Here is a 286,990-nt window from a genome sequence, read left to right on the forward strand (position 1 = left end):
GGTGTGGAGTTAGAGGGGGTTTTATTTCTGTACTGAAGCAGGCTTTCTCAGGGTATTTGAGTGGCCCGTTCCATGATGCAATCTACTTCTCTGGTGTAGTGTCCTTGTTTGGTCAAGGCAGTTTTTAAGTATGCGAAAGTGCATAGCACAGATTTTCTCCTCAGAGCATATTCTGTAGTATCTGAGTGCCTGGCTGTAGATAACAGATTTCTTCATAGATCCAATAACCATCCAAAACATAGGCACCGACTCCATGGGTGCTCCAGCCCTGGCAGTACCCACCGGCAGCCCCCCCTTCCCCAGTGCCTCCCGCCCCACTGGTGAGCCCTACCAATCAGTGCCTCCCCCTCCTTCCCTGTGTCTCCTGCCCACCGCGATCAGCTGTTTTGAGGTATGCGGGGCGGCGGGGGGAGAGGGGAAAGAGAGAGGATGCAGTGCACTCGGGTGAGGGGGCAGAAAGTGGTGGGGGTGGAGGAAGCGGTGGAGTGGGGGCAGGCCTGGGGTTGAGCACCCCCCAGCACATTGGAAAGTCAGTGCCTGTGACCCCAAACATACCAAGAAATTGGTTATGTATAGCCAGGCACTTAAATAAAAGACGAACAGCTCTGTGGGGCTTGAAAGCTTGTTTCTCTCACCAACAGAAGTTGGCCCAATAAAAGATATTACCTCACCCACCTTGTTTCCTCTAATATACTGGGACCGACATGGCTGCAACTACACTGCAGACTGTAAACTTAGTCCGTGATATTCAAGCCAAGTTTTCTTACCTCATTCTACAAGGCAAACAACTTCATGTCAATTTTAGCAACAAGTGCAGTAAATATCTTTAAATATGCCCATGCCCATTTGTATCCTAAATGTAGATGTCTGCAACACTTAGGACATAATGTCATCAATAGCAGAGCAGCCGTTAAGAAGCAACATCATTATACTGGAGACCTCACGTGACTCACTGGGGTTGCCAACAGTGCTGGAATATAAAGGGACGTCTCTTATCTAAATACAAAATTTTATCCCATATATCAACAAGGGCTGTAGTGCTGCCGGAATGAAGACTGGATGAAAGACATCCCATACTGATTTAGAATGCTGACAGAGGGGTGGCAAGGCCAAATTTGAGTGGTGTTGCAACCTGGTGCACAGGGTCACACCACCATTCAGATTTAGCCTGGCCAGCCCCTCTGTCATGTAGGTATTTTCAAAAGACAGTGCTGGCAACCCTATGTGATTAGTCTCACAGCCTATAAAGGTAGAAGCAGCTAGTCCGTTCTTTGGGTAGCCCTGTTCCGTAAAACCGATTTGTGGCTTCTCTGCCTGGCTAACAGACTATTTGACCCTGATTTACATTTGTTAACAAGGGAACAGCAATGAGGGAGCCTTATTTTCACTGGTGACCATTGCTTAATTAGTGTCAGGGCAGCCCTGGAACCTCTAGGCTTGGCAGTTCATAGCCCCAGCATGTCCGGGCTTGCTGTGTCAGTGATGAAAGTAAAGAAATTGCTTAAGCCCTGGCACCTCTTTCATTACAAATTAAGCACTTCTGGTGATCCTACTGGATCCCAGCGGAATCTGGTCACACAGGACAATGGAGTTAATCCTGTTCTAATTATTCCAATGCCTACCTGGTTTTCGTAGCTCTCTCTCCCCAATGAGTGATGCCATACAGCTGTGTGTTCCTGCCTCGCTGATGGAGAAAATTGCTCCCCAGATGACAAAATAAATAATTTTAAAAAAGGGAAAAGAGTTTGCAGAAACAATCCATAAATGTACTACAAAGCGAGACTTGCCTGGCTGCTGTGGGCCAGACCCAGGCTCCATCTGGGGCTCGCAGGGAGTTTGTTCATTTAATCACTATGGTTATACAACACACCTGTCCAGAGTTCCCTAGGCTTAGCTGTAATTCAAATGACACCTGGCTGTCTCAGGGATGGAAGTCACAGGATCTGGAAGGATTAACAACAACAAAAACAAAAAAACCAACCACACTATGTTTAGGTAGGGTGACCAGACATCCCATTTTTATTGGGACTTTTTCTTATACAGGCATCTATTACCCCCCACCCCCTGTCCCAGTTTTTCACAGTTGCTATCTGGTCACCCTGTGTTTAGGTGATAATGAGCTAATAGGTTTGGTCTGCAGGATTAGATGTTTTGGTGCCTGGTACATCTCAGGTTTGAGGGACATAAAGGTAGCTGTGAGCTGCCTCACTTTGTGTTTTTAAAACAAACAAAGCGTGTGGACACATGATCCTCTGGCAGTCAGTCAGATCGTGATGTGCAATTTAGAGCAGCCTCCAGATGTCTCTGAACTATGCTGACTAGCAATGGCTTCTAATGGGACATTCTAGTAGCTAAGGATCTGTACCAGCTGCATCCCCTTCTCATCAGGCTTATCCTCTTCACCAAAGGTACTAGGAGTGGGTATCATAGAGCTTCTCTAAGGGCCCTACACCACTTGAAGGTAGGTACCTCATGTGGGGGAATCCTGAGATTCCTGTAAAGCTTGCTTAAACAGCTAAGGGGACAAAGTGGCCACAGTGGGGCCATGATCCATCTCAGCGGCTTTATCTCAGGGTATGTCTAAACTACCCACTTTACAGCGTGGCTGCAGCAGCGCTGCCTGGGCAGTGCAGACACGCTTTATCGTCAGGGGAGAGTTCTCCTGGCGATAAAAAGACCCTATCCCAACAAGCGGTGGTACCTTTATCGCCGGAAGCGCAGGTCCTGGCGACAAAGCGCTGTCTATACTGGTGCTTTTCAGTGCTAAAACTTTTGTCACTCGGGGGTGTTTTTTCACATCCCTGAATGATTAAAGTTTTAACACTGAAAGTGGCAGTGTAGACACAGCCTCAGGCCTTGTCTACACTGCCCCTTTACAGCGCTGAAACTTTCTTGCTCAGGGGTGTGAAGAAACACCCCCCGAACGATGCAAGTTTCAGTGCTGTAAAGGGGCAGTGTAGACAGTGCATCAGCGCTGGGAGCCACGCCCCCCGTGTGGGCATGGGTTTTTGTTTGTTTGGTTTTTTTTACAGCGCTTTAATGTTGGTAGTGAAGACATATCCTCAGACTGACTAGTGGAGGCCTTCAGGTAATATCACTAGAGCTTGATTTGGGATGTTAGAGAATACTTCAGCCCATTGCTGGGAAAATCTGCTCCTCATTTCTCACAACAATCTGCTTTGTCCATTAGAAAGGGCCAGTAGATCAGAAAGCATGAGGTTTGCGTTTCCTGGGAGCTCTGGAGGATCAGTTTTCCCACATGGCTTTTGCTCCTCAAAAATGCTGACTACCCTCAGTGAAGGCAGATTGCCATAGTCGAAGACAGAGTGTTTCACTAGCAGCAAATTTCAAATCGTTTCTCTTATGGATAAAGTAAAATGTCTATTTGTCCAGCAGGGAAGGAGGCCTAACAGATCAACTTTTACATGGAGCTATTTTAAGCTGTGATGCTATAATAGGGACGCTACTGAATGGATGAAATGTATGGCACATATTGCAGCTTGGAGCAGTTTGCATTCCTCTGGTGCTAGTGCTCAAAATGCTTCCTTTGAGCACGAAATAGATCTGCCTCCTACGAGACCAACATTTCCCACAATGCCTGTCCTGCAGCCTCCTAACAAGAAGAATCCTAACAATTATATTGGTCCACTACTAGATGGAAATGGTAGAATTATTAGGTAGAAAAAGGCAGAGGTGTTCAATAAATATTTCTGTTCTGTATTTGGATAAAAACAGATTATGTAGTTATGTCATATGACAACATTCTTTCCATTCCACTAATATCTCAGGAGGATGTTAAACACCAGCTACTAAAATCAGACATTTTTAAAATCAGCAGGTCTGGATAACTTGCATCAAAGAATTTTAAAAGAGTTGGCTGAGGAGCTTAGGGTTGTCAAACTAACTTGATTTCTTTTTGAATGAGATAACAAGTTTGGTTGATAAAGGTAGTAGAGTTGACATAGTATACTTAAACTTCTGTGAAGTATTTGACTTGGTACCACAGACATTTTGATTTAAAAACTAGAAAGACATAAAATTAACTTGGCACCTATTAAATGGATTAGAATGGGCTAAGTGATAGGTCTCAGAATGTAACTGTAAATGGGGAATTAAAATCAAACAGGTGTGTTTCTATTGGGGTCCCACAGGGATCCATTCTTTACCCTATTTAACATTTTTATTAATGACCTGGAAGAAAGCAAAATCATGACTGATGAAGTTTGCAGATAACCCCAAAATTTCTTCATTATTTACCACTTCACAGGACAGGTCACTTGGTAAGCTGGGCACTAGCACACATTTAATATGGCTAAATGTGAATGTTGACATCTAGGAACAAAGAATGTAGGCTACGCTTACAGGATGGGGGGGCTGTATCCTAGGAAGCAATGACTGTGGAAAAGATTCGGAGGCCATGGTGGATAATCAGCTGAACACGAGCTCCTCCTCCTCCTGTGATGCTGTGGCCAGAAGGACTAACACTATCCTTGGATCAATAAACAAGGGTATCTCGGGTAAGAGAAGAGGTTTTTGCCTCTATATTTGGCACCGATGTGACTGCTCCTTGGAATATTGTGTCCAGGTCTGGTGTCCACAATTCAAGAAGCATGTTGGTAAATTGCAGAGGATCCAGAGAAGAGATACAAGAATGATTAAAGAAAGGATTAGAAAACGTTCCTTTTAGCTATGAACTCAAGGAGCTGAATTTACTTAGCTTAACAAAGAGGTGACTTGATCACAGTCTGTAAGTATTTACATGGGGAACAAATATTTGATGATGGGCTCTTCAATCTATCAGAAAAAGGTTGTACAAGCCCCCCACGCCCAGGGCAGTGGCCCAGGGGCTCCAGAAGACCTGGCTCACAGTTTCCACTGTGGGGCCAAGTCAGATCAGTGGAAGTTTTCTGAGATGGTGCAGAGGGAAGGCTTTCAGGAGGAAGAGTTCTAAGACTGGGGAGTTCTGAGTGGGTGGGGGACAGGCTGTATTTGCATTGTGGGAGAAATTCCAGAGCTGTGGAGAGGTTAGGTGAAAAGAGGGGGTCTCAGTCTGTGGGGGAAAAGGTGGGAGGGGGATTCTTAGCCAGGGTGGGCCTGGAGGGTTAGGGTGAGACGATGTTTCTGAGCAGGCTGACGACGGGGAATGATGTTGGTTTGACATGAGTAAGGGGAAGTGAAGCCAGCTGTACAAAGGAGACAAATTAAAGTTGAACAGGCCACCTAATGTTTTGTTATTTTCTAACTTTAACATATTGAATTTATTTTGCATATAAATTTCCCAAGCTTTTAAAAATTGAAGCTGAAAAAACAAATTCCATCAGGAGGAAGGATATTGAACACCCTCCCCAAAGTGGGTTATATTCTTGAAGATCCACAACACAGAACCCAGCCACTTGAACCAATGGATTAACTGATAGCAGGAGGAGGTGCTAGCCTCTGTGTGTTCCACTCCCTTCTATTCGCTGGTCCACTTTGCCAGTGGGTTTTATAGCTAGATAGCAGAGGAATGCTGAGGCTCACAAATTGGGGTTCAATTCCAGGTTCTGCAAGAGTGTTCCATAGTAGCTAGGTAGTCTTCTACACATCAATCCCCCCTCTGCTCCTGTTCCCATCAGCCCACCCCCATTTCCCTTCCTTCCATCTCTACTTCTGCTCCCCATCAGACTGCACCCCCTAGCCTATCCCTGTACCTCCAGCTCCCTGCACTGCAGTCAGTTTGCTTCTTCCTTCTCCTCCCTAAGAGCACAGGACAGAGTCTCCCAGCTTTCAGTTCAAGTAGTCAGTGTGGCAAGAACAGCCTCTAGTTCAACAAACAGGAGCAATTGCAGGGAAAAACTGGGCTTGAGCATGCTCAGTTCAGACAGAATCTTCAGAGAATTTAGCTGCCAGGCTTTTAGCAAACCTCCACTGAGCATGTGCAAACAGCAATTTCAGAGGCTTACAACTAAGCCACGTGGGGGGGATTTTTAATGGGACAGCAAAAAACCCTTTTTGACCTGAAGGCAACACTCCCGCTAAGTGTGGAGCTGGGACTCAACAGCATATTTGCATTAAAGCTTCTCAAGAATTGTAAGAATTTAATATTAGCAAAACATTTTTCCTCTTCAATTCATTCTTGGAAATAGGTGGACTGGTTTTTTTGCTGAAATTTTTAAAATATGATTTGGCCTGAGACAGGCACCCAGCATGGAAAGTTTTAGCCCCCCACTCTTAAATTTTGGCAGTTATAAACAACTGAAAATAGGGTTTTATAATGGAAAGCGTTAGGCAATCTTAGCTGTAGGTGTTGCTGCCAGCTCCACCTATGCAAATAACAGCAACAACAAGATTAAGGAAAATTCTTTTAGAAGGGCCAAGGAGGAACAACAAGAAACCAAAAGAGGAGAGAGTGAAGCAAGGCTGGCCATCAGGAATGGCTTTCTACCTATTAGGTCAATTAAATTAAGGAGCAAACTTTGCAGGCCTCACGCACAAGGAAGTATCCAAACAGAGAGAAGGATGTTGGGGCGGGAAATCTGCCTTTTCAAAACAAAACAAAAAAAAAAAACTACTCCATTATAACATGACCAAGCTAAGTAAAAACTAAACCAAGAATCTCTTCCACACTGGCCAGAAATTAATTTTACTCACAGAATGAAGGGACTATTTAATTCAGTGCTCTCTCTATTTAAAAAAAAAACAAAAAACACTATTTGGGATCAGATCTACTCATAGGAAGTTAAATATATTTATCTCCATATTTTATATTTGAGTTGTGCTGTTGATACAAAAAAATAGTAGAATGCTTTGCAGGCAATGTTGAAAATTTAAGGGGCTTCAGAAAAGAGCTACAGGAATAATTTGTGGTTTGGAAAACAATGAGAGACTAAAAGTAGCTCAATCTTTTTAATTTATTGAACAGAAGGTTAAGAGTCAACTTAATCATGGACCATAATTATCTACTGAGGGAGAAGATATCTAATACAAGAGGCTCTTTAATCTATAAAGACAAAAGATATAACAAGATCCAATGGGTGGACATTGAGATCAGCAATGTCACATTTTCAACAGTGAGGATAATGATTTGAACAGATTGCCAAGGGATGTAGTAAATTCTCTATCATTTCACATCTTTACATCAAGACTAACAGCAAGGGAAGATACCTATTCAAAAGGTGCTTGGTTTAAACCAGTCCTCGCTTACAGACAGCCCCCCAACCTGAAGCAAATACTCTCCAGCAACCACACAACAAAATACTAACTCAGGAACCTATCCTTGCAACAAAGCCCAGTGCCAACTCTGTCCACATATTTATTAAAGTGACACCATCAGAGGACCTAATCACATTAGCCACGCCATCAGGGGCTCGTTCACCTGCACATCTACCAATGTGATGTGCCAGCAATGCCCCTCTGTCATGTACATTGGCCAAACTGGACAGTCTCTATGCAAAAGAATAAATGGACACAAATCTGACATCAGGAATCATAACATTCAAAAAACGGTAGGAGAACACTTCAGCCTCTCTGGCCACTCGGTAAAAGATTTAAGGGTGGCAATTTTGCAACAGAAAAGCTTCAAAAATGGACTCCAAGGAGAAACTGCTGAGCTTGAATTAATATGCAAACTAGATACCATTAACTTGAGTTTGAATAGAGACTGGGCTGGGTCATTACACATATTGAATCTATTTCCTTAAGTATCCTCACACCTTCTTGTCAACTGTCTAAATGGGCCATCTTGATTATCACTACAAAAGTTTTTTTTCTCCTGCTGATAATAGCTCATCTTAACTAATTAGCCTCTTACAGTTTGTATGGAAACTTCCAACTTCTTGGTATGTGTGTATGTGAAAATATCGATCTATCTTCTTACTATATGTACCATTCTATGCATCCGATGAAGTGGGCTGTAGCCCACGAAAACTTATGCTCTAATAAATTTGTTAGTCTCTAAGGTGCTACAAGTACTCCTGTTCTTTTTTTGGTTTAACCAGATTCTCCATTTCTTCATGTCACTGGATGGACTCATCTCTTCATTCCACATAGCATTTAAATGCTTGTTCTTGGTGAAATCCTTATTCCATTGATGGTCACATATTTCCTTAGGTTCTTACACAGCTTCCATTACTGTAGTGTCTGAGCACCCACTGGAGTTTTGCCATTGACTTCAAAGATTATGGGATTTGGTCCAGTGTATTAATTACAGTCCATCTGTGAACTATTACATACAGATTCAGAGAGTGGCTGCATGAATCTGTGTGGTTAGAAGAAGCCATTGAACTATCTGGATTTGAAAACTCCACTTACAACATTCACTGCTCTGGCACATAATAGTGCCTTTCATGAATACACTGTACAAGAAGAAATCTTTGATTCCTGACCACGTAACTACTTCCCAGAGAGATTCCTGTGTCCAAGCTGGCCAGCCCTTCAAGATCTTGGCTTCCAACCAGCTCCATCGTAAGATGGGCCTCATCTTAAAAGCTATCCAAGAATCCCAATCAACTCAGAAAGATGAACGGTCAGAAGCAAAAGCTAACCAACTCCCTGTAGATTTTTGCAGAAGACAACCCTGGCTCAGATCAATTGAAAAGCCTATAACAGGCTGTATAGAAAATAAGGTAGGTGGTTAGCCACTAAACAGACATTTTCTTTAGAGCTGCTAGGCTGGAGAAATATAGCACCAGTAGTCCTAGCATGCAAGCTTCCTCCCACCATCCCTGTCACAGGGTTTACTACTCACTGCTATGGCACCTCCTTGTGGCCACATCTGGGGATTAGTTTTCAACCAGTCTGATACACCTTCCTTGGTTCCCCACCCTCTCTCTTTCACTGGATTCAGTTACTCCCTCTTCATGGCTTGGCCTGCTAGCCAGGTTACTATAGTTTTCCCCTTCTGGGGTATCAAAGTCTCATGGTCTCAGGCATGTTACTCTACCTAAACTATTTTAGTAGCTGGTAGGGGAACCTAGGCCCACCCTCTCCTGCAAGTTCCAGCCCCAAAACTACACACTATCCAATCTCAGTTCCTGTTGCTGTTTCCCACCTACCTGTCTCTCCCTCTGCTAGCCCACCCTTAATTACCAAGAGAACATCCTCTGTTCCATGTGGCCACTTCACTCTCTCTCAAGTAATTGCCAGCATCTCTATTCCCAAGTAGAATCCCAAGACTTATTTCTTTTTGTCTCTTACCAACACCCTTCCTCCCTGGAGGCAACTGTCACATTCCTTCCTATAGCCCCCATCTTGCATCCCCACTTCCTGGTTTTATATGAGCTCAGCATGGGCCTGCCCAGCTTTGCTTCATCATCAGTTAGAGCTTAGCAGCCCTGACTCTTCTCCAGGTACAGCCTGTCAAAGGGTTATTAGGCCCTTTCTACCTATTCAGGCCAGTTGTGAGGTAGACACCCCATCCACTCCCCTCCTACAGATTAGAAACATGAGCAGAAAATAGCAACGAGATTCAGTTGGGAAAACTGCAGCTAACACATCTGGCAGAAAATGATCTGTGGTGTGGCAGTCTCATCCCAAGAGGGAGGGATGTAGGGAGAATTGCTTTCCCTGGGGATGGGGTGAGGGGTAGGAAGTAAGGTTCTGCCAGGGCCCAGCAGAGCATGAGGGAAGTAGGGCTCTGCATAGCACAGAAAGGTGAGTGGGAAGCTATGCCAGAACTCAGATAAATCAGACTCTGACAGGGGGAGTGAGGGACAGGTATCTCTGCCCAAGCATAGGAGCAAGTACCTTGGATTTTATACAATAAAAATAAGGTAATTAACATGCCTAATGTATGGAGATTGCTATTTCAGTGCTGTGCACATGCAGGGCTGCCCATGACTGGGGGGAGCGTACGCACCTACACATGCATTTAATGGAAGGATCATGATGGGCAAACAACTGCCAATAACTGAAGGATCTTATTTGGGTTGTAGCTGCGCATGCCATCAGACTCCAGGGCAGGCCTGTGCCCCTCCCCCTGTAGCTGGGAGCCCCCCCAACCTGCACTCTCCAGGGCAGGCCTGTGCCCTGACATTGCCTGGGAGCCCCCCCTAAACTGCACTCTCCAGGGCAGGCCTGTGCCCCCCTGTAGCTGGGAGCCCCCCAACCCACACTCTCTAGGGCAGGCCTGTGCCCCCACATTGCCTGGGAGCCCCCCCTAACCTGCACTCTCCAGGGCAGGCCTGTGCTCCCAGCTATCTGGGAGCCCCCCCGGACTCAGGCCCAGAGTAACAAAAGGTGCGGGTGTGCAGGGCGAGGTGCGGGTTCAAGGGGCGGGGAGGGGGGAGCCCAGGAGAGCAGAACTGGGGCCTGTCTGCCTGCGGGCGGGGACCAAGGGGGCCCTGGACGGTGAGAGGCCGGGAGGGGGAGGGGGTGTCTCCCTGAGGGAGGCGCAGGGGCCTGAAGCTCCCACCGCGGGCTTTGCCCGGAGGGTGCATGGGGCGCTCGGGCCGGGGAAACGGGAGGGCGGAAGGTGGCTCCGGGGCGGGACTCCGGAGCCGGGAGCCCGCGGTCCTTCCGGTGAGGCGGGGCTCCCTCAGCCCTCCCGGAGCTCGGCCTCGTCCCCGTTTGCAGCGCCGGCTGGAGGCGCACGGCCCAGGTGAGCAGCACGGACTGCGCCCCCGGCCCGCGCCCAGCGAGAAACCCCAATGGGGGGGGGGTCTGGCTGCACCCCCCCCGGGGGCTCCCCCAGCAGTTGGGGGAGGAGGGGCACTGGCTGCAGCCCACTTCCCCCTTCCTTGTTGGGGCTCCCCCAGCAGTTGGGGGAGGAGGGGCACTGGCTGCAGCCCACTTCCCCCTTCCTTGTTGGGGCTCCCCCAGTAGTTGGGGGGGGGAGGAGCACTGGCTGCAGCCCACTTCCCCCTTCCTTGTTGGGGCTCCCCCAGTAGTTGGGGGGGGGAGGAGCAGGGGGTGCAGGCCAGCTGTAGCCTCTCTGCCAGCTCTTCAGAAGAGGAGGGTTGGGTTGCACCTTCCTCTGCTTTAAGACAGTACTTGGTCTGTAAATGGGATACTCTCTGCCCTTCCTGGGGTCAGCTGTCCCTATGTGCACAGACTAAGTAACGGTCGCTATGTGTTGCCTTTCTCTGAAGGCAACTGACTTCTCACACTGGGAAGTGCGAACAGGGCAATACAAAGTTATTAGGGCTGTCAAGTGATTAAAAAAGTTAATTGCACAATTAATCGCACTGTTAAACAATAATAGAATATCATTTATTTAAATATTTTGGATGTTTTCTACATTTTCAAATATATTGATTTTTATTACAACACAGTGCACGGTGCTCACTTTATATTTATTTTTATTACAAATATTTGCACTGTAAAAAACAAAAGAAATAATATTTTTCAATTCATCTAGTACAAGTACTATAGTGAAATCTCTTTATCATGAAAGTTGAACTTACCAATGTAGAATTATGTACCAAAAAACCTGCATTCAAAAATAAAACAGTGTAAAATTTTAGAGCCTGCGAGTCCACTCAGTCCTACTTCTTGTTCAGCCAGTCACTCAAACAAGTTTGTTTACATTTGCAGGAGATAATGCTTCCCACTTCTTGTTTACAGTGTCACCTGAAAGTGAGAACAGGTGCTCGCATGGCACTGTTGTAGCTTGCATCACAAGATATTTACGTGCCAGATGGGCTAAAGATTCGTATGTCCCTTGATGCTTCAACCAGCATTCCAGAGGATGTGTCCATGCTGATGATAGGTTTTGCTCGATAACAATCCAAAGCAGTGCGGACTAATGAATGTTCATTTTCATCTTCTGAGTCAGATGCCACCAGCAGAAGGTTGATTTTCTTTTTTGGTGATTTGAGTTGTGCGGTTTCCACATCGGAGTGTTGCTCTTTTAAGACTTCTGAAAGCATGCTCCACACCTTGTCCCTCTCAGATTTTGGAAGGCACTTCAGATTCTTAAACCTTGAGTTGAGTGCTGTAGCTATCTTTAGAAATTTCGCATTGGTACCTTCTTTGCGTTTTGTCAAATCTGTGGTGAAGGTGTTCTTAAAAGGAACAACATGTGCTGGGTCATCATCCGAAATTGCTATAACATGAAATGTATGGCAGAATGTGGGTAAAACAGAGCAGGAGACATGCAATTCTCCCCTGAGGAGTTCAGTCACAAATTTAATTAACACATTATTTTTTTAACGAGTGTCCTCAGCATGGAAGTGTGTCCTCTAGAAAAGTGGCCAAAGCATGAAGGGCCATACGACTGTTTAGCATATCTGGCACGTAAATGCCTTGCAATGGCAGCTACAAAATTGTGACACGAACGCCTGTTCTCACTTTCAGGTGACATTGTAAATAAGAAGCAGGCAGCATTATCTCCTGTAAATGTAAACAAACGTGTTTGTCTTGGCGATTGGCTGAATAAGAAGTAGGATTGAAGTTTTACATTGTTTTGTTTTGGAGTGCAGTTATGTAACAAAAAAAATCTATATTTGTAAATTGCACTTTCACGATAAAGAGATTGCACTACAGTACTTGTATGAGGTGAATTGAAAAATACTATTTCTTTTGTCTATCATTTTTACAGTGCAAATATTTGTAATAAATATAATATAAAGTGAGCACTGTATACTTTGTGTTCTGTGTTGAAACTGAAATCAATATATTTGAAAATGTAGAAAAACATCCAAGAATATTTAATAAATTTCAATTGATATTCTATTGTTTAACCGTTCAATTAAAACTGTGATTAATCATGATTTTTTTTTTGAGTTAATTGTGTGAGTTTAACTGAGATTAATTGACAGCCCTAAAAGTTATGTCTGTGTTCCTGGGAAAGTGCTTATCTTCCAACAGTTGAGGGTACAGACGCACTAGCAAGAACTTAAAGTTCTGCTTGCATTTTTCACTTCAGCTAAGTGTGTGCTGTACAAGCTGGAAGGCAGCTATTGTCTAACAGCAGCCTTGCATAAACAGTCTAGGGCTGTCAGCAAAGTTTAATGCTGTATTAATTTGAAACCACCTAAGGAGTTTGGTCCCCAGTCCTGCAGAAACTGACATGCTTAAGTCTCATTGGATGTTGATTCCCTGAGACTACTTGAGTGTTTAAATTTTCACAAGTTTGGGGCCTAGTTTAGTGTCAAGGTTGTTAATCATGATAAACCAAGATAAACATTGGTAAATAGCATAAATAGTGTCTCAGGATCTTGAATGGCTACAGCAGTGATACTCAAACTGTGACTCACGAGCTGTAAGTGGCTCTTTAATGTGTCTCCTGTGGATCTTTGCAGCACGTGGTATTAAAACAGTGTGTGATTTAATTGTTAACCAACCTAAGTTATTAACCAATCAAGATGCTTTTACTATGTTGTTAATCAGTTATCAGCTTGCATCAAGTTATTAACTTCTTTGCTGTGAGAATTATATAACTAAATATTTCCCATCATGCTGTTTAAATATGAATAGTACTATAGTGAATGAAACAATGAATTCACATTACTGTGGCTCTTTTGGGTAATGTTGATTGGTAATTTGGCTACTGAACCACTGAGGTATGGGTATCACTGGGCTACAAGTAATCAATGCCTCCCTTTTATGTCTCATCTAAAAGAAGGGGTCTCCATCAGCACAGTGCCCATTAAGCCTTGCTGGGGCATTGAGTTAGTACTACATCAGAGGGCATAGTGACAGAATCACTTGCTGCTTCCTTATATCCTTCCTTCCAATATCCACTTGGCCTTGGGCTGCTAACTTGTGAGTTCTGACATCCCTGCTTTAAAGGAATCTGCAGAGGTAATAACAGGGTTGTTCTTTTGTTTAATTCTTTACAATATGTAAAGAAGTCCTGGGGAAAAACCTTATGGGAGTTGGAATTTACATTTGAAATTCAGGTATTGTCTATTTTGAAGACTGTGGATGACTGAAGAACTGGTAGGGAAATTATATTACAGGCACCAAGGAAGTGGAACCTGTGTGAAGAGAGGGATTTTTATTCAGACTTTTTATACTCTTGGTGCTTTGTTTGTTAATGCCTAGCTAACTCAATTGCCGGATAGTTTTGGAGGAAAGAATCCGTAACAATCCTGTTCCTTCAGTTAAGCGTTGTCATAGTTACCACTGGAGTTCTTGGCTCCTCCAAGGAGTCTTCAGCAAAAACAGGAAATGCAAGACTTATAAATCCATACATATTAAGGCCAGAAGGGACCATTATGATCACCTAGTCTGACCTCCTGTGTCACACAGGCCAGAGTATTTCACCCTGTATATTCCTCATTAAGTCCAATAACTAACTAGAGCATATTTCTTTACAAATATATGCGATTGGACATAGTATTCCATTAATGGTATCACCAGTGTCAAATACAGAGGTAATAACATCTCCCTATTTCTACCTAATATTCTGCTGCTTATACATTCAAGGGTTGAATTTGCTCTTTTGGCAGCGGCATTGCCATGAGCACACATGTTCAGCCAGTTTTCATTGTTACCCCAAAGTCCTTTTTACAGTCACTGCATTCAAAGATATAGTTCCCCATTCTGTAAGTATGGCCTGCATTCTTTGTTCCTAAATATATGATCTGCATTTGGCTGTATTAAAATACTTCGATTACCCCAAAGTTGCCACGCAGTCCAGATTGCTCTGCTGGGGTGACAGGTCTTCATCCTTATTTACAACCCAACATTTTTGTGTCATCTGCAACATTTATCAGGCCACTGGATTTTATATTGTCTTCCAGATGGTTGATAAAGATATTCAATATCATTGTAATGAAAGCTGATCGTTGTGTGTCCCCAGTAGAAGCCCCCCAGCTTGATGATGGGTCTCTGTTAGCAATGACGTTTTGAGATCTCAGACAGTTTCTAATCCATTTAATGTGTGCTATATTGATTTCTGAATGATACTATTTTAATCAGCATATCATGAGGTACAAAGTCTTGCAGAAGTCAAAGCATATTGTATCAACACTTAAAAAATCAAGCTTATTTGACAGGACCTATATTCCGTAAAAAAAAAAAAAAAAAAAAAAAATCTCGTCAGGCATTAATTCTACCATCCTTTTATTCTTTATTGATTGAGCCTTGTATCAGCCAGGATCAGTGTCAGTCTGGCCTATAATTACCCTTATAATCCCATTTACTCTTTTTAAATATTGGCACAACTTTTCCTTCTTTCCAGTCCTCTGGAACTTCCCAAGTATTACAAGATTTATTAAATATTAATATCAGTGCTCCAGAGATGTCCTCGGCCTACTCTTTTAAAACAGGTGCCAATTATCCTGATTTGTCATTCTAAAAATATTTATCTTTTGGTGAGTCTGTTTAATGTCCTTCTTAGTTACTGTTGGCACAGAAAGGATTTCACTATCATGTGATACCAATATATCATCCAGCTTCTTGCCAAATTAAGAACAGAAATCTTGATTGAACACTCTTGTCTTGTTTGCATCATTAATGATGTAATCACCATCTATATGCATCATGGATCCATATATTGTTAGGATTTCTTTTGTTCCTAATATTTAAAAAAAATTACTTCTGATTGGTTTTAACATTATTGGCCATAGATGGTGTGAAGTAAATATTACATTAAATGTTCAGGATTGAAAGAAATATAGTTTCCTCATTTTCTGAGCACCATCCAGCCTGTGCATTGAGTAAGGCTGTCCCATGGGGGAAAAAGAGTATGTGATTATGTAAATAAAGAATGTATAATGCATATGCACAATAGTGGTGCATTGAGATTGCACAGTTACTTACATTCTGCCATTTCCTAACTTTTGAGTTGATTTATTAACCTAAATAACCTTCATTTAACATAGTTATTTTTGTACATAGAAATGTAAATAGATTGGCCAGGGATTCAGTTATATAGATAGGGTATTGAATGCCATACAGTCTCTGGGGTAGATGGTGTAATGACACAGCTAATGCCTGGAGAAGCAACTGCTGCAGAGAAATGTGACCTGCATGAGATCTCCTAGAAATAGTATATACTTTGTCTATGGGGAGGGGAAGGAAGAAGCCTGGTCCAAGGCCTGTCAGAAATGTGCTGCAAGTTTATTTTGGAAAATAGAGGCTTCTCACAAGGAGAGACTGGTGTAACACTGGAAACTAGGCCACTCTGCTATGGAGGGACTATCTTTTGCTGGAATGTCAGTGGTGCCTCACACACTTAAGCTTTCCTCATGCCTGTGTGGGTCTGTGCTCTGCTAGCCTCCTAAATACCCTTGTTTTGGGGATCTGTGCTGTCACCTCAACTCAGTTTTTGCCTTCCTTTAGGTTAGAAGTCATGACCCTCACTCCCTTTCTCTGTTCCCTAAACCATACATGTAATATCTTTCCAAATGATAATTGATATCAGTTCAGTTGATTAAAATCCCAGGATGTTGAGCCGGCTGACATTTGTTGTCAGTTTTAGTCTTAACTCCTGTATGTTTTTCACTTTTAATATGTAATTTTGTCATTTCAGGTTTGTCCCGTGTGTTTGAATGTTGAAAAGAGCCTGGAGTGGCTTCAGTAAAAAAAACCTGTGTGTAGATTTTTGAAGCTGTGAATTTTCATCAGTTCTCCTCTTCCCCCTTAATCTTCCCCTGTTCTTCGCAGCAGGATAAATGTTTTGTTTCAGAACTAATCAGATGTCTGGTCAGATGTTACATCACATGTGGCAGCCAGATGGATGGGAATGTACTGGGAGTTCTTTCTTACAGGAAACTAACATCCCCAGCAGTCACTAAGGGTGGGTGTAACCTTCATTCATTTTGCCAGACTTTTAAAGTATTGGTAGGAATAAACCCACAATCAAGGTCTTTATTTAAAAAAATTAAAAAAAAATAGTTCATTTACAGATTATAATCATAATTGGCTAGCCTCTGCCTCCACTCCCTCCTTGGGAGCAGGGACTGGGTTAATCTCTGATGACAGGACAGAGCAGACAGTGTCCCATTTGCTATGCTGGAATGCTGTACAATGTTGGGATGTCACACTGTAGGGTGTTGTGGGGGCTGAACACTACACTCTATGCCAAAAGTCCAGGAGATGGCTTATCTGAGGGGAGGGACTTGACAGCTGACGGGCTTGGCATCTGCTTCTGGAGAGCCACATGTAAAAGATAGACCTGCCTTACTTTCCTCTGTCTGCAGCACTCAAGAAATGCCCTTCCGCTTGTTTCACTTTCCCTGAGTGGAGTTTGGTTGAGACAGGAGAGGAAGAGGGAGGGGAATTTACTTTTATCTGGTGCAACATTCCAGCATAGCAATTGGTACTCTGTGCTGTCCTGTCCAGATGTCATTAGAGATCAACTCAGCCCCTGTTTCAGCTAGCCAGCCCCCTGCCACATCCAGATTTCTTTCTGCGTACTTGCCAGAATTGTTTCTTTAAATTTTCTGTACCTCTTGGCTGCTGTATGATTGGCAAGAGTCCATACTGTGGGGTCCTTTACCTCTCAGCTTGTCTCCCTCTACTATAGCGCTAGGGCATCCTGCTGTGACCTGGCTGGCAAAGAAGTGTTAGCAGAAGCCTCCTCTCTCTCTGGAGAGCTGTGAGAGGCAGAGGCAGGTCTAGCTGTTGCATAGAGGAGCTGAGAATACTGTCTGACCCCTCAGGTCCTGGGCTATAGGTGAGAGCCTGATTTTGTATGTTAGGTGGGAAAGAGGGTGATTGATTTTGCTTGAGCAGCTGAATCCATGATGGGAGAGGAACATAAGGAGGGCCATAGTGAGTAAGACCAATGGTCCTTCTAGCCCAGTATCCTGTCTTCCAACAGCAGCCACTGCCATGTGGTTCAAAGGGATTGAACAGAGCAATTACTGAGTGATCCATCCCTTGTTATCCAGTCCCAGCTTCTCGCAGTCAGAGTTTAGGGACATCTGGGGAATAGGGTTGGGTCCCTGACCATCTGGGCTAATAGCCATTGGTGGACCTATCCTCCATGAACTTATCCAATTCCTTTTTGAACCCAGTTTTATTTTTGGCCTTCACAGCATCCCTTGGCAACAAGTTCCACAGGTTGACTGTATGTTGAGTGAAGTACTTCCTTTTGTTTGTTTTAAACCTGCTGCCTGTTAATTTCATTGGATGAGCCCCGGTTCGTATGTGAAGGGGTAAATAACACTTCCCTATTCACTTTCTCCACATCGTTCGTGATTTTATACACTTCTGTCAGACCGTCCCTTACTCATCTCTTTTCCAAGCTGAAAATTCTCAGTCTTTTTAAACTCTCCTTGTATAACAGCTCTTCCATATCCCTGATCATTTTTGTTGCCCTTCTCTGTGCCTGTTCCAATTCTAATATATTTCTGCAGAGACAGAGTGCCCAGAACTGCACGCAGTATTCAAGGGGTAGATTTACATAGTGATATTTTCTGTCTTATCTGTCCATTTCCTAATGTTCCCTAACATTTGGTTAGCTTTTTTGAATGCTGCTGCACATTGAGTGGATGTTTCAGAGCACTATCCACAATGACTCCAAGATCTTTCTTGAGTGGTGACAGCTAATTTAGTCCCCATCATTTTGTATGTATAGTTGTTTTCCAATGTGTATTACTTCGTATTTATCAACATTGAATTTCACCTGCCATTTAGTTGTCCAGTCATTCAGTTTTGTGAGATCCCTTGTAACTCTTTACAGTCTGCTTTGGATTTAACTATCTTGAGTAATTCAGTGTCATCTGCAAATTTTGCCATTTCATAGTTTAATCTGTTTCCTAGATCCTTTATGAATATGTTGAACAACACTGGTCCCAGTACAGCTCCTTGAGGGATCCCACTATTTACCTCTCTTTGCTGTGAAAACTGACCATTTATTTCTAACCTTTGTTTCCTGTCTTTTAACCAGTTACTGATCCATGAGAGGACCTTCCCTCTTATCCCATGACTGCTTACTTTGCTTAAGAACCTTTGATGTGGGACCTTGTCAAAGGTTTCCTAAACGTCCAAGTAGACTATATCCAGTGGATCACCCTTGTCCACATGTTTGTTGACCCCCTCAAAGATTTCTAATAGATTAGTGAGGCATGATTTTCCTTTACAAAACCATGTTGACTGTTCCCCAACATATTGTGTTAATTTATGTGTCTGATGATTCTATTGTTTACTATAGTTTTAATCAATTTGCCTGGTACTGAAGTTAGGCTTACTGGCCTGTAATTGTCAGGATCACCGCTGGAGCTTTTTAAAAAAATTGGAGTTACATTAGCTATCCTCCAATCATCTTGTACAGAGGCTGATTTAAGTAATAGGTTACATACCACAGGTTTCAGAGTAACAGCCGTGTTAGTCTGTATTCGCAAAAAGAAAAGGAGTACTTATGGCACCTTAGAGACTAACCAATATATTTGAGCATAAGCTTTCATGAGCTACAGCTCACTTCATCGGATGCATACTGTGGAAAGTATAGAAGATCTTTTTATACACACAAAGCATGAAAAAATGGGTGTTTACCACTACAAAAGGTTTTCTCTCCCCCCACCCCACTCTCCTGCTGGTAATAGCTTATCTAAAGTGATCACTCTCCTTACAATGTGTATGATAATCAAGTTGGGCCATTTCCAGCACAAATCCAGGTTTTCTCCCCCCGCATACACACAAACCCACTCTCCTGTTGGTAATAGCTTATCTAAAGTGATCACTCTCCTTACAATGTGTATGATAATCAAGGTGGGCCATTTCCAGCACAAATCCAGGGTTTAACAAGAACGTCTGGGGGTGGGGGGTAGGAAAAAACAAGGGGAAATAGGTTACCTTGCATAATGACTTAGCCACTCCCAGTCTCTATTCAAGCCTAAGTTAATTGTATCCAATTTGCAAATGAATTCCAATTCAACAGTCTCTCACTGGAGTCTGGTTTTGAAGTTTTTTTGTTGTAATATCGCAACTTTCATGTCTGTAATCGCATGACCAGAGAGATTGAAGTGTTCTCCGACTGGTTTATGAATGTTATAATTCTTGACATCTGATTTGTATCCATTTATTCTTTTACGTAGAGAGTGTCCAGTTTGACCAATGTACATGGCAGAGGGGCATTGCTGGCACATGATGGCATATATCACATTGGTGGATGTGCAGGTGAACGAGCCTCTGATAGTATGGCTGATGTTATTAGGCCCTGTGATGGTGTCCCCTGAATAGATATGTGGGCACAGTTGGCAACGGGCTTTGTTGCAAGGATAGGTTCCTGGGTTAGTGCTTCTGTTGTGTGGTATATGGTTGCTGGTGAATATTTGCTTCAGGTTGGGGGGCTGTCTGTAGGCAAGGACTGGCCTGTCTCCCAAGATTTGTGAGAGCGTTGGGTCATCCTTCAGGATAGGTTGTAGATCCTTAATAATGCGTTGGAGGGGTTTTAGTTGGGGGCTGAAGGTGACGGCTAGTGGCGTTCTGTTATTTTCTTTGTTAGGCCTGTCCTGTAGTAGGTGACTTCTGGGAACTCTTCTGGCTCTCTCAATCTGTTTCTTCGCTTCCGCAGGTGGGTACTGTAGTTGTAAGAATGCTTGATAGAGATCTTGTAGGTGTTTGTCTCTGTCTGAGGGGTTGGAGCAAATGCGGTTGTATCGCAGAGCTTGGCTGTAGACAATGGACCGTGTGGTGTGGTCAGGGTGAAAGCTGGACGCATGTAGGTAGGAATAGCGGTCAGTAGGTTTCCAGTATAGGGTGGTGGTTATGTGACCATTGTTTATTAGCACTGTAGTGTCCAGGAAGTGGATCTCTTGTGTGGACTGGACCAGGCTGAGGTTGATGGTGGGATGGAAATTGTTGAAATCATGGTGGAATTCCTCAAGGGCTTCTTTTCCATGGGTCCAGATGATGAAGATGTCATCAATATAGCGCAAGTAGAGTAGGGGCGTTAGGGGACGAGAGCTGAGGAAGCGTTGTTCTAAGTCAGCCATAAAAATGTTGGCATACTGTGGGGCCATGCGAGTACCCATAGCAGTGCTGCTGATTTGAAGGTATACATTGTCCCCAAATGTAAAATAGTTATGGGTAAGGACAAAGTCACAAAGTTCAGCCACCAGGTTAGCTGTGACATTATCGGGGATAGTGTTCTTGACGGCTTGTAGTCCATCTTTGTGTGGAATGTTGGTGTAGAGGGCTTCTACATCTATAGTGGCCAGGATGGTGTTATCAGGAAGATCACCGATGGATTGTAGTTTCCTCAGGAAGTCAGTGGTGTCTTGAAGGTAGCTGGGAGTGCTGGTAGCGTAGGGCCTGAGGAGGGAGTCTACATTTTACCATTTACATATTACCAGTGGGGGGGGGGGAACCTTTTGTAGTGGTAAACACCCATTTTTTCATGCTTTGTGTGTATAAAAAGATCTTCTATAGTTTCCACAGTATGCATCCGATGAAGTGAGCTGTAGCTCACGAAAGCTTATGCTCAAATAAATTGGTTAGTCTCTAAGGTGCCACAAGTACTCCTTTTCTTTTTACATACCACAGTTACTAGTTTTGCAATCTCATATTTGAATTCCTTCAGAACTGTTGGGGTGAATTGGTTCCAAAACCATCTCTATTGAAACCTCAATCTGGGACAGTTTCTCAGAGTTGTCACCTAAAAAGAATGGCTCAGGTGTGGAAATCTCCCACACATGCTCTGCAGTGAAGACCAATGCAAATAATTCAAGCAGCTTCTCCACAATTGCCTTGTCTTCCTTGAGTGCTCCTTTAGCTTATCGGTTGTCCAGTGGCCCCACTGATTGTTTGGCAGGCTTCTTGATTATCATCTTTCCACCAAGTTTCTGTGAGGCCTGTTATATCAATATTGACATTTAATACCAGGCACTCAAGTTCACCCGTCTTAGTATTTAGACTTTTAGCATTTGTATACAAGCACTTATAAGATTTGTCAATATTTAGTTGTCTGCATTCATGTGATGTAGTTGAATGGGACTCTTTTTAAGTTGATTGTTTGTTTCTCTTCCGAGCCTACAGGTACTTTATAAACTCCTATCCTTTCCTTTTTACTAGGATATGGAGAATCCCTGTTAAATAGATCCTTCCCTAAGGGATGTCTCTGTCCGAAAAGAGTGCTTCTCCGCATCTGTTGGCTTTCCCCCGGCTTTTAGTTTAAAAATTTTTCTACAAACTTTTTAATTTTACTTGCCAGCAATCTGGTTCCATTTTGATTTAGGTGGAGCCCATCCTTCCTGTACAGGCTCCTCCTTTCCCAAAAGGTTCCTCCATTCCTAATAAACATAAATCCCCCCTCCCAACACCACTGTCTCAGCCACCCATCGAGATGCTGCATTTCTGCCTGTCTAACTGGCTCTGCGTGTGAAACTAGAAGCATTTCAGAGAATGCCACCATGGAGTCCTGGACTCGAATCTCTTACCAGCACTGCACATAAGTCTGTCTGTCTGTCCTTGAGAGATCTGCAACCTTCGTGTCTGGCAAGCAATTGGCTATGTGTTTCTCCTAGTTATCAGAAGCCTGGGCAGTTGGGGACCTCCCTCTGGAACCATCTGCTTCTCCAGAAGCAGCTAGAGCAGCAGCATGCTTTTAACCATTTCATGTTTGCTCTCTACTAAAGGCACATACAGGAGTGGGCAAGAAGCCTGCTCTAGCAGGTGCAATCTGCACTGGTGAGCTACTGCCATGTGACGTGGCTGGCTCTGTAGTTGGTGAAGACCTTCATGCCCTCTCCTCCTTTATAAATACTCTGGAAGGAGCCGCCTGCGAATGCACTCTGGTTAGAATAACTAGAGAAGGTTGGGTGTGCCTGAGCAGCAGCAGTGTGTGCTCAGAACTTGGGCTACATGGGGCATGTCAAGTGCTGAGCAGCATCAAAACCTTTTATATATGTGCTGTTGACCGGTCTGTCATTACAGAATGTGGTGTTACAGGAAATAGTGTTGGTGATTCAGTGGGGGGCGTTATTTAATCTGAGTCAGTACTGAGCTAGTACTAGGGGCACTGTGCTGTTGAAGGGGCCATCGGTCAAGAGAGACATAAAATGTTGGTACAAATGGCTTTCAGCATCCATGGCATTTTTAGGAGTATATAGGTGTTCTTGCCACACATCAGTGTAGGCAATTACATACTTATTATGTAATTCTTTCCCCTGCAGTTTCAGTTTGTACAGGATTGTTCTTCATTTCCTGTTGAGCAGTTTTGCTTGGAACATGGCAAGCATTCATCTAGAGGTGGCGTCATTTCAGAGATTGGTGAAGTGATTCATATTATAACAGAGTTACGCTGAGCTTTCCATCAAGAATATGTCTACACTGTAGCTTTGGGTGCGATATACAGCTTGAGTAGATGCACCCATGCTTGCTGTACCCTAGCTAGCTCATTAAAAATAGCAGAGGATGCTCCGGCATGGGCTTCAGTGCCTGCTGCACAAGCCCACCTGTTGCTGACATCCTCACTGCTCTTTTTAGCAAGCTAGCTAAAGTACAGCTAGCATGGGTGCATCTACTGGAGCTGCCATTCACACCCACCACTGCAGTGTAGATGTACTATAAAGCTGCTGTTTTCGCATGCTCACAACCTCCTGAAAGTTTTTCCCCTTTGTGGCTGGAGCTTTCTTAGCTTGGTCCCAGAAAAGAATTTTGAGAAGGCTTGAACTTGATTTTGGCCTTTAAGGCATTTTATATTATTGGAATATGGGAAAAATGCACTTTTCCCACCATTTTAAATATTCTTTTGTACACTAATAACTCAAAAATGGATGAGCCAAGACCCCCTCTAAATGTTGTGTGTAAATAGTCCCTATTGGTGAGCTGGTCTTTTACTAGATTTGGAGGGGAATAGTTCACACTGGAAAGTTGTAAATTGCTTCTGAGCATAGTGAGTGGTTGTATTCTAACAAAAGCCCTGTCCCCTTTCGTGACATCCCAATATACAGCTTCATAGCATTTTTTGACAGGCCCAAAGGAACTGTTACATTGAAACACACAGAGTCCTCGAAACTGTTCTTGCTGGCCTTTGCTTTTTCAGATGTGCCTTGCAGGAAAAAGTCTCCAGTCCAACAGTACAGCAGCAAAGGTGAACCTCACTGGTTTTACCTGCGTGAGATGTGAACTTTGCTTCCGAGTGCCCAAGTCATATTAATACTTAGCGTAGATCTTCAGGTGCTTTACACAGGTGAGTAAATGTAATTATCCCTGTTTTACAGATATTGAAACTGTGACACGAAGAGTGGAACAGTGATTTTCTGAAGCTCGCACATCAAGTCAGTGGCAGAACCAGAAAAAGTACCCAGGTGTCCTGATTCCCAACCCTGTGCACTGTTCACTGGAACACTGCCACTCATCTCACTGATGTGTAAATGTTCAAAAGTTATTTGGGATCATACTAAGGCAGTTTTAACAGAAGTTCTGATGCAAGCATGTCTACAGCAGATGTGCTACCACCGTGCTTGCTATAATCCAGTACGTTTGGACTAAATGACTTTGTTAGTATGAAGAATGTCATCTTCTTACTTGACTGATCTGTGCACTGTGTATGTTCAGAGCCTTTTCTGCTCACTTTGCTGTCTGAACTGTTTGTTTCTCTTTACTGCTGTGAGCCCTGCTGAGCCAGCACAGGTCTTGAAATGGTTCTTAGTCTTCTTTGGCTTGTGTATCATTTAACAGAATTGCATAATCTTTGTTACAGGTTGTTTTCAGGGCTAGCAATTAGAAATTTATTTTTACTTGTAAATTTAGCAGATTTGATTTGATTTGGATTCCGTAAAAGATAAAAACTGGAGCCCCGGGCTGCTATTTTACAAACACTTGTCAGAGCAGAGGCCAACTTTGCATTGCCTGACTTAGCTGCCTATAAGTGTGTAACCTGGTTGTAGACTGTGTCTAGTTTGTCCAATAAATTAGAGCTTTTGTATTCATTTGGATAAAAGGATCTATGTAAAGGTCACCATCATGGAAATTAGTTCCTGTAAATACATAAAAAGAGTTTATTTCATTTTTTTTTAAATGACAGTTTTCCAGAATGATGCCAAGAAAAAGAAAGCGGTTAACTCCATTAAATGCTGTCCAAAGTAAACCCGGCTTCTCTCCAGCTGACACCTCTGGGAGCCTGACAGTTCTTCTTGATGGGAATTCCTCTCCAGTAAGCAGCAAATACTTCAGTGAAGAGAAGAGGACATCTTCCCGGCTAGGGACAGACTTTTTCAACCAACCCTGCATCAACCTGGCTAAATCATTTCTAGGACAGGTAATTGATACAAGGACTCATGCTCGTGTCCGTGCCAATAGGTTTACTTTATGGTACAGCACACACCAACAACATAAGTTGTTGGACCATAACTGCATCCTTTTACTGGGTTTTAATTCCAAAGCTCTCTGCTGTTACAGGAAATATGGGCTCACTCCTGCTCTTGGTGAAATCACTGGGACTTTTGGGAACAGGGTTGGGCCCATTTTGGTTGTATGAGCCGAACCAGTCTCTTATCAGATCTCTTTTCTATTGCATTTTGCATTAAGCTTATCTTGAAGCTTTATTTTTTTTTTAATCCGGTTTACTCACTGAAATGGGATTGGTGACTGATCCAGGGCCATTATTCTTGTAACAGGTATTCCTATATGTTGGCTTTGTATTTTCTTTGGCTGGGTGGCCTAGTGGATAGGGCACTGAACTGGGACTCAGGAAACCTGAGTTCTATTCCCAGCCCAGGCCTGCTGGGTGATCCTGGGCCAGTTATTTCCCTTCCTCTGTCTCAGTTTCTGTATATGTGAAACGGGGATAATGCTTCTGACCTCCTATGTAAAGCGCTGTGAGATCTATGGATGAATAGCAGTTTATAAGGGCTATGGATTATTATTATGCTATAATATGTCAGAATAGTTACTTCTCTCTGAAAACCCAAACTACCATTCTAGACTTTTTGCCTTTCCTGCTACCTTGTATCCTTGGAACAGCCTCTCACTTAACATACACCAAGCTCTATCCTCTTAAGAGGCAAATATTGCCTCTTTCTTTGCAGATGTGAAGGGTCTTAACTCTGCCTGAATCAGCATGGATCGATCCTACAGAAAAGGCAAGGTGCATGATTTCACCTTTCCTTGTGCACTACTTAACTGTGTTCCATCAAGGATCCCTTTGCACTAGAACACAATGTGTTTTGCGGGGCAGGCTGTGGGTGTCACAGGGGTGGGGCTGTTGGATCTTTGACTGTGCACATCCATCAGACATTCTCTACCTACCCGTAGGCGGGGAGCCACAGGAGCCCTGAGGCTGTGATAGCAGCTGCATAATATCTTCACGGCCTTCCCCCTGAGGGACCAGAAATCCCCATTACATAGTTCAGTTAGATGAGTTGTGTACTTTAGCCCAGAATTAGCCCTTAAATCTCTCAAACCCCACCCACACACTGCTGAGGCACTCCAAAGGTCTCAAACTTGTGTGTTCCAGCTCTGTATTGTCCTGTGTTGTGCCTGTTATCGCTCTTGGAATTTTTTTTTTTTTTAAGTTGTCATGGAAAAGTTTCTGTCAGTCTTAGATTTGGTAAAAGTTTTGGATTTTGTCTTACAAAACCTAAATTTTGGGCCATACTTGGCCTGACAGTAACTCTTTAAAATGCATTTGGTCATATTAGTATGCACCGTCAATAGGAGACAGAAACCTAAATAGAATAGAATACATCATAGGATATTTTGCATATGTACTAGTGAATGGGGATAGATAAGGGCATTTGCTTATTTTTCCACTGGGAGAAACCCTTGTCTTTATTCTACTTCAGTGAATTGTTTTTGCTGTAATGGAGGACAAAATACAGATGTAGTTTGCTAATCATCAGTGGAAGAGGTGTCCTGAGTGGCTTTCTTTGTGCACATTTGGGGTAGCTGAGAAAGCAAGGAAATGGCTATGTGAATCTTAAAACCATAATTTGATCCTCAGCATTTCTTCTGTTTAAAAGAAAGAGTCAGCCATGTGTGTCTGATGCTTTTGGAACATAAAAGCTGACTGTCATTAGTCACAGATCATGACTTCAGACTGGCCAAAAAATTAGTATGCTTCTGAAGCCTCTCTGTGCATATTCCATGACTGAAAATGGTAAACTCAATAATTTCTCTGATACTCTTGGTAGCTCGGGAGTTGTTAAAAACAGATTCTAAAATGCAACAGTTGTAGTGTTTGATGCAGACCTCTGGCAAATCCATTACTGGATCAGGCCAGCAATTGCTTTAGCAATCCAGTGCAAGCATCTGGCAGGAATTAAGCTCTCTGCTTCATGAGGGTCATTCCAAAACCACTTATTTTTAAATATGGGAGTGCAGAATGTAGTATAATTAAACAGGAGTTTGTGCCCAAAAGAGGCTACGTTGAAGTATTTCATAAACACATTAAATAAAACAAGATGTCTGGAAACAACATTAGGTCAAACCACAAAAAACAATGTGTATGGATTTTGCTTATGTTTTGTTTCTCTCTCTCTCGTTTTAAAATTCTTTTCACCATTTTCTATTTCTCCACCTACACTGAATTATTTACCTAAGTGCCAGCTGCAGGGAGCCTGTTTCACTAGTGAAGTTTTGTCAAGCTGTTGCCCAGAGTCTCTCCGCTGCATGTTATGTAGTGTGGAAACTACAAAAGTATTATTAATACCCTGTTTATGACTATGTGCCCAGCTGGGGACCAGGACTTGGTACTAGTCTTGGTAAGACTGTGTCCAATGAGGAAGTTATTTCATCATATTTGTTGTCATATTTTCCTCTGAATTAAATAATACACATTTAATGATGTGCTAAAGTTGTGATTTAGAGTCAGTGTCAGGGAGTTAACAGGTGGCACTCTTTGCTTCAGCCAATACACATGTTGGATGGAACAAAAAACAAGTGTGCAGGCTGGAAAAAATGACCTTATTTTATGCCTAAATTTGGAACCATAAATTTGTACTGCATGATACAGTCACATTGAAAAAAATGGAACTTATGTTAGGAACTTATGATAGGTAAGTGTCTGGATCCTTGGACTGAGGTGTGGCACCGGATGGGAGCTGGAAAAGCTCACATTAGTTTGCAGAGCATTCTATGGGAGATGATGGAGAAGCGCCCATTATGCTGTGTGATAATCCCCGTCTCTTTACATTTCTGTACTTCTCATGCTTTTTCCAGTGACCAAGGCTGTGTCTACACTAGAGGGACTATTCTGGCATAGTTATGTTGGCATAGCTGTGCCAGCAGAGCCTTGTAGTGTAAGTGCAGCCTACATCAATGGAAGGGGTTTTTCATTTGTTGTAGGAACACTGGCTCCCCAAACAAAGTTAGCTTCTGTCGACTTTGCTGTGCCTACACCCAGGGTTAGGTCGGTATAGCTGCATGGGTCAGGGGGTTGAGTTTTCTTCACACTCCTGACTAATATAGCTATGTTGACCTAACTAAAGGGTTCCTTACTGTGGGACTCACTAACACACACTTTTGACCTCTCTTTCAGATTTTAGTTCATAAACTTCCTGATGGCAGAGAACTCCGGGGAAGGATTGTGGAAACGGAGGCGTATCTGGGTGGGGAAGATGCAGCTTCCCATTCAAAGGGAGGGAGGCAAACTGCAAGAAATGCAGCAATGTTCATGAAACCGGGAACCCTGTATGTGTACCAGATCTATGGGATTTATTTCTGCATGAATGTTTCCAGCCAGGGTAAGTGGGGACTCAAGAGTTATGATGATTACGGAATGAGGTGCTTCCATAGTGTAGATATTCATACTTGCCATGTCCTCAGTCATTTATGAGCTTCATACAGACTCTTAGTCTGCAAAGACACTTGCTACCACCACCTTTGCCTCCCCTCGTGACTTAGGCCTGGCCTACACTGGGGGGGAAGGAAGGGGGGTTTCGATCTAAGTTACGCAGCTTCAGCTACGTGAATAACGTAGCTGAAGTCCACGTACTTAGATCTACTCACCACGGTGTCTTCACTGCAGTGTGTCGACTGCTGCTGCTCCCCTGTCAACTTCGCCTGTGCCTCTCGCAACGGTGGAGTACAGGAGTCGAGGGGAGAGCGCTCGGGCATCAATTTATCGCATCTAGACTAGACGAGGCTAGACGCAATAAATCGACCCCTGCTGGATTGATCACTGCCCACCGATCTGGCAGGTAGTGTAGACATACCCTTGGTGCTTCTGCTCATGGACCCGCAGCTAAAAACAACCCCGGAAGACTTCGCCACTTTAAATTTAATGTTGCCATTGACAACTAGTGAGTATTACACACATGTTGCTGGCAGGGCCTGTCTCTTACCACGTGTATGTAATGGATTTAGCAGAATGGGGACCCGATCTCAGATGAGGCCTCTAGGCAGTACTGGAATACATATAATATTTGAGTCTCTAAAGTATAATCTGTATTTGACAAACTTTTCTTAGGATGAATTTAGAAAATTCTCGGTGTTGTTATCCTGAGATGCTGCCTCATGTGTGCAACCTCTGTGCTAGACAACACTGATGGTGGTTCATGGTAAATTTGTTTACAGTCTTTCGAGGACACAATGTAGCCTGATCTATAGATTATGTATTAATTATATTGATTGATTAAGAACTCTCAGTTATCACTTTGAGGGTTGACAGGTTTGTGTCCCAGTATCAGGCTCAGTATTATTAAAATTACTATATATTTGGGAACCCCTATGTGCACTGTTGCAACACTCACACTATAGGAACTCTTCTATATTTACAATAATTTATTAATACATTTAGCACAGTCACAAACACACTAACTCTGTAAGGTAGATAGAGATAATACAGAATGTACATCTGAATATCCATATACTCACATTATCTCTTGCAGAACAACCTGAAATGTTAGCCATCACCTTCCTCATCATCACCAGTGGCCATTATTCTGGCCCCTCCCAAGGGCTACATCTCTCTCTCCTCCCGCATACAGGCTGGGATACAGCTTTTATAATATGTTACACTAACGCCACTATGTCTAATGCCTTGGGGTTTCTCCCCTCTTCCTTATTTGTATTTCCTCACCTACCAAAGTTGGCGTGTCATTCTCCTATAGGTTAGCATATTAATGATCTCAACTTATTGTCATGTAGGTCAACTCGTTGCCATGGCACTATTGTGGTCAAACATTTGTGGACGTTTTATCCCAAAGCTGGTGTTAGCTCATGTTCCTGTGGTTGGCTGATGTCATTATGGACAAAATTCCCCCTCACACTATTATTTCCAGTTCCCCAAAACTTAGGGGTGATCATTAGGTCACTGATCTGTGCCAAAGTTCTTAGGCCTCAAGTCTTATGCTAACTGCTGAAGCCAGTGTCTTACAGGATACATGCCTTATATTTACTTCCTTATGTGCCTTATATTTACTGTTGAATATAGGCAGCATATAATGAAGGCAAGGCAGTGAATGTAATAAAGGCAAGTTAGCTTTATGGGCTATAACAAGTCCTCATACCTGGTGGAATGATGGGAAAATTTGGTGTCTCCTGCCCAAATCATGAGGGGTTGCTGCTGTTGGAAAAGGACTGTGAAATATCAGAGTCTGTGACTTGATTTACCTTAAAAGAAAACTCCCTTATTTTTGAAGAACTTCAAACTTGTTTCATTGTTGTTTTTAAAGATAGTTAAACTCTTGGTCTTCTGAACAATTTATGCACACAAAGAAAAATTAATAAGGCATCTGAGAGCTGCTCGTTTGGGAAGAATCACTACAGATTGACTGAAGTAAACTTCTTGCGCTGTGGTGATAATATTAGGAAGCCCTCATCAGGGGAGCTGGGACTGCAGTTGGTGTGAGGGACTTCAAGTTATATTGAAACTTATCTGAAAATATCCTTCCAAGCCTGCCAATGTGTTATTCATTGACGTGCAGAATGACTTTCCTTCCGTCTTACTTTGTCTCACTTCCTGTGCAGTTTGGAATAAAGTTATGGGTTACTAAAGACATCCTAATATTGCAATAGGTTATTCTTAGAGGAACTATTTAATTTATTTTATTTTGGAATTTTCAGACGATATTTTTTAATGGTTTTGCATTTGTGCCAAGGAGGTTTTTTTAAAAAAAAAATCACTTGGCATTTTCCTAAGTAGGAAGCAAATGTTCGTAGTACAAGTGACCATGAATCTTCAGATGTCAGTCTTTGGAGCTCAGCCAGCCAATGTCAGCTTAAAACCATAGGGAAGAACTAGTATATCTCCCATGGCTGTTCCAGGAGGAATCTTGTGTTCCTGAATGGAGGAGTCTGGATTGTATTGGACTAGCACATGTGAATTTCATTGAGATGTCTCTGTCGAGTCTGTCCAGATAATAAAAGGCAGAGTGCTTCCTCATCTGGGTTGGGATTTATACAGCTTGAAATATTGGAAATAATAATCTTCTGTTAAAAAAAAAAAAACAACCACCATCTTTTGTGCTTAAATTGAGTCCCTTGACATGATAGAAATTGGCTCTGTCAGCAGCTTTTCCTCAGATACCTGTGTTCAGGCTTATTAGAAGGGCTGATGTCTGTGTGCGGTCTGTTCATATATTCACTGGGTTGTTTTTGCTTTAAGATAAAAATTTGTCCTCATCAGTAGCCCTACAGGGGATTTGCAAGAACAAATTTGCCCCTCGTGGGCTGCTCTTCCATTGTACGTCTGAGTCTTGTATTGGAGCTGAGAGCGTCAGGTGGGTTGGTGAAGCATTTATACAGATACATGTCAGAACATGTAAAGAACAGCTAGGCAGAGTCTGTTGATACAGATTGCCTTGCTCCTGTAGTAGCTTCCAAAGACCTGTCTACATTTAGGAAATCCGTCCCCTTGGAACTGCACTGATGTCATTGTGCTGCGGCAGACATCCAGCATTGGTGCAGAAGTAGCTGTGATTCTTTCTTGGGGTGCCCAGGGCTGTGAGTCACTGTTACCCCCCCTTGCCTCTGTGAGAGAGAGACAGAGAGATAGACTTGTTTGTGCTAAACTCGGTGTCAGCTCCCTGACATCCCCAGTCTATTAGTCACCCAAACAAATTCCTCAGGGCTCTGCCAGCCCCTGCTTTGTCTTGAAAGTTAACACTGGATGTACCCCAGTCCCTGAGCTCCTCTGAGTATCCCCCTGTAGTGTTCAGCCCCTGTCACCGGTCGCTCTCAGTAATTACCAGATTTGCTATTCCCAAAGGAACGGTATATATACACACACAGCTTCGTTGGTACAGCTCAGAATCAGGGTCTGTAAGACACCATAGCACAGAGATGTATTTATAGTGAAACAGTTGTAAGTTTATTGTCAAAGATAAAGATTTAAGAGATACTGAGAAAGGATAATGGAAACAGAAATGGTTACATGTAAAGCAAAAGGTATAACATGGTCCTTAGAGCCTACGTTTACCTTTAACAGGCTGAAATCGTTGTCTAAAGCAGCGTCTCGTCTAAAGCAGTGTCTCACCTAAAACTTCTGCCTAGTGTCACCAATCTACATGGCTAGGATCCAGCATTCATGAATGCAAAAGGCGCTGTTCTTTTTGCTCCCTTGGTGATGGACAACCAAAATATCTGTCTTGTCCCCCAGTTATAGACCAGTAAAGGTTGGAAACACCCTCCATTTGTTCTTCAGTGTGCTGACCCTCAGGGGGACTTCTCAGCCTCATGCTGACTTGGAATGCAAATGTAGCTCCTGTGTGTTTGGCTTACAGTGCTTAATTTACATCAGAGACAGGGACAGGTGAATGGCTATAGTTTGTCTGGCAGAAAACCTGTTTGTCAAATTTTTCCTTTTTAAATAGTTTAAAACATATTTTAGTAGGTACATACAACTGCTTACACACCATCTGTATGTACAGCTTTCATCATGTATGGCCAGTGTGTCTCCAGCTTTCATTTGATACCTTATAATTCATAATTTATAGATAAATACCATGAAAGCAATGTGTTCGCAGTAGTGAGTTTGTCAGGCCTGTTAGGAATTGCTGACAGAGTAGTGAATCCTTTGCCAGTTGGCACCACTAGGCTTCTGTATTGCAGCAGCTCAATCCAGTAATTTACCAAAGGAGCAGGACTGGCATAATACCCGCTTCTTCGAGTGCTGGTCCTTACATGTGTATTCCACAAGTGGATACACACGCACTCCCTGCGCCTGAGATTTCTAGCAAGTCGTGTCCATTGGTCCGTGCCTGTTTAGTTGTTCTTGTTGTGCTCTCAACCAAGGGTGTAAGTGTTGGTGGGACTTATACCTCTTCAGTTCCTTCTTACTGTTGTGTGGCCCAAGTCGGAATCCTCTATGTCCACAGATTTCTCCAGGCTTCTTCTGCTTCAAACCTGTAAATATATAGTATAGTTAGGGTATGTCTACACTAAAAACACAACAGCAGCACAGCTGCAGCATAGACCCTTACTACAGTGACAGGAGGGGTTCTTCCATCTCTGTAGTAAATTAACCGCTCTGAGATGCCATAGCTAGGTTGATGGAAGATTTCTTCCGTCAACCTAGAGGAGTCTGTATCGGAGCTTAGGTCAGCTTAATTACATTACAGTGTGTGAAATTTTTCACAGCCCTGAGTGATGTAGTTAAGAGGACCAAATTTTGGGCTTGTCTACATTACCCTCTGGATCGACGGGCAGTGATTGATCCAGTGGGGGTCGATTTTATTGCATCTAGTCTAGACGCGATAAATCGACTGCTGAGCGCTCTCCCATCGACTCCGGTACTTCATTGAGTCGACGGGGGAGCATCAGCCGTTGACTTACCCCAGTGAAGACACCACGGTAAGTAGATCTAAGTACATTGACTTCAGCTACATTATTCACGATCAGCCTCCCCCCCCGGGTGTAGACCAGGCCTCAGTAGCGTAGACCAACCCTTAGTTTCTCCCTGCCCTCATGGAGTCTCTCCCTATGGACAAAGATGCCCAGAGTCCAAGGTTTAAGAACTGCATCTCCTGTGCCCATTCCTTTTCTGTGAGCAATGAGCACCAACACTGCCTCTGTTGTCTGGGAGAAGTGCATATCTCAGCTAAGGGCAGTATTTGCTGTTCATTTCCCCCTGGAACCTGTGAGGCACAAGAGCTGTGGCTAAGAAAACATCCTATGGAGAAGGCTATGAGACCTCAGTCTGATCCAGACCAGGGAGATTCCCCCATACATCAGCCTCAACTGACGAGCAGCATGCCTCCGAGCACAAGCTTGGGAGCAGAAGCCAGAGCTGCTAAGCCTAAGAAGTCATCATCCAGGACTTCTCATGAGAGTAAGGGATGCTTCTGTAAGCATAAGGACAGATCTCCTTCCAGGTCTGCGCCCAAGTCGGGTGAGTCCTCACATGTGGGCAAGGATCGAAGGAGAAGAGATGTGGTGGAACCAATTTCAGCTCTGATCCTTAAGCCTAAGGATCGGCATATACTTACACCATCTAAGAGCTTCCAAATAGACTTTGATGGTACCGACCCATCACTGTAAAGACCTGCCATCCACAATGATTGTGGATGCACAAGATTGATCGGTCACGACTACTTGCACATCATGGACTCTGGGACAAACTGAAACTTGCACCTCACCAGAGGATATCTTCACCCTACCTTATCCTTAGTCTTCTCTTCTTTCGGGTCTGACCGGAGACATTGTGAATGGTTATGCTGGTAGAAGAGTGAACCGAGAGCACTCATGGCTGATCTGTCTTACACTATTTTTCATTAGGAGGTTTCCCTTCACCTGCAATTCATCCCCAAAATAATTTCCGAGGTACACATAAATCAATCTATCGATTTACCGGTATTCTTCCCAAAACCTCCTGTTTCTAGTGAGGACAGGAGACTTCACTCTCTGGATGTCAGTGAGCTCTGGTGTTCTACCTGCAAAGGACAAAATGGATAGAAAATCACCAGGATTAATTGGCGCTGTAGCGGAGTGGTTATGAGGACAGGTATTATCTGCTCAGAAACTATCTAAGTAGATCTCCAGCTGCATCATTCTGTGTTACCAATTAGTGTGTATTCCTCCCCTGGCTGGGGTGAGAGCCCATTCCACTAGAGCACGAGCCACTTTGGCAGCACCTCTCTGAGAGGTACCTATTGTGAACACGGGTTCCGACTTTCTTCTGTCTGGATGGGTGCTCCACCCCCACTCCATTCCCTCCCCCCAAGGACCACCCCGCTCTGCCCTTGCTCTGCCTCTTCCTGCCCCCGTGCCACCCGCTTCCCCCAGCACCTCCCCACCACTACTGAACAGTTGATGGCCGGGTGGCTGGTGGGTGCTGAGCACCCACTATTTTTTTCCATGGGGGCTCCAGGGCTCGGGCTCCGGGGCTGTAGACCAGCTACCTGAAGCTCCATCCCTACATTCAGGAAACATTTATGTTTTAGTTCAAGCCTTCTCTGCAGATGCAGCTGTTGGGACTGCAGTATGACAAGAATCTATAACAACTGTATCCTCACCACCCGCTCCTGTTTAAATACTGCTTATCAATCACCCACATGTGGAATACACATAGGGACCAGCGCTCAAAGAAGAAATGGAGGTTGCTGACCTGTAATTGGAGGTTCTTTTGAGATGTGTGGTCCCTATCTGTATTCCACTACTCGCCTTCCATCCCCTCAGCTTTGAATTCTTCTGATTTGCGGTAAGAGAGGAACTGGAGAGTCTGCACTGCCCTTATGCCCTCAGTTCAGCGCTCAAGGAGAACAGCTGCACAGGCGTGGACCAATGGACACTACTTGCTAGAAATCTCTGGATCTCAGCCAAATGATGCATGTGGGTATTCACATGTGGAATACAGATAGAGACCACACATCTCAATCAGTGTTCCCTCTAATTTTTTCCATCCATGTGCGGAATAAATTTTGTTATATGCACTGAGGGATGTGTGCCACCAGTAAAAACAAAAAACCTAGATATAATATATATATTTTTTAAAGTTACCATAGGCATAATTACTCCAGCCAGGACAGGTTAGGGATTTTAGAACTCACTACTCAAAGAATTAAATTTAAGTGTAAGAGAAATAAAAATTATGAAATGCAATGACGAGTCAAAACACTTAAATAACTCACCTTGAAAGAATAGAATTACATAGAATATATGGCAAAGAGTCCTGTGGCACCTTATAGACTGACAGATGTATTGGCGATGAAGCTTTCATGGGTGAATACCCACTTCGTCAGATGCATGAGAATGTGCATTGCAGGAAATACCAAGAAGTAACAACAACAATAATACAAGTATGTGTTGGGAGGTGAGTGTGAAAGAGACTGTGCGTGCATGTGAGTGACACACAGAGACATTGTGTGTGCTGGCTGCTGGGGAAAGCCGTATGCTGTCTCTTTAAGACACTCACTGAAAGCTCTCCTGCTCTGTCCTAAGCCCTGTTATCTCCCCTCCCCCACTCTGCAGAGATGGGGTACATGGGGAAGGGGAGAGAGAGACTGTGTGAGCTGGCTGCTGGGGAAATCTCAGAAACACTGCACTGAGTCTTTAAGACAGGCACTCAGTCACTCACCGTTCAGACCTCAGTAGTTCTAAGTCCTCCTGAGCCCTGCTCTGTGGAGATGGGGTACAGGGGCTGGGGGAGGGGGACACCCTGCCATCAGCACCCCCTCCCTCCCTGACCCCCCACAGCCAGCAGGAGGGTCTCGGGAGCAGCTGCAGGACAGAGCAATGTTGGGGGTGGGGAGGCACCTGAACACAGGCTGCCGGCTGTGCGCGCTCAGCTAATCAGCTGGGCAGCACTTAAATCTCTCCTGCGCGGCCGCCCACGCATGCATCTTACAGGGAACACAGATCTCAATGAATCTCCAACTACAGGTCTGTAACCTCCATTTTCTGTCAGCACGTGCATCTATGTCATTAGGGGCTTGCACCAGTGTTGCTACATCAGTGTGCTAAACTGGTGCAGCAGGAAGCCAGTGTCTCAAACATTCTGGCCTTCCCGCCTTCAGCCAGCCAGCCATAAGATGGAGGAAGTCCCCTTTTATAGGGAGAATTGCCTGCTAAGACACAAGGGAGATGTATTGGGTTTCCTGGATACATGACAGGACTTGGTACTGCTTTTCCTGTGACCTTCACTGTGGCTATGATGTAAAGAAAAAGCAGTGAGAAAATAATCCGTCACAGAGCGGTAGATGAAGTATGGTCTTTCTACACTGCCAACTCTACCACATGGGAGAATCGTGCTACAACCTGATAATGCTTCAGTCATTGGTGTCCTAGATCGGTCTTGCCTGGGAAGATGGGACTAAACTGTGTTTTGACATGATCCCCTCATGTAATAGATCGGGCAGTGCAGGCGGGCTCTAAATCAGCCATGCTGAAAGCCAAATCCACATGACTTCACAATTTGGCACTCCAGGTGATGAGTCCCACTAAAGGAGGGTTTCATGAGATGAGCCCATTACAGAGCACATTTTCAGGGAGTTGAGTTCTTTTTTTCTGCAAAGGCAAGCAGGGATCATAGAAACTGATATCTGAACACACAGAACCGAGGTAACCAAACTGTGGGGTGCGCCCCTAGGGAGCCACAGAGGAACCTTTGGGGTGGGGGGCAGCAGGGCCTGGGCCAGCCCTCATGGGAGGCAGGGAGAGAGCCCCACCCAGCCCCTCCCTGCCCCCAGCTCTGCTTTGGTCCCGCCCACAGCTGTGTCCCCAGCTCCCAGTCCTGCACCTGACCCCATGCCCAGCCTCAGCATGGCTCTGCATCCGCTGCTGGCCCAGCCGCTGCTGTGCTCCTAGCCCCGCCCCCAGCCTCGGCCGCTGACTGCGACTACATTCCCTGTCCCGCTCCCAGCCCTAGCCCCACCTTCAGCTGCAGCCCCAACCTCGGCCCCCTTACCTCTGTCCACGACCCCTCCCCCACTTCCCCAGAGCTGCAGCCCCACTCCTGGCCCCAGGAGGGGTGGGGGGCACAGAGAGGGGTGAGGGGAGCGTGGCCCCTCAAAATTTGGGGACCACTGGTATAGAATAACTAGGGGACTGTAGCAATAGAGCATGACTTTGGATGCTACTAGTAATTCCCATAACAGCAACGGTTGCTGTTGCGGGAATTATACATTTTGTTATTCTTTGAATTACAGCAGCAGCCAAAGGCTTCAATCAAGAGCAGGACCCCATTGTGCTGGGCGCTGTACCAACACACAGATTCTCCCTGCTCCAAAGACAAAGAAGACAGATAAAGTGTGGAAGGGGAAACAGGTGCAGAGAGGGGAAGGAACTGGCCCAGGGTTGCGCAGCAAGTTAGTGGCTGAGTTTGGAATAGAACAGTGAGCAGTGTCCCCTGCTTTATGCAGTCTTTTTGGAGGAAAAGCTGATCAATCCAACTCCCCATCTTGTCCTTGTATGTAACCTCTGGAGGTGGTGTTTCTATGTGACTATCCTATCTATCACATCATCTGGTATGACACCCTCATGCAGGAAGGATACATGTGCCCTGATTAAAGTCCCTTGGTTGGTCAGTCTTTAGCATCGTAACATTTTCCAGCAAGGGCTTAGGGTCGTTGGGCATGTTGGTTTAGCTAATTTTCCCTCTGAAAGATTGCCTTGAGGTCTACACTTGCCCAGCAGAGCTCAAGGTTTTCCCATCCCTAAACAATTCAGAGTCCTAAGCTCTTAACATTGACACGGTAGACAACCTTTGAATTGACAGTTTCAGGAATGTGTATGCAGACAGCGAGTCACACTTCTGCCTCTGTGCTAACATAAGCTCATGCTCAAATAAATTGGTTAGTCTCTAAGGTGCCACAAGTCCTCCTTTTCTTTTTGCGAATACAGACTAACATGGCTGTTACTCTGAAACCCATAAAAAATATGGTATCTGGAGACAGAACAAGAGCTGAAATAAAAAAACAAATGTAACTCTCATCACTCAGGACTTTCATGATCAACTTTAGAGGGAAAGCAGCATTGGTAAGAGAGTCCTAAAAATGTCAGTAACCTTAAATCCACTCAGCTGTTTCAACATCATGTCTTTGTTACTGTTAAAGCTGAAGCACATTTGGGAGCCAAGCAGCTGCTAAGATGCATGACTAGAAAAGCAGGCGGTAGGTCAGTGGAAAACCAGAAGAAACAATACACACAGTTCTTTGGTGAGCTATGTTCAGCTTTTTCATTGTCACATTCGGCATTTGACTTATGTTCCCAGGGAGGGTTGACAACCCAATCTAGAAAATATAATCCGTGGAATAATTACAGTGTTTGTTTAAAGTATTAAATGAAACAATACCTACTCAGCAAATTACATAATGTGTGATTCATGGGATCTAAAGTAAAACACATTTTATCTTTAGCAAAACCAGCTGTGAAACATCACATCAGACATGGTCATTTAACTGGCTGCTTCAGTACTATTCGGAGTGAAATCTCACCTCTGATGTACAAGAGCCTTAGGGGGCTATTTCCCTTCCACCTGTCCACAGCTGCCTTATTTCTAACACATCATTTCTCCTGTTATGTTTGTACATAATCAAAATTATGCACTTTACTTAGAAAGGAAGCAGTAAAGCAGTGGTTGTTAACCTGGGGTGCATGCACCCCCTGGGGGTGTGAGATGCCCTTTCTGGGGGTGCGAGACATGCCAGATTTTTTTAGAAGATAAATAATTGAAAACACAAATTAAGCACAGGCATGTAAGTACAACTACTTTGTTTCATCAGACCTATGTATTTATTAACTTTATACATTTTTTTAATGATTACTGTAATATACAAACAAAAAATATATCTAGGTTTAAAGAACTGACCTACCTCAATGATTTTTGATAAGGGGTGCGAGAACATATTTTGATTTTTGATAAGGGGTACGAGAACATATTTTGAGAACCAAAGGGGTGCAGGCTGCAATAAAGGTTAAGAATCACTGCATTAAAGGATTAGAAAACATGGTTTATAGTTTTCAGAGTAACAGCCGTGTTAGTCTGTATTCGCAAAAAGAAAAGGAGTACTTGTGGCACCTTAGAGACTAACCAATTTATTTGAGCATAAGCTTTCGTGAGCTACAGCTCACTTCATCGGATGCATACTGTGGAAAGTGTAGAAGATCTTTTTATACACACAAAGCATGAAAAAATACCTCCCCGCACCCCACAAACCCACTCTCCTGTTGGTAATAGCTTATTTAAAGTGATCACTCTCCTTACAATGTGTATGATAATCAAGGTGGGCCATTTCCAGCACAAATCCAGGGTTTAACAAGAACGTCGGGGGGGGGTTAGGAAAAAACAAGGGGAAATAGGTTACCTTGCATAATGACTTAGCCACTCCCAGTCTCTATTTAAGCCTAAGTTAATTGTATCCAGTTTGCAAATGAATTCCAATTCAACAGTCTCTCACTGGAGTCTGGTTTTGAAGTTTTTTTGTTGTAATATCGCAACTTTCATGTCTGTAATCGCGCGACCAGAGAGATTGAAGTGTTCTCCGACTGGTTTATGAATGTTATAATTCTTGACATCTGATTTGTGTCCATTTATTCTTTTACGTAGAGAGTGTCCAGTTTGACCAATGTACATGGCAGAGGGGCATTGCTGGCACATGATGGCATATATCACATTGGTGGATGTGCAGGTGAACGAGCCTCTGATAGTGTGGCTGATGTTATTAGGCCCTGTGATGGTGTCCCCTGAATAGATATGTGGGCACAGTTGGCAACGGGCTTTGTTGCAAGGATAGGTTCCTGGGTTAGTGCTTCTGTTGTGTGGTATGTGGTTGCTGGTGAGTATTTGCTTCAGGTTGGGGGGCTGTCTGTAGGCAAGGACTGGCCTGTCTCCCAAGATTTGTGAGAGTGTTGGGTCATCCTTCAGGATAGGTTGTAGATCCTTAATAATGCGTTGGAGGGGTTTTAGTTGGGGGCTGAAGGTGACGGCTAGTGGCGTTCTGTTATTTTCTTTGTTAGGCCTGTCCTGTAGTAGGTGACTTCTGGGAACTCTTCTGGCTCTCTCAATCTGTTTCTTCACTTCCGCAGGTGGGTACTGTAGTTGTAAGAATGCTTGATAGAGATCTTGTAGGTGTTTGTCTCTGTCTGAGGGGTTGGAGCAAATGCGGTTGTATTGCAGAGCTTGGCTGTAGACAATGGATCGTGTGGTGTGGGTGAAAGCTGGAGGGTGAAAACTGGAGGCATGTAGGTAGGAATAGCGGTCAGTAGGTTTCCGGTATAGGGTGGTGTTTATGTGACCATTGTTTATTAGCACTGTAGTGTCCAGGAAGTGGATCTCTTGTGTGGACTGGACCAGGCTGAGGTTGATGGTGGGATGGAAATTGTTGAAATCATGGTGGAATTCCTCAAGGGCTTCTTTTCCATGGGTCCAGTTGATGAAGATGTCATCAAATGGCCCAACTTGATTATCATACACATTGTAAGGAGAGTGATCACTTTAGATAAGCTATTACCAGCAGGAGAGTGGGGTGGGGGGAGGTATTTTTTCATGCTTTGTGTGTATAAAAAGATCTTCTACACTTTCCACAGTATGCATCCGATGAAGTGAGCTGTAGCTCACGAAAGCTTATGCTCAAATAAAATGGTTTATAGTGATAGACTCAAGGAGCTCAATCTAGATGGTTAAGGGATGCCTTGATTAGTCTAAGTATCTACATGGGGAGCAAATATTTAATAATCTGCTGTTCAGTCTGGCAGAGGAGGGTATGACATGATCCAATGACTAGAGGTTGAAACTAGACAAATGCAAACTGGAATTAAGACATAACATTTTTAACAGTGAGCGTTAATAACTGTTGGAACAATTTACCAAGGATGGTGGAGAAGTCTCCCTCAATGACAATTTTTAAATCAAGGTTGGATTTTTTCTAAAAGATCTGTTGTAGAAATTATTTTGGGGAAGTTCTGTGGGCTGCATTATACAGGGGGTCAGACTAGATCCGGGGTCTCAAACACGTGGCTTACAGAGTTATTTGCTGCGGCCCGCCAAGCTCCCTGTGCCCCACCCTGCCCCTGAGTTATTTCCTGCGGCCGCCAAGCTCCCCTCACCCACCCTCCCCCCCCCCCAGCACACCGCGTCCCCGCTCCTCTGCCTACCTCCAGGCGCTTCCCACTTAGCACTTTCCAGGCGGGAGGGGGGAGGAGTGGGGAGCCAGGTGCTCAGGGGAGGAGGCGGAACCAGGGTGGGGATTTGGGGAAGGGGTTGGAATAGGGGCAGGGAGGGGCTGGAGTTGGGGTGGGGACTTTGGGGCGGGGAAGAGGTGGGGCAGGGGTGGGGCCTCATGGAAGGCGTGGAGTGGGGGTGGGGCCAGGGGCAGCGGGGGGGTCTCAGTGATGCGGCCCTCGGGCCAATATACTAGTCCTCATGTGGCCTTCGTGGTGATCTGAGTTTGAGATCCCTGAACTAGATGATTTCAATGGTCCCTTCTGGCCTTGGAAGCTATGAAGCATTGCTTTCACCTTATTGCTGAGTGGTAGATGCATGTGTTTTTGGTGGTAAATTACTAGATCACAAAATCCTTTGTCCTGTTCAAGGGTTCCTTTGCCAGTAATCTTTCAGGGCTAAATTGTAACTTTACTTCCTCCTTTGGGTAAGCTGCACCACCCCAGGAGCAGAACAGAGCAGAAAATGACTTGTGACTCAGTCCCATTCCCTCCCCTGCTCCTCCCATGCATTGAGTGGGAAGTAAATTACTCCCTTTGTATACCTGGGCGGTTACCTTGGCATTGAGTGAAGGGAGGGGTCACAGCTGGGATTACCAGGTGAGGAGCCCAGCAATTGGAGTCACAGTCTGAGCAGGGCAGTAAGGAGGTGGGCTTCCTTTCTGTTAGTCCCCTGTGTGGCTGGAAACGGACTTGAATAATCTCATCCCTAGTAATTTGTTACTGGGACCATCATATAAGTATTTACAGAGTTGGGTTTGAGGGCCATGTGGATCAGATGGGGTGAGAAGTGAAGGGGGATTTCAGGAGATGAGTACCATATATTATATGGCATTTTCTGTATTATTATATCATGCTCATTTCCAGACTTTCTCCCATTGTCTTTTCCTTGAAAGGGCTGCCTGGGTGTGTTTGGGTGTCTAGGCTGTTAGCTAGACTGCACTGAAACCCACTTTCCACCTTGGTTCATTTTTGACCAAGCTTTTTGTTTATGAATTATCCCTGATGTGAACACGCCCTTGCATTAACCAAGATCTCTAGAAACTTTGGGCATCTTATTAAATTTAGCACCAAATAATAACCACAAACAGCTTTTCAGAAAGCATTTCCTTCTTAATGGAGACAAATGAAGGCATAAAAAGAAAATTTGAGAATGTTAGACTAGGGTATTTTTCCTTTACTCTAATCCCTTTCTTCACCAGAGACCATAATGAAAGGGGAATATGAATCACAAATTGATGTAGAGTCGTCGTCGTCTTCTTCTTCTTCCTCTTTTCCCAGCTAGCTGGAGTCGGGCATTTGATCAGTCTTTGCTAGCTGCCGCTTACCAGCCCTTAACATACTTAATGCAGAAACCTGATGTAGGCCCTGCCCTTCAATCACAATATTCGTCTGTCTTGGTTCCACATGAGTCATCCACGTGACTTCAGTCTTTTCTTTACCCATTTTGAAACCATAGTTTGTTAGTTTCTTGGTCCAGGTATCAGTTCCTCACTATCAGCCAGTAGCACAGTATCATCTGCATATATCAACTCCTTACCATCTTCCATTTGGATTTGCTTACTTATAAAGTCCATCACAATTATGAATAGTAAAGGACTAAGTGCTGATCCCTCATGGAACCAAACCTTCACCTCAAAACTCTCTGTTGCACTGAAAGGTGTCATGGAACCCTCACGTGAGCCCATCACTGTCTAGACAGGGTCCTCCAGCACCCCATAGAATTGTAGCAAAGACATCCGCAGTCTCCTAGGAACTTTGACTGCTTTCTCCAAATCAAGGAAAGCCCAACCATGCTTGACTCTTCCCTCCAGCTTCTTTTCAATCCACCGTCTAGAGATGAGCATACCATCTGTCATCCACTTCCTTTTCTAAAACCAAACTGCTCCTTTCCTAAAATTGGCTCTGCTGTTCAGTGAATGCGGCTAATGTTCTCATGCAGTGGGACAGCAGATTGATTCCTTGGCATTCTGAACAGTCATGCATGTCACCTATTTGTTTGTATATCAGTACTAGCATGGACTTTCTCCATTTTCTTGGGATTTTCTTCTCTTTCCAAAATGCACGCAGGACTCGCGTGGGCCGGTATATATCACAAACATTACAGACAGGGGAGAAGAACCAGTCAAATGCAATGGGAGCAATTGGGGGAAAAGAGGCAAGTTTTCTGCCTGGAGTTTCCAAGATGGAGACTGCTCAAGCCAGTTTTTGCACTTTATGGAGTTGGTATTAGATCTTATGAGTTACGGTAAAAAATTATTAAGCAGGCTGTCTCTCATCGCTGCATGTACTTGTTCCAAAACAACGTATTACACTGTGCACCTCTTGGGGTGTTCTTCTGTGCTGCTGGAGGATATCTTGGGTCAATTTCTGAATTAGGAGAGGGATGACCCTGCTGGGATTTTCCTCTCTTTCTTGTTCCTCAGCTCTTTCTGTTGAGGATTCGCCCCCTTCTGCTAACCTCATGGAGATTTCTAAAAACTTCAAACATATGTAACAAACTGCAGTGGACTAGAATCCTAAGCAAAGACTTAGGGCTTTCCTATGTACATTGTACAGAGAGAACGGCTGTCACAGCTTCTTCAGAGAAAACTCTGGAATCTCTCAACCATCTCGGTGGTTACTGCTAATGAGGATGCTGTGTATCAATCTGAAGTGAAACAACAATAAACCAAACCTGTTTGGGCTGTGGCTGTCTGGGAATTTGCCAAAGTTGAAATCTCTGACTTTATCAAGGCTCTATGAGGTGAAGGATGAGGGAGGTGAAAAATAGAACAAACTTTTCAGTGCAGCATATTTTCATTTTAGGAAAAGACTCCCCCAAAATATTATCAGGCTCCTTTTTCTCTTAATTCAGGGAGTGCCCAGGACAGAAGGCTTGATGAAATGAAACAAAGAGATGATTATTATAAAAACAATAACTTATTGTTCATTCAGGTCCTTCCTTCCGAAGACATTGATGTACTTTACGAAGATAGATGAACTCCAGCTCCTAGCTCCCTGTCAGGTGGGGAATTCTCATCATTGCCAATTGATGATGAGGAAAACTGAGGTGTAGGGAGGTCAGTTTGAAACAATGAGTCAAAAGTACTTTCAGCCCCCCTAACCCGTAGCATCAAACTTTTATGATAAAACACTAATGGGTTCAGTAAAGTTCAGCTTTGTGTCAAGGGTCCCAAGGGTGCATTTGAATGAGAGCAGTGGGAGGACTTCTTGGAGCCATTCCACTGACAACAAAAATCTCATTAACTGATCATACAGTGATCTTGTTGAGTCTGACACAGTGTGACTCATAACAACTGGAATGACCTAATCCCTAACTGCAGAGAGTCATGGGAAGTTGAACTGACAGGAAAGTCTGGCAAGGAGCTGGGCAATACGGGAACAAATGCTCATTTTCTCTAAGCTAACTGGAACTACAATATGGAAATCACTTACAAAGAACTTTGCTAAGGTGCAGTTAAGGCTGTTGCTGCATAACAGTGCCTCCTGTTCTCTGTGCTCTTCCTATTCCCATACTCCTGTGTGAAGAAGCCAGGAAACACCCAGTTAAATTGCTGCTTCGCACACAATCTGAACTCATCCCCCTTAAGGATGTCACTACCTTGCTGTCTCAGCCTCTCAGGCCTGGTCTGCACTTACAGAACTATTTCTGGTTGGGGTGATTGATTGATTTAACCAAATAGTTACACTGGTAACCATTGTAGAGTGGACAGTGAGTTGTGTAAAGGTGACTTTTATCCTAGTAAAGTTCTTCCCCTTCCCGTGTGGGAATAGCTGTACTGCAATAAGGCACCTTTGTACTGATGATATGTGCTCACAGTATGAGGGCCATACCGCTTTAGCTAGGCCGAAAGCAGTACAACTCTCCCGTGTAGACAGGCCCTCACTCTGTTGCTTAAACTTCAGGCAGCTATTCCCAGGAACCCCCCAAATGCATTGTTAGCCTATCTTCTTGTGCCTGTGCTGCTGGAAAGGAAGAGAAGGCAGTCCAGGGTGACCTCTGCCAACAGGCAGCGGTTACTCCAGGTATTGTTGCTGCTACACGGGCCACGATGGAGGTCCCGTTGGACTGGATGAATAGCAGTCCCTATATAGAATTTTTGGCACAGTGAGAATGGGGTGCAGCTTTGTTGGGCAGGGGGCAAGGTGCTGTGGTGATCCTGTGTCATCTGTTCCCTCAAAGCTCCCTCCAGGTAGGGCATATGTTGGGTTGGGGATGGGCTGGGCACAGGAGGCCCCATGGGATTGCTGCAGCAAATGTAATTTAAAAGAGCCCCTAAATTGCTTTAAATTACACTGGGGGCCATTTTGGCTGTTGGGCAGGTCAGGGTCAGGGGCCAAGAGAGGTGACTTAGAGCTTAGATACGTTTCCCCCATGGCTGCTTTCCTTAGCTGCCCCAAGGATGAACTCAGCATGGACAGGACTCTGGTCCTGTAGAACTGGCACTGGGTGCTGACTATTACCATGTAATGTGAACAAGAGTCCTCCACTGTTTTCATTATATTCTGTAAGGCCAAGTCTTGTGCTACAAAGCCAGCAAAATGACCTTGATACATTGGAGAATTAGTATATTTAGAATTAATGAGATGAAGTCCAAGACAAGTGCAAGGTACTACGTTTAGGAAGGAAAAATCTAATGCACAACTAGAAAATAGGGAATAAGTGGTTAGGTGGTAGTACTGCTGAAGAGGATCTTGGGGGACAAATTGAATATGAATCAGCAGTATGATGCAGTTGCAAAAAAGGCTAATATCAGTGTGAGATAATATTAGCAGGAATGCCATGTGTAAGACAGAGGAGGTAACTGGAGAGGCCTCAGCTGGCACACTGTGTCCATTTCTGGGCACCACACTTTAAGAAAGATGTGGACAAACTGGAGAGTCCAGAGGAAAGCAACAGAAACGATAAAAGTTTAGAAAAGCTGACCTATGAGGAAAGGTTAAAAAATGTGGTCATGTTTAGTCTTGAGAAAAGACCGAGGGGGGACCTGATAAGTCTTCAAATATGTTAAGTGCTGTCCACCGAAGGATGGACAAGAAGTAATTGTCTTAATCTGCAGCAAGGGAGATTTAGGTTAGATAAGAGGAAAACCTTTCTAATTCTAAGGACAGTTAAGCACAATAGGTTTCCAAGGGAGGTTGTGGAATTCCGGTCCTTGGAGGTTTTTAAGAACAGATTGGACAAACACCTGTCAGGGATGGTCTAGGTTTATTGGGTCCTGCCTCAGCACAGAGGGCTGGACTAGACGACCTCTTGAGGACCCTTCCCTACATTTCTGTGATTCTGTTAAAAGTATGTATACTGGTAAAAGTCAGTTATGCCGGTATAAGGGTGTTTACCATAGGGGCTTCTGCTGGTGCAGTTCTGTTGGTCAGGGATCACACCCCCGACCAACAGAGCTGTGCCTGCAAAAACCCCTTGTGTGGACATAGTTGTACCAGCAAAATGGCACTTTTACTGGTATAGCTTGTTTTGCTCAGGGGATTGGGACGAGGGTGTAGTGAATCGTACCTGCAGAAGTACAGCTTTACTCCACAATAGGAGTGCTTTGCTGGTCTAGTGTACCATTATGCCTATAGTATTTTACCATGGTATAGTTGAACCAGCAACGTTCTCCACTGTAGACTTGGCCACAGTAACTCCTGAAATGGACAAAGACAGGAGAGCATGGACAAAGACAGGAGAGCACTGATGACCTCAGTGTTTGCTGTCAGCTCAGAGGTAGAATGTTGGCGATGGCTGCTCAGGCCAGTGGGAGGCTGGAGACAAGAAGCTTTGTAAGCATGTGAGTGGCAGCCTTGGATTCTTTGATGCTTTGCCATTTTGTCCCTTGGAACAAGAAGTCATGGTATAGGATGCTGGAACTGCTGAAGGCTTTGTTCAGATGAGCTCAAATTTTGGTGCTTTTGTGTATCTTGATTATATCTTTAGATTCATAAAAACATAACTAGTCAATGGGGATTTACAGATGCTCTTTATCACTCTGATGAGAGAATGAAACCCTCTGTGGACTTTACCAATCTAAATCTGCTTCATATGGGGCTTTACCAGTTTATGGCCCGCACGTTGCTGGGCTAGGTTCCCAGCCCACCCCAGGAACTACTCACTCTGTGTTCTGATGGAGGTGCACAGCTGCTGCTGGAGAAATTATAGGCGGGGAGTGGGAGGAAGTTTATTGAAAAGTCTGGCAGATACCTGTTAACGTTCTTGAGTATACAATATATCCCGGCAACAGTAAAATAACCCTAATACAAACAGCCTTCCCTGTGCCCAGAGGAGTTACACTGGGCTCTCGTCTTATCCCAGATGCTACATCCAGCTTTTCCTTGGCTTTCCTGCATCTAGTTTTTCCTGAACTTGCCTGTGTAGCTGCCTTGCTGCCAGATCTGGATGAATATGCTGATAAAATCCAGGGCACCAGTATTTCCCCCCCCCCAGAGGCTCTGTGTCACTATGCATGCATTTCCCTGTAGCTTTCATATTGCAGACAAGCACATAAAAGGAGACACTTTAGGAGCGGCGTGTCAGAGCGTCATCAAGGAAGGAGTATTTTATTCTCGCTAGCAGCCAAAAGCTATTTCCATGAATGAGAGGAGCTATTCCCTGGGAAAGAACAGGTAGCTGCTTCGTGGGGGTGCTGACCACTACAGCTTCCTGGTCTCCTACTGTTCAGAAAGTGAACTGGCATCTTCACTGCTTTGGGATTCCAGGCTTTATCTCTGGCTTTGACTCTACTCCTTGTGTTGAGAGTTGGGCTTTTTGCTGAGGCACGTGATGTAAATAGCTAGCACCTCCATACTGGAGTGAGCTGCTCTGGCCTGCACCACTGATGAATAGGCAGTGTAGATGGCCTGCTCTCATTCTATATAAATCCATGGTACGCCCACACCTTGAATACTGCATGCAGTTCTGGTTGCCCCAGCTCAAAACAGACATATCAGAATTGAACAAGATACAGAGAAGGGCAACAAAAGTGATTGGGGTAAGGAACAGCTTCTATATGAGAGATTAAGAAGCCTGGGACTGTTCATCTTGGAAAAGGGATGACTAAGGGGGCATATGATAGAGGTCTATAAAATCATGAATGGTGCGGAGAAAGTGCATAGGGAAGTATTATTTACCCCTTCATGTAATACAAGTACTAGGGATCACCCAAGGAAATTAATAGGCAGCAGGTTTAAAACAAACATATTTCTTCACACAACGCACAGGCCACCTGTGGAACTCATTGCCAGAGGTGTTGTGAAGGCTAAAACTAAACTGGGTTTAAAAAAAGAATTAGATAAGTTCATGGAGCAGAGGTCCATCAGTAGCTACTGGCCAAGATGGTCAGGGATGCAACCCCATGCTCTAGGTGTCGTCATATCTCTGACTGCCAGAAGCTGGGACTGGATGACGGGATGCATCACTCCATAATTGCCCCCTTCTGTTCATTCCGTCTGAAGCACCTGGCACCAGCCATTGTCGGAAGACAGGATATGGGGCTAGATGGACCATTGGTCTGACCCAGTATGGACGTTCTTATGTTCTTATTCTACAAATGGATGCCAAGGAAATACCAAAGCCAGCTGATGGAGCCAGGGCTCCAGGGTGTGTGGACTGAGGTGGCCGTGGGGTTAGGGAGCGGAGATTCCAGCTCTCTGGCAGGCACAGCATCAGCCTGTACTGTGCCTCGAAGGGTTTATCTGTTCTTGTGGGGGAAAATACACGTGCTTGGGGGCGAGAGCATCCTGCATGTCTAGAAAAGCAGCTGCTAGGTGCAGTGAGGACTGGGGACATGGGTTCCCATTTGCCCAGATCCTGGGGATCCACAAGAAAAGTGGGAGGAGGCAGAAGTCAGCCACACGGCCCCCTCCGTCTGCCTTGTGGACTCTCTGCAGGAGCTCTCCTGCCATTGTCTGAGTCTTCAGTAGCTGTTGACTCACAGTGGGGGAAAGACCTGCCACCCAGCATGAACTTCCAGCAAGGTACCCATAAGGTCGGCCAAGGACTGTGCTGCAGTGCCTGGCTCTCATCATCGCCCCCTCTCATCTGCCACTGCAGCCTGTGGGTGCTGGTCCCAATGGGGTACAGCCATAGAGGAACTTCCAGGGGATCTCTCGGAGGCAGCACACCCTGCTCTGCCCTAAGGGAGTGCCATGAGGTTCAAACCCCATTGTTCACGTTAGTGGAGGGGACGACCTGAGCCTCAGTAATCTCTGTGTAAAAGCAGTATTGTTTTTAAGGAAATCCCCAAGGAACGTAGATTGATTCCAGATGGTGACCACAGTCACTAACAAGGAACAAAAGGAGCTGGTGTAATTAGTATTTGCTTGGAATTTCTTTGCTTGAATTTCTGTCTCTGAGCGTGTCTGAGGGTAAGCTAGGAAAGCTCCCGTCTGAATGCTTAGCTTTCAGGGATTGTGCTGCAAGACCAGCACATCCTAGGCACCCCCATCACGGAAATGCAACAAATTGCTAATGTCTGTCAGAAATCGCTTTGCTGACTTTACCCGGCTGGATGGAGAGCAACAGAGACATCATGAGTCCAACACAAAACACACACCACAATTCAGCAAATTGTGTTCTCTACTAAACACACCCCGCTGTGCCGCGGACAGAAATTTTAGGGAGTGCTCTGTTAGACTCATGTAGAGCATGAAGAGAAATCAGAGACTATTATGAAGCTAGGAAATGCCATGGAGAAGCCTTTGCTGGACTGAGAGACCTAGGCATTGAGGACTAGGCCCTGAATGGCTCTAGATGTTTCAAGCTGATTGGAGCTTGTGAGGGAGAGATTATTGTGGAGCTGGCATTACTGAGCACGCATATGTTGGAGTTAAAGAATTCTGTGGGTGGCCAGCAGCACAGGGAGTGTTATATGTAGGAATAACGCACACAACTGGTCTCTGCTCGCCCACTCAGGGTCACAGACAGAACCTTCCTTACCATCAAAATGGAAAATATCTGGGTAGCACTCTCGTTTCCACTTAGGGTTGGGTTATGTATTTGGGGAAGACTGCTTTGTTCAGGGCTGTTTTCCCAGTATCGGGAAGAGCTGCAGGAGTTCAAGAAAATGTGTTCGATGCAAAGTCTGTAAGGAGTGAGATTTCCCAGAATGCCCTGAGAATGGGCTAAGACACCAAAAGATCAGTGACCGCATTTCCCGGATGATTTGAGTTTTGAAGCATTCTCTCCTGCCATCCATATGTTGAAGGGGTTTTGTGTGCTGGTGTGAAGCTCCTGTGGCCACTTATGCTGGCTTTATTGCCAAAATCTTTTGTTCGTGCAGGGCTAGGCCGCCATTCCCCACCCCAGGATCCTGTCCTGTTCACACACCTTTCTCATGGGCCAACACATTTATTTCCATTGGCTCTGTTTTCTGCAGAGGCCAGTGCAGGAGTCAGCCTGTGATCTGCCCTGCAGAGCATCAGATGTAACCCCAAGTACAGAAGCTACTCCATGCACAGCACTGGGCTCGCCCCTCACTTTGCACCATGCGTGTCATTCACACTAGTGCAGAGTGGGTTCACACTCACTCTGTGCAATGTGCAGGGCAACGGGGAACCTGACCCAATGACTCCTCAGGTCACACTTGTGCCCCATGAAGTACAGGGGAGCCAGTGTGTCTGAGTCTGAATGGAAACAAGGAAGAGAATGGAAAATTCCTGTAGTACTTAGAATCAGAACCATAGGGTTAGAAGGGACTGCAAGGGTCATCTAGTCTAACCCCCTGCAAGATGCAGGATTTGTTGTCTAAACCATCCAAGACAGATGAAAACCTCCAGTGAAGGAGATTCCACAACCTCCCTAGGCAGTCTGTTCCATTGGCCTACTGTTCCTATGGTTAGGGTATATCTAGACTACCGCTGGATCAGCGGGCAGCGATCGATCCAGCGGGGGTCGATTTATCACGTCTAGTCTAGATGTGATAAATTGACCCCCTGAGCGCTCTCCCGTCGACTCCTGTACTCCAGTGCCACGAGAGGCATAGGCAGAGTCGACGAAGGAGCGGCAGCAGTCGACTCACTGCAGTGAAGATACCGCTGTGAGTAGGCCTAAGTATGTTGACTTCAGCTACGTTACTCACGTAGCTGAAGTTGCGTAACTTAGATTGTTCTCTCCCCTCTCCCCCGCAGTGTAGACCAGGCCTCAGGAAGTTTTTCCTGAGATTCAATCTAAATCTGCTCTGCTGTAGTTTGAACCCATTGCCTCCTGTCCTGCCCTCTGTCGCAAGAGAGAACAACTTTTCTCTATGTTTTTTATGGCAGCCTTTCAAGTATTTGAAGGCCGTTATCATGTCCCCCCTAGATCTCCTCTTTTCCAAACTAAACATACCTAGTTCCTTCAGCCTTTGCTCATATGGCTTGCATTCCATCTCCTTGATCATCTTTGTTGCTCGCCTCTGGACCCTTTCCAGTTTCTCTACATCCTTTCTATATACTGGTGACCAAAATCGGATACAGTACTCCAGCTGAGGCCTAACCAGTGCCGAGTAGAGTAGTACTATCACCTCCTGTGACTTGCATGCTGTGTCTGCTAATGCAGCCTAAATTTGTATTTGCTTCTTTTGCAACAGCATCACAGTGTTGACTCACACTTAGTACCAGTGTGATTCATCAGTCCAAAGCTCTGAATCTGACCTGTCCTCTGGCTATTCATCTTTTCTGTAGCAGCAGCAGCAGGTCAGGGGATGGGCATACAGGGTGGGAAGAGTGGGGTATAAAGGCACTCTGAGAAATTTGCCATTAATCCTGTTTTGAGGTAGAGAAGATGAAATTGCTTTTTGACAACTGGTTCTAGGCTCCACGGCTTGATCTGTGGCTGCTCTGCTCCTGGGTGGGTCAGAACTGCCTCATAACTGATCGTAGTAGTGGCACAGTTCTGCCATGGATGATATTCCTGGGACACACAATCGTTATGCCAGTGTTACTGTCTTAGGGTTCAGAGCGCAGCATTACATTTAGAACGGCAATTGGAGGCCCTTCTGGGCCTCGTGAGGGAGAAGGCATTGCTGCGTCTGTGAGAGCAGGCGATTGAGGACTAGGCCCTGACTGGCTCCAGATGGTTCAGGCTGCCTTGAGTGTGTGTGAGGGGAGAGGATTCTTGTTGAGTCGGCATTACTGGCTTTGCAGATGTTGGAGATGAGGGGTCCCTGGGTGACCAGCAGTACAGGGAGTGTTATGTGTTTACAGCTTCCTGCGCTAGTGAGGGCCAGGGGGACCAGTCAGTTCTCTGTGCCTCTCTTTTTCAGGGTACGGACTGGAGGGCAGCACCCAAGTCGGAGCTGCAGAAATTCTGTGGGGAATTAGAGCCTTCCTCTGCCCCATGATGAAGGCCCCATTTTGGGCAGGCTGCATTTACTTTCCACAGGTCTCCAGATGATTCTGCCTTGGGGGCCCTGTTGCCTAATTTGTTGGCTGGTTATTGACTCTATTGACTGTTAAGAATTTCCAGTTACTCACTAATGAACTCTCTGAGTGTTGGAAGGTTCTAGTCCCAGAACCAGACACCACACAGTTCAGATTTAGTTGTGTCTGGTTGGGAACCTAGATGTGCACAACGACACACTAAGGCAGGGGTGGGCAAACTTTTTGGCCCAAGGGCTGTTATACCAATAAAACAAAAACTAGCAGGATCTTATTAAATGGGATAAGGCAAAATGCCACGTTTATTGTGAATACAGAAAGAATCATAGTAAGCAGTCAGTTATAGCTGTAACATTCCATTCAATTTCACATTCATTTACACATTCATTCATTCATAACCTTGCAGAACCTGTGTGTGTATCATCATAGTTACCAGCCTTAGAGTTGCTCTTGCCAAGCCACTGGCCTGGACACGAGGATGGAGCCGAGTCTTGTCAGATGCGCATCTGATGCTCCTGGAGGGTGGTTGCGGAACCAGACTCAAAGTTCTCAGTTTTTAGGGTCTGCCTTTATAAGAATTCATCCTCATTCAAATCCATAGGTCATGGATTGCTTCGTCATGCTGTTTTCAGATTTGAAGTGATAATCAATCACTGTTCTCACGTTTAAAATGATAGTCCATCATGCAGATGGCACAGCAGTGACCTCTCTGTCCTTGGGGTAGTTGGGGGTGGATTCCGGTTTGCCCTACGGGGTCATTTGGTTATCTCCATCCTGCGCATTCTTTGGCCGAAAGTTCCTGGGTAGTAGTTATTTATTAGGCTGGCACTTCAACCTTTTATTACTCATTCAAACATACATTTACAATCACATCCTATTTCACTTAACATAACTATTCTCAAATCATTGGGGCATGACAGACTCCAGTGAATCTATCCATGCCACTTGTCACACATGAAAAGAAAACAAGCAAGATAGGAATGTGAAAGTGGAGGAACAACAAATCTTGTTCCTGAATTCAGAAAAAAAACATTTGTAACATGTAATCTTATCAGTTTTAGGACAAACTCTTTGTCTCTGAATGTTTTTCTACAATTAGCACAGACCTTGCAAACTAACAGGGCTGCTTCACTTAGCACAAATTCAGCAGGCTGAGAGAACTGGCGAGAGACTTATTTCTTTCTAATAATACAAGCCAAATCCGGGATCTGTACTGGACCATATTTTCCCAAAAATAATTAATGTATTAATTATTACTTTTAATCCAAGAGGGCCACATCAGGGTTGCGAAACGGTATGGAGGGCCAGGTAGGGAAGGCTGTGCCTCCGCAAACAGCCTGGCCCCTGCCCCCTATCTGCCCCCTCCCACTTCCCGCCCCCTGACTGCCCCCCTCAGAGCTCCCAACCCATCCAACCCCCCCTGTTCCTTGTCCCCTGACCGCCCCCCCAGGACCCCACCCCCTATCCAAACCCTGCTCCCTGCCCCCCGAACCTCTGCCCCATCCAACCGTCCCCTGACCGCCCCCCAGGACCTCTTGCCTCTTATCCAACCCCCGCCTCCTTACCATGCTGCTCAAAGCGGCAGGACATGCTTATTGGAAAGCCTGAGAGGTGGGCGGGTGCAAGCCATGCTGCCCATGTGGCGGCATAACTACAGGGGAGGGGGAACAGAGGGGAAGGGGCCAGGGGCTAGCCTCCCAGTCTGGGAGCTCAGGGGCTGGGCAGGTCAGTCCCACAGGCCGTAGTTTGCCCACCTATGCACTAAGGGCAAACCAAAGCTTTAAATATTTGTATTAGCACAATTAGTAAAAATACAAATGTTCTGAACCAAATGAGAAAGTAGCTGTAATTTAAAACCAAGCTGGTTTCCAGCACCATCCTTGACACATACTCACACCCTTCTCATAGAGTCCTAGTGGTGGGAAACAGGTGGTGTTCCACACCAAGCGAGTCCAGTGGTCAAGATCTCGAGGTTTACATGGTGACTGGGCCTATTATAAGTCCTGGAGGCTGCCATGAATATTCATATAAAAGCCAGGTCCACTTGGTCCATAACTGACTTCTTAACCCTAATAATGTCTGGTGTCCTTATTCTATAGGTTAGTATATGAATGATCTCATTAATATTATTGATATCATCATATATGTCAGTTTCATTGCCAAGACAAGGTTGTGGTTGTGCATTTGCAGATGTCCTGTCCTACAATATCCAAAGTTTGTATCAGTTTGATTGTCTGTGGGTACCTGGTGTCATTTTATACAAAAATCCCCTAAAGCAAACTAGTCCCACTTCCCTGATAACTCATTGTCACTGTTGGACAATTCACGTATGCGAAGGCTGTTAGGCCTGAAAGCCTTATGCTGCTTAAGCCAGATAGCTCACAGGGTATAGACTGTGCAGGCTTCTTGCATTACTGCTCAGTAAAATACCTCTAAGCTAGTTCTATGGACTATAGCCCTTGGTCAGGGGTTAGAATGCAAGTGCCCCCTTGCAGTTTGCTGTGTCCTGATCCCCCTCCTCCAAGGCTGGTTGGAGGTGGTGCACTCAGCCCTGTGGTGTGTGAATACAAATCTATGGGTTTTGGGGAGCTGCTCCAGCTACCCTACCCTTGAACTCACATGTGGCAGTTGTTCCAGAATGCTGTGCTGACACAGGAAAACCTGTGGACCTCCGAGCACCTCCTGGAGAGAACTCAGCCCATGTCACTCCCTTAAACACTAATGCTAGGAAGGAGGTAAGGGAAAAGCTGGCCGGAGATTGAAATTCATGGTTACAGATGAAACAGACTGAGCCAAGGAGAGTTTGGCCAATCAGAGCAGGGGAAGGGAGTTCACTGCCCTTTCCTCTCTCCCCAATCAGTGATTGTGACAAAGCTGACCTGAGATCACTTCAGCCTTGGAGTCTGAGAAGGTTGGTCTTATGATCTGAGCACAAGCCTGGCGTTTGGCAGCTGGTCGTTCACTTCCCTGCTCCGCCACAGCCTTCCTGTGTGACCGTGGGCAGTCACTAAGGGTCAGATGTTTAAAGGGACTTAAACTCCTAGTGATTTTCATACATCCATTGATTTCAGTGAAGACAGGCCCCACTCCATGTAGGCATCTAACTCCTTTAAAAGTCTGGTCTTTGGCTCCTCAGTTCCCATGGATAAAACAGGGCTAACAGCACTCACAGGCTGTGGTGGGGATGAATACACTGAAGAGCGTGAGGCATGCTATACTGGAGCGCAGTACCATTGATTGACTATTGTCCCTTGAGTTGATCGGCTGACCAATGGGTACCAGTTAATAGAAGGGTGGGGAGGTATGTAGGATTTCTCTGAGGGTTGGAATTAGTTCTGTATTGCTCTCAACCTCCTGCACAGAGTAACATGTGGCCCAGCCAGCCTGCGGTGAGAGGCCCCTGTAGAGAGCCCATGCTCATGCAAGTTCTTACTGTTCCACAGGGGAAGGGGCTGCAGTCCTGCTCCGGTCCTTGGAACCTCTGCAGGGCCTGGACACCATGAGGCAGCTGCGAAGTGCTCGGAGGAAAGGATCAGCCAAACCCCTGAAGGACTGGCAGCTGTGCAATGGGCCCTCCAAGCTCTGTCAAGCGCTTGCTATTAACAAGAGCTTTGACCAAAAGGACCTGGCTCATGACACAACAGTCTGGATGGAGCCTGGCTCAGAAGCACTGGGAGAGCAGGCTCTGGTGACTGCAGCCAGAATTGGTGTCAGCTATGGTGGAGAGTGGGCACAGAAACCGCTGAGGTTTTATATACGAGGGAACAAATGTGTGAGTGTTGTGGACAAGATGATGGAGAGAGAGCAAGCTGCTGCAGAATAGAGGTGTGGGGGGAGCCTGGCCAAGACTGGGCTCTTGGTAAGGCCTGTGCTTTCATTAACTATCAGCCCCTGGCTCTGACCTGATGGAACCGGGCCAGGGGGGTGGTGCTGGTTTGGAAGCTGTTTTTATAATAAATGTGCTTCGTTATAATGAAATGAGTAAGGTGGGATGTCTGGTCAGCAGTTAGCCTAAGAGAGCCAGGCTCACTCCCAGCAGTAGCAAGTGCCTCTGGGGTTTCCAAGTGACATTGGACTTGTTTTGTGGGCATTACTCCTAGTTGAAAGCAATGAGAGTCTACACAGCTAGAACCCTTCAAGTGTGGGGGGCTGAGGAGGGAGGTTCATAAGTATCGTGACAATGCCATCTCCTACCCAGCCTGGCTCACTCTTCTGCTTCCCTGCCCGTTGTCCCCAGCCACACCACCCACGAATGCTCCTGTTTGATTTCTGCCGTTGCTGAGCCAACAGCCACCCAGGTTCCTTAGTGGAAAGAAAGCCCAGTCTGTGATGGTGGGGATAAGGACACTCTTCCAGCTGTGGCAGCAAAGGTACTAGCTGCCCTCAGCATCAAACTCCACCCTGAGCTAGCTGACACACCAGTAACGGGGCAGCACAGAGACATATCAAAACCGCTGTGAAGTACTCAGAGCCTAAAAGAGGTGCAGGAAAGAGTTAAAGTACGTTAGGCACCTCATGAGGCAGTTACGTGCCTAAGTAACACTGAAGGCTTGTACACACTAGCACTTACTTCACTATAATTTAAGTCACTGGCATGTGAAAAAGCTACCCCCCTACAGGATGTAAGATACACCAACTTAAGTGGTGGTGTGGACATAGCTGCTGCCAGGACAGCTCTCCCTCGGCGGCATAGAGCATCTACACGAGCAGCACTCGCGCTGCGCTGCTGTAGCGATTCTAGAGTAGACTAGGCTGGAGATGCCATTGACATTTTCAAAACCACTGCTCTGCTGCTTGAAAAGAGGCAACCGGTTTCTCCTGCACCAATATCCAGTCAAAGTGCAGTTTTATTTATTCAGCAACACCAAGGTAAACCGTTTTTTCAACTCCACGCACACAGCCTGCGCAGGAAGCAAGGAACTCCAGCCCCCTGGCAGGGACTTGGGGAAAGTACTGCGTGCTGGCCCTAATTAGCCTGAAGAGCTTCACTTGTGTGTGCGCCTCTCTATCCACACTCACATGCAGCTTGTAGGTACAGAGGGCAGAGCTCCTTCCACAAGCAGGTTGGGATTAACAGCCCTCAGCCAGGTGGGGAAAGGGAGGGAGAAGGGGTGACTTGCTGAGGGGCGCTGGGAAGGTCAATGGCAGAGGTAGAACCTCTGGCTGCTGCTACCCTGTTCCTTTATTAACATTTCTATAAGGGAGCTGAAGACAGAGGGGCAGTTCCCCTCCCCCACTCCACACAGTTACTTCAAGAGGGACTGGAAGACTGAAATCACAGGGTCCTCATGATTGGTCACTACCAGCACGCTGCGAAACTTGTCAAAGAGCGTGAGCAGCTGGGAGCGGCGCATGTTCTCGTTATACATGATCTCCTCCAAGTGGTGCCGTCCTCGGAAATAGTGCAGCAGCCTGCAAGGAGAGAAGGTGAGCTCGCACTCGCTCCTCCGCTGTGTGCGCAGAAATAACTCACTCAGAAATGCACAGGGATATCGTTTACAGTTAACATGATTTACTTTTTTAAAATATCTGCAATAACTCATTTTAAGTGGCTTTCTTTGTATAAACGTTGATCAAGATAAAAGCTTCTCACAAGCATTCATATAGCTTTTATGTGTAGTTCCAGCAGTCCTCAGAGCATTAATTAGTTGGCAGTTAATGTGCTATTGAAATATAAGGCACCAAGCCAAACCACTTCTCCCAAACCATAATCATTCCTGATGGGCTGCTTCTCACCCCAGCCACACTGCCATGGTGTGTATGTATTGGCACTAGACTGCTATCATGAGAAATGCACCAGTGCTAGGGCACAAACACAGGTTTCCTATAAATGGTAGCAGGAACCTCAAACAAAACCTTTGGAGACAGAGTACAGGTAAAAAGAAAAGGAGGACCTGTGGCACCTTAGAGGCTAACAAATTTATTTGAGCATAAGCTTTCGTGAGCTACAGCTCACTTCATTGGATCATGATTCCCTTCCAATTCTTCACCTGTTCTGCCTCTCCCATGTTGCCACAGTTTAATTTAGCCTCCAGGACATCAGCCTAGGAACCTTCCTGCCCAGAAGAACTCACCTTTTCTCCTCCTGACACTTGCATGACTTACCTTCTGAACCTGCTAATATACAGAACAAACATCCACAGCCCCAGAGAGCAGCCAGGCCCTGCCTGTGGATTTTTGACTGCTCTCTAGCTCTCAGATTTCCAACTCAAACTAGGAAACCAGCTCAGAAATGGAAGGGACGAAGATCTGGTTAAGTCCCTCATTTTGCATAAAATGCCAAGTAACTGAAGTTTGTTCTTAGCAGGGAGCATGGAAATTCTGGCTGAGGGTAACAGGACAAACATCTGGTAGCTTTAATGTCTACAGAAAGCAGGCAGGGCCTTGGTTTGTAAAGTCTCATCCAGAAGAGAGACAGAAATTGTAGCAAACCCCATTTATCTTCCATAGAAAGATAAAACCACTGAGCCTACTCTGCTAGAGTCTGACTCGTGATTAGCACTATGACGGGCTCACTCTTCCCCCAAAGCACTGCACAAGTAGCTAATTCTGCCTCACTGCCCCAGGGTACACAAAGGGGGATTATTCCCACTCAGAAATGGGGACTAGAGACAGAGTGCCTAGCTACACAACACATTTTTCATGCTAGCTCCCAGGCTTACAGCCTTGATAGGGAGGCACAGACTGAATTAGCCTTACAGATTTGGCCACACAATGAATCAGTGGCAGAGGCAAGATGAGAGCGCTAGAGTCCCTCTTGCTGCATAAAGTCACTGAGAGCCAGTAAACACTGAGACGCAAGGTCACTTTCCAGAGCAGAACTGCCTAGCTAGCCCGCCAAATGATCATTCATATTCACCGTTCTCTGCTGAACCTTTTAGTCTACTCAGTATCTTCCCTGTGCTTTGCATATGCTATTGGAAAATGGTCCAACTCGTCAGTGCCTGCACACAGTGGCCCACATTCACTTCACCAGATGAGTACATGCATGTTCTGGGCTGTGTCAAGCATTGTTAAAACTGCCATACCCTAAACCTACCCACTGCTTCTTGCCTACGGATATTAAAACACTGGAGATGAAAAATACCATTCAATCCTTCTGTTCCAGGACAGGACTGGCCCTGTGGAAACACTTAGTTCTCAGCGGCAGTTTTGTAATCTCCCTGTTGCCCTACCTCTCCGGATATTCGGCTGACCCCTCCCCCACAGCTCCCCCCCTCCTTGAGCTCTGCATGCCACTGCCAGGACAGGACAGGGGCTGACCCCTCCCTCGCCCCAGCTCCCCGCACCACTGCCAGGAGCTGGGCTGACACCCTCCCCACACCGCTGCCAGGGGCTGGGGCTGGCCCCCAACCCCCACAAGCTCCATTCTGGCCTGGGCTGATCCCCTACCCCCCAGCTGCCTGACACCTCGCATCGCCACCCCACATGCACACACACGTTCCTCCACGCCCCGCTTGGGGGGGGGGGGGGAGGCAGGGCATCAGACTTTTGGTAAACTGGGCATTTGTTCATTTGCTCTTGCCAACTAATGAGTTGGCAAGAGCAAACAGGATAAATGCCCGTTTTTGTCAAAACAGTCAGGATGGCCAGGACAGTTCCCTTTTTAAGCTCTGTCCCGGCCAAACGGGGATGTATGGTCGCCCTATCTCCAGGCAAGTGGGTCCTGAGGGAGTCTGGCCAGGGCCAGGGCCGACCCTGCCCTGGCTAATCGCACCACTCCCGAGAGGCCGGAGTGATTCCCCACCCTGGCACTGGACCGGCCCCAGCCGTGCTGCCAGCTCAGCCTGGCAGACGCCTTCACCTTCCAGCAGGGCCAGTGAGCATGGCCAGGATGTGAGGAAGTGGGTCTCTGCAGGTGTGTGGGGGGCTGCTGGCCAGTGGGGAGTGTCTTGGGGGGCATTGGGGGAGGCCTGTGTGTTGGGATGCTGGGCAGTAGGGGGTCTGAGTGGGGTGCTGTAGTTGTGGTGGTGGGCTGTGGGGAAGTGTATTGGGCAGTAGTGGTGTGGCTGTGTGTGGGGGTCCTGGGCAGGGGTGGTGGTGTGAAGGCCACTGTGCATTTGTGGTGGAGGGTCTGTGTGTGGGGGGGCTGCTGGGCATGGCAGTTCCAGTGGGTGCTGGGCATAGGGAGTCAGGGGCTGTGTGGCACAGCATGGGCCCACCCCCGAGGGGAGGGGGCGCACTGGCAGCACAGGGCTGGGCAGGCCAGTGTGCATCTGGCAACTGCTGGTTTGTATACAGTACCCTGGCACTGGGCTGGGTGGAGCGGGACTGGCCGCACCATGCTGTGCCCCATTGCCCCTGGCTGGCCCCTTGCTCTGGGAACCAACCTCCCCACTCCATGCTCCTTTGCCCCCATGGGGGCCCACAAAAATGATTGGCGCTGGGCCCTCAAAAGGTTAATCCAACCCTGATTCACCCTAAATACCACTCTCATCCCATTAACTCTAGTAAACTATCGGGGAGGAATAGCTGTGTAACAATACACCCTCCTGCACATTCCAGATCCTTGGCTGTCCCTTATGAGTCATCCCCTCCAGCCTGGAGTCACGTGTGTTACTCTGCTCCAAAATTCTTTACAGTTTGTCGTCTTTGTTCTGTTGCCCTCTGCAGATGCCCAGTGCTGAACGCTGCAGTCTCACCCGTCACATAAAGAGGAACTAGCATCTCCCTTGTCCCTGACAGGAAGCCGCTGTCTGTGGAGGCACAATGAAATTGGCTTCTGTTCCAGCATACCACATTGCAAACTCATCTCTACTTTGATGTTCAGCTTCATCCCTTAAGCAGGCATGCTTACATAAAACATAATTAAAAACAAGTTTCCTTATATCCGCTAAAACAGAGATTGCCAGAAAGAAAATATCAATCCAATTTACCTTCCCACTATTTATGCTCTGCAATCACTTTTTGCATTCTTTCTTGTCGGGCAATGAAACTAGATGAGTCAATTTCACTTTCAGGATCTGAGGTGCTGGCCGGTACTGCAGTGTCTGGGGTGCTAGCACAGCACCCCAAACAAATTTTTTTAATTTGTTAAAAAATACTCTTCCCTTGACATTTTTTAAAAACCATGGTAACATGTTTATTGGTCTTGGGTATTTTTAAGGCTCAATTTAAACAAGTCCTAACTGTAGAGCCAACTTGCTCAGATGGTGCGGCATAAGCTTCATCCAGTATCACTACTCCAATATTTCTCCCTCCCTCTGCCTGCATGAGCTTCCAATTATTTCCCCCCACCACTGCTAATACATTCTTCCAAGCTGAACCACACTATGTCTAATCGTGGCAGAGCTCTTTGCATTAACTTTCTCCACTGTGGTTTGGAATCACTCCTTACTGGCATCAAAGTAGTAAAAAAATAGACAACTTATTAAATTATGTATTCTACTTCCTTCCCGTCTCCTGCCAGTGCAAGACTGCTTACTGCAGAGGGCAGTATTCCCATCAGTATATTTAAAATAGCTTTTTGGGCACAAGTGATTATGACGGGATTGTCAATGATGCAGCCAAGCAGGAATGTTCAATACACATGTTAATTCTGCATTTGGAAAGAATCATGGAAAGGCAAGGCTGGAAGGGACCTCAAGAGGCCATCTTGTCCATTCCTCTCCTCCCCGCCCCCCACACTGAGGCTGGATTAAGCAAACCTAGACCATCCCTGACAGATATTTGTCTAACCTGTTCTTTAAAACCTCCAATGATGGGGATTCCACAACCTCTCTAGGTAGCTTGTTCCAGTGCTCAACTCCTTAGAGTTAGAAAGCTTTTCCTAATAACCAACCTAAATCTCCCTTGCTGCAAATTAAGTTGATTATTTCTAGTCCAACCCTCAGTGGACATGGAGAACAACTGATCACCATCCTCTTTAACAACCTTCTCCATATTTGAAGACTTATGTTCTCCCCTCAGCCTTCTCTTCTCTAGACTGAAACCTTTCCTCATACTTTCTAAACTACTTATTTTTGTTGCTCTCCCCTGTACTCTCTCCAATTTGTTCACATACTTCTGAAAGTGTGGCACCCAAAACTGGACACACTACTCCAGCTAAGGCCTCATCAGTGCAGAAGAGAATAGAACAATTATCTCCCGTGTCTTACATACGACACTCCTGTTAATACATCCCAGAATGACATTTGTCTTTTTTGCAATTGGATGATGTTTTCATATCAGATAATGACGAAATACTTTCCATTCCAAAAGTAATTAAGGAGGATGTTAAACAGTATCAACTAAAGTTAAATATTTTTATAAATCAGCAAGTCCAAATAAGTCACATCAGAAAGAGTTTTAAAAGAATTAGCCAAAGAGCTTTTTGGACAGTTGATGTTAATATTTAATAAATCTTGGAATAATGGGGAAGTTCCAGAGGACTGAAGAGAAGCTGATGTTATTCTGGTATTGAAAAACAAACAGGATAACCCAGGTAATTTAAAGGTTTGTTAGCCTGATGTTATTCTTAGAGAAAGAAAGAAAAAAAAATTAAAAAATAGCTAAAATGGAGCATAATTAATACCAATCAACATTGTTTTATGGAAAAAAAATGTCAAACCTAATGTTTGATGAAATTACAAGTTTGGTTGATAAAGGTAATTACTGACATAATATATTTGGAGTTCTGTAAGGAGTCTGAATACTTCACAATATTCTTATTAAAACATTAGTATGATATAAAAATCAATATAGCTCATATTCTGGGGAATCATCCAAGGGGGGTGGTTTTAGGGGGGGTCCTTTAGGGATCACCTCTCAGTCTATTGCTATTCATTATTTTTATCAATGAACTGAAAGAAAATATAAAACCAATTGCTGATGAAGTTTGCAGATGATGAAAAGATTGCTCAGATGGTAAATAATGAGAACAACAAGTCACAGATACAGAGCAGGGTCCTACATTTATGAACAAAGAATGCAGGACACACTTATAAGATGGAGTAATGTATCCTGGAAAGCAGCAATTCTGGAAAGGATTAAAGAGTTATGATGGAAACCAAACTCCACGCAGTGTAATATGATGCTGCAGCTAAGACAGCAAATGTGATCCCTGGATATAAAAACAGGAATATCAAGTAAAAGTAGGGAGGTGGTATTACCACTGTATGCGGCATTGGGGAGACGTTTACCGGATACTGTGCCCAGTTCTGTGTCCACATTTTAAAAAGAATGTGGAAACATGGGAAAGGGTTTAAAGAAAAAGCCCCAAGACTGATTTGAAGTCTAGAAAACATACCTGACAGTGAGAGATTTAAGCAGCTCCACTTGTTTAGCTTGCCAAAGAGAGGGGGAAAGAAGTGACTAGATCACAGTCTATAAGTACGTACACAGCAAAAAGATTTCTGAAACTAGAGGACTCTATTCTAGCAAAAAAAGGCAGAACAAGATCCAATGGCTGGAAGCTGAAGCTACACAAATTCAAACTGGCTATAAGGTGTGAATTTTTAGCAATGAGGGTAACCAGCCATTGGAACAAATTACCAAAGGATGTGATGGATTCTCCATCACTTGATGTTTTTTAAATCAAGACTGGATGACTCTTTCCAAAAGACATGCTCTAGCTCAACCGTAAAGTCTGGGCTTCACTGGTTGAAATGCTGGCTTGTTACGTAAGAAGTCAGCCAAGATTATGATAATGGTCCTTTCTGACTTAAATTCTGAGAAAGGTACTGTGTACTGATTTTTAGTCAGTCATTCTCCTTTTTGCTGCCCTCATTTACCCTGCAAAACTCAGCTGATTGTAGATTCTATTTTAATTTCCTCATTGTTCTTTATTTCCATATGTAAGTACATAGCACTCCTAGTGTTGAATCCACACACATTCAGAGCCTAAAACTCTCAGATTCCTATACATGTACCTGCCGACAGCTCACACCTGCCAAAGCATGTTGCAGCCTTTCCTAGAGAAGAGGGAAGTGATTAAACCGAGTATTTGAACGCCTTCCAGTAGAGCATTCAGCAATGTGGCTACACATCTGTCACATTTGTTTTTTCACCCTCTCCCCAGAAGAAGAACAGTATGCAGTGGAGGGTCTTGTTTTGGTAAGGTAGCTATGTGTTTATATTACAGAAGGCAAAGTCAAAGAAATGGAGAAGAACATGATGAGGTTTGTGATTATCCTTAGTTCCTGGTGGGAATTTATTCCACAATCTCGGACCACTCCTGGAGAAAACTTTTTCTCCTGCACGAAGTTTCACTCTTACTATTGAGAGTTCCATTGTGCCAGAATGTGGTGGGGCACCTGTCCCACCCCATGAGAAAAAGGGCTTGAACAGGCCTTTGAGGCTGCACAGACTGGCAGCCAATCAGCAAAGGCCTGTGGAGGGCCAATCAGGGAGGAGAAGAGAGGCAGGCAATCAGGGCCGAAATGGGCCCTATATAAAGGCTGCCTAGCAAAGAACAGGGAGTCTCTCCCTGACTAGCAAGGGAGGAGGACTGGCTGCTGAGCTAGGGAGTGAGCACCTTAGACAGAGCAGTGCTGGGCAGACTCAGGTGGGGAGCAGAGGAGAACTCCGGCCCAGTTACCTGCCGGGCTGCAGCCCCTGTTAACAAGGGCCGAGAAGGTGCAAGGGGTCAAAGGGGAAGTGGCCCAGGGATGACAGTCTGACAAGGGGAGAGAAGGAGAGCAGAGAGACTGCTGCTAGAGGGTCCCTGGGTTGGGACCCAGAGTAGTGGGTGGGCCTGGGTCCCCCCCCCTTCCCCTTCGTACTGCACCAGGCTATGGAGGAGTGTGGCCTGATACAGGCTGTGGCCGGCCCCTGAGGCAAAGAGGCTAGACTTTGGGGCTGCAGTTGGCCATGAGGGTAGGTGCAGATGGAAGACTGCTGATAACGCCCCCCATGGCCGAAGGGGGTGAGACTGGAGTAGTGGGCACTGCCAGAGGGCAGTGTCCTGAAGTGGATGCTGCCAAGCAGAGAGCATCGCGGGACCCCAAGGCAGCAGAGCAGATGATGGGCAAGACACCACGCGCAGAGGGTGCTCTGTGACTGGATAGAGCTAATTCCTGGAGCAACCAGTGGGAGGCGCCAGCGCTGGTGAGTCTTGACCCCCTCACACAGAGGAACTGAGTTGATGACAGGGTCTTCATCCCAGAGCTTTAGACAGTGTTTTAGACACACTGGACCCAGGCCACAGAGCTTTGAAGATAAGGACCAAGACACTGAACTTTATAGAAATTCTATGGGAAGCAGTGTAGGGAATGGAGGACAAGTCTGATATGTTCACGGTAGCCTGTGTTGCTGAGGAGATGTGCTGCAGCATTCTAAACTAGTTCGTTTCTTAAGTGCTGAAGACTTCATGTGCAGGTATACTGCATTGTTGTAATCCAGTCAAGAGGTGAAGACAACATGAATAACTGAGGACAGGTCTTTGTTTGCCAGGGTGGGACAGAGTTGCTGGTCAAATGGAGATGGTAGAAAGTGTTGCTAGTGATTGCTGCCATGTGAGAGTTCAGCATTAGTGAGGAATCGAAGAGTTCTCTTAGACTATGGACTGAGTTGACCAATTGTGGGTGTGTATCTTCAACCAATGGAGATTTCACTATGGCTGCAAGCTCTTAAAAAGTACTTCCCTTTGCCCACCAGCATCAGCTCTGCCTTGCTCAGATGCAAGCCCCTAGTGCAGTCAGTGCACCAGAGTAAACAGCAATTTGCACCAGTGCAGCATAATCCAGTTTGAAAGCAGGCTAGGCTGCACCAGTCCCTAGCACAGGTTTCATCAGTGCAGCACATAGGGGTTTGTACCAGTGCAGCTACATTCATGGCCAAAAACTCAATGCAGACAAGACCCTCCTGTCCTGGCTTTGTAAATCACGGAGTACATTTATGGGGCCCATATAGAACCTAGGCTGGAAGTTCCTGGGGCAGCAATCTTGTCTTTTGTCTCTAAACAGTTGTACATTTATGGTGGTGTATAAATAATAGAACAGAATTTCAGCATAGCAAACAGGGTTCCACCTCCTCTCCCCATCTCTCCATTCTAGGGAACAGAGCTCTTGGAAATGACTCTGCCAAGTGGCTTGCTAGAGGCAGTGAACTGACAGTAAAGCATTAATCTGGCTTAGAAAGCACTACCTGATGTTCAAGGAAAGAATGTTCGTGCCTAATACATTACAGACCTAGATCAAGAAAAGCTCCTCTGTATCTCAACTTTACTCTTGAAATAACTTTCCATCTCTCACCCACTCAATACTTAGGAAAAGAATTTGGATTTGAGTCCTCATCCAACGCCCATGTGGTTAACCTCTGTCAAGCTATGTTATTCCACATTCTGTTTAAGGTGTCTGCCTTCACTAGAGAAATCCAAGTACTGGCTGCACATAGTAACAGACAGACAAGTTCTGTGATGTATTAAGCAGAGAACAGCAAGTAGTTCAGAGACAATTGTCATAAGAAATTTGTATCATGACCAATTTTATTGCTCTTCTAAAAATAGGCACTCCCTTTGTATGCACACTGAACCATTCTCAGGAGGGCAGTTACAGTATATTTAGTATGCTACTAACTATTCAGTTACAGTAGGAGCTCATGCTGGGATACTGACAAATACAGCAGAGTTCTGCTTCCCACAGCATAAGACTCATCATCATGGACCACCCACAGTTAAAAGTTAAGTGAAAAGTAGAGCTGATCCAAGACCCCTGAAAGAGGAAGCATGTGTGGAGTAAACGAAAGGACTGCTTTGCTCACTGCCTCAGCTTCTCTCTAATGTCCTGTATTTATGCACTCAATGGTGGGTACAGAATTGTGCACAGGGAATCACATAAGGATCATTTTGGTCTCCTGATTTGCAATTGGAAGAAGGGAACTGAACAACAAAGAACTCTTGAGTGATGTCATTTACAGACTCACTGTGTGTAAACAGTAAATCACGTGACAGTTGTGATCATTCTGCAGGACAAGTCATATTTTTACACTTCAGCTTCCAGACAGTCGAGAAAGCATGTCTGCTGTACCTTATCTCCTCAGCAATGATTTAGGAATGGTTATTCTGGGATATAAAATTGTCTGTTTCTGCCCATATTGATAATGGAAGGAAAAATGGAAACTCCATTTACTGCTATCGATTGCTTGTACATCAGATTCCTTAGCAAAGCAAACTGCGAAATATAACCAAACTCTCCTCCTCCTCAGACATCTGCGTGACCTGTTAGTCACACTATCTGACTTCCTGAAGAAACCAAAGTCGCTTTTGGCATCTGCAAATCATGAGCTTTTCAAGAGCTGTCCCCCCCTCCCAACCAGTTCAGCAAGCCAAAAAGGTTCTAGATGGACAACCAGAAAGATAAACGGGTTTCATTATAAGAATGATAGGTTTAGAAGCTTTATTTAATGAAATCAGAATAATAGTCCAGACTGAATTTCACAGAATTTTCAAAAAAGTATTTTATCAGAAGACTATTTTATTTTATTTTTTGGCGTAGGTTTTGCAGACATCTAGCCACTGATGGGGACAGAGTTCTCAAATAGCCAAGATATTTCCATCTGAGTGGACATCTCAGAGAATCCACATCCTCTGAATCGGTGCGATGCTGCCATCTCCCAGTTACACAAAAGGAGCAGCAGAGGTATACTTTAGTGCAGGACAGTAACTACATCTGCAGGCTTCAGGAATTCACTACAAAACATCCATAATCTCCACTGGTCCAGTTGCAGAGAACTCTGCAGCATGGAAAGCAACTATTTTATTCCCACAGTGGTCTCCTTGGGATACTTGACTATTACTCTCCTAGCCACACATGCCAGGGGAGATCTAGTCAGGGAATGACTGGGTGATCTGGAATGTGTAAGAAGCTGTGACACTTCCCTGCGCCATTCTTTTCTCCACAAGTATGAAACCCGGTGAACGCTAAATTCCTGTGATGCCACTGTATTTTCAAATGCTTTTAAAAACCATTACTTACAGATCTCTGGAAACGCTAACAGGCCTGTAACTACACCATGCACATGCACACACCAGGGCCTCTGCTTTGAGCTTGTTTTCAGGTTATGCAAATTCAATTTTGTGTTCTCAAGAGTGAGACACTCTCAGAACCACACAAGACAACTGGTGGGCAGTCAGACCTGAGAACGCACTACCCATAAGAGGGTCTCAGAGCCTTTATGTACATCCAGAGCTTATTAACAGAATATTCTTAGGGCACTAATTAAAAACCTGGCCAACAGCTAGTGTCAGACACCAACAAGCACTGGTGAAGAGGTCACCGTGGGAATAAGAGCCAGAAATGTAATCTTCCAAGATGCACCCTCACCCCACCCTACCTACAGTGCTAATGCAGAGATTAATTGCAAAGGGGGAATGAGAAGGGAGGTTACATTCTCCCTACCTTGCAAACATGCGGAGATCCTCTGGATTCTGTGCAGCAGGGACATTGAGGATAGCTTCCCGCTCATGTTCAGATAAGCTCGCTAGTAGGTTCTCGGTCATCCGTTTATTCAATGGGGAGTCACCACCAGGTATCAGCTCAGCACTGGAATTATCCATACTAGGGCTTGTGAGAGTCATATCATCACTACTGGCTGTAAAATCGGAAATAATATGATGCTGTGAAGAGTGCAAACTAGCAGGTTCCTTCCAAGCAAACCCATCAGCTTAGTATAGCAAAGAAAGGGGGCATGGAAACATGACATGGGAACTGCCTGCAAGCAATTAGATGAGGACAGGGAATTTGGTTCTCTTGGCAGAATTTGTTGGGTTTGTAGACAAGTGATGGGTAATTTGGGGCAACATACAAAATATTATTGGGACATAAGGATTTTCTTGAAAATGGGGACTGCACAGCTATCTGCAGATTTCCTAGGGTGAGTGGACTCCTTGGAAGTGCATCCAAGGCATGCTGCCTAGGAGGTAAGTTTCAGTTTCTGGGAATAATGGTATGCTCTAAAGGGGGATATGAGAGAAGTCTACAAACCCATAAATGATGTGGAGAATGTGATAGGAAAGTGTTATTTACTCCTTCACACAACACAAGAACCAGAGGTCATGTGATAAAATTAACAGGCAGCAGTTTTAAAACAAATGTAAGGAAATCCTTCACACAACATACAGTCAACCTATGGAACTTGTTGCCTGGGGATATTGTGAAGACCAGAAGTGTAATTGCGCTTAAAAAAAAATAAAAATAGAGACGTTCACGGAGGAATGGCTATTAGCCAAGATGGTCAGGGACGTCACCCCAAGCTGCAGGTATCCCTGCACCTCTTGCTAACAAAAGCTGGGACTAGATGACAGAGGATGGATCAATCTATAATTGCCTTGTTCTGTTCATTCCTCTGAAGCACCTAGCACTCCCCACTGTCAGAAAACAGGATACTAAGCTAGATGGACCATTGGTCTGACCCAGTAGAGCCATACTTACCATCTGATATGACTGGGAGAGTGATTAAATACAGAACCAGAAACAACGTATCTAATGAGCTTTATACACTGGTGATGCATAGCAAAGAAGATGAAACCGCAACATGTGGAGGAGTGGGAAATAAATACATGAGACTACAAATAATGAACAGTGCAGGCACTGGCATTGGGAAGTTACGAATGGGAACTGCTGGGACAGGGTTTGCATTCCTTCCTTAGCACTGGGAAAACCCCAGAGCTAGTGCCTCATGCCCCCATTTTCCTCTCTTGGCCAGGCTTCCAAGCCCCAGACTAAGCCTCCCATGATCATGATGCAGAGATCAGTCCATAAGGAGATTTGGGGACATGAGGTATGTGAACTACTCATGGGGCACTGTGATGGCTCAGGCAGACACAGATTAATGTCAAATAGAGCGGAAACATTTTGTTTTGATTTTCCCCGGTGGAAAATAGAAACAAACATTTCTCCTGTGGAAAATTCAACTCTGGAAAAACCATCTTTTCCCTGAAAAACTTGGGCAGAAAATGCCCAGACAGCTCTAGTTTAAACAACATGAAGCGGCAATGAGAAAAGTAGAGCAGTTGGGAGGGTAGGTAGAAGAGAATGTAAGGAAGCTATGCTGCAATCACCGAACTATTTGCTGGGAGGAGTTATAAATACAACAGTTCTATATGACTGTCCTTAAAGATACCTAGCAAAGGAAAGAAAAATTGTGAGTTTATCCATCATTATAAAGGGGAAAAAAGGGGTCAAAGGCGGCCTCAAAACTTCCTCCTACCCCCACAGTAAAAATTCACTTGTAGCCTCTTGTTTTTCCCAGATGGCTATTGACAACTGGAGAACCAGGATAATGGCATTAAACAAGCCATGTAAGTGAAACCTAAGAAACTATATTAATTCAGACTGTTTAAATATCTGCTTTGTGTTAAGTTTAACACACATTTAACTCCAACACTTGAGGAAAGTCCTTTTTGATAAGATCCATTATCCCTACCCAGAGAAAGCTATAACACAATCCAATGGCTGGAAGCTGAAGCTAGACAAATTCAGACGGGAAAAAACAATTTTTTTTACGGTGAGACTATTTAATCATTGGAACATTTTATCAGGGGTTGTGGTAGATTCTCCATCACTGACAATTTTAAAATAAAGAGGGGATGTTTTTCTAAACGATCTGCTCTGGGAATTATTTTAGAGAAGCTCTATGACCAGTGCGATACAGGAGGTCAGACTAGATAATCACAAATGGTCCCATCTGCCCAAAGAATCTATGAAACCCCTTCAACTGAGAGCCAGTCCATACTAAATGTTAAAGACAGACCAGACATTCCTGGTATTTAAAAGGTTAAAAAAAACACAAACCTTTTAAAGATCCCTTCCATCCAGATCTTCTTTACACAGCACAGAGATAAAATGGGGGCAAATACCCATTCTTTTAATTTGCAAGTTATCTTTAAGCAGGTAAATAAAAAGGCACTAAGCAATCATAAAAGATTTACAAACTAAAGGACTCAAAATTTATCAATTAAACCTCAAAGCATCAGGTTAAAAGGACAGTTATGAGTCCCATTTAAAATTACTGAACAAGGAAATGCAAAACTAAACCCCGTTGCCCCCTTTAGCTCTTCTGGCTAGGCCTAGGTATGACAGTGAACCCACAGCATGCATTGTGCAGAGACCCAATGTGAAGAGTGAATATCTGAGTTTGACCTTAATTTGCTGTCAGCCATTTGGTCTTACTTTAACTAGCTTTTGTGGTTTAATTCCCTTTGGTTTTATGGATTTTTATTATTACAAAACCCCTTACCCAGGCTGAGTTCTCAACTGAAGAGTGGAGAAACTGTCAGGAGAAGGCATGGCTGCTTTGGAGCAAACATATATGAGATTCCACAAACTGGTGCACTAGATGCTGAGAGCAAATATGCGGGGGTTCTGCGACAAAGGTAACACAATACAAGGCTCTCTCACCAAGACCTTACTACTGACATTCACTCTCCCAAGGAAACAGAACTTGGCATGTGTGCATTCACACTCCTTGGTATTTTACTCAATGCAACGTAGCCTGACTGAAGCTAATTTTGAGAATATGAGCTATTTCTTGTGGGTCTATCATGCATCCCTGTTAGAACTGGATGCTCTGCCACAGCATTAAACTGGATAGAATGAACCAAGTTCAGGCTTATTTTACCAATAGGAAAGGTTTCCTGGATAGGTTTAGTCTCATGAGCCAACAACAATTTTTAGGCTCCAAGACCTCAGCTCTAATTCATTTTCCTTAGAGAAATAATGTCCTGCAGAATGCCCCATAATTAACAACCATGCTTCTGGGAATACCGCAGGACACAGACAGCTGAACAGACACGCTTCAGTTTCCTTGGCAAGGTTTTTGAGCAATTTAGGACTTCAGCACCACATTTTGGCTTTGGTTAGAACACTGTCCCAGAGCTGACCTCAAAGCATGGCAATGGGAGGAGCTGGGGGAGTCAAGCGAGAAGAAAGCGAAATTGTAAACATTTGTCAGCCACAGTATCCGTGTGGGTTTCCTTAAAGACATCAACTATAACCCAAGGATTCCACTGCTGTTTGGAGCATGTTTTCTCGCAAGCACTTTGTTTAAAACTCCCTCATTCTGTTTCTGATTATGGACATCCATGGAGATACCAGCTGTCTATCTGGAAGAACACCTGGGTCACCTGGGAAGGATGCCTAAAAGGACTTCTTGACAGAATTAATGGAAAGAGACGGTCAGGACTAAGCAGATAGGAAGAGGCTGATCAAGAACTGGGTGACTAGAATGTCCTGCAGGCATTTGATAAGAGAGCTTTAATGGCCGCCAAGAAGTTCGCCAATTCTTGGTTCTTCAGCCCAGGGCTGACCTTGATCAGCTAACACACTGTTAAATATGACTTGCCCTACCTAGACTTACTACAAAGTCTGTTTAAAATCATGTTAGCTAAGGCACATTGACTATCACATTATAAAACACTACCTACTCTCCTACTCTAGATATGGCCTATGATAATCTCTAAAGGCAAATACAGACTTGTTTACAGTGGGAAAAGGAAGTGTATTCATACTTGGGGAGCCGAAGCTGAGAGCATTGGGAGTGCTTAGACTTCTGCCTCCAACTCTGGCAGTGAAGGGCATGTCTTCATCTTGAGCTCGGAAATCCTCCTCATTCGGGGGCACCATCAAACAGACATATGTGTGGAGCTGGATGAGAAGGCGATGCTGGAGCATCCATATCACCATCTGTATGAGCTGAGTCTGCAAAGCAAAAGCTAGCATTTCAGGCAAGCACTCAGAGCATAGTACAGTTCAAAAGCAAGAGGGAGATCATGCACAAGGTACTCTAAGGCCCTGTGGGGATGCGCACTAAAGAAATGCTCAAACATAGAGGCAGGGTCTCTTCTTAGCAGTTGAAAACTTGCCCTGGGTTCTTGTAACCCTATTCCAATGCATTTTGTTGCACATCGCCAATAAAACAGAGTCTATGCCTTTTTCCAGACCACTAAGTTAGTATGTTTGTCCAGAAACCAAATATTCATGATATGTAAGGCAAACTTTAAGCAGTGTTACTGAACTGTTGCTGACCTTGAGACTCTGACAGACTCAGACTTGTCTAAAACGCGTTTAGTTAATGACAAGCTGGGGTATAAGTCTGTGCTGCACTAGCCTGCCATGCACTAAGGGCCCGACTACATGCTATGTTAGTTTGTATCAGAGGGGTGTAAATTCTAATGCACATGAGCATGTTGCACACTAACTGGCCTATGTGGACCCTGCTAGTGCGCATTAAAGTTTCCTAGTGTACATTAATGTAGTCCTATTTCAAACAGTACTACATTAACATGCACTAAGGAAAGAGAGGTTATTTACCAGCACAATAATGCATTCTTCGAGCTGTTTTGTTCTTATGGGTGCTCCACTGTATGATGTGCACATACCTATGCACTCTTGAGCGAAGATTTTAGTCAGCAGTGCCCATGGATCTGTGCCTATGCACCATACATCCTTGTGATCCAGTGTGAGGGTATACAGGGAGATGTAGACCTGCTGCCACTCCAGTTCCTTCTCAACTATGTAGCCCAGAAGACTCTGCAGCAGAGTGGAAGGCAGGCGGGAGGCGAAGCACTCATAGGGACAATTCATCTCAAAGTACTCAAGTTACTGTACAGGTAAGTAACTTCTCCTTTTTAAGTTATTGTCCCTCAGGGTGCTCCACTCCCAAGCAGTAACAACATGGAGGCGGAGCTGAGGAGGCAGATCCAGCACAGTTCTGAGGCCAGCATGACCAAAGGGCATATCTGGAAGCAACTAAGATAGCACAGTGCCTGGCAATCGCATGGTTGTAGAACCAGGTTGCTGCTGCAGATGTCCACAATGTGAGTATGAATTTAAGGGCTAAAGAGGTGAAACAGGCCCTGGTGGAATGGGCAGTCATTCAAGGTCGGGGATACACTCCAGCAGCTTTGCAACAAGCTCGAGTGCACCCAGAAACCCACTTCAGTAGTCTGAGTGGAAACTGGCTGCTCCTTCATTCTCTTGGCAAAGGAGATAAAAAGCCTGTTGGAAACCCTGGAAGGTCTTATTCTGTTGAGGTGGAAGGCATGGGCCCTTCTCACATCCAGAGAATGGAGGACAGCCTCCTCCCTCGAGGAATGAAGTTTGGGGGTAAAATACTGGTAGACTAATATACTGATTGATATGGAATTCTGCAGAGACCGGGAGGCAGGGAATGAGGATAGGGGCATAAGGTCACCTTCTCACGGTAAAAGGTAGTGTAGTGTAAAGAGGGATCGCCATGAGTGCCCCTAGCTCTCCTACCTTTCTGGCTGAGGTTATGGCTAAACTGGAATAAAGTCTTGAAGGACAGGTGGAGAAGTAAGCAGTTACCCATGGGTTCAAACAGAGGGTTCTTTAAAGCACTGAGAACCAGATGAAGATCCTAGGGTGGAGGATGGAGTCCTTGACATGAGGAAATAGATACAACAAACCCTTGAGGAACCTGACTATGGTAGGGTAAGCAAAGACCATAAATCCTTCCACTGGTGGAAGAAAGGTTGTAACTGCTGCCCAGTGAACCCTAATGGAGCTCAGTGACAACCTTGTGTTTTTAAATCTAAAAGTTAATCAACATCATCCATGAGGAGAAATTCAGAGGCAGATACAGATCAATGAGTATACCAGACGTGCAAACACCTCCACTTCTGCAGTTTTCTCATGGCAGGTTTCCTGCTGTTCAAGAGTACAGACTGAACTCCAGGAGAGCCGCCCAATTCTTTGTCCAGGAACCATCAAGGAGCCAGGCCTTGACATGCAGAGATGAGAGACTGGGATAGGTTATGCCCAAGTCCAGTGTCAGGAGATCCACTGTGAGAGGAAGGCCTACAGGAGTTAGTAGGGAGAGGTGAAACAGACCCAGGAACCACACCACTTGCCTCAGCCACAAAGGCACTACAAGAGCATCCCCTATGGAGTAGCAACCATATGCCTTCCTCAAGAAGAAGTGCTGGCACTTTGCATTGGATGGTGTTGCAAAGAGATCCACTTGCAGAAGGCCCCAGGACTGGTAAATACTCTGAAAGACTGAGTTGCTGAGTTCCCACTCATGGTCCTGGTGGAAGTGCCTGCTCAGGGAATCCGTTGCAGTGTTTTGCAGGCCTGGTAAGTAGACCGCAGAGGTGTGTATGAGATGGGATATGTACCAGCTCCACAGTTTCAGTGGTTCTGTACATAAGGACTGGGATCTTGCTTCCCCTTAACCATTTATCTAGTACATTACCGCTCTGTTGTCCAACATTACCTTGACTGAGAGGCCCTTGATGTTGCGAAGGAAGTACTGGCATGTGAGGCAAACTGCCCTGAGTTCAAGAATGTTGATGTGGAGGGATGTTCCTGGGGGAGACCATTTGCCTTGGGCCCTGGAGATGGGCCTCCCCGCTAGCCAGCAGGGGTGGATTCAAAAACAGAACTTTCACACAGACCTTGAGAGGATCCTTCCACCAGCTGAGGGAGTCGAAAACTCTCGGAGGTACACTTTAGATTATGGGCGCTGCTGCAGGGTGGATATGAGACTGTGGTGAACCTGTTCACAGGTACGTCATCGTGGCAAGTAGGTAGCCCTGACAGTTGAGGAGTCCAGAGTGACTCTGATAAAAAGTCTATGCGCTGTACCAGAGTTAGGGTAGACACGTCCATGTTCAGAGGATGGCCCAGGGAATGAAACAAGGCCTTGTTAGATACTGACTGGACCTCTAGGAAGGAGTGACCCTTAAGGAGCCAATTGTCCAGATAGGGGGAAAACTTATTCTCTGTTGACACAAGTGAGCTGTGATGACAGAGAGGAGCTTTGTAAAGACTCTTGGGGCAGTTGAAAAACCAAAAGGGAAGAACATGGTATAAGTAATGGCTCTCTGCTGACGATGAACCACAGGCCTGGAACCGCAGGCACTGCTGACTATAATCTCTGATGGAGAGCGCAATGGTGTGGGCACATCCTGTGGTGCAGCACCCATAGGGACAACAACTTGAAGAACTTTCAGTTAGCAACATACTGGTGTGCATTAGAAATTTACAGCCCCCTAGTGTGGACTAGAGCTTGTCTACACAGTGCACTAAGGGTCTAGCTGGACTCAGTTGCTGTGGCCTACAAGTTCCCTTGTACACTTTGATCTATCCCTCTTTGAAACCAATGTATAGCAAAGTGCACTAGTGTGTGGCAGCAGGGTCCACACAGATGTTTAGTACATAGCAGGCTAGTGTGAGGTAGAGTTACACCCCAGCTTGCAACAAACTAAGCTTTTGTGTAGACAAGCTGACCCCTAAGATGAACTTGTCCCTATTCCAAATATGACAGCAGGCAAAGAATTCCTACAGCTCCAAAATAGATTGAGGCATTCCAGCAAGGAAATCCCTGCCTTCCCCATGCTGCGGTCACAGCAACCCTAGCATGTACTGCAGTCCAGGCCCTTCCAGCAAAAAGGAGAAAACTATACACACTTCTGAACAGAGAGTTAATAAAATAGGGTTGCATCACCCTTAACTCCAAGGGATAAAATAAATCTCAAACAGACAGTCTTGGAGGCCTCAGCATAATGCCACCAATCCTGAGATCAATTAAACAACTAACATTCTGTTTCCTGTGCAAATGCCGACAAGAAAGAGTAACTATGGAAAGGAGATTAATTTGACCAAAGTAATCAGATTTTGGCCCAGACTTTCTTGGAAAGCCACTGAGGACCAATACCATTTGCAATCAGGAAGTATCGGATTGTGGTAGGTGCTAGAGGGGTGGGGCTAGAGGTCAGGACTCAATGCCCTTTTAGACTCAACAATGCAGATCTATTGCTAGAACCAGGTGAATACTGACTAGGAATAAGTAAGTGGCATTACTTCTGTACATGGCATTGATGCAACCATTACTGGATACTGTGTCCAGTTCTGGTGTCCACACTGGAAAAGGGATATTGACAATATGGAGAGGGTTCAGAAAACGATTTCAGGTCTAGAAAACGTGCCAGGCATTGAGACTTAAGAATCTCAATCTATTTGGCATATCTAAGAGATAAATTTAAACGGTGGGAGTAATTAAGCGACCTAGAAACAATTTACCTTGAGCGCTGGTGAGTTCTCCATCACTTTTGAAAACAATCATCCAGTCGACTTAAATATACCAGAAGTTATGGGCCTGACGCAGTAATTTCCAGGTGAAAATTTATGGCCTATGCTCACATGATCTGGCCTTAAAATCTATGAAAGAACTATTAAACTTTGACTGCACTCAGGCTAAGAGCAATGACCAAAGATTTAAGAATCCAGCACAGCATGCATTTTGGAAAACATTTACTAGAACATGTATAAGAATATGCCCTGTAGTTTAAACCTACAGAATCAGTGTACAGTTCTAGTTGGTCAACTTGATAGCAAAGTTCCAGGCACTTTAGATCTTCTACAGGACAGAATACTAAAAAAAACCCAAAACCCTGTAAGGCAGACTGAAGACTTTACTGTAATGCTTTGCATTACAATAAATTACGGTGTTTTATTGGAAATGGATCTATAGACATACACCCCACATTTAAATTAAAATTTCTCAACGGCAATGCATGTTTACTATGTAAGCGTTCTCCTAGTAGCACTTTGTTCCTTAACTGTAGATGCCTGAGTCCACTGCACAGCTGTTATCAGAGATCAATGGTCACAAAAAGGGCTCCCAGCACAGGAAGATAGCAGCTGAACCCAAGCTCTTCTAGGAAACAGCCCAGACCATCTGAACCCAGCCTACCCAAAGAGAAGGGGGAGGGTGGACCTCCCTGGCATTACCATGGTGTGAGTACATATGGACATAATAGAGGAAGATGGTCCAGTGGTTAGGACACTAGCCTGGGACTCTGGAGACCTGGCTGCAATTCTGGGCTCTGCCACAGACTTTATATGTGACCTCGTGCAAGCCACTAATCTCTCTGTGCTTCAGTTCCTCATCTGTAACATGGGGACAATGGTATGGTCTAGCATCACAGGGGTGTTGTGAAGATAAATACATTAGATATTGTGAGGCGCTCAGATACTAGGGAGCAATATAAGAACCTAGACAGATGGATAGGGCATTTGTCATTAAGAGTCCATTGTACAGAATAGAGAACCAAATTTTTAAAGGTATTTAATCATCATAAGATACAGAGTAGTCACCTAGTGGAATTTTCAGAAATACCACGGTTCCTAACCCCCATTGAAATCAGTGGGAGACAGGAACCTGGGAGTGTCTGAAAATCCCACTAGGCACCTAAACAACTTTAAAAATCTGGCCTTGAGGCTCTTGGGCTAGCTGCTTCTCAGGCAATGGGGGAGGGTTAGTCTGAGCCATCTCACACCTGGCAAGTTCCACTGGCTAGACAGCGAAGTCTGCTTTTCTAGTTCCTTGAATTACCTTGATTTTTTCAAGATCTTGTGTCTTGAGCTATTTTAACCTTACTATAGCTTTAATTATTGATATGTTCACTAGCATCTGGTGGTGCTCCTAGGGCATTAGGTTGCCCCAATTCAGCCCCACTTTCTAGTGCAAGCACATTCTTTGTGTTACAGCATCCAAAAAACAAAGTACAGAACATCCCCCAACTGATGCCGAAAGCAGCAGACACAGAGTAAGCGGGCGAGAGCTGTCTGCGGACTTGGCGGCGACCTACTTCCAGAGGGTTTGGAGAATGCATCATCCGCCTGGCTGAATTTCACATGAACAGCCTTTTCATTTCACAAAACATTGCGGGCCCCCAAGTATTAACTAGTAGGTATTGAAAACACTGATTCACTGACAAAAGGTGCTCAAGGACTTCATAGCAACCAGCAGTGTTTTGGTGAGAAACACAGGCAGAATGAGCTCAGATCCTCTGAAGGAAACTAAATCTGCTGTATTAATCATTATGGTAAATGGGCCAAACCTCAGTAAAACCCCTCAAATTAAACTTTTCGGCCCACACAATTCTCATTTTTCTAAAAGCTGAGCAACCTTCAGTCTGGCTCTATCCTCCCTGCCTTGTCTTCTACCAAGTCCCAAGCACACGTGCCTTTTGCTGCCTGGCACACACCCAGTGTCTTTTCAGGAATTCCCTGCCTCTTGGGGCTGCTGGACATATAATTTGGGGATTTCCCTCAAACACATCTTTGTAAGAAAATCTGTGTTATTAATTTTAATTATACAATAATCTACTCAGAGAACAGAGAGTGAGACATAGCTGAAAAGTGTACAACAAACGGGTACTGTGAGTACCATATATTATAGATCAACTTTGCCATTTCACACAAGTCTATTTTCTTTTGAAAACTTTTGCCAAAAAAGTAGCCAGCATATCTTATTTTGTTAATAAAGCTGTCACCCCAAAGTTTATTTTAGTTGCATGAAGTGTTATGCAGCTACATGGTCTGTAGAGATGGACAGACCAACACACACTTCTTTCTACCAGATTCCATGCACCTAACATTTGTGTGTCTAGGCATTTGAGATATTCGTATAGGCAGGATCAATCTTGGCACAGACACATTAGCATACATTTCCAAACCATGAGCCAAATTCTCCACACACATCCATACACAACTCCCAGTAACACTGATGTTTAAATATCCGAAAGCAAAGCTTGGCTCATATTTACAATGTTCCAAACTAATGAAGTGAAAGTTATTTCCTCTTCCTTTTACTCCATCCAACCCACCTGAAACACTACTGCTAAAGTCATCTTCCTCCTGCCCCTTCTGTCACACTCTTATGGTGGGAATTATTCAGCTGTGGGGGCACTTTCAGATGTCAGCAAGATTTATCAGATTCCTGGGCATGACACAGGCCAGTACCTGTACCTCCTCATCACAACACAGTTCACCTGATTTTGGAGAGAAAAAGCAGTCCCTTGTTTCAGATCTACTCGAAGCAGCCCCTTTGGGTAGGTTTACATTGCAATTAAAAGCCTGTGGCTGGCCCATTCCAGCTGACTTGAGCTCAGACTAAGGGGCTATTTAATTGCGGTGTACACATTCAGGATCAGGCTGGAGCCCAGGCTCTAGAACCCTGAGAGGTGGGAGGGTCCCTGAGCTTATTCTGCAGCCCAAGCACATGCATCTACACCACAATTAAACAGCCCCTTAGCCCAAGCCCTGAAAGCCTGAGTCTGTTGGCAGGCCAGTGTTTAACTGCAGTGTAGACATACCTTTTGCCTCTGGGTATGCAGTGTAGCTCCTTGTCCTCTGGGGAACAGAGTGGGTCCCTTATTTTAGAAGAGGAATATGAACCCCTTCCTGGCAGGTGCCACAAACGAGTTCCTCTCCCTGGCAGAGTGGAGAGAGGTTTTGTGCTGTCCCACTGGCAGAGTATGCCTTCACCTATACCTTATTTGTATGCCTTCATGAATTCCTGATGTAGGACCAGGTTTGACAGCTCAAGCAGTTTCATGGGGCAGGACCATCTCTCTCCATGCAGGCTTTTAACATCATTCTTGCCAGGCTGGCTGCGGGGAGGTGTGTGTATACAAACACACCCATCCTTGAAACCTTTCACTCTCGTCTTGACCTTGGAAGTATTCAGAGGAATTCTGTTTAAAGTGAACAAAAACTCCAAACCTCAAATGCCATGTGTCACACCACAGCCACTGCACATGCCCTCTTTCTGCCTCATTTAGTAATGGGATACTAACCAATATTTTAAAAGACCCAACATTAAAGTACTACCTGAATGGAGCAACTGCTGTGGCAACTTCAATGATATTTTAGCTTGGGTTTGCTTAACAGCAAATATCTCCTCTTTTTATTGGTGGATGATGTAGCTCACAGAAAGTTGCTGTATTTCAGAAAGCTAGCTGGGGCAGGAACCAGGTGTTCTTATGTTTGGACATCACCCAGCACATTGTGAACATAACCACAATATAAATAAGCAGCCACTGGAGACAAGGAATGTAAACCAAGTTCTGTAGTTGATGCCCTCCCCTCTTTGGGAACAGTTTGGTGGCCTCACTGACTATAAAAGTAGCAGCTTCTTCCGGGGATCTTAATAAAAAGTTAATAGATTTCTTCTTCTGAGATACTAGGCATATTTCAGTTCACTCTGTCACAAGGGATATCATTTGTCAATCACTGAACAGCTATAAGAAGTTGAATTTCAATGGGGAATACAGAAGCTACCATGAAATTTGACCACCTTTCAAGCCAGATCTAAATGAGACTTCAGCTTCCCTTTCAAGGCAGGAAGATAGGATTGTTGAACTGAGGATATTAATCATAATACAGATTAAGTAAAAACACCATCATTGCAGTCACTTCTGATATGCACAATCTGAACAACCCTAAAGTGTCATGCCATCCCTACAGCCTTGTTACGTTTCTCCTGTGTTATGCACCATACGGAGGGCTAATCTCAAGTTTACATCAATACTTAAACAGCAGAGCAAGTGTGGTGACCAGACTAGGCTATGCTAACTATAGGAGAGGCAGAGGAAAACCAAGACAAAAAGGATAATTTAAATTTTTTAGAACTTTCTAAGGGAAAACTCCAAAATTGTACCAGGAGCATAAATAATCTAGAACAGGGATTAGCAACCTTTGGCATGCGGTCCGCCAGGGAAAGCCACTGGTGGGCTGGGACGGTTTGTTTACCTGCACATGCTGCAGGTAAACAAACTGTCCTGGCCTGCCACCGGCTTTCCCTAGCGGACCGCATGGCAACGGTTACCGATCCCTGATCTAGACCATTACCAGAGACTTACTACGTATACTAATAAGCTATAAGATACCAACTCATTAATCTTTGTGAGCTTTTACATGTTGTACAGTTAATACCAAATGCATTGTTATTATGAACAAAAGAGATTGCTCTACAAGATACTGTGTCACTTCAGAGAAGAATCAAATTGTCCTCTCCTTGGATGTAAGTCCAGCTCCACTCTTGCTGTCCTGTTCTTTTCCTCTCTTCAGCCTGAAGTGCTCCTCAGATTCAATGTTACTGTGGCTGTACCTCTTTTCACCATGTTTATGGGGTTTCTTCACCTAAGGGGCCCTTGCTCATCCATTAGGCACTTGTGAACTGTATTCCATCAACAGATGTTCCAACAGTCACACTCTCTGTTCATGTACTTTAGGTCCTTTGTGGGTATGCCTCCCTTTACTGCTTCCAGGATCTGTTTGCATCTAATACAGCTTTTTGATCAATTCCCCTTTTCACCAATTATTTCCTTTCGTTTTTTTCCTCAATACTCACTCTCTGGTAAATCTGTATATTCTCCCCCCCGTCCCTCCTCCTCCTCTAACAGGATCTGGTCACATACCAAGGTCTATTTTTTCCTGCATGTCCTGATCTGAAATCTTTCCTATTTTCTTTTTCCTCCTCACTTCCCAGTCCCATACTTTTATTCTCCTCTCTCTTATTTTATCACCTTACCTCTGACCCAGGCCCCCATTTATCCTCGAGCTCAGCATCTCAATTCTTCTCTGCCTCTAACAGCTTTTTCCAGCTGCCCCTTTGGGTGGATTCCAAGCCCCCTCCCTTTTCCTCTCCTTGGCAATCTGTCTCTTTCCCAGGACAGCATTCTGTGCTGCTGCATCACATCTGCAGCAGGTGTTCGTGCCAGGGTGAAGATTACTACACAAGCAGTTTCAGAAACGAGGCCTGGCTGGGATTTTGGTACTGAGCTCTGCAGACAGTTCATTTGAACATGACCATTATGAACTTCCTGCCTCATTCTCCATCAAGTGAGCATCTCTTTGCTTTGGAGAGGAAATGGACATTCCAGATAGAGCTATCTCAGAGGTGCATTCCTCCCTACCACTTTTCCTGATCTAGATCCGAAACTCATTGCTTTCCTCTGAGCCATGGGAGTCTCTTAATCTTCACATCTGGTTTCAAAACCTTACCAATCAGATGGCCTCGTTCCCGACGCCAGAAAGAGCTTGGACAGCTGAGCAGGCAATGGCATGCTTAGCCATGGGGGACTGCTCATAAAGCTTAGTCATCAGCTGGTGCTATAAGGAGTTATGTCCAGCCTTCTTCGGCTGAAGAAATGGGGCCATGCAGCAAATACAAGGATGAAACATTTTGCTTTCTTTTAATCTATGATTAAGTCTAAATTTTAACCCCATTCTCATGGCTCCTTCACTCCACTCTCCTCATCCCTGCCTCCAATCTGCCTCCTCATCCCCACCCCCACCCCCATCCCTGCCTCCTTCCAGTCTGTTATCTGGTATGCAACAACATTTACATTGTTTCCACTAGTAAATTTCAACACCCCTTTCCCTTCTCTCCATCTCTATGACGCCATTTCCCATCACTGCTGTAGGCCAAGCTCCAGATCCAGCTGCGTAGCGTAGTGTACAGTTGTGTGACTCTCTGTATGCAAGAAGCTGGTAACAATACAGGGCATTGTATTTATTGACAAATAAGCACACAACAGACATTTTGGTTCTGAAAAACAAAGACTTTATGCATTACCCCATCTGGAGACACAATACAGAACACAGCGCACTGAACTCTGCAAGGGCAAGACTAAGTCCTTCAATATTCTTTGCCTTCCTGGAAGCAGAGAGCATTTATAAAATTCTTTATTTAACACACTGATTTTTAGAAGCCTGTTTCCTGTGATCAGATCCCCAGAGTGGTTTTTTTTCCCATGAAAAAGGAAAAGGAAAATGTCAAGAAAACTGGGAATAGCTAGGTGCTGGGACAAAGGGGACAAGGAAGGTTCAATTCTGGTTTGGTTATATTATATATATATTTTTTTCTGGTTTTAAATTAAAAATATAGCCACTGGAGCACATTGTCTCTCCTCACTCCAGTCTGGGATTAGTCTAATTTAACCTGACACACACACTCAAGGATTACATTTGAAAAAATAGAATAGCTACTGGGGAAGCTTTCAGTTCAAAAGCGAAGGAAAGAGGATAGCATACAGTACATCCTCGCTATAACGCCCTTCATTATAACGAACCTTCAGCTATAATGAACATAGTCCCTGTATCCCAACTACAGTACAGTAATTTTTTTAAAAAAATGAAGTTGCACATACATGAACAGTTTTTATCCAGCTCTGCCACTCCACCACATGGCTGGCAGCTCCACCGCCTGTTCATTTTCATTGTCCTTTCCCAATAATGAACTCCTGCCTATAAGAAACAAAAGGCTTGGGTCCCAGCAAGCTCATTATAGCGAGGGTGTACTGCATTTATATTGGCAAAAATAAATGGTTGTTTGAGCAGGCTCATTTAATTGGACTGACATTCACTACACTATGGCAAAAAAACAAAACCACCATTAAAACATTTCCTTATTTTAGACCTACCAGATACTTTAGGTCTCTGCTATCACTGTAAATCAAATCAATGCATTACTCTAGAACTTATCAACATTCCAATCATCAGGTGACAGGCTTAGCTTTGGACCTTTACTTCAGTTGACAGAACAACACTCACCTAATATTTCTCTTTGAAGTCTTGCAAGCACTATTTTTAAATCCAGCACACAGCAAACATGCATTTTATATTTACTATAACTGACTATATCTGCATATAAATGGTACTTCCACACCCTCTACAACAAAAGCTGCCCTGGATTCACCACATAATGACTTCCAGATGCATTGTAGATCTGACTGAGTCCTATTTGTGCTATTCTCTCAAACACATGCAGCCCCCTCCAATTCCTATTCCCTCACATGCTCATTTTCCACTGCACTATTGTACAATCCATAATTAATTCAGTTCATCTGCAAAATGGAGGCTTCACCTAGCAACCACTGTTAAAAAAAAAACCAAACAATAAAAAATTAAAAGCATCTTTTGTTCAGTGAGAAACAGCAAGCCACGCCCAGTTACACCCAGCACCTTCTTCAGAGCCAAGCTGGTCCTATCCTGGAAGAATCAAATAACTAAGAGTAATGGAAATGTGAATTATTAAAAATACCTACTATAGTGGAGGAGGCCAATGACAACATGTCTACGGGGGAGGTTTTTACCCAGACACCCACCTGCCTGGGCATGGGGAGAAATCTCCCTCAAGGACTTGTTATTCAGGATTGTCCATTTATGGGGAGTTTACACCTCCCTCTGACACAGCTGGTTCAGACACTTTGAAGTATGGGGGCCCCACATTCCTCTCCCCTCATTTTGGAAATAGCCAGATGTAGGAAATTAAGATATGGGACAGCAATAGCCCGCATTGGGAAGCACATTCAAGTATTCCAGCAAGAACCAGTTTTCATATGACTGGAATATGAGCCTTTGAAAATTCATACTGTGCGTGGATACATAGATGAGACAGTGGTGTAGGGAACAGGGATTTAAGTTTATTAGGAACTGGGGAACTTTTGGGGACAGGAGGAGTCTATACAGGAAGGCTGGGCTCCACCTAAACCAAAACAGAACCAGACTGCTGGTATGTAAAATTAAAAAGGTTGTAGAAGTGTTGTTAAACTAAGGGCTGGGGGGATAGCTGACAGGTGCAGAAGAGCACATGGTTCAGACAGAGAAATCCATTAGGAGAGGATCTATTAAGGGGGATTCTGTATACCATACTAAGGAGGAGAAGATGGAAGTTGATAAAGTACAGGTAGGAACTGAAGAGAAACAGTCCAATGAAAAAAAGGAGTCTAATTCAATTACAGCACATAATGGCAGACAGCTAAAAAGTAGCAAATTTTAAAACTGCTTGTATACAAATGTTAGAAGTCTAAATATTAAGATGTGTGAACTTAAGTGCCTGATATTAAATCAGGATATTGATATAACAGGCATCACAGAATCTTGGTGGAACGATGATAATCAATGGGACATGGTGGTATCAGGGTACAAAATATGTAGGAATGACCGAGTTGGTTGTTCTGGGGGGGAGTGGCACCATATATGAAAGAAAACAAAGTGTCAGAGTAAAAATAATAAATGGCTCAAACTGCACCACAGAATCTCTATGGATAGAAATTCCATGCTTCAATAATATTCCACACCTGACTAGGATGGTGATGGTGATTATGAAATGCTCAGGGAGATCAGAAAGACTAAAAAAAGAAAACTCAATAATAATGGGGGATTTCAAATAGCCTCATATTGACTGGGTACATGCCACCTCAGAACAGGATGCAGAGATACATTTTCTTGACATCTTAAATGACTGCTTCTTGGAGCAGCTAGTCCTGGAACCCACAAGGAGAGAGAGACAATGCTTTATTTACTCCTAAGTAGAGCACAGGATCTGGTCCAAGAGATGAATATAGCTGAACCACTTGGTAATACTGACCTTAATATGAGGAGAAGCTAAATGAATTATTTGCATCGGTCTTCACTGCAGAGAATGTGAGGGCAATTCCCACACCTGAGCCACTCTTTTTAGGTGACAAATCTGAGGAACTATCCCAAATGGAGGTGTCAATGGAGGTGGTTTTGGAACAAATTGATACAACAAACAGTAATAAGTCACCAGTACCACATGGTATTCACCAAAGAGTTCTGAAGGAACTCAAATATGAAATTGCACTACTAACTGTGGTATGTAACCCTATGTAACCCACCACTTAAATCAACCTCTGTACCAGATGACTGGAGGATAGCGCAAATAGGACATTAACTTCTTTAAAAGGCTCCAGAGGGAATCATGGCAATTACAGGCCAGTAAGCCTAACTTCAGTACCAGACAAATTGGTTGAAAACGGAATGTATAACAATGGGGTTTATGTTATAACACATTTTATTATCTAATTCAAAATTCTGTTATTTCATAAATGTAAAATGTTATCTATAAAGTGAGTTTAAGAAAGATAATAGTTGATATACAGTGGATAATAATCGTTCACAGTAGTTTATGATATAAGCTTTAGTAGAAACAACTAACTGATTTACTTGTGATTATTTCCCACTTAATTGATTTACACTTTACCCCGAACTGATTGAGAACAAACATAATTTGGCCTTTAGATTGCCTCTGCCACTCCTTATTGCTCCGATTCATCACACCACTCCATTGGGCACATGACAAGTATACCTTATTAGTGAAATCGTTTGCAGTCAAAGATGGTTTCATCTTGCATATGCTCAATAGGCAAAGTTAAGGCTGACTATGCAAATTTAGTTTGGCATTTTTTGATTTGTAAGAAGTTAACTAAACAACCTTAAGGTTCTCTTATTAACTTAATGTCTTTTTTATTGCTGTAAAATGGTACAAAGCACAGATTTATAAATATAAGTTCCTAACAACATATAACATGAGGCTTTTGCATATACAAACAGAAACAAGGAATCCCTACCAACTCAGAGATAAGAATAGTGTCTGAAGTTACAGTAGCTAGGAAAAAATTACAAGGGATACTAGTCCTCAATTTTCAGGACAAAACGGTCACCAAGTAGAATGAGGAAGAACCTTCATCAATGATATAACATTTCACAGATAGGTGGGGGGGGGGGTGTCTGTGTGTCTGTGTGTCTCTCTCTCTAAGATCACTCTTTACACACACAGTATATTTGTGTATTGGTGCACTTTGAGCACTACCTCACTCAAATCATAATCAGAATAAGTTCTTCTCTTGCAATCTGACTGGCTAAACTGCTGGATGTTACTCTCCTATAAATATGGACAGGGGCCAATGCTGAAGTCATGCATGCAGCAGAGGCCATGTCTACACCACCACTTATGTTGGCAAAATTTATATCATTTCAGACGTGTAACAAAACCACACTCATGAGCAATATAAGTTTCGCTGGCATAAGAGGTAGTGTTCACAGTGCTATGTTGGTGAAAGAGCTTCTCTTGACGACATAGCTACCGCCACTCGTTGAGAGTGATTTATTTATGTCAACGGGAAAGCTCTGTGCCGCTGTAAAGTCTCTAGTGTAGACACAATCACAAAAGTAGGGGGATGAGTGCAAATGCAAAAAGAACCCAGTTAGAAAAAGTTTTTGCCCAAGTTCAGTTTATAATAGCAACAATTACTTCAGCCTAAGGCATTTTCATAGGGCTGGTGGTCTGAGGCCATTCGCTCTTCCCAGCCTTTCACTAATCGTCAGGAAATTCCCCAAGCCTTAATCACTATTTCTTGAACAAACAGTAAAACACAAATCTGAAAACCTTGATACTATAATATTGTAACACATGCACTTTTGTTGACTACATGCTGAAGTCCACTTCTTGGATTAGTCTTTAAACTCCTTCAGCATCACACAGAAGCCCCTAAGTAAATACATAGTACAGCTTGCTTTTAAATCCATATTGCAAGCCTAAAGCAGCTGGAATATATAAAAATAGCTGTTTATCTTTGTGTTTCTGAGGAAGGTACATTCTATGTATATATTATAGATGAAAGATTCATGGGGATCGGGACAATTTTCTATAGAGCAAATAGAATTTTTCACAGATTCCAAAGCCAGAAGGAATCACTATGATCAGCTAGTGACCCAGTGGTTCCCTGTTTTAATGGGGTCTCCAGGGCCGGTGTTAGACTTGCTGGGACCAGGGGCCAAAGCCCAAGCCCCACCACCCCAGGCCGAAGCCCGAGCCCCACCACCCAGGGCCAAAGCCAAAGCTCCCCACCTGGGGCTGAAGCCCTCAGGGTTAGGCTTTGACCCCGCCCACAGCAGTGGAGCTTGGGCAGGCTCAGGCTTCGGTCCCCGCTCCTGAGGTCATGTAGCAATTTTTGTTGTCAGAAGGGGGCTGTGGTGCAATGAAGTTTGAGAACCTCTGATTAGTCTAACCTCCTGTATAACACAGGCCCATAGACCTTCCCCTAAATAATACCTGTTTGAACTAGGACTTTTTTTTTTTCAATCCAATTTTGATTTTCAATTTTTCCCTTTTTATCTTACTCACGGTATTTTATAAGATGCAAAGAAGTACGCTCAGCAATTTCATTAAGCAACATGCTTTTCAGCACAGACCCTCAAATGGTTCCAGCTAGACCTGCCTAAGAATTTTTATCATGTGGATGTAAAGTAATTTGAATGGGTGGCTAGGAAGCCCAGTAATTGAAAGATTTTTGAATCCACAAGAGCTCTGAAAGCTCCTCGTTGGACATTCTCATCCCCATGCTCACATTAAACAGGTCAGTCATGAGGGGTCTGGTGTCTGTCAATCATGAGCTTTCACATGGTCCTCCGTAACTTACCTCCTGTACTGGTGGAGCTAGCGGATTCTTGAACTCTGATAAGGAAACTGGCAAAGAGAACTTGGAAAGCACAGATGGCAAATCATGGCCAGGAAACTGACAGGAAAATTCATCTGCCAAAGGGGAGTAACTATGGAAAAGAGGTACAAGAAGAAATTAGTCTTGCACTGTTGTCTAAACAGAATTTAAATAAACTTACTAATACTCATTCATTGCACAAGACGTGCCAATTCACAACAAAAATGTTCTTTATGTTCTAGGTAAATAATAAAGAATCCCATTATAGTTTATGATATCTAGTATCCTGATTGAGAAAATAATCATCATAGAATATCAGGGTTGGAAGGGACCTCAGGAGGTCATCTAGTCCAACCCCCTGCTCAAAGCAGGACCAATCCCCAACTAAATCATCCCAGCCAGGGCTTTGTCAAGCCTGACCTTAAAAACCTTTAAGGAAGTAGATTCCACCACCTCCCTAAATAACCCATTCCAGTGCTTCACCACCCTCCTAGTGAAAAAGTTTTTCTTAGTATCCAACCTAAACCGCCCCCACTGCAACTCCTTGTTCTGTCACCTGGTACCACTGAGAACAGTCTTAGATCCATCCTCTTTGGAACCCCCTTTCAGGTACTTGAAAGCAGCTATCAAATCCCCCCTCATTCTTCTCTTCTGCAGACTAAATAATCCCAGTTCCCTCAGCCTCTCCTCGTAAATCATATGCTCCAGCCCCCTAATCATTTTTGTTGCCCTCCACTGGACTCTTTCCAATTTTTCCATGTCCTTCTTGTAGTGTGGGGCCCAAAACTGGATACAGTACTCCAGATGAGGCCTCACCAATGCCAAATAGAGGGGAATGATCACGTCCCTCAATCTACTGGCAATGCTCCTACTTGTACAGCCCAAAATGCTGTTAGTCTTCTTGGCAACAAGGGCACACTGTTGACTCATATCCAGCTTCTCGTCCACTGTAACCCCTAGGTCCTTTTCTGCAGAACTGCTGCCTAGCCACTCTGTCCCTAGTCTGTAGCAGTGCATGGGATTCTCCCGTCCTAAGTGCAGGACTCTACACTTGTCCTTGTTGAACCTCATCAGATTTCTTTTGGCCCAATTCTCCAATTTGTCTAGGTCCCTCTGTATCCTATCCATACCCTCCAGCATATCTACCACTCCTCCCAGTTTAGTGTCATCTGCAAATTTGCTGAGGGTTCAATCCGCGCCATCCTCCAGATCATTAATAAAGACATTGAACAAAATCGGCCACAGGACCTACCCATGGGGCACTCCGCTTGATACCGGTTGCCAACTAGACATGGAGCCATTGATCACTACCTGTTGAGCCAGACGATCTAGCCAGCTTTCTATCCACCTTATAGTCCATTTATCCAGCCCATACTACTTTAGCTTGCTGGCAAGAATACTGTGGGAGACCATATCAAAAGCTTTGCTAAAGTCAAGGAATAATACGTCCACTGCTTTCCCTCATCACAGAGCCAGTTATCTCGTCATAGAAGGCAATTAGGTTAGTCAGACATGACTTGCCCTTGATGAATCCACGCTGACTGTTCCTTATCACTTTCCTCTCCTCTAAGTGCTTCAGAATTGATTCCTTGAGGACCTGCTCCATGATTTTTCCAGGGACTGAGGCGAGGCTGACTGGCCTGTAGTTCCCCGGATCCTCCTCCTTCCCTTTTTCCAAGATGGGCACTACATTAGCCTTTTTCCAGTCATCTGGGACCTCCCCCGGTTGCCATGAGTTTTCAGCAATAATGGCCAATGACTCTGCAATCACATCCGCCAACTCCTTTAGCACCCTCGGATGCAGTGCATCCGGCCCCATGGACTTGTGCTCATCCAGCTTTTCTAAATAGTCCTGACCCACTTCTTTCTCCACAGAGGGCTGGTCACCTCCTCCCCAGGCTGTGAATGAACACATTCACCATGGTATTAGCTTTTGCTACAGCAATTTTTTTATTTTTATCACAGACTCTTATTAATTGGATCTATTTTCCCATGGCCCATTATTACAGATTTTTTTTTTAAAAGATATCAAACAGATGCAATATCTTCATCTCACTATCCCTAGCTCCTTTGGAAGGACAAATCATCTTCTAAGGGTTTGTCTACACAGTGTAATGCGCACTTCTGGGGGTGGGTTTTCTAAAGCACAGTGGCGTGCTGCACATGAATTAGTCCATTTAGACCCTGCTGGTGCACACTTAAGGTTGGGCTACACTTAGAGCTGGGGATGTGAGTTAATAGTTCAGTCACAGTAGCAAGGGCAGTGGCTTGAGCTAGCTGCCCAAGTACATACCCATGGAATCTGTGTGGGTTTGTCCTGGAGGGGAGCTAGCCCCTCCTACTGCTAGCTGCTGTACCCTGGCTACACTACTATTTTTAGCATGCTAGCTCGATAAGATCTAGCACGAGTACATCTCCTCGAGGTAGGAATCACAACCCGAACTCCAAGTGTAGGCATACTCTAAAGGTTCCCCACTGCGCTCTAATGTAATTCTGTTTCAAACAGCACTATGTTAAAGAACACTAGACCCTGTTGGTGTGCACTAAAGATACCCTACACAGACCAATTTATGTGCAACACATTAGTGCACTTTAGACCCCGCCTCCCCATAAGTGCACATTACCACATAGTATAGACAAATCACACTCTGCTTCAGCACAAACTTCTACTGTTTGCCTAATCTAGACAAACCCTTACATGTGCTAAGAGGTCAAGATCAGGTTGGGGTCAGCTAACAGACTACATCTATTGCCTAAACACAGGTCAACACCTTTTACCTTGACTTAGCTGGCTGAGGTAAATTTTAGGCTCCTCCCTAGGCTTGACTTAAATCTGTTCTTCCACATTGCTCAGGACACAGGCTCACAACTTACACAATTAGAAACATACAGTTTTCCAGAGGTCGAACAAAGGATTGTCCCCACAAACAGCCCCCCATTTACTTCTATGCTTGGCAGAAAAGATGGGCCTTGCGTCGTGCCTGATAAAGTCTGACACTGCAAAGCAGATGGAGGTGGTAATTCCAGAGTCAAGAGCCCCCAGCTGAGAACTCCCAGAGACCAGGACTATCACAAATAAGTTTAGGGATTGCTAGCTCCATAGCCCCAAATGAACTCAACTGCTGTGACAAGGTGGGTGAGGGAATAACTTTTATTGGACCAACTTTTGTTGGTGGGAGAGACAAGCTTTCAAGCTACATAGAGCTGTTCTACAGGTCTGGGAAAGGTATTCTGAGTGTCACAGCTAAATACAAGGTTGAACAGATAGAGATTATGTGCTATTTATGCTAACCTAAGGGACCATTCAAGGTGAAGTGGCCCATTAACACCTCTGTAGTCATAGGACAAAAAGGAGGGTTAGTTGGTTACAGATTGTTGTAATAAGTCATTAATCCAGTGTCTTTATTAAAGGGAACCCAGACAGATCCAACATATCTGGCCACAGCACTCTCAATGAAAGAATATGGGACTCTCAAAAATCATCCTGAAGCCACTCACCACACAAAGGGCCAGCTTCCTCAGGACGCAACCAACTTCTTCCACAAACTCCACAACATTAACAACTTCCCTCAGAACACCATCTTTGCCACCATGGATGTCACTTCCCCATACAACAACATTCCTCACAATGAGAGCATAGCTGCCTGCCTCAAATATTTACAAGACAATGGGCAACCCTCCGATATCCACCCCAAACACAAATCTCCAAACTCATCCATTTCATTCTCACCCAGAACAATTTTACGTTCAACAATAAACACTTTGTGCAAACCATGGGAACAGTCCTGGGTATTAGGATGGCTCCCCACTATGCCAACCTCTTCCTGGGCCACCTTGAAGAATTTCTGGACAAACTTTGTACCACAAAACCAGTGATATACCCGAGATATATCTATGACATTTTCAGCCTCTGGACAGACAACTTAAACTCCCTCACAGATTTTCACCACAACTTCAATAAATTACCACCCATCCATTAAACTCTCTCTGCAACACTCCCTCACTAGCATCAACTTCCTGGACACCATAATCAACTTCAGCAATGGAACACCACAGACAACTATATATAAGAAACCCACAGATCACCACACTTAAATTCACAGATCCAGTAACCACCCCAAACACACTAAGAAATCTGTTATCTACAGCCAGGCATTCAGATACCACAGAATATACTCTGAAGAGAAAATCCGGGATGTATATTTTAAAACATGCAAAGCTACCTTCACCAAACAAGGACACTCCACCAAAGAAGTAAATGTATTCATGGAACAGGCCGCCCAAATACCCAGAGAGAACCAGCTTCAACACAGAAATAGAACTCCATCTGACCTTATACCCCTAATTGTCACCTACCACCCCACACTGGAACCCATACGAGAGATCATCAAACAGGTAAAACACATACTTGATGGGGACCCTATCCTGAAGAAATCTTTCCTTAATCCCTTCTTCTGGCTTCAAACAACCCCCCAAACTCTTCAAGAGCACCATCAAAAGCAAGCTTCCCACAGACCAGGCCACACTACCTCAAAGTGGCACCAGATCCTGCCAGAACAACAGATGCAAAATCTGCAGACATATGTCCTCCACTACGATGATCAATACACCTCCCACCCCCCTCCACACACACACACCCCTTTCAAGATCCATGGGATGCTAATCACAACATGTGGTGTACCTCATCCAGGGCACTAAATACCCCAACAACAACTATGTGGGTGAAACCATACAATCACTATGCTCTTGAATGAACTAATGCAGGAAAACTGTAAAAGAGAAAAACACCACATCGCCTGTGGGTGAACAATTTTCACAAAGTGATCACTCTATGTCTGACCTATCAGTCCTCATCCTCAAAGAAAACCTGTTCACCATTTTCAAAAGATGAGCCTGGGAGCTTAAAATCACAACTTTGCTATACACTAAAAATCATGGTCTTAATAAAGACACTGGATTTATGGATTATTACAATGTGTAACCCACTAACCCCACTTTTTATCCTACGACTACAGGGATGTTAACAGGCCACTTCACCTTGAATGGTCCCTTAGAATATGTGCTAACTAATTATGCTAAATTATCTGCTGAACTTGTAATTAGCTATGACACTGAGTCCCTTTCCCAGGCTTGAGGAAGAGCTCTATATAGTTCAAAATCTTGTCTCTCTCACCAACAGAAGTTGGTCCAATAAAAGATATTACCTCACCCACCTTGTCTTTCTAATATCCTGGGACCAACACAGCTACAACTCAACTGCTGCGGCAGATCCCAGGGCGAGGAGAATCTGCCAGAGAACCAGCAACTAGGCCAGGTTGTGAATCAATGTCAGAACCTTGAATTGTACTCAGAAAAGAATAGGAAACCAGAACAACTATTGAAGAACAGGTGTAATAGGTTTCCACGGACTAAATTTACTAGTCCAAAAGCCAATACCAATGGTACCTGTCACTTCAAAGTAGTTTGTGTGTAGATTATACATGTACATTACACATTACACGTTTCAGAGTGGCAGCCGTGTTAGTCTGTATTCGCAAAAAGAAAAGGAGGACTTGTGGCACCTTAAGAGACTAACAAATTTATTTGAGCATAAGCTTTCGTGAGCATCCGATGAAGTGGGCTGTAGCTCACAAAAACTTATGCTCAAATAAATATGTTAGTCTCTAAGGTGCCACAAGTCCTCCTGTTCTTATTACACATTACAGTAATCCAAAGCAGATGTGACAGCCACCAGTGCATAAAGGTGCTCATGGGCTCAATACCACCTGAAGTTCCAGAACTAATCTAGAATTTGAAAGCATCCCAGCTGCAAGTTCAGTGGGGAAAAGGTGGACAACTTTTCAACAGTGGAGCAGGAGTTACCCAACACACCCTCAACATCCTTCCCCCACCTCACTACCATCTCTGTCTGGCACAGGCTGAGCTTTATATGCAGCTCATATTTATCCAAGCCCCAGTCTTGATTAGAAGCCACAGTTAGCACTAGGATTAATGACCATGAAAATAGTGACTGTAATGGACCCCACCATGTTGCTGCTGTTTATGCTTTTGAGTTACCTGTTACTGAAACATCACATGCCAGGCACACAGCCTATCACATGCCTATCAAAAGCAGCTACCACACAGAACTTACTGAGATGTTTGTCTTGCTTTGAGTATTTCCATATTGCTTAGAATCAGAGTTTAAGGCCAGAAGAGACCACCAGATTATCTAGTCTGACTTCTTGTATATCACAGGCCATCAACACCACCCAACACCTGCACGGCGCACGCCAAACCCATCAAGTGAAATTAGACCAAAGTATTACAGCCCACAGGAGACTAAACAATTATGTGCTACATGCAGAGAATAGGAAAGACCAAGGTATGACGTTGCACTCCATATGTTTATGGAAATATGCTTATGAGTGTAAATATAATGTAACTGGAATATGCTTTATGCAAAAGGTCTCTTGTAAGGTATCATTACAAAGTTTATAATCTACTGAGTGTGTTCATCCCATTTGTATAAATGTATCATTCTTGTTTCTGAAACTCAAAATATGAAGTATTTGTCTTCTTCCGAAGACCTATTGTAATTATGCAAAGTGTGGGCCACTATTGGTGGCTTGGAATCTTGATGGCTCCCACTAACTAGGATAATTGGTTGTGAATGGCTCTGTTTACCTGCAAGCCTTCCTGTGTACCTGACATGGGTAATGAAGAATGAGGTCTCACAGGACATGTAACAATGTCACATGATACTGGAATCCATCTTAAACCTGGTGCTTTTCCATTTACAAGGAGGGGTGGAGACCCAGAGACACAAAAGATTCCCGCCTTGTACCAAACCTATAAAAAGGGGGTGGAACATAACAAAGGGGGATGCCAGTCATGAGAAATCCCCTAGTTACCACCTGAGCTGGAACTAACAAGAACTGTACCAGGGGAAAGGATTGGGCCCAGACTAAGAAGGAGTCTGCTCTGTGAAAGAAGGTTATTGGAACATCTGTGAGGGTGAGCTATTACCTGTATCAGTTTCTTAATGTATTAGGCTTAGACTTGCATGTTTTGTTTTATTTTGCTTGGTAATTTACTTTATTCTGTCTGTTATTACTCGAAACCACTTAAATCCTACTTTTTATACTTAATAAAATCACTTTTGTTTATTAATTAACCCAAAGTAAGTGATTAATACCGGAGGGGAGGAGAGAGGGGCAAACAGCTGTGCATATCTCTTTATCAATGTTACAGGAGTGCAGACAATTTATGAGTTTGCCCTGTGTAAGCTTTATACAGAGTAAAACAGATTTGGGGTTTGGATCCCATTGGGAACTGGGTGTTGGAGATAAGTGACTTGTTGAGCAGTTTTTGGTTAAAGTCTGAAGCCTTGGGGGCGTGGACCAGACCTGGGTCTGCGTTGCAGCAGACTAGCAGGTCTGGCTCAACAAGGCAGGGTTCTGGAGTCCCAAGCTGGCAGTGGAAAACGGGCTCAGAGGTAATTCCAGCACGTCAGGCGACAGCCTGAAGGGGGCCTCTGTGACCAAGCCCATCACATAAGGTACACCTATGCCTGAAGCCCCTGCAATGGAAGGGAATTGATTAAGACAGATACTCCCTCAGGCTCCATGCAAGAGTCCCTCTTCTTGGACATATTCAGCAGCCAAGAGTATTGAAAGGTTTAAAATGGTCTATGTTCACAGAGCAATTTCATGATGACAACACTGTACTGAGCTCCTGAAATTTGCTACCCACTCTATAAGTGTGCAAGTGAAGGCAAGCACACCTGTCACTGCCACAGAAGAGCTGCCCAATTCCTGTGTTCATCCCTGCACTGAACAGCCCTTAAGGGCTCATGAAATTCAGGCAAATTATACTGTTTGTACATCTCAACAATTTCAATAGCACAGAAAGTATCACCACCCTGCCCAAATAAATGCCCAGGAAAAACACATCTGCATTTTTCAAAGCAGTCCCACTACAGGCACTCAGTCTGTCTACTTACAGACAAACACTGGCATTGGGGGACAGCATATAGACGTTGTTTTCACACAGTGGATAGACAATAATTGCTTTTCCCCAGTAAACCAGATGTGCAGCAAGCTGGAAAACCTGTATATAAAAAGAAACAAGACCAAAAGATCATAATTAGGAAAGCAAAACAGCAACATTCAAACTCCCCGCAAAGAGCCCTTTATGCTGAGAGGAAAGCCCTGTCTGATCTGAAGAAAGCTAGCACTGTGCCATCACATCACTTCAATGGCAAAAATTTCTTAGAAGAAAATGATGTAACATGTGGCACATCAAAAAGAGTCTGACAAAGCTTCAACAGAAGTGATGCATTTCCAGGGCTTGGCTTCACATATCTAAGAAAATTTTATGTTTCCTGCTTCAAAGGAATTTCTTCAGACTGTGCCAGTAAAGGGTTTTACAACCAAGTAGTTTCCTTTATGCTTCACCCATCAATGGTTTATGGATGCATTCCACACACACACACACACACACACACCTCAAAATACATTTAATGCATGACTTGTTAGATTAATATTTCATTCATATACATTAAAAATAAAATGTAACTGAATAATTGGCTCACATCATATTAATGCATTAATTAAAAAGCAGTCAAAGTGGCATAGAAATACTGATCAGCTCAGCAACTTTGCAGTTGTTGTGAAAGTGACCATCAGTAATCCATTCTTTCTTTAAACCATACATCCCTGTGTGTAACCACTCACCATAAGATACCACTGAAAAATCTTTCTAAGAATTAATGAGGGGCTTTAAAGCAACAGAATCAAGATTTCAAAGATTTTCATTTTAATGGGGTCGCCAGGGCTGGCTTAGACTTGCTGAGGCCCAGGGCCAAAGCCTCACCATCCTGGGCCAGGGCCAAGTCAAAGCTCATGGGCTTCCGCCCTGGGCAGCGGGGCTGAAGTTACAGGCCCCCTGCCTGGGGCTGAAGCCCTTGGGCTTCGGCTTTGGCCCCCCCTGCCCAGGTCACTGGGGCTTGGGCTTTGGAACCCCCCCCATCACCCCCCGGGCGGCAGAGCTAGGGCAGGCTCATGCTTCGGTCTCTTTGTTGTCAGAAGGGGATCGCAGTACAGTGAAGTTTGAGAACTCCTGGCCTAATGCAATAATGACCTGAAGAATAAGGAAGATCCTAAAGCTTCAGACAGCAGATATACACTTTTCTTTCTTTGCTCATTTTAGCAAATACAAAATACCAGCTGAATCACTTACCCAGAACCAAACTTAGGAAAGCAACATCCATTAGATTTCTGAATATTAGCCTTCAATATATTAATATACATCCAATAAACCGCATGGTTGAAAGAGAGCAAGCATTAAGAAAAAGCTGCAGAGTTAGGGTCAGGTTTTCACAGGCACTCAGAACCCAGGAGCTCCCACTATTTCCACTGGCAGCTGAGAGGTGTTGAGCACGTTTCAGAAAACAGTCACTAAATATAACTGGTTTCTCTCTTTTCTTCCCTGACAGTCATGTCTAACTCCACATGCCATTCTCCCTGCATTTGCAGAAGAGTACTTAGCATTGATTTCTTTCACTATAATTCTATAGTTTACTGAAGCAGTATTCAGAGTGGTAGCCGTGTTAATCTGTATCAGCAAAAAAAACCCCCAAAAAACAATGAGTACTTGTGGCACCTTAGAGACTAACAAATTTATTTGGGCATAAGCTTTCGTGAGCTAAAACCCACTTATTCGGATGCATGCAGTGGAAAATACAGTAGGAAGATATAGATAGATAGATACACATACACACACACAGAGAATATGAAAAAATGGGTGTTGCCATACCAACTGTAATGAGACCAATCAATTAAGGTGGGCTATTATCAACAGGAGAAAAAAAAACTTCTGTAGTGATAATCAGGATGGCCCATTTCAAACAGCGACAAGAAGGTGTGAGTAACAGTAGGGGACAAAAATTAGCACGGGGAAATAGTTTTTACTTTGTGTAATGACCCATTCACTGCCAGTCTTTATTCAAGCCTAATTTAATGGTGTCCAGTTTGCAAATTAATTCCAATTCTGCAGTTTCTTGTTGGAGTCTGTTTCTGAAGTTTTTTTGTTGGAGAATTGCGACTTTTAGGTCTGAAATTGAGTGACCAGGGAGGCTGAAGTGTTCTCCAACTGGTTTTTGAATGTTATAATTCTTGATGTCTGATTTGGGTCCATTTATTCTTTTGCGTAGAGACTGTCTGATCTGGCCAATGTACGTGGCAGAGGGGCACTATTGGCACATGAAGGCATATATCACATTGGTAGATGTGCAGGTGAACAAGCCTCTTATGGTGTGGCTGATGTGATTAGGTCCTATGATGGTGTCCCTTGAATAGATATGCGGACACAGTTGGCAACAGGGTTTGTTGCAAGGATAGGTTCCTGGGTTAGTGTTTCTGTTGTGTGCTGTGTGGTTGCTGGTGAGTATTTGCTTCAGGTTGGGGGACTGTAAGCGAGGACTGGCCTGTCTCCCAAGATCTGTGAGAGTGAGGGATCGTCCTTCAGGATAGGTTGTAGATCCTTGATGATATGCTGGAGAGGTTTGAGTTGGGGGATTCCACCATGATTTCAACAATTCCTATCCCCCCCCCCCCCCACCTCAGCCTGGACCTGTCCACACAAGAGATCCACTTCCTGGACACTACAGTGCTAATAAGTGATGGCCACAAACACCACCCTATACCCTACAGACCACTATACTTACCTACATGCCTCCAGCTTTCATCCAGACCACATCATACGATCCACTGTCTACAGCCAAGCTCTATGATACAACCGCATTTGCTCCAATCCCTCAGACAGAGAAACACCTACAAGATCTCTATCAAGCATTCTTACAACTACAATACCACCTGCTGAAGTGAAGAAACAGATTGACAGAGCCAGAAGAGTACCCAGAAGTCACCTACTCCAGGACAGGCCCAACAAAGGAAGTAACAGAACGCCACTAGCGTCACCTTCAGCCCCCAATTCAAACCTCTCCAGCGCATCATCGAGGATGCCTATAGTGGAGAGACGCTGGGTGCCCAGATCTCTTTGGTCAGGGAGACTGGCATGCTGCATGGGGAAAGCATAGAACTCTTGGCCTTGGGAAAATTTAAAACAACTGTGCTTTTGGCAGAAGTGCACTTAGAATGGGAAGGTATAGAAGGCATTTTAAAAGTTGGCATGCTGGATTGCATTCCAGCAGGAGTTCATTCAGGTAATGCTGTATTACTATGTCTAAGGCTGTTAAATATGGTACCCATTGTAGACAGAAATATTGCTCTGTGATCCCAGGAGGGAACAGTGAAGACAGAGGAACAGCTAAAGAATGAGGGGATATCCCACCCCAGCTTAGAAGAGGGAAGCAGTCTCCAGGGACAAGGAAGGAGGACCCACTCCCAGTGGAGGAAGCAGCTCTCAGAGCTGCAGCAGGCAGGAATTTGCAGCAGAGCAGACAGAAGACCCATCCTTAGAAAGCACCATCAGAATAATCTCTGGGGGGAGTCCACCTAGGGGAAATGGGGAAGGGTTTTTTTGAAGAAGAGGAAAGATTGTACAGGGAAGCCCTGTAGAGGCTCTGAGATGCCTTATAAGCAACTTGTGCCAGTTAAACATAATAGGAAGCTAATGATGTTAGCCCACAATTGTCCTTTTGCTGGTCACTTGCAGACTTAAAAGGACTTATGAAAAGATAAGAAGGAATTTTTATTGACCAAATATTCAGAATGAGGTGAGAGACTATTGCAGGTCTTGTGACTTGTGCCAGGACCAGAAGAGGCCAGTATGGTCTTACAAAGCTCCCCTGCAACCCTTACTTGTTACTTACTTATCTGCAACTAAAGAGGCAATTCTTAGGGTTCCAACAAATATTGTGAGCTCTTTGCCCCAGCAAAACCAAAGGGGAAAACATTCTGCTGAAAATGGATTATGCCACTAGGTATCCAGAAGCAGTTGCTTTAACATAGAGATTGATATAGTGGCAAAAGCCCATTTCACTATTTTCAGCCAAGTAGGTTTTCCTAAGGAGATTTTGTCAGATTGTGGGTAAAATTTCACATCCCAAATATTCAGTGCATTGTGGAGGATGTGTGATTTAAAACAGCTGAAGGCTGCCCCATATCACCCAGAGACGAACAGTTTGGTTGAAAGGTTCACAGGGGACACTGAAATCTATGCTGGGAATGTATGCAAACAAAAGGGCAAGGGGCTTGGGATGAAAAATTACTCTGTTATTTGTCTTTAGGGAGGTGCCCCAAGAGTCCACAGAGTTTTCCCTATTTCATCTCCTGTATAAGAGAAAAAAAAAGTGACAGGACACCTAGATCTTATCAGGCCCTTCTGGGAGATGGGTACAGAATCAGAAGGAGAACCAGCGACTGGATATGTACAGAAGTTCAGAAAGGAGTTAAGACATGCTGGACGTGGTTCAAACTAACCTCATCGATAGCCAGACCACACAAACAGCATAGTATGATAAGAATGCTTGAAGTTGTGCTGTTTTGAGGAGGGAGGTTGGTAATACTACTGAAACTGCTCTCTGTAAAAAGGGAGCAAAATGCAAAATTCATGGGAGGGTTGTGGAGAGAGAAAAATCAAGTCATGTACAGTGTAAAAAGACCCCACAGCAAGAAGAAAAGGAGTACTTGTGGCACCTTAGAGACTAACCAATTTATCTGAGCATAAGCTTTCGTGAGCTACAGCTCACTTCATCGGATGCATCCGATGAAGTGAGCTGTATTCACGAAAGCTTATGCTCAAATAAATTGGTTAGTCTCTAAGGTGCCACAAGTACTCCTTTTCTTCTTGCGAATACAGACTAACACGGCTGTTACTATGAAACCCACAGCAAGGCTGCCCACAGACAGTGCATGTGAATAGACAAAGCTTATCACAATACAGAAGTGATTGTGAATATGCTTTGTTGTGATGAAAGGGAGTCTGAGACTTGACACTTCATTGATCTGGTGACTGAATGCCCCAATGACTCATCATTTGAAAGCACTGAGATATGCAAAGAGCTAACAGACAGAGAGGGAAGAAATCTTGGCTGCAAAGACACAAGCAGATATTTTCTAACATGCCAGTGATGACTCAAAATGGTCCACAAGACTCTGTGGATCCCCCACCTGCACCTAGCAGGGCATACTGAACCACTGGGAAAGTGCACTAGCAAATTCATAAAGCAACACAGAGTATTCAGAATATGGGATCAAGTATCAGGGGGTAGCCGTGTTAGTCTGTATCCACAAAAAACCAAGGAGTCTGGTGGCACCTTAAAGACTAACAGATTTATTTGGGCATAAGCTTTCGTGGGTAAAAAACCCACAAAAGCTTATACCCAAATAAATCTCTTAGTCTTTAAGATGCCACCAGACTCCTTGTTGTTTTTTGGGGTATGGGAGTAATTAAAGAGTCTGACAGTTCCTGGATATCTCCCGTGTTGGTTCCTAAGACAGATAAGACTGTAAGGTTTGTGTTGATTATAGGAAACGCCATATTGTCACAGTTTCTGATGCCTATCCTATGCCCAGAATTGATAAAATGTTATATTTTGCTTTGCCCAAAGTATCTCTTAGCACAACTGATCTGGTAAAAGGATATTGGCAGATTCCTTTGGACAACAATGCATAGAAGAAATCTACTTTTATTACTAATAGGGTATAAACTTCATGAGTTCAAAATGTTATCTTTTGGATTAATTAATGCAGGAGCCACTTTTTAGAGCACTTGGTTGACAAGCCTAAACAGATTATGAGACTTCACACGATAATATAGCGATGTTCAGCTACTCTTTGTTACTTCACAAGAGACACTGGAGGGCTGTACTTTCAAAACTCAGAGATGAAAGTCTTACTGTGAAGGACTTTAAATGTACAATATGAGCAATAAAGGTTCCTTATTTGGGATACTGTGTAAGATGGTGGCCAAATCTCTCCTGATCCCTTGAAAGCAGAAGCTATTAACAACTGACCTGTGCCCCAGACCAAAAAGCAGGTCCAATCTTTCATAGGCATGGTTAACTATTACTGCTGATTTATGCATGAGTTCATTGACATTATGTCTGCTATCACAGACTTCTGCAGGAAGACAAAGCCAAACAGAGTGGCGTGGACAAAAGCTTGTCAAGAGAGTTTTGATAAAGGAAATCTCATCAGAAAAGCCTGTTGTGGCCAGTCCAGATTTTGACAGAATGCACATGAATGCATCAGACATTGGTTTAGATTCAGTTCTAATGCAGCTGGGGAAAGTAGCAAAAAGCAGTCCACTGCTTTCTGAAGTAAAAAAATTGGCACCCACCAAACAGAATTACTCTGTCATAGAAAAGAGTGGTATGCCATTGTATGGCGTTATCATGCACGTAAGGCCTTTTCTCTAACAGAAAATTCAGGGTTCTAACTGACCCCTCTCCATCAGTTTGGTTACACAGAACCAAGGGCACCAATTCCAAACTGCTGAGGTGGTGTAGGATGTTCCAAGAATACATGGAAATTGTGCATATTAAAAGGGAAAGAAAAATATAGTGGTATATCCCTGTCCAGGAAAGAGGATTCTGATCCACTGCCTACAGTTCAGCCTACGGCTGACCTTCTTACAGCACTGTAAGAGGGGAGGTATGACCCTTGCAGCCCCTCAGTGCTAACTGGCAGAGGCCCCTCCATATTGTAATTCATATTAGACCTGACACACTCATTACCCCTCGACATACTTTTGTCATAATATATATGTATTATGTGGTCATGTATCATATGTAAATTGGTGACATGCTGGTCCCAAAAATCACTGTGTGATGTACGTACAGGTTATGTACAAAGAGTCGTATACGTGTCCTGGAAACGTGTTCTTAAAATGTGTTTGGGAGGTGGTGCAAAAAGTCAGCCTGCCCTCCGCAAAGGAATGTGTATTTACCTGCCTAACTAGCTTGATAACTGGCAAAGAACAATGAAAATACATTTACATGCACAGCAGACAAAGCTATCAAGTTAACAAGCTATGGGGGAAGGAGCTTAGTGAGCTTAGTAGGGGGACCGGAGGAGGGTGCGGGGGGGGGGGGGGGGGGAAGCGTTTCCTGGCTCTTGAGGTCTAGAAAATGGGCTTTGGGTAATATAAAGGGAGCAGGTTAGACAGGGATGGTCTATGTATTCTGCCTCAGTAGGAGGGCGGGACTTGAGGTCCCTTCCAGTTGGACATTTCTATGATTCTATCTGGTCTGGCTGCTGTCAGAGACAGGATTCTGGACTATATGCACCACAGGTCTGGCAATTCTTGTCAAGCCAGATTCCCTGAAGGTTGGAGAAGCAGGAAAACATGACATTAGAAATTCAGCCTCTCAGACAGCTAGACATTTTTCAGTTTCTAGCGTATAAACCCTGTCATTTTTGTACTGTTGCAGCCCCTGTTTCAGGGCTAAGATATTCTCTCCTCCCAGCAGCACAACTTAAGAATAAACTGACATTTCCCACAGGGTGGGAAACCCAGGCCACCACCGAACCACGGTCCAGACACTGAACTGAATTGAGTGTTGCTGAACTGACCCTGTTATACTGTCTCCCCTGCTCCTCACCCCCAACCCACTTATTTGTCCCATCTTACCATTTTACCTTTAAGACAGTCAGCTCTTTGGGGCAAGGACTGATTTATTGTGTGTTTGTACAGCACCTTGTACAATGGAGCCCAATCTGATTGTGGTGTTTGGGAGTTAGCACAACATGTATAAGATAGCGGGTTGAATAGCTACACAATGCTCAAGTAGCATTTCTGCTCTCTCAGAAAGGAGGAAACCCAAATCCAGCACTGTGAATTAGCAGACCCAGGTGCAACAGTAACAGATATTCTGTGACTGGGCAAGGTTAGATTGCACCAACATTTAAAATGTACACTTACAAAGTAAAGAGCAATGTGAGAGAGAGAGTAGGGGATTAAATTACTAGAGGCCAAGTTAAAGTTCGTTCTGAATTGGCTAACAGCACGAGGGCTGACCAACTTCTCCCTCCACCAGGAAGGGCTGATGCCTTCTCCAACCCTCTCCCTAGCGCTAAGACTTTAGCCCTTTGAGCATTCTATGCACATATAAAGGATACTATAGAAACACCACAGACACTAAGAAGGAAAATGCCTAATGAATTGAACCAGCTTCAATTAAAACGGTCAGCTGTACCTGTAGTAACGCCAGGTCAGCATCCTGAGCCAACTGCTGCAGATTCTTCACAGCAGAGGTAGTTTTAATCACTCTCACCAGGGCCGGGGAACAGTCCAATGGGAGCTCATTAAGCAACGATTTCTCATCATTCAGTAGTAATAAGGCATGGTAAGGCCTGTAGAAAGAACATTGCCATCTGTAATTGCTTCTTTCTTGAAGGATGAGGATACCTCACTATGGCAGAGAGCTGGAACATGTGGTCAAGCTACTGGCAAAATAGACCATCTGATACTGTGATAGCTATAGCTAAGGACTATGTTCACAGTTAGTTCATTCTTGTTTATGTCACAAGACAAGCTGCCTTCTGTCAAAAAGAGTCTTAAGCCTCTATCACCATTTGGAAAGCCTAAAAGCTAACCAGACAGGTGGACAGATTGAGGTCCCAAGGGAGCAGGGATGAAATGCACACACCTCACTGTGCACTGCTGATCAGAACTGGGCACTAAAAATGAAAGTAACGAAGCAGGTGACTTTTGCAGCTAAACCTCCATAGAACAGCGGGAAACAAAAATGGGACCAAAAAACCTACAGGAAATACCAATCCTTCTGAATTTAGATACTTCATGGAACTGTAATATGGACAAGAAATCACCTCAACGTGAATATGGTTAAAATGAACTGTTTGCTTTTAAGGATGGCACTTTGAATGGGGAATATCTTGCAATAACCTCTAAGACAAGATCTTTCAACTGTAAACAATGCAGAAGCTGGCTGCTGCATTACATTGAAACCTCAGCATTGCCACCGAGTGTGTTCAGTCAATAACAGTGCTACAAATACCTGGAAAAAAAGATCTTGGCACAAGAGAACAGGCTGGGGCGCAGAGCTTGGTTTCAGCTCATTACCACCACTTAGAGAACCAAAATGGGCTCCAATTTTCACACCACACCACAAAGACACAGTCCATTTCCAAGATTTGGGAGCACAAAGAAAATAGTCAATCTTCATTATTTTCTGTAACACTTCTCAGGAAGGCTGTAAAGTGTTTGGGTCAATCAGAACAAAGGGAGAGAAGTTAAATGTTAGTGCTAGAAAGGCACAAGAACATGCAGGCACTGAAGAACGGGGTATATTTACCTAATAGCTTTCAGGCTTCTTTCAATCGCTTCAGGAGGTATAAAGCTTGTTGCAACATAATGGATTTTATGAGGCAGACAGAAACTCACTTCAAGCCAGTTGTTGATGTGCAATCTCACCACCCCTGTAGTGCAAAGACTTAAACAAAAAATAAATAAAAAAATAAAATAAATACAGCATTTGCTGCCTCTCTCCTGAGTAAAAGCGATGGGCCAGATTCACCCGTACTGATGCCAGAACAACAAGAGAGAAGAGAGACTGCACCTCCCTCCTTTCAGCAGCTGCCAGGGACCAATTTGACTCTAGTCCAGGGGTGGACAAACGTTTTGGCCTGAGGGCCACATCAGGGAATAGAAATTGTATGGCGGGCCATGAACACTCACAAAATTGGGGTAGGGGTGCGGGAGGGAGTGAGGGCTCTGCGGTGGGGCTGGGGATGAGAGGTTTGGGGTGCAGGAGGGTGCTGGGATTGAGGGGTTTGGCGAGCGGGAGAGGGATCAGGGCTGGGGCAGGGGGTTGGGGCTTGGAGAGAGGCTCAGGGGTGCAGGCTCCGAGCAATGCTTACCTCAAGTGAATCCCAGAAGCAGAGGCATGTCACTTCTCTGGCTCCTACGCGTGGAGCAGCCCCCAACCCTGCTAGAGCGCCGGAGCGGGGCCATGCAGCTGCTTCCAGGAGCTGCATGGTGCAGCCCCCAGAGCCTGCGCCCCAGAGCGGGGCTATGCCCCAGCCCCCAACCCAGCACCCCCGGCTGCAGTGCCAGAGTAGGGAAAGCCCCAGACCCTGCTCCCCAGCTGCCCACCCCTGCTCTGGTCCATAAGGCCTGCTTTAATTTGTCTCTTATAGGCTGTTGCATGGTCACAGAATCATACGAATGCCCCAATCACTCTCCCTCCTCCAGCTGGCCCTCACCCCACACCAATGCACCAGGGAGGGAGGAGGATCTCCTGTAAATGTGATGCAGAGGCCTTGTGGTGGGGGTGTTCCGAAGGGAGGTATGGTGGGACTGGAGGATGGCACACGGGGCAATGATGAATTGGGCCCAATGTTTCCATCATAATTTTACTGTATGATAAAGAGGGAGGGAAGTTCCCTTACTGCGCTTTAGGCATTACAGAGCAACATGTCACCACAACACTGATTCCACAGATTCTACCTAGGTGGTGTGTTTCCCATTGACCTGCTCCTGCTTGTCACAGGAAATCATGAAAGTTGCTGTTAAATAGTTCCTTCATTCTAGGAAAGCACAGCAGCTAAAACTAAACTTTTAAACTTGCCCAAAAGAACAGGATTGAAGTGGAGAGAATATGCACTTCAGGAATGATAATGAAGTCTGATCCCAGTGTTTGGCTGGAAAGCAGCTTTAAGTATCTTTTATTTACTACCTCTAGAAAGCAGGACACACAGCAAGCAGGGAGTTTGGGGCAGCCGGCTTCACTCAAGCAGATCTTTGTTCTTGTTTTTAGACAGTGACATATTTACTCCTTATCTTTATGGCATTCACTACCTCCTCCACCACCCAAGTACAAGCACACTTGGGTAAAACACCCCACCCTCTCTGTATTATAAACATACCTGCTCAAAAAGCCATTTCTCGTGACTTGGGTGTGCTGGCTGAGGACATAAAAAAAGCTGATGTCCCATCCACACCAGTGACATCAGCATTTACATTAAACAGTTCCTAAAACAGAGCCTGAAAATCAGTTCAGTACATGGACCCCTAAAACACTGTCTCTAGCTGCAGGACTATCTGGATTAAGAACCACAGAGGTCACCAAAAAACCTCGGTTCTCTCTGGATTGCATTTTTTAGGGTTTTGGTTTTTTAATACATTACACAATATTTTCAAAAAGGTTCTATATTTAAATGATTTCTCTGACAAGCTGTATTCAAAGCGCACTCCCCAACAAAGTTGTTAAAAACTGACAAAGCCAAGCACTGCACATGCCAAGAAAGAGGCAGTTAATCAACCTCAAGAGGCTTGGCTTAAGGGCAGGCAGTGTCCCACTTCCCCTGGATTTTCGAAAACACCAAATACTAGGAATAAAGTTGTAGAGTCTTTGCCAAAGTCTCAATTCCAGACAACCCAAAAGGAAATGTCATCTATGGAGCACCACCTCTGCCAATCCAGGGCTCTCCTTTGGGAATTGATCATTTGCTCTAACACATTTCAGAGTGGAAAAGAACCAAATTAGAAAAAGAACTTCCATTTACCCAACCAGTGTGAAAGAGGGGTCACACTAATCTCCTGACTGCTGGCTAGTTGCCAGGTTTTTGACCAACGGGAACCAGTGGTTTGCAGGCTGCTCTGCTGACGATGCCACTGCAGAGCAGAGAGGGAAGTTTATTGCCAGAAGCACTATTAATCAAAAGTGGGTGCCTTAAAATCAGCTACCTAACTACATTCAGAGCCAAGTGGCCTGACTTTCAGCTGTACTGAAAACCTACGGCTCAGCATCCGTGGTTTTAAATTTTATACCAAAGATTACATTTTTGAAATTTTTGGCCACTTTTTTTTTTAAAGTTTAAACATTTAAAATCAGAGGTACTGTACACCAGTACAGCAGAGAGATTTGCAGTGAAAAGTGTACAAACAGGAACACAAGAACATTGGTTTCTGGCTCTGAGAATTGAGAATTAAAGTCCAATAATTTTGTTAGTAGTTTTTGGAACTGTGCTTTTTCTTTGTGCCAGACACTAGATCTCAGCAGAAGCAAGTCCAGTAATAAAAGTTTCACACAGAAACAGCCCAAGAATTTCCCCTTATCTGTGTGCAAAAAGCATTACAACACCACACTGCACCCAAAGCCCTGGGGTGCACTTCACTGCTTGGCAGTGGCCGGGCTGTGAGGGTGTGTGTTTTTCCCTCTGATACCTTCATTTTATGTCAATCTTCAAAACAGACAAAAATATAATAAAATAAAACAAAACCACCTTCATTGAAAATCCCATTTTAAAAATTAAGCATTGCAAAGTTTCATTTAAATAAATTTCCTAATTATTCTCTGAACAGGTGCACATAGACATTTTCCTGCCAGTATGACTCAGCCTAGAGCTGGCAAGCCCAATTCTCAGTTCAGTATAAAGCCTTTTCATATTGCAGTCATTCTACTGAGACAGCCACCAAAGGAGCTAATTATGTGCCGTATGTGCTCACATGCTCCTTATGGGCACATGAGTCCCATCAATAGCATCACCACCATTCGGAAACAGGGTGGGCAGAAGAGTTTCCCCATAGTGCACCATGTTTCTAAGGCTACAGCAGGGGTGGGCAAACTTTTTGGCCCAAGGGCCACACCTGGGTGGGGAAATTGCATGCAGGGCCATGAATGTAGGGCTGGGGCAGTGATACAGAAGCGAGTGCAGGGTATGGGAGTGGGTGTGGTGTGCAGGAAGGGGCTCAGAGCAAAGGGCTGGGGCGCAGGAGGGATGCGGGGTGTACAAGGAGGCTCAGGGCAGGGGGTTGGGGTGCAGGAGGGGGGTGCAGAGTGCGGGACGGGGCTCAGGGCAGGGGCTGCAGGAGGGATTTGGGATGCGGGCTCCGGCCCGGGACCGCTTACCTTGAACGGCTCTGGGGTGGCAGTGGCGTGCAGCAGAGCTAAGGCAGACTCCTTGCCTGCCCTGGCCCTGCGCCGCTCCCAGAAGCGGCCGACACCATGTCCCTGCGGCCCCTGGGGGAGGGAGGGGCAGAGGGCTCCACGCACTGCTCTCGCCTGCGGGTACCTCCCCAAAGCTCCCATTGGCCGCAGTTCCCCATTCCCAGCCAATGGGAGCTGCAGGGGGCGGTGCCTGCAGGCGAAGGCAGCATGAGGAGCCCTCTGCCCCCCTCCCTAGGGGCTGCAGGGACATGGTGCCGACCACTTCTGGGAGTGGCGTAGGGCCAGGGCAGGCAGGGAGCCTGCCGTAGCCCCGTGGCGCCATGGGGTTGGCAATCCCACTGGCTGGATCCAAAGCCCTCATGGGCCGGATCCAGCCCGTGAGCCATAGTTTGCCCACCCCTGGGCTACAGTGTCGACATGGGGTGGGGGTGGGGGGCGCTAGACACTTCAGGATACCTTTACTTTGATTCGGGTCTGTGCACTTCAGTGTGGGACGCCAGAACCCAAGGTTTGAGCATGAGTCAGAAAATTCTTAACCTAGGGTTAAAATGCAATGTAGACACTCAAGCCCAGGGTTCCCGACAGATCAGCTAACTCAAGTCCCACTATCCCTAAGTTTACATTGCTGTGTAAACAATAGCCTAAATTACCAAATATTCCACCCCAAGTCATGAATTCGCATAACAATTTTCAAATTTATCTGACTGTATGTAGTGTTTACAGAAGTCTGAAAAGTCAGCTTTAAACTGAAGCTATGTTACAGATTTAGCTAGAGTGCAGCTTCTTGCCACCCCATAACACAGAAGTAGTGGAGCAGAACAGGATTCTGTTCTGTGTTGTGCACCATCAAACTCGTTAGCTAAATCTCACCCCAGAATCATTATTGGTAATGATCTGAGCTGCAGAAAGACCACAGCTTTACTCTCAGATCCCAGGCTGAACTTGAAGACCTGGTAGATATCAAATTTGCTTAATTTACAAGTAATGGATTTTTCTATGGAAGCCACTAAGAGTTGGAAGCCACTCTCACACATTCCTGAATCCCACATCCAGTCAGCAGCCAGAAGCCTTTAAAGGGCATCCAAAGTTACACCACAGTACTACAAACTCCCTGGTTTTTCTTGGGCTTGAAGGATGAAATTTAAAACACACTTGTTTATCCTGGCTAAGGAAGACCCAGCAGATTCACCCACAATTGACATACATTTGGTAACAAGCCATCGAGAGTGAACTCTTAAAATACAGCACAGTCAAACAGTATTCTGGATATAATATTCACTCACACCGTTTACAATGCTCAAAGGAAACATGAAAATAAAAATGGACTCCACAGAACAAATTATTAGGGTGGGATCCATGAAGGGACTTAGGCACTGGAAATCAAGAGTCACAGTACCTAATTTTTAGGTGTCCAGAAAAAAAAACTGTGATCCATAAAGATGAGTTAGGTACCATGGGTCCCTGAACAATGAACAGGGAGGGACAGACACCTAAGAATGCAATCCACAAAAGCCAACAAGCTATTCCAAAACTGCCTAAGCTAGCCAAAGGTAGATGCCGGCAAGAGGGGTGTGTGCTAAGGCCCACCCCTCTGTCAAACAAGCACCTAAATCTGTGCTGGGGGGGGGGGGGTAGGGAGCAGAATGAGAATGAGCCAATGAGAATGAGAGAGACACTCTGTAGTCCAGCGGTCAGGGCACCCACTGGGAGGTGGGAGACCTAGGCTTCAGTCTCCCTGCTTCAATGGCTATGTATTTATCCACAGTGGAACAACTTCAGCAGCCTAGATTGACAGGTTTCAGAGTAACAGCCGTGTTAGTCTGTATTCGCAAAAAGAAAAGGAGTACTTGTGGCACCTTAGAGACTAACCAATTTATTTGAGCATGAGCTTTCGTGAGCTACAGCTCACTTCATCGCATGCATACTGTGGAAAGTGTAGAAGATCTTTTTATACACACAAAGCCCACATCAGAATATCGCATAGCTCAGTAGTTAGAGTATTCTCCTGAGAGGTGGGAAACACCCTATTCAAATCCTTTCTTCCTCTTTGGCAGACAGGAGTGAACTGAACCGAGCAGGGAGTGGGGAACCCAGGCAGCAACCTGGAGGGGAGAGGGGAGCCAGGACCCTGAGGGTATCCCGGCTCTAAGCAGAGAGCCCAGGCAGCAGCCCAGCTGGGAGTGAGGAGCTCACCAGGCTCTAACTGGAGCCCCCCCCAATCTGGAGGTGACAGCCCAAGCTGTGAGCTGCTTTCTGAATGACAGCAAACAGCCGATGTAACTAACCTGCAGTGTCTACACAGACACTGTCACCCTAACTATACCGACATAAGCCCTACAACTCTTGTGGAGGTGGAATTATGATGTTGGTGTAGCAGGGCACTTACATCATCAGCAGGAGCAAGGCTATAGTGTGTACACGGACATAATTAGGTCGACCTAACTTTGCAGTTTAGACCAGGGCTAAGTAATAACATCTGAATCCAAAATTCAATGTATTCAATTATCTACATTAAAGTGAATGAGTAATAGTTGTAAGTGTAAGAGTAAGTGTCCACTAATTTTGGTTGTCCACTATGATGCCTTGAACATGATTTTCAGAGGTGATGAGCACCACAGTTCCAATTAAATTCAGCACAGACACTCAGCACTTGTGGAATATCAGATCTGAGATGTCCCAAACTGGGTATCCAAAATTTAGAGATACTTATGAAAATTTTGGCCTTAACTTCTGCACCTCTGTTTCTCCATATGCAAGATACAGATAATTATATTCACTCACCTTTTTACAGCACTTCATCTACAAGTAGAGTGTCCTATAGACATGTTTATTAGATGCTATTCAAAATGTACCCTAGGAAGCGGATTATAGTCTTGTGTTGGTAGCCTGCTCTTTGAAATACAAAGCAGTAGCCATTTGGAGCATTGAATAAGATGTACCCCTTTTTGCATGTACACTACTTGTTATCTGTTATTTATGGCTTTTGGACCAAGCACTGCCATGCACTATGGCTGTTATTGTGTCAGTACATCGGCCTTATTCACGTGGTGATGATGTAATTATTTTGACCTTTTAGTAGCCTCTTCTACTGAACCATGGAGACCAGTTTGTGTATAAGCAGTCTCTGGGCTTGTCCAGATGACTAGTCAGTGCGCTGCAAGGTGGGCTGTAAATCTACAACATACTAGCAAGTCACGCACTAACTGGCCACGTGGACCTTGCTACTGTGCACTAAAAGTTCCCTAGAGTGTGCTGTCTACTCTGCTTTGAAACACTCCAACCTGCCACACACTTAAACTAGCCATCTAGACAAGCCCACTGTCTTCAAAACCATTTGTGGTGTATGTATCTATATAATGGTTATCACTTTTGCTCTGTATTTCACCTTAGAAATTTCTACAAAGCCTGCCTGTATTGTGGGGACATCTGACATTTTGAGAGACAAAGTTGAAACAAAATGTTAACAGAGAGACAACACCCTCATGAAGATTTTCTCTATTTTTGTTCATTCTTGCTTTGGTTGTCACCCTTCCCCTAAAAGAAATCAGTCAGGCTGAAAGTGTGTGGTTGCTCTTGTATGAAAAACTTATCTGGAATGGGATGGAAACAGTAGAGCCCCACTAAAACAGATAGAGGTTTTGAAGAAGAAAATATTAAGTGGTGGGCTGGTGTAAACCTAACAAAGCTTCTCTGCAGCTGTAGTTTAAACTATGGCAAACAGTCTGTTCGGTTACCTAAATTTGGACTAGTGGGAGGGTTTAGGTTTTATGATGGGTGCATGTTTGCAGCTTAGAAGTGAGCTGTAGCTGAGATATTTTGGCCTTCAAGCCATAGCTTTTTGTTCACGTTGTAGGCAGAGTTGTGTGAAAAATGTCTGAGGATCCCAAATGCATTAAAATCTTTTAAACTAATCATTAAAAACCCCTGCTTTCTGAGGTTCTCGTCTACAGCCATTAGGAGATCATGGGAACTAGTGCTATAACTACCTGTAATCATGACAGCCCACCTAATTTATACTGCAATTAAAAAGATAGGAGCATTCAATGAATTGAGCTGTGACAAAGGTTCAGATTTTTATACATCTCATGACACAGAATGAAGCACTAGGGATATGTCAGATCTGACTTGAAATACTCTAGTGCCATCTAGTGGGGAGCACCTTGTAGGAAAATACTTTGAAACAATTGCATCCCCCTCAGTTACAGCACCACAGCTCCAATTAAAAGTCAACTCAGAGGTTTGGCACTGCTGAAAATCAGGTCCAAGATGTTTCAAATTGGCCATCCAAAAAATCAGTGGATGTTTCTGACTTGCTTGAGTGACTTGCCCAAGTGAGCCACTGGTAGAACCAGAAATAGAACCTGGTTCACAACTCCATGTGCCCTATCTACTGCACCATGCTGCTTCCCAGGAGGTAAATTGCCAGAAATTCATACACAATTAAGACAATAATTGGCTACTATCAAGATTTATAACTATTTAATTGCTTTGCCCACCTCAGACTAATCAAAGAGATACAAAGCATATAATGTTGTAAACAACTGTAATTGTACAGTGATGCTGATACAATGCCATAAAAGCAGACTCTAAGATATAAAGCAAACAGCACTTGGTGAGGAAACCATCAAACAAGTTCATTCCAGCTTTAACTGGGATAGACTCTAGTAACGCCTTCAAATCAGAAATAAGCTAGGTAAAATAATTAAAGACAAGATTCCATTGAGCAATGCTCCATGTCAAGGTGAGATAATGTGGGAGAAGTTTCCACTACAGCATGGATTAGGGCTGGGGGGAGGAGGGGACCTACTTCCCCCAGATAGACGTGTACTGGGACAGGGACTATCTCAATGGATGGCAGCTGCTAGTACATTGGGAAAATTGTGTTGGCACCGCTGCTATGTATTATCCGTCCTTACCATGAGTTTTGGTCCTAGATTCAAAATTCTCTCAGTCACTGTTCTCAGCCACTAGATGTCACTGTATTACTGGGCAGTCCCCATAGTCTATCATTCAGTGGCAACCTTAGTGAGTCACAAATAATTCAGAAGGAAGGCAGAAAAACAAGAAGTGAGTGAGAGTTGGATATTCAAAATCCAGGCCAGGAAAAATGTTTTCAAATAAAACTCAGAGTATGTTTTACAGGATTCACACCAAATCCAGATTCTGCAGCTTCTTTCAAAGGGGCCTGAATTTCTTCCAGAAGTTTAAGTTCAAAAGCCATTAATATAGAAGATTTTTGACAATCCATTCCTATCTAAAATGCTTCTCTGGCCCCCATTACAGTAGTATCTAATCATGTGTCTTTAACATATTTATCCTCACAACAATCCTGTGAGGTAGGAAAGTGCTACTACCCCTTTCTGAAGATGGAGAACTTTAGGTCCATAGAGATTAAGTGACTTAACCAAAGTCACCCAGGGAGTCTGTGGCAGAGCAAGGAATTGAAGCCTGGTCCCTAAACACTGAGTCAACCTTCTTGCTCTACTTATCTGCCAAGGCCCCTGGTTCAGAGTTCTCTTCTCCCCCTGCTGTGGTAGCTATTGTCACAACACATGCTAGTGCACCAAATCCAGCCCTTTGCTCTGCATTAAGGGGTTAGCAATGCCATGACTGTCAGAGCAGAAAGACACACAGGCTGGAATTTTCAAAAGGAGCCCAAGGGGAGATGGGTGCCCAACTCCCACTGAGATTCATGGGAATTGAGCTTTTAACTCCTTTAGACATCTTTGAAATCCCAGCCAGAACCATTAACTGGTCAGGCTTTGACAGGTTGCAGTTTATATGCTGCTAAAGGCCTCGCTCATTCAGGCTTCCATGCGCGCACAGTGTAACCAAGTGAGGTGGGGGCAACCTGTGGAACTGCCAACTATGTTACATGGGGCACTGCATAAAATTGTATGTTTTGGGCGCTTGCTGGGAGAGCTGCTGCCCAAAATGCTGCTTTGCAAATAAGTTGTCATTAGGCCTCTTGCCAGCCAGGGAAGAGTAGCACAGTTCTTGTAGCCATGACAAAGACTCCTATCAAGCCCCATAGAAGATAATCCCTGGGATATCCCACTGGAGAGACCAAGACAGCAACTTGGTCTCCATAACGTTTCTGATTTACTCCGACAGCTAAACTCCATATTGCTACAAATCTCCACCTGGTTTAACTTCAAAGCCCAAAGGACCACTCACTTTTTGGGCTCTATACTTGCTCATGTTCACTGCCTGGGATGAGACGGACTCAAACACAATACAAAAATAAAGGCAAACCTCCTCTCTGAACTGGTGTCTCCAGTGATCCAAAAATCACTAATGGGAAGGGACACATAAAATCAGATGAGTTAGTGATAATATACAGGTCAAAGACTTTTCACCAAGAAGCAGAATAGCATGGGCTATCAGAAGGACTTCTCTTACCTGTCATAAGCCTCCTTGAGGTCTCTGGCCAGCTTGCACTTGGGCAGAATGTGATGGAAAGGTGATTGCGGACCTTCTGCTGCTATGGGAAGATTAAAACAAGAAAGCATTCAACTGTTTTCAAAGCAGAGAAACCTTGCTTTCAGACGGTCAACTGAATTTTGCACAATTGTAATAGCAGATTCTGTGGACAGATTAGACAGTGACAGATTCAAGTCCGTTTAATCCACATTCACCTTTCACAGTTGTTTTTTAATTAAGCAAAAGTAATAAGAACTTCTTTTTGAATCCCAACTTTATGCAATATGGGCATCTTCACTAATCTGAGGAGCAACTACTTCTTTGTTTTTACTTCTAAGTTTTAGTTTTTAATGCTTGTAGCAAGACAATACATGTTGTACCCCTGTGAAAGTAAAGCAAGGCACATACACACTTAAGAGGTTAATGCTGATTTATTAGTAAAGCTCCAGAAATTCACTCCATACTCTAACTGTAACAGCTCATGCAACTGGCTCACTCTCAACAGAATTGGGATTCTTCGGTTACAACACAGCAAGTAACGCTTTCAAAACTGCATAGGTCCCACTGACTTTCAATGAGACCACAGGCTCCTAAGTGTCTAAGTCACTTTTGAAAGTGAGACATAGGTTCTTTTGAAAATTTTCCTGAGTGACCTTAAAAAGGGGGACATCTTCATAACAGGTTGAAACAATGCCATGTTACTATCTACACTAGTCATGGAAACTCTACATGCGAAATAGAAAGATCCCTCTTGAGGATGGCCAGAGGGCTTGGCATACAGGGTCACAGAATGGGAAACCTGGATTTGATTACCCGAGGGCTTTCCCACATCTGGATAACAGATGTGCCTTCTGGTGCATTTGCATCACTCATACTCCCCCCTAGTGAATGACAGGAGCAGAGCTAGTCACAAAAGCAACTGAGCTATTTCACTTGTAGAGTGGGGATCTCTATGTAACACAGGTGATCTCAGAGATAAGGCAAAGTGGAGTCAAAGGCAGTCTGAATGATAAAAGCCACAGAACTCCATTCAAACTGGCCCTATTCATGGAGTGCCCTTTGTTTATACTCAAAAGCATGAGAAAGGCAAAAGAACAGCTACATCGAGATATTTGGGGATACCAGAAGAGCTGTCTCAGGCGAATACTTTAGTCTCCTGCAAACTGCAGTTTTCACTGTTTTGGGTTTCAAAAATATCAGATTAAAACTAAAGCTCCTTTGCAAACGCCAACTGTGGGCTCTGACAGACGGGTCAGTGTGCATTAGAGGCTTTACCAACTATGTCAACCATGATTGCTTACTTTGGCTGAAGTTCATGCAGCCACCACCAGATTTTAATTCTCTTCACCTGACTCCGAACATCACCTTGCACAGGAATCATGACAAAGAATCATGCACAAGCTCTGACTGTAGGCAAAGCCACATAGTGCAAACACATGCTCCAATACTGAGACCTTGCTGCATTATGATTGGGCTTTCAGCATTAGCATTTTCAGCGACATTTTATAACTACATGCCACAACATGGCAATAATTCAGAAAAGAGTGACAAACATCTTCCTTTAACACACAAAAGGGTTTGGGTTTTGTTTTCTTAAAAAACAAACAAATGAACAAAACAAAATGACAAGCACAAGAAATTCTGCAGTAAGAGAGCTCTTTCAAAGCTCGGATACACATGGGAGTCTTTAGCAGGAATTACAGAGAAAAAAGAACCACGACAGCACCTCAAGGGCTTGAGATTAGAGTAGGTCACCTCAGGGACTATAAGGGGAAGGGCAAAGTAGAGATAAGGCCTGAGAAGGTCCATTTGTCCAACTGAAATCATACACTGTAAGCAGCATTGTTCTAGCCATGTCAGTCCCAGGATATTAGAGAGACAAGATGGGTGAGGGAATATCTTTAAAAAAAGAGCACTGTGTAAGCTTTAAAGCTCGCCTCTGACCAACAGAAGTTTGTCCAATAGAAGATATTCCCTCATCCACCTTGTCTCTCTGATTGAATCATAGTGAGAATCAGAAAGACTGTTATAGCAAATGGTCTGTGTGGGTTTTCCAGTACAACCCCTACTTTGTGGAAATACACACTTGGGCACATACCACCACAGCTCAGGAGCAGGGTTTCATTGGCTGCTGGGTTAGTAACTGGCATATAATATTGTAGCTGACTTCAAGCATAGCACCACCCTCCAAAAATGAAAGCGCCTCTCTCAAAGATTTGCCCCATTTATTGTTTGGCTTTAACAATGGGACCCAATTATTGTAATAAATTATGTAAACTCTAAAGGATAACATTTTACACTGTTGCAGTATTCCTTTTTTAAACAACTCCATTCCAAAACTGGAACTAGTCTCATTCTTTCTTGCTCCTTTGTTTAAATGCACTATAATCTGGCAATTACATTCCAAGTAACTTCTCTCAAGCAGAACCTGGAAGTTATGCCAAGCAGTAAAGAGACGGCTTTTATATATGTACAAAAACGGACTAAGACGAGAGCCTGATTTTGCCCATGACCCCCAATCACGTTGGAAACTCAACGCTCCAGCTAAGAACATAAGAATGGCCATACTGGGTCAGACCAAAGATCCATCCAGCCCAGTATCCTGTCTACTGACAGTGACCATTGCCAGGTGTCCCAGAGGGAGTGCACCTAACAGGTAATGATCAAGTGATCGCTCTCTTGCCATCCATCTCCACCCTCTGACAAACAGAGGCTAGGGACAACATTCCTTACCCATCCTGGCTAATAGCCATGAATGGACTTAACCTCCATGAATTTATCCAGTTCTCTTTTAAACCCTGTTATAGTCCTAGCCGCCACAACCTCCTCAGGCAAGGAGTTCCACAGGTTGACTGTGCGCTGAGTGAAGAAGAACTTCCTTTTATTTGTTTTAAACCTGCTACCCATTAATTTCATTTGGTGGCCCCTAGTTCTTATATTATGGGAACAAGTAAATAACTTTTCCTTATTCACTTTCTACACAACACTCATGATTTTATAGACCTCTATCATATCCCCCTTTAGTCTCCTCTTTTCCAAGCTGAAAAGTCCTAGCCTCTTTAATCTCTCCTCATATGGGACCCATTCCAAACCCCTAATCATTTTAGTTGCCCCTTTTCTAATGCCAGTATATCTTTTTTGAGATGAGGGGACCACATCTGTACGCAGTATTCAAGATGTGGGCGTACCATGGATTTATATAAGGGCAATAAGATGTTCTCCGTCTTATTCTCTATCCCTTTTTTAATGATTCCTAAATTCCCATTTGCTTTTTTGACTGTTGCTGCACACTGCGTTGACGTCTTCAGAGAACTATCCACGATGATTCCAAGATCTTTCTCCTGATTAGTTGTAGCTAAATTAGCTCCCCATCATATTATATATATAGTTGGGGTTATTTTTTCCAATGTGCATTACTTTACATTTATCCACATTACATTTCATTTGCCATTTTGTTGCCCAATCACTTAGTTTTGTGAGATCTTTTTGAAGTTCTTCACAGTCTGCTTTGGTCTTAACTATCTTGAGCAGTTTAGTATCATCTGCAAACTTTGCCACCTCACTGTTTACCCCTTTCTCCAGATCATTATTGAATAAGTTGAATAGGATTGTTCCTAGGACTGACCCTTGGGGATCACCACTAATTACCCCTCTACATTTTGAACATTTACCATTTATTCCTATCCTTTGTTCTCTGTCTTTTAACCAGTTCTCAATCCATGAAAGGATCTTCCCTCTTATCCCATAACAACTTAATTTACGTTAGAGCCTTTGGTGAGGCACCTTGTCAAAGGCTTTCTGGAAATCTAAGTATACTATGTCCACTAATTCTCCCTTGTGCACACGTTTGTTGACCCCCGTCAAAGAACTCCAATAGGATTAGTAAGACATGATCTCCCTTTACAGAAACCATGCTGACTTTTGCGCAACAATTTGTCTTCTTCTATGTGTCTGACAATTTTATTCTTTACTATTGTTTCAACTAATTTGCCAGGTACTGACATTAGACTTACCAGTCTGTAATTGCCAGGATCACCTCTAGAGCCCTTCTTAAATATTGATGTTACATTAGCTATCTTCCAGTCACTGAGTACAGTAGCTGATTTAAAGGACAGGTTACAAACCATAGTTAATAGTTCTGCAATTTCACATCCAAGTTCTTTCACAACTCTTGGGTGAATGCCTTCTGGTCCTGGTGACTTGTTACTGTTAACAAGATGTGAAAGGTTTGCTCACTAAGTCACTTTGTTACCCAGCTCCCAGGATTCCTGCTACTGCCTCACTGTTACTACAAGTATGTATAACATTAACATTCTCAAACCATGGTAATCTGCATTTAAGTGGATTATTCATTAAATTGGCCAGTAATTGACTGACTATCCCATGTCGAAAGTAGCCTTTGGTAAATAAGCTCCCCATTACCCTGAGTTCAGAACTCACTTTCTGACATGGCAGACACTTCATCCTGAATGGCTAGGATCAGCTTGGCCTCTCTGGTCAGGTACTGGCAACGACGCTCCTCATGCTGTAGAACTATGGCAATTCGACGGGAGAGATTGTGTAAACAGTTGATCACTGATGGATCTGCGTTCGCCTACAGGCAATACAAGAACAGACCTGGTCAATAATTCAGTAGCTGCCAAACACATGAAACTAGATGCAACATGAGTGTTGCACTGCTGGACAAGTTATTTTTAATAATTTTCATTAAAGATCATGAATTATCTTTAATAGTTAGGTTGGAGGTCAGCCTCCCTGGCAATTGTCAAGACAAAGGAGATTTCTCTGACTCACACAGTAGTAAAGCAGGAGGGCAGAGATCCGTAACTACAGCAAGTCAAACACACATAACTAGGCCAAGAAGTAGTCATGAAAATGATGAGGAGGGATCTCCAAGTTGGCATGTACAAAACAACAAACATAACCTATGGCATGATTACTCATTTTACTTGTGTATCTTCCCATTTGTTATTGGACCATTTACTAAAAGAAAGATTACAGAACAGACCTTCAGAGCATTAGAGGGAAACTTCACACTACTGAAAAAATTAAAAATATCAATAAATTCTAATACAAAAGCTCTGGAAATACAAGGATGACACAGCTTTTACCACAAGCCAATCTCTCTACACTGGAACACTGGTGTTTGTTTTACACATTTTAGTCAAACCTTAGGTAGCTTATTTACATTGATGGCAAATCACACAGTCACCATTATTTTAATTTTCTTCACCTGAATCAAAGCCTGGGTCATACACAGGAATAGGGACAAATAATCATGCAAATACTCTGACTTTAGGTAGAGCTACATAGTGAAAACACATGCCCCAATATTCAGACATTATGACTAGGCTTTTGGCATTAAAATTTTCAATAACATTTTATGCTAATCACTAGAGAACTAAAAAGGTGCTGTGGCACTTTTAATCCGAAAGAAAATGGAATTTGATTTAGGTTTACACACTTCTAACAAATATTGCTTATTTAAAACATTCCATTTGTAGGTGTCCCTCTTGAATGAAAGTGCTGCAAAGCCTATCGGCCACAGACAGCTGATAAGGTGGGGCTCACTGGTTCTAAGCCAGGAAGGGTACAGTAAGCAGCTGTTCTATGTCTGTTAAGACATTTAAAGGAATTTAAGGTTCAGGCAGCAGATAACCTCACATCTAAACTAGAAAAGCATGAGTCAACATTTTTGCAGGCCAACATTTTTGCTGAGTCACAACACGTTGGTAGGGCTGAAACTTAGCACAGCAGAATCCCTGCTGATTATAACATTTGAGTCTTAGCCTGTTCTGTCTGTCTGCTGCAGATGGACTCTCCCCTTTATCTTAGAGTACCTCCACCCACAACTTTGAGAAGTCATCTGCAGCAGTAACTCTGTGTTAGCAAAATTCCATTTGCCTTACATGCAGTATGTTCCACAGACAGTTCTCTACAAAGAGAAGGTCATTTTGGTAAATACAATGCAGTGCTGCTTAAAAAGATGGCAAAGTAAACTCCAACTGAATTACAAAGCCAGAATTTCTGCCTTTGTTCCCTGTACGAGGGCCATTATCTAGATTCTAGAGAAATACAAGCTACACCAAAGTTGATGGCTTCAAGGCAAATCACCAAGTTGCCGCATAGAGCATGTGAATGAATAAGCAACGTTTTCAACATAAGCCAGATTCAGAATGTTTATATGTTTTAGATTTTCTGAATTGAATTCTGGGTAATTCCATCTCTCTATTAACTCTGTGAAACTCAAGCAGAAAACCCTGTCCCCCTCGTGAGGGAGAACTTAGTCATCACAAAAAAGCCAACAGCAAAGGACACATTAGTATAACAGAAAAACCTTTGTTTCACTGACAGCACTCTTAACAACTGGGGGGGGAAGAAGGAGGGATAGGAGGCTCTTCTCCATTTCTGCTTTTGGCCACCAGGGTCAGGACATGAAATCCACAGTCCCAAACAGAAGCCATATCACAACCAATTGCTTTACAAAGGCATATTTCCCTCAGGTATAACTCCCTTAATCCTTCCTAGAAAGCTTCTTAGCTCATATTCATGGATTCCATACACACACGCACGCGATGTGCTACCTCTACAACACTCAGGCTTATGGAGTGGAAAGGGAAAGCCAGAGCTGGGAAATCAAATGCTAATCTCACATATGGCAGCTTTTATGCCATCAAAGTGGCTGAAATCAGGCTTCTCTAAACACGAAAGCGATTCTACAGCAACGTTAAAATCAGAATGAGTGGTTCTGAGCAAACCGACTCCCAGAATCGTTGGGCTAAATATGGGCCCCACTATGTAAATAAGTACAATACAGCAGGCTTGACCAGAAGAGAAAGACAAAAAAGGTTGTGTGACTTATGAGAGACTCGGTACAAGTCTATAGCCTAATAACTCTACACACTACCTGTCACTTTGAACTCGAGACCCAACAGCTGCCTGGTGCCTTCCTTCCCCTGTCTCACACGAATAGAAAGATGCCACTTCTAAGATGTTATCAGGTTCAAGGAAATAGCCTTAAATATGTGGACCGGAGTCCTCCTCTCGAAAATCCTGCAGCATGACTTGGAACTCCAAAGAATGCTGTTCAGAAATGTCACTACAGAAGGACTTATAAGAGGGCTAGTAATTTCCCTACAGAAATTCAAGGCCCTTCTCCCCCATACCTAGAATTTCTCCTGAATGTGACAAGAAGGGCAAGAACGCATTTTGGTCACCAAAACAAACAACACTTTCAGCAAAAGGCCAGGTTCAGATGAAACCACAAACCTCTGATGCAGCAAAGGACACATAACCTAATTTCAGAAAGCTGTGTTTGGGACAGAAAGGGGACTCAAGTCCCATTTCCATCTAAAAATATAAGCCTAAACTTGATTCTTGATAAGCTTGGATTCTTGGAATAGGTGCGTTAATTGTCCCTCAATTTCTAAGTGTATTTGCTAATTGTCACATAGTAGTCACTGTAAATGACAGAGCCAAGGAAATTTTGCTTTGTTTTTGCTTCAGAATTTGAATTACTCAGTATATGCTATACTTAAGATTGCAAAACAGTTTTCATATCTCAGTTTCCACTCACTCCTAAATTTTAAAAAATTATCCTCATGGGCTGGAATTTTCCATGCTTGGACTGTGCCTGATGCGGTTTCTTTTTATTATTGGTTCTACTTTGAAGACAGTCTCTTCAGCTATTTTTGAGTTCTGTGTGTATGGGGCAAAAATTTCACTGCAAAATATAATAGCTACACTTCCTGCTAATTATTTATTACAAACAGACTGTCTGCTTAACATAAGAGAGACCGATTATTCAAAAATACTGAGCTTTGGAAGCTGACCTATCCGTAGTTTAGTGAGGCGTGTGTTCACGGTGGTGTTTAGAAAAGGTCATCTGGAAATTCATTATGGATGTTTAAAAACCGCATCCTGAGTATGCCGAGGAGGGAGTGTTATTAAATCTGAGAGCACACATTTCTGGAGAGCTGGTCTACATACAAGTGCAAGTTGTTTATCGTGTATTCTATAGGTACGTAGGCCCTGAACTGAAGCTGAGCACACCTGTGGCCTGGCCATGCCTCTAGCCCCTTCATTCCCTCAACTCCCTGACAAAGTATGCTTTTTACTGAGAGCACACACACACACACTCACACCACACACACAAAATTTCCAAGCACACCAAGTACACTGAGAACTTCACAGCACACAAGCACAGAGTAGGCCCCTGTGCATCCATTAAGACCCCTGCCCCCTGGATTGAAAGGAGCATCCCACCCTCTCTTGACCTGCTAACAAGTGGATCCCCAGTCCACGCCCTTGCTGCCTGCATAAAGAAACCAGTGTGGCTCTTTAAGTGCACATGTATTTGATGTATTTTCAATACTGTGAAGCACTCAGATACCATGGTAATGAGGACTACAGAAACGCCTATCAATAAACAGTAAATGCATTAATGACTCCACATTTCAGAGGCAGCAATGCTGTGCTCAGAAGAAACATACCTGTGCCTCCAGCAGTAGGATCTAGGGCTACTCTTTTAAATAATATAACAGTGCTCAATTCTTTGAGGCAGAAAACTTTTCTCTTGTCTGTACATCATCAATAGGTAAACAATAATGCAAGATTACAATTGTACAACATCTTAAAAGTCAGGATATGTAACAGTTGCGGTTTCTACAGCAATACTGCGTTGGCCTTGCTGCACCTACATAATCTTTTGTATTCTTGTGTTTCTTGTTAAAGGGATACTTTAAGATTCTTGTCTATGTTATTAAATGTATACCATAAAATATACAGGATGTGCAATAAGGCTTATCTCAACTATGAAGTAGGACCTCAACCTTTGCATTTATCTGCAAAAGAATGACAGAAAATGTCCTGTCGGAAACAATCATTCCCTGGCCCGAGAGATCGGCTGCAAAAGCTGACAGGGCTCTTCCATCTTTAGACTTCTAGGATTGCATGATCTTTCTTTATTTTAAACTGTGCATCTTTAGTGTCACATGCAGTACTGTTTTTACATATTTCAAATTTTAAAAGTTTGGTTTATAGTGAAAGAAGACAGTGAACATGTGTTACTGAAAAGTTACTGGCATCTGAACCAACAGTCCTTATAAAACAATACAGAATCCATTCTTGGGTAAAAAAAGCCCTTACCCTTAAAGCAAATACAACATTAAAGAGAATCATGGTGGGCATCTCTCTCTTTGGTGATGGATCAGTTTTGGATACCTGAAAAATATATATAAAAATCTAATGAGTGAAGGCAGTACTTCAGACATAGTTTTAAAATAGCATAGATGCAACTACTAAAAAACTGGATTCCTGAGAAGTTCTTGAGAGTTCAGCTGTACATGGAAATGGTCTTGATTTAACAGATCTAGTTTTATTAAGTTAGTTTCCTGTTGCATTTTACCATTGGCTGCTTGTACATTTATTCCTCACTGTATTTCTACTTATAGTTGAATCAATTTTTCATAAATTTAATTTTTTATAACAAGTAAAAGCCTTTAGGTGGCATAAACCGAACTGAATCCCACACCTTCCTGTCCCAAAATGTACTCTACTATATCGCATTTTTAATATTTCCACTTGTCAGGACTGAAGAGAATATATGTTTTAGAAATGCATATATTCAAACACACACACACACACACACAATACAGTTCTAAAACAAAAGCAGATTTGTCTCCTACATAAGGTATTTTGGAAACCTTTTCCCCAAAACCACTCTCATCACAACAAAAGACTTTTGCAATTTAACAAACAAATATATGGATGTTTGAAAAAATAAAATCAAGACAGACAACACAGGTGGAATTCCTGCATTAGGAGCTGTTAAATCTTGATTATTCCACTGACCAAGTGTCTCCACAAGATGGAGTAGGAGATCCAAGCAACATGCTTGTACTCCCAGAGAGCTCCATAATGCTTATGCCTAACCCTCACAAGGGTGGAAAACCTCTCACTTCCCATGGACTTTGGGTCCCAAGTAACACACAGTTCAGGGAGACAAATGAGACTATTTATCAGTATTCTTAAAAAAACTAGATAAACTACAAGGAAAGAGGAAATCATCTGTTTTCTACAGGACCAAATGAGATTCTAGCTAACAGGAGGAAAAAGGGGGCACTTTGCACTGCAGTTTTGATAACAAGCCTTGTTATTTGGTTTCTTGGAACTGAAAGGTTTCAGAGTAGCAGCCGTGTTAGTCTGTATCCGCAAAAAGAAAAGAGGACTTGCGGCACCTTAGAGACTAACAAATTTATTTGAGCATAAGCTTTCGTGAGCCACAGCTCATGAAGTGAGCTGTAGCTCACGAAAGCTTATGCTCAAATAAATTTGTTAGTCTCTAAGGTGCCGCAAGTCCTCCTTTTCTTGGAACTGAAAGATTCCCATAGGAACATTTCTCTAAGCACCTTTCAGAGGCCTCAAAGCATTTAGAAACTTAGGGCCGAAACCTGTTTCCACTGAAGTCAAAGGGAGTGCTGCCACTGACTTCAAACAGCAGCTGGATCAGATCTCACAATGTTCTCTAACCAGAAGAGAAAACTAGAGTATATTTACCAATTTAAACTATAGGGAGCGTTTAAAGAGGCAGAATGTCATAAAACAAACAGGAGTCATACCAGGGACACAGGATTAAATACTTCAACTCTTGTGAAAAGACTGCCATATGATTTTTAACAACCACAAAAGGCCAGGATCTAACCTGAACAAGAATCTTGCAACAGCACATTGCTCTGACACAAAAGCATTCTGGGCCACAGCTAGTGAGTCACAAACACCACTTCTTGTAGTGCCCTGGATATTAACCCACTGCAGCTTATGAAATCTGATGAGATCCAAGCCAGAAATGTTGTGGCTACTTTATTACTTAGAATTTTATTTATTTACTTTTTATTGAAAGGGATTGGAAGGAAATACCTGTGCCTCTTTCGAATTTTGCAAAAAGAGAATTCAAGCTTTAGACATGACACTGAGAAATGGACAGACCGTTGCTGATCACGGAAATCCCAGAGTCCAATTCACTTTTACGCACTATTAGTGAGATCATAGAATGGGACAGGGAAAGTGCAAATCCTTTCCCAAACTTGTGCAGAAGCCCTTTCCATGGCTCATGTGGCTGAACATGAACATGATATTTTGTTCAATATCTTCATAAATGATCTGGAGGATGGTGTGGATTGCACTCTCAGCAAATTTTCAGATGATACTAAACTGGGAGGAGTGGTAGATACGCTGGAGGGGAGGGATAGGATACAGAAGGACCTAGACAAATTGGAGGATTGGGCCAAAAGAAATCTGATGAGGTTCAATAAGGATAAGTGCAGGGTCCTGCACTTAGGATGGAAGAATCCAATGCACCGCTACAGACTAGGGACCGAATGGCTAGGCAGCAGTTCTGCGGAAAAGGACCTAGGGGTGACAGTGGACGAGAAGCTGGATATGAGTCAACAGTGTGCCCTTGTTGCCAAGAAGGCCAATGGCATTTTGGGATGTATAAGTAGGGGCATAGCCAGCAGATCGAGGGATGTGATCGTTCCCCTCTATTCGACACTGGTGAGGCCTCATCTGGAGTACTGTGTCCAGTTTTGGGCCCCACACTACAAGAAGGATGTGGATAAATTGGAGAGAGTCCAGCGAAGGGCAACAAAAATGATTAGGGGTCTAGAGCACATGACTTATGAGGAGAGGCTGAGGGAGCTGGGATTGTTTAGTCTGCAGAAGAGAAGAATGAGGGGGGATTTGATAGCTGCTTTCAACTACCTGAAAGGGGGTTCCAAAGAGGATGGCTCTAGACTGTTCTCAATGGTAGCAGATGACAGAACGAGGAGTAATGGTCTCAAGTTGCAATGGGGGAGGTTTAGATTGGATATTAGGAAAAACTTTTTCACTAAGAGGGTGGTGAAACACTGGAATGCGTTACCTAGGGAGGTGGTAGAATCTCCTTCCTTAGAGGTTTTTAAGGTCAGGCTTGACAAAGCCCTGGCTGGGATGATTTAACTGGGAATTGGTCCTGCTTCGAGCAGGGGGTTGGACTAGATGACCTTCTGGGGTCCCTTCCAACCCTGATATTCTATGATTCTATGATCTACTCCATTTCAGCATGCAGCACTTATGAATTAACGTCTCAACTCAGAAGCGCCTATAAGGCCTTGCTCACCCTGGGAAATTTTACCACCCTCTACGCCAAAAACAAAACAAATGTTCTAAACCAGTGGTTCTCAACCAGGGGTCTGCAGCCCCCTAGGGGTCCGCAAGCGAGTTTCAGGAGGTCTGCTAAGCAGGGCCAGCTTTAGACTATCTGGGGCCCATGGCAGAAAGCCGAAGCCCTACCATACAGGGCTAAAGCCAAAGCCTGCGCAATAGAGCTTTGCAGGGGTCCCTGTAGTATGGGGCCCCAGGCAATTCCCCTGCTTGCTACCCCCTAACACTGGCCCTGGCTTTTATATGCAGGAAAACAGTTATTGTAGCACAGGTGGGCCATGGAGTTTTTATACTATGCTGGGGGCAGGGGGCTCAGAAAGAAAAAGATTGAGAACCCCTGTTCTAAACCATATCCTGACGAAACAGCCTTAGCACTGGCGGGAGTTATAGGGTTCACGAGGCTCAGGTGGCTTTCAGAATTTTTACCATTATGTTTAGTTAAACCTGCCAAAAAGCCAATTTAACTAGCACAATGGTAAGCACAGATATGGTCCACTGGAGTCATATCTTCATAAGGGTTTCTATTTAATATTAACACTGGTTCAGCTGCACCTGTGTTTGAGCCACTTGGAAGGTTTTTTTTTTTTAAATTTCCAGTGTAGACACAACCTATTTGGCATTAACATCAGAAGATAAGCGAAGACAAAAGTTTCCAAAAACCACAGGCATAAAACAGAGTTTCAAAGCAATGCTGTACATTTTGAATTCCAAATTTCATAAATCTTTTGCTGTTCTGTCCATATCAGTTCTCAGGAGAACAATGTTTCCCAGTGCCCCAGCAGCTCTCTTACCGTACCTGCCCGAGCGCATGCTGCAGCAAAGTAGGATGGCCAACAAAACGGACATTATCAATCTTCAGCTCAAATTTTTTGCCACACATATCTGATTTGGTAGCCAAAATTGTTGCCAGGATGACATCTGAAAACCTTCAAAAGTAGAAACAAGTTACTATGGTTACCAAAAAAAAACACACCCTAAAAATATTCCCCAAACTGAAATACAGAGTTATTTCATTTGTGTGAGCTTTAAGAGAGTTTTAAATTGGAACACCTTGAATGCATCCAATTATGAAAATTAATAATTCCGTAAGATTAGGTCTCTCAGATCACCAGAATAATAAAATGAGAAGCATCAAAGGCAAAGAATGAAGATTCATGCTTATTTAAATTTCATGCTCTGGGAAAGATTAGGTGCTATCTGCTTTCAAAAAGATAAAACCTGCTCAAGTTAGTCATTGCCTGGATTTAGCTGCAGGTTAATGAACTGATTAAGCAGCTAGGTATCAAAATAAAGATCTTTGTCTGCTTGAGTGAAGGTTAACTACCCAAGTGTGTGTGTGTGTGGGGGGGGGGTTAGATGTTAATAAAAATCTTCCCACTGCCTGTCCCATCTCTTCTAAATCCAATAGTCAGATTTAAATGTCTGGTGGCCTGCAGAGAGCTGGCTGGTCACATGGTGCTGGCTCTCATCCCAGCTACTCAATTGCATTAAAAGTAGTAACAATACAGTACACTCATTCCTAATAAACTTCTTTATGTAAACAATTGCTGTTGTTGTCACAGGAACGTAATGGCACTATTAGTGTGGAGGACGTGGTCCATGAATATGGGGGAAAGTGTCCACAACAGAATCTCACTGTAAAGGCATGACGCTCATTATGAAAAAGTCTGAAAACCCCTGTCATAAAAAGCCATTAGAAGGAACCCCTCTGCAACTCCATTGATAGTGCTGTGGGTGATCTTACACCATTGCAGTCTATTTAGGTTCTTATAGCACATCCATTACCATGTTGTCTGAGACAGAGGAGATCAGACCAAAGTAAAACAGATTTCATTTTGCATGTCGGAAACTTTTCCCCCCCATTTATGGGCTGTACAAACTTTAATTGTTTTATCACTGTATAGTCTTTCCTCAACTGACCTCTTTGAAGCTGCCCAGCTGCAACCAAAAGTGAAGAAATTTAAACTAACCTTCTGGTGAGAGTTTAACAACATTAACTGAGATATTTAAGCTCCTGTACTTACATCTGCTTGTGTGTGTGCGCGCGTGCGCGTCCCACCCATCCCCCTTCCCAATGCAAGTATTCCAGATAACACTATCACCTAAAGAAAAAGGCGGACTACGGGTGTGTGCTGCACTCCCTTTATCTCTTGTCAGCAAAGAAACTCCTCATTTAAGAAAGATTTCTGGTCTAGCTGGGTGAGTTATTAAAGGAGTTAAGAGAAAAGTTTACAGCCATATAATATATACACATTCACCCATGCACAGGCAGCTGTATTTCCTTTCAATTAGCACACTAGTCATTTCCTTTTATTAGTATGGAGAATATTCCTGGTTATACTGAACGTCTACACTGACCCAATGGCTTTGGCAGCTGCCATAGAGGCTATGAGATTTGGGAGTACCCTTGCCCTACTGCACATTAGGTATACTAGGGTCATGATGGCCCTTGCACTTCTGGAGGGAGCAAGTGTGCACTGCATTTTCAAACCCCATAACTGCTCATCACAGACAGTATTGCAGCTTATAGGAGACAGTTTCCTACTGGATATGGGCATAAGGAGATGGATTAATCCAGGTGCCTCAAAGCCAACTGAGCCATCGTTTCATGAATAGTGTATATTTGTTCAACTACACATATGAATTCAATAAGGAAAAAAACTGAAGTTTCCTCAAACTGACTAGAAAGAGCTCCCCTGAAAACAGTTTCTGTTAAAAACAAACACAAGGTTACAGCTCCAGGTGCCCATTTGTGAAAAATCCCCTGCATCACTAGCCTGTTTTAATTAGGTGGTTCACACTGGACTGGGGAGAATCTTAAAATGGGCTGGGCCACAAGGGATGGCAAATTTGGGAGCAGAAAGGGCTAGGTGCTGATGAGTGGGCATCTTTTCCTATCTGTCCTTGACGAGAAAAGTCTTGACTGTGGGGCCCCGACCCATTATACTTGCTTTTGTCATTTCAAGATTAGGCTACAACAACATGCTCAACATGGGGCTACACAGCCAGGCCATTCAGAAGGTAAAATTGGTGCAGAATACACTGTAATCTGCACTGGCTTCTGCTTGACTTCCACCTGGAAGCCAAGGAGCTGGTCTCATCTATAAAGCCCTCAATGGTTTGTAACTGTCTGCCTACCTACCTCTTTCTCCCTCTGAGAGACCACCATAGATGTGACCAGCTGAAGCACCTGAGATGCACAGCCCTCTGGTTCCAGGGAGAAGAGTCTGGTATTGTAGCAGGGCCTCTTCAAGCGAATGTGGGGTCTTTGACTCTGGATCCCACTCCCCCTTAGTCACACAAACTGTTAACCGTGATGATACACTGCATAGCTCATCTATTTCCTTGGCCTTTTACAGAGAAGGTGGACTGAGGGGTTTATCAGTTTTTATTATTCCAGCCTGGACTGGTTTGTATAAACACCACAGCTCCAGGACTAGGGCTCCAAGGCACTATGATAATTACTATTTATATTAACATTTTTGGAATTTTATTGATGTTTGTAAAAATGCCTAAAGTCAATGGGAACTGGTACTTCAACTGACAGAGCCCTAAAAGTTTTGTCTGAAGCTGATGAGATTCCACTATTAGGCAATGACAGATCCAGCACTTGTGCGACCATGTAGCGCCCTGTGATTTCTAAAGGGGAGCAAACCCTTCTTGTACCAGGGCACAGAACAAGCAGGATCTAACCCCGGAAACCAAAGGCCTTGGCTAGACTAGGGTTTAGAATTTTTAAACCAGAAATCTCTCACGACTGCTACCACCAGTTCAACTCCATCAGTGGTATCAGCAGTACACAATAGAGCGGTTAAGGCTGGGAGCACTAGCATTTGCTGGCTGCCACTACTGCTACGACCTGTGGAACTGAACCAGTGGTAGCAACAGTAGCTTTAGTTTTAGTTTTATTTTCTTTTGGTGGAGTGGAAGACACCCTCAAACAGACACAGCCATCTGTGCCCAAGAAGAGATTCTATACCATTACTGACAGGAGGCATTTATGCCAGGTGATCAAATGAGTAAGGAGAAAGATTCTTAGCTTTCCCCGCTATTGTTTGGCCTAGGCAGAAGACAACGGCATACAATACAGCTGCAGCTCTTGAGGGAGCAATCTGAGCTAAGAGAGTGCCACACTATTTTGCATCGCTCCTGCTCTGACTACGTGCAGCTGTCTGTGAGGAGACCTTGGAATTTATTCCCTCTCACTCCAAGCCAGCTTCTTCAGACTCTTTTCCAGCCTCCAGACATTATTCTCTTCCAAGTTGGAAGAAGGAGCCTCCCCCCAGTGTGTACAACTTTCTTGGTCACTGTGACACACTCAAGCTGCCCTCAAAGCCATCTCTCTCTTTGCTAATCTAATTCCTTTCATTTCTTTGTACCAAAATTGTGGAAGCTGAAAATGATTATTAGGAAGGACACATTAATTCAAAGTGGGGCACATGTAAAAGGGCCCTCTTTGAAATACTTTGTGACACAAGCCCAATGGCTAGCTATTTTTCCTTACAATGCAGTGACTCACACAGTAAGGCTACCATGGAATTAAATAACTTTACTCATTGGACTATACTTCTAAGTGATCAACTGCTAGTCAGAAAGAAACTGATTTAGGGTTTGGTAATTAATACTAAGATGAAATGTTTGTTTCGTGATACATGACCCAAGACACAATTCCCCTGGAGCTTTCTGGGGGCATTGCAGCACCTTCACTGACACAGGCGTGGATTCTTGAGGGATTGCCTACTTTCCTATACCCAGAGAAAGGACAGTATGGGTCCACCCACTCGATACACTACAGGAAGCACAAAAACTTTAGTAGGACCTTTTCAAATCACCTAGCAAGAAACCTTGGCAATACATTTCCTATGGACACTGTGATTTAATAGAGAGTTCAAATTAACTCAGTGTTCAGTGTAAGATGGAAATCAGAAATAAAGCACAATTAAAGGATGGTGAGAAAAGAAAGCCATTCTAGACAGATGTGATTGTTTAGAATGTTTGATCTTACCCTGAAACCAATTGCTCATCAGTTAGAGGACATTGCTCTCTGAAATGGGAACATGGGCATAAACACAAAACAAAAACAAAAAATACAACAAAAGAATAAACCAGGCAAAGAAAACACATGATACACAAAAGTGACAATATTAAAAATGAAGATGGACTATTAAGGGTTAAACTTCTGTACAGTAGAGATAGCTACATGCAAGAGTAACAGCAAGCCTATGGTAAGGGCATTGCTGGTGCATATTTTATAATTAATGCTTACCTAGCATATTCTGGTCTAGAAATTGCAGAAAAACTAACACTGATTTTAGAGGAAGAGATTCCTTAACTTCAGTTCTTGGGGCAGATTGTTACTGGTGTTTACAAGAACTCATCTGTGTTGTTTAAAGTTGCACACAGCGCCATATGGCACAAACCCTCCTTGTTGTCAACTTGCGAGGCACTGGCAGCATAGCTCAGAGGTTAGAGACGAGACATAGGACACTGAGGATTTTATACACATTTGAGGCCCTTTGGACGGTCTTGCACATGGAACTGCTGCTATTCCCAAATAAGCACACATCCCCATATGAGACGGTCCAGATTCACAGCACTGGCAGAGCCAGTTCCATCCCTGGCTCATTTCATACCCAGGACCAGTCAGCAAGCAAAGCCTTAAGATGAGTAAGCTGAAAAAGGTTGTGTGACAAAGGACATGAAGCCTTCCATTTGATGCAGAGAACAGAGGAGGCACTTACTGACTCTGCTCTCAACTGCAGCTATTCATACACTATGGGAGCAGACACTCCTGCACTGGCTCCCAGATACCAGTGGACAGAGTAAATAGAAATGCTTTTCTCAAGAATAAAAATAAAGGGTACTTTTCCAAAGGTGGATGGTGCAATTGAAAATTTGGCCAGATAAACCCATGGCTGCCTTATACCATGCATGTTAAAAGCCGAACCTGAAATCAAAAAGTCAACTCTGATTCTACTGGAAAGGTAACTCAGCCTCCTGCCAACCACTTTACAGTTGTTACAGCAAAGAAAACCAGGGACACCCTACAAATGGGAGAAGAAGTGTCACAAAAGGAGGGAGAAGTGGAATCATGGGATGGATGTCTAAAAGGATGGATGGAAAGCCAGGTGCTTCTCGAAGGGAGGCCCCTAAGAATACACGGAAGGGGTACCAGGTAGGTGCTTAACAAAAGGAAAGAGAGAGAGAAAGAGAGAATGGAGGAGTTATCAGAGGGGAGCAGGTTTGATCAGGAAGTGGGGGAGGGAAGGATATGCATTTCTGAAGGTGAGAGAGTCTCACTAGAAATGCTAACAAGGGAGTGCATATAGGAGTTGATTCCTACAATCAAGAGGGGAGGGCCTGCCACAGTAGCCTCATCACCAGAAAGCTCTGCTATAGCAGAGCTTGGTAGTACACTCTTCAGCTGTGTCTTACTTTAATGAGTTTCCGAGCTGTTAAAATAGGTGTATTAACAAAAGGTACATACATGAGACCAACAACTGGAAAACCCTTGATAGGGAGAATGCTCTTAACAGCTGGGGACAGTCTCATGGGTTTTTATAGCTCCCACTATTGAACCAAAGACTGAAGCAGCAGGTATGGGGCAAGAGGACTGTGCTCCATGTGGTGGAGGGTAAAGGAGTATGTGGAGCTGAGAGAGAGGGTGTTGCCTTATCTGTATCAGACTCCTCAGCTCAGCAGACAGCTGCGGATTTCCCTCTGGAAGGAACATGCTACTGTAGTTGCTTAATGTTACAAGGGTTTGAGAGCCAACTTGTGCAAAAGCCTGTTTTTGATACAGCAATCCTTGAATATGCCGATTGTCCCAGCTGAATCGGCTTGGTAACGGCAGGGAAGGAATTCCCGATTCCCAGATTTCTACTATGCCAGAAATTTATGCTTTTTCTACACTTAAAATTTTGCCAGTTTAACCATACCAATGTAGTTAAACTGGCAAAAACTTTCCTAGTGTAGATACAGTTATATTGGTATAAAAGTGCTTACACCGGTATAGATTATGCCAGATAGGATAAACAGAGTTCCTGTTTTTCAGATTTTCATTCATTTCATTTTTGGGGGTTTAGTCTTAACAATTTGCGTTTTATGTAGATGCCCCAAAATTTTATTTTATTTTTTTTTTCCAGAGCTCGCTCTCTCTGATACTCTAAAGATTTTTTTGGGGTACTTCCCAAAATTCTTGTATAAATAGGATCTACTTTAATTTTTATTATATGTATAAAAATGACTTATGTTAGTTTGATCTTTGTAGTTGAGTCCCTGGTTTAGCATATAGTGCATTTGTACCCTAGTCCGCTTTAACACTGTATTGCTTCAAACAACACTATGTTAAAGCACATTAGGGAAATTTTAGTATGCATCAGAAGGGTCTACACAGACCAATTAATGCACAAAACATTAGTCCGTTTTAGAAATTGCAATCTGCACTCTGCATTATTGGTCTATCTACACAAGCCCTTAGATGCAAGCCAGGAAGCAGGGACATCACCTATATAAACAAACTGCACTGGGAAAGTGGTGAAGTCAACAAGAATTGAGTAACCATTTCTGGCTTTTCGCAATATTTATTGATTAAACACTGATTTGTATATATAGATATAGATAAATTGGGAGTGTTTTATCAATTAAAACCTAAGTACAGGTTATACCAATATAAGTGCATCTACATTAGCACTTTCACCAGCACAGCTATGTTGGCCAAAAAAAAATTTTATTTCCCTAACTGACATAACTACATTGGCAAAACTTTTTTAGTGTAGGCCACGCCTTACCTTATGGCATTGGGAAAGTCACTTGAAGCCTGTGTACCTCAGTTTTCCCATTTGTGCAAAAGAGCTAATACAAATCTCCACCAGTTGTGATGATTATTTAATGTTTGTAAGTCACTCTGGAGAGGAGATGTGTTAACTGGGTTATTTAGGCAGAGGGGGATAGTGGAAGGCTAGGAGGAAGCAAGTGGAGATATGTTTGTCAGGCAAAGTTTGTTCTGCCAAGTGACTGATCCCACTAGATAGCTTCCTGTTAGAAGGCGACGAACAATACAATGCAAGTATTTTTGCTATCCCAGACAAAGCTATATTAAAATAGAGTTCAGGCTGAGAGTACGTACCAGTAACTGTGGGTGAAAGCATCACAAGAATGCTGTAATTATCTCAAAAACAAGCATGAACAAACCCAGGAAATTCAAGAGATAAATCTAAATTTAAAAAAAAAAAAATCCAATTATGTTAAGGTATGGAAATGCAGAATTCAGACACCTAAACAACCTTAACTCTCTCTGCAGTAATCCCATCAGTAAATAAAATTACAAAGCAAATCTAATCTTGAAAAATCAAGTTATTCTAATTTGTGACCACAAATACATAATTATTTCACAGCCTCACCAAATCTCTTGCTAAAGCTAACGCTAACAGTGGGGATTGCTAAAACCAAATGAAGTAAATACTATCCTCTTTCCACTTTAGGAGCAATTGCATTATGTACTGATCTATAAAACTATTGGCAACTTGTCTCATGCTCCAATTAAAAGTTTTACTGCTAAATGCAGATTTGATTTTTTTCCCCAGCTCAAGGGCTTAATTATAACTGAGTTATGTTCACTGGAGTGCAATTAAAGGTATCACATGGTCTTTCATTTAAAGGAAAATGTAATGCATATACTCTGAAAATAACAGAATTAACTCAGGAAAAGCAGTAGGCTATTCCATTGTGTCTGTTCAATCTGAGCTGTTCACACTATCTGTTCAAAAACTGGTGACAATGGGAAAAGATGAAAAGCTGCTATATGCAGATGATGTAGCAGTAAGGGCACCCTCAAAAGATGACTTAGGGAAAATAGTAAACCAGTGGTATGACCAACTAAGCAGGCATGGGACAAAAATGAACATGAGTAAGACTGGGGTCATGTGGGTCAGTAGAGATGCCACAGGGAAACTGGATATAGAGATTAATGAAGTAAGACTAAACCAAATTGAGCAATTCAGGTACCTCGACAGTGAGCTTGAATGAGACACAGTCCAGAGTGGGAGTGCTGGAACAACAACATCTCAAGTGTTGTGCACAACAAACATATGCCTCTGAGACTGAAAGCCCAACTTTATAGAACAACAGTGCACTCAGCAATGCTGTATGGTGCAGAAACATGGGTGGTGAAGAGACAGCAGATTCAATGCCAACAGCTGTTCAAGGTAAGATGTCTTTGCACTATAAAGAAGTTACACAAAGTAACAGATTTCAAAATGAAAGCGTTAGGATGGCAGTCAAAGTCTGATGTGACTGACAAAATCCAGGAAGTGTGACTTCGCTGGTTCAGACACATGCAGAGGATGAATGAAGAGGACCAGGCAAAGATCGAATGGGATGACAGCATGGTAGTAAACAGATCCCGTGGAAAGCTGAGGAAGTGATGGATGGATCACACTGAAGAAGATGAGGAACCTAAGCAGGTGGATCTTAGTGCTGCCATGGACAGCCGAAGATGGTGCATGCTTGCTCGATGACTTGACCCCAGATGAAGAAGAATCAGAGTCACAATCTATTGAAAGATACAGATCTGAAAACAGAAGCTGTCCGGCCATCATATTTCAAGAGAAAAAGGGAAAACAGAAGGCATTTGTACAACTTTATATTTGAAGAAAGTCAAAGTTAGTGCATTTCAAGAAACAATTTGAAAACATGTACATTAACAGCACGTGCACTAATTTGATGGAAGAAGTCACTTGTTGCTATCAGCTATTATTTCTGAAGATAGGGATCAGTCTAGCCATTGTCTCAGTTCTTCTGCTGTAGACAAGAGCTTATCTCTTTCCTTCCATTAGCATGTGAGAGGAAAGTTGTGAAAAATACTGATTATTCTGGGAGCTAGAGAAGGATTTATGCAAAGAAAGAATTAGACTCAAGTGTAATTTCAGAAAAGGACTTTGTCACAGCTAACGGGTTTAAAATGGAGCCACCTCTGCACTTTTGAAGGCAGAAACATAAGCACACAAAGAGCATTTTCATTAGGTCTGCTAGATTAAAGAACCCTCTGCTATCCAAAATCTTCTCCATATCTACACTATGACCAATAAGCTACATACATTGAGCTCCTTAAGTATTTGAAAGGCATGTTTTTTCCAACCTTCACATCATTCTGGTGGCTCTTTTCTGGACATTCTCCAATTTTTCAACATCCATTTGAAGTGGACTCCAGAATTGAACACAATATTCCAGTAACTCCAATTGTTTGTAAGAGAAAAAACACATAATTTAAAGATTCAATAATGTACAAGGTCACAATACAATGAAAACTGGGATTTAGGAGATTTTGGTAACTCAGCTCTTCAAGTGCATTACAAGTTCTCTGAGCTCTGTTTTTGGGTCTCATGCTGTTCATTATCTGTAGGAGCCAATAGCTTCCCTCTTTTCCTGGCATTCTGAGAATTCTTTGAAATGCCAAAAGCAGCACAGCTTTCCCTTGTTTTACAAGTATAGTCTACAAAATACTAGGGCCAAACTTTTTAACAGTGACTTGCAAAAGCAACCTGAGTTAACCAAAGAAACACATGCTGAATGGCTCCACTAATTTGGCTGTGCAGAGGTTTTAGCACAGAACTAACTTTAAAATACTAGTTTTTAAAAGTTGTTTTTAGTTCCCATGGAGTCTGCTGCCTTGTACTGGATTCACTGAGGACATTCCAGATTGCAGCATTCTAAGACACCAAAGATACCAAAAAAGACAGCACACAGATTTATTATAAGTTGCAAGCAAACGGAGTTTTCCTACAGATGAGAAAAACAAAAAGCACTGATGCCACCAAGACTTATGTACTTGCTTAACTTTACTACCACGAGCTGTTACACTGATTTCAATGGGACTACTCATGGTAGTAAAAGTAAGCATGTGCTTAAATCTTTGCAGGATCGGGACATAAATTTCCCCTTTTGAGGTCCAATTCTGCCAACTTCTCTCACATTAAGTAGTATCTTTCACTGTAATTAGTCTAACAGATTTCAAATAACACTTTCCTCAGCAGGAGTAAGGGTGACAGAACCCGTCCTTTTACTATTTCATAAGATTTAAAAAACATGCCACAGAGAACACCAACTTAGCTAATGGTGAGCTCAGGACACCTGCTGACTTTGCAAACATCTGTGAAAGCCCAAGAGTGATAAATTCTGGCACAAACCAGAACAAAGCAGGAGACTTTGCACGAAGTAAGAAGAATGTTTAAAAGATCAATTTAAACTGAATAATACGTAGGGACACTCAACACTTGCAGCACTTTTCATCCGAGGATCTCAAAAACATTATTTAAATTTCAGTATCCTTATGAGACATCACTTCATCCAACAAAGAATTGCAGCTACCTCTGGGGAAACACACCAGTTTATTTGTGCACAACTCTACATGAGAGTTAAGGCAGCAAGTGAAGAACACTGCATCCAACTGTAACTCCCATTTGGAGATGCAGGTAGGTGGAACTGAAATTTGACCAAGGCCACTGGATTAACACTCCTATTTTAAAAGAGTGGCATGGGCTCTTTAATGACCAGAAGGGGTTAGAATGTCTGATTTACATCTTGCCCAAAAACCAGCATCTTCAGCAGCACTCTGACTCTCATGAGAAGTGCCTGGTTAGTAGGTGCATCCAGCACATCTGTTTGAGGTTAACTCAGTTCTGAGCTTTTCTTTGCAGATCTCCTTTCATACAGTACAAGAGGATTCAGCTACTCAACTAGTGTTCAAGAAAGGAGAATGGGCTATTCTCCTCCTCTATTTTAAAACTTTTGGTTGAGGGGAAATTTCCTTACCTGGAGTCTCCATCTTGGTCTTCTGTGTTGTCATTAGTGCTATTCACAGCATATCGGCTCCTTGGCTTACCTGAAGCAAATGGAAAAGAAGATCAATTCAAATCACTTAACAGTGACCTGCAAAAAGTGTGTGTTTGTGACTTTTTCTAAAGGATGTACTAGGAAGGCCCAAAAGTGTTCTCTTTGAAAAAAAGAACAATAAAAGCCCTTTCTCCCTCCTTTTTTATATTAGAAACATCCAGCCTTGACTTCTCTGTTTTTGCTTCAAGACAGTTTGAGAGAAAGGACCAGAAGCGTCCTCAGCCTTCAACTTAAGATGAAGGGGTGCTGAAACTTGAGGACCAAATATTTAGTAATAAGCTCTTCAATCTAGCAGAGAAAAGTATAATACGATCCAATGACTAGAACTTGAAGCTAGACAGATTCAGACTGGAATAAGGTACATTTTTGACGGTGGGGTAATTACCATTGGAGCAACTTACCAAGGGCCATAGTGGACTCTCCGTCCCTGATAATTTTTAAAGCAAGGTAGAATGATTTTCCAAAAGATCTGCTCTAGGAATTATTTTGGGGAAGATCTCTGGCCTGTGTTATACAGGAGGTCAGACTAAATGATCACAAATCCTTCTGACATTAGAATCCGTGAATCTATAAAAGGAAGCAACTGTCCATCATTACCCTTTGATGGAAAGGATAAAGCAATGAGAACGCTTCTTCCACCAGACAGATCTTGAACGTGAACTAGCAACATTCTACAGTAGCAGACGGAGCGTAGGTCCATAGGGAACTTCTGTCTTGGGCCACAATGACACTGTGCATCAGATCAGGGTAGAGGTGAAATTACTATGCCTTTAAATATTTTACATTTAGGCCAAATATTCAGTTTAGGGCATAACCAGCTGGTGAACAAGTCATGCAAAAGTGGAATAAAGCCAAACCAAATCTCAGGTCAAGTCATCAAATTCAAAAGCCTGCATTTCCTACAGCAGCATTTACTTGAACACAACACACATTATATGAAGAAAGATAAACATATAATACTGAACAACAGTAATCTAAAATATTACATATACATCTGGATAAATTAATGTTGCTGTGGGACCTTAACACATGTAAATTCTCAAATTTACCACTGTATTAACGTAAGATTTTACAGTGCTGTATTTGCTATGCAAAAAGATTTTAAAGAAGTTAATGCAATGTTAGTGTTAAGAAATAAAGTACTCAAAATGTTAAAAACAACAACAACAACAAACAACAATAATAATAATAATCATAATCCAAAATTTAAGACTAAGGGCTCAAGCCGAACTGTCCCTTCATCTCAAATGACTCAAATTACCTGGTCTAAGCCTCTCTGGAAATTACAAACATTTAGAGTCAGCAAATTCTGTCTGAGTTGAGAGGTTGAAAGGGCCTTAAAGTCATATCCTTTGCCCTCCCTCATCCCCCAAAAATGTATAAATTCTAATACACATACTTTTAAAAATGCACAACTGATTTTTTTTCAAAATTGGCTTCAACCTTAGATCTCGGTATGAATCAATGATAAACCAAGTTTAAAGTTTCTACCAACAATAATTTTTATTTAGTTATACGTGCACAGGTTTTTACCCAGAACATAAGGGATATTTTCCATAAGTGAATAATGAACAATAGATGGACTAACTGAGCTAAAACTTCCAAGAAAAATGAATTAAGACCAGGCACTCAAAATGTCAGCCCAAAAAGGAATTTGCTTTAGAATTACGAGTAACTGGGAAAGGAGGGAATGGAAATTGAACTAAATCTACTAGAACATATAACTCATCATGCGTGCTTCTCCAAGCTACATTTAACTGTGTGAATAGATCAGATGCTCATTGCAATGGCTTCTGGGAACCCTTTGGATAAAGATAATTTATTCAAGTGAGAAAACAAACAAATAAAAAAAGTGTGTTTAACCTTTGCGAATGGACATTTTGCTGGGTCTTTCTCCCATCAACCTTCTGGAATCCTGGTGTTGCCAACTCTTACAATTTTATCATGGGTCTCACAATATCTGGTATTTTTCTTTAAGTCCCAGTTCCCGGAGGCATGTGATTAGGCGAGAACCTCATCTTTCATTCAAATACTAAATACCTAGCTCTTATATAATTCTTTTCATCAGCAGGTAAATCCCAAAGGACTTTACAAAGGAGGTCAGTATCATTATCCCCATTCTTATAGGGGAACTACTGTCTTTTTGTTCTGTCTGTTTGGTGCCTAGCACAACAGGGGCTGCTCCACAACTGGGATTCCTAGGCACTACTGCAATATAAACAACAACAAAGTTGGTTTCTAGCCCTCCTAGCTGCAGCTTTAAAACATACAATGTATAGAATCATAAAAATGTAGGGCCGGAAGAACCTCGAGAAGTCACCAAGTTCAGCACTCTGCACTGTGGCAGGACCAAGGAAACCTAAACAATCCCTGTTCAACCTGCTTTTAAAAACCTCCAATGATGGGGATTCCACAAAGTCCTTTGGAAGCCTATTCCAGAGCTTAACTAGTTCAAAGTGTTTCCTAATATCTAACCTAAATCTTCCTTGCTGCAGACTAAGCCCATTATTTTTTGTCCTACCATCCTCTTTATAAGAGAGTCCTTAACATATTTAAAGACTTATCAGGTCTTCTCTCAGTCTTCTTTTCTCAAAACTAAACATGCCCTGTTTGTTAACCTGACCTGTGAGGAAAAGTTTTCTAAACCTTTTATCATTTTTGTTGCTCCTTTCTGGACTCTCTCCAATTTGTCCACATCTTTCCTAAAGTGAGGCACCCAGAACTGGACACTACTCTAGCTGTGGCCTCTCCCATGTCAAGCAGAGCGGGACAATTACCTACATACATACAACATTCTTGTTAATACACCTTAGAATGATATTAGCCTTTTCTGTGTTTGGTATCTGGTCTCCATTAGCCTTTTTAGTGAAGGCTGAAGCAGTACAGGCATTAAACACCTCAGCCGTCTTGACATCATGTTAGTGCTCCTTTTTCGCTAAGCAGCAAACCTACAGTTTCCTTTGTCTTTCTTTTGCTCCGAATGTATTTAAATAATCTCTTCTTATTGTCTTTTTATGTCCCTTGCTTGGTGTAATTCCTTTTGTGCCTTATCCTGATTTTGCTTTTACCTCTGTGCTATTCTTTTGGAGAGAGAGAGAGAAGGTGAGTCACGTAATATCTTTTACTGGCCCAACTTCGGAGAGAGACAAAATTTCAAGCTTACACAGAGTTCTACAGGTCTAGGAAATGTACTCAGAGTACCACAGCTAAATCCAAGGTGGAACAGATGGTTTAGCATAAGTAGTTAACAGAGATTTCAAAAAACCATTTAATATACTGGGACCCACACAGCAACACCACCACTGCTTAGTATACTTCCGTACTCCTCCTTAGCAATTTGTCTCTGTTGCCACTTTTTGTAAGAATCCTTTTTGATTTTCAGGTCACTCGAGTCTTACTCCTCCTATCTTTCCTTCACATTGAAATAGTTTGCTGTGCTCAATTTAATGATCTCCTTAAGAAATCCCCACCCAGGGATTTCCCTAGACCCACCGGGGGGGGGGGGGGGAAGGGGTACAATTTCCCCAACACTCCCCCCCTCCCCACCCAGTTACATGCAGTGTTGCCACTTTAATTGTTGGTTGGAAATTTGAATTGAAACTGAAACATTAATACACACTTTAAAAGCATATACAGTATATGAGTATATACTTGTACCTGAGAAAGCATAATGGGTTTGAAAAGTATGAACAAAGACTAGCTTCCTCATACAGCTGTTATTTATGACAATGTCAGGACATTTGTTTCGGCTACATTGGCCTACCTAACAATTTCAAATTGTTATTTATAAGCAAGGTCTGAATGAGCTCTCCCCTGACAGCTAGTGATGAGCTGGGGTGGATGTAAAGGCTTCAGGACCAGACTGTATTTACATGAACACACTACTCTGCCTAGGTATCCAGCAGACAGAGCTGTGCTGCCCAAGTGATCCATTTTGGCTGGTGTTGGGTTACAAATCACTTAAGTATTATATGTGGGGGTCATGAAATGTTGTTATCCTTACTATATGAGTCAAGGGCAGCAGAACTGTACTTAGCCCGACTGAATGAGGTCTCCCTCAGTGCTTAATTTGTGCTAGGGCTTGCCAGGGCTGAGCCCCAGCACCTCTAGGATTGGCAGTTCATAGCCCTGGGACCTCTGGGCTTCTCACATCAGTTATGAAAGTAACATACTTGCTTGAGCCCCAGCACCTCTTTCATTACAAATTAAGCACTGGTCACCCTCAACTGAACTTCACTCCCTAAGCAGGAGGTTTGGATGCCATATCGAGAGACAGAGACAGAGAGTGTGTGTGTGTGTGGGGCACAAGTGTACTGCTTGGTGGTGTGGGCTCTGCCTAAGAGTCACAGGTACTATTTGACCTGCCCCTCTCTCCTGTTTACAGATAGAGCTGATTAGGCTTCATAGAGAGTCTTTTGGTTTGTTAAGTGACCACTAGAGCTGAAATCACTGATAATCTGATCTAAGTGCTTAGACCTGCTGTGGGACAGTGTTTCTGTGGAAGAGACAGCCCAGCCTGCACTAGCAGCGAGGTTCCCCCACTGAGAGCTGAAATCACTGAGAGCTGGGTGGAACCTAGAGAGACCAACTCGCAGAGGTCACAGTGGCAGGTGGCAGCAGAAGGTGACAGTGCAGGGCCATTGGGGATGGAGCGGTAGAGTGAACAGTGGCACAAAAAACAACAGCAGCCAGAGCATTGGACTATGTTTTAGTGACTTTTCTCCAGAATGCTAGATGTGTGACTGGGAAACGTATATAAATATATGTTTCCTAGAAGGCCAAGATTTTTAAAATGCATTTTTTGCCAAGGTCATTATCTCAAGAAGTCATTATCTTGGGGAGTTTCTGAACTAAACTTTTTTATTATTATACTTATTTGCTATGTAAGAACGACCATAGTGGGTCAGATCAATGGTCCATCTATCCTAGCATGCTATCTTCCGACAGTGACTATTCCAAGGGCTTCAGAGGGAATAAACAGAACAGGGAATCATCGAATGATCCATCCCGTCGTCCACTGCCAGGTTCTGCTGAACAGAAGCTAGGGACACTCAGAGCATGGTGTTGCATCCCTCCCCATCCTGGCTAACAGCCATTGATGGACCTAACCTCCATGAACTTATCTAGTTCTTTTTTGAACCCTATTATAATTTTGGCCTTCACAACATCCCTAGCAAAAAGTTCCATGGGTGACTGTGCATTGTGTGAAGAAATAGTTCCTTTTGTTTGTTTTAAACTTGCTGCCTATTAAATTTCATTGGGTGACCCCTGGTTCTTCTGTTAAGTGCAGGGGTACATAACACTTCCTTATCCATTTTCTCCACACCAGTCGAGATTTTATAAGCCTCTATCATATCCCCTCTTAGTCGTCTCTTTTCCAAGCTGAATAGTCCCAGTCTTTTTAATCTCTCCTCATATGGAATATGTTCCATACTCCTAATCATTTTTGTTGCCCTTCTCTGCACCTTTTCCAATATATCTTTTTTGAGATAGGGTGACCAGAACTGCACACAGTATTCAAGATGTGGGCATATCATGGATTTATATAGTAAAAGTGGAGGAGCTTGGTTTGCCAGACTGATCAGCTAAGCCAATACTGACAACCTATATGAAAAGGTTCCAAAAATACCATGCCTCTGGACTGCATCAACATGCACAAAGCCTTATAAGCCAGTCACTATCAAAGCCAATTTTAAAAGAACTTAATGAGGCTGTTAAGAATGCTGGAGACAACTCAGTTTCATGTGCTGTGTATTTATACCTGCCTACTGTATTTTCCACTCCATACATCTGATGAAGTGGGTTTTAGCTCATGAAAGCTTATGCCCAAATTTGTTAGTCTCTAAGGTGTCACAAGGACTCCTCGTTGTTTTAATTCAGTTTATGTGAACCAACATGGCTGTTGCATCATACTTTCTATTTAAGCAAGAAATACCACACACTACAAACCGGAGGCCAATGCTAAGTGCATTGTCACTCGTTAATCCTGAAGCTGGACACTGGTTTCAAATAAAATTGGCAAATGCTCACTATCTGTCTGCAAAAAACTCAGCTGACTCTCTAGAAGCATGCGGTGAACAGTGAAAGACTATGCAGTTGAAAAAGTGAAGAACTCTCTCACCATATTCAAAATATGTGCATACATGGCTGATGAATGCACCAATGCAAATAGGCATCAAGTATTACATCATTATGTATGTTATCTTGATGTTAAATGCTTGTAAATTGAACTCCAAATAGATGGCTGCTTATGCATTTGATGGGAGCTACAAACTTCTCTGGAAGACATAGTGGAGTCCTCTAGAGAGAAAAGAATAACCCAAATCTCTCCTATACACACTGCAGAGGCCATCTACTCCAGCTAGCGCTAGTATAAGATGCAGAATCTTCAAAAGACATTAAAAAGCCACACATTTAATGGCTTTTTTATATAGTCTTTTTCCAGCAGTCCTTTTGGACTCTTGAACATCTTGGAAACAAACAGAAGATACACTAAAAGGAAAGGAGTACTTGTGGCACCTTAGAGACTAACCAATTTATTTGAGCATAAGCTTTCGGGAGCTACAGCTCACTTCATCAGATACACTGGGACTGAAGTTCAAATGAGTCCAACCTGGGAAAACTTGCTGGCTTTCTCATGAGCGATTCTTGACTGTTGTCTTAAAATTACTGCAACCGTTATTACTGGCTTTAGAAAGTATCCACAAAGATAGGACAGATCTACGTAGTGAGACTGGTGAACTACTTTTGTTACTAAGTTCAGAGAAGACTATTGCCATTCTTTCTCTTGTAAGTCTACTGTTGAAACCACTTGGGTCATTAAACAAACAATGTCATCCAGGCATATGCTACAACAGTAGTAGATCTTTGTCCAGCAATAGAAACTACCCTTGGATTAATCAGAGAGATGTCCATTGAAAATGTACTAGAAGAAGCAAAGACTTCAGTCCAGAAGTTAACTAATGAAAGTACTTATATTGACTCCTTAAGTGAAGAGGACAAGAAGTGCTTGTTAAGCCAACTGAAAAAGTACACAGACTTGATTCTTACAAATATACAATAGCGATTTCTGGATTCTCAGCCTCCACGTAGCTTTTACAGATGCCTGTCTTATAAAAGACATACAGTTGAGTGGAGTAAGGCACTACCAGCAATAAGGCTACTATGTGATCAAGACAGAATAGAGAATTTTGAACCCTGAGTGGAATATCATACGACCAACGAATGAAGATTTAACTTCAACTTCTTTATCATCGCTAGTGGTTCAACCCAATATTTGTGCTATGTTTCCTGGGGTGAAAGAAGTAGGAATTCATCTCTTGCTATTCCCAGTCACAACAGCTACAGTTGAGCGTTCTTTTCCCACACTAAATAGAATTTTGTGTTCTGAAAGAAGTCGCCTTCTGCCTGATCGTGAGCATATCATGAAGGACTGGAAGTAACAAACACACACACACAAGAAGACACCAAAGAGTGCAAAATTACAACAAAAAACCAAGACGGATGTAGATGTAGTGCTTCAGAGTAGGCTTGAGTAGCCAACTTCAATTTCTGTGATGATTTTAAAACAGGAGTTAAATCTAATAAAATACTTGTGGAACATTTTTCAGTTTTTACTATGGTGCCATACAGCCCACCTTTGCCTTCCCAGTTTCAATGCTCGTCAGCCCTCACCCCAATATTCCAACACCACCCCCCCATTTCAATTCCTGGGGGAAAACACTACCCCCAGCTCTCCTGAACTGAGATCTTCCTCTAAGATAGTCTTCCTTCAGGACCTCACCCACTGGCTCTCTGAGTTTGTCTACTGTTATGAAGGCCATTGTCCTTATTCCATTGCTCTCCCTCCTTCTTCTCTTAGCTTCAGGAACTCCACCAACGCCTGGCTACTGGCCCCCTCACCCCTCTAGCTCGGCGCCCAAGTGGCTCCCTGCCCCTCAGCCTCAGCGCTGCCCAGCTACTCCCCAGGGCCAGTGGGCCGAGCCCAACCCCCGCCTCGCTCTTCAAAGGGGATTCGAGGCAAGCCCTTGTGTGCCTGGGAGGGGTCCGGCTCCCAGCCACGCGGCGGGCACCCGCGGGCCCAGCCCACACAGCGGAAGGGGCGGGCTCAGGCCGCCCTGCGTGCGACAAGGCCCAGAGGACGAAGCCCCCAGGCCTAGTGGCCCGCTCCAGCCTCGTGCGCCCGGCCGCGGCCCCGCGCGGTCACTTACCGGCCTGGGCGGCCGGGTGCTCCGGGCCCCGCGTGAAGGGGAAGCGGAACAGCAGCTTGTTGCCGCGGCTGCCCGAGCTCACTAGGATCACGCTGATGGGACTGGTACTCTCGCCCATCCCCCGGCGCCGGCTCCCCGCGAGGCAGCCGGCGGCGGCAGCGCTACCTCCGCGTCTCTCACAGCTCCCCGAGCCAGCGGCAGCCGCGGGCCATAGAGACGCCTCGGTTCAGTAGCCTAGAAGGGCCTTAAAGAAGCAATGGCTGGCGCACTTCCGGTTCCGCGCATGCGCCGCCAGATAGCGCTGTGGCGGTCTAGAGGCCGCGCTCTGCCGCCGGCCCGGGGTGTGGCGAGACTCGAGCGACGCTTTCCCCGGGGCTGGGCCCGCTCGTGCGAGGCATGAGACTGCCCCCCCCCCCCCGAGGCTGGGCCGCGCCCCGGGCTGCTCGGGCACGCACGAGAACAGGATGCAGGCCCAGCACAGACCGTGCACAGCAGGCTGGGGCTTCGGGGCTACCCCCCCGTGGCGCTGTCTCTGCGGCCTGTGCGTATCCTGCCGCTCAGACCCTGCCCGAGCCTGGGACCTGCCAGCCTCTGCCGCTCCCAGCCCAGCCCGCGGGACCCCGCAGCCGGGCCACTGCCTCCGGTTCACCCTCTCCCCCCGGCGTTGCTCGAACACCCGTTTGATTCCCCACCACAATTCCGTTCACCGGCCCAGGCCCTGCAGCGTCTCCCACCATCACCCAGCAGTGCCGCAGCGCCAAGCTGGAGGAAAAGACCTTGTAGACTCTACACTGAGCTGGGGGATTAACCACAACCAGCAAATACAAACTTAAACCCACCAGCCCTGGTGTATACTAAGTGTTTCACATTCTGCTAATTAATACGTTATAACTGTGATTTTCCAGAGTACACAAACCCACGTGGCCAGCATTTCAGTACATCCCTGAATAATGTCTAGCAGAAGCATCACCTGTTCTTTCTGCATGCCTCAGCTCCCTTCCCCCAGTCCTGTGTCATTGCCTCTTGCTAACAGATCAGCCACCCAAGGGAAAGAATGCCCCCAGACACCCTGCCCTAGCGCAAGGCCTGTGACCCTCACAATGAGACTCATTTCATACACTCCAGACTGAAATCCATGGGGGAGAATTTCCTGTATCAAAATGTGACAAGTATCTGCTGATACTTCCTTTCCTTGGATATAGCATTCATTAGAACTGATCTTATTGCCCAAACTCCACTGTTACGATCTCTCTGGCTTTCTGTGCACTTTGGGTCTGAACCTCTGATTTAGCTTTTCTTACCAAATGCAATCCCTGTTGAATTTATACCTTTCTCTAGATCATTAATGAAAACATTATTGCCTGTTGTAGGTCACTTGATACTACTCCTCTTACCCTTAATGTTTATTTTCAGTTCTATGTTTGCCAAACAATTTCCAGTTCATATTCAGGAATTTTAATTGGGATCAGGACAATGTCCATTATCAGGGATTACAATGGAAAAGGATCTGTATTTTCATCTGGATACCTTGCATAAAAACTTCTCGGTATCAATTTGCTATATTCAGCTACTTTAAAAAAGACTAAGAAGGCTTTGAGCAACAAAGTAATACATACTAAATATGGATTTAACAATGCAGGATCCCCTTTCAGAGGTTGCATACAAAGAGAAATGGGTGGCCAGGGGGTGGATGGACACACTGTTGAGTGCTTTATCTGCCTTGCCGTTCTCTGTGAGGCGGATGATAAAGATTGTAGCAGGAGCAGATGTTGCCCAAGTGAGATATTTGTTTGAGAGTGATTAAAGAGCAGGCGTATTATCTCCAAAGAGCATTATTTGTGTCCCAGAACTGTGTTAACTGTGCTACAATTTCACAGTTTGTCTTCTGTGAAGCAAAATATTAATTTTTAAAAAGATAAGAAATTACAGGTATGCTTGTCATTTACATCTGGGAGAGGCTGTAGTTAAATTCAAGCAAAAAGTCTAATAAGCCTGTTACAGGGTAGCTGATCCATCAGAGGCTCAGGCACCCAACCTACCTGAGACAGGCTCCTCTAAGGAGAATGGACCAACTCAGCGCCACATGAGTAGTTAACTACCTAGTGGCTGGGTGGCAGTTAATTAGTTAAGGAACATCTAGGCCTAATAAAGGTTTATGAAAGCTCAGTCAGGGGCTCAGATCAGAGAAGAAGCTCCTAAGGAGAGGAAATTTGCAGGAGAGTTGGTTAGAGAGAGCTTACCAGGAAAGAGGACGTAGAAGAGTTGCTGCTGGGGAGAGCAGTTCGTAACCACTTTCATGCGAGATGGATGAGGTCGTATAATTGGAACCGTGGGGTTTTGTTTTCCTGGTACCTCCACTCATGATATCGCTGGACCCGCACTGCAGTCGTTACCCCAGATCTGGCCAGGATCTCTGCTTTCAGCTGGGGGTAGTCTGCCGCAGCCTCTTCAGGCAAATCATAGTAGGCCTTCTGGGCCTCCCCACACAGGAATGGAGCAAGGATGCCAGACCACTGTTCTTGGGGCCAAGCCTCCCGCAGGGCTGTCCTCTCACGGGCCAGGAGGTACACCTCTATGTCATCCTCCCGCATCATTTTCTGCAGCCAATTGCTGGCCCGCATGATCTGCATCCCATCATGGCTGCGGTTCAGCTCTGTAAGGGCCTTTACCTGGTTTACCAGTTCCCGCAACATAGCCCGGTCTTGAGCAGCCTGGTCCATCAGCAGGAGATTAGTCTCTTGCTGCAGCCACTCTGCCTACTGTTGGGCAGCTGCCTGGACACAGGTAGCCTCCTGCTGGGCAGCTGTGGCTTGTATCAGTGCCCGCACTACCTCCTCCATTGTGGTGAAAAAAATAAAGATAGACCCTCTCCCCCTTTTTTTTTTCCCAAACACCCTCCTTCTTCCGCCGCGCTGTGTACACCAAATCCCTCTTCTGACACCAGTTGTGACAAAGTTCCTCCTCTACCTTGGTGGGTCTTGCTCTTATTGCTCTAAGGTGGGTCAGATTTGTTCACCTTGGAGCTTCATGGCAGCCCTCAGCTTGGCCATTTTTCTGAATGCACAGTCCAGGTCGACTCCTCCTGTGTCTGACCAGGAGTCGGGAGGTTTGGGGGGAACCCGGGCCCGCCCTTTACTCCGGGTTCCAGCCCAGTGCCCTGTGGAATGCAGCTGTCTAGAGTGCCTCCTGGAACAGCTGTGCGACAGCTACAACTCTCTGGGCTACTTCCCCATGGCCTCCTCCCAACACCTTCTTTATTCTCACCATAGGACCTTCCGCATGGTGTCTGATAACACTTGTACTCCTCAGTCCTCCAACAGTTCACGTTCTCACTCTCAGCTCCTCACACATGCACCACAAACTGAAGTGAGCTCCTTTTTAAACGCCGGTGCCCTGATTAGCCTGCCTTAATTGATTCTAATAGCTTCTTGATTGGCTGCAGGTGTTCTAATCAGCCTGTCTTTAATTGTCTCCAGAAGGTTCCTAATTGTTCTGGAACCTTCCCTGTTACCTTACCCAGGGGAAGGGACCTACTTAACCTGGGGCTAATATATCTGCCTTCTGTTACTCTACTGTAGCCATCTGGCCTGACCCTGTCACAATATATGTAAAATATATAGAACACGTAACAAGGTATTCTTTCTGTTGATACTCGCATGTGCACACACACACAAACTACTCCTAGTGTTTAAAGATATAAGTCATTAAGTTGGAATCTCGTGGGGAGAAAATATATATATACTGTGCTTTGAAGATCTAGCACGCTAATTGTTATGCATTATCTCTGCAGCTCAGCTTCACTTTTTACTTCCACAGGATCTTTGGCAAAATTGAGTTCTTGGTCCCCACAAAGGGAAATCCCATAATGTATACACACACATGTAATCTGTGAGGTGAACAAATGAAGCATTGTCCTTGCTTTTCTGCTGACTGGAGGTCTTGACTCATTGCAGTTCTAGTGGTCAGGAGTTAATTGGAACAGTCACGGTTTGGTGCGTTTTGTTTTAATGAAACTCTGCTTCATACAAATTCCCTTGTAAAAATTCCCACCGTGTGACGTATGGAAAAAAAGCACAAAAAATACAGTGGAGCTACACATTAGTGAGCTGTGTCCCCAGCCAGCAAGCAAGGCTCCTGGGAAGAGAGGAAGACTCGTTCAGGTGTGAGGATCGTAGCTCGCAATTTGGACTTTGGCGAGCTGGGTTCAGTTCCTTGCTCTACATCAGACTGCTTGAGTCTTTTTGGGCAAGTCACTTAAGTGGGATCCCCAAGGGACTTAAGTGTTGCGACATAGAGCATCACAATGCCTAACTTTTAGGCACCTTTAAAATCCAGGAAAAACACCGTCTATGAAGCCAATTTAGGCACCTCCATCCCCTGTACAAAATGAGCAGATAGATAGGCATCTTAGAATGCAAGCCACAAAGTCAGCATGCTAGGTGCAGAGCCATCTAAGCTAGCCAATGGCAGATGCTCACCAGAGGAGTGTGTGCTAAATCCTGCCCCTCTTAGAGCTAGGTGCCTGTCTCTGCTTAGTGAGCTGGTAACGGGAACCTGCTGCCTGGAATCAGGTGGCCTAGGTACCTAAGGTGTTTCTAGGGGGAATGAGTTGGGCAGTTGTCTTACTCCGTAGAAAATGGCTAGAGGAGGAGATGCTGCCCAACTTATAACTTTTAGCCCTGTGGTTAGAACCTTGAACTCACAAGGTTCAATTCCCCCCTCTCTGGCAGTGGAGGAGAAAGGATTTGAAGGGGGATCTCCCCCTTTTCAAGACCACGGTTTAACCTCTGGGCTTTGGGAGAGTCTGATAAGTTGGGGAGGGGTGTTCCTCAGTGTCTCCTGTTGAAGTTGTTCCATTGTGGATAAATAATTAAATAGCCATTGAAACAGGGGGTCTGGACTCAGAGTCTCCCACCTCCCAAGTGGGTGCCATGACCACTCAGAGTCATTACAATTCTCCCTCTCCCTCACCAATGACTATTTAAGTATTAATTCACAGGGGAACAGTTGTTGGGCCAGGGAGAAAGAGAGCATGCAAATTGGAATGGGTCTGTAGTCCAGTGGCTAGGACATCCAGCTGGGAGGAGAGATACCCTGGGTCTAACCACTCTTTCATTATTTAGCTACAGCTTCAAGAGGAGAGACTGCTGGGGCCCCACAGGTTAATAGGTCTTAAAGCCAGAAGGGTCCATAATATTTATCTAGTCTGACCTCCTCTATACCAGAAAATCTCAAGTATCATTATTCCCCTTTTACAGATGGGGAACTGAGGCACAGAGAGACTAAGTGACTCACCCAAAGAGCCTGTTCAGGAGCAGGACTTGAACTCAGCTCATCTGTATCACAGTGTAGCAAATTAACCACTTAGTCACCCTTCCCCTCTTAGCTGTCTTCCTACCACACTGGGGATAGAGCCCAACTGCTCAGGGTGATGTTTTTAATTATTTAAAAGACAGCAAACCATAGTGCAATGATAATTGGCTCTGGTGCTGTGATGTTCACACACAACCCCAGCAACCCTCTCCAGTGTAGCGGCGTTCCATGGCACATGGGTGAATTCCTCACAACTAAGCCACATGCTCTTTGCTTCTGCTCTGCCTTTTTGGGTGACATGATGGTAATTCTGTAAAAATGACAATGACATTAAATAAAGTTTCATGGGTCAGCACCCAAATGTCAGAAAAAACCATACTCAGGTCTCCAATGCAACTGTAACTCTGACCTCAGTGGCTGCACATTATGGTACTATCCTTAGTTATGTGATCACAGACAATGATTTCTGCAGGGCTCCTGCCTCTTTGGTGCTCAGGTTGGGTAGTGAACAGTGAATGAGGGAGGGACCCTGAGAAGCCCTGCATTATTCTCCACCAATTCTGTTCCCAGGGACATCTGCAGTGAAGTAAATGGAGGTAGTCCTGTGACTGAGAAAAGAATTTGGCCCTCTGTGCAGATTGTAGCATGCAGAAAGTGGAGTGGGGACTCGTGGATATAAATACATGAACATTGTGTCCATTTACAAATAATGCCATTATTAAAAACATTTTAAAATTAGGATTTAATTTCCAGGGAGAAAATAAATGTTTTTTAATGCCAGTTTTCTTATTAACGGCACTGTGTGCAGCCTTCCTCACCAACTTTATGAGGCAGAGGTCTCCTGGATATTGGAGTATGTGATTATGTAATTAAGGGCTGTGTCATATGCCATACGCACAAGTGGGCAGAGTTAAGGGGACCTAGCTTTGGAGTGCACTATAATTTTAACACATGTATAGAATATTTTGAAAGGAATAAAGATAAAGCATAGAGAGGAGGCCTGTAATAAATGAAATTCCAAGGGAAGCACTAGTCACTTATGCAGTGCGGCTCAGCACTTCCAGAGTCCTGAGCCCAGTGCTCAGCCTGAGTAGCTGGGCCAGATCCTCTCTACTTCAGCCCACAGGGCACTGGGGAAGATGGAAGGATGCATCAGCAATCATCTGGCTCTAACTCTACCACCTCCACCACTCATCCATGCATCACTCCCCTCCCCTCCCCAGCATGCTGCTACATAAGGCCTCCTCCATGGTGATAGGAGCTGGATGTGCCCCCTAACACATAAGGTTTTATTTGGCATGAGCCACTAGGAATCACTCATCTCCTTCACATAGTGTGCACTGAATGTACCAAGGGTCCACAGGGAGCCCCGTTGGGGCACATTGTAAGTGGGAGGGTCCAGGGCATTTTTGACGATGTTGCTCACTTAGCCATCTGGAAAATGCCAAGCCTCATTCAAAGCCTACTGCACAAGCACAAAGGGCAATTTTCAGAGTTTTGTACCTTTGTCCAGTCAAAACCAATTCTCAGAAAACTCAAAGACATTTCTCCTCAATGAGGGCTGTTTCCCGACCAAATTCCCACTCCAGCCACTACCCTACCAGGAAGGTTCAAAAAAATATTGCAAGGTTTTATTATTACAGAGTCATAGATTTTGAGGTCAGAAGGGACCATCATGATCATCTAGCCTGACCTCCTGCCCATTGTAGGCCATAATAAACCCCTAACCTGCAGCTGAGTTACTGAACTCCTCAAATCATGGCTTAAAGATGTCAAGTTGCAGAGAATTCACCATTTACACCAGTTTAAAGCTTCAAGTGACCCATGCCCCGCACTGCTGAGGAAGGTGAAAACCCCCTAGGGTCTCCGCCAATCTGACCCGGGGAAAAATTCTTTCCCAACGCCAAATATGGTGACCATAATGGGCTCAAACTTACAATAAAAACCCACAGGCAGAGACCAGGCCCAGGAAATGTCCATTCCAACAGTGAAGGCTTTGGAGAGTCAAGAGTCAACTGCAGCCTGATCAGAATGGAAACACTCGAGCCACCAGCCTTCACTACACTACTCACTGTTGCTAGAGCTCCAGCACTCACAAAGGGAAGCCTCCTGCGCTGGGCAGCCTCTCTCCCCATTAACTGAAGACACCTGCTAATCGTATGCGCCTGTCTGGGAGCAGCAGTGCCTCTCATGCTCCAGGCCTGAGTAGCAATGCTTGCCACAGCATAGGCACAGAGCCTGCTGCCTCACCAGTGGCAGGGGGCCCTGCATAGTGATGCGTGGCATCACAGTGCAGTTAGCTGCCTTCGAGGCTAGCAGCCAGGAGCAGTTAGTGGGAAGCACTTCCAACTCTGCATCCACCACAGCTGAAGGAGGACTGAATGCTCTGGCTAGAGGAGCAAATGAAGCCTGTTGAGGGCTTGTCTAGATTGGGGAAATCTGCAATGGTACAACCCCCCAGTGTAGACACATTACACTGGGGTGCTTAACTTTGGTTTCACAGCAGTGCAGAACATCCACACTGGGGTTGCATTGGTGCAGCCTCACACGGCAAAAGCCCATAGTGCAGGCAAGCCCTTGCAGGGTAGGTCACACTGGGCCAAATCACACTTTGCACTGGTGCAGTGTGTCTCCATTAGAGGCTTGCACAGGTGTAATCACACCGTTCTAACCCTATTGTTCTACGATTAGTGGAGATTTGCCTAATCTGGACAAGCTCTGAGGCACGCAAATGGCCCAAGCACCACTAGTTCCCTGAAAGGTGTCCCCTGTAAGGCAGAATTACCTTCTCCAGAAAGCAGCAGCCATTGGGTTTAAATCTATTCCCCGAAGACCTTGTGGTTCAGACAGTTTCCCAGTGAAACATGATGTCCCGACAAGGTGGAGGGGATTGTACATCATCTCTCCTGACCCTCCACAAATTATAGATATTCACAGATGACCAACCCCTTCTAGGGGAAAGGGCAGTTGTCAGGGGCTGGCTTGTGGATATGAATCATCACGCTGCAGTTTTGGCAAGGTGCAAGGGTGTTCATTTTGTCCGAAGTCATTGGTCCAAGTTTCTTCTCTGATTGTGGCAGTTTCTTGTCTGTGGCCTGCTGTCAGTATGGCGGGGTGAGGGGAGCTGTGTGCATTGCTTTTATAAGTTGATCTTGGTGGCAGATGGGTCTGCTGTAGCCTGTGTCACAGGCACAGGGACAAGGGGTTCCTTCTTGCAATCACATCAGCACTCTTCTCCAGAGGAGCATTTCTTTGAAGCTGTATCTAACTGCAGGGCCTGGCAATCCCTCCAGCCACTCTTGGCTGCCTAGTGACTCTAGACATATGCCAGCCATCCCCTTGCTCATTCACTCCCCTGCACCTTGCTTGTGTCTGTGTATTTAGGCTGTGAGCTCTTCCAGGGAGGAACCATGTCCTCCTGTGTGTTGGTACAGCATGGAACACAATGGGCTCCCAGTCCCGACTGGGGCCTTCTGTGCTATCCCACAATATAAGGGATAAATAATAGTAATAATTATATGTCAAGGAATGAAAGACCTGAAGAATCAAATACTCCAGCAATGAGCTCCAGAGAAATACCTATATGCCAATGAATTATAGATTTCAGAAACTGATTTCTGGGTGCCTGCTATTTTACTGCAAGAAGGCAACATGGTTCAGACACTTTGAAATCTAGTGATCAGAAGCATTTTGTAGATATAGAGGTAGTATATCATAATAATTTTCACATACACACACACGTTTCTGTGGAACCCTACTTAATTCAGCAAGATGTGTGTATGTGTGTTTGTACAAAGTATCATTACTACTGCTACTTTCATGAGAAGTTTTTAGATCTGAAGTGATGTAATTTTTTTAACTAGTGCTATATAGTAATGTCCTTGTATAATTAGTAAATCATTCTTTGCAGGAGCAACTCCCACTGACTTCAGCGAGGCCAGAATTTTACCCACAGTCTGCATTTAGCACATCCTGATCTCTCCCCATGTATTATATGGAAAGCAGTGATCTGTCACGGCTGTCACCTCTCTCCAAGCCTTTTAGCATGTTTGTAAAACATGTTGATGATTCCCTCCATGCTCTTTGGCCTGACATTTTCCACTTTGTCATTATGATTCCCCAGTACTGTTTGGTTGCTCATCTGTGCCCCTGCGGCCAGTTCATTTCCCCTGGCCATCCCATTGCTGCTTAAGATGTGAGAAATTGATAAAACCTCCCAGTGTACAATCCAGAGCAGGGCAAGGCATTGTTTCATAGGGAGATAAGATAGCCCCACGTCACTGGGTGGGTCCCAGAAGTGACCAATGACAATGGACAGCTGCCAAGTTCTGCTCTCCCCTTCCCCTTTATAACTGAGGCTGTGAAGGCAATCATGACAGACCTGTCCAAGTTTCCATTGTAAGAAGGCTGATCTCACAAACTCCAGCAGCGATGACTCTGACTCAAGCTGAGAAGGCTGCAGTAGTTGCCATTTGGGGAAAGATAGCTGCCCAAGTTGATGCCCTTGGGACTGAGTCGCTGGAGAGGTAAGCAATGCAGCATCTTTGCTTAGATACTGTGGGCCTGTCTCTGATCTCAGTCTGGTAGACTTACTCTAGTGTAAAACTTGTGTGAATGAGATCAGAATGAGGCCCTGAGACGCTCATTAGATTCTGTGGGCCAAATTCACCACTAGTGTAAGTGGGCCTAGCAACATTGACAATAATTGAGCTGTGCTTGCTTTTGCCAGGGGTGAATCTGGGCCTGTAATTCAGAGGCCTGGGGAAATCAGAGACAATAATGGTTGGCTACTGGGCACCCTTGAGTGGGCAGATTTTGAAGTGTATCATTCAAACATTGATGATTGAGGACCTCAGCTTTTCTTGGAGAATAACCTTCATGGAAAGTCTAGTAGAATGTGGTAGAGCTCTACAGAAATTACTCTAAAACTCTAGACTTTATCAGAGAATAATATTCCTGCTATCAAATCCTACTGGATGGTTTCTAAAGAAAGAAGGAATTTTCTATTCACTTGTATAGCACTTTCCATGAATGCCAGCTGAGAGGAGTTCAGGAGAGTGAATCCACTCTGTCATTAATACCCAGATAATACCTTGCCAAATGCAAAGGTTATCATTTTTATGAGCTGAACATGAAAAAAGAAGGCATCGATGTGGGGTTTATTATGTGAGTGATGCAATTTATATTGGCAAGTACTGAGCAATGCTTGAGAATGGATAATATACAGGGCATTCAAGCGGATTGCTTGAAACATGTCTCAACATTCCATTTGATGTGTAACAGATTAGTAGGAGAAGTAACTATCTCCTAGAAGTGTATATCACTTTAAACCAAATGGACTTGTAGGTCCACGGAGGGTTTGCTGTAAATACAACTATATAGCCTTTATTGGCAGAACTGGGAAATTGTATTTTATGTGAAGTGAAGTTTATGTTAAGTGAAGAAGGTGTTTTCCTCCAAACATCCCATTTCAAATAAACCCAGCTGAAGTTTGGGGATGACCCACCCCTTCCAGCAGAAATCCACCCAAAGCTAATCAACTAAATAAGATGACACAAAGGAAGGGAAAGAACCTGGAAGTTGATTGAACAGGCTTGGTTTATTCAGGCAAAGAATAGTCCCAGGTTTGTGTTATTCAGCCTGTTAATTTTAAATCTTTTGATGGTCCTTTCTGGATGTATAGCCCCACTTATAGTGGGTAAAGCAAAGATTCTGGACAATGAAATATCTCTGTATATAGAGTATTCACTGTAAGGTTATGGATTTTACTAACTATCATTAGGAAATAAAACTTGGTTCTGCTGAAGAAAATATACTACGGAAGGTGCAGGTGGCTGTGTGGAGGTATTAGGTTATTTAGTTCAAAGAAGAAAAGAAAGTAAGTTTAAAATACATTTCAGCATGTAAATCTACATTTGCCTCTAGGATCCCACTACATCTGATTATTCACTGTGGGTTAGAATCCTCCCTGGTGTGACTCCATTGATTTATGCAGTTATACCAGGGATGAATTTGGTCTGATATCATTCTTTTCCTAAAATAGAGAAATAAGGTTACAAACTGCTTCTGTGGAACTGCTGGCCTGTAACATTTGAATATTCCCGCACCAGTTCAGCTCATGGTTTAGAACAGGTTACAGAGTAGGGCATTAACAGTCTAAGGATCACAGATTTTCTCTAATCCATTCTAATGCTTTGGACTAGAAGAGCAGAATGGAGTGTTTATCCAGGGTCATGGCTCCCCCTTTCTCAGTGTCAGCTGCTCAGTGCAATTTCCATTGCTGAAGCCATTTCTAATGTTCTCTTCCAGGCTTTTTTCAAGCTTCCCCCAGACCAAGACCTATTTTCCTCATTTCGATCTCAGCCAAGGTTCTACTCAGCTTCATGACCATGGCTCCAAGGTCCTGGGTGCTATTGGTGAGGCTGTCAAGAACATCGATAACATTACAGGTGCCTTGGCCACACTTAGCGAGCTGCATGCCTACATCCTCCGAGTCGATCCGGTGAACTTCAAGGTGAGTGAACTCCTACATGCAGTGCAGAGGGTGAAGAGAGTCCATTGGTTACTGAGTCAGTGGGCCCAGGCCACTTCAGCTGATGGGAGCTTAAGCACTGAATACTTTCCCATATAGTGCAGAGTGTGGCAGGGACGAAGCCTTGCAGCTCAGCGGTGAAGCTGTTATCATGCTGAGCCTTGGAAATGTGGCTGCAGCTTCACTTTAATCAGAGTGGCTGTGGAAGTCCTTGGCTGGTCCGTCTTGGGCTGGCTAAGACTCCTGCCTTTGCTGGGAACAGTCAATCCTGAGAGTGCAGCTGTGGTCCGGGAGGCTGTGCACTGGTCTGGGAATGAGTAGCTCTGGTTCTGCCATATACTCACTGTGTGATCTTGGGCAGGTCACATCACATCTCTGTGCCTCATCTTCCCCATCTAAAATGGGGATTATGATACTGACAGTTCTTGGCCAAGGGCTCTGAGGTTCCTGCATGAAAAGCCTTCTATAAATGCAAGGGTTATTCACAGTTACTTTGTATTCTCCTTTTGTGGAGGGGAAAGAGGGAGCAATGTTAAGCAATGTCTTCTCTCTAGTCCAGAAGGTGGATTTCTTAGCCAATAGCTCATATCCACATGAGGTGACTCTGTGTAACTAGCAAGGAGATTCCTGCTTGATTCTTCAAAGACCAGAGTCTCACTAGCCAGAGGAATGTTATTTCAGGCAGTTCCATTTGATTTCCTCCTGTTCTTTTCTCTTGCAGCTGCTTTCCCATTGCATTCTGTGCTCCGTGGCTGCCCACTTTCCCAGCGACTTCACCCCAGAAGTCCATGCTGCATGGGACAAGTTCCTGTCCAAGATTACTTCGGTGCTGACTGAGAAGTACAGATAAACTGTCTCCTTGGAGTATGAGGCTATGGCAGCTAGGAGTGGAATGCCCATCTCTCATCATGCACGCTTCATGAATCCCCACACATGGGTTTTGTCCTTAACAAAAAGTCAATAAATATGCCAATTAGCCATCATGATCTCTGTGCTTTAATCTTTACTGGCTCCAGCCACACATTATTATTCATAATGGGAGGTGTTCTGACATTCCCTGTAAGAGAGGTGAGGGATAGCTCAGTGGTTTGAGCAGTGGCCTGCTAAACCCAGGGTTGTGAGCTCAATCCTTAAGGGGGCCATTTGGGATCTGCGGCAAAAATTGGGGATTGGCCCTGCTTTGAGCAGGGGGTTGGACTAGATGACCTCCTGAGGTCCCTTCCAACCCTGGTATTCTATGATTCTATGCTAAGGGGTTAATTATCAGGGATCCACATACAACACTTCTATTTACCCTTTTCTCATCATACACTGAATTGAAGGGCAGCAAATTTAAAACCAATACAAGGAAATGTTTTTTGCACAATTTGCCTGTGGAACTCATTACCACAAGATCTCATTGAGGCCAAGAACTTACCCAGATTCACAAATAATTAGATACATCCTTGATAAAGGGAAGTTACATTAGATAAGATTCCCCCAAACCCAACATTTTAAGGCATAGAACCCTCCTACTTCAGGGAATAAGACAGTCTCTAATGAAAGGGTCTAGGAAGAAACTTCTGTGTGGGCAGGCTATACCAAAACTGCCACTGCAGGGATCTTTGTATCTTCTGGTGCTGGTGCTGACCATAGCCCAGGATCTTTCCTCTGGCAAAGAGGACCCTGGGCTGAGCCAGACTGGCAGTATCTCTGAGACACCCCCTCCCCAGCTGATTTGCCTGGCTAGACAAAACCACTGTAGTGCAAGTGTAGCTGGGATGCTGTGTGAAAGCAGAGGAAAGGTCTCTAGCAGGACTTCAGAGCCTGGTTCTGTTTTATGCATTTATATTTCAAGTTAAGTCAGTGCTGGTGGGAGCTGCCAGATTGACAGTCTTGAGCATTAAGTCCTCTATCTTTAGATGGGCAGCAGCATCCCACCCTGCCCTGGTCAAGATGGGCCACTCTCGTTTGGTCTCCATGATTCAGTCTCAGATTGCCAGCAACAGTTCCCATTACGTCCAGTCCTAATTCATTGTACACAGGTCACCAAACAGCTGCCAGAGGTTAGTGACTTTGTCAGTGGTGACTCAAAGGTGCAAGGTTTTGTATTACATTCCCGTTCTCAGGATGCCTAGCCAGACTCCTGACTGAGGCTCGGGTGGAACCCGAGACATAGAGGTGAAAGGCATCATATCTGTATCCAGCCCCTTTCCCCATGTTCATTTCCAGCTCCATGGGCAACATGCTGACTTCCCCAATACAGACATGCAATATGACATTTCAAGGCTACAGGGCTGGATTTCAGCAAGATATGGGCACTGTTGTGATTTGAATTGTGACACCCTGAGGAAATGTTGAGTTGTGTGGACTCCCCTGAGTAGTGGAGTGTCCAGAGACAACACTCACAGTTGTGCTAGTGCCAGTTTCAGAGTAATCTGGAAATAAAAGAGGCCAGAGATGAAGAACCATATTTTATCATGATATGCAAAGAACTATCACACCTAGAGGTAGATGTAAATAAAAAGTCATTGGGACCCAATCCAGTTCTCATTAAAATGAATAGAAAGAGTCCCAATTGCATCAGGCCTGAAACAGTGCATGCTCAGCACCTCAGCAACACCTCACATTAGGATGCAGCATTGTAGCACTCTGACTCAGTTTCCCTTTTATGATCCTCAGACTTGGAGTAAGGGTCAACAATCCCTCAGATATGGATCACTGTTTCAACGTTTGCTGGGTTTGGCAGGGGAACAAGGGCCACTCACTCCTCTGGGTTCCAGGGTCCCTGTAGGAAGTGGTTGAAATCTCTTCTGACTCCTTGCTGCTTCCTTGACCTGCTTCCTACCATGGGCCTCTGCAGGTGATTCCTCAGACTCCGGTCCTGTGATCCTCTCCTCCTAGAGGTCCAGCTTTGCTTCTCATCACTCTGCTGCTGAAGGGTGTCACTTTCAGTGGCTTCTCAGCCTCTCTGACAGCCTCCTGGAACTCCTTCACCCCTAGTACCGTCTCCCTTCAGGGCCAGACCCAAGATACACAAACCCTACTGCAGTTCTTCTCTCTCAGTCCTCCCCTATTGGCCCTTCCTTTATAGCAATCATTCAGTCTGTTTCTTCCCAGCTAGGTCTAATCCTTAATTCCTTCTATCGCTTGGAGGTGTCAGAATTGGCTAATTAGAGTCTTGATCTCCCCTTAACCCTGTCACTACAAGTGCGGGGTTTATACACACAAGACCCGTCACAAAGCCCTACAAGCAAGAAAGCTGATTTTTTGGCTTGTGGTTCCTCTGGACCAGGCTTGACAAACGCCTGGCCTGGCCTGGCCTAGCGGATCCCATGATATAAGAACATAAGAGCTGCCAGACCAGGTCAGACCATAGTCACTCTAGCCCATTATCCTGTCTCCAACAATAACCTGTACCAGAGCTTCAGGGGGAGTATACAGAACAGGGCAATTATGAAGAGATCCCCCCCATCTGGTAATCAGAGGTTGTGGGATGCCCAGAGCATAAGAACAAAAGAACGGCTCTACTGGGTCAGACCAAAGGTCCATCTAGCCCAGTATCCTGTCTTCAAACAGGGGCCAATGCCAGATGCTTCAGAGGGAATGAACAGAACAGCTAATCATCAAGTGATCTATCCCCTGTCGCCCATTCCCAAATTCTGGCAAACAAAGGCTAGGGACACCATCCCTGCCCATCCTGGTTAATAGCCACTGTCAGACCTATCCTTGATTAAATTATCTAGTTCTTTTTTGAACCTTGTTATAGTCTCGGCCTTCATAAACATCCTCTGGCAAAGAGTTCCACAGGTTGACTGTGCCTTGTGTGAAGAAATACTTCCTTTTGTTTGTTTTAAACCTGCTGCCTATTAATTTCATTTGGTGGCCCCTAGTTCTTGTGTTATGAGGAGTAAATAACACTTCCTTATTTACTTTCTGTGGCGGTTCAATGACAAGACAGAACACAGCTTTTAGCAAGCAAGCAGGCTGGTCTCTGCTAACAGGCTTCTCCCTGTCAGCTTTCCACCTTCCCCTTTATTCTCTCTCTCCCCCCGCGCATTACATTCTCCAACAGATAAAAGGAATACACTGGCTTTGTTTAACATTCTTATTTACCAATTTCTATCTACCGCATTCCTTGCTCTCGGGCCTTGAGCCCAGTCCTGAGAGGCTTCCCACGGTTCATATCATCTTGGCGAGATTCCAAGGTTGATGCCCTTGGATGGAGCAGTGTGTGCACTACTCCTACACAACACTCCGGGTGCGCCCTGAATGTTGCCAAGCGCATAAACCTTTATGAATCCTACAACTTTCTCCATGCCAGTCATGATTTTATAGACCTCTATCATATCCTCTGTTAGTGGTCTCTTTTCTAAGCTGAAAAGTCCCAGTCTTATTAATAAAAGAAAAGGAGTACTTGTGGCACCTTAGAGACTAACAAATTTATTTGAGCATAAGCTTTGCATCCGATGAAGTGAGCTGAAGCTCACGAAAGCTTATGCTCAAATAAATTTGTTAGTCTCTAAGGTGCCACAAGTACTCCTTTTCTTTTTGCGAATGCAGACTAACACAGCTGCTACTCTGAAACCAGTCTTATTAATGTATCCTCATACGGAAGCTGTTCCATACCCCTAACCATTTTTGTTGCCCTTTTCTGTACCTTTTCCAATTACAATATATCTTTTTTGAGATGGGGCGACCACATCTGCATCCAATATTCACGATGTGGGCATACCCTGGATTTATATAGAGGCATTGATATTTTCTTATTATCTATCCCTTTCCTAATGATTCCCAACATTCTCGTAGCTTTTTTGACTACTGCTGCAGTGGAGGTTTTCAGAGAACTATCCACAATGACTCCAAGATCTCTTTCTTGAGTGGTAATAGCTAGTTTAGACCCCATCATTTTATATTTATAGTTGGGATTATGTTGTCCAATGTACATTATTTTGCATTTATGAACATTGAATTTCATCTGCCATTTTGTTGCCCAGACACCCACTTTTGTGAGGTCCCTTTGTAACTCTTCACAGTCTGCTTTGGACTTAACTGTCTTGAGTAGTTTTGTATCATCCGCAAATTTTGCCACCTCACTGTTTATCCCTTTTTCCAGATCATTTATGAATACGTTGAACAGCACTGGTCCCAGTACAGACCCATGAGGGACACCACTATTTACCTCTCTCCACTCAAAAAGCATGGGGTTGCATCCCTGAGCATCTTGGCTAATAGCCATTGATAGACCTCTTCTCTGTGAATTTATCTCGTTCTTTTTTTGAACACAGTTATACTTTTGGCCATCGCAACATCTTCAGCTTCAGATTCTGCAGAATGAAAGTTTGCACTGAAAGACAATTAATAGCCCTTATAGTTGTGAAAATAAAGTTACAAATGTGAACCAATGTTGGAAACAACAGCTTTGAGAGTTTTGAGCCATCTCAGTGGTCTGTTGACTCTGAAGCATAACAATTACACTTTAGAGACTAGAATTCCTGATAACTTAGATAGGCTGTTGTACACACAAATTGTATATTCCTAATTTGCATGTTTAATTACTGTAATTGCATAGGCAAATAGCCAAATAAAGAAAGGGCAGAAATGGTAATGTTCTTGATAGCGTCCTGCAACTTGTATTCCTCATAAAGTGACTCCAAAATCTGCTGTAAATTTGCTAACAGTTTAGTTTCTATGAAAAGGCCATTTTCCCTTGATCTTTGTGAACACCTCTCTTGGTCATCCCTGGCAGAACCCCTGTAGACTGAGAGACCTAACTTTGTAGCCCCAACCCAGCAAATACAATTCAAAATGAATTTTTGCTTCCTGCACAGACTGAATTTGACATACATCCTGTTGACTCCCAAAGGGTGAAGGGAGTAGAGAGAAGCAGTGGACATGTTACTTTCATTTTTTGCATTGAGTCTTTCCTGTAGAAGACTATGGGTTTTTTCCTTTCCCCCCAAAGATGCTTATGTAACAAAACTGCACAGGGCCTTCCTTCACTAGAGCTCTTTTATCTAGCAGAGAAAGGCATAACAAGAACCAACAGTAAGATAGTTAAAGCCTGATAAATTCAAGAGGTCAGGCTAGATGATCAAATGATCCCTAGTGGCCTTACAGTCTATGAATCTAGGAGAGATTGAAATTTCTAAACAAGCACATACAGGGCAGCTTGAGAAGTTCAAGTGCAGTAAATCTCCCAGCAGGATGGAACTATCCTAGTGAACTGAAGAAAAACAAAGGTGCGTGAGATGGGCTAAATTCTCCTCGTTTACACCCAGCTCACCCTAGTGCCTTTGAATTCTTCCAGGTTTATGCTGCTGTCATTGAGGGGCAGATAAGGGGGCTCTGTGGACTGTGCTAAGAGACCCTTGTGTGCTACCCTCTGGGGCAAAGAGGCTAGAGTCTATTATGCTCCAGAGCAGCAAAGGGAGGGTTCTGCCCCAGGTGCAGACCAGTCAAAGCTGGGGGTTTTGGCTTACCACCATAGGAAAGGCTCAGGAGGGTGCCCCTGGGAACATTTCCTTTGCTGTCACAGTTTAGTGATTTTACAGCCCTCCTGTTGTTTCCTTGGTAGCGGGCTGCAGAAGGGGGCCTGAGGTTTGGGGAGGGGACGGTGGGTGCTTCGGTTTTTTTTGTGGGATCTGCCCTGAGGGCTTGGTGCGTGTGGGGCTGCTCCCAGACCCGCTGCCTTGCTGTCCTGCCAGGCAGAGTGGCACGGGATGTGCTCGCTTGCTCCGGGGTCCCAGGACAGGAGGCCGGGCTGTCTTCCGTGTCTCCGGCCGGTCCAGCCCCAGGCCCTTCTCCCCGGATAAGTTCCGGGCCGGCGCAGTCTGGGCCAGGGGGCTGGCGGCTGCCACAGAGATAACGGGGGCGGCAGAGGCGAGCGGACCCGCCAGCCCCAGCCCAGCCATCCAGCCGCCGCCATGCTGACCGCAGACGAGAAACGGCTGATCCGACTCTCCTGGAACAAGGTGCAGCAGGACTTTGGGGCCGAGGCCCTGGAGAGGTAGGGCCGGGGGCAGGCGGGTGTAGGGAGGAAACCAGCGCAGACACGACTTGGGAATGACCCAGCTGCGCTGCTGGACCGGGCTAATGGGGGCACCCGGGCGGGTGGGTGCGGGGCTCCCCTGGCACCCGGGGTGGGGGCCTTTGGGATTCACTGTCTCTGACCCCCCTCCCCCCCCCGCAGGATGTTCACCGTCTACCCACAGACCAAGACCTACTTCCCCCACTTCGACCTGTGCCCTGACTCGAAGCACATCTGCTGCCACGGGATGAAGGTGGTGGCCGCCCTGGGGGACGCCGTGAGGCACATCGACAACATCAGCGAGGCGCTCTCCGCGCTCGGCAACCTGCATGCCCACAACCTGCGCGTGGACCCGGTCAACTTCAAGGCAAGAGCAAGCCAGAGCCGAGGAGAGTCCCCGGGGGTGCGGGATCAGCCCTCCCCCCCACACACACTTTCCCCTCTCTCCGGGGGGGTGCGGGATCATCCCTCCTCCCCCCACACACACTTTCCCCTCTCTCCGGGGGGTGCGGGATCAGCCCTCCCCCCCACACACACTTTCCCCTCTCTCCGGGGGGTGCGGGATCAGCCCTCCCCCCCACACACACACTTTCCCCTCTCTCCGGGGGGTGCGGGATCAGCCCTCCCCCACACACACACACTTTCCCCTCTCTCCGGGGGGTGCGGGATCAGCCCTCCCCCCCCACACACACTTTCCCCTCTCTCCGGGGGATGCGGGATCAGCCCTCCCCCCCACACACACACTTTCCCCTCTCTCCGGGGAGTGCGGGATCAGCCCCCCCACACACACACTTTCCCCTCTCTCCGGGGGGTGCGGGATCAGCCCTCCCACCCCCCCGCACACACACTTTCCCCTCTCTCCGGGGGGTGCAGGATCAGCCCTCCCCCCCCACACACACTTTCCCCTCTCTCCGGGGGGTGCAGGATCAGCCCTCCCCCCCCACACACACACACTTTCCCCTCTCTCCGGGGGGTGCGGGATCAGCCCTCCCCCCCCCCACACACACTTTCCCCTCTCTCCGGGGGGTGCAGGATCAGCCCTCCCCCCCCACACACACACTTTCCCCTCTCTCCGGGGGGTGCAGGATCAGCCCTCCCCCCCACACACACACTTTCCCCTCTCTCCGGGGGGTGCAGGATCAGCCCTCCCCCCCACACACACACTTTCCCCTCTCTCCGGGGGGTGCGGGCTGCCCCAGGCGCTGCTGGCTCGGGGCTCCCTGGGGTCGAGGGCTGGCTGCCGCTTACCCGGTGCGCTTTGCTTTGCAGCTGCTGTGCCACTGCTTCCAGGTGGTGCTGGCCGTGCACCTGGCGGACGAGTTCACCCCGCAGGTGCACCTCGCCTATGACAAGTTCCTGGCCGCCGTCTCTGCGGTGCTGGCCGAGAAGTACCGGTGAGCCGCTATCCCTCGCGGCTCTGGCAGGTTAGCCACGCGGCCTGCGGTGCTCTGACCCAATAAAGATGCCATCCCCACAGCTCTGTCTCCGCGTCTCATTGGCGGGTCGGGTCGGAAGGGGGATACTCAGCTCTGCGGCTGCCTGTCAGTCCCTGGGGCCTGCATTCTGTGAAACAACAGGGTCTGACAAACTCCGCCATGAGACCTGCCAAGCACACAGATGCTGGAAGTAGGTGTGCTGCTGCACCCCTGGCTTGAAGTGGTTTCCATCCTATACAGGGTTTACAGTTTGATTCAATGGCTCCCAGCACCGCTGGCCAAGGGTCTAACTGACACCTGTCCTAAATGCCCTGGCTGCGAGAACTGGGGGTTAATAACTCTTCCCATGGTCATAAGAAAATCACCTCCCTAACCTCAGAGGTCGATGAGAAATAATACAATAACACAGGAAAAATAAGTCAAGCTTGGGTTACAGCCCAGGAGAAAGCATGACCACTTGGCCCAGCAAACAATGCCCAATACTGTGGGACTGCGGGGATTATTTCATTTTATTGTTTTCTGCTTCCAGAGGGTGGTGTCACCTTTCCAAAGAGCAATAAATGTGACAGGTTTCAGAGTAGCAGCCGTGTTAGTCTGTATTCCCAAAAAGAACAGGAGTACTTGTGGCATCTTAGAGACTAGCCAATTTATTTGAGCATAAGCTTTCGTGAGCTACAGCTCACTTCATGGGATTCATAAAGTGGAAAATACAGTGAGGAGATTTATATACACACAGACCACGAAAAAATGGATCATACACATTGTAAGGCCATTACCAGCACATTTCCAGGAGTTAACAAGAATGTCTGAGGAACAGTGGGGGGGGGGGGGAAGGAGGGAGGAATAAACAAATAAATAAATAATGGCCCACCTTGATTATCACTTCAAAGGTTTTCTCTCCCCCCACCCCACTCTCCTGCTGGTAATAGCTCATCTTAAGTGATCATTGTCCTTACAATGTGTATGATCCATTTTTTCGTGGTCTGTGTGTATATAAATCTCCTCACTGTATTTTCCACTTTATGCATCCCATGAAGTGAGCTGTAGCTCATGAAAGCTTATGCTCAAATAAATTGGTTAGTCTCTAAGATGCCACAAGTACTCCTTTTCTTTTTTCAATAAATGTGAGTTCTTTACTTAGGGACAGGAAAACGTACATTTCCCTCCAAACACATTTGATGCAAAACTAAAAGAATGTGCGAAAGGTGTGGGGCAGCTATCACAAAACAATCCCTCTTTGAGCTGGAGAGGTGACTTGCAATACAGGGGGGCTTTCTCTAGACAATTGGCTGTGAGTGTGAGTCAAGGAAACCAAACCGTGCCAACACGAAATGAAACCAATACGGCTTTGGGCAGAAAATAAAATCTTTACTTCTTAACACGTATGTTTTCATCAATAAAAAAACATTGCCAATGTTTTTAGAGACACAAGGTGGGGGAGGTATGATGATACCTTTTATTGGCCCAACTTCTGCTGGTGAGAGAGAGACGCTTTTGAGCTTACTCAGAGCTCTTCTTCTGAGCTGGGAAAGGGACTCAAGAGTGTTCCAGCTAAATACAAGTGGAACCGACTGTTTAGCACATATAGTTAACATTTTCAAGGTGAATTGGCCTGTTTTTGTCACAAAGTTACAATGGTTTTGTAATCCATCACTTCCAAGGGTGCTTGGAAACAGCTTTTTCTACTGACTGCCGGGTCTGATGTGGGGACCTGGCCCGGACTGCCAGCTCCTGTCACCCATCACAACTTTGGGCCCCAGTGGACCAGGGTTAGACTCATGGTAATGATCTAGAGGTGGATATAAGGAGAAGGTGAGGCTACACAATGTCCTTATTGCAATACTAAAGAGGGTCAAGAAGATGAACTAAGCTCTCCTGGGAGATGATAGGGCCACTCCTAGGAATGGGAGGACAATAGTAGCAGAGATTAGATTAAGTACACATGGGTTTGGGCTTCTCTACTCCAAAAGGGATTGGCAGAATCGACAAGAAAAATACAGAGATGGTGACTCTGGAACACTAGTGCCATGTCAGAGTGTGGGAGCACCCCGCACTGCAGGGTGTGCCTTTATCAGCCAGAACACGCACACAGCTGGTGGGCATGCTGAGGTGAGAGCAGGAGCAGGCTTTGTGGTGAAGGCAGGGGCTGGGGAGGGCCACGAGACAAAGCTTCTAACTCTGACTTTCTGTGCTACTGGGGGCAAGTCACTAAGGGCCTAGTCCTGGACACTTTGGAGTCTATAGCCACACTTCCATAGACATCAGGAGCTGCAGGATTGACTCTCTAATCTCTCTCTGCCTCCTGCTTCTTCATCTTCAAAATAGAACTAACATGCCTCACCTACTTAGCTGGGGAGGAGGGTGTGCAGTGGTGAGGCTGAATTTTTTACTTTGAGATCCTTGAGCCGTACAATCTCCTAGGGACAGAATTAGGGCCTATCTTCAATTGTCACTATCATTTAGCACTTGTCTTTAGATCTGTAGAATGGGCTGAATTGGCTGAATCTGGAACTGCACCACGTGGGAAGTTTGAAGTCCCATAATTCAGAGACTCAGACATCTTACCCACTGTGCAGGCCAAACTGTTCTCAGACTGGTGACTGTCTGGGACAAACGAAGACTGGTGACCCTGCATCAAACCATGACTGCTCTGAAGCCTCCGCTTTTGCTCCAACCAGGACAGCTGGACTGAGGGAGGATGGCTTCCGTTTTTTGGAAGAAAAGCCCCAGGGCTCTCCACCTAGCACCCATGCCCTGCATTAAATCTCCATTTAAAATAATCTGTGCCACCTTGGTTGCACGAGCTGTGTGCACACCAGCCTCTCCCTTTGTTTGGGAGTCTTTGGTGCTCTGTCTCAGCCAAAACCCTAGGGAAATGCTTTGTGTTCTTTATCTGTCATCACCAAACATGTATGTGAGCCTGTGAGACAGGGAGGGGATGTGTGTGTGTGAATGGGGGACAGGGTTTTTGGGGTGGCAGTGTTTGTGAGTGTGTGTTTGTGTGTAGATGAAGTGTGATTGTGGATTTTGTATATGGGGTGAGCGTGGGGGACTGGTGTGTGACCCTGCACTGTAGGGGGGCAATGTGACTGAGGGGACAGTATATGGAGGGGCGCTGTGTAGGAGGGGACCATATGCGGGGCAGTGTGTGGTGCAGCAGTGGGGGGCAGAATGTATGAAGGAGCAAAATGTTGGGGGGCAGTGTGTCTGAAGGGGCTGTGGGGGGGCTGTGTGCATGGGGGCAGTATGTATGAGGGAGCAGTATGTGAGGATGGGCTGTGTGGGGGAGTGTATGTGAGGGGGCAGTGTGTGGGAGGAGTGTGTATGAAGGGGCATGTGTTGGGGCAGTGTATATGAAAGGGCTGTGTGTGTCTGTGTGTAAAGTGTGTAAGAAGGCACAGTGTGTGTGCACAGGACATGTATCTGAAGGGGCAGTGCATATAAAGCAGCAGTGTCTGGGGGCAATATGTATTAGGCGGTAGTATGTATAGAGGCACTGGGGGGGCAGTGTGTAGGGGGGACATTGTATGGAGCAGCAGTGGGGGGCAGAGTGTCTAAAGAAGCAGAGTGTTGGGGGCAGTGTGTATGAGGGAATAGTGTGTGAGGAGGGGATCTGTGTAGGGGGCAGTGTATGTGAAGGGACCATGTATATGAGGGGACAGTGTGGGCAGTGTGTAGGAGTGGCACTGTATGTGTGGTGCTCTTTGTGGGGCTGTGTGTATGAGGAAGCAGTGTATGGAGCAGTGCATATGAGGGAGCAGTGTGTGGGGAGAATCTGTGTTTGAGGGGGCAGTGCATAGAAGGGCAGAGCGTGTGTGGGGGCAGTGTGTGTGTGTAGGACTAGGGTGTGGGGGGCAGTGTGTACAAAAGGGCAGAGTGTGTGAGGGGGCAGTGTGTGGGGGAGGCGGAGGGAGTGGGGAGCAGTGTGTATGAAAGAGTAGAGTGTGTAAGGGGGCAGTGTGTGTGTGTGGAGGGATAGGGTGGGGGCAGTGTGTGGGGAGGGGGAGGGAGTGGGGGTGCCGTGTGTATGAAAGGGCAGAACATGTGAGGGGGCAGTGTGTGTGTGTGGAGGGGTAGGGAGTGGGGGGGGCAGTGTGTACAAAAGGGCAGAGTGTGTGAAAGAAAAGTGTGTGTGTGGAGGGGTAGGCAGTGGGGGGAGCAGTGTGTACGAAAGGGCAGAGTGTGTGTGGAGGGATAGGGAGTGGGGGGGGGGAGTGTGTACAAAAGGGCAGAGCGTGTGAGGGGGCAGTGTGTGTGGAGGGGTAGGGTGTGGGGAGGCAGTGTGTATGAAAGGGCAGAGAGTGTGTGGGCAGTGTGTGTGTGGAGGGGTAGAGAGTGGGGAGGCAGTGTGTAAAAAAGGGCAAAGCATGTGAGGGGGCAGTGTGTGTATGAATGGGAAGTGTGTGTGGGGGCAGTGTGTATGAAAGAGCAGCATGGGGGGGGCAGGGTGTGGACTGGAAGCAAATGGAGCAGGAGTGTATATGAGGGTGCAGCGCGTGCGGCAGTTTGTATGAAGGGGCAATGGTGGGGGGCACGAGTTGGGTATAGTATGTATGAGCCAGCAGAGTATGAGAAGGCGGACAGTGTGTGTTACAGGGCAGTGTGTGTGAGGAGGTAGTGTGGGGGAGAGTGTAGGGGGCAGTGAATATGAAGGGGCAGTGTGTGTGTGTGTAAAATATATATGATGGTGCAGTGTCAGGTTAGCAGTGTGTGTGGAGGGGCTGGATCGGGGGCTGTGGGGGCAGTGTGTATGAAGCAGCAGTGCCTGGGGGCAGTGTGTTGAGGGGGAGTATGTGTGAGGGAACAGTGTGTGGAGGGGCAATGTGTATGACGGGGCAGTGTGGGGATGCGTGGATGGGGAAAGTCTGTATGAGGGCACAGCGTGTGAGGAGGGGGTGGGGGGCACAGTGGAATAAAAGGGAAGGTCCTCTCATGGATCAGCAACTGGTTAAAAGGTAGGAAACAAAGGGTAGGAATAAATGGTCATTTTTCACAATGGAGAGAGGTAAATGGGGTGGGGGGCAGGGATCTGTACTGGGACCAGTGCTGTTCAACAGAATCATACACTATCTGGAAAAAGGAGTAAACAGTGAGGTTGCAAAGTTTGCAGATGACACAAAACTACTCAAGATAGTTAAGTCCAAGGCTAGCTGTGAAGAGTTACGAAAGGATCCATAGAGGCTGGAGGCACTACTGCACCCCCGGGCTTGAAGTGGTTTTCATCATACACAGGGTTTACAGTTTGGTTCAGTGGCTCTCAGCACCCCCATGATACACCTTGTTTCAGCACCCCTGAAGAGATCTCACAAAAGTGGGTGACTGAGTAGATGAACAAAATGGCAGATGTTAATAAATGCAAAGGAATGTACATTGGAAAACATAATCCCAACTATCCATACAAAATGATGGGCTCCATTAGCTGTTACCATTGCAGAAAGAGATCTTGGAGTCATTGTGGATAGTTCTCTGAAAACTACTGCTCAATGTGAAGCAGCAGTCAAAAAAGTGAATACTGTTAGGAACCAAAGGGATAGATAATAAGACAGAAAAGATCATATTGCCTCTATATAAATCCATGGTCCACCCATATCTTGAATACTGTGTGCAGTTCTGGTCACCTCATCTAAAAAAATAATTAGAATTTGAAAAAGTACAGAGAAGAGCAACAAAGATGATGAGGGACATGGAACAGCTTCTGTATGAGGTCAGATTAAAAAGGCTGGGACTTTTCAGGTTGGAAAAGAGACAACTGGGGTGGGATGGGGGGTGTGTGTGATAGAGCTCCATACAATCATGAGGGGTGTGGAGAAAGTAAAGAAGGAAGTGTACTTTACCCCTTCACATAACACACAAAACAGGGATCACCCAATGAAATTAACAGGCAGTAGGTTTAAACCAAACAAAAGGCACTACTTCAGCACATAAGGAACAGTCAACCTGTGGCACTCTTTGCCTGGGATGTTGTGAAGGCCTAGACTATAACTGGGTTCAAAAAATAATTATAGAATTTCATGGAGGAGAGGTCCATCAACTGCTTTTAGCCAAGATGGTCATGGATGCAACCCCATGCTCTGGGTGTCCCTAACCCTCTAACTGCCAGAGGCCAGGAGTGGAGGACAGGGGATGGATCACTCAATAATTGCCCTTCTCTATTCACTCCCTCTGAAGCACCTGGCAAGTGCCACTACCAGAAGAGGGAGTACTGGGCTAGATGGACCACTGGTCTGATCCAGTATGGCTGTTCTTGTGTTCTTAGCAAGGGGGCTAGTGTGTGTGTGTGGGGGATAGTGTGTTTCAGGGGACAGTGTGTAGGAGGGAGCAGTATGGGGAGCACTGTGTGGGAGAACTGCCCCCTGAGTAGCACTAATGCTACTTTTTATACTTTCGCCTTAGCAGCGTGAGCCACCCCTCCCCAGCACCTGTTCTCCGCCGGGCGCAGCAGACACTGGCAGGGCAGAGGATTCAGGGTTGCGGGCTGAGATACTCTCGGCTGAGACTTGTTGTTCCCGTTTTGTCTGTAGTTCAAGGAGGCGCCCGGGGCCACCCAACCAGACCCGCCGCCTCACGCTTCCTCTAGGAGCAGAGACCCCGAACGGGCTCCATGGGCGCCCCCAGGCTGCCCATCATAGGCGCCGGCCAAGGCGGAGGAGCCCAGCACTCTGGACAGCTCTCCCCTTAGCCCACTATGCAGCAGGCCGGGGAGATCGCTGCCGGGTCTGGCGCCACCTCGCGGAATTGCTCAGCTCCTCTGGCCCTCAGAGCCCAGGGGCACCTGGGGGCCCCAGCATGAAGGACACGCGCCTGCCCCTGCGCTTTGCTCTCCCCGGTGCGCCCGCAGGGGACAGGCCCCCTCTTCTTGCGCAGGGGCCTGCGAAGTGCCCGGGAGGCAAGGCAGCTCTCTTCGCGGGGGTCCAGTGCCTCCTGCTGGGCATCCAGCATGCAGAGCAGCCCAGCGGGCCCCTGGCAGGCCCGGTGCCAGCCAATGGGAGAGGCGGGGCGGGCCGGGGGACGGGATATAAGGGTGGCCGGGGCTGCAGACGGGTACCCTGGAGGGATTGTTGCGGAGCCGGAACCATGGTGCTGAGCTCGGCTGACAAGACCAACGTGAAGGCCGTGTGGAGCAAGGTGCAAGGCCACCTGGACGACTATGGCGCCGAGACCCTGGAGAGGTAACCGCCGCTGCGCTCTGCCCTGCGCCCCGTCTGCGCCCGGCCAGGCCCCCCCTTAACCCGCCTTGTTCTTTGCAGGATGTTCAGCGTCTTCCCCCAGACCAAGACCTACTTCTCGCACTTCGACATGCACCACGGCTCCACCCAGATACGGAGCCACGGCAAGAAGGTGATGCTCGCCCTGGGGGAGGCCGTGAGCCACATCGATGACATCGCCACGGCTCTCAGCGCTCTGAGCGACAAGCACGCCCAGATCCTACGCGTGGATCCCGTCAACTTCAAAGTGAGTGACGGGGAGAAATGCCCCCCCACACACCCCAGGTCCGAGCCCGCTGCTCCCCCTCCCCCGGGGCGCTCCCCAACCTCCCTCCTGTGCGGCGCCCGCAGCCCTTGCTGTCCCTGTGCCCCCGCCCCTGGGCCGGACTGCTGGGTCATAGGGGCGCCCCACCTCTGAACTGGGCCGGGGGGATGGGGCCAGGCCAGCTGAGGCCGGTTCGGGCAGTAGCTGGGTGGCCCCTCCTGTGCAGCCGGTTCCCAGCTCTTCTCACTCGCGTGCCTTGTCTTCCAGCTGCTGAGCCACTGCTTCCTGGTGGTCGTGGCCAGCCACTACCCCGCCCTCTTCACCCCCGACGTCCACGTCTCCCTGGACAAGTTCCTGGGCACTGTGGCCACTGTGCTGACCTCCAAGTACCGTTAGACGGCGTCCTCGGCCGGGCTGGCCTCCGCAGGCCCCTGTGCGCAGCAGCTGAGCAGCCCAATGATCTGAAATAAAAGCCGCTGCCTGGCGCTCCACGTGTGCTGTCCTGCTCTCTCCTTGCGCCGCGCGGGGCTGGGGCGGGAGGGCGCGGCCTGCAGGGGGCAGCTGGGCTGCGCGACAGCAGCGGGTGGGTCTCATGGCGCAGCCAGTTGCGCTGCGGCGCAGCACCCCACCCAGCACAGTCCTGGGGGCGGCCGGGCGAGGACCCCTCGGCGCAGCCACACACCAGTCCCCGGGGGTCCGCCCCTGTGTGTTGCGAAGGCCAAGTCTCTGCTGCGCTTCCCCGCACGGCGCAGCTTCTGCGCCGACCCCGGCGCCCCCAGCCCCGTGGCTCCCGCCCAGCTCGCCTCTGGCTGGCCCCAGCGGGAGCCGCCTCTGGGCCGGGGCTTCGCGGTGCCGCTGGGTTTTGATTTGCTCCTCATTGAGCAGCCGCGCTCAGGGGTAATGGAGCCTTGGGGGGCCCAGGTGGGGACTGGGGAGGCAGGAGCGGGCCCTCTGGGAAGCAAGTTCTTTGCCTTGGCGGGTGTTTGCCAAGACTCCTGCCATAGGGACAGGACATGCCCTGGGACCCCCTTGGCTCGCCTCCCCCTGGACTCCCCATGAGCCCAGCCTGTGGCACAGAGTGCTGAATCAGGCCCTCCTTTGGTCTGTCACCTAGTTAACGACCCCAGGGTATGGGAGACAGGCCCTGCCTGCTCTGTGCCAAGGCCTGTGGGTGCAGCTGCAACCTGCCAGCCCATGGACTCTTCGGGGCTGGTTTGTTCATGGGAACAGCGCTGGGCACGAGGGGCTGTGGAGCTGCCTGGGGCCAGTGCAGCCACACAGTGAGGGGCAGGATGCTGGAACAATTTGTATAGTGAGGGTGCTGAGAGCCATTGATCCAACTGTAAACCCCATATATAAAAGAAACCACTTCAAGCCAGGGGGTGTGACAGCTCCCCCAGTCCCAGCATCTATGGCAAGGGGCCTAGGAAAAGCTGTCAGGGGGCCTGGGCTCCCTCCCTTCTTGAAAGGCACCAGGTCCTCTGGCCTTCTGCACCTTTGGGACCCCACCCAGGGGTGGGCTGGCAGGGAGCCAGGCAATCCATCTGGGGGCAGGCTGGCAGGGGATGGGGACCCCACTCGGGGGTGGGCTGGCAGGTGCGCAGCATGTGTCCTGTCTATAGAGCGTCTGCACTATGACTCGCTGGGATCAGGCGAAGCCGGCGAGTGCTGAGAGGGGACAACAGGCCCCTGGGGAAGGCTGTGGGGCAGCCTGGGAGCTCCCTGCACCAAGCCCCTGACCCTTCCCATGCAGGCAGGAGGCAGGGGTCAAACACACCGAATGCAAACCCAGCCCGAGCCTCCAGGCCAAGTGGGAGGGGTGCCAGGAAACAGGGAGGAACAAGGTTTAAGTTAGAGCAAAAAGCAAAAGCTTCTGCCAAGCCCACCCCCACAAGGCAATGCCCTGAGCCCACCCCATGACAGACAGTGAGGGTGCCTGGGTGCAAACTCAGAATTGTCCCCCGGTCTGGCATTTGGAAGCCCTTGCTTAGGAGGTGAAAGGGATGCTGCCCTCTGCTAGTCTGGCCTTACTGATGTCAGATGGCACCTTGCCCCAGGGTGTGCCTGGCATGCAGGAAGGGGTAATGAGTTCTCTTCAGCCTAGTCACTGGTGCCCAGGGCCCGTGAGCCCCTTCATGAGCAGGAACCAGCCAGCTATCTTATGAAGCTCCAGCAGATTCCTTTATTGAGAGGTACAATTTCAAATCCATTATTCAGTGAGATGGAGGCTTCTGCTTGGGATCTCTTTCCAATATAGCTGGTGGGCATGAGAGCAGTGTGCAGGCCCAGGATGATCAGCAGGTCTCTCCTGCATCCCAAGGGAGGCCAGGGAGAGCCCAGAGAAGGAGGGTCAGGATTCAAAGGGCATAATGAATAACTGCTATTCCAGAAAGCAGTTCAGGTACTGCCCAGCAGTGGCATAGAGAACAAGGCAACCCTCCAGAATTTATGCACTGAAGGACTCCAGAATTTACAAAGGTTAGGATGGGCCTGCAGAAAGTTTAAGCACCTTGCAACAGCTCCAGACCCTATGAGCACTGCATCAGTAAGTGAGCAAGGAGCTCATAAGGAACCTGCAAACTTCATTATGGTATAGGGTGACCAGATGAAACAGACGAAATATCGGGACACATGGGGGAAGCAACAACAGCAACAAAAAAAGCGGCCTGAGCTGAGTTGCCAAAGCAAAAAAAAAAAAAAAAAAAAAACCCGCCAGAGCGGCCAAAGCCGCAATATCGGGACAGCTGGCGTCCCGACAGTGCATCGGTCGGGACGCAGGACAAAAACTAAAAATCGGGACAGTCCTGATTTTAACAGGACGTCTGGTCACCCTATGATGGTAAGCACAGTGCGTAAGATTTCAGTGCATGGCATAAAGCGCCTAATGGGAGGCTATGTAAGAAACCTGAGGCCAGCAGAGCACGGAGAATCTGCATGTCAGCCATCTAGTTTTCTATCCAAGTATTCATGTACTGCAGAGATCTTTGCCTGCATGCACATAGGAAGCCTGTGCTATGCCCAGGCCTTCCTGCGACCCAGGGCAAGTCACATATTAACCTTTCTTGGCCTTGCTCCCCAGCAACAGGAAATCAGCAGCTCCCACTGCACCCAACAGGAGATGCAAATGTCCAACAGGAAAAGTCCTTTGCTTCAGTTTTCCCTGTCTCTAAAATGGGGATAATAACATTTCCACTCCATGTGCTTCCAGATCATCAGGTGGAAAGTGCTGAATAACCAGATACTTTTTCTTCTTCTTCTTCTCATGCTGAGCTTATAATTGTTGTGTCCTCCTGTGGACTCTCGGCAGCACAAGCTCAGAAGTTATAATATATTCAGAGAAATAATTAACTGTATCAACCCATACAGAGTCAAAAGAGCAAAACGAGGCCTGTGCATGGCTTTGATTGGAGGCTGATCTATAAAGGAAGTGTGAAGTCAGAACCACTGGCTGGTTTTGCAAGGTAACCAAGCAAAGTGCCGGAATGTTTAAAATGTGCTAAAAGAATGAAGGCTCCTTGCCTGTAAAGTAACCAGAGTTCTGGGAGATGAGACTCATGAACAGGAGGATGCAGAGGCTCATCTCAGAGAAGAAACATCCATTTTTCTAAGTCCCATAATTCACTGACCCCAGACTTCCAAAGGAATGACAGAAGGACCCTCTGTGTTGGGGAAGGGTGGTCAGCTGTTTAAGAGAGGGAAGATTTGAGAGAGAGAAACTTTGCAAAATACATTTAAAGTAGCCCGGCTCCTTATTCTTCCTTGTCTTCAGCTAAACATATATGCTCTTCCACTGGGGAGGGGAAAAGTTTACAGAGAGCTTTCGTGGGAGTAGATCCAGCAATATCCTGGTGGCCAGGCATTCTAGTTTTTGTAAAGACGTTTTGTAAATAGTTTGAATGTGGCATTGTGATGGAATGGGGAAAATGTCCGGGCATGAGCAGGGTCCCCAATCTGCTAAGAGTAGCCATGTCCTCTTTCAATTTCTCTGTTAAAAGAAACCACTATAGGCTCCTGCTCCATGGAAGCTCCCCTTTTCCATTACTTTGGTTTTAAGTGTAGTTCTGATATTCTCTGGGTCATGGGGTTTGAAGATAGGTGGGTAGGAGCCATGTGCCAAACCAGCATCATCCTTGCACATTACTTGGGTGCTGTGTATGAAGCTACCATGACTTTCTAGTTTTCAGTGCCTACGCTGTGTAACTTTCAGTGTTTCCATCTTCTGATAACAGCCCAGCCCCCTCTCCAGTAATATCCAGCACTCACTTGCCCCCACCCCCACCCTTCAAATGTGACACTGAAAACCATGAGCTAAGGGAGACTACAGACAAACACGAAAGGTCACAGACAGGATGGCGAGGGCTTTGTTATGCAGGAGATATGCTGAGTTCCTGACCATGCCTAGGAAAGAGGCACCAGCAGAGCACCTCCATCTGGATGCTTGCTCTCAGGGGTCTGTGCTCCTGGGTCAGCACATCTAAGACTATTGTGCTGGAGAGACGTTGGTTCTGAACCTCCATTCAGAAGCACTGTGAGGCCTAGAATGGTAAACAGACAGTAACTGAATTTCAATCGGCAGCACTAGGCAGTGAGGTGCAAACCCTCAGCATGGCTCTGAGCCCCGTTATCACTGCAGCCAGCCAGGGCGTGCCTGGTCTTCTGGATGTCCAGCGCCTCGCCCGCTGCAAGGGGCCGATAGAGGAGCAGCGAGAGCTCACTGCCCAGCCTTTGGGGTGTGGTCAGGAGCCCTTGGCAATGGATAGTCTCCAGGGACTTGATCCTGCCCTGGGCTGAGCGCCCTCTAGGGCAAATGGAAGTAGAGGGTGCTCAGCACTTCCCAGGAGTGCTCAGCAGGATGGTGCCTGAGAGGTGAGTTCAAGAGAACGTTGGCATGGCTGGTGGTAAGATTGTGCACATTCTTCAAACTGTGACACTACAAAGATTTCCCCAGTGCTTAGCAGACTGCTGGGCTGCATCCTGCACCCAGTGAGGACACATCCCCCATTGCGAGCCATGGGAGCAGGATTAATCCAGTGTTGGCGCTTGCATGGGACACACTGGTTGCAGAGGCTCCAGGGAGCCTGCCAGGGCCCCAGGGAACAGCAAGTGTGAAATCCTGGCTTGGCTCCACAGAGGCAGGGGAATGCAGAGCTGCAGCTGGGACAGTTCCCCCCCCACCCCCCCCCCACGGCACAGCACCCAGCACAGAGCAGGGACAGCACCAGCCCTACAAACGGATTTCAAAGGGAGGCAGACAAGATTCTGGAGCTCCAAAGCCAGGGCGAGAGACACCCCTTGATTCCCTCAGACCCCTCCAATCCTGCTTCACACCGTCCCTCAAATCAAGTCTGTAATAAAGTGATGCTTTATCAGGAAAACAGGGCCTTGAGCTCAGAAGAGGAGGCTCCCCATGGCACTCAGGCAGAGTAAAGCAAGAAAGATCCACCTCCAACATACCTACTCCATGCCTCCTGGCCCCCCCCCCATCACAGCACATCCTGGGCTTTGTGGGGAAGTATGTGTGAGCCTGGTGGAGAGTGTGTGTCTATGGAGAAGGGAGTGTGTGTAGACAGGAGCAATGTATGTGTGTGGGGAGGCGAGGGCATGAGGGATCCCCTGAGAGTGTCAGGGATCATGGAGAATGTCTCATCACTGAGTGATGAGGAAACCACTACCTGAATGCGGGATACAGTGCAAGATCGCAGAGACAGCATCCTTCTCCAGAGTGAGTGACCTGCCCCTAGGGCAGCAGCGGAGAGGAATGACAGAGGGACCCAGGGGATCAAACCCTGGACATTGGACCCAGGATGGGTCGAATCCCCTCTGCCAGGCATCTGAGGCCTCTGTCTCTGGCCACACTCTGCCAACGCTTGTATGAACAGCGTGTCATACCAGCAACTTCCCATTGAACCTAGGAGCATCCATGGAGCTAAGCCATGTGCGCGTGCAGGAGGGTGTGTGTCTGTGCTTGGAGGGAAGGTGCATGTGTGTATAGCAGGGGAGAGACTATGTGTGAGTGGTGCAGGGCAGTGTGTTTATAGAGGGGTACGTGTCTGTATTTGTAAGGCGCAGTGTATATAGGGGGCAGGTTAGGTCACTGCATTATTATGATATGTCCATTCATTGTAATATATTATTGCTGATTGTCCAACACGAATCCCAGCTATGGCCTGGGCTGCCTGGGCACAGCAGAGCAGAGCTGCTCCTGTGTGTCAGAGGGATGGGGGCTTTGAAATGTGCCCCTCTACCCAGGCCCAGGCTGCCCGCTGCAGCTCCGGGCCGTGGCTGACAGCCACATGAGCTCTGGAGGAGTCAGGGCCAAATGGTTTAAAGCCCAGGCTGGGAGCTGCAGCAAGACTCCAAATTGACCCTGACACCACAGGGCACCACCCATCTTCTCCTATGCTCAGATCAGGTCTGTGAGGGGCAAGATCAACATAGAGGTTGGGGGGGGGGAGGGAGCTGCCACTGTGTGGGAGGTTTAGGGTCCCTGAGCTCTCTCCAGGGATGTGCTGCCAATAGTTTACCAAGGGGCTCCCTTTGCCTGTGAAAGCCCAGGTCCCAGGGTGTGCTGTGGAGACAAGGGGCTGGGTGATCTGCTTGTTGGTCCATTTAGATAACCTGCTCTCCTATCGGCAAAGAGAGAGGCAGCCCCTGACTCAGCAGCTTCTGCTGAACATGGCCAGGCTCTGCATACTGCGCAAGTGCAGCATGCTGCTGGCATCATTGCAAAGGGGGAAAGGTGGTGACTGAGCCCAGCCAACCCCCTAAGGCACATGCTTGTTTAACTGATTTGGACCAAGCATGCAAAACAAACTATGAACAGTGAGGGGTCTTTGCCAGTTATTCATGTTTTTTCATCTTTTACCAAAGCTTTGTTTCCTTTTTCCTTTTCTTTGAGGTTTGCAGTTTCTGTGATATTGGTAATAACTTTGATGGGTCGGTATAAAGGCATTTAATCCCCTGCCCCCAAACAGTAAGAATTAAGTGTTTGACAGTGTTAAATATTAAAGGCTAGATTTTTAAAAGTGCCCAGGTGCCCAGTTCCTGAGCCATGTAAATACTTTTTAAAAACTGGCCCTAAATTGCTAACGCAGACTTATACTAAACCAGTGTTATGTTATAACAGGGAGTGTGTCTGTGATCTGTGTATGCTGTAGCCATGTTGATCCCAGGATATTAGAGAGATGAGGTGACTGAGGTGTTATCTTTCACTGGATCAACTTCTGTTTGGTGCGAGAGACAAGAAGAAGAGCTTTGGGTAAGCTCGAAAGCTTGTCTCTCTCAACAACCAAAGCTGGTTCAGTAAAAGATGTTACCTCACCCGCCTTGTCTCTTTGATCTATGGACAGTCACAAACCTCCCTTCAGCTGGTGGTCACGATAGCTGTCTTTCATTCAGGCTAAATGAAGGGAGCAGCCAAATGCCTTTTTGTTTAATGACAGCTGAAATAATAGAAGCCACAAGCCAAACCACAGACCAGCATGGCAAGGCGGAATAGGAGCCAAACCATGTGGGATTAGGGGTTTTGGAATTGTGAGCAAAGATTTGGAATTGTGAGCAAGGAAACTGCCTCCTGCTCTTTGCGCTGACACAACATGAAATGTTTTTCAGAATTTTGGAATTTCTCACTGAATGGCTAAGGACGCAGCCCTACCCTGGCCTGGACCCGGCGGGAGGCAGGGAAATGCTGTTGCTGGGTCAGGAGAGTGCTAGGCAATGACTGGCAGTTCCCCTGTCTCGGGGTGAGGGGAGGGTATGTGGAGTCTCGAGCTGAGCTGCCGGAGAGCTGTGCATTTTTGGGTGCATTACAGGTAGACAGTTCTCACATCACATGCATGCTGGCCCTGACTCTGAAAGGCGTTTGCATCTTTTTGGGTCAGTTTCATGATTTTTGGGGTCTGACTCAGGAATTTTGCTCTCGTGAGGTTGGTGACACTGAGGTTGCCACCCATTTTTCTGGGGATCAGTGAGTGGGAGAGGTGGGATGCCTGGACCAGAAGGAGGCAGCCGCCCCCACTGTCTCCTGCAATTCTGTGATGACAGCATTGGCCCTTCATTGTCCTGCTCCTGACAGACATTCTGACCAGACCAGGCCAGAGAGGGAACCAAATGACACCTCCCCTTCCCCAGCTTCAGCTAGAGTCTGAACACCACCTGGAATGGGAGATGTGGGTTCCTGCTGTAACCCCATCCTTTGTACATTATTTTCCTTCCCCCCACTTTATTTTTCCTCTTCTCTATCTCTCTCCTTTTGCCATTGTGTAATTCAGACATTCAGAGATTCCAGGCCAGAAGGGACCATTGTGAACATCTAGTCTCACCTCCTGCATAACACAGGCTGGAGAACTGGCCCAAAATCATTCCTAGAAAATATTAATAAATGATTCTTTTAGAAAAACATCCAATCTTGATTTTAAAAATGGTCAGATGGAGAATCCACTACCCCCTTTGGTAAGTTGTTTCAATGGTTAATTACTCTCACGGTTAAAAAATTATGCATTTTTTCCAGTCTGATATATTAAGAACCTGTCAGAGCCAGCAAAGACTTCTTCCCCTTCTGCAACATGCCCCTGAGCAGAGAGGCAGCTACCAGTAATGCCTTCAACAGCCCTGTTCTGGGAACAGTTTGCCAGGTCCTGATCAGACCATGGGCCAGGCCTGTGTTTCTCCAGTGGTGAACTTGCAAGTGAAAGTTGGCACCAGAGTTGGAACCTTTGTTTTTTTTGCTCCACTTGTGTGTGTGATTGTCTTGTTTTGTCTTAAAGAAACCAGGATTGGATTCCAAGCACAACACCACCAGCAACAGCAACAACAGCTCCAGCCTATCTCAACTAACTGCTTCTCTTTTCCCCTCAAAAGGACAGTTAATACTGGTCAAACAGAGATATCCTCTACAAAAAACTCTCTACAGGTAAAGAGAAAGGAATAAGCCTTACTTAATACTTCACATTTCAAATGCTTTAGCTGTTTTCTTTCTTTTTCTGTGTCTTTAATAAAAGCTTTAAATTATTTTAATGGTGGGTATTACAATAGGAGCTGCCAGCAATAACTTGCTATGAAACTCCAGGCCACACTGAACTCTTTAATCTTGTCAGAGTTTCAGGGGAAGCAGTGTGTCCTAGTGGACACTGTACTGGTCTGGGACTCAGGAGACCTAGGCTCTATTCCCAACTCCACCACTAGCCTGCTGGGTGATCTTGGAAAGTCCCTTCAGCACCCTGTGCCTTGGTTTCCCCATCTGTAAAATAGGGATAATACTGACCTCTTGTGTAATGCACTTTGAGGTCTGCTGATGAAAAGCTGGTATTACTATTATTTATTAACATCTTACCCATTGTTGGACCAGACCCCGCCTTTATCAACACAGCCTGCCCTGGATGAGAGCTGTGCATGCTGAGCTTGGGGACAGGGCTGAAGCCTTCCTTCGATGGGTACTGCACTGTGACCCTGGCAGGAGTGACAAGATCAGTATGGCTGAGCTCAAAACAGATGCACAAAATGACAGTGTGGCCATAAACCTCTGTTGCCTCCAGATGGCGCTGTCAACCTGCTTTATACTCATACCACTACTGCTAACAGTGCCAACCTGGCTTCAAACAGATACTTGTACCAAACCAACCAGCCAAAGCTAGAGATGGGCCTGTGACACAGATCTGGGTCTGAACCTCCAGGAGTTTAGTGCTGTCTGACACAGGGCTTGGTTTCAGCTCATTATAGAAAGAGGGAGCAACCGTAATAGCTGGATCTGGATCTTGCCCAGGTTCTGAACTCCACTCCAGAATTGAGGAGGCTTTTCCACTAGCTTTGCTTTGAACTGGAGTGAGGCCAGCTCCAGCAAGAAGAAAATTATGTGAGCATCAAACACCTGACCAGAAAAATCCCACCACGCATGCAGTTAATAACATGTAGTTAATAACTAATCCAGCATCCGTGTAGTTAATAACTAACCCATCACCCATGCAGTTAATACCCAGGCAATAGAGTATCTGGCACATTACAAAGCTGGCCAGTTCTCGTGGTTCTAGGAGTCACACTAATGGGTGACACAATCCATTCTGAAGTGCGGCTCTGCCCTGTAGAGTGACTTTGTGGCCTTGTCTTGGGGATTTCTGATCCAATCTGACCAGTTGCCAACTTTCACGTGATAAATAAGCACGCTGACTTTCATAATAAGCCAAAAATCAAGCTAATCCCATTTCAAAACAAGGCCAAAACAAGCCAATCACTACGAACCCCAACACCCTATGTGACTAGATCCCCCTGGCCCGCAGTCTGGGACTGTGGTGGGCTCACTGTGCACCCCTGACTCTCTCCCCCGCGTTGCCCCTGCTTGCCCCTTGCCCCTGCTTGCTGGGAGCCAATCAAAAAAAAAAAAAAAAGAAACAACAAGCTACAAAAAGCTACAAGCCAAACAAGCTACAAGCCAAAAACTCACAAGCCAATTAAGCCAAAACTAAGCCCAGTTTCTGTGGGTTTTTTTGCTGGTTTGGCATGTCTGAATCTGACCTGCTGGCAAGTTCAACACTATTCTTACTCTCACTCTCAGCCCTGCCTCCTTTAGTTGGCTCGGTTGGGCCCAGCTGCTCTGACACACCGGCACTGGCCTGATCTACCCATAGGGACTGGCTACTCTGTATCAGGGCCCCACTCCAAGCCATAGCTGTGTATGTCAGTGACAGCTCTGTCTCATTCCTACTGTCCCTGCAGAGCCAGCCCAGCTCTGGGAGAGGGACCTGGGGTCTATTCTGATTCATTCAGCACAGTCAATGCCATTAGATGAGTTCCCACTCTAGGGCCAAATTGATCATGCAGTGACATCTGGGTACATGAAGAGAGCAGGGTGCACAGCTGGAACGGAAACCAGTATCTTTATTGCCATTGACAGTGCATGGAGGGCAGTACCCCTAGACAGGCCTGTTAGAGCTGAAACCCAAATTTAGACCCCGTGAAACCCAGGGGATCTCTTAAAGGTGGGAAGTCTTTGTAACCCTTTTAGAAATCCAATAGTACTTGGGTGGAAAAAAACAGATCTTCCCTCTACAGGAGGATAGAATGTGGAACTAACTGCCAAGTGAACTCTCAGGGAATGGAGGGAGAGCCCTGTTCCTATTCAGTGGAGCAGGTGACGCAGATAAGCTGTGTAGAAGCCTGCAAAGAAGGAGTACCCCTCTACTGGTACCACAGAGAGAAGTGGTACCCCACTTCATGAGGTAAGCATAGCTGGTGGCTGGATTCCTGCTATTAAAAATATATATATATTTTGAACCTCTAGGGAACACACTGTTTCCTGTGGAGTTAACCACTGAGCATCCAAGCTGTCAGATGGAGGCTGAGAGGTTGAGATGTGTCATCAGACCATGGTTCCGTGAAACAAAATGGGAGGACAAAGGGAGGGAAGATATGAGCACACCACACAAAATGGAGATGTTGAAAACAAAACTAATCAAGCACCCAAAGGACATGAAGAGAAGAAAATTATTGAATTGAACTATATACCAGTGTTAGGAGCCTGGGTAACAAATGAGAGGAATTGGAATTGCTCATTTATTAGCATAAATTTGGCTCAGTTGGTATTACTGATACTTGGTGGGATGATTCCCATGATTGGAATGTTAAAATCAATGTTTAGAACCTATTTTGGAAGGATCAGTGGGCAAAAGGGTAAAGGATGTGGCAGTCTACATAAAAAATGGCACCACCCGTTTTCAGGTTACTGATAGCTGTTAGAAAATGATCTTGAACACTTACTGATCAGTGTCCTAACTGGCAGTGGTTCTCAAACTTCATTGCATGGCGACCCCCTTCTGACAACAAAAATTACTACATGACCACAGGAGGGGGGACCAAAGCTTGAGCCCACCCGAGCTCCACCTCCCCAGAGGGCGGGCCAAAGCCTGAGCCCCACGACTGCAGGCGGAGGAGCCAAAGCCAAAGGCCAAGGGTTTCAGCCCGTAACCGGAGCCCTGCCACACCGGGCAGTGGGCCTCGGGCTTGGGCTTGGGCCCCGGGCAGTGGGGCTCGGGCTTGGGCTTTGGCCCTGGACCCCAGCAAGTCTAACACCAGCCTTGATGACCACATTAAAATGAGGTTGTGACCCACTTTGGAGTCCTGACCCACAGTTTGAGAATCGCTGTGGGAAGCAGGTAAAGCACAAGATGCGGTGTTAGTCAGTGTGTGCTACATACCACACAATCACACTATGGACAGGTGACCAGTGACAAATTCAGACAGGAAATAAGGTATACATTTTTAATGGTGAGAGTAATTAACCATTGGAACAACTTACCAAGGGTCATTGAGGATTCTCCATCGCTGACAATTTTTAAATCAAGTCTGGATGTTTTTCTAAAGGATCTTCCCTGGGATTGCTTCTGGCCTTGGAATATATGAATGTGGAGGGCAGATTATCCCACATCTGCCTACTGTAGGGCTCTTCCACCCTTTCTTCCTCTATCAGACATGACCCTGACTAGATGGATCTGTGTCTGATGCAGTCTAGCAATTCCTGTGTTCTGAAATCAAACACTGATCAAGAAAAATGTTGCTGAGTCTCCCTTTATTCCATCAGATCTAGAACTATATATATATAATAACATATAACAACATGAACAGAACCAGTCTCCTCTCTTCAATAGCTATAGAGTGACTGTGGCCACTTCAGGACTTGGAAGTGCTCACGTAAGATGCATTTATTTGTTCAGAGAGCAGACTGAAGAGCTTCTCCCAGGAGAGGGACACCTCGGTGCTGAATTCATTTCCCAGGAGTTCTTTGCAGACACTCAGGATTACCTGAAACATGCTCTGTCAAAGGAACACAGAGCGAGTGAGACACAAATGCAGAATTGCATTAAGGTTGGTAAATTCTTCAGCTTGAAAGGAACCAATTCTGAACAAGCCCCTAGGTGCAGTGCAGTAACCCTGGAGTGACTGGCAGCACTGCCTGCCAGTTATCAATCCTCTTACATCCTTTGGGAGCAGGATCCCAAACTGACTGCCCCTGTTCTCCTCACCTCTAGGGCTACCTACTCCTACCTCTCTGTTTGTGTTACAAAGTTAAATTCTTGTGGCTTTTGTAGAGCAGCAGCTCTTGTGCTTATTAGACTTTGGCTCAGATGTGAGGGAGCCATGGAGCTGAGGGTCATCCAGGGCTCTGTGCCCTAGGGTTAGGGTTCATATGGGTAGGGTACTAGAAGTTAGGGTTAGGATTCCTATGGGTAGGTTATGTGGAGCTAGATTTAGGGTTCCTATGGCTAGAGCTCCCTGCCCTAGGGCTAGGGTTCCTATGGGTAGGGTAATTGGAACTAGGGTTAGGATTCCTATGGGCAGGGCTCCCTGCCCCAGGGTTAGGGTTCCTATGAGAAGGGTACTTAGAGCTAGGGTTAGGGTTCCTAGGGTAAGGGTCCCCACTCTAGAGTTAGGTTTCCTACGGGTAGAGTATTAGGAGCTAGGGTTAGCGTTCCTATGGGTACAGCTCCCGGCCCTAGGCTTAGGATTGCTATGGGTAGGAGAAATTTTAGCTAGGGATAGCATTCATATTGATAGGTTACTTGGAGCTAGGGTTACTGTTCTTATGGATAGGTCTTCCCTCCCTAGAGTTAGGTTTCCCATGAGTAGGACTCCCCAGTGTAGGGTTAGGGTTCCTATGGGTAGGATACTTGGAGGTAGGTTAGGTTTCCTATGGGTAGGGTGCTTGGAGCTAGTAGTAGGGTTCCTATACCTGGAGACACTGCACTCCCTGTCACCTTACTAGCCCTCTGCAGCTCTTGACTTTCTCCATGTAAGTTACTGCTGTGGGTGTTACGGGGTGTCAAACAGTTACATGGGGGAGGGGAGATGGGCTGCAGCCAGGAACAGGAGTGGAGGTGTCCATTGGATGCTCTCTCTACTGAGACATGGGCTATTCTATGAAAACATTTGAAAAACTACCAGTGGAGGCTGAACCTCATTTTATAATGTCCTGCCCGTATTTCTGCGCCTATCACCTGTAACTGTACTAATGGGCTGTTTGCTTCCACTTCAGCATCGTGGGGGGTGTTATCTAAGGCTGGACCTAACACTGATCTCTGCAGGACTCACTAGATGTCTCCCCCAAATCTGTGCCCTTCCCAATGATCATTCCTTTTAGTTTAAGCTTCTGGAGCCAGGGTTCAAACCAAGTGTTAGTGTTTGCATCTGAGCCCATTTAAGTGCATTTTGCTGGTATTTTTTCATTAGAAGTTAAATACTTTGTAAAGACTTTGTGATGAGAGGAAGGACGATGTAGGTGTGGATCTGGCTGTGGGTCCAGAGATCTGAGTCAGTTCCTAACTCTGCCACAGACTCCTGATGTGACTTGGGGAAAGTCACTTATCCAAGTTCCCTCTCTGTAACATAGGGGCTATCCCTTCTTTGTCTATCTTGTGTGTGTGGGCTGTAAGCTCTTTGGGGACGAGGACTGTCTATTATAGTATGTGTGTACAGAGCCGAGCACAACAAGGCCCTGATCTTGGTTGAGGCCTCTGGGGGTTATTGTAATAAATGTCATAAATATAGAGAGAAGGGTAGCATAAAATCCCTCCTTGGCAGCTATACTGAATTGCCTTACCTGTAAGGGGTTAAGTAGTTCAAATAACCTAGTAGGTCCCTGACCAGAAGGACCAATGAGGAAAGAAGATACTTTCAAATCTGGGGTGGGGGTGTGGGGGAAGATTTTGTTTGTGCTCTCTTTGTTGTTCCCTCTCCGGATGGAAGGAGAGAGACCAAGCAGGTACAACATCTCCTGAAAATATACCTGGAATAATAGATCTAAAACCACAGAAATTGTAAGTAGGGCAAGGAAATGTGTTAGGTTGTCTTTTGTTTTGGCTTGTGAATTTTCCTATGCTACAAAGGTAGTTTTATTCCTGTTTTTGTAACTATGAAGCTGAGTCCAGAGGGGAGTCCTCTGTGTTTTAAATCTTTTTATTACCCTGTAAAGTTACCTTCCATCCTGATTTTGCAGGTGTGATTCTTTTACTTTTTTCTTTTAAAATAAAGTTTCTTCTTTTAAGAACCTGATTGATTTCAGTACCTGAAGACAAAGGGTCTGGTCTGTGCTTACATTGCTAAGGCAATTAGTTGAAATATTATTCTCAAGTCTCCCCAGGAAAGGGGGTGAAGGGGCTTGGGGGGATAGGGATTCCAAGTAACCATTCCCTGAATTTTTGTATAAATCACTTGGTGGTGGCAGGAATACCGTTCAAGGACAAGGAAAGGAATTTGTGCCTTGGGGAAGTTTTAACCTAAGCTGTTAGAATAGACGCTTAGGGGGTCTTTCATAAGGGTCCCCACATCTGCACCCCGGAGTTCAGAGTTGGGTGGGGGGAACCCTGACAAGAGCCCAGCACAACAGGGCCCTGATCTTGGTTGAGGCCTTGGGGGGTTATTGTAATAAACTTCTGTGATCTCATTTTCCATACATTTGATTGCACAAACAATTGAACTTGCATGGCATGGGTGCTTTATTAACTCTACTGCTTATTGCACATGCCTATGCTAATCTCCTGCTTTTTGACAACCGTGTCACAATGTGTGAACATGCATAGCTATGCCTCTGGGATACTGATCTGTCCCCTGTGCCAGAACAAATAGCTGTAATCTCTAAACAAAGCATGTTCCCTTGATGTCTGCATGCATCAGTACCTGGAAATTCACTGATGGCACTTGGTGCACATTCTTGTGCTTGACTGCTAGACGGTCCAGAATCCTGCAGGCCTGCTTCCAATTGTCCAGGTTTTCAGCCACCTGGTTGAGGGCAACCATGACTCTCCGGCCATGGAAACGCACCAGCGGATCCTCCTGCAGGTTGCCTTCGGTCGGGATGGTCTTGAAGTATGCTTTTGTCTCAGGATAATCTGTGAAGAGTCTGTATTGGGAAGAAACAATAGTGACTGAAAATCACAAATTAGCAAAGCAAGCCCACTGTGGTTTTACTGTGGCTTTAAGAGAATCTCCAGAGTGGGAGATGACTGTGGGAGGAGGCTATTGGTTTTAGGTTAGACTGACAGATTGACCAGAGTTAAAATGCTCTGTCTATATGTTAACTATGTATCTAATAAAGGCCATTGTTAAATTACTAGAAATGAATTAAGGTAATAGTTACTCAGCAGTGAAAAACAAGTTTGAATGAAATAATATGGATCAATTAAGAGTTCTGACATTTCTAACAATGTTGCAAAATGCTGAAAAGGTTTAAATAAATATTTGATTTATTTTTGAGGGCATAGGAATTTACTTATAAGACAAAAAAAGATTGTCATCTTTTTTAATATCGCAGGCACTGAAGCAATTTCATTATATAATTCATTTGAGCTTAATGTTAGAGAACAAACTGACTATGAGTTTGTCTTAGAAAAAATTGAGGCATACTGTTTACAAACAAGAAATGAAACATTTCTGAAAGATTTCAGTTTCACTCAAGAAATCAAATGGAGGAAGAGATTTCTGAATAATTTTTAACATATCTAAAGATGTCAGACACATAATTTCCAGAACCAATATGATTTAATGATAAGAGATCAAATTGTGATGCATATACAAGATATTAGTATAAGAAAAAGACTGTTAGAAGAACCAGACCTAAATCAGGAAAAAGCAGCCAGTGAAATACATGCCAAGAAAAACCTTTCTTGCTATGTGACTGTTCAACAATGTGTTCCCTACCATTCAAAGATGACGTGTGGGGGACCTACAGATCATGTGCCTCCCCCGCCCCTGATTTCTGCCAGGGTTTGCCGGCCCCGCTTGGTCACATGGTCTGGCTAGACCCCCTCCCTGTGCAGCAACTTCCAGAGCCCATGAGCTGCGACCACGGGCAGAGGCAGGAGCAACAGCTGGAAGCTGCAGGGAGGATCCACTGCTTTCTGGGAGGGGAGACTGAGGGTAAGGGGCCAGGGCTTGAGCTGTTCTTGGGGCGGCTGAACCTTTACACTGTGCCCTCCTGCTATCAACAGGTATGGGTTGTCTCTGAGCCAGAGTCTTGGGGCTTGGTTCCCAGTTACAGTGACAACATGCATTTGCACCAAAACAGAGGTGCTCCCAGTTTCAGGCCCCTGTGGACCGCCAGGGTGCGTCAGTAGGTCTCAGTCCATAAGCTCTGGAAATCTGGCAACAAGGTCTTTTTCCTGAGAATTCCACATCAAAGTTCAGAAAAAGTTCCCATCATGACTTCTTAATCCATTCTGGTTGGTGCTAATTATTGTTGCCCTGAAACATTATGCTCCATGTTACCAGGAGATAGAGGTCATTGGACCCTCTTTCCAGGTACTAATGACAGTGATTGGTGATGACTTTGCTTAGTTGGGACAGTAACAGCAACAATTCTGCTTAATGGGGACATATCTGGCCAGTGCTGAGGCTTCATAAATTTTTAAGGCAAGAGGCACTATTAGATCATTTAATCTGATCTCTTTGTATAAAACAGGCCACAGAATTTAGTCTAGTTACTCCTCCAGTAAGTTCAATTGCATGGTGTTTAGCCAGGGTGAAACATTCAGTTGAGGCTTCTTATTACAGAGTTTGTCAAATACACATTAAAAGAAGCCCTGTATTTTGATTCAGTAAATCATTTTATTTCATTATATGTTTTTCAGACTGATATATTGAATGGCCTCTTCTCTTAATTGTGACAGCTGCTTAACTGTTTACTGGGGTATCCAAAAGGACAAACTTGGGGTAGGTCCAGGTGGCAAAAAACAGAGGATATTTGAAGGAAGAGGACCCCCTTAATCCAAATCATTCCCTTTCAGAGTGAACTAGCACCCTCTCATAGTGTGACTCCTGTCCTGTATTTGTATGAAGCTATTTGTATCATACTATTTTAGCTAGACAAATTCCCAAGGGTGCTTAGGAGTGACAGCTGCAACATTACAAAAGTCCAAGTGTGAACAGATGGGCTTCAAGGAATTTACAAAAGAGAAATGCTCAGTATCTTGGACCAGCAATTTTAAATGTGCAGCAATATCACCCCTCAGTGACAGAGGATAGAAACTGACTAATTCACTCCCAAAGCTGTTCAGTCCCTTTGGTAGATCACCTGATGCACACTCATTAACAAAACCTCTTAGAAGAACGCATTATCCTGGAACACATCTGGCCAGCAACTGTTAAAAAACCACACACTGAAGATGAGAGGAGCTCAGAGAACAGAGCAGACCTGCTCATCCCGTTACAGAATAATGCCCTAAGTCTTCACTCTCAAGCAGCACAGAAACAGAGAGGGATGTTTCATGGGGAAGGAGAAGAGTGAAAAGTTTCCAGTGGAGTAAAATCAAATGTATGGTGCTCTGCTACGACCTTTATCTGCAAGTCTGTCTCGTGGGCAATCACAGTCACTATATAAATACACTCACAGCAGGTATATGCAGTGTTGTTGTAATCGTGTCAGTCCCACAATATTAGGGAGACTATGATAAAAGACAAAAACACCACATCACCTGTGGGAGAACACTTTTCACAAAGCGATCACTGTATCTGACCTATGAGTCCTCACCCTCAAAGGAAACCTGCACAACACTTTCAAAAGACGAGCCTGGGAGCTTAAATTCATAACTCTGCTGCTAGACACTAACAATCGTGGTCTTAATAAAGTCACTGGATTTATGGCTTATTACAACAATCTGTATCCCATTAACCCCCCTTTTTGTCTTATGACTGCAGGGATGTTACACCAGGCCACTTCACCTTGAATGGTCTCGTAGCACATATTCTATTTATGCTAAACTATCTGTTCCACCTTGTATTTAGCTGGCACACTCTTGAGTACCTTTCCTAGCCCGGAAGAAGATCTCTGTGTAGCTTGAAAGATGGTCTCTCTCACCTACAGAAGTTAGTCCAATAAAAGATATCTCACAACAGCTATGTTTAGTAGAGACAGAAGGAACAACAGTGAGGATATCAGATGTCACAAACAAGCACAGAAGAAAGCTACATTTTATAGCATATTTTACACTATGGTTTGAATTAAAATGACAGCAGGAACTAAACCCAGATAAGCAGGAAACCCTTGAATGTCATGACTCACCTGATCACAATTGTTTTGCCATTCTCTTCTGGATTCTCAAATAACTTTGCCCAGATGTGTTGGATATTCTTCTTATCAGCATCAGTTAACAAAGCCATGATGCCTGGAGGATGCTCCCTGATGAAGTGACAAGATAGCAGACAATTTTCAGCCCCTGCTTTTGGAGGAAGCAAAGCATTCTAGATGAGTTCACCAAGAACAGACATAAATGTTCAGTGTGAAACCACTCCTTCGACAGGAGGGGTCTGTCTGTGACACAGGACTTACTTTCATTCTGTACTTCAGAGAGACAGAGAGAGAGAGAGATGTGGGGTTCACCTCCAAACAGAAAGTGCAGACAGGACCGAATGGGAGAGTATAAGAAAAGCCAAATGAGCCATTCCGGCACAGGGTAAAAGAGATGTTTTCCAATCAGAACTTTGATCAACTTTGAACTTTGGGAAAAGGAGTAAAATCTGATCTTTGCAGCCTGGGTCCATCTCTAGTAGAAAATATCTGCACATTTTGGATGTAGTTTCAACAGAATAAGCTCACTCTCCAGGGGAAGAGAACATTCTGGGGTGGTGGAATGCATGGTATAAGTGTTCTGATTTACACTAGGCTTCCACACCATTAGGCTAATGTTAACAAGAAGACCTCCTGTCTCCTGGTGGGGATGCACGACCAAGCACCTGGTAGTGACAAAAAGCAAAAACTGCTGTGTCCTGCCAGGAACAGCAAAGGGGACTGCATACAATAAGAACCTCTCAAACCTCTGTGTTTTTTGACGTTCTAAATATTTGAATAAATTGACTCAGGATGCCCCATAGCCCTTTCAGAGGGACCCATCCAAAAAATGGCCTCTTTACACTCCTTCCCACTTCTTAGATGGTGGAGGCTGGGTGAAGCTCAGTGCTGTAGTCCACTTGAACAGTCCAAGTGGTGAGCATCCTCTTTCAAAATTTCAGAGGCCAGTTGGCAGGCCCACTGCCCAGCTCCAATTCACACCATCCCCGATTTTCTGAGGTGGGATTGGGAAGCCCTCCCCCAGGTCGTGCTGCTCCTGACTGTGCACTGCTCTTTAAAGCACTGTGACACTGAGACATCAGGCCTATCTTAAGTCCCCACTGCGCTCTGGGGTATCAGCCAAAATGTAGGAGAAAGCAGCAGAACTTGGGGGAACATTTCCAGGCCCTGCTGCATCTGAATGGTGGAAGGGAAGCTGCCTGCTCCCCAGAAGATCATTTTCCTAGAGATAGAAGGGTAGAGCAGATCTAGCAGCTGAGCTCTCAAATCCCACACAAATTGTAGCGGCCCAGTTGTGCCTTGGAGATGAGTTCCAGCATTGGAAGGATTAGTAGGTTGCTAAGACTCACCTCCAAGAAGACTTACAGCAATGCAGAGGAGAGGCAAGGCCTGCTGGGAGTGGAAGACAGATAACACAGTTCAGAGAACAGGGCCTCCAAAAGATGGATTCAGATTTTTTTATGCAGAACCAGACCTGGAATCTGATTCTTTTAGGTTCACCGATCACTGTCCATCAGCGATTTAGTGTTAATCTCAGCCCTGCCTCTGTAATTTGCTTTGCTGAGATGTCCCAGGCAAACTGTATGTTGGATTATTCCCCTTGGCCTTGGACTATTTAATGGCACTAATGTTTATCTCTCTGTGATCCTAGGGTCAGGGAACTCTATCAAGAAAGTCATGGTTTTACTGTGTTCTTTGCCACTGCTTCAGGTACAGGCAGCAATAAAACAGACGGTGTTGGTGCATGAATTGAGCTCTGTGACCCTCAAATTCTCATTTTGGGCCACACTCCCTGTCCTTCTTCACACATCTCCCACCCAAGCTTGAGTAGGTGGGCTTGGCACTGGAGTGGCAGAGGGGAAGGAATCCTCCCCTCCTGGCTGCAGTGACAGCAAAGCTGCTCCATGGTGGCAGCTGCAGGCCCTGTGATTGCAATAGTCCTTGTGTGGCCCTTCTCCACGGTGGTGGTGGTGGTTGAGGGGAGGCAATGTCTGATGGATAACAGGCCTCGCCTCTGGCCCACTGCCAGTCCCTGCTGTGCAGGGGGAGCCCAAGCAGGGCAGGCCAGCAGCAGGGCCCTCTGAAGGTGCAGAGGAGGGAATAGGATTTGCCCATGGTGTCATTTTAGGATGTATACATGCCAGGTACCTCAGTGCTGGAATCATGTTTCTCCTGAATATAGAGGCAGCGGGTGCAACCGAAAGAGAACTGCAAAACAAAAGTGAGACAACTCGTGAGCTTATTGGGAAGCTGGGATTCCCATCACCGGCCTCCACAGCACAGCTGCAGTCAGGACCCCAAACCAATTCACAACTGTGTGTGTCCATCTTAATGTGAACAGTAACAAGGTTACCAAGGAAACCAGAGTTACCAGGGAAACTGCATTAAACCTCCCTTTCAAAAAGAAAACCTGTTTATGTTCCGTAGCTTCAGGGACCTACAAAACCACAGATCAGGCCTTTCAAACCAGCGTCATTTACGGTCAACTCCTGGCCCCATCGAAAGCCGTGGGGAAAAGCCCACTGACACTGGGACTGTAGGGCTGAGTCACCGCTTACTCACCCCTAATGTGAGTCAGGAGTGTATCCGTGAAAGTTAAGTTACTGGATGACACTGGTGTGACGCCTGAGTCAATGAGAGCAGATTTAGGCCCTTGTGCTTAGGAACGTGGCAATATCGTCTATGTGCGCCTCCCCCACCTCAGAATGCCCCTAGAAAGTGACGGGTGCTGCCCCACTGGCTCAGTGAGGCTGTGTCGTGCCCAGCCCTGATCACCTCAGCACAGTCAGGGGGTGACGCTGAGAGCGGAGACTCACACTGACTGACTGGGACTTCACCACGGAGAGGCTGCTGAGATCCAGACCCAGGGTGGGGGGTGCTGCTTCCATGGAGGGGAGACCCCTCGCTCAGCCTAATTGCCCTGCTGCCATGCGAGGGGCTATGGGGCCGAGGTCAGCCCTCGCAGCCAGAAAGCTCCATGTAGTTAAACACCAGCCCCCTAGATGGGGGAGCTAGTGGCTTGGGGCCAGGGCAGGCTGCTCCCCCATACCCCATCCTGTGCCCAGCGCCTCTCACCAGCCTCTCACCACACTGCCGGCATCTCCAACTGATGGAGCTCCCGGGCTCTGGGAGCATCTGGCAATGGAATTCTGGGGGTGACAGTTGGGAGGAGCAGGAGGGGGAGAGAGCTGAGTGAGCAATGGTGGGGGGAAGGGAAGGCTGGGACTAGGGAGAGGGGAGAGAAAGTCAGACAGAAATCTGGGAAATAATGAGTCAGTAGGGGGAACCCTGGGTGCATGAGGACTGGGGGAAAGGAAGATACATCAGTGAAAGCCCAGGGTCCAGATCCTCCCGCTGTGGAAATGCGCATGGGAACAGGTTTGGGGTTTTCCTCACAGACTGTTCCCCAAATCATCCCATGTGGGGGACCCAGGGTCTTCCCCACAGAGAGCCTCCTAGGACAAAGCAACACCTTGAGTTGTGCCCGGGAAGTCTCCTCACAATCTCTAGCATGTTGTTAAGGTAGAAAATTCAAGCACTCCAACAGTAGGAAACACCAGAATTAAAGTTTCAGCCCTCTGGTGCCTAATTAAGGACTGTCATAATGCATATGCATGAGGGCCTAATTAAGGTTGTACTAACTCAGTTTCCCAACTTCTGAGTGCTTGACTTCAGAACTTTAATAATGTTCTTTTAAAATATTTTTGAGTGATAGAATGTTTATGGGAAAGTATTAGATAATTTTTTGCTAAAAGTTTATTTGATGACATGAAATGGGTCACTCTTTCAAAGGATTTGTGCCTTTCAATGGAAGTTTTGTGCTCTTACTAACATACCAGCGGAACATTTCAAAGGAGAGTACAAAGAAGGTGCAAGTCAATTGTGCCCCCCAGAGTTCTGCCTGCCAGGGAGGGAGGTGTTATGGGGGGGGGAGTGTGGCATGATGAAGGCATCCCATCAGTTCCTCTTCAAAGAGACACACCTAAGCACAAGTGGCAATTGCAGCCCCAAAACTTTGCCTCAAAATGCTACCCACTGCTGTTGCCAGCAGGTGACCACCACATGCCCGCTGTTGAGTTCTAAGCCAGCCATACACAACTGATCAGCCACTCAGCAGGAGTCTGTGCCTGGTCTCCATTGCATGAGCCACCTGCTCACACCTCACCCCAAGCTCACTGAGGATGCAGAAATAAGCAGGAAGAGGAGTTTCACCATGTACCAGATCTTGGGAGACAGGCCAGTCCTCGCTTACAGACAGTCCCCCAACCTGAAGCAAATATTCACCAGCAACCACACACCACACAACAAAAACACTAACCCAGGAACCTATCCTTGCAACAAAGCCCGTTGCCAACTGTGTCCACATATCTATTCAGGGGACACCATCATAGGGCCTAATCACATCAGCCACACTATCAGAGGCTCGTGCACTTGCACATTGACAAGGCAATCCCCATCTTTTCATATTCTCTGTATATATATATATATATATATCTTCCTACCGTATTTTCCACTCCATGCATCTGATGAAGTGGGTTTTAGCCCACAAAAACTTATGCCCAAATAAATTTGTTCGTCTCTAAGGTCCCACAAGTACTCCTTGTTCTTTTTGCTGACACAGACTAACACGGTTACCACTCTGAAACATGAACCAATATTGTGATTGGTATTTACTCAGAAATATTGTTTCCATGTTGGCATTAGAAGTGAACTCATCTCTTCAGGATGAAAGGGAAACAACCCATCATATTGCAGGGGGAAATTCCTTCCAGACTCCACAGAAACAAGGTGAGGGAGGTAATATCTTTCATGGAACCAACTTCTGTTAGGGCACGTCTTCACTGGCAACATTAAAGTGCTGCCGTGGCAGAGCTTTAATGTGGCTTGTGTAATCGCGGCACAGTGCTGGGAGAGAACTCTAAAAAAAAAAAAAACCACACCTCCACTAGGGGCATAGCTACCAGTGCTCCAGCACTGTCTACACTGGCACGTTACAGCACTGAAACTTGCAGCGCTCGGGATGTGTTTTTTCACACCCCTGAGCAAAAAAGTTGCAGAGCTGTAAAGTGCCAGTGTAGACAAGCCCTTAGTAAGAGAGACACGTTTTTGAGCTCATACAGAGCTCTTCTTCAGTTCTGGGAAACTAACTCAGGCCAGGTCTACACTACACACTTACTTTGCTATAACTGCCTCACTCAGGGGTGTGAAAAATCCACACCCCTGAGCAAGGTAGTTATACTGACCTAACCGCTCTCCTCTCCCCCGCCCCCCACCCGGTGTAATCAGCGCTATGTTGTGGAGGTGGAGTTATTAAACCAATGGTAGAGCTCTCTCCCATTGGCGTGTCGTCACCAGAAGCGCTACAGCAGTGCAGCTGCATCAGTGAAGCCACACTGATACAAGTTCATAGTCTGCGTCCGCAAAAAGAAAAGGAGGACTTGTGGCACCTGAGAGTCTAACAAATTTATTTGAGCATAAGCTTTCGTGAGCTACAGCTCACTTGAGAACTACTTATGCTATACAATCTGTTCCGTCTTGTATTTAGCAGTAATACTCTGAGGGCAGGTCTACACTATGAACTTATTTGAGCATAAGCTTTCGTGAGCTACAGCTCACTTGAGCTGTAGCTCACAAAAGCTTATGCTCAAATAAGTTCATAGTGTAGACCTGCCCTCAGAGTATTACTGCTAAATACAAGACGGAACAGATTGTATAGCATAAGTAGTTCTCACATAATTCAAGGGAAAGGAGTACTTGTGGCACCTTAGAGACTAACCAATTTATTTGAGCATAAGCTTTCGTGAGCTACCGATGCATCCGATGAAGTGAGCTGTAGCTCACGAAAGCTTATGCTCAAATAAATTGGTTAGTCTCTAAGGTGCCACAAGTACTCCTTTTCTTTTTGCGAATACAGACTAACACGGCTGGTACTCTGAAACCTGTCATAATTCAAGGGACCATTCAAGTGAAGTGGCCCATTAACACCCTTCCAGTCATAGAAAGGAAAGTTGGGCGGGGAGTGAGAAAGCAGTTGTGGGGCTTTGGGGGTGGTTTACAGAATGCTTTAATAAACTATAAATCCAGTAAAAAGAAAAGAAGGACTTGTGGCACCTTAGAGACTAACACATTTATCTGAGCATAAGCTTTCGTGAGCTACAGCTCACTTCATCAGATGCATCACGAAAGCTTATGCTCAAATAAATTTGTTTGTCTCTAAGGTGCCACAAGTACTCCTTTTCTTTTTGCGGATACAAACTAACATGGCTACTACTCTGAAACCTATAAATCCAGTGTCTCTATTCAGTCCATGATTTTTAGTATATACCAAAGCTATGGATTTAAGCTTCCTGGCTTGTCTTTTGAAAGTGTTGTGCAGGTTTCATTTGAAGATGAGGTCTGATCGGTCAGATGCAGAGTGATCACTTTGTGAAAAGTGTTCACCCACAGGTGATAGGGTGTTTTTGTCTTACTATTTTCCTGTGTGGGTTTGTTCAAAAGGATAGTGATTGTCTGATTTCACTCACATAGTTTTATTGGCAGCATTTAGTGCACTAAATGAGGTATACAACATGTTGTGATAGGCATGTGTTGGACCCATGCATCTTGGAAAGTGTGTTATGGGGGTGGTGTTGATCACTGTAGCAGCAGAGATATGTCTGCAGGTTTTTCACCTGTTCTGGCAGGGTCCGGTGCCACTTTGAGGTGGTGTGTCCTGGTCTGTGGGGAGCTTGCTTCTGATGATGAGCTTGGAGAGGTTGGGGGTTGTTTGAAGGTCAAAGAAGGGGGTTCAGGAAAGATTTATTTCAGGATGGTGTCCCTGTTGAGAATGGGTTGTAGTTGTTTGATACCCTGTATGGGCTCCAGTGTGGAGTGGTAGGTGACAATTAGGGGTGTGTGATCAGAGGGGGTTTTATTTCTATATTATAGCAAGTTCTCTTGGTGTATTTGGGTGGCCCATTCCATTATTAGATATACTCTGGTGGAGTGCCTTTGTTTGGTGAAGGCAGTTTTGAATGTGTTAGGGGTGTATATCCCAGACTTTCCCCTTGGAGCATATTCTGTGGAATCTGAGTGCGTGGCTGTAGATAACAGATTTCTTGGTGTGTTTGGGATGGTTACTGGATCTATGAAGATAGGTGTGGTGATCTCTGGGTTTCTTGTGTATATAGTTGCCTGAAGGGTTTCATTGTTGATGCTGATCATGGTGTCCAGGAAGTTGATGCTAGTGTGGGAGTGTTCCAGAGAGAGTTTAATGGATGGGTGGTAATTATTGAAGTTGTGGAGGAAATCTGAGGGAGTTTGTCTGTCCAGAGGATAAAAATATCACTGTTGGTTTTGTTGTGCATTTGTCTAGAAATTCGTCTTCAAGGTGGTCCAGGAAGATGTTGGCATATTGATGAGCCATCCTAGTTCCCATGACTGTGCAGACCATGGGAAACAGTGTGGTGTTAAATGTAAAGTTGTTATGGGTGAGGATGAAATTAATGAGATTGGTGATTGTTTGGTATAGATATCTGAGTGTTGCCCATTATTTTGTAAATATTTGAGGCAGGCAGCTATGCTGTCATTGTGAGGGATGTTGTTGTATTGGGAAGTGACATACATGGTGACATGAATGGTGTTCTGAGGAGGGAGGTTAATGTTGTGGAGTTTGTGGAGGAAGTCGGTTGTGTCATAGGCACCAACTTCGTGGGTGCTCCAGGGCTGGAGCACCCACGGGGAAAAAATGGTGGGTGCTGAGCAACTACCGGCAGCGCCCCCATCAGCTCCCTGTAGTGCATCCCGCCCTCCGGCAGGCCCCATGAATCAGCGCCTCCCGTCCCTCCCCACGCCTCCTGCCCATCACAACCAGCTGTTTTTCAGCGTGCAGGAGACTGGGAGGGACGGGGGAGGAGTGAGGATGCGGTGTGCTCGGGTCAGGGGGCAGAACTGGGTGGGAAGAGGTGGGGTGGGGCCTTGGAGGATGGAGTGGGGACGGGGCCTGGGGCAGAGCTGGGGGTTGAGCCTGGGGCACTTTGCAAAGTTGGCGCCTGTGGGTTGAGTCCTGGAGGTGAGTGGTTTGAGGATGGTTCTAGGAGTCCCAATATTCCTTCAGTAAGAGTGGCATGGCCAGATATGATGAGTCTGCCTGGGTTCCCTTGTTTGTGTATTTTAGGAAGTGGGTAGAAGATCCCTGGGGTGAGTTTGTGGGGGATGAGTTTCTGTTGGAGTTGTTTGGAGAAGGATTTTATCATCTTAAATTCCTGGGTAAATTCTTTTGTGGAGTCTTCGAGTTCTTTATAGTAGGTGTTGTAGAATTGTTGTTGGCCTTGTTAATGTAGTCGTCATTGTTGAGGACTACAATGGCACCCCCTTTTCTGCTGGTTTGATCACTATCTTGTGGTTAGATTTCAGGGATTATGTGGCTGTCCTCTCTGCAGTGGAGAGATTATGGTGGATGTGATGTTTGCTAAGGATTTCAACTTTTTTTCCCCCTGAAGCAATAAATGTAATGATCAAGAGTGGTTTCATCCGCCCTGCAATGTCAAGTCAGATTACTGTTTTTTCTTCTGATTGTCAGTGGGGATGTGGTAATTGTGAGTGGTGTCATTGTTAAAGAATTCTTTGAGGCAGAGATGGCCGATGAATTCTTCTAGTTCTCCTCATGTTAGTATGAACCCAGGAGTACCCAAGATTGTGAAAAGAATGAGGAGTACTTGTGGCACCTTAGAGACTAACACATTTATTTGGGCATAAGCTTTCATGGGCTAAAATCCACTTCATTAGATGCATGCAGTGGAAAATGCAATAGAAATATATATATATTGTGATACAGCATGGCCAGAGGGCAGCAGGAGAGTGGTTTTTTTTTTTGAAGCAAAAAAGGTGTTTTTATTTGCATGACACACTTACAAAACAAAAATAATAGCATATGCAATGTGTAACACAGCAACCAATCACAATTGTTTTCTCATTAGCTTCAGGGGAGGGAACTGTTCAAGCTTGCCTGGGCCCAGAGCGGGGGGCTTCCTTGACTCTCGTGGTCTTCCACCCTTCCGATTACCTGGTGGCCCAGAGCGAGGGGGCTTCATCGACTCTCAAGGTCTGCCACCCCCTCGAGTTACCTGGCGCCACGCCCAGTGTCACCAACAATTCCCTCCTCTGAAAGCACCCAACAAGAGGGGCAGGCTGTGGGGTGGACAACCCGGAGGGGGGGTGGGGGGCACGTGCACCCACGTGTGAAAGGACCCCTCTAAGGTGGTGGTGTCCGCAGCAGCAATGGCTGGGGCTGGGGTCCTTTACTCTCTCCCCCAATCAAAGGGTCAAAGCAAAGGGAGCTGGACGGGGACACCGAGCAGAGAACCTCGGACGGCGCCCGCCGTTCCTCAAAAGCATCAAGGGAGTCGATGGACACCGCCCAGAGGAACTCCGCCTAGATACATGAACAGAAAACGGCCCCAGCAGGAGAGTGGTTTTTTTTTTTTTTTTTTTTGAAGCAGAGAAGAATTTTATTTGTGTAACACTTACAAAGAACCACCAAAAAGAATAAAGCAAAACTATGCAACAAAACAAAAGCAAACACAAGGTATAACACAGCAGCCTTTAGGAGGGAGAAGTGTTCAGGCTAGCCTGGGCCCAGAGCGAGGGGGGGCTTCCTCGACACTCGTGGTCTTCCACCCTCCTGAGTTACCCGGTGGCCTAGAGCGGGGGGGGCTTCCTCGACACTCGTGGTCTTCCACCCCCTCAAGTTACCTAGTGCCACGCCCAGTGTCACCGATTATTCCTCTCCTGAGAGTGCCCGACAAGATGGGCACGGCTGCGGGGTGGGCGGTTTGGGGGTGGGGGGGACGTACACCACGTGTGATAGGACCCCTCCTAGGTGACAGTGATGATGGTATCCACAGTGGCAAAGGCTGGGGCTGGGGTCTCTCGCTCTTCCCCTCAATCAAAAGGTCAGACGGAGGGAACTGGACGGGGTCACCGAGCAGAGAACCTCGGACAACGCCCACCGCTCCTCGAAGGCATCAAGGGAGTCGTTGGACGCCGCCCAGAGGAACTCCACCCAGATACGTGAACAGACCGAGGATCGGAAAACGGACCCAGCAGGAGAGTGGTTTTTTTTGAAGCAGAAAAGAATTTTATTTGTGTAACACTTACAAAGAATCACCAAAAAGCATAAAGCAAAACTATGCAACAAAACAAAAGCAAACACAAGGTATAACACAGCAGCCTTCAGGAGGGAGAAGTGTTCAGGCTAGCCTGGGCCCAGAGCGGGGGGGCTTCCTCGACACTCGTGGTCTTCCACCCCCTCGAGTTACCTAGTGCCACGCCCAGTGTCACCAATTATCCCTCTCCTGAGAGTGCCCAACAAGATGGGCATGGCTGCGGGGTGGGCAGTTTGGGGGTGGGGGGGACGTAAACCACGTGTGATAGGACCCCTCCTAGGTGACAGTGATGATGGTATCCACAGTGGCAACGGCTGGGGCTGAGGTCTCTCACTCTTCCCCTCAATCAAAGGGTCAGGTGGAGGGAACCGGACGGGGTCACCGAGCAGAGAACCTCGGACAGTGCCCACTGCTCCTCGAAGGCATCAAGGGAGTCGTTGGACGCTGCCCAGAGGAACTCCACCTGGATACGTGAACAGACCGAGGATCGGAAAACGGCCCCAGCAGGAGAGTGTTAGAAGGGAGCCTTATTCCCTGTAGAGGGAAGAACGTTTGCTATAGATTAATTAAAGCACCTGAAGCCAATTAAAGCAGCTGAAGCCAATTAGAGCACCTGAAGCCAGTCACCTGATAAACCCTCCCCCCCACTTCAATCAGACAAGAGAAGGAGTTGAAGCAGAGTGGATTGGTGTTGGAGCAGAGAGCAGTTTGGAGGGAAGCAGAGGAGAGTTTGGAGAAGTGCTGTGGTGGGCTAAGAAGACCAAGACCCTAGGTAAAGGGACACCTGGTTTGTGCAGAGGGAGGGCAGGAAGCCCCACAAGCTGAAGGGCAGGAGAGGGAAGTAGCCCAGGGGAAGGAACTGCAAGTTCAAGTGGTTTACTGCTATCCCTAGGGCCCTTGGGCTGGGACCTGGAGTAGAGGGTGGGCCCAGGTCCCTCCCTATTCACTCCCCTCCTCTAGGACACTAGTGGGGCAGTTAATACCCCAGTTCAGGGGCGAGAAATGGTGCCCTGAACCCTCCCCAAGAAGAGAAAGTGTGAGACCCATCAAAGTAGTGCTGGCAATTTGCCACTATATATATATACACACACACACACACACACAGAGAATATGAAAAAATGGGGGTTGCCATACCAACTGTAATGACACTAATCAATTAAGGTGGACTATTATCAGCAGGAGAAAAAAACTTTTGTAGCGATAATCAGGATGGCCCATTTCAAACAGTTAACAGGAAGGTGTGAGTAACAGTAAAATTAGCATGGGGAAATAGTTTTTAGTTTTTGTAATGACTCATCCAGGGTCAGCTCCAGGCACCAGCTTTCCAAGCAGGTGCTTGGGGCGGCATTCAGAATGGGGCGGCAGTCCGTGTCCTGCAGCGGCAATTCGGCAGCAGCTCCGCTGCTCTTCCCACCGCAGAGGCTTTTGGGCGGCAGCGGCAATTCGGCGGCAACTGCTTGGGGTGGCAAAATTGGTAGAGCCACCCCTGGACTCATTCACTGCCAGTTTTTATTCAAGCCTAATTTAATGGTGTCTAGTTTGCAAATTAATTCCAGTTCTGCAGTTTCTCATTGTTTTTGTTTTGAAGAGTCTGTTTTTGAAGTTTTTTTGTTGAAGAATTGCCACTTTTAGGTCTGTAATTGAGTGTCCAGGGAAGTTGAAGTGTTCTCCGACTGGGTCTTGAATGTTATAATTCTTGACGTCTGATTTGTGTCCATTTATTCTTTTGCGTAGAGACTGTCCAGTTTGGCCAATGTACATGGCAGAGGGGCACCTCCCTATCACTTGTCCTTAGAGCAGTGGTTCTCAACCTGCGGGCCATGGGCCACTTGTGGCCCAGTCAGCATAGAGCTGCAGCCCATGTGACATCCTCAGGGCCATAGAGGTAGTATTGGATGTGGTCAGTCTCCTTACAATGTGTATGATAATCAAGGTGGGCCATTTCCAGCACAAATCCAGGTTTTCTCCCCCCCCCACCCAAACCCACTCTCCTGTAAGGAGAGTGATCACTTTAGATAAGCTATTACCAGCAGGAGAGTGGGGTGGGGGGAGAGAAAACCTTCTGTAGTGATAAACACCCATTTTTTCATGGTCTGTGTGTATAAAAACATCTTCTGTATTTTCCACAGCATGCATCCGATGAAGTGAGCTGTAGCTCACGAAAGCTTATGCTCAAATAAATTGGTGAGTCTCTAAGGTGCCACAAGTACTCCTTTTCTTTTTGCCTTAGAGTAAGGAATTCTTGTCTAGTCCCTGACACCTCTAGCCTCGGGCAGCACAAGCACTGCCCTTCAGCCTCTGCCAGCCCTGCTCTCTTTACAGATTAAGGATGGACACATTCCAACATCCGAGGCCCCTGAGCATCTACAGGTATGTTAGCAACAAGAAGAAGGTCAGGGAAAGTGTGGGACCCTTACTGAACGGGGGAGGCAACATAGTGACAGATGATGTGGGAAAAGCTGAGGTACTCAATGATTTTTTTGCCTTGGTCTTCACAGACAAGGTCTGCTCTCAGACTGCTGCACTCGGCAACATGGTATGGGGAGGAGGTGAGCAGCCCTCTGTGGTGAAAGAACAGGTTAAGGACTATTTAGAAAAGCTGGACATGCACAAATCCATGGGTCCAGATCTAATGCATCCAAGGGTGCTGAGGGAGTTGGCTGATGTGATTGCAGAACCATTGGCCATTATCTTTGAAAATTCGTGGCGATCGGGGGAGGTCCCAGATGATAGGAAAAAAGGCAAACGTAGTGCCCACATTTAAAAAAGGAAAGAGAGAGAACCTGGGGAACTACAGACTGGTCAGCCTCATTTCAGTCCCTGGCAAGATCATGGAGCAGGTCCTCAAGGAATCCATTTTGAAGCACTTGGAGGAGAGGAAGGTGATCAGGACAAGTCAACATGGATTCACCAAGGGCAAGTCATGCCTGACCAACCTGGTTGCCTTCTATGATGAGATAACTGGCTCTGTGGATATGGGGAAAGCGGTGGATGTGATATATCTTGACTTTAGCAAAGCTTTTAATATGGTCTCCCACAGAATTCTTGCCAGCAAGTTAAAGAAGCATGGATTGGATGAATGGACGATAAGGTGGATAGAAAGCTGGCTAGATTGTCAGGCTCAACAGGTAGTGATCAATGGCTTGATGTCTTGTTGGCAGCCAGTATCAAGAGGAGCGCCCCAGGGGTCGGTCCAGGGGCTGGTTTTGTTCAACATCTTTATTAATGATCTGGATGATGAGGGTGAAATTCATCCCAGCAAGTTCGCAAATGACACTAAGCTAGGGGGAGAGGTAGATATGCTGGAGAGTAGGGATAGGGTCCAGAGTGACCTAGACAAATTGGAGGATTGGGCCAAAAGAAATCTGATGACGTTCAACAAGGACAAGTGCACAGTCCTGCACTTAGGAAGGAAGAATCCCATGCACCACTACAGGCTGGGGACCAACTAGCTAAGCAGCTGTTCTGCAGAGAAGGATCTGGGGATTATAGTGGATGAGAAGCTGGGTATGAGTCAGCAGTGTGCCCTAAGAAGGTCAACGGCATATTGGGCTGTATTAGTAGGAGCACTGCCAGCAGATCGAGGGAAGTGATTATTCCCCTCTATTCAGCACTGGTGAGGCCACACCTGGAGTATTGCGTCAAGTTTTGGTCCCCCCACTACAGAAGGGATGTGGACAAATTAGAGAGAATCAAGCGGAGGGCAACGAAAATGATGAGGGGGCTGGGGCACTGGGGTTATTTAGTCTGCAGAAGAGTGAGGGGGGATTTGAGAGCAGCCTTCAACTACCTGAAGGGGGGTTCCAAAGACGATAGAGCTAGGGTGTTCTCAGTGGTGGCAGATGACAGAACAAGAAGCAATGGTCTCAAGTTGCAGGGGGGGAGGTCTAGGTTGGATATTAAGAAACACTGTTTCACTAGGATATTAGGAAACACTATTTCACAAGAAGCACTGGAATGGGTTACCTAGGGAGGTGGCAGAATCTCCATCCTTAGAGGTTTTTAAGGCCCAGCTTGACACAGCCCTGGCTGGGATGATTTAGTTGGTGTTGGTCCTGCTTTGAGCAAGGGATTGGACTAGATGACCTCCTGCGGTTTCTTCCAACCCTAATATTCTATGATCTGTCTGGAGAGTCCAGCCCCTGGTCCACTGGACACTTTCAAAACATCCTTTGTTCCCAAAGGGACGGTACACCCAGTCTTTCCAGTTACATTGCAAAACGCAGTTCTGCTTAATACAGCACTTACACTTCCTTTCTCTATAAAGAAGTCTACGTTTATTTAACAAAGTACAGCGATTCAAATGATAGCAAGCAGAAATATTGGAAACAAAGGATAAGATAAAATCATAACACTCAGAGCCTAAATTTAACCAATAGGACATTATGTCCTAAGAGCTAAAGCTCACCCAAAAGCCTTCCAGCATAGTACAGCCAGGCTTGGCTGTGATCTTCTATTCAAGGTGCAAACCCGCTGTCAGATTACTTTCTAGGTGAAAGATGTGAGGGTGTCCCTTTGCAACTGCAGATATATCATACAGTCCTTTGATCTTCATTCATAAACTTATGCTCAAATAAATTGGTTAGTCTCTAAGGTGCCACAAGTACTCCTTTTCTTTATTCATAAATCGGACACCCTTCAGCTGTGTGTTCTTTGTAGATTTTGTAATCTCTTATTCATTTGTTAATCTTGATTAGTAGATGTCTTAGAATGTAGATATGGATTCATGGTGAACTAGAGAATACAAAATTTGCGTATAAATAGACAGCTGAGTGTTGTCTGTCTGTCTGAAAAAAGCAACGTTTAGTGACCGTCTTTAACTCAGACCTGAAGGTCGTAATTTCCAGTGTAGGTACATAGCGCCTTACATATTATCCTTACCTAAATTTCACAATGTTTATGATGACTAGTGTCTTACTGGCTCTCTGAGATCTCACGTCACTTCTTAGTGAATTATGCATATAACTGATCCAGGGGATCCTTGTAAAACTCCATGCATCCCCTGTGCCCTCTGCCAGTTAGCTTCAAGAGGTTCCTGGGTCACAGCAGGAATAGACTCTAATCACACATCTCCCCTGATGCTGAGTGGGGGACACCCCAATAATCACCCACCTTTCCCTGACCCTATCAGAGAGGGGTTATACCACCTACGACTCCAGTCTGTCTTTATTCAAAGTTGTAAAACCGCCACAGTTCCCCTCACACCATACTGAGCAACTGGGACTCTCAAGGGAACCTACATAGAAATGACAACTGGTGAATCTGGGCTGTCACCTGGCAGGTTCGCCAGCCTCATCACCCAACTTCCTGCATTTGGGCAGAGAAGGGGTTTAATGTGAGCTCTACTTGCTACCCACAAAAAGATTTGGGGCTGTTCTCCTGGTTGTCCCCAGCACCTTCCACACATACCCCGAGTTCTCTGCCAGTCAAACAAATATTAGCACCTAAGAATGTTTGTTTGATTTTTATTTATTTATTTATTTTAAATGGAGGGTGGGGAATCTGATTTCATGTGAATTCTGGCAGGACCCACACTCAGAAGTGCAAGAGCAGTCATCTACTCTGCTTCTCTGGGCAGAACTGAACTCTCCAGTACCCCCTCTAACCTTTCCAGAATTTGATTGCCTTAGCCATGGCACTAATGGCCCTGAGAGCCCTGGCCACACCAATGGCCCTAAGATTTTTTTTGGAAGTAGGCCAGAGAAATTTCCCCAAAGCCTGAGCCAAGGTGGGTAAATATTTATTTAAATTTTTGAAAATCTGGGGTTTTTTAAATACAGGTTAATTTTTTTAAAAAATCTACTTACATTATAAGAAGCTATGTTAAGTTATATTCTATGACAACCTATATTAAGGCCTAAACTTATTATAATCTATTAAAACAATGTAAATTAAATACAAAAATAATATTAAGCAATCCATGTTTGTTGCCCAATTTTAAAGAACACACTAAACTGCTGGAACTTGCTGGCTAAGCACGTAGAACTAGAGTTGATGAGTGAACCCAGCTTTTGACAGCACTAGCCTCTTCTGCAGGTGCAGAAAATATTTTCTTCACTTCAGTTTATTCAGTTAGATCAGGTCAATGACTAATTCATTCAACATTGAGAAAACAACTGAGTTGAAAAAGCAGGAAAGTCATTTTTCTCTTCCAATCTATTAATAAAAATGAGGTGTGGGAGGATGAGCTTGACTACTGTTAAAATATTTAAAGACATGGTGTCCAGAAATAATTTAAATTCACTAACTAAATATAGCAATCCTTTCTTTAATAAATAATTTTTAAATGCAAAACATACTTTGATAAACTTTTTTCTTCTTTCCATCAAATTTAAGGTACTTTTATTTAAATTTAAAAAAAATAATGCTGTTTTTGTGCTTTAAGTGAACTTGAATTTCTAACCAGAGCTTTGCAAAAATCACAAGTAAAAATTTAACATAATCTAGAGTAAATAAGAAATATATCATTCAACATTTTCTAACATAAAAATGTAAAATGCTTAAATGTGTACTGATATAGTATATTATTCTGGTTAGCAAAAAGAAGCACCAAATTTAGTTTCAGAATAGCAGCCGTGTTAGACTGTATCAGCAAAAAGAAAAGGAGTACTTGTGGTACCTCATAGACTAACAAAATTATTTGAGCATAAACTTTCGTGAGCTACAGCTCACTTCATCAGATGCATTCAGTGGAAAATACAGTGGGGAGATTTATATACACAGAGAACATGAAACAATGGGTGTTACCATACACACTGTAATGAGAGTGATAAGGTAAGGTGAGCTATTACCAGCAGGAAAGCAGGGGGCGGGGGGAGGGGGAGGAAACTTTTGTAGTGATAATCAAGGTGGGCCATTTCCAGCAGTTGACAAGAACGTCTGAGGAACAGTGGAGGGTGGAGGGGGGGAATAAACATGGGGAAATAGTTTTACTTTGTGTAATGACCCATCCACTCCCAGTCTTTATTCAAGCCTAAGTTAATTGTATCCAGTTTACAAATTAATTCCAATTCAGCAGTCTCTCGTTGGAGTCTGTTTTTGAAGTTTTTTTTTGTTGAAGAATTGCCACTTTTAGGTCTGTAATTGAGTGACGAAAGAGATTGAAGTGTTCTCCGACTGGTTTTTGAATGTTATAATTCTTGACATCTGATTTGTGTCCATTGATTCTTTTACATAGAGACTGTCCAGTTTGGCCAATGTACATGGCAGAGGGGCATTGCTGGCACATGATGGCATATATCACATTGGTAGATGAGCAGGTGAACGAGCCTCTGATAAAAAGAAAAGGAGTACTTGTGGCACCTTAGAGACTAACAAATTTATTTGAGCATAAGCTTTCGTGAGCTACAGCTCACTTTATCGGAGCCTCTGATAGTGTGGCTGATGTGATTAGGCCCTATGATGGCGTCCCCTGAATAGATATGTGGACACAGTTGGCAACGGGCTTCGTTGCAAGGATAGGTTCCTGGGTTAGTGGTTCTGTTGTGTTGTGTGTGGTTGCTGGTGAGTATTTCCTTCAGGTTGGGGGGGCTGTCTGTAAGCAAGGACTGGCCTGCCTCCCAAGATCTGTGACAGTGATGGGTCGTCCTTCAGGATAGGTTGTAGATCCTTGACGATGCGTTGGAGAGATTTTAGTTGAGGGCTGAAGGTGATGGATAGTGGCGTTCTGATATTTTCTTGGGCCTGTACTGTAGTAGGTAACTTCTGGGTACTCTTCTGGCTCTGTCAATCTGTTTCTTTTCTTCAGCAGATGGGTATTGATATGAGCTTGAATTAATATGCAAACTAGATACCATTAACTTGGGTTTGAATAGCAACTGGGAGTGGCTGGGTCATTACACATATTGAATCTATTTCCTTAAAATAAGTATCCTCACACCTTCTCGTCAACTGTCTAAATGGGCCATCTTGATGATCACTACAAAAGTTTTTTTTTCTCCTGCTGATAATAGCTCATCTTAACTAATTAGCCTCTCATAGTTCGTATGGTAACTTCCAATTTATCTGTATGTGTGTGCATGTGTATGTATCTTCTTACTATATGTTCCATTCTATGCATCAGATGAAGTAGGTTGTAGCACATGAAAGCTTATGCTCTAAAAAATTTGTTAGTCTCTAAGGTGCCACAAGTACTCCTATATTTTAAGGGCTTGTCTACACAAGGACACGCTAGAAAATTAACCTTTGAATTAATTAAAGGTGTGAATTTAAACTGGATTAAACTGCAATAACCCTCTGTGTGGACATTCTCAATCAGAATTAAAGCAGCCTATCCATTTCACTGCGAATTAAAATAAATCAAATTAAAGCCACTTGAATTCTGAATGGTTTCAGAGTAACAGCCGTGTTAGTCTGTATTCGCAAAAAAAAAGGAGTACTTGTGGCACCTTAGAGACTAACCAATTTATTTGAGCATAAGCTTTCGTGAGCTAGTCTCTAAGGTGCCACAAGTACTCCTTTTTTTTTGAATTCTGAATGAGAGGCATGTCTACGCTACAAAATTGCTCTACCTGTTTTACATCGGCATACAGCTCCAGCAGTAATCACCAGAGTCCTGCCCCCAGCTCCAGGGGCCTTTTCAGGGTTATGGGGTGCACGCTAGAGAACGGTCGGGGGGACGGGTCACTGCGGGGTGAGGGGTCATTCTGGGCAGGTCTCCAGAGGCGCGGTGTACAGGGAACTCTCTTGGGGCTAGGGGAGTCTCTGAGGGGGGCACTCCAGAGTGGGAGGTGCCTGGGGGGTCACTAAGAGCTCTATGGCGTGAGGGGTCACTCCGAGGTAAGGGTGCCTGTGTGTGTGGTGCGGTGTCGCTCCCGTCCCCCTCGCACGGGCTAGAGGAAGCTCCCCACCCCGGCCAGCCTGAGGCTGGGCCCTCCCCTCGGGCGGGGCCGGGCCAGGCCGCGGAAGCTGGCGGGGCGGGACTCAGCAGCCAGGGAGCCGCAAGGGCGGCGATGGGGTCCCGCGGCGGAAGGAGTCCGCGGCCCCGGGCGGCGATGCCGGGATAGCGCAGCCGGTGCCATGGTGCGGGCAGCGGGCCTAGCGCTCGGGCTCCTCCTCCTGCGGCTGCTGCAGCTTCTCTCGCTTCCCGCCGCCGGCAGCAGCCGGCCCGGCGGCCCCGGCGGTGAGTGAGCGGGGCGGAACTGAGACCCCCGCCCAGCAGGGTCTCGTCTTGTGGGGCAGAGCCCAGCGCCCCCTGCGGCGCCGCCCGGCTCTGTGCTCCCCGGGCACAGACGCACAGCAGGGGCGGGCACAGCCCGGGTAGCCGCCCTGAACGGGGGCTGGGCACCGGGGAGCTCCCGCGGGCCCCTCCCGACTCCAGAGACCTGTCCTGGGAACTCGGTGCGGCGCCGCGCTTAGGGGGCCGGGTGCTTGGCAACTACGAGGGCAGCCTCAGCCCTGGGTGGGGGGAGCCCGTGCGCTAGGCCCGCCGGTATGTAGAGCGGGAGCCTGGCCCGGCCACCGCGGCCCCTTGTCGCTTTCCTTGCTTCCTGAAGGACAGCAGAGGCGGGGGATGCAGGAAGCGGGCCAGGCTGTGCAGGAGCTGTACTGAGGGCACCGAACTAATGCCGGGGTTTGGGAGGGGGCAATGGAAATAGCTTGAATACTCCCTTGGCTGGAGGAGGGGAGTCAGCCTCTCTCATGTTGCTTCCCAGTCTCATCAGCCGCTAGGGCAGCCTAAGCTTGGAAACAGGGGAGCTGGCGGCCTGCTGGGCGGTCTGTCTAGAGCTTGTTGACCAGCTGTGCAGTGAGAATCCAGGGGCCACTGCTCTGTTCTGAGCTGGCTGAGGGGACGTAGCAGTTTGCGCAGTGTCTGTTCTCTTTCCTTCTGTCTCTCCGTGCTTCAGCTGGCTGACCCTATAGAAATTGAGTGTTGGAGGTGGCTCCTAATTTCAGACCTTTAAACTGTGGCTATTATTCACATCATTACTGGAGAGCTGCATGCGAGGAGCTGAGTACTGCTTCGGCTGAGCTCTTGGTCCTTGTGTATGTGGCTTTCTTCTGACTGAGGGTCCCATATGCTAACTGTGTGTCACCCTTCCTGGAAGAGGGTGAAATTTCTAAACTCCTGGCCCTGTGGAATTATCACAGCTAGACATCGTACCAATGCTCTGAGCATTGGTGGAATTTGGTGATGGCGATTGGCTTGTGCAGCCTGGCTCATTCTCATTTAGCAGGTTTCAGAGTAGCAGCTGTGTTAGTCTGTATCCGCAAGAAGAACAGGAGTACTTGTGGCACCTTAGAGACTAACAGATTTATTTAGCAGTTGCATCTATGGGCACATCAAATCATGATCTCTTTCCAGCTCTTGCACGTGCTGGCAAATTCTTCACCTGGCAAATTCTGCTGCCTGCATTAAATATGTTAGACTGCCTAGGAAGGTCGTTCAGATTTAAAAATTTTATTAAGATGATTTTTAAAAAAGTGAACGGTACAGAGTTTAAGTATAGGAGGTTTTGGTTATCAGGGAATAATGTACAGATTATAAAGGGGTGCGAAATTCGGTTTAAGATTGGGTGGAATAGGGAATACATAATCTGCAATATCCCCTATTGGGGTTAAAAGGTTGATGGGTCAAGTACAGACATTGAGATATGAGGGTATGTTGTTCATATAATGGCTATGTTCAGGTGTGGAGTAGTCAATCTATAATCAATTTTAATTAGCACTGCCAGAAGCTCTCTAAATGTTTATATATAGCATAATTTCAAAGCTGCAGAATTCTGTCTGTGTGTGTGTGTGTAAGATTTCATTTTGATCCTCAACACTGCCTCCTCCCTATATGTGTAGGCACCAGGCAGAGTTTTCAGAATCAGTGGGAAATGGCTATCTAGGAAAGTTGTTTGCAGTGTTGGTCCTATTGGGATCCAGGAAGTGGGCGGGCAAAGCTCGCCCACTGCTAAAGGATCCCCCCCCAGCCTAAGGGGGGGGTCCACAGGACCTGGAAACCAAATGATTACGTGGGACAACTAATGAAGAACAGGAACGGGAGTGCGGTCAAAGGGTCAAAAAAAGGGAACCGGACGGGGACACCGAGCAGAGGACCCCGGACAGCGCCCACCGCTCCTCAAAGGCGTCAAGGGAGTCGGTGGACGCCGCCCAGAGGAACTCTGCCCGGAGGTGTGAACGGACTGAGGATCGGAAATAGGCCCCGCAGTCGCAGGAGACTCCATCGGCCAACCTCCTCACCCTGGTTTTATAGATGGCCACTTTAGCCAGGGCCAGGAGGAGGTTGACCAGGAGGTCCCGCGACTTAGTGGGGCCACGGACAGGGAGTGCGTAAATAAGAAGGTGAGGAGAAAAGTGCAACCAAAACTTTAATAAAATATTGGTGAGGAGCCGGAATAGGGGCTGCAACCTGGCGCACTCCAGGTAGACGTGCGCCAGGGTTTCCTTCACGCCGCAAAAGGGGCAGGTGTCCGGGATTGGGGTAAACCGCGCCAAGTACACGCCCGTGCTCACGGCCCCGTGTAGGAGCCGCCAACTGATATCCCCGGCGGGCCTCGGGACTAAGGTGGAATAGAGGCTGGCCCACCGGGGCTCCTCCCCCTCTAGAGGTGGCAGGAGATCCCGCCACTTTGTGTCAGGGCGGGACGCGAGGGTGAGGACATGAAGGGTGTGGAGCACGAGCGTGTAGAGATGTTGTTTTGGCGCGGTCTGGAACCGGACTGGCTGCAGCTTGTGCAGCTGGCTCACGGTGCAGGGGCGGGGGGGTCGGTCGGGTCCACGGGGCAGGGGCCCGATGAAAAGGTCTGGAGGGCCTGGGGTGGAGGGTGGGCGGGGCGCGCCCTCTTGTGTTGGTTGTAGGCATGTTGGCCCCAGGATATTTGGGACACAAGGTGGGTTAAAGTCAAGAGCATTCGATCCATATGCTCTATCAGTTGAGACTCTGTTTAGTATAGTCAAATTCCATGGTCAATGAGTCATTCTCTGGTGCCTTGTGCTGTTTGCAAGGGGTGGAAGTGGAACAACAGAGGACTGGCACAACAGACCTGGCTTTTGACTTCCTCACTGATCGCTGGTTCTATATGTGAGTTCATCAGTGAAATGGAATTAACAAGATTTTAGAACTTTTTTTGCTCAGCCTGCGTAAGGGGCATTTAAGCAGTGGGGAAGATGACCCATGCTGAGGGTCAGGGAGCTGGATGTGTCTAAAAAGGCAAGTCCCCTTTGCACCAAGATCACTTGAGAGACTTTCCACACACTCCTGGTTAGGTGGACAAGCTGTTCTAAAAATGTGGGATGCCATTTTGAAAACTTTTCAAAATTGTCTTTTTTGCCCTATCCTGGCTACAAATTGGCTTGTCTGAGAAGCCTCAGAAGAGGATTATCCAAAAGATCGTGGTGAGTTGTTCCCAGGCCACACCTGAGGTGCTTCCTCACTCACGTTCTACTTGGAAGTCCCCTCCAGGTGGGCTATCACACGCCTCAGCTGACTGCTCAGCTGGCCTGCATCCTGGGAATGCATTCTGGTGCTGTTTGGGAGGAGCATGCATCCTGCTGAGACCACATACTTCCTTTCCTAGAGGCCAGGTTTCAGTGCAAGATCCTTCCCCACCCATGCTGAGTTGGATCATGCATGTCTTCCCTACTTCCAGAGGCCATTCTCCAACTCAACTTCATCAGTTAGGGAAGCATGTCAGTGATGCTGTGAAAGTTCTGTCCTAGCGCTGCCAACCCTCCCAGCATGGCATTTGCTGGAGTAATCAACCCACACCTATCTTGTGGCTGCCATCCCTTAGCATGGCTCATTGTTCAAATATTTGTGTTTTAACTCCTGCAGAGCTGTGAGTCCCAGCTGAAAGGGCAGATGGGGTAGTCTCTGAATCCATTACTGAGCAATGTAAAGCAAACGGCACTATGCCATTGCTTGTAATAAAGGCAGCTCAAAACAGAGTAAAATAAACATAATTAGAAACTAAGTTCGAAAGTGGCAGGACTGACCTGACTCCTTATGATTCTCATGGACAAAAGGTTACAAAGGTTTCTTTGACTACAGAGCCTAGCCCCTATTGACAGTTGTTCTAGCCACTCCCTCTGTAGCACTTTGTCCTTGGAGTGAACAGGACTGGTGATAAACAGGGCAGAACTGGGTCTTCTGGTTTTTGCTCTTGTCATTGTCTGCAGCGGGTTGTTGCGATAGTTCATGCCTGATCATGTTAATGCCCCTTGTCCCTGCCATCCACATTGTTCTAATTTTCACATTGCGTGAAGGTCCCTTGCCCTCAGCAGTGTCCAGACAGCAGTGACTCTGCCCTGGGTCAAGATGCAGAGGGCGGCAGGTTATAACATGGCCAAGTCCAGAGAGGTTCATTGAAACAGGACCATTTCCTTCCAATCTTGGACATGGGGGGAAAGGAATTGTTCTGATGTGTGTGACTACCTGTCTGGTTTGAATTTGTGCTTGGGCTTGTCCATGAGAGATGCTGTCAATGGGATTGCCTATGCTTTAAGAGTTGTGGTATTTACCCTAGTGTAGAGAAGTCCAGTAATGGTGTCAGCTCATGGAGTCTCCTTTGTTTTCTCTCTGTGAGGTGCTTCAGCTTCTTTCCATGTAAAGTGAATCTTCAATTTTAAGTGTACAAAACACCATCAGGTTGAAATCTAGTCAGTCAAACCATGACTTAATCATGCTTGTTCCAGATACTGCTCCTGCCAAGGACTGATTTTCAATCATGTTTTCTTATCTTACAAAATGAGAAGGACCCACAAAAATGAGGAATGTGTGTTTATAAGGGAGCCAATAGCACTGGTGATAGGCACATGTACAAAGGAAACAAACTGAATGCTTACTCTGTGTTATAGTGGTGCCCAGAATGCAATGCTGACCACAGGATGGCCCAGACTGTGCCCTAGCGAGCTGTTTGTAACCCACTAAAAAAACAGGAAGTATGATGTTTAAGTTGACAGTGTCCTTTTAAGTAATTTGGGGTCAAGGTGTTCATAACTAGATTTATTTGTATTGTGGTCTAAGACAAGGGCCCCATTGTGCTGTAGGCACTGTACACAGAACAAAGACAGTCCATGCCCCAAGATTTTTTTGGGACCCCACTACTCAGCATTTGGAAGTAAGGAGATAATTGACACATGATTTGAACCCTCTCTTCAGACCCACCCAACATTGTTTTTAATGGAGCATTAGCTGTCTGCTGTGTTCTGCATTGAGCTGCCACTGGTTACCTAGTGGAGTTTGTATGGTAGTTGATCTAGCCTTTGTGCTCTCTCTGTGACTCTAACAACTCCCATGGCCAGGTACAGCAGAGTCTCCGCTCCCCTGGAGAGCCTAGTGTGGGCTGACTGCCTTGAGTGCGACAGGGTTTTTGCAATCATTGCTGGCACAGGCTGTTTTAAGGAAGCTGCTTCTTTAAGGTTTATGTTTGGCCTTGGTTATCCTTTTGACAGTATTATTTTTTGGGTTTCCCTGGCTATTCCCTCACTGTTTGCAGTGTTTGTTCAAGTTGCTGATGATCACTGGGAGCCAGCTCTTGGTACATCTGTACTCTAGCCCTCATCTGGCATGCTGTTTGGTGGGTTAACCAACCCCACTCTAATGCTGCCACCCTCCCTCCCCTGGCACAGTGCACTTCTGGTGGTGGGGGGTAGACAGAGCCCGTTAGACCTCCAACACACAGCTGGAAATCAGGCTTTGATCTTAGAGCCTAAGGGGAATTTCTAAGGGCCAAATGAACAAACTTTCCCAGCAGGGATGTACCTTTCCCAGGGATGATGTCATGAGGAAGCCAGCCCCACTGAAGGCATGAGCAAAGAAAGTGGGGTTTCCCTTATTTTAAATAGCGAGACAACTCATCATACTTAAAGCCCTGCAAATCTGCAGATACTCGCTTTACATCTGTGGACCATGTTTGTGGATCACAGATCAGATGCAGATACAAATTTTATATCCACACAGGGTTCTAATCATACAGCTGCACCATACCTGAGCCAAGCGAACGCCAGCTCACTAATCGCTGATGAGCTGTAACTGGTGGGGGGAGCTGCCCTTGGCATTATCCCCTCACTCACTCATGGGTAGGGGGAGGGCATTGCCTTTCACCTGCCTGGGAATTTGTTGTTCTTTGCAACGGCTTCCCTGTGTACAGTGTAGTTCTGCTCACAATGGTTTGTCTCAATTCATCTGCTTTCTCTGCATCTCCCTTTAAATCCCACTGGCCTGACCTGTCCTCTGGATGTAGCTAGCAGATGCTGAGCTGCTCTGTGCAAGTAGCTAGACTACATGAGAACAAACTCCTACTATGGTAATTCTGTCCTTTCCCATACCTGATTTCATCCCCATGTGTCTCATGACCGACCTAGACTGTGAGTTCTTTGGGGGCAGGGATTGTCCCTTACTGTGTTTGTACAACATCCAGCACAGAAAGCTGGGTTCTTTGAATGCTTGTCTAAAAGGTCATATGAAAGGGAAGCCATCTGTCATGTTTGTCCACACACAGGTTACACTGGATTTCTACAATTGTATTGAAAATTGGTTCACTGGCTGGGGTTTGCATCAGTTTGCTAAATGAAGCTGACAGAATTAGCCAGGTGTAGATTGATTAACATTGCTCCACACAGAAGCTGGGAGCAGAGCCTGTCACATCAGGGTCAGAAACTGACCTTAAAACTGCAGAAAGGCTGTTCCCTCCTCATGTTCTGTCAGATCCAAACTCTGGATGATTTAGTTGGGGTTGGTCCTGCTTTGAGCAGGGGGTTGGACTAGATGACCTTCTGAGGTCCCTTCCAACCTTAATCGTCTATGATTTTATGGTGCTGGCCTGCATCCACTGGCTCTGCTCCCAGCTGCTGTCTGGCTCTGCTCAGTCCCCCTGCACTAACAGCTGTGCTTAGCACATATCCAGTAGATCTCTAGCATTAACCTGTTCAAAGCCAAATCACCTCAAGGAGGCTAAGGAATTATTTCAGTGCCTTTAGCTATCCTTAGGGGAGGATGGAGATGATCCAAGAAATGGCAAAGGCCTTGTCTACACACAATTTGTGCATGTTTAGCTGAAGTATTTTTCAAGTTCATTTAAACTGGTACAGACACCTGTGTGGCTCTTCCATCTCCCCATATGCCTGTCTACCTGTTCTTCCCCCACCCAGATCCCCTGGTGCTTAAAGGCAGTGGCTGCTTTAAATGTTTGTTTCATTTATAAAGTGTTCAGTGAGCTACTAGCTAATCTCAAAAGCCCCCAGTAGAGTTCCTGGGAAGAGGGGGAGCAGCATGGCAGTAGGGCAGGTGGAGCAGTCCCAGGAAGGGAGAAAGGACAAGAACTCACAGCCTAGTTTATTTTTCCAAGTCTGAGTCATCCTGACCCCCTACTTGACCCGAGGCTGCTCTGTGATGATGCTCCCAGCAACTTTGAGATCTATTGGCTGGGGTCAAAGCAGGGGTGGGGAGAAGTGGAAGAGCTGCTGATGCTCTCCAATAGCTATTGACTTCCTTGTGTGTTTGTAAACTCCAAAAGTGCCTGTCCCATGCGTGCCCTTGTCAACCTTAAATCAACATGATAAATAAAGAGACACCCCCCACCCCAGTTTCCCAGAACAAATCAAATAACCCAGAGACAGCAAATATAATATTACCTAGCTCTGGTATACCATTCATCATCTGAAAGTGCTTTACAAGGAAAGTAAGCATCATGATCCCATTGTACAGATGGGGAAACTGGGCACAGGGAGGTGCAGTGACTGGCGCATGGTCACCCTGCTGGTCAGTAGCAGAGCCAGAAATAGAAGTTTATAGATCTACTATCCACCCCACATGAACACAGTGCCCCCAGGGTCCAACAGTACCACTACCAACTGTACCGTACACCTGATCCCCCTGGATAAAAGCATTAACTGGGTGTGAAATATTAAAGAATGTTATTGGAATGGTTCTCCTTGGGCTCAAGAGTTATCACCCCATTGAGTCGAGTGAGAGCAGGTCCCCTCTCTTTAATTTACACTCTCAAGCTGTTTTTCTGTAGACCAGGGAGCTCTGTCTGTAGCAGGAACCTGAAAGCCTAAGTGGCTGAGTGAAAAACTGGGCCTGTGTGCCAAGAAATTAAATCCATGATTACCCTGTCGAATTGCAGTGCCTCAAGTGCAGGCCAGGCCAGTTCCTGCTTTGAGGTATCAGTCACGTTTCCTGTTGGCAATAGGCTCCCCTACTTTCTCAATAGGCTTCCCTAGCCCAGCATATGTTCTGCTCTAAGCAGGCCCTTTATGAAGCTTCCAGAGCCTTTTGAATTACTTAACAGCACCCACTGCTCTGCTTCTTTCCCAATAGAAGTAAAATTGCTCTCAAAGGAGTCATCTTCTCATCGTGCCAAGGAAATTGTGGGTAGAAAGAAGTAGTAATGGAATTTGGGAAGAACGTGAAGAGGTGCCTTCTCCCCAGAACACTGTTGAATGTTAGGAAGCTTGTGTTCCCTGCAGCCATAGAATGGCCAGGGTCACTTGTTCCAATGCACGTGGGCAGAAACCGGAGCGCTGTCTGCTAATTCTCTGCCGCCATGCTCTCTTCCCAGCGCCAGTCATTTAGGGTATGTCTAGACTGCAATGAGAAACCCTTGGCATCCAGTCTCAGAGCCCAGGTCAGGTGACTCAGCTCGCAGGGCTATAAAATCGCAGTGTAGACATTCAGGCGTGGGTTGGAGCCTGGGTTATGAGATCTACCCTCCTGGCAGGGTCTCAGAGCCTGGGCTCCAGCACAAGCCCATATGTCTACACAGCAGTTTTATAGACCCACAGCCCAAGCCAGCTGAGCCAAGCCAGCTGCAGCCATCCTGCCGGTCTCTTACAGCAGTATAGCGGTACCGTAAGTGCTCTGTATCCACAATAGCCTCCTGGCTGCTGCATCCTATAAATTTTGGTTAGGGCTGAACTTTTTACCCCACACCTGGGAGCTGTGTCCCCTAGTTACTGGGCAAGAGAAACTTGAGTTTGATCTCCATGTCTGTCTTGGGCAGCGTGACTACTCTGTTGAACCTCCCTAGTGTAATATTCAGGCCAGTAGACTGTTCAGAGCCCTGCTGCCCCAGGAGTCCTTGGGTATAGACACTCAGTGCCTAGCTCTGTGTGCTAGTGCACTCCCTGAGTTACCATGAGCCACCTTGTGTCTGACCATGTCTTGTTGGCCTTTCAGGGCTAGGAAGCAAAGCCAGGCATTGGAAGGTGCATTTGAAAGAGAGAGGTCAGGGCCTGAGGATTGTATAAGCTTTTATCATTCTAAATGTGGTCTTAAATTGAAAAGAAATTGTGAAAGTGTGCTACAAAACACTGATACCCTCGCAACCAGCCAAGGGATGGGAGTGACAGACAGTGCAAACAAGGGGAGTAAGACATGGTTCTTTTCTTAGTGATGGTATAGCCAATCACTGAGATGCAAAGTTCTATCCACGCTCCAAAGCCACTGCATGCCAAGTCCAAGGCCTCCGTGTGAGCCTCATCCTCCTGGGTCCAGCCAGCTCATTTTGGCCCAGTTATTCACTCCACTCCATCCACCTGCCGTTGGGCTTTTATGGCTGTTTGCTTAGTGGCTTTACTGCCTCCATTATGTCTGACTGTGCCATTAGCATCTCCCTGACTGGCTTCTCCCCTTCCCCTCCTGAGGGTCGCTCTGGGTTGTCTTTGTCCTTGGTCCCCTCCCTTCTACCTTGACCCCCGTGTTATCCGGTAACTAGACTGCATGGGACATAATGTGTCTATCCAGCTAAGCAGTGCTGAGGATGCGCTTTCCTCCTCCTCTGGCATATCCTGGCTACTGAAGGCTTGGCCTGCATGCAAGTGTGATCCTGCAGTGTGACGGGAGTAGTGAGATTGGCATGTGTCTGCTTAATGCTGATCGTATTGATTGTCCCTCTCTCAGGAGCAGGGCTAAGGTGGCACATAGGTGACTGACTGGATTGTGGCAGAAGGTGAGAGCACAGGGTCCTGTGTAAGAAGTCGGTGAAGTAACAGGGTTCTTTCCAGTGACACTAGAACACCCACACATCCTTGTGGATAGGACCTGCATAAAGGGTCCCTAACTTGTGCTCTGCTCTCTCCCTTCCAGACCTCGTGTACATCTCTGAGTATTTCTCTCAGAGTGCCCAGAAGCTGTCCTTCTACAGCTGGTATGGGAATGCCAAGCTGTTCCGCTTCCAGGTGCCGGAGGACACGGTTCTGCTGCGCTGGCTCCTGCAGGCGTCCAAGGGAAAAGGACCTGAGTGCACCAGTATGGACATCACCATGTATGTATAGCCTGGCACCCATGGACATTGATTCTAATCACCTCCCCCGTTAAAATTCCTTTTGGGCTTTTATCAGCCCAGAGGGGAATTTGCCTAAGCTGCAACTCCTGATTTTTTGAAGGGTGAGTTCCTCCCTCTGTGTTTTGCACTTGTGTATGCTTTTTGTGCATTTAAAATCTATGTGTAATGCATTTTCAGCAAACAAACTGTGAATGAGACACACGTCCACCAAATAGTTTTGGCCAAAAGCATTTTTTGGAGATGGTGGCAGTGTCTCCCTTATAAGCTGCAGCCCAGTCATTAGGGCACTGGCCCGAGGTATGGGAGACCCAAGTTCAATTCCTCCCTCTGCCCGATGCGGAGCAGGGATGTGAATTTGGATCTTCCACGCTGCAGGAGAGTGCCCTAACCACAGAGCTATGGGATGTTCTGGTATAGGGCTCAATCTCTCCTGTGGAAACTGTTCCACTGTGTATAAATAGTCATTGGAACAAAGACATGAACTTGGGTGTCTCACCTCCCAGATGTGAACCCTAACCACCAGACTATAGAGTCATTCTTGCTCGCTCTCTCTGGCCCAGTGATTGTCTGTGTGTAAAGAGGTTAGCCGGGGCTCGTCCTTCTCCGGGGTGGCGGGGAGCCACACCACCTCATGACACACTGTTGATGTCTTGGGGGAATTAGTCCGGCCGTGGGAGTCTCCGTTGGTGGCCCTTGCGGCAACTGCAATAAGCGCAATAAGACCTAGGTCCGGGCAGGGCAACAGTTAGTCAGGTGCTCAGGCCCTCAGGCAGGGCTGAGCCGTAATAGTACAAATAGTATCAGTAAGCCCAGGCCCTTGGTCAGGGCGGGGCAACAAGGAGTCAGGCGCTCAGGCTGTCAGGCGGGGGCTGAGCAGTAGCAGTAGCAATGAATCTAGGCCCTTGGTCAGGGCGGGGCAACAAGGAGTCAGGCGCTCAGGCTGTCAGGCGGGGGCTGAGCAGTAGCAGTAGCAATGAATCTAGGCCCTTGGTCAGGGGCTGAGCAATAGCAGTACCAATAGTAGGCCCAAGTCTCCAAAGGGCCGGGGAGACGGGGAGACTGCCACCCGCGAGTAGGGTGGCGGGGGGACACCGGCCCTCCCACTCCACTGCGTCCCAGCCCGGGGCCCTATCAGCAGCAGAAGACCCGCTGCTGTGTCAGTGGGGATCCTGGCCGCAACACACTGACATGGGCTTGGGCAGTGCTGCAGCCAGACTAAGGTTGGCTGCCCCCAGGCTACTTCCACACTCCCCGTCTTGTGGTACCTGGGTCACGGTGGTGTCCTCTGGGGGGTCCAGCACCATGGGTTCTTCTGGATAGCGGGCGTGGGGCAGGCCCGGCAACTCCTCCGGATAGTGGGCGTGGGGCAGGTCGGAGGCGTCTAGCCTCCCCGGCAACTGTCTTCCCAGTGAGTTCTGAGGTCGAGCCTTTATACTTCCTGGGCGCTGCCTGACCCTCAGAGGGGCGGACTCAGAGCTCCCTAGCTCCACCCACTCTGGTGGCCGGAAGTGCTCGTCCCTCTCTGGGGCGGTGGGGAGCCACACCACCTCACTACACTGTGTATTTATACACAGTGGAATAGTCTCAACAGGAGAGAGTGAGAGATGCCACCTGTAGGCTGATGGCCCTAGTCTGTCACAAGCATCGCCTGTCCCCAGGGGCAGTGTTCCCCACACCTCCTTTGAAGACATCATACCCCTTGCCTTTGGATTTGCAGAGGGCCTGTCTGTTTCCATGAGAAGTGTTGCTGTAGCTGGAAAGCTGTAAACTCTCAATACTGTAACTTTGCAAGACTTCACCAAAGGCAAAGGATTCTGTGTGGTTGGGCCCACGAGTGTATGGGCAGCCAGTGGGGTCTAGTTGGGCTTCCCAGCACTGTGGATTCAGGCTGTTGGGGCTGCTGCTTTAGTCTTGGCTTCTCCTGAGCTTGATTAGCCTCTGAGCTAGATCTTACTGCACTGCTGCCATTCACCTCCCATCCAACTGTGTGAATTCTGACCCACAGTGGCACTTTGGCAGCTGCAAGTTTGGGCCCAATGCACCATTGAATGGCAGGCGCTGGGCACTGGCTGGCAGAGCTGAGGTCTTAGTCTGGTAGCGTAGAGTGTCTCAAAAGGTTTGGTATGGTTGAAGTGGATGACTTAATAGATTTCTGTCTCTGTCAATGAATGGTATGATTATTATTGAGCAGCATTCCAGCAAGTGTTGTCGTGACCAGTACTGCAGTGAGAAGATAGTGGGCTTCCAGAGACCACATTGTATAATACCTGCCATTCTAATCCTCTGCAGTACCATTACTCCAGAATTAAAGGAGCGTAATATAATTAATGGCAAATAACATGAATTTTTGGAAAATAGATCCTATCAAACACGATATCTTTTTTTATGAGAATACAAGTTTGATTGATAAAGATGATAATGTTGATGAAATAGATTTCTGTAAGGCATTTCACTTGTTACTGCATGATGTGATTAAAAAACTACAAAATTAAAACTATAAAATTAACATGGCGCGCACAACATGGCTTAAAAGGTAGCTACCTGATAGGTCTTAGAATGTAATTGTAAATGGGACTCATCATCAAGGGGGTGCGGTTCTACAAAGCTCAGTTCTTAGCCCTATGCCATTTACATTTTTATTAATGACCTGAAAGAAAACGTAAAATTGCTGGTAGAGTTTGCAGATTCCACAAAAATTGGGGGAGTGGTAAATAATGCAGAGGACAGGTCACTGATGTAGAGCAATCTGGTTCGCTTGGTAAACAGGGCACAAGCAAACAAAATGCATTTTAGAATGGCTAAATATAAATGTCTACAGCTAGGAACAAAGAATGTAGGCCATACTTACAGGATGGAGAGACTGTATCCTAGGAAGCAGTGAGTGTGAAAAAGAATTGGGAGTCATGGTGGATAATCCACTGAACATGAGCTCCCCATGCAATGCTAGGGCCAAAAGGGGTAATGCAATAATGGGATGCATAAACAGGGGAATCTCAGTTAGAATAGAAAGGTTAGAAGTCTAAATACAAAGATGGGTGAACGTGATTACCCGGTATTAAATGAGGATATTGATATAATAGGCATCACAGAAACTTGGTGGAATGATGATAATCAATGGGACATGGTAATATCAGGTACAAAATATACAGGAATGCCAGGGTAGGTCGTGCTGCAGATGAGTGAAAGAAATCATAGAGTAAAATATAGTAAAAATCTTAAATGAATCAAACTGTACCATAGAATCTCTATGGATAGAAATTCCATGCTTGAGTAATGAGTATAGCAGTAGGGATATACTACTGACCACCTGACCAGGATGGTGACGGTGATAGAGAAATGCTCAGGGAGATTAGAAAGGTTACAAAAACAGAAAACCCGATGATAATGGGGGATTTCAACTATCGCCATATTGAGTAGGTATATGTCACCTTAGGACATGATGCAGAGATAAAATTTCTAAACACTGTTAATAACTGCTTCTTCAATCAGCTAGTCCTGGAACGAACAAGGGGAGAGGCAATTCTTGTTTTAGTCCTAAGTGGCACACAGGATCTGGTCCAAGAGGTGAATATAGCTGAACTGTTCGGTAATAGTAACCATGTAATTAAATTTAACATCCTTGTAAGGGGGGAAAATACCAAAGAAACCCACCCCAGTGACATTGAACGTGAAAAAGGGAAACTACACAAAAATGAGGAAGTTAGTTAAACAGAAATTAAAAGAACAGTCACAAGAGTGAGTTTCCATGCAGCTTGCAGGCATTTATTTAGAAACATCATAATAGAGGCTCAATTACTGTATGCCCCTCCCCCACCCCAAAAAAGGGAAGAGAACCAAAAGAATGCCACCATAGCTAAACACCAGAGTAAAAGAAAAGGTTAGAGAGGGAAAAAAGGCATCCTTTAAAAATTGGAAGTTATATCCTACTGAGGAAGATAGAAAGGAGCTTCAAGTCTGGGAAGTCAAATGTAAAAGTATAATTAGGCATGCCAAATATCAGATGCTGGATGAAAGCCAACCAATCAGTGGGGCAACTGGATGATCAAGGTGCTCACGGAGCACTCAAGTAAGACAAGACCATTGCAGAAACGCTAAATGAACTCTTTCGTCTTCACTGATGAGGATGAGAGGGAGATGTCCACACTTGAGCCATTCTTTTTAGATGACAAATCTGAGGCCTTGTCTACACTGGCAAGTTTCTGCGCAGTAAAGTAGCTTTCTGTGGTGTAACTCCCGAGGTGTACACACTGCCAAGCCACTTTGTGCACAGAAATTCCTCAGTTGCAGCGTTGCTTATGACTCTGGAGGTATTTTTTTGCCTTACAGCGCAGAGGATCCAGTGCGCTCACTCTCTGTTCCCCAAAACACACTCTCTCTCTCCTCCCCTACTCCATACACACACACTCTCCCTGTCACACTCCCCCCCCACCCCCACTTCAGTTGAAAAGCAGCTGGCAATCTAATAGGATGCCCATGGAACAGTGGGATTGGGAAACCTGCATCATGTGATGCTGTGCCTGCCCCACGAGGCATTGCAAACCCTTCCCAAAAGCACTCTGCAGCCAGTTGCATAGTGGGATAGTTACCACAATTAACTGCTCTCTTTGCCATTGCAAGAGCTGCTAATGTGGATGCCCTCCACTGTCACAAGGAGCACAGTGTGGTTATGCAACAACTGTTTAATTCAGGGGTGGGCAAACTTTTTGGCCCGAGGGCCACATCCGGGTGCAAAACTGTATGGAGGGCCAGGTAGGGAAGGCTGTGCCCCCCAAACAGCCTGGCCCTCTCCCCCTATCTGCCACTTCCCGACCCCTGACTGTCCCCCCTCAGAACCTCCAACCCATCCAACCACCACCTGCTCCTTGTCCCTTGACTGCCCCCTCCTGGGACCCCCTGCCCCAAACCGCCCCCGCTGGGATCCCACCCCCTATCCAACCTCCCGCTCCCTGTCCCCTGACTGCCCCAACCTATCCACCCCCCCGCCCCCAGACAGGCCCCCCGGGACTCCCATGCCTGTCCAACCCCCACTGTTCCCCGACCCCTGACCGCCCCAGAACCTCCGCCACATCCAACCGCTCCTTGTCCCCTGACTGCCCCCCGAGGATTCCCCTGCCCCTAACTGCCCCCGTCCCCTGACTGCCCCCTGGGTCCCCCTACCCAACCCCCCACTGCCGTGCGTGCCGCTGCCACCCCCTTACCATGCTGCTCAGAGCGGCAGGAGCTTGCAGCCCCACTGCCCGCGCGGTGGCATGGCTGCGGGGGAGGGGGAACAGTAGGAGAGGGGCTAGGGGCGAGCCTCCCGGGCCAGGAGCTCAGGGGTCAGGCAGGGCGGTCCCACGGGCCGTAGTTTGCCCACCTCTGGTTTAATTCCAGTGTTTTAATAAAAGTGGTATAACTTGTTGCACAGAAACTTGCCTGTTTAGATATACCCTGAGAAACTGTCAGAGAGTGGGGTGTCAGTTAAGGAGGATTTGGAACAAGTTGGTAAATTAAACAGTAATAAGTCACTAGCACTAGATGATCTGGAAAAGGGGGGAAACAGTGAGGTGGCAAAGTTTGCAGACGATACAGATTTACTCGAGATAGGTCTAAAGCAGACTGCAAAGGGTTACGAAGGGATCTCACTAAACTTGGTGCCTGGCAACACAATGGCAGATTAAATTCAGTGTTGATAAGTGCAAAGTAATGCAAATTGGAAAACATAATCCCAACTATACATATATAATGATGGAGTCTAAATTATCTGTTACAGCTCAAGAAAGAGATCTTGGAGTCATTGTGGATAGTTTTCTGAAAACATCGGCTCAATGTGTAGCAGCAGTCAAAAAAGCAAACAGAATGTTAGGAACCATTAGGAAAGGGACAGATAAAACAGAAATATCATAATGCCATTATATAAATCTGTGGTATGCCCACACCTTGAATACTGTGTGTAGTTCTGGTCTCCCTATCTCAAAAAAGATATAGTAGAATTGGAAAATGTTCAAATAAGGGTAGCAGAAATGATTAGGGGCATGGAATAGCTTCCATGTGAGCAGAGATTAAAAAGCCTTAGACGGTTCAGCTTGGAAAAGAAACATCTAAGTGGGGATATGATATAGGTCTATAATATCTTTGAATGGTGTGGAGAGAGTGAATAGGGACGTGTTATTTACCCCGCCACATAACACAAGAACCAGGGGTCACCCAATAAAATTAATAGGCAGCAGGCTTAAAACAAATATAAGTCAATACTTCTTCACACAATGGACAGTCAACCTATGGAACTCATTGCCAGGGGATGTTGTGAAGGGCAGAAGTATAACAGGGTTAAAAAAAGAATTAAATAAGTTCATGGAGGATAGGTCCATCAATGGCTATTAGCCAAGATGGTCAGGGCAGGAACCCCATGCTCTGGGTGTCCCTAAACTTCTGACTGCCAGAAGCTGGCAATGGATGACCAAAGATGGATCACTCGATAACTTGCTCTATTCTGTTCATTCCTTCTGAAACATCTGGCACCGGCCACTGTCAGGGTCCTGGGCTAGCTGGACCATTAATCTGACCTGATACGGCAGTTTTACCTCTGTATTTGGCACTGGTGTGGCTGCTGCTGGAATACTGTGTCCAGTTCTGGTGATCACAGTTCAAGAAGGATGTTGATAAACTGGAGAGGTTCAGAGAAGAGCCATGAGAATGATTAAAGGATCAGAAAATATGCCTTATAGTGATAAACTCAAGAAGCTCTATCTACTTAGCTTAACAAAGAGAAAGTTAAGGGGTGATTTGATCACAGTTTATAAGTATCTGCATGGGGAACAAACGTTTAATAAGGGACTCTACATGATTCAATGGCTAGAGGTTGAAGCTAGACAAATTCAGAAAAGGGCAACAAAAATTATTAGGGGTATGGAACGGCTTCCATATGAGGAGAAATTATGAAGTCTGGGACTTTTCAGCTTGGAAAAGAAACGACTAAGGGAGGGATATGTTAGAGTCTATAAAATCATGATTGGTGTGGAGAAAGTAAATAAGGAAGTGCTATTTACTCCTTCTCATAACATGCAAATGACATGCACATGCAGAGCTTGTGGGAGGGATCATTGAACTCCATCAGCAGAGCTGGGAGCAGGACTGGCTGTTGCAGGTCATGATAGATACTCCTGGGGGAATTCTGTGTCTTGTACTTGCACAGAATTCATGTACCCCGCAGATTTCTTTGCTTCCCCTCAGAAAAAATGACTTCTGGTGGGGAAGCAAAGGGAAGCTGCAAGAGTGGTCACGTGCCCCTCCCCAGCAGTGTAGGCAGGTTGGTTTGGGTGCCCGGAGCAGCCGATAGAGACGTAAATCACCGCTGGGAGGGGGATGCGTGTGTGTGTGTGTGTGTGTGTGAGAGAGAGAGAGAGAGAGAGACACACACTTTGTCCCTCTTGCTCGCTATTGCAGCACGCTCAGCATGGAGGGGCTGGGCTTCGGGGTGTTTCTGAGGAGGTAAGCATGGAGGCAGGCTCTGTCCCCTCAGGCAGAGCAGAATGTAGCAGCCTGCCTCCGTAGTGGTTTATTCCCACTGTCTTTGTGAATTCCCCCAGAAGTATAAAATAGGTGTAAAAATTTTAAGGCTTCTTTACATTGTCAGAGTGGTGTAAAAGACAGTATGGCCTTATAAGTGCTTATGGTGCTTTAGTGATTAGAACTGGTCTAAATTTTTGGACTGAGAAAATTTCCTATCAAAATGTGCTCCAGGAACTGTTTGCTACTGACCTTTCTGGAGATGGTCAGTAGCCAATATAAATTGTGAGTTTGATTCCCCTTCCCTCTCTTGCTCTTCAGTTGCCTATGATGTAACATGGAGCATATGGCTGCATATATTTGTTGACTCGAAATAAAGGGTAAAACCTAGCTATATTACTATTAGGCAAGGGGGTTTGCTCCCCACTCCTGTTCTCTATCCATTATATTGTAGTTTAAATAAATTACCAAAATAATTGAAACCAGAGTGATTATATCGCATTATTTTGACAAATAAAATATACAGAATTTTGCAGAATTTAAAAATATTGTGCACAGAATTTTTAATTTTTTGGTGCAGAGTTTTTAGTTTGGCACAGAATTCCCCCAGGAGTAGATAGAGATGCATTGGCTGAGCTGTGGGTGCAGGGATGGGAATGCAGAATTGTCTTGCACTAATGGGGCCGAATTGGGAAGCTTGTACAGCTCCAACATGAGCTGCATCTGCTTTTGCCTGCCCTCTGTTTGTACGCACAATGTTCACTGAACTGCTTTTCTTGTGTTTATTAGTTGTGTTTTCCAGACAATGGGGGTGGGGAGGAGAGGCAAGTAGACTTTTAGATCTGGTCTACACTGCAGAGTTAGGTCAACACCAGGCAGCTTACAGGGACCTAGTTATGGAAGTGTCTACTCTTCAGTTTTGCTCCCGCCGACGTAACTGCCCCGCTGCGCTGATTTAATAACTCCACGTCCATGAGTGACAGAGTCAAAGTTGATGGAGGTAAGTTGATGCAGTGTGAGTGTAGACCAGCGGTCCCCAAACTTTTGAAGGTTGCACTCCTCCCTTCCCCCATTGTCCATGCCCTGTTGGGGCCGGGACTGGGGCCGTGGCTCGAGCGGGGGGAATGTGGACGAGGTAAAGGGACAGAGGCTGAGGCCGCAGCTGGAGGTGGGTCTGGGTCCGGGTCCGGGAGTGGGGCTGCGGCCAGGGGCCGAGGCTGGGGGTGGGATTGGAGCCACAGCCAGGCTGCGGTGGGGACCAGCAGCTGAGCCTCTGGCCAGATGCCGCTCCACTCCAGGCCCTACCCCCAGCCTCGTCCCCAGGTTGGGAACATAGTCACAGCCAGTGGTTGAGACTGGGAGTGGGGTCGGGAACCTGGCTGGGGGTGGGACCAGAGCAGAGCTGGGGGCTGGGGAAGGGCTGGGTGGTGCTCCCTCCCCTTTCCCTCCACCCCGTGGGGGCTGGTCTGGGCCCCACTGTAACCCCTGGATCTTCCTCCATGCCTCCCTAGGGGGGTGTGCCCCACAGTTTGAGGACCTCTGGTGTAGATGCTGCGTTGCTTATGTCAACTCATACTGGCTTTCAGGAGCCATCCCACACTGCCCCACGCTGACAGTACAATTGATACTAGTGCTCCTGGTGAGGATGCGCACTGCTGACACAAGGAACGAAGTGTAGACACGCACAGGCAATGTGATTACTACGGCGGCTGCATGCTGACATAAGTTAGGTAGACTTAATTTTGTAGCATAAACATGGACTTATCCTTTCTTGGGGCCTGGCAAAGTGCCTTGGGTATGGTCCCTTGCAGCTTGCTCTCTCAGAGGCAGGGAGTGGTGCTGGTTGCTGAGTTTCCCCATGCCCTTGGACCCAGCTCTAACTGCACTCTGCTGTTCTCCCCCTGAAATGCACGCAGCTCCCTCCTGCACTCCATACTGAATGCATCCCTAGTGCCCCACTTATTTCTGACATTGATTTGCCACTTAGCTCCCTCTTCCCAAGCACCCTGTGGGTAAAGCCCTCCTGCCCACATTGCTGGCATATGGTGATGCCATTCTGTAGCAAATGGTGTGGCTGCCGCTGGAATCCCGTGGGCAGGACTGGCCACCTGATCTGAAAAAGGAAACTGCAGAATTAGAGAGGTTCAGAGAAGAGCAGCGTGAATGATTGAGGCTGGGAAGAGAGATTGAAATGACTGAGATTGTTCCCTTAGAGAGGAGAGGGATAAAAGGTGCTGTAACTCAGTCAAATAATTGTCTAGAGGTGATAGATTGGGAGTGTCTGTTCTTCCTGTTTGCTAACACTAGAACAAGGGGACAGTCAATGACTTTAAAAGGGAACAAATTCAACACTGATAAAGGAAATGCCCTTTTATACAGCAGGTAATCACCACAGAGTTTTGTTGAGGCCCAGAACTTAGCAAGATTCAGAGAGGAATTGGACACTTAATGAGTAATGAGAATATCCAGTTGTTATCGTTTTGGAAGGACTATAAACCCTCCCACATTAGGGCTCAAGCCATCTTCTACTAGGGCTAGGAGGAGACTTCTAAGGGAAGCATGTTATCCCACAGTGGGACTGCAGGGTTCTTGCACCTTCCTTTGAAGTATCTGGTGCTGGCCGTTGTCTGAGACCAGATACTGAACTAGGTGGATCTTGGGTCTGATTCAGCCTGGCAATTCCTATGTCCCTTTGCTGCTGCAGCCCAACTTCCTGCCTGTGGCTGCTTGAATTTAATCAGTCACCGGTGTCTGGACCCACCTTCTCTTGGTGCTGGGGACACATGCTGGTTGTTCTCTTGCTCTGATCTCTGTCCTGCGCTGGCTGAAAAGTCACCCCCATGTTGGTTTGCACACTGAGTACATTGGTGGCTGGAAGGGAAGGTGATTCCTAAGTTCAGACCCCTTGAGCACATTCTGCTACTTTAATTATTTTCCAGGCCAATGAAATGTTCCCACTTTCTTTTCCTCGGGAGGATTTGCCGGCAGGTCAAGAGTGGGAGGGGGGCAAGGCAACATCTGGAGTCCAGCCTGCAGCTCTCCTTGGGACCAGGCTGCTGCCTCCTTTTTGCTCCCCAGTTGATCCAGTCCAGCCTCGCTGTTGCTGTAGGTGCTCGTGCTATTGGAGGGTGGGCATGGCATTTTATGTGCATCCTTCCCTGCTTTATCTTGCAGCCACTTCCGTTATGGAGCCCCTCCCGTCATTAACCCACTGGGCACCCAGTTTCCCTCAAACGCGACTGTCCGCCCATCCTACAACCTGACCATGACTCTGAGCATCACCCTGCAGAACAGCACCTTTGTGAACATCACCACCCCAGCTGCTGGAGACTGGTTCATCGCTGCTCACCTGCCTCAGGCTGCAGGCAAGATCGAAGTGCAGGTAAGGGCTACAAGGGGCATGAGTGCAGAATCCTTTCACCAGTACAAAGTCCCCAGCAAGGGAAGCCCTTGCCCCTAGTGAGGAATGGAGATAACCATTCACTATGGCTGTGCGGTTGGGCATGGAATGGCATTCCAGCCACAGGAGAGTCACTCTGCCAACCCTGGGTTCCCAGAGTTTGCAGCTGAGATGTGGGAGAGGGGCTGCATGGGGATGGAACTCTCTGAGCTGTCCATGCATGCTTGGCCCATGTCTATGTTCCCGTGGTAAGTGGGAGCCCAGTTGGCATCCAGCCAGGCTGTGAGATGGTGCCCCCTCCACTGGGAAGCCAGACAATACAGCAAAAGGCTTTTTGGGAGCTACACCCCTCTGCTTCTGCGGGGAGGTGATTTTCTAGAAGATCTGCTCTAGGGATTATTGTGGCGTAGTTTTCTGGCCTGTGTTCTACAAGAGGTCAGACTAGTCAGCAGTTCTCAAACTGTGGTTCGTGACCCCATTTTAATGGGGTTGCCAGGGCTGGCTTAGACTTGGTGGGCCCCAGGGCTGAGGCCAAAGCCTGAGGGCTTCAGCTCTGGGTGGCAGGACTCAGGTTACAGGCCTCCTACCTGGGGCTGAAGCCCTTGGGCTTCTGCTTTGACCCCCCTACCTGGGGTGTTGGGGCTCATGCTTTGCCCCCCCCACACACACTTAGGGCAGCAGGGCTTGGGTGGGCTCAGGCTTCGGGCCCCTCTTCCTGGGGTTGTGTAATAATTTTTGTTGTGAGAAGTGGGAGAACCCTTGGACTAGATGATCACAGTGGTCCATTCTGGCTTTGGTATCTGACTCCCCCAGGAGGGATAGACAGTTTTTGCTGGAGCCAGACTGGCTGCAGATACCAAGGGGACATTCACTGGGGAGGGGCTTGAAAAATGTAGCCAATGCCACATGATTAAGCCTATTGTCCAGAGACTGACTTGAGAAATTCCACCATTCTCCTGGCTCTACCCTGAGAGAGTCGGGTCCAGAGACACTGCCCTAGGGAGGCATCTGGGTAGAGCCTTCCACCAGGGAGAGGTACCCTGAGGGGATGGGGGCAGGTGGCATCAGGGCTGCTCTGTGTAACTGTAGGAGAGGCCAGGGTATCTGCAGGCCCATGTTGGCTGGTTACGGTTCTGAGCCGTTCGGGGCGTTCTTATGGCATGTGCTAGGCACAGAGGTTCCATGAGTACAGACTGGCTGCTGGAGGAATCCAGATTCCAATCTGCTCTGGCACGCCTACCGGGAGCTCACTCTGCCTCCTCCTGTAGGCTCCCCGTAGGGCATAATGGAATCATAGAATTATCATAGAACTGGAAGGGACCTCGAGAGGTCATCTATTCCAGTTCCCTGCACTCAAGGCAGGACTAAGTATTATCTAGATCTCCCTGGCAGGTGTTTGTCTAACCTGCTCTTAAAAATCCCCAATGAAGAAGATTCCACAACCTCCCTCGGCAATTTATTCCAGTGCTTAATCACTCAGACAGTTAGGATGTTTTTCCTAATGTCCAACCTAAACCGCCCTTGCTGCAATTTAAGCCCATTGCTTCTTGTCCTATCCTCGGAGGTTAAGAAGAACAATTTTTCTCTCTCCTCCTTGTAACAACCTTTTATGCACTTGAAAACTGTTATCATGTCCCCTCTCAGTCTTCTCTTCTCCAGACTAAACAAACCCAATTTTTTCAATCTTCCCTTATCCTCCTCACCTAATGGGCTCTGCTCCTTGATGGAGTCAGACTGGAAGACTGCCTGTGTCTGGAGAACCAGTGGCCCACACTGAGTTTGCCACCTGCTGGGAGATGCTTGCTCCTCACTGTCTCTGGACTGAGTCAGATTCTCTTGTTGAAATGGGTGTTGGGGACTCGGTGCCTGTTGCGCTGTCTCCCCATACCATGCCACCTCCCTGGCATGGTTGCCAGCATCCCGTGATCCACTTGGCACCTCACCTCTTCCACCTTTTCTCTTCCTTTCCGCCTTTTAGTCCTCTCTCGCTGAAGCTCTTCATGTCACAGGAACTCCACCGAGGAAAGCGAAGATACTGTGTGATATGCTGCCCAGTATCTGCTCCCGACACTCTTTTCTGCCCCAAAGGCTCCAGCAGGAGCTGGGTGTGTGTCGGATTGGCCTGCTGGGTGTGCGTGCTGCTCTGACACAGGCTGAGCCTGTGGGGCAGCATGTGGCTCTGGGGCTGCGTCCACTGGAATGAGAACGGGTCGAATGTGGGGCAATTCCAGGAGCAGTAATCCTTGGTATTCGTTAGAGTCAAGGATCCCTGCTTACTTGAGTCAGCCTGAATGGAGTGCTCTGCTGTGTGGGACACCTGCTGCTCAGGCGAGGGACCCACATGCATACCCCATGTGCAGTGCCGCACGGTTAGCAGGCAGAAGTACTGCAGAGAGGTGACTGGAGGCATTGGGGCATGGTTGTGGTGCGGGAGATGTGGATTTTCAGAGGAGAATGGGGCATGTGCTGGGGGTAGGTGGGTGTGTAGCACTGAGTAATGGAGCACAGTGAGATGCACCTTCAGACAGACCAGCTGTACTGCCACTGCTTGGGCTAGAGCAGTGGTTCTCAAACTTCTGTACTGGTGACCCCTTTCATAGAGCAAGCCTCTGAGTGCGATCCCCCCCACCTTATAAATTAAAAATAGTTTTTTATATATTTAACACCATTATAAATGCTGGAGGCAAAGCAGGATTTGGGATGGAGGCTGACAGCTTGTGACCCCCCACGTAGGAATCTTGCGACCCCCTGAGGGGTCCCAACCCCCAGTTTGAGAACCCCTGGGCTCGGGTGTCGCTGTGCGAGCAGGCAATGGCTGGGGAAGGAGAGCACTAGTTGGGAGTCAGGAAGGACTGGCAGTGGGTGCTGGTCCCTTGCTTATAGCTGGGCTCTTCACTGGCTGATCTTTAGCCCAACAAAGCAGTTTTTGGATTGGTGTTCCCTGGTGGCTGATGCTAAGCTGCCTTCCTGCTCTCCCTGCAGGGTTTCTCCACTCCATGCGCCTATATATTCCAGCCGGACATGTTTGTGCTGAGACTTGTTGATATCCCTGTCCTGGAACCGGACACTCCCTTGCAGCAAACCATTGCCTCGCCTGCTAGACCACTGCATGTCAAGTAAGTGAGCGTGACAGTAGAGATTGCGTGGCGCTGTGGGTGGGGCCTTTATTCTCCCATAGGTGCTGGCCTAGTAGAGCTGTGCACGAATCTCACGGAGGGCCCTTGACTGCCTTGCATCTTGGAGCGAGCTAGAGCTGTGATAGTTCCCCTGGAACCAAAGGGTCTATCGGGGGGCTGGGGGTGGGGGTTTGTACTAAATGGGGCCCCACTCCCTCAAGGAGGGGAAAGACAAACTCCTTCCTGGTGTTTTTAGAGAGACAGTTACACATTACAATGCACTATCCTGGACAGGACTGTAGCAATACAAACCAGAGTGACCTTGTGCTGGGCTCCAAAGCCCCTCTTGACTCACCCTGGGAGGGTTTCACTTTTTAGGGCTACGGACCTTCTCCGCCCTTAGTGCCCCAGGGTGGCTTGTGTTCAGGCAGGCGTTGAGGTGTTGATGGCTCCCATTCCTGCAGGGTCTTCATCCCCGAGTACACTGCCACGATGCAGTTCACACTGCGGAGCTGTGTGGTGAACAGCACAAAGGCATGTGCCATACGGGTCGTGCTGGGCTCCATCATGCTGCCGCAGTCCTTCCAGAAAACCCTCAGCTGCAAAGAGACAGTGGATTGCAGCCTGGTCCTCCATTCGCCCCCGTGGGAGAAGTGGCTGCAGATCATGGCAGAGAATCTGGGCACCGACAACGCCAGCGTCTCCTTTGAGATGATTGCCTCCTTCACAGGTGTGCTCTTGGATGCTGCCAGCCATGTGGGGAAGGGCCAGTGTGCACATCAGTCTGCCCTGTCTCCACTGCGCTTTCACCAGCACAGGCTGGCTTGCTCCTGTGCCCTTTCTAGGGGTGTAAATTGGGATGGGGGGGAGGAAACAGAGGTGGGACAAGCCCCATGTCTTGAGGGGGCAGCCTATACCGTGTGACTGGACGTAGTCGTGTGGGTCGCTGTCCCCCATATCCCTGCTGCCTGGCATGGCTAGGCCAGTCAAGCTTTCCAGGAGGCTGGGATCCAGTTGTGCCTTGTGTGTGCTGCTGCTTGTTAAATGATTGACCACTGGCTGCAAGGCCTCTCTGCTGCCTGCTTACAGCTGATTCTGTTGGGCGGAGCAGGCCTGTGTTGGGAATTCAAAAGAGCCCAGGGTTTCTGAGCCACAGACTTCTTAAAAGGCCATTGGGGCAGCAGAGGCTAGCTCAGGGCACTGCAGTGAGAGAGGCAGCCTCTCCCCTTCAGTACTGAGGCAATAACCATCTGCTGGCTGTTTGGAGGCTCTGCAGTGAGCCTGGTCTCTGAGCGATGTGGGGCAGGCCAGTGGCGTATTGGGTGCCCAAGACTCGTTTGGCTCTCAGAGCTGGGTTTCACTTTGGGGAGTTTATCTGATCCTTGGAAAGTTCTTAACAAATTAGCTTTTAGAAATGTTCTTCTCCCAACGGATAAGAGGGCTCTGGGGGCTCTGCCTTCTGGTGGGCTCTCGAGGCAAAAGAGCATAACCGTGGGTGCTCATAGGGAAGCAGTGTCTCTAGCTGCTGCAGAAAACAGAGCTTGTGGGGTGGGGGTCAGGGAAGGAGCTGAGCTCAGTAATGGGGCACTTTGGCCCCTGTGAGTACCTGGTTTCAGAGTAGCAGCCGTGTTAGTCTGTATTCACAAAAAGAAAAGGAGTACTTGTGGCACCTTAGAGACTAACAAATTTATTTGAGCATAAGCTTTAGTGAGCTACAGCTCACTTCATCGGATGCATTCAGTGGAAAAACTGGTTTTTTTTTTTTTTGGTGAGTACCTGGTTGTGGTGACCTGCTGCCAAAGCAAGTGGAGCACTGAGTGTCACAGTTCAGATTGTGCCCCCGCACTTCAGGGTTTATTCCTGGTTCTGTAACTGGGCTCAAGGCAGATTTAACTCCCATCCCTCACCCCCCCCCAGTGCAGCAGCATAACCAGGCCCAGGGGAAGCTCTGGTACCTTATGTACATGGAGCAGTTATGAGACGACCAGAGCTAGTGCCCCATTCTCGTGTGGCAGCAGTTAGTGCGGGTGCCCCATGCCCCCTGTACCCAGGTGATGTTAGCAGACAATGAGAGGTGTCAGCGACTCCCTACCCTAGGTACCTTGCCTGTGCATGGACACTGCCAGGGCTTGTGTGTCTAAAACTGCTGTAATAGTGACCAGGTCCTGTCCCTGTCACTCAAATAACTGGAATTGCTCCCTGGCCATGTGAAGAGGGGGAGTCTAGGCATCTCACCCACTTAGTGTGTGCACCCCTACAAGTCTCAGCCATCTAGAGGGGTGAGGCCTGGTTTCCAGCCCTGGCCTCAGGATCAAACTGTTTTGCTTCGCAGTCCTATGAGCTGAAGGCCTTGCATCCCCCTAAGCAAAGTCCTCCAGTTCCAATGAGCGGTGTGCCCCTGCTGGTCTTGGCCACGCTAACCTTTCCTCGTTGCTCTGCAGCTTGCAAGCCGGGAAGCACCAATTCATTCCTTAACTTCTACAACAGCCTGAATCAGAGCCAGAGCACTCCAGCCCTGGGCGGGGGTCCCAATGTCAGCACCCCGGGAATGTTGGGGAACACCACTCTACCCGCAGTGGGTGCTGCAAACAATGCATCCGACCCAGGGACCTTCTGCCTCCAGAATCAGCCCGTCATCCGTGAGGACCTGGATGTTGCCTCTGTGAGGTTCAGAGTCATAAATGGGCCCAGCATTCCTGTCCACTCTGAATTCCCCACGCTTCTCCTCTTCAACTTGAATACTGGCATGGACAGTGGAGGCACCCTGGTGGTGAACCTGCTGCTGAACGAGGTACAGTGTGCTCCCATGTAAGCTGTTGCCTTTGTGTTGGCATCTTCTCTCTATAATTGCCCTGCCATGCATGCACATACACTGGTCGTGAGCCGCCTGGGGAATATAGGTGCTATCAGAGCTGCAGGGGCAGGCCTGGGGAGGCCGGGAGTTGGTGGGGAGCTAGAGAGCTGCAGGAGAACCTCCCTATGCATTGCTTTTCATCTTTCAGTTTCATAAAGAATTTTACAGATCTGCCCTTCTGTATCTAGCATGTCCTGCCAGCTGGCTCTGGATCTGCGGGGGAGAAAAGTGCCCTGACTGGGGGGCCAGGAACTGTTATTTAGTCAGTGTCTCTTAGTCACAGCAGAGCAGAAAAGCCCAGCCTGTGGAGAGGCAGTGGGAAAGAACCTGAGCTTTCACAACAGCCCTAGCCCAGCCATCACTGAAAACCCCAGGTTGCAGAGCCTCCCAAACAGCTGAGAGAAGCAGGGGGCTGCTCACATTAGCAAGGGAGGAAGGATGATCCAGTAGTTAAGACATTGGCCTGGGACTTGAGACATTTTGGTTCAAGTCCCTGCTCTGCTAGGACCTTGGGAAGTCACAGCCTCTCTGTTGGGTGATGGGAACTAAAATGTATTTCTCCATGCCTGTGACCTGGCAAAACAATATGCTAGAGTGAACAGCCTGTGTTGGGAAGTCAGATCCACCCCCTGTTCCCCTCCTGGGGCGCTTCACCCTGATATGTTGATGAATGACTTGGGCAGCGACTTGTGAGCCTTCAATGAGCATGTAATACGTGCACTGCAGTGCATGCTGTATAACTAGCAGCACCGGACTAGAAACCTTCCTAATGCTCCAAGCAGGTTAGTTTCACCTCTTGCTCTGGTGCACTGGGGGTGAGAGCAGTCTCTGGGAACCATGACTGGTTGGCATGTGGCAGTTCTCCAAAAAGGACCATATTTTTGGAGTTTAATGTACCCACCCTCTGTACACAGACATAATTTATTATTAAGTACATTTAGATGAGGTAAGATGGGGAGCTGTCAGGTGGTTCTGTAAGCCTGTAGATGAGGTGAAGCAGTGGTACCCAAAATGCGTGTAATGTTTGCAGTTCCAGAAACACTGCAACATGACTGACTACAGCTTTTACTGTTAATTACAACACCATAATGTGGTGTTTATTGGTCAAAGCTACCAAATGACAGTATATTAAAAGATTTTTATTGGTGTTGCATGGCCAATTTTTTTTCCCCCAGAAATGATGAAGCTGTTTAGCATGTGGAAAAAAGAGCAAATATCAATATTTTCCAACATGCTGACATGAAATGTTTTCACATTGCACGTTCTTAATTGTCAAAGTATATCACAAGTGATTATAATAGTTTTCTATATTTTCAGCTGAAATTTGCTGACCGGATCAGTCTCTCGCTGAAGGTTGTGTAGCAGTAGATTGCATGCCCACAGTTTGTATTGCATAGTGGGTAGATATAAATATACATGAATTCCTAAAGTAATGCTTCTCCATTTGTAAGCTTTTGTGCGTACAGTATAACATTTAGTCTGCCTGGTAGAAGGTTTTAATTTGAATTGCCCACGGATGCAGTACTAGCTGTTGTTCTAGCTATTGGAGAAACTAGCTTTTTAATTCAGTGGTGCTTATGCACAGGTCAGTATTAGTGTTAGAGATGACAATACACAGCTTCATACTCGGCTTCAATCAAAGTGCTCACTGAACAAAAATGGCAATTTTGATTTAATTTAGCACAAGTTTGTGTACTTGTACAAAATGACAAGTAGTAGTAGTGGGGATGGGAATGCAAACAATATGCTTTGGGAATTTTACCTCTACAGGGAAGTTAAGTGTATAAAGACACGGAGGATACTAGCCCCTTAAAGTTTACATCAAAGAGAAAAAGGCTCTCCGCAAACTTTGAAAAATGTTTTGTGTTTCAAGAAAATCAAAAGAATGCAAGACTGTCAAAAGCCACCAGTGCCAAACACAATTCTGTGACGCTGGCAGCTGACTCCAGGAGAGAGTAATTGTGTTGGCGGCCTCTGCATGAGTTTTCTAGTGTAGAGGATTTGCTGCCAATACTCTATCACAGGGGTTGCTTTCAGAAATGGAGACATGAGTCAATTTTGGCACACCAGCAGAGTTGTATTGAACCCAGGAAAGAAAATAGACACTGAAGCTGATGATAAAGCGTCATGTTCATCTGCGTCTATAACCATCGGAGCAAGCCCATCTTCCAGCGACAGGTCCGGTTGCATTGTTTGCTTGAGAAAACCACACAAAAAAGATAAGAAACTTCATAAAATAGAAGCATACAAGAGAGCAACCATGCTAAGGGAGGCAGCACTTCAAAGCAGAGATGGTGACATGTTGCAAAGAATATCTGTGGAAGACTTGATTGCTAAGGATGCAGTTTGTCACTCAATATGCCTTTCTTCTTACTTGAGTAAAGTGAATCTTAAAGCAAAACTATCCAGTTACACTGCAACAATACAGTCACCTTATTTTATCAGCTGATTGAAGAGATGTACATAATATCATTGTCTAACAAGAAGTCTCTTTTCCTGTCCAAGCTGCTACAAAGATATAGAGCCCTACTTTCCTCGGATGTCGAAACTGTAAACTGTTCCAGTAGCAAATTACAGGCAAGATTAGAAAAAACACGATGATTCTGCACTTCATTTCATGCACAGCATGGACAAGGCAAGTCTACCATTGTTCTGTGCACTGCAGTAACATTAGCTGATGCTATCCAAGCTGCTAGTAATCTGAAACAGGAAATTAAGTCATCCAAATGTTTTATGGATGTTCTTCTGGTGAATGAGCCCGATCAACAGCTTTCCAGTGAACAAGTGATTTTGTATAATGCTGCTTCAATCTTTCGGTCTGAAATAGCCAAAGTGAAAGCCTGGGAATGTGATCCAAAGCCAGGTAATTGTAGTTCAGAGGTCAGCTACTTTTGTGCTCCAGTTGGTGCAGGAGTTTCTCCTTTGGCTGATTGATAGACGAAGAGGTGGTTCCATTTTGGCCTGGTTTCAACCACAAGCTTGCAACAAAGAAGAGCACCTACACAGTAGTTTCATATATACCTATTGTGGAGGCCAAACCAGCTGACATGGCCACAATCTATCCTACAATGCTGAAATGTAAGGAAATGACAGCAGTATGCCATTCAGACCATGTATCAGCAGCTGAATGCTGTTGCTCAGCAAGTGAAATGGACTCTCCCAAATGAACTTGATATCACTGTGATTTTTCTGGGTGCTTTTCACACCCCATGCTGCTTTAGTGCATGTACTGGGAAATTTTGGGGAAACACAGCATTGCGAGACCACCTTGTTGATTCTGATGTATATGCAGCTTGTACTGCAGCTCAAATGCTTGCTGGTAAGCAATTCAGTCATGCTTTACGTGGCTTGCTTCTAGTATTTGAGGCCCTGAGTGCTCTGGAACTTTATTAATTTGTTCAGTGGTGTGAGCAAGGAGGAGGTAGTCCTGTAGTTCCAGCATTTGTCTGGCAAATGTTGGCTGATGCTCAAAAGGTGTTTGAGACTGAGGATACTGAGTCCCCACAACATGCTGTTAAAGAGATGATGCTGTGACTCAGCACATGCTACCACTACTGGAGGGATATCCGATAAGGGAATATGCCAAGCTGCCTGCACTCAAATTCTGGGATAATTTTCTCCAGGTTATGCAGATACTACTTCTGAATGTCCGTGCAGAGTGAGAGGATGATTGGAAACATCGCCTACGCTCATACACAGTGTGCCATGCTACCATGTTTCTTTACTTCAGGCAGGCCCTGAAGAAGTACACAGTGCCTTTTGAATCTTGGGCATTTGCTGTGTGTCAGACTCCTGGTTCTTTCAGTGGAATTTGGAGGAGTCGTCATCTTCTTTTGTGTGGCTGGTGTAGAGCAGCAACTACAATTTCACCTGAAGTTGATTGAGCCAAATGGCTACATCAGGAGTAGCAGAATTTATTGCAATAATGCCTCCTTCTTATTTATAAATTGGGCAGTAGTTAGTGATATTTTTGATGGTCTGTCTTGGGGGACCACACTCCCATGCTGGGGAGTCCTTGATTTTCCATTTGTGCATTAGATGTCCACATCTATCATGATTGGTTTGGATTTGGTTCAGCGTTGACCAAGATGACGATGGAAGGTCATCTGTGTGGGATTCGGCACAAGGTGCTTATTTTTAAAGTCTTGTTTAGCCCAATCTGCTTTACAAGCCTCCTTCTGTCCGTAGCCTGATTGCATGAGACTAAATGAATGTTCCCAGAAAGACTTGCGGGACTTAAAACATTGCAAGGGGATGTTGTCAAGGTCTTGGTGGATAGGAAGATGTCTGTTTTCTTGGATTCGCTGAGCTTTGCGGAATGTCGCAGCAATTCAGCATATCAGTGGGGGAGCAATGTTAGAACAGATAGCCATGGGGTTGGAGCTGACTTAAGGGTTCCCATGGTGCATCGCATCACTGTATTCAGCTGGGTATCCACAAGTCACCTGTGGCTGTATCTGCTCCATACCAGTGCACAATATTCAACTACTGAATATACAAGTGCTATTGCAGATGCATCCCAGGTTGTACCTGCTAGTTTCTGGATTATGTTGGCTCTTGTTTTTACCTTTGCAGTTACCTTCTCAAGATGATCATGGAAGGTGAGGGTGTGGTCGAGTTTCACTCCAAGATATGTTGGAGTGTAATCATGTTGCACATTTTTACCACAGAAAGCTACTTTCAGTGTGTTTTTGGCACTTCTATTATCAAGATGAAATGCGCTTACTATTGTTTTCCCAGGGTTTGGTATGAGCCTCTATTTCCAGGAGTACTGTTCCACAGTTTGGAGGTCCTCAGTTACTGCTTTCTCAGTGTCATGGAGGTTTGATACTTGGATTGTCATCGCAAGATCATATGCATATCCAAATTTTGGAGGCATGTCACTTATGTAAACAGTAAAAAGGGTTGGAGCAAGTACAGAGCCTTGTGGTAGCCCGTTGTTTATGATACGGGGTGAGCTGGTCTTATTATACATGTACTCCCGTAGGCATCAGTTACTCAGCATGATCCACAGAAGTGTTTGGTAGCAAGGTATAATTTTAGCAAGTTTTGGCATCAGGCCTTTAATCCATACGCAGATGAAAGGTTGACAAATATGGTGCCAGTCTTTAGGGTTTTTTTGATAGCCAGCCTCAATGTGAGTTGTGATTGGCAAACTTGGTCACAGCAACTACGTTTTGGCTGGAAGCCTGCCTATTTGACAGGGATAATTGGCTCAGTAAAAGGGCATATTCTTTTGAGGCTGATACATTCAAGAAGTTTATAGGTCATGTATAGTAGAGAAATTGGCCTATAGCTTCCTGCTTCATCGGTGGGCTTTCCAGGCTTTGGAATGGTAATTACCATTTTCTCCCGCCATGTTTCAGGGATCTGTACTATCCTTAAGGTAGCAGACTACAATGTTGCTAGCCTTTGAAGTCCTTTAGGGTTGAGATGGTGGAGGAATTCTGGCGGAATACTATCAGGGCCTGCAGCCTTCCCTTTTTTCATTGATATCCTCATGTTGCAAGAGACCCATGTTAGTAATGACCAACAGGCTAGGCACTACCTTATCTATGGATACAACCTAATGACTTGCAATTATCTTAAATGTGGCTTGGCAATATACATCAAGGACACCATCACAGATTTTAATGGTATTCCACCAACCAAAGAGGAGATCACATTTACCACAATTATCAAAGTAGGGGAGCTCCATATTACCAATGTCTATAAAGCCCCTAGCACAAGATGGCCAAAACCAGAGTATTCCATACATCTATGCAGGTGATTTTAATAGTCGCCACACTAAGTGGGGCTATAAAACAAAGGAAACCGATGGCAAAGATCTCATGGACTGGATGTCTGCATAAAGACTTACAATTCATTTATGTGCTAAAACGATGATCAATATTCCATTCAAGCCACTGGCAACATGGGTACAATCCAGACCTAACAGTTGTGTCTAAAGACCAAGGTGGTAACACTCTCATTGCATCATGTGAAGTACTACTGGCATTTCTGAACAGCCAACATAGGCCTATAGTGATCTATGTAGGCATCGACATTCCTGTGTTTCTTCCAAACCAGGCAATACGATGGAATTTTGCTAAAGCTGATTGGGATGCCTACAAACAGACTGTTGAGAAAATTGTTGCAAGGATTCTGGTTTGTTGTGATGCTTTTGAGTCACAAAGAAATCAAATTTTATGTCTTGAAATGATACATAGTCGTTAAACTAACAGAAACAAATGAAAAAATTCAAAGTGGTCATGTTAACTTGATGATGGTGTCATCTCTGTGGTAACAGCACCACATGACAGATCCCCACCATACCTCCTCTTAAAGCAGACATAATAAGCTTTCAAATGATGTATGATGTGCATGTGTGTAGAGCGGGAATATTAAGTCAGCAAAATCATTGGTGTCTGCCATTCGCCTCTAGGTCTCTTTGGTAGAGTCACTACCTGTGCCCCAGCCTGGCTTGCCCAGAGAGCAGTGAAGTGTTGCCAGATGGGTTTGTTCTACACTCTCTGATGCCAAACGCTCTGTTTAGGGGATGTGGGGAGGTATGAAGTGATATAGCCGGGTAATGTTGTGGGGAGGGGCTGGGTAATAGCAGGGGGTGGTGGTAATGTGTGGTGTGTTGGGGCAGGGTGACTTTAGGAGGACGGGTCAGCTTAATGTTTTTTCAGATCTTGTGTGTTTTGTTTCCACAGACATCCCTAAGCATAGGCAATGCTAGTGTGTTCGCGTGCATGAGTGCTGCCTCTCCAGTGCTGACCCTCAATACCACACAGAACTGCAGCACAGGTACGGGCATCATTGGCACCCACCTCTGGGCTCTGCTTGTATTCCTGGTGTAACATTAGGGTTCTGGCAGCATGGTCTTGTGGCTGGTGCTGGAGCAGGGCAGCACGTCAGCTCCTATTTGATAGTGATGGTCTGTTTCAGCCTGAACCATCCTCTCCAAACCTTGGCCCCTGGTTATAAAGGGTCCCTGTGGAAGAAGCTGCCTGTGCTAGCAAGGTAAGGGGGAGATGCTGTTGCCACTGCTGCTGCCCAGCCTCCTGCTGGCGGAATGGGTGTAGTTGCTATGCTGGGGCTCTATGGACCTTGTTCAGTCCTGAGGGAGCTGAGGGAACTGCCGAGATCCTGCTCTCACTGCGGAGCACTGAGCGGCACCGGAGTTAGCTGCGATGGGAGCACTGGTGCAGTGAGTAGCCGGCTGCTGGTGGTGATTTAAGCCCTTACTCATCCTGCTGTGAGCAGGGTAACATCACACTATGTCATACAGCAAAGACGCCCCAGCCCAGCTGCACCTGGGCTCCCAGTGCTGCAAGGACCAGTGGAGCTGAACCAGTGGGGATCTTTTGACACTGTCCCTAGTGGGGCCGGGGCCTTGGAGAGTGCTGGGGTGTAGGGTCTGGGCTTTTCCCATTGCCCCTACTCCCTGGTCATGAAGGCTGGCTCCCTGGTATGCTCTGATCTCAGGAGGGCCAATCATGGAGAGATCAGGCTGCTGTGGGGAATGTAACTCCGATGCTCCACAGCTCAGGGGATTAGTCTCAGCCTGGTATTTCTATGGGTCTTGTCTCTTTCCTTTCCCCCTCCTGCCAAAGCTCCAGAGCTCCTGGGAGTTCTTAGCCACGTCATGTAACCAATGGCACAACACCCTTTTTCTCTGAAGCTTTTTTCCAGGGCTACCCTCTGAACGTGACTGCGTCCTCCACAGAAGCAACGCTGATTATTCCCTACCCAGAGACTGACAACTGGTTCCTTTCCCTGCAGCTAATCTGCCCACAGGGCCAGGGGTGAGTGTGCAATGGCTAGCCAGGAGCTCCCCTTGACAAACCTCACCACGCAGACAAACTGCACCATTGCGCTGCCTTGCGCTCTGCCACCTGGCATCATGAAGCCACTGGCACGAAGCCCCTTTGCTCTCACCTGGAGGAGGCAGTGGTGGAGGCTGGTGCTGGCTTGCGTTCTTGCCTACCCAGTGGCCGTGGAGCCTGGCTTTCACCCGACAGGTGCTGCAAACGGCCATGCTATAAATGAAAGTAAAACTGCTGTCGAACAGCTCCGCAGGGGCCTCTGCAGCCTTAGGTTGAGAGCATTTCTCTATCATTTGAGCCCTGCAGATGCTGAAGTCACTGTCTCTCCTCTGAGAGTTGGACAGTGCAGCTGCAGGCCAGGAATATCCAATCACCATCAAATAAACTCTGCCCCAGGGTGGCTCACGGTGCTCTGTGAGGCCTGTTCAGGTGGCTGGCTGTGCTGCTTCACCTCAGTGGTAACTCATCTCCCAGCCTCTGAGCACTGACTCTTCTGGCTGGTAGGACTGTGGACCTCAGGGTGTCCAGTGACTTTCTCTGGCCAGCTGAACCCTGACTGCACAGGACATGCAGCTGCTTCACTTCTCTGGTGTAAATTTACCTGATCTGGTGCTGATCCCGTAGTGGAGTAGAGCGTACACAGGGGATGAGACCGAAGAGGTGGGGGGTGCAGGTGGTGAAGGGAAATGAGGTTAATAGGAAGCAATCGCTCTACCCAGATGGACAGGATGGGAGCCCGGCAGCTGAGCCCATCACTCTGGGGTAGCATTCACCCTACCTAGCTCATGTTCCTTTTTATACAGCCAGCTCACCGGTCTGTCTCCTGTGCCCTCATCAACTCCCTCTGCCCCATTCAGCAATCAGTGTCCCAGCCAGGTCCTTTTCTCTGGCCGACAGCAAAACATTCTGTGTGAAACAAATAAGGGTGAGCATGGATCAAAGAGGAACCGAGGCCAAGATGCCCAAACTTGGGGGCCTGCAACCAGGCTTTCACATTCACAGCTCCTAGCTGGAACCTCCTGCCAGCCCAGGTCCCATCCATACAGGTGTCTAAATATGGATTCAGGCCCCCAGGTTTGAACACTTTGGCCAAGGTACTCAAGAACCCATTCAGGCCAGTGAGCAGGTCGCTAAGCATCAGCCAGGCCAGAACCCTCCCGCATGTCCCATATGTATGGCAACGGAAGACAACCCCCATGGGATGCCCCCCCCCCCACTCCAAGTGCTCCGTGCCCCTCCCACTCCACTTCTGTGGGTGACAACAGGAGGTGGTTTGAGGTGGGAGGTATCTGGGTTGGGGCAGTGCTGGAATGTTTACATCCATCTCATGTGCTGCTGGGGGCTTTCAGAGACCTTTCACAGGAGATTGTCCAGAGCCCTCAAAAGTACTCTGTTGGGTTTGGTCCTGCATTGGGTTCCCGGACCAGGGGGCAGGAGAGACAAGCCAGCTGGGTGGTCAGGCTCTTCCATGATACCCAGGGGGGAGGTTTCTCTAACCTGCTAGTTCTGAGGAGCCCCCACAAACACCCTCCCCACACCCATTTATCACTGTGGTCCATGAGGCTCTGGAGGCCTGGGCACACCACTTACGCCATGTTGGTGCTGTTATGGCTGCTCCGTAGCACGCAGCAGGGGAAGGGTTGGCTCCCCAGAGAGGTGCTCGCTGCCTGCAGCATTCCTCCAACCCCTGGAGAGGGGCAAATCTACGAGTGGAGATCAGGTCACTGGCAGTGCAGCACAGGGAGCCCAGCACACTGAACGGGGGGGACTGCCGGGGTGACATCAGCCCCAGGATCTCCTGGCCCCAGTGTCGGGAGGGGCTCCAAGCTGTGTACTAGCCTCAGTTACCCTGGGGAGGGGATCAAAGGGAGTTCTGTCGGCAGCAGGCACCTCTGCATATTCAGGCTCATTTGACAGTCAAATCTCCTCTGGCTGCAGGGAATGTAATAAAGCGAAAGCCAAAGTGACTGTCTCTACATACCTCACCCCCTGCTTTGACGACTGTGGGACATATGGACAGTGCAGTCTTCTGAGAAGACATGGCTACCTCTACGCTGGCTGCAGCTGTAAAGCTGGTGAGTCCCCTCTCTCCGGAGCCTGGGCTAGCCTTCCGGCAAGCCTGCATGTCCACCCTGAGGCAGAACTTCCCCTTTCCTATGTAGGGACTCTGACGTGCAGGCAGTGGAGTCCAGGGGCTCCCGGAGCTGGAGAGTGTAGGGTGAAACCACCGCTCCCCATGCAGCCCCTGCACAGGCAGTGCTCAGAGACCCTGTGCTAGTGAAGAGTAGTGGAATAACCCACTTGCAGCAGCTAACAGCCACCTCCAGCTTGGAACAGCTGGGGAAGGGTCCTCTGGCTGCAGCGCTTGCTGGTCTGGGCCCAACTTCCCCTTCCTTACGAAAGTAGCTCCAGGACCATGATCTTCCAGCGGCATCGCTAAAGGACAGCAATGCAGGCACTCCTGGGCCAGGCTAGTGGCAGTGAGACAAAGGCCTCTCACCCTTAAGAATGCAGTGATCCACAAAGAGCGCCTACATGTTTCTTGGCCTTATGAGCCGTGAGTCTGTATCAAACAGAAAATAGCCCAAGGAAGATGAAGGATGACTTTGCTGGTTGCCTCTGTGTGTTTAGGCCCCGTGTAGCCATCAGGGGGGTGCCTGTTCCCTGACTGTTGCAACATGTCTAAGAGTTGCAGCGTGGATGGGATAGAGCCATGTCCTTGTAGACCTTAGCCCAGTTCCTGAGACATGGGTAGGTCCTACCTACCCTACAATATTCATTTTATTATGCTGAGATCAGCACTTGGAATTCACAGATGGGCTTCTAGACTTTCCTCCTAAATTGCAGAGCTGGGTGAACACCTCCAAGTCTTTTCTGAACACATGCAGGCACATCAAAACGAACTTCTTGGACCTTTGTGTTTGCTTTCCATGAGTGGCCCAGAAGGGCCTGTGAATACTGGAGAGTGTTGGCCCGAGCTCTGCAATTCCTAACTGAACGTTCACCCTACAAACCTGTTCTGGAGAGTGACATCCATCCAGTCAATCAACAGAACTGGCATCCAATCAAAACTAACCCACACTCCTGGACCTGGGACTCTAAATGCCTCAGAGCAAGTGGCTGGCAAACCCATTGCAGTCTGGGGTTTCACAGTAATTACTTCACAGATCCTTTCAGCTCTGGACAAACTTGAGAAAATCATAAGCTCCTCACAGTCACAGAGGTGTTATTTGCCCAAAACTCCTGGCTGTCCTCAAATTCCAGCCAGTTGCTTCCTGGCTGTCTGGCTGCAGCCATGTGGCCCTAGAGCGAGAACACAGCCTCCTCTGTAAACTGTGGCATTGGTTTACAATCCTGGTTCTCTGGCTTTGTAGGAATCTCCCCCTTTGAGTCCCCAGCCACTGGAGAGCATCATGCCCCAAGCCACTGATCACTGTGTCTGAAAAATAGCTTAGCGAGTTGAGAATGCCTGGAGATGGAGAGCCCTGACCTCCAGGAGGGATTGACAGACCCACTGCAGCCCATCTACAGCCATCCCCGATATCCCCCACTGTACAGGAGCAGTACGGAAACCTCTCCAAAATAAGGGTTAGGCGCTGTTGGGATGTTCCCCAGGCTTTGGGGTCTGGGCCAGTGCCAGTGTAAATTGGAGACTGCACCCTCCCGGGGCTAGCGCATCACTGTGTGCTGGGGGCGTGCTGAGAGCAGGAGTGTCACTGGCTGAAGGTTTCAGATGGGCAGTTGGAGCCATGTTAGCTGGGACCCTTGGCTAAGCACCAGGAGCAGGAAGAGGTCTAGTGTCCATTTGTCTCTTGTTACTGCCAGCCAATGCACATTGCCTGTTGGAATCACTGTGACCCCAGCTGAGGCATCCTTCCTGAAGGTGCAGCCCACCCCATTCCCTGCCAGGTTGAGCTGCTGCAACAGAGCCTGGAGTTGCAGGAGCAGGGGAATAGGCAGATGGCTAATGCAGCAAGTGCATTCGGTCACCCACAGAATATGGAGAGAGGAGTTTGAGAGGGATATGGAATTTGTCACGTGTGGGGATGGGTTGTGTGTGCCTTTGCTAGGTAATCCTTGGGCAGCTGTTGGCATGTTATGGAAGCCCTGGTGATGTGCCATTGTAACCTCTCTCTGCTGTGTTCCAGGTTGGAGCGGATGGAGCTGCACTGATAACACTAAAGCCCAGTCTGTCGGCTCACAGAATCTGGCCACCCTTCTGCTCACTCTCAGTAACCTCATGTTCCTGCCAGCCATTGCAGTTGCTCTGTATCGCTACTACCTGGTTGAGGCCTCTGTTTACACCTACACCATGTTCTTCTCCACGGTAAGTCATGTCTGTTTGCTTTGCCACCCAGCAGCAAGTTGGTGCGGGGTGTTGGGCCCTCTGCAGAGGCTATAGCCACTCCACTACCCCCACCCTCAAAGTGATGGCTCCTGTAGCCTGCTTCTCTATACCTGAGAGGGAGAGGCTTAGCAGGAGGGTGCTCTCTTCCTATAGCCTGCACCGTTCTTGGGAACCTTCACTGCCATCAGCCGGGCACCTCCAGTGGAGAACAGACCTGTTAAAACACACATGCCCGGCCCCATGTGAACCCTCTGCCTGTGCTGGTGAACCTGACAGGGCTGCAGCTCAGTCCAAAACTTAGCATGAAAAATATCATCAGCCTTCCCACTTCCAATGTCATGTTAGCATCCCAGTTGGAGCCTGATCAATGGGAACCATGGGAGAGCTGTGCGGGGGTGGGGTGCTCATCTTGTGTGTTAATTACCCTGTCTCCCTGTGAGATCAATTCTCTCTGTGACTGGGTGCACCCCTCTGTAGGGCGCTGAGGCAGACATGGACCATGCAGGCCTGGGGGGCAGCCACACTGCACTCAGTGACAGCTCACGCTCTGCCTTGGCTAGGTGGAATAGTGGCCTGGAGCCTGGACCTTCCACTTAGCCCATGAGAGGGCTTATATCTAAAGTAAAGCAGAACAACCCCTCCACTCCCCTACTCCACACAGCAGATCGGGACAGAGCCCTGGAGAATACACCCAGTGCTGTTCCTAGTTCCTCCCCCACTGAGTGCAGGGAACCCAACAAGCCAATGAGGCAACTGAATCTCTGCAAGGAGGTGAAGGGGAGGCATTAGTCAGGACTGAGCAGGGTGGCAAGGAGGTCTGCAGAAGGGGAATGGGGGTGCTGCTACTACGACTTGAAAAAGTGCAGTCTCCAAAGAACAAGGTTGCCGAGCCTCCCCTCCCCCCACCCCGATTCTTGGGCCCTATGGGTGAACTGCAGAGCAAAACCTCCACTGCCTTCAAAACCTGTTTGCTTTGCAACTCTTTTACACTAGAAATATCAGGTGCTCCCTTTCCCCTCTCAGCTGGGGAACCCTTGGCAAGATCTCTGGGGGACCTGAACAGGGATGTCATGTGGGGCTGATCTGTCCCAGGCACTTGCAGATGGGCTGCCGAGTCTGTTGAGAAACCAGCATTTCTTCCCCATCAGCCCTTGGCAGGCCTGTCACCAACAAATGCAGTTCAAAAGCAGATGCTCTCCATGCCTGCAACAAGGCACCAGGAGACCTTCCCTTCAGGTACTCGTAGCTCCAGGGCTGAGCCTTCTGTATTTGTCTACCAACTCCGTCCAAAAAGGAGCTTGTCAGCCTTCTGCTGCACTTGGCTCTTCTTGTTCCCTGCCTCTAGTTCTACCATGCGTGTGACCAGCCAGGAGTCGCTGTGATGTGCATCATGGATTACGACACTCTGCAGTACTGCGACTTCCTGGGCTCCGTAGTTGCCATTTGGGTGACGATCCTGTGTATGGCCCGAGTGAAGAAAATCTTAAAATACGTGAGTAACGGGCATTCACTGCACAAAGCACCAGTCACCCTGCAATGTGAAACACTCAAGGATCAGCACAAGGGCTGTTGTTCTGCTCTTAATTCCACAGTCTACCAGCCAGTCCAACCCATCTCCTACAGCTGTAGACTCTCCATTCCTGTTATTCCACAAGGAAGGGTTCTCCTCTAGTGCCTCCATATGATTCAAAGTCCTGCCCTATAGAAAAGGGAATCGGTTTCACAACATCAGTTTAGTTTAAAAGCCAGTGCAACATTTCTAATACAGACAAGCACTAAGGCTTCATGTTGAACTGCAACACTGGCATTTCCTGGCTTCCTGAGCACTGGGCCATGCAGCCTGCATCAGTGTTGGGGCGTGGCCTTTTCCATTTAAATTCCAAGGAGATTTTGAGAGAGCCCTATTTCCATAACTAACTGGTCCAAGTGAGCAAAGGCCACTGTGCTCTTGGGGCGCAAGTCAAAGGCCACTGTAATTAGTGGATAGTTTCCCACTGACATCACTGGGCTTTGGATCAGGCCGGGGGTGACGTAGCAGCACATGGCTTGCCAAAAGCTGACTAGCATTGCAGGCTCCATGCCCGCTGTTGTGTGCTGCTCTGCGCCCTTGTAGAATCATAGAATAACAGACTTTAAGGTCAGAAGGGACCATTATGATCATCTAGTCTGACCTCCTGCACAACGCAGGCCACAGAATCTCACCCACCCACTCCTGTAACAAACCCCTAACCTATGTCTGAGCTATTGAACTCCTCAAATCGTGGTTTAAAGACTTCAAAGTGCAGAGACTCCTCCAGCAAGTGACCCGTGCCCCACGCTGCAGAGGAAGGCGAAAAACCCCCGGGCCTCTGCCAAGCTGCCCTGGAGGAAAATTCCTTCCCAACCCCAAATATGGCGATCAGCTAAACCCTGAGCATGTGGGCAAGACTCACCAGCCAGACACCCAGGAAAGAATTCTCTGTAGTAACTCAGATCCCACCCCATCTAACATCCCATCACAGGCCATTGGGCATATTGACTGCTAATAGTCGAAGACCCCTAGCCCCTTCGTGGCATCCCCCTTCAGTTAGCTGTAGACTATTACGCATCTCCTTTATTTGCCCTCACTGAGCCAAATTCTGTGGATTTAGCTCTTGTAATCTCTCCTCAGAACTCGGCTTCTGCAGCTTCCTGACTATTTGTGTTGGGGAAGCGCTGTGGAGTCCAGCCTGGGCCAGGCCCTGCTGTGTAAACACACAACACCAAGACCATCCCTGCCCCAAAGAGATTTTCTGTTGCTTTTCTCTGACCCTCTCCAGTTTCTCAGCATCAGGGGCTGCTTAGCACTGAACCGGCTCTTCCAGAGCCACATTGGTGGGGCGGGTGTGGCGCTTCTCTCGGCCCAGGCCCAGGCAGCGTTTTTTATGCTGTGCTGTTGTATCCCATCCAGATTCTGGCACCTCTCTGCAGGATTCTCCCTTCCAGGGACCCTGCGTTTGAGTTAGGACATTGGCACCCACAGGAGCCAAGTGACAGCAGTGCTGTGCAGCACCTTGTAAAGCAGTTCCTGATGTCAGTGTTGTCCTCTCATCTTCCTTAGGTTCTCTTTGTGCTGGGGACCCTGTTAATTGCCATGTCCCTGCAGCTGGACCGCAGAGGCATTTGGAACATGATGGGCCCCTGTCTTTTTGCTCTCATCGTCATGATCATGGCATGGGTAAGTGACTGCTTTGCTGGGGCTGTGCTCCATTTGTTACTGCTTTGAGAAACATGTTTTTGACAAGGTGGGAGCAGGGAGGAGCTGCTGCAGTGGGTGAGTGGGATGAGATCCCTGCCTGCCCTGATGAGCAGGCCTCAGGCAGCCTCTCCTCTGTCCATGGATCAGGGTGACCTGGGCATGCACTGACCTTGGTGAAGGGGAAAGCTTAGGTACTTTCAACTTCTGTCTCTTCCTTAACTTGTTGCCATAAGTTAACTGAGGAATTCCCAGGTTACCAATCTTGGCCCGGCCCAGCTGCTTTGGCAGCTCTAACTCGCCAGCACATCTCATGGTCAAACTTTGATTGCTGGCTACATATGTGCTCTGGGGCTTTAAAGGTACAACAACCGTGACTTGGGCATTGCCTAACTCTGTGTGTTTAAATGTGTAACTTGGTTGTTCTATTAACTGAAGGTATTTAGGGCCCTGAATACAAAATAGGTCCAGGCATTGCATCATGCTGGGGCACACTCTCTCAGCTTCCTTTCTCAGGACTGACATGGTACAAGTGACCTCTCTTGCTGGGAGGTGCAAACCTCTTAGTTATCGGTTTGTCCCCCTCCTGTCTGGATCCCTGGGTACCAATGTGAGCGTCTGCTGGTCCCCACAGAAGAGGTGGGTCTGTGCTGCTATAACCCTTCTCTGGTATTGTGCCTTTAGGTTTACCATGGAGTGAAGCGCCGCCATTGCTACCCCACATCATGGAAGCGCTGGGTTTTCTACCTCATTCCAGGGATCACCTTGGCTTTCGTCGCCATCGTGGTGTATGCATTCATGGAAACCAATGACAACTATTACTACACGCACAGCATCTGGCACATCCTGGTGGCCAGCAGCGTGGCTTTCCTACTCCCGCCTTGTGACAAGCATAAGAAGCCCTGGGCCTGGTCACAGAAGCTCATCTGTCGCTATCAGATATGCAAAAATGACCGTGAGGAGCTCTACGCGGTGACCTGAGTCGGGCTGGCGCGTGCAGGGTCACAGGCCAGTGGGATGGAGGGCTTGCTTGGGCCCCTCTTCTCCAGACCAGTGAGAACTGCCACCTCTGCATGCTCAGAAATCAGTAATGCACTTGTTTGCTAGCCAGGGCAGCACAATGGCAGGAGCAGGTTTTACTGTGCAGATGCTGGGCCTCTGCCTCCGGGGAAGATGGTGACAAGGAGTCCCTGCACCCTTCCACGGGATAGGGAGAGGCTTCTAATGTTTTTTATAAATGAAGGAATAGCCTGCATCCACATGCCACCAAAAAGACGAGAGCTCCATTCCCTTCCTGCCATGGCACTGGTCTGGGGCTCACTGTTACCAACCATAGCAAGGACTCTGGCACCAGAGTGCCTCTCCCAATGCCAACTCCTCACAGAGGGCTCCAAGGTGGTGCCTGGCTTTGTTTCCACCAGGAGTTCCTGTGATCTCCCCTCGCTTTGCCATGGTAAGGGCAACTACCCCAACTGTTTATGAGCTGGAGCTGGTGGCCTCTTTCAGCAAGGCATGTCTGTCTCATCTTGGCATTACTGGGGAGCTGCAGGGGTGCAGTGGGCTGCCCATCCCAAAGCAAAACTATGGAAATAGAGGCACACTGTGCTCACGTGTTCTAGAACTAGCTGCCCCTTTGCCCATCTCCATGATATGCTGAAGGGTGCGAGTCCATCACACCCTGCTTTGTGTTGGGGGAATAATGACTGACGTGGAAATTCTGCCACTGAAACAAGAACCAAACCCCAGATCAGGCTACTGCTTTCTCTCTTGTTCCTATCAAGTGTCAGGTCAGCAGCTGCTGGAGTTTGTTTAAATGCCCTTAGCGGCTATAGCAGTTCTTGTGATTGCAGTAGGTAGGTGAGTCCTGGATAGAGGGTCTGTCTTAGGAGGAGGGGGCAGAATAAGACTGACATCCCATGTATTGGATAGCTGTGTCTTGCTGAACATGGTGGGACAAATTTTCAACCTGGCCTTAACTAGGCCTCCCTTTCCAGAGGTTGAATTATTTGCATCCACAGCTGAGATCATGCCGATGTCAAAGTGCACGTACCGGGGCAAAATTGCAACTGCAACTATTTGTGTGCAATTTGTGGCAAGCAAAAGGAAGCCAGTGCCTGAACATCTGGCCTGGTGGATGTTCAACGTATGCAACTTCTGGTTTTTCCCTCAGGGATGCTGACTATTTTATACTTGGATCTGGTGTGACTAGAGGGTTGTATATTTCCTGTATACAATATGGAGTCTGATTGCTATTTGACATCAAGGATCCTTCCTTCACAATGATCAGCTGCAGAGGAAGACAGCGAAGGCTCTGTTTAAACCCTGTGGTTGGGAGAAAGGAAGAGAGTAAGAGCTGTTAATTAAGGGCACTTTCTCTGGGTAAGATTATTTGGCTTTTGAAAAATAGCCCAGTATTTTGCCAGCTGCTTACAGCCTCGAGCTTTACCCTTCTCTAGCAACTAATCCAGCCACCAGCTAACTTTAAAGTTCCAACAAACTCTCTTCAGGGGGGCTGGGCTAGATTTGGTGCAGGTAAATCTGGGGAAGACCTGCAAGCTGAGTTGACCTGCATCTTGCTCTTGGAGTAGAAGCAGAGATGAAAACTTCACATTGGTTGCCATATTTCTTTACAAATTAATTTTTTCAAACAGACATACAGATGAGCGAATAACACTCATTGTACCTAGATGAAAAAGCCACTAATGGAAGGGAAAAAATGGTTATGGCTATTGCAGGTTGTTTAGAAATACTTGTATCTCTTCACTCCATGCTACAGGTAATGTGGATTTGTATGGAAGAGGCTGAGTGGTAACACTAAGTGTTGTGGTAGTCCGACTTTTTAGTTTTTCCAAGCAACATGAAGACAGGATTTTTATACTGAGACATAATGTCCCAAATCCACTGGCCTTTGTTGTTCTGCTATAGGCTTGGGTCTCTGTCTTATTGTTCCTTTCACCTCCTGTAGCAATGCTCTAGTTAGTAATTTTGTACCTTGTTGGAGCAGGATTTCAAACACTCTGGGATTCCTATAACTTAATCACCAGTTTTTAGCGCTTTCTCTTCAGTTGTTACTACTTAGTTGTAAGCTGAGCACTGGCCTTAGAGGATTGTAGTACATTGTTTGCAACTCTTTCATACATAGAATGCTGCATTTGCAGCTAGGATGCTGCGCATTAACTAGATGGAGCAATAATACTCTAATTTATGCCTTTTTAATATAGTTTTCAATGCTGTGAAGCACATTGAGCTTTGGGATGGCTGGGGGGTAAATACCTGTAATTATTTTGCTAGTCTTATTCCTCTTCATCCTCAACACTATGATTGGAAAGAATTATCTTGTATAGTTTTACTGGGAGAAATAAATACTTTGTCAATTACCTCGGGTAGAATTTGAGCAGATGCCAATATTTAAATACTTGATTTTTTTGCTGTAATTTTTGTGGTTTAATTTTATTTTATATAGTGAATTTTAAAGCTTCTCGTTTTTATAATTTAATAAATGTAATTATACTTGAGATCGTCCAATCTGCAATGGCACTTTCTGGAATGGGATTTTATATTTGTATGTCTAAGGCAAGAAATCAAATAAAAAGCAAAACCAAGTTCTGCAGTCCCAGCCAGTCTCTTCTTTCATGGGGATGATTGTGTGGTGATGGTGTCCTGGAGGCTGAAGTAATCTCTCCATAGAACAAGCTTAGCATAGACAGCAGCAGTGCATGTTTCCCCCTTACCCACCAGTGAGTCCCCTTTCCTGGCTGTAGGGAACCCACTGTGTGAGGGAGAAGAGAGTTCAGGCTTTGTGGCACATTCAGTCCGGGGCGCCTCTGCTGAGACCATGTTGGTGGCTTTTGTGGTGTGCATAAGTATCCAGTAGGAACTGGCCTGGAAGCACCAACCTCCTTGCACAAAGAGCGCTGAACAGGCAGGCAAAGACATGGAAATGATCACTTCCTGCCAGGGTTACTGGCAGAAAAGCCGAACCATGATCTCCCTTTCTCATGTGGGGGAACCCTGATCAAACATCTAAAGCAGCATAATTCAGTGGAATTGTTCCTCCCCTATTGCTTGTGCGGGTCAGTGCTGACCTCATGCCCCCATCTTCTGTCTCTTGCTAAATGTTCTATTTATATTATGTAGCTGGGTCTAATTTTCTGGTGTAGACTAGCCCAAAGACTCTAAACTCTTGGGCCTACATCCAAAGGGCCTATGAAGTCAGAAGGCATCGGCCCAGGACAATAGCTGCAGACAATGGATTAGCCATTCCATCTCATTTTATATCTGGAACAGAAAGTGAGTAATGGCTGGTCTACACTAGCATTCTTCCATCTACCTAGCTACCGCCTCTTTGGGAGGTGGATTTATTACAGAAAAGGGAAAACCCCTCTTGTCACTGTAGTAAGTGTCTACACTGAAGTGCTACAGCGGTACAGCAGTAGTGGTTAAGTGTAGACATAGCCTACATATAGTGCCACCAGCACTAGCAAATGGATAATCCACCTCAGTTTAGCAGGTGCAGCCTCCCATGCACTACGTACTAGAGTCAGGAAGGAGGGGATCGTTCCTGAAATAGGCACTTCCTCCAGCCTCCTCCAAGACCGATTGCAAAGCTTTGTGTGGGTATTCCCAACTCCAGCACAGACCTCAGTGAGAATGTACTCTTCAGAGCACAGTGGAGAATGGCTCCTCCTGGCTGGAACAGGAGATCTGTGTTTGCCTTGTGAGTGAGCCATAGTACACTCCCACATTTCATAGGCCCATTTCTGCTCATGTGCACAAGGCAAGGACTCACTCCAGAGCAGAGTGAGGGCCAGCAGGGCTGTGGGAGAGTGTGGTTGAAATGTGATGTTCCCCTAAACATTTACTATTGCGTGGGGCAGGGCTGGCTGCTACCCACCCCATCTCACCCTGCACAGGCCACCAGCACTAGCAGCTGAATCACAAGGTCTGATGCTGCTGAAAGCCTAAAGCCACAGATACAGAAAACTGCAGTTAGCAGACTGCACAGCTCTTGCTACTCACCCTGTACAGGCTGTCAAAGGGCATACAAACATACCGCTTTCAAAGCAACATCAACCAAGCCAGAAAAAATCCCTCTTATTCCAGAATAAGAGCATTCAGAAAGGGATTTCTACGCATATAGCTATAGTGGTATAATTATACCAGTGAAGTCATGCTTGTAAATTGTCTACAATCCATAGTGTCTGATGGGGGAAAAATAGGAGCCGATGAAGATAAAGCCCTGCTTGAAAATAAAACAAGCAGAACCTTTTGTGATGCTGGCAGACCAAGTGAGATCAGGGCCACAGGCCAATTCATTTGTGTTAGTAGAGATCAAAGTGTTTAAACACCAGTCTTGTACAAACTTCATGAAAACGAATGGGATGTAACTTGTATTATTTTCACTTGTCTGTGTCCTGCTATAATGTAATAGCAAAAGTTTAGTGTCTATACCCCTGTAACTAAATAACCCATCAAAGAAGTCTTGTGAAATGCTAATTTCGAAGCAAGCTGCCATTATGTATGATGGTCAGAGGTCAAAAGACTAAGTGCATTCCTCACTCCTGGGCATCAAAGGAAAACCCCATGTGGGTAAAAACAGCTTTCTTTCTGGGTGAAGAAACTATAAATATGATTCAAAGAAAGCTCCTGTATTTCTGGACTGTTTGGATTCTTACAGGGACAAGTACCAGATGCAAAGCAGAGATCCCCAGAGACAATCTGGGTACCCTGAAAAGACTTTTGAGAAACTAGCAGTTTATCACCTCACTGCCACCACTTGGAACTACAAACTGTAACTCACCTGTTAATATCTTTTATTATCCGCTTTAACCTCTCAACTCTTATTTCCTTTTCTTAGCTAATAAACCTGTAGTTACATTACTATAGAATTGGTAGCCAGTGTTGTCTTTGGTGTAAGATTTGGAGTACCAATTGATCTGGGGTAAGTGACTAGCCTGTGGCAACCAGGAGCAACCAGATATAGTGTGATATGGGTTGGCGGTGGGGGTCTCAGGGGGTTGGAGTGTGGGGCTGGGGCACGGGCTTACCTCCGGCAGCTCCCAGTCAGCAGCACAGCCGGCGTGCATAGATAAGCTTCCTGCCTGCCCTGGCACCGCAGACCCGGGAAGCAGCCAGCAGCAGGTCCAGCCCCTAGGCTGCAGCCCTCGCCCGCAGGCACCGCCTCCCCCAGCCGGTGTTCAAGGCGGGGGCAGCGGGCGTGGAGCCCCTGTCCGCCCAGGAGCCAGACCCGCTGCCGGCTGCGTCCAGGGTGCAGCGCAGGGTCAGAACAGGGAGGGACCAGCCTGCCTTCGCCGGGCAGCAGCGCCGCCGGGATTTTTAATGGCCCGGTCCCGCGTGCAGACCGGGGCGCCGCGGTCCACCGCCCTGACCTTCCGCGACGCCGCACTGGGTCGGGACCCGCAGTCTGAGAACCCTGCTCTAGACACTTCCCTAACAACGAGCGCCAGTGGGCACCCGGGCCCTTGGGGGGGGTCAGTGGCTGGATTTTCTGCATCTTGGAGGTGGCTGCCCGAGCCTGGCCCCTGCACCCCCCCGACCTCAGCCCCGCACCCCTCAGCTGGAGCTGGGCTCGCCCAGGCCCCGCCCCTAGCTCCGCCAGGCGGGGGGCGGGCTGCGCCCTGCAGCAGACGCGCTTTGGTCCGCTCCTCGGCTCTTCCCCGGCCGCGCTCTTTCCACGGCCCCGAGAGGAGGGGGGCGGGGCTTGCGAACGACACCAGCGGCAGCCAATGGGGGGGGGGGGGGGAGCCTCGCGGACAGGGCCGCCGGCTCGCGGGTTCTGTTTCCGGTGGCAAGAGGAGGGCTTTCCGGTCCTGGGCTGCCAGGCCCCCAAGGGTGACTGCTCGCCGCAGCGGGTGGCTGGTCTCGCGGCTGTCTGCGCTCTCCGGCGGCCGAACTGATCCGCCCTCTTGTCTGTTCACAGCGACCGCTGCCTGATGCCGCTGCACAAGTACCCGCCGCGGATCTGGGACGCGCTGAAGCTGAAGCAGGGCATCTACGCCCGGCTGCCCGCCCATTATCTCAAGTCCCTGCAGGACAGTACCCAGCCCACCCCCGTTCACTGGAAGCCCCTTGGAGTGAAATATAAATTAAATCCCAAAACAGGCCAACGGCAACGCGTGCAGGATGTTCCTATCCCCGTCTACTACCCCCCCGAGTCTCAGCAAGGGCTCTGGGGAGGAGAAGGCTGGATTTCCGGCTTTCGGTATGCTGGCAATGACAAAGTGAGTGAGTTTGGAGTGCGGCTGAGCCGCATCTGAAAGGGAAAACAAAATCACTACACCTCTACGCCCACGTAACGCGACCCGGGATAAGTTGGGTTCGCCTACAAGGTGGGAACGCTCCAACACGCTGCTCTGAGCAGCGTGTTAAGGGTGCCGGGCCAGAGCCGAGGGGTTGGATCTCCCCCGCAGGCTGGGGCCGCGTTGCTCCGCTTCCCGCCACTGCCTGTGATTGCCTGTCAGGGGGAGTGGCGGTGTGGATAGCGGTCAGGGGACAGGGGGTGGGGTCCTGGGGGTGATTAGGGACGGGGGGTCTCTGGAGGGGGCGGTCAGGGAACGAGAAACGGGGTGGGGGGCAAAGCAAGTTCGATATAATGCTGTTTCACCTATAACGCGGTGAGATTTTTTTTGTCTCCCGAGGAGGACCTCGTTATATTGGGGTAGAGATGTAGTAGTGTAGGTGTGTTCTCATCTTATGGCTTCATTTGTCTGCTGAGCGAACTGGGCCAACGCTAGGAACAGGAAGCAAGTATGCACTGAGTGGCTGCCACCGCTACGCTCTCTAGCACGAAAATCAGAAGGGAGGAAGAAATCACCCCCCCAACCCACACACTCTTCAGTAGCAGGGATTTTGGGTGGCAATTACTGTAACTCTTATTCTCTTTTTTTCACCAGTAGTATCCAGGCTTCCAAGCTGGGGTTTATTGTCCCTCTTTCTTCCACCTGCTCCGATAAGAGCATCATGCGAACTGTAGTCTACTATACTTTCATTTGTTAATCTTGAGAAATAATTCCTGTTTATGCAGTGTTGTAATAAGCTGTGTAACCAAGACCCAACCACATGTGCAATAGGGGTTGCTGCATCCTTAATGTTGCCAAGGCTGAAAAGCTACAAGACATTAAGAGGAGAAGAGTGCTAGGAAGCAAAGTCATAGCTAAAGTCAGGCAGTGTGAGGAGTGATAAATTTAGCCCCAAGTGGTTTAGAAAGGGGCCCATGCATCCTGAAAGTCATTGCTTTTTACCTGGTGTTCTGCAGATAATTTTATGATTGGAAGCAGAGTTTGGGAGGGGCATGCCAAGGTCAATTCTGGCCATGAAGTTTGGAGGTGTATTTCTAACTGCCTAACTAATGACCTTGGTAACTAAAGAACTTAATGTAAGCCACTTTATTTCTCCTTTTGTAAGGCCATGGATCTTGTCTCCTGTTTACATAGAGAGTTCTTGCCTTCGATGTATTTATTCAAGATGTGCTTTATGTAAAACCGTATTTTCAAACCCATAGACTGTCCTACAACTTGCAGGCCTGTTCCTCTGGCATTTGACTGTGTTGAACATAGATAAGAGACCTTGAGCACCAGCCTCTTAACTTTAATCAGGAATAAAGTTAAACTTGTTCAGTCTAAAAATGTTATTTTCAGCTTGGCACCCTTCACTAGTTTATAAAATGAGACCAGGTACTAGTCTAAGTTGTTTCATTAAGGGTGATGTTTAAAGTACTGTATGTGTTTATGGTCTGTGAAAATGATACTTTATTACTTCACAGAACCTGCTACCTGTGCATATTTAGTCTTATCTGTTGACTTCACAGACCCAAACAAGTTCCTACTCCTGTTGATTCTGCAGTGCCAGTACAGCTCTGGAAGAGAACTGGTGCCTACTCTTGTTTAAATGTGTGGCAGTTCTCCAAAAAGGGCACTATTTTTAAGTTTAATGTATCCACACTCACATTATGTATTTGAAAACTTATTTTGTGTGTGTTTAAGGTGAGGTATGGTGTGGCGCTGTCAAATGGGGCTGTAAGCATGTAGGTAAGGTGAAACAGTGGTACCCAAAATGAGTGTAACTTTTTTCAGAGTTCCAGAAACAGTGCAACATAACTGACCATGGTTTTTCTGTTTAAATTAATTTCAGTACCTTAATGTCATGCTTATTGGTCAAAGCTAGCAAATGACAACGTATTAAAAGATTTTTGCATGGGCAGTTTTCCCCCTCAGAAATGATGCTGTTTAGCATGTGGCAAAAATGGCTAATATAAACATATACTAACATGAAATATTTTCATATCACATGTTTTATTTGTCAAAGTATATCACATGATTATAATAATTTTCTATATTTTCAATTGCAATTTGCTGATCTGATCAGTCTCACACTGAAGATTGCACACCACTAGCAGTAGATTACATACCCATAGCTTGTGCTTCGTAGTGGGTAATTCCTAATATGCTTCTCTATTTGTGAGCTTTTATACATACAATGTAGCATCTAGTCTGCCTGCTAGATTTTAATTTGTACTTGCCTAGGCAACTACCTATTGAAATATTCTAGAAACTATTGTTTTAATTCAGTGACACTTATTCACAGGTCAGTATTAGTGTTAGAGATGACAGCTTCATATTACAAATATCCAAAGGCCATGGGAGAAAAAAGTGGCCTAACAAGAAGTAGTGAAGACAAAGTCCACAAACAAGTCCTTGCTCCTGCACTGAAGAAGAGCATGTTACAACTCTTAACAACCATGTCAGCAACAATAAGACAAAACACATTTGATCCTCCATTGCACCCAGAAGAACACTATCAACATATCTGCTGAACTGCATGTCACATCAGATGTACAAAAGTCTCTGCTGCAGATAGCAGATGTTGGGGAAGAACAAATGGAGAGATTTGAGAGAGATGAATGATTGCTCTGCAATTTCTTATACATACACAGTTCTGCTTATCCTGTCAAACATGAGAATAGACTCTTAAAATCCACAGCAGGCTTCTATCAGGCCTACATATGCCTTTGCTCCCAACAGTAATGATGTTGACTAGAAATGTCAGCAGTGCTATTACATTTCAATGATACCTGTACAAATCTGTTAGACTTTGTAGATCAGTGGTTCTTAACCTTTTTTTTCATTTGTGGACCCCTAAAAAAAATTTCAGATGGAGGTGAGGACCAGTTTGGAAGTCTTAGACATAATCTGCGGACCCCCAGGGGCGCGTGCACCACAGGTTGAGAATCGCTGCTCTAGGTTGTAACTTCAAAGCATTACAACAACAAAAATCCAATTTTATGTCTTGAATTAATGCAACTAACAGAAACAAATGCAAATATTTCAAAGTGGTCATTTTAATGTGCTGATGGTGACATTATCACTGTTTCTATGGTAATGGCATCAATTCACAGCTTCACATCAGACCTCATCTTAAAGTAGATATAATAAGCTTTCAAATGATATACCGGGGCATGTGTGTGTGTAGAGAAAGTATACTATGTCGACCAAATTGGTGGTGTTTGCTGCCCACCTGTTTTGCAGCGTATTCAGAATTGTCGACTGAATTCCAGTGTTAGGTTTTAGTGTTGGTGATGTGCAAAGCAGAAAGAGCCCAGCTTAACTATCAGATCCCAGGGTTAGTGTGCAGGGGTGGCAGGTAGAACAAATATCATTTTACTTATCAGCTGAGCAAACTTGCTGTGGAATTACTGAGACCCAATACCCACAGACTTCTCCAGTAAACCCTTCATTCCATTTTCAGCAAATCGTACCTAGATTTAATTTCTGTACCCAGCAGGACTTTATTCTGTAGTTCCTGAAAGGCTCTGAGGGCCAGATCCTCCAGGATATCAGGTGCCCATCTCCCATTGAAATCTGGTGGTAGTGGAGTACCTAAATACCTTTTGAGAATCTAGAGCAAGTTCTTGAGACAGGAATAAATCCGTTGCACAGCAGAGCCGACAGTAATTAGCACTGTGTTTGTCTAACCTAGGTGTGTGAAACCAAGGCTTCGACAGACAGCAACAGGGTGTCTACTTTCCTATGGTGTGATTAGGCTTCCTGCCTCAGGGCTAGTCTTTGGAGGTGTTGGGATGCCAAACAAGCCACGTTTGTGCTTTTTGTAAGAGTTTGTTTCGTTCCTAGTAATCCCTTGATGTGTCCTAGGATGGTGGGTTCTTGGGTCTTGGAACGGCATTGTAATGTCTCCAGCCTTGGATCAGGGCAAACCTGAGTGCGAATGAAACCTGACAAACGCTAACCGGCAAGCAGAAGGTGATGTGGGGGAGCAGGCGGAAGTCATTGGGTAGGGGGGCACCCCAGCTTAACTCAGTTGCGGATCACGGCAGCTTGCCAGGAGCTTAGTTTGCATAAAATGGAGTAGATTGCAGTGGCTGTGAGAAGTACTTTCCAGCATGCAGTGTAGCCTGGCTGCCCAGATTGAATGCTGGGTTCTGAGGTCTCCACATGTTATATCTGTGGTTGAGCCCTGTTTGTCCATTCCTGCCTTAGGGACTCTGTGACAAAACATAGGCTCTGTACTGCCATGTCCAAACATAGCCAATGTTTGTGGGTGCCGTTGTATGGTCTCTTCTGAGTAATGTGGCCATTAACAGAGGGATGATTTATTCTTTGGGAATTTTGTTTGTCCCTATTAGCTTTCAAACAGACTGAAGAAGACTTGGAAGCCGCAGCTTTTTGAGCGAGAGTTGTATAGTGAGATCCTTGACAAGAAACTGACCATTACAGTCACCATGAGAACCCTGGACCTGATCGACGCAGCCTATGGATTGGATTTCTACATCCTCAAGGCAAGGCGCATGTGTTTCTGCTTTGCTGAGTTATGTGGGAGGGTAGGCCCTTGAACTTTTCCCCAGTGAGATCCACATCAGCAACTTGGCAGTCACCACAGTGCTGCACCCAAATCATGTAAGTGGAGCTGGTTGCAAGCACCCTAACCTTAATATGGCAGTGCAGCCCTAAAGGTCCCAGCCTGCAATGCTCCATCTTGATTTTGGCATTAAATGTTAGGGTGGCTGTGACTGTATTCTAGACCTCTCTGACTCAGGGGCCTCACTCTGACCACACCTCAGAGTGAGTTGAGTTCAATGTAGATGCAAGAGGTTATTTCCAGCCTTAGGTGGAAACAGCCTTAGGTCTGTCCTCAAGTCTTTCTAGTGAGAGCTTCAGCAACCTCCATGGGCAGATTATTCCACCAGCTAGTTGTGCAGCTGTTTGAAGCATTTTCTTAGCACCTAGTTTAAATTTCTTTTCTGGCTGTTACTACAAAGCTGCCTGTAAAATAGTGGGCAGTACTGAGGAGTAGCCACCAGTAGGTGGGGGAAGAAGGACTGACTGTTTCACTGATGTTGCAGAAAAGTAATTTACAGTCTTTTGAATCCATCCATCAACATCAATCAATCATCAAACTTTATTCCTTCAGACTCCAAAGGTTGATCTGTGTTCCAAGCTAGGGATGGATTTGAAACGAACGATGCTGCTACGGCTCGCTCGGAAGGACCCTAGCCTGCATCCAAATGATCCAGCAAAGAGAGAGGCTATCTATAACAAGTATCAGGTGGGTAATTCATCTGTTGTTTATCATCAGATCTGTACAATGAAGCTTGTGTGTCCCTCCTAACTGGTCATGTTTCCTAGGCAGTGGGATGATGAATACGTCAAGATTCTATTCTCAGGAGGGTAGAGTCAATTTTTTTTTTCTAATTCTATTATTTGGCCAGTTGTCATTTTACATGGGCTGTTTGCTGAGTGCACCTTTGATTGGTCAGAAGGGGAAAGACTCACGTTTTCGGTGTTAGCCAGAAAGACCTTGAAATGATCACTAGGCATCTTAACATCACCACTATGTTGACAGAGGGGCCATCTGAGCTGCTGCTGCAGTGAAGCCCTATATATGTGTGTGTGGGATACTGGTAACATTTAATGCAGCTCATGCATTGGAGATGCACCTGCTGAAGTAAGTCAGCACAGACCCAGTGTTAACGTAATACCCAGTTCCCACAGCTATTCTGACGTTCACTATGCTGACCTAAGACAGAGCCTGACAGCTTATATCCAATAAGAAACATACCTATGTTTGCTAAATGGAAGAGCACTAAGCTGCAGGGGATAAACTTCTTTGTTGGTCACCAGAAATGGAAAGTGCACATGTAAAATGCTCGATTCTTTTTACCATGATTCTGTTCCAATTAGCTCCTTCCAGTTGCCTGAGACAGTCCTACTGGAGCCAGTCACTAGCTTCCCCAGTAAAGATTGTACCATTAACCTTTTCCTCTTGTCACACAGGAATTTGTGATCCCAGAAGAGGAGGCTGAGTGGGTTGGGCTGAGTTTGGAAGAAGCTGTGGAAAAGCAGCGACTTCTAGAGAAAAAGGTGAGTTCTGAGTTATATGGGAACACAATGTCCTGACTCTCACTTGGGCAGCACCCACTGGCTGTGTGTCCAGTTGCTTTACAAAGAGCCCATGCAGTGCTCTCATTGATGCTGTGCTCTGAGTTGGGCACCTCTGAAGCGCCACGTTAATCAGCACAGCTAATGTGGACATGTTTTAAACAGGGGATGTTTAATGTTGGAATGATTTCTTTGGGGGTGTTTAAGGGTCAGTTACAACACACACACCCCATACCCTATAATGGAAATGCTTTGGGTCTGCTGGCTTCTTTCTTTTCAGAAGGAATCATTCCTCTGTGCCCCTTCTCGGTCACATCCATGCTGCTTAGGATATGTAGATATGACTGCAGGCTCCAGCTCTTCCCCCTGCAGCCCTATCAACTCCTCAGTTTCACTTGCTTTTCAGAAATACTCAACTGGAGCTTCTTAGTACTATGAGGTAGGGGCTGGGGGATCCCACAGGCAGCCACAATGCATCAGAAGAGAGAGGAGCTTCCAAGCTTCCCAGCAGCCTGCAGAGTCTGTGCCCCACACTCACTCCCAGTACTCCCCTCCTCCCACCTGTTTGCAACCTCAGCGGTCACAGAAACCCACAACATGGTGTGGCTAGTCATTCCTGAGCTTCATGGAGGATGGGATTCCAGGCCACCAATTCCAGGAATGGGGGTATCCTGTAGTAGCAGAGAGGAAGAAGGGACAGAGCATGGAAGGGTAGACAGTGGAGGCCAGGGGCAGTTATCAAGAGGCTTATGTGATAAACTCAGGACAGACGGCTGGGAGTAGAAAACAGTCCCAGAAGGTTAAAAGGCCCTCCTCCCTATCAGCTGAGGAGGGGTAACTACTGGTCAATTAGGATCAGCTGAGAAGGGGTTGCCAGAGAATCAATTGGGATCAGCTGAGAGGGAGTTACCTGAGGTCAATTAGGATCAGCTGATTCCAACTAAGGGCTACCTGAGACCTTTTTAAACCCTCCCCTGTTGGGGGAAGAGGTGGGAAGATAGAGAGAAGGAGTCAAGCTGCCTGTAGGCTAGGAGCAGCAAGACAGCTAGCCTCACCAGGAGGGAAGGCTGCATTCCCTCCCATAAGGGAAGAAAAACAAGCCCAAAAGACTGGCTGAGAGAAGGAATGGATTGCCCCAGCATCCTAGAAGGACTGTTTTACCCAAGCTCGTCTCACCAAGTGTCAGGGTTCCTTCCCCACTCTGAACTCTGGGGTACAGATGTGGGGACCCTCATGAAAGACCCCCTAAGCTTATTCTTACCAGCTTAGGTTAAAACTTCCCCAAGGCACAGATTTCCTTCTTGCCGTGGGATTGCTGCCACCACCAAGTGATTTAACAAACAGTCAGGGAAAGGACCACTTGGCGTCCCATTCCCCCAAAATATTCCACCAAGCCTATCCACCCCCTTTCCTGGGGAGGCTTGAGAATAATATCCTAACCAATTGGTTACAAAATGATCAAAGACCCAAACCCCTGGGTCTTGGAACAATGGAAAAATCAGTCAGGTTCTTAAAAAGAAGGATTTTATTTAAAGAGAAAAAGGTAAAAGAATCACCTCTGTAAACTCAGATTGGTAGTTAACCTTACAGAGTAGCAGAAAATTCAAAGAGCACAGAGGAACCCCCTCTAGCCTTAATTTCAAAGTTACAACAAAACAGAGATAAACCTCCCTCTAGCAAAGGGAAAATTCACAAGTTGAAAAAACAAAGGTAAACTAATACACCTTGCCTGGCTATTACTTACAAGTTTGAAATATGAGAGACTTGTTCAGGAAGATTTGGAGAACATGGATTGATGTCCGGTCCCTCTTAGTCTCAAGAGCGAACAGCCACAGAAAACAAAGAACCCAAAACAAAACCTCTCCCCCGCCCCAGATTTGAAAGTATCTTTTCCCATTGGTTCCTTTGGTCAGGTGTCAACCAGGTTACTTGAGCTTCTTAACCCCTTACAGGTAAGGAGGAGTTTAGGCTACCCCTATGGTTATGACACCAAGGCTAAAAACAGCTGAGGCTGGTGAGACTGAGAAGGTACTTTGCCACACTTAGGAATCCTCATGTGGAATCATTGGCCTCTAGCCTTACCTGCATGGATCAGTACTTGTGCTCTTCTGTGAACTTACTTTCTTTTTGAGACATCCTAAACAGATGAGACACAGCTGAGGGGGAAAGGAGGTTGCCAACATTTTGGAGGATAGAACTAAAATTCAGGGGGATCTTGATAAATTGGAGAACTGGGCTATAGATGATGTAATGAAATTCAACAAAGACAAATGCCCCCAGCCATAGCTCTGCCCTCATTCCCTCTGCCCCCAGGCCACCTGTGCCTGTACCCCCAGCTCTTCCCCCATCCCCAGTTCTGCCCCCAGCTCCGCCTTCAGCCCAAGCTCCTCTGCTGAGCCAACTGTGCAGTAATAGAGGGGGGGGCACGGACAGATTCCATTACTAGTCGGGCCGGGGGGGGGCACAACAGGGCACCACTGCTCCAGGTCTCTACTTTCGCTCACCACGCACCCCTACAACTCCAAAGTACCTTTTTCCTTCTTAGTCTCCTTCGCTCTTCCTCTGGCCCCCTGCTGCTATTTCTTTTCTCCTGTTTGACACTCTGAGTGCCTTATCTCCCAATCTGTTAAACTCCTTTGGGACTTTGGCAGAGGTGAGATGGTCGGGGGTGTTCTGCTGGAAATTAATGGCTGCCATCAGCTGGTCTTTAAATCTCTACAATTACAGAGCTTGTTAAAGCTGCTAGGTGTGCTAAGCAGATGTGAAGGGCTCTGTGCACCCCATTTCCCCTTTCTGATTTTCCCCAAAATCAATAGGGTTCTGCCCATACATGGGTAGAACGTTCCCTGAAATTTTGGAATTGATCGGATGTGGTATTCCAACATTACAACTTTACTTCCAGACACAGTCACATGCCATCAAGATGAGAGCAGGGCCCTGCTTTGCTCAGCTGGTAAAATGATCCAGCCCCTCCAGTATATGACCATCTGCTGTCCTGCAGCACTGACCTGGCTGAAATTGCTTGACGTGTACAGCTGAATGGACAGACTGGTCAGTTTTCACCATCCCCCCCTTCGGGATTCTAAGTACCACAGCCCAGTCCCCACTTGTGCAGCCTCTTCCCAGGTTGCTGTCTGGTCTCAGTCCTGCCCAGACCTCTACCTATTTTCCTTGCCCTTCTTAGGGCCATTTCACTCTCAGCGAGGTGATAGTGACAAAAGTTCTATTCAGAGGCAACAGCAAACTGCTCAGTAGAACGCCATGAGATGTTGTGCATCACTTTCTACCATATGTGCTTATGGCAGAGCATTTCGCAGGTTCAGAGTTGTGTGTGAGAAAGAAAAGACTGGGTGATTTTTCCCAGGGTACATTACTTTACACTTACTTGCATTGGTCACTGTGATCTGGGGGTGCCTGGGGCAGCCTTCACTGGAAATGCCAAGGGCAGGGCAGGGCAGGCTGCAAAAGGGAGAGCAGATAACCACCTGTTTTGGGAGTAACATTGAAGTTAAGCTCATCAACCAGTCACAAACTGTGCTGCTGATCCCCCACGCTGGTTATCAAGAAGCAAAAAAAGAAATCACACCGCTTCCTTTATGCATGCCAGTTTTCTTGGCTCCCAATCAGCACCTAGGTCCAGTACAGTGAAAAGTTATTTTAAACTCTGCTCACAAATACAAAAATGTTCTTCCGACCCCAATCGGTCAGCCATGTCACCAGGTCAGTATAGGTTTGGATCTTACCCAAAATATCACGCTGCGAGCCAATCATTTAGTGTCTAAAACTAAAGGTTTATTATAAAGAAAAAGGAAAGAATAACAAGAGAGATGTTAAATGGTAAAACAATCACACACATACAAAGACTTTAAAGTCCGTATTTCAGGTCCTTAGCAGTACTGGTGAGTTTGCTGGCTTGAAAGTTCCTCTGGAACACATCCACAGCTGGGTGGGTCATTCAGTCCTTTGTTCAGAGCTTCAGTTTGTAGCGAAGTCCCTCCAGCGCTATGAAGCAGGATTGTAGACAAAAGGGAGAAGATGAAGCTGCTTTTTATAGTCTCTTCCCATGCAGTCTGTGCTTCCTTTTTTTTCAAACAAAAAGCTGCCCAGCATATGGCTTGGAGGCCTCAGAGTTCTGTCCATAGGCATGCCCCTACATGCCTTGCTGAGTCATAAGGTGTATCTGCCTTCTCTCAATGGGTCAGTTATCTAGCTGATGGTCCTTAATGGGCTATCAAGCAGGCTAGGCAGAACTGACACCCAAACTGTCTGGGGGGGGGGTCACCCAGAAGCATAGCACAAGCTTTGAAATACAGACATACATATCTATAACCCATAATACAAAGGTGACATACACATATAAACAAGATTATCATATTTGGCAAAATGTAACATTTTTGCAGATACCTTATATGGCATATCTGGTGCAACTCATTACAATTTTACAATATTGATATTCAGAATATCCTTAAGTGTCCCCCAGATTCAGCACAGCGTTACAGTCACCATGATGCCTTTTCCTCCTAAACCATTCAGGAGTGAAGCCGTGTCCTTCCATGGGAGAGAGGGGACGGGCTTGGGAAAACGTCCCATGTGGATGTCTGTATTTCCAAGGGTGAGCTGCAGGTTAGTGAATGGAGAGGAGTCTTGGTGCGGTAGTACAGGTAGCGAGAGGCAGTGTGTGTAAAAGGTAAGGACTAAAACGCCCATTAATGATTGTTCATGGTTTAACTAGTTCAGTGGCTGTTGCACACTTTACCCCTTCCCTCTTCCTGTTGCTGCTCAGGTTCAGTTTCTCATTAACCCGTTTTCTCTCTCAGGACCCTACTCCTCTTTTTAAAGTATACGTGGAAGAGCTGGTCCAGCAGCTCACGGAGCAGTCACTCTCTGAATCAGCAGAAGTGAAGAAATCCTAGCTAGGAACAGCTTCCTGTCACAGCTTGTGGAGTGCGTGGCCTTCTAGGACTGTTGATTTCAGTAGCCCTCCTTCTGCCTCCTGAGTCATTCATGCGACAGAGAAAGGTATGCTGCTGAAGAGTTTGATCCAGAGTGATCACAGCTGCTATTACTCTCTAGCAATAGTGGCACAAAGTGAAGCCCGAATTTAGAAAGAAAATGGCCCCTTTTGGTCAGTGGAAGGACTTACCCCATAGCTTCCTGTCATGCGCCTGTTATACTGACCAAAGTGACGCCATCTGCCTCTGCAAATAATTCCCTTTGGGTCTTGAACTGGGAGCTGATTCAGATGCTTTGAACTGGATTCCTGATGTACAATGAAATGTACTTATTCAGGGCATCAATAAATACCTTTGTATCTGATAACCCTAATCCTCACTGCCTTTATTTGGTCTGTGTAGCACAGAATGCAAGCTTTAGGGATGAAGCAATTTAGGAGTTCAGGTCGCTTGCCCCAGTTTATATAGAAGAGCCAACTATTTAACATCTGAGATTCTGGGCTCCAAAATAGTGACAAATGTACATATATGCCAGCAGGTGGAGCAGTGTTCTCAGCCTGGGTGGACTGTATTTGTGTGTTACTGCTACACCATAATTCCGGTTGTATTAGAGTTCAGTTTAATACAAGATTTAAATCTTTATTTTGTAAAAATCTAATTGCAATGGCTAAAACCAAACCCTAGAATAAAGTGTAAGAGCTGTTTGAAGCATTCGTGGTGGTTTGATGAAAACTCAATACAGAAAGAACAAAGTTTAAAAATCACCCGCTTTGCCATTATTTCATTGGATTCTCACTCTTCTCTACACTCCAACATAAAACCATAACAGTGACCTCAGTAGGGTTCAGGCAGAGCCTTGTCCCCAGTGCTGGAATGGGGAGGAGGGGCAATGGCCCCCCCCACTTTTTACTGGCTGTGAGGGCAAGCAAGGGAGGGGAGGGGGCAGAGAGGAGTGACCTGGGGGAGGCAGGGTCTTTTGCAGGGGGGAGGAAGAGACAGCGCAAGAGTGGGGCCTCAGGGAGAAGGGGCCATGCGGGGGCTCAGGGAAGGGTGGTACAAGGGCAGGGAGAAGGGGCAGAGCAGGGACTCTGGGGGAACTAATGGTTTGGGTACTTGTGGGCCCCTCACTTTTAGGGTGCTTCCACTGCTCCTGTCCCCATTGCATGGAATATGGAGCAGCCAGATTTGCTGATCTGTTGATGTAATTAATCTAAAAGGATATGGGAGCACTGTTAATGTTTTACCCTAGTGGGTTTGATGAAGCTGAGGTATGTAGTGTTTTTGTTGGAGATGGAAGTGAAAGCCTTACGGAGTGCTGAAGAGTGTTCTCAACAGCATTTATAGCCCATATGAAGATAGAAAGGAATGCCCAAGTCTTTTCTCTTACTTCCATGCCTTTAAGATGACTTTTGTCCCTGCATTAACTGTTCCTAAATAGAGTTTTCTTCTTCAAATGAGGCTCTCTGTGTGTATTCCACACACTGGTGCACATGTGCTCCAGCTCCTGGAGTCTGAAATTTTTTTGCAAGCAGTATCCATTGGTACACGTGTGTCATAGCATTCTTCATGCACCGAACTGAGGGCATAAAAGCTGGTGTGAGCCAACACCTCTCCAGTTCCTTCTGAATGGTCCAAGTAGAAATTTTCGGTGTTCTCAACTCATTTCTTTGGTGTTGTTTCTGTAAATATATTCTAAATAGTTTTAGTATTTTTTCTAGTAAAGTGTAGTTAGATAGTTGGTCTCCTTTTTCCACCCTACACGCACCTTGGAGAATTTATTCCCCACCAGGGAAGCCTGGGATTATGCCTAGGGTTCTGAGGTTCAAGAACTGTTTCATGCCCTAGCTCTTTTTCTGTGAGTGACGAACATTTCAGCCAAGGGCAGCATCTGCAGCTCCTTTCTCCCAGAACTCCTGACGGTTGGGAACTTAAGAAACACCTAACAGAGAAGGAAATGAGACTCAAGTCTGATCAGGGCCAGGGACGCGCCCCTCCCCGTACGTCAGACTCATCAAGCAGGAACTGAGGTTAAGGCCATGTCTACACTTACCAGGGATCCACCCTGCTGCGATTGATGCAGCAGGGGTTGATTTAGTGCAGTGGTTCTCAAACTTCTATACTGGCAACCCCTTTCACATAGCAAGCCTCTGAGTGTGACACCCCCCCCCCATCAATTAAAAACACTTTTAAATATATATAACACCATTATAAATGCTGGAGGCAAAGCGGGGTTTGGGGTGGAAGCTGAGAGCTCGTGACCTCCCCATGTAATAACCTTGTGACCCCCTGAGGGGTCCTGACCCCCAGTTTGAGAACTACTGATTTAGTGGTTCTAGTGAAGACCCGCTAAATTGACCGCAGAGCGCTCTCTGTTTGACTCTGGTACTCCACCGGAACTATAAGATTAAGGTAAGTCGATGGGAGAGCATCCAACGCAGCGTGGTGTAGACACTGCAATAAATCGACCTAAGCTACCTCAACTCCAGCTACATTATTCACATAGCTGGAGTACCATAACTTAGGTCGGCTTACTGTAGTTGTGTAGGCAAGGCCTAAGACTTCTAAGCCTGAAGAGAAGCCTTCCTATGAGAGTAAGAGGCACTCATAGGCAAAAGGACAAACAATCTTTGTCAAAAACTGCTCACCCTGTCAAAGTTGGGAGAGCCTATCATATGGGTGCTAAGGACTTAGGCTTGAGTAAATCTTCTTGGCAAGAGAACGTGGTGCTCAAGGGTACAGATCCACCAGTTGCAGCACCAGTTCCTATGGCTAAGGACAAAAAGTGAGTGGTGCTCTCTGCCATATCCAGGGCCAATGTGGTGACTAAAACAACATGGCTCCAGATGGCTCTGACTTCCACTGTGACCAGGGAAGCTTTGGGTCTGACAGCTCCACCAGTAGACTGTCCCTGGAGGACATTTTTGCTCTCCCCTGATCTCATTCACCCCTCCTCTCGGGACTGTCCCTATTCCAGGACATTGTTACTCCTGGGGATGCAAAGTCGTTCTTCCATCTTGCCTGCCAGCCTCAGTGCCATTGGTTTCTACAGGTATGTTAGCAACCAGAAAAAGGTCAGGGAAAGAGTGGGACCCTTAACGAATGGGGGAGGCAACCTAGTGAGAAGATGATGTGGAAAAGGCTGAAGTACTCAATGCTTTTTTTTTGCCTCGGTCTTCACGGACAGGGTCAGCCCCCACACTGCTGTCCTGGGCAACACAGTATGGGGAGGAGGTGAGCAGCCCTCCATAGTGAAAGAACAGGTTAAGAAAATTTAGAAAAGCTGGACATGCAAAAGTCCATGGGTCCAGATCTAATGCATCCGAGAGTGCTGAGGGAATTGGCTGATGTGATTGCAGAGCCATTGGTCATTTTCTTTGAAAACTCGTGGCAATCAGGGGAGGTCCCAGACGATTGGAAAAAGGGCACTATATTTGCCATCTTTAAAAAAGGGAAGGAGGAGAACCCGGGAAACTACAGACCAGTCAGCCTCACTTCAGTCCCTGGAAAAATCATGGAGCTGGTCTTCAAGGAAACCATTTTGAAGCACTTGGAGGAGAGGAAGGTGATCAGGACAAGTCAACATGGATTCACCAAGGGCAAATCATGCCTGACCAACCTGATTGCCTTCTATGATGAGATAACTGGCTCTGTGGATATGGGAAAAGCAGTGGACGTGATATATCTTGACTTTAGCAAAGCTTTTGATATGGTCTCCCACAGTATTCTTGCCAGCAAGTTAAAGTATGGATTGGATGAATGGACAATAAGGTGAACAGAAAGCTGGCTAGATTGTCGGGCTCAATGGGTAGTGAACAGCCGCTCGATGTCTAGTTGGGAGCCAGTATCAAGCGGAGTGCCCCAGGGGTCGGTCCTGGGGCTGGTTTTGTTCAACTTCTTTATTAATGATCTAGACGATGGGATAGGTTGCACCCTCAGCAAGTTCGCAGATGACACTAAGCTGGAGGAAGAGGTAGATATGCTGGAGGGTAGGGATAGGGTCCAGAGTAATCTAGACAAAATGGAGGTTTGGGCCAAAAGAAATCTGATGAGGTTCAACAAGGACAAGTGCAGAGTCCTGTACTTAGGACGGAAGAATCCCATGAACTGCTACAGGCTGGGGACTGACTGGCTAAGCAGCAGTTCTGCAGAAAAGGACCTGGGGATTATAGTGGATGAGAAGCTGGATATGAGTCAGCAGTGTGCCCTTGATGCCGAGAAGGCTAACTGCATGTTGGACTGCATTAGTAGGAGCATTGCCAGCAAATCGAGGGAAGTGATTATTCCCCTCTATTCGGCACTGGTGAGACCACATCTGGAGTATTGCATCCAGTTTTGGTCCCCCCCACTACAGAAAGGATGTGGACAAATTGGAGAGTCAAGCGGAGGGCAACGAAAATTATAAGGTGGCTAGGGCACATGACTTACAAGGAGAGGCTGAGGGAACTGGGCTTGGTTAGTCTGAAGAAGAGAAGAGTGAGGGGGGATTTGATAGCAGCCTTCAACTACCTGAAGCGGGGTTCCAAAGAGGATGGAGCTTGGCTGTTCTCAGTGGTGGCAGATGACAGACCAAGGAGCAATGGTCTCAAGTTGCAGTGGGGGAGGTCTAGGTTGGATATTAAGAAACACTTTTTCACTAGGAAGGTGGTGAAGCACTGGAATGGGTTACCTAGGGAGCTGGTGGAATCTCCATCCTTAGAGGTTTTTAAGGCCTGGCTGGACAAAGCCCTGGCTGGGATGATTTAGTTGGGGTTGGTCCTGCTTTGAGCAGGGGGTTGGACTAGATGACCTCCTGAGGTCTCTTCCAACCCTAATCTTCTATGATTCTAATCTGGGATCTGTCCTTTTCTTCCAGTGAATTGGAAACTCCTCTGGAGTCTCTGCAATACCAGGTAGAGGTGACCCCAGACAGAAGCCCTATAAGATCAAGGTCCCGACCTATGGCCAAACATGACTGGCCAAAAGACAGGTGGTACCTGTGCCATGAGGTTCTCCCCTGCCAGTTGCTTCCACGTAATGGCATTGTTGGGAGCCCTACTGTAGACACTCATGGTTGGTACGTGATCCCTGTTTCCCATCGCCTGGCCAACACCAAACAGCTCCACCAGAGTATTCTGGATCTGACTGTTCTGGAGTCTAATTTCATCGACTTCACTGGATGAGGTGGTTATTCCATCTTCTGTGTCTCTGCCTGATGACTTCAGGAAATATTAGGAGCTTTTGCTCAGTTGGGCTTCCAAGGTGCAGATTCAGCTTGAGGAAATTCAGGAGCCTCAACAAGAGTGCTGGATATTTTGCAGCCTTCTGGTCCCAGTCAGACAGCCCTCCTAATCAACAAGGCCAGCATGGACCCAGCAAAGACTTTGTGGCACACTCCTGGTTCTTGTGCTTCCACCCCAAAGAGAGTCAAGAAGTGTTACTTTGTTCCATCCAAAGGGGGAGAGTTTTTATTCTTGCATCTGCTGCCTAACTCATTGGTTGTACAAGTCACTACCAAGAGATCCAGGCAGCAATATCCAAAGGCAATTCCCTGTGATAAGGGGCACAAACAGCTCAACCTCCTGGGAAGAAAAGTCTTCTCTTCCACCTCTCCTCCAGTTCAGGGTCTTGAACTATCAGGCCCTTTTTGCCATATGTGATTTTACCAGTTATGCTAAGTGTCTAGATATTAAGGACATGCTCCAGGAAGAGGATAGAGCTGAATTCAGGGCCTTAATTGAGGAGGGCAAATTGGTGGCCAGAACTTCTCTGTAGGCTGCAGTGGATGCTGCGTCCAGGGGAATAGCTACGGTAATTGCCCTGCCACCAAGACAAAACATCAGAGACAGGGATATACGGTGAGACCACCACCGTGGCCCTTTTATCATAAATGTTCTAGGAACCACCATAAAAGACAGAAGGTTTATAGGCCCAGGAATGCAGTCCTTTCAACATCCACCACCACATCTTACTCTGACCTTCAGCCAGTTTCTTTGAATGGGACTGTTGAGACCTGCCCCCTTTCATTGATGCCACATCATTTCCGTCCTCAGATTTTTGGAGGCCAGCTTACCCAAGTTTCCTGCAACTACTGGCACATGTGTTCAGGAAATTATTCATGGTGGCTATCTGATTGAGTTTCTGGCAACTTCTACCTACTAACCCCCTTCCCGATTCCTTTTCATGGACCACTCTCACAAGGAGATGTTTTTGCCATGAAGTGTATTAGCTTTTCTGGGGAGCCTTAGAAAGAGTTCCACCTCAACATCAAGGGAAGGGGTTCTAACTCTCTTTAATCCCCCAAAAGAATGGGAGATGGAGGCTGAGTCTCGACCTATGACAATTGAACATATTCATCTGACAACTAAAATTCCACATGATTTCTTTGGCATCAGTAATTCCTTCCCTGGAGATGGCACATGGTCGTGGCTCTTGACATGTAAGATGTTATACTTTCACATAAACATTCACCCATCTCGCAAGAGGTTCCTCAGGGTCCTCTTTAGTTAAGACCATTACCAGTTTAGAGTCCTTCCCTTTGGTCTACCCATAGCACCCAAGTTCTTTACAAAAATGTTTTTCAGTGGTGGCAGCTTGGATAGACATATTAATAATCTTGTTAAGCATGTAGCAGACACTCTGCAGATACCCCTTGAGGAGGTTGGGGAACCACAACACACTATCTAGAGTTGCTCTTTCCATAAACGAGGCTCTACTGGAACCTGCTAGAACTATCTGGCAAATCCCGGCCTTGGTGACGTCCATTTGTAAAATATGTCCCCTCTAAGGACTCTGAATTCCTCTTCCCCCACCAACCTCCCAATTCTTTGGTTGTTTATGAGTTGAACAAGCGGGGCAAAACCCTGTTATAAATCCACCCCATACAACAGAAACCAAAAGCACCTGGACCTCCTGGGAAGGCAGGCCAGCTCATTGGCTACACTGCAATTTTGTGTTGCAAATTACCAAGCACTGATGGCCAAGTAAAACTTTACCAAGTACATGAAATTTGGGTCATTTATTGAGCACCTTCCTCCCGGCCAAAGAGAACAATTCCAGGCCCCTATTGCTGAGGGACAGTTGCTGGCAAGAACATCTTTGCAGGTGGTGCTTGATGCTGCAGACACTGCAGTCCATTCTATTGCTACGGTAGTGGTGATGCGTAGGGCTTCCTGGCAGCAATTGTCTGGCTACCCCAGGGAAGTTCAAAATATGGTTGAGGATCTGTTTGACAGATGGAAGTTGAGTCGTTACATACCCTTAAAGATTCCAGGGCCATGTTATGCTTGTTAGGCAGCTATACTCTTACAAACAAACGAAGTTCAGCAGATCGCAAATGGCTTAGAGATCCTGACCTATGCAGTTCTCTGGATTCCAGAGACCCATGGAACTTGCCCAGGAAGAGGCACAGGTTCCTCTACTCCATCTGATGTGGCTCCACAACAGGCATCATCATTGAAGTGCCAGTTTTTATGTGACATTTGTGGGGGGGAGGGGTTGAATTCCCACCCATCGTTTGCTGGCCAGCTTCAGAGTTTTGCCCACCTTCCCCCATCTGGAAACAGATTCTCCACTTCGAGAATGCATGGGAGTGGATGACCTCAGACAAATAGGTGCAGGAAGTAATAATATTAGGCTACACCATCCACTCTACCTCCCTCCCTCCTTCTCATTCCTCTTCCCTGTCCTGCTTGAGGGACCCCTCTCTCAAGCCCCTGTTAAGGCAGGAAGTAAACACCCCTCTTCATTTAGGAGCAATAGAACTAGTACCTGCTCAATACAGGAAAAAGGACTTCAGTTCGAGCTATTTGCTCATTCTGAAGAAGAATTGAAGATGGAGAGCAATTCTGGATCTAAGACTCCTAAACAGATTTGTGAGACCCCAGAAATTCAGGATGGTGAGCCAGGCAGCTATAATTTCTTCTCCAGATTTAGGAGACTGAATTTTTGGCCCTAAGACTCCAGGCTGTGTACTTCCATATAGCGATGCACTCATCTCCTCCAATTTGTGGTAGGCCAGGATCATTTGCAGTATCAAGTGCTCCCCTTTGGCCACTCCTCAGCCCTGAGAGTATTCTCAAAGGTTGTGTCAGTGGTGGCTACTTACCTGCATTGCCAGACTATAGTGGTATTCCCATACCTCAGTGATTGGCTTCTCAAGGATCAATCCTACCAAGATGTGTTGTCCGCCAAACAGTGCTTTCTTGGGTTTTGGACCTGAGTGTCCAGCTGAAGATCCACACTAATACCTGTTCACAATATACATTTCATAGGGCGGCTGGATTCCCTGGCAGCCAGGGCATCTCTTTCCATGGACAGGTTCTGGATGTTATTGCACATTGTCAAAACAATTCAAGACAGCCCCCAGATCTCCATCAGAAACTGCCTTCAACTTCTGGGTCATATGGCCACTTGCACTTTCGTGACAGAAAATGCAAAGTTACACCTCTGCTGTCTCCGGGACTAGCTCCGAATGGCTTGCTTGCCAACTGGACAGTCTACACAGCAGGTGTTGGTTCCCTAAAGGATGAAGCATTCCCTAGGCCGGTGGTAGATACATCACAATGTGGGGGCAAGGGTCCCCTTCCTCCAACTGGCAGTGACTGTAACCGCAGGTGCATCGCTGTTGGGATGGGGGATGCACCTTGACTCCCTGACAGCACAGGGCAAGTGGTCACCTCAAGAGTGAGGTGTGCAGCTGAGCGGTAATCACTAGTCAGGACCAGAGCCATCACTTTCAACCTGGGCAGAGCCAGTGTCCCTGCAAGGCTGGCCCAGGTGGTAGATGGCGAGAACAGTAGCAGTGGCTCCCTGAGAGTGAGCTGGTTTAAACTGGACTGTTTTGAGGCAAAACAAGGAGACTTGTGGGCTGGAGTGCTAGAAGAGAAGAGAATTTGTGCAGGGGAACATCTTGGGAGCAGAAGAGTGTGCATGGGTGGGGTTCCAAACACCTGGCTGAAGGCCGGGCTGGGCAGTCCTCAGAATAGCTGACTGGCCAGTGAATCAGTATTTGGCATTTGTATGGCTGGATGACCCATATTTCTGACTACAGGAGTCAGGGGTGCCTGTGGGACCCTGTGTGGACAGCACTGCTCTGCGGTACCCCACACTTCTCGTGGGGGGCAGCAAGCATTCCCATTTGTGTGGCAGATTAGAAGGTGGAAACTTTTGCCACCCTAGCCTGGCTATGTGGAGTCTGTGTCTGAGCTACAGTGTGCTGAGCACCGCACATTTCCAGTGGGCTCGCAAGAACAAACAAGTGGGGAAGGTCACATTTGCCTAATTAATGGTTTCTTAGTGAATCTCACACAGTGACATTTGGGTAACTTCCCCCTCCTCATGTCTGATACCAGGCATCTGAGTGAGAAGTCACTGCCCAACTCCCTTGGGACCTTGACATTCTGCCCTCATTAGAGCTAATTACCTGGGATGAGCTCCTCCTAGACAGCTCTGATCATCATAAGGGCTATCACAGCTACTGGTGTCATACATATTAATGCCAGCACATGGTAACTTAAGCATAGCCCTAGCTCATGCACATGCCACAGGAATCCTGTACAGACCAACAGCGTGACCCAGATCTGCAAATCGGCATTCAAACTGCGTGCTGGACGATGACACTGACTGGGGCAATGGGTCCACAGCCATTGGGGATCCACTTAGCCCAGGGGCTCTCCTATGGCCCAGAGTGGGGACCATGCCTTAACAGAGCCATTGCCTGGTGGGCATCTCCCGTCTCATCCCTCCCATTCACTGTCACTTTGGTCATCTCCCTTCCCATTTGCCATCCCCCCCTTCTCCTTTGTGATGCTTCCTGTGGGTGCCAGGGTGAGACATCTTGCTACCTCCTGCCCTGAGCATGAGGAAGCCTTGTCTGTGCCTGCTGTTGGTCAGCTCCTGGATCCCAGGCAACACAGGTACTCCCCTCTAGGCTGCATGGGCCCTGCTGTTGCCACAGGTTAGTGATAGGCATGCTCCAGCCCTTGGAGTGTCTCCCTGGAGCATGCAGCTGGTGGACACTCAGAATTCACAGGCCTGCTGCTCCCGAAGAAAGCTGTGCACCACAGCTTATCAGTTCAACCCCAGCTCACTGCTTAACACACAGCATTGAGAGACGTTTATAGTGAAAACTAGTAAAGATTTATTTAACAAAGCACAGAGATTCAAGTAATAACAAGTTGAGTATTGGAAACAGATGGTTACGTATAAACTAAAATCTTAACACACGTTCTAGAACCTAGACTCAGTTAACTAGATGCTTTTATGTCTTGTAGCAGAATCTCATCTACGGTGCTTTCTGTGTCTTACAGCCAGGCTGGCTGTGACCCTCTGATCATAACACAAACACTGTGTTAACTTGCCTCCACAGTGAAGGATCCAGGGTGTACCTCTGCACCCCCAAATATATCCCAACAATCCATTGTCTTTACTTAGAACAGGATCCCCTCCTGCTCTTTATTT

General features: G+C 46.2%; 8 protein-coding genes across 17 annotated transcripts; 6 read left to right on the forward strand and 2 right to left on the reverse strand.

Annotated features, from left to right (window-relative positions):
- The first annotated feature begins 10,432 nt into the window (after window positions 1-10,432).
- Window positions 10,433-60,390, forward strand: MPG (N-methylpurine DNA glycosylase). Of its 3 annotated transcripts, XM_074965625.1 has the most exons (5): window positions 10,433-10,576; window positions 23,861-24,007; window positions 24,845-25,078; window positions 28,298-28,502; window positions 56,652-60,390. In XM_074965625.1, exons 3-5 carry the CDS (start codon window positions 24,854-24,856, stop codon window positions 57,029-57,031), a joined length of 810 nt encoding a protein of 269 aa, XP_074821726.1. In that variant the 5' UTR covers window positions 10,433-10,576; window positions 23,861-24,007; window positions 24,845-24,853; the 3' UTR covers window positions 57,032-60,390. The 3 variants fall into 3 exon arrangements, with proteins under 3 accessions (XP_074821726.1, XP_074821728.1, XP_074821725.1); XM_074965627.1 differs by lacking the exon at window positions 23,861-24,007 and having other exon boundaries at window positions 10,467-10,576; XM_074965624.1 differs by lacking the exons at window positions 10,433-10,576; window positions 23,861-24,007 and adding an exon at window positions 24,273-24,294.
- On the reverse strand, window positions 32,219-150,051 carry NPRL3 (NPR3 like, GATOR1 complex subunit). 7 transcript variants are annotated; one of them, XR_012641230.1, is made up of 15 exons: window positions 149,771-150,051; window positions 141,480-141,549; window positions 134,674-134,712; window positions 130,465-130,594; window positions 126,615-126,689; window positions 121,908-122,061; window positions 117,447-117,528; window positions 107,448-107,585; window positions 106,329-106,485; window positions 98,169-98,275; window positions 90,167-90,296; window positions 73,634-73,823; window positions 69,525-69,717; window positions 34,550-34,631; window positions 32,219-33,105 (listed from the first exon to the last, which is right to left on the reverse strand). XR_012641230.1 is itself a non-coding variant. In XM_074965621.1 (15 exons), the coding sequence occupies exons 5-15, from the start codon at window positions 130,546-130,548 to the stop codon at window positions 58,455-58,457; spliced, it is 1,476 nt and encodes a 491-aa protein (XP_074821722.1). In that variant the 5' UTR covers window positions 130,549-130,594; window positions 137,797-137,883; window positions 139,807-139,901; window positions 141,480-141,549; window positions 149,771-149,815; the 3' UTR covers window positions 54,780-58,454. The 7 variants fall into 7 exon arrangements, 6 of the variants coding, with proteins under 6 accessions (XP_074821722.1, XP_074821719.1, XP_074821724.1 ...); XM_074965621.1 differs by lacking the exons at window positions 32,219-33,105; window positions 34,550-34,631; window positions 134,674-134,712 and adding exons at window positions 54,780-58,620; window positions 137,797-137,883; window positions 139,807-139,901 and having other exon boundaries at window positions 149,771-149,815; XM_074965618.1 differs by lacking the exons at window positions 32,219-33,105; window positions 34,550-34,631 and adding an exon at window positions 54,780-58,620.
- A 9,463-nt stretch (window positions 150,052-159,514) lies between these two features.
- On the forward strand, window positions 159,515-162,543 carry LOC141994979 (hemoglobin subunit pi). The gene is made up of 3 exons (XM_074965628.1): window positions 159,515-159,609; window positions 161,393-161,597; window positions 162,337-162,543. Exons 1-3 carry the CDS (start codon window positions 159,515-159,517, stop codon window positions 162,463-162,465), a joined length of 429 nt encoding a protein of 142 aa, XP_074821729.1. The 3' UTR covers window positions 162,466-162,543.
- Window positions 162,544-168,215: 5,672 nt separating this feature from the next.
- On the forward strand, window positions 168,216-170,094 carry LOC141994980 (hemoglobin subunit alpha-D-like). Its single transcript, XM_074965629.1, has 3 exons — window positions 168,216-168,603; window positions 168,787-168,991; window positions 169,894-170,094. Exons 1-3 carry the CDS (start codon window positions 168,521-168,523, stop codon window positions 170,020-170,022), a joined length of 417 nt encoding a protein of 138 aa, XP_074821730.1. The 5' UTR covers window positions 168,216-168,520; the 3' UTR covers window positions 170,023-170,094.
- Window positions 170,095-177,080: 6,986 nt separating this feature from the next.
- LOC141994981 (hemoglobin subunit alpha-A) lies at window positions 177,081-178,021 on the forward strand. Its single transcript, XM_074965630.1, has 3 exons — window positions 177,081-177,229; window positions 177,308-177,512; window positions 177,798-178,021. The coding sequence occupies exons 1-3, from the start codon at window positions 177,135-177,137 to the stop codon at window positions 177,924-177,926; spliced, it is 429 nt and encodes a 142-aa protein (XP_074821731.1). The 5' UTR covers window positions 177,081-177,134; the 3' UTR covers window positions 177,927-178,021.
- A 12,074-nt stretch (window positions 178,022-190,095) lies between these two features.
- LOC141994432 (cytoglobin-1-like) lies at window positions 190,096-196,667 on the reverse strand. Its single transcript, XM_074964657.1, has 3 exons — window positions 196,570-196,667; window positions 193,191-193,413; window positions 190,096-190,331 (listed from the first exon to the last, which is right to left on the reverse strand). Exons 1-3 carry the CDS (start codon window positions 196,665-196,667, stop codon window positions 190,188-190,190), a joined length of 465 nt encoding a protein of 154 aa, XP_074820758.1. The 3' UTR covers window positions 190,096-190,187.
- A 19,050-nt stretch (window positions 196,668-215,717) lies between these two features.
- Window positions 215,718-261,785, forward strand: PGAP6 (post-GPI attachment to proteins 6). 2 transcript variants are annotated; one of them, XM_074965631.1, is made up of 13 exons: window positions 215,718-215,841; window positions 225,757-225,934; window positions 236,618-236,825; window positions 239,826-239,959; window positions 240,424-240,689; window positions 242,401-242,750; window positions 249,512-249,605; window positions 250,483-250,606; window positions 252,566-252,702; window positions 254,776-254,954; window positions 256,321-256,467; window positions 258,055-258,171; window positions 258,874-261,785. In XM_074965631.1, the coding sequence occupies exons 1-13, from the start codon at window positions 215,739-215,741 to the stop codon at window positions 259,168-259,170; spliced, it is 2,334 nt and encodes a 777-aa protein (XP_074821732.1). In that variant the 5' UTR covers window positions 215,718-215,738; the 3' UTR covers window positions 259,171-261,785. The 2 variants fall into 2 exon arrangements, with proteins under 2 accessions (XP_074821732.1, XP_074821733.1); XM_074965632.1 differs by lacking the exon at window positions 215,718-215,841 and having other exon boundaries at window positions 225,915-226,056.
- A 3,214-nt stretch (window positions 261,786-264,999) lies between these two features.
- MRPL28 (mitochondrial ribosomal protein L28) lies at window positions 265,000-276,920 on the forward strand. The gene is made up of 5 exons (XM_074964658.1): window positions 265,000-265,430; window positions 269,849-270,001; window positions 270,634-270,768; window positions 271,497-271,583; window positions 276,419-276,920. Exons 1-5 carry the CDS (start codon window positions 265,143-265,145, stop codon window positions 276,512-276,514), a joined length of 759 nt encoding a protein of 252 aa, XP_074820759.1. The 5' UTR covers window positions 265,000-265,142; the 3' UTR covers window positions 276,515-276,920.
- The last annotated feature ends 10,070 nt before the right edge of the window (window positions 276,921-286,990 follow it).

This window comes from Natator depressus, chromosome 10 (assembly GCF_965152275.1).
Source record: "Natator depressus isolate rNatDep1 chromosome 10, rNatDep2.hap1, whole genome shotgun sequence".
Taxonomy (NCBI): Eukaryota; Metazoa; Chordata; order Testudines; family Cheloniidae; genus Natator; species Natator depressus.

Excerpts from the sequence above, each read along its gene's own strand:
- MPG (XM_074965625.1), top strand. The coding sequence starts at position 24,854 with ATGATGCCAAGAAAAAGAAAGCGGTTAACTCCATTAAATGCTGTCCAA. Across the intron at positions 25,079-28,297 it reads CTAAATCATTTCTAGGACAG|ATTTTAGTTCATAAACTTCC; the intron begins GTAATTGATACA and ends CCTCTCTTTCAG. Across the intron at positions 28,503-56,651 it reads CATGAATGTTTCCAGCCAGG|GGGAAGGGGCTGCAGTCCTG; the intron begins GTAAGTGGGGAC and ends ACTGTTCCACAG.
- NPRL3 (XM_074965618.1), bottom strand. The coding sequence starts at position 149,888 with ATGGGCGAGAGTACCAGTCCCATCAGCGTGATCCTAGTGAGCTCGGGC. Across the intron at positions 122,062-126,614 it reads ATGTTGTATTTGCTTTAAGG|GCGAACGCAGATCCATCAGT; the intron begins GTAAGGGCTTTT and ends TATTGCCTGTAG. Across the intron at positions 117,529-121,907 it reads AGTGTCTGCCATGTCAGAAA|CAGCAGAAGGTCCGCAATCA; the intron begins GTGAGTTCTGAA and ends ATCTTCCCATAG.
- LOC141994980 (XM_074965629.1), top strand. The coding sequence starts at position 168,521 with ATGCTGACCGCAGACGAGAAACGGCTGATCCGACTCTCCTGGAACAAG. Across the intron at positions 168,604-168,786 it reads GGGGCCGAGGCCCTGGAGAG|GATGTTCACCGTCTACCCAC; the intron begins GTAGGGCCGGGG and ends CCCCCCCCGCAG. Across the intron at positions 168,992-169,893 it reads TGGACCCGGTCAACTTCAAG|CTGCTGTGCCACTGCTTCCA; the intron begins GCAAGAGCAAGC and ends TTTGCTTTGCAG.
- LOC141994981 (XM_074965630.1), top strand. The coding sequence starts at position 177,135 with ATGGTGCTGAGCTCGGCTGACAAGACCAACGTGAAGGCCGTGTGGAGC. Across the intron at positions 177,230-177,307 it reads GGCGCCGAGACCCTGGAGAG|GATGTTCAGCGTCTTCCCCC; the intron begins GTAACCGCCGCT and ends TGTTCTTTGCAG. Across the intron at positions 177,513-177,797 it reads TGGATCCCGTCAACTTCAAA|CTGCTGAGCCACTGCTTCCT; the intron begins GTGAGTGACGGG and ends CTTGTCTTCCAG.
- LOC141994432 (XM_074964657.1), bottom strand. The coding sequence starts at position 196,667 with ATGGCTTTGTTAACTGATGCTGATAAGAAGAATATCCAACACATCTGG. Across the intron at positions 193,414-196,569 it reads GGCAAAACAATTGTGATCAG|ACTCTTCACAGATTATCCTG; the intron begins GTGAGTCATGAC and ends TTCCCAATACAG. Across the intron at positions 190,332-193,190 it reads TGCCATCAGTGAATTTCCAG|AGCATGTTTCAGGTAATCCT; the intron begins GTACTGATGCAT and ends TTCCTTTGACAG.
- PGAP6 (XM_074965631.1), top strand. The coding sequence starts at position 215,739 with ATGGTGCGGGCAGCGGGCCTAGCGCTCGGGCTCCTCCTCCTGCGGCTG. Across the intron at positions 252,703-254,775 it reads TGGCTGCAGCTGTAAAGCTG|GTTGGAGCGGATGGAGCTGC; the intron begins GTGAGTCCCCTC and ends GCTGTGTTCCAG. Across the intron at positions 256,468-258,054 it reads TGAAGAAAATCTTAAAATAC|GTTCTCTTTGTGCTGGGGAC; the intron begins GTGAGTAACGGG and ends CATCTTCCTTAG.
- MRPL28 (XM_074964658.1), top strand. The coding sequence starts at position 265,143 with ATGCCGCTGCACAAGTACCCGCCGCGGATCTGGGACGCGCTGAAGCTG. Across the intron at positions 270,002-270,633 it reads TGGATTTCTACATCCTCAAG|ACTCCAAAGGTTGATCTGTG; the intron begins GCAAGGCGCATG and ends TTATTCCTTCAG. Across the intron at positions 270,769-271,496 it reads CTATCTATAACAAGTATCAG|GAATTTGTGATCCCAGAAGA; the intron begins GTGGGTAATTCA and ends CTTGTCACACAG.
- LOC141994979 (XM_074965628.1), top strand. The coding sequence starts at position 159,515 with ATGACTCTGACTCAAGCTGAGAAGGCTGCAGTAGTTGCCATTTGGGGA. Across the intron at positions 159,610-161,392 it reads GGGACTGAGTCGCTGGAGAG|GCTTTTTTCAAGCTTCCCCC; the intron begins GTAAGCAATGCA and ends GTTCTCTTCCAG. Across the intron at positions 161,598-162,336 it reads TCGATCCGGTGAACTTCAAG|CTGCTTTCCCATTGCATTCT; the intron begins GTGAGTGAACTC and ends TTTCTCTTGCAG.